Source organism: Hyla sarda, chromosome 4 (assembly GCF_029499605.1).
Source record: "Hyla sarda isolate aHylSar1 chromosome 4, aHylSar1.hap1, whole genome shotgun sequence".
NCBI classification, from domain to species: Eukaryota; Metazoa; Chordata; class Amphibia; order Anura; family Hylidae; genus Hyla; species Hyla sarda.
This window is the reverse complement of record NC_079192.1, coordinates 100,104,096-100,392,453: the sequence shown is the minus strand read 5'-3', so window position 1 is coordinate 100,392,453 and position 288,358 is coordinate 100,104,096. Positions and strand designations below refer to the sequence as shown.

Here is a 288,358-nt window from a genome sequence, read left to right as displayed (position 1 = left end):
CCCACACATCCCCCCTTCATCATCCCCTTGTCATCATCCCACACATCCCCCCTTCATCATCCCCTTATCATCCCGCACATCCCCCCTTCATCATCCCCTTATCATCCCACACATCCCCCCTTCATCATCCCCTTATCATCCCACACATCCCCCCTTCATCATCCCCTTGTAATCATCCCACACCCCCCCCTTCATCATCCCCACCCCCCTTCATCATCCCCACACCCCCCCCCCCTTCATCATCCTCTTCTCATCATTCGCCCTCAGTGGTCTTCAACCTGCGGACCTCCAGAGGTTTCAAAACTACAACTCCCAGCAAGCCCGGGCAGCCATCGGCTGTCCGGGCTTGCTGGGAGTTGTAGTTTTGAAACCTCCGGAGGTCCGCAGGTTGAAGACCACTGCGGCCTTCAACATCATCCAGCCCCCTCTCACCCCCTTTAGTTCTGAGTACTCACCTCCGCTCGGCGCTGGTCCGGTCCTGCAGGGCTGTCCGGTGAGGAGGTGGTCCGGTGAGGAGGTGGTCCGGGCTGCTATCTTCACCGGGGGCGCCTCTTCTCCGCGCTTCCGGCCCGGAATAGAGGCGTTGCCTTGACAATGACGCAGAATTACGTTGGCAATGAACGCACCTCTGCGTCGTTGTCACGGCAACGTGACTATTCTGAGGCCGGGCCCAAAGCGCTTAGAAGAGGCCTCCCCGGTGAAGATAGCAGCCCGGAACACTATCCCACCGGACCACCTCCTCACCGGACAGTCCTGCAGGACCGGACCAGCGCCGAGCGGAGGTGAGTACTCAGAACTAAAGGGGGTGAGAGGGGGCTGGATGATGTTGAAGGCCGCAGTGGTCTTCAACCTGCGGACCTCCGGAGGTTTCAAAACTACCACTCCCAGCAAGCCCGGACAGCCGATGGCTGCCCGGGCTTGCTGGGAGTTGTAGTTTTGAAACCTCTGGAGGTCCGCAGGTTGAAGACCACTGCGGGTGGGGGAGTTCACTCGAGTATAAGCCGAGGGGGGTGTTTTCAGCACGAAAAATCGTGCTGAAAAACTCGGCTTATACTCGAGTATATACGGTACCTTGTTCCTGAGAAAATAAGACTGATGCACATTGGTGAGTTCAGCACTTGGCAATGTTTGGGAGAATAAATGGAAAAGAAGTCCCCACCAATGAGCTGTGAATCCTGTGGATAGTGGATATTGGATAACTTTTAATGATAATATTTTGGGATTACCCCTGTAACTGATGTACTGCCTTATGGTATACAAATGGTCATACCCTACAGTGCATCATCAAAGTGTCATGCCCAAATAAGGCTAGGTATACATTGCATTTGGTGTTTATGTTTCACTGTTTGCAAAAGTGTAGTCAACCATGCTACAGTGTACACCAAAAAAGAAAGTGTATGTTATAATTTTTTTTTCTCCCTTTTATAATGTAAGTTAATGGAAAATATTACAGGTTTTAGCATTTTTTTTAAATGTATACAATTTTATCCTTCTAAAAGTTTACAAACAGAAACGTCCCCCATGTGAACCTAGCCTAAGAGTACCATATAGTTTGCTAAAAGTGCTGCGCACCCCCCCCCCCTTGTCCAAACCCAGCGTCCTGAACATAATGTCCAGAACGCCAGGTGTCAGCATGGAGATCGCGGGTGGTCCCATCAGCGAGACCTCCACCATCAGACGTCTTATCCCCTATCTTATGGATAGGGGATAAGATGTCTAGCAATGGAATACCCCTTTAAGTGAAAAATGTCCTGCTCCATATGTTACTTAGCCACAAAAAGAATGCTCAGGAGTATATCCAGACCTGTTAAGAAACCTTATTTTACACTTATATTACACTATATAACATTTAGCAAAATGATTTATAGGGTAAAATTTGGAGACAAGTTCACTTTAAAGGGAATCTATCAGCAGGTTAGGGCATCTTGACCTGCTAAAAGAGGCTGTAAGGGACGTAACACTGAGGATTACAGTGCACAGTTTCTCTGTAATACCTGAGGAAACTATGCCATTTGGCTAATTAGGCCATTTGGTACACTGGGGGCACTTCTGTACCCCTACATGCACCAGTATGGTTGCCTGTCCACTCCTCTAACAATGTCTCCGCATGAATGCTGAGATGCCCCTCTGCAGTGACCTTGAGCTACGTCACTACCAAGATAGATTCCCTTTAATAAGATTGGTGGTGGTCTTTTAATAAGTGATCAGTGGTGCCCTTTTCAGCAGGGATGATGTGCACTATTTACACATCTCTAAGGCCTCATTTATACTACCATTGTCACACGGCAGTGTGACGGTCGTCGGGGCCACCTGGGATTATAGCGGGAGAAAAAATACAGCTTGCGTCATCTTTTTTCTCCCGCTACTCCCTCTGAAAAACAGCGGCGCACGACGGACCCCAATGACTATAATAGGGTCCATTGGGACCCGCTGTTGCCCGTTGCACCCTGTCAAAATGACAGCCATCAAACTAAAAAAAAAAAGAGAAGAGAGTTTGACAGCCGTTCTTGACGGCTAACCTATAAGGAAACTTTTTTCTTTCTGGTAAATGAAAATCTGGACCATAAGTGTCAGAATGTGTAGGATGTGTTTAAAAATGTTCTGTATCTGTGCATTAAATGGTGATAATCTTTTACAATTTACCAAGTACAGCACATGATACTTTCCCATGTAAACAATACATGTGCCACAATAACAACACTTTGGATAAATTTTACCTATATGTAGATTTATTTTTACAAATACACATGAATGGTTCCATCTAATACTGAAATAATGTTGGATTGCTGGTACAGAAAAAAACCATTTGTATCTCTTCCGAGCACGACAGCCTTGTGTGTGCCAGAGAGGGAGCGCAAGCAGTTATTTACTGGACAGGATTTATCCTTAGGCAGAGCTGTCTAGCTGGATAACATGTGAGACCATTTGTCTATCTCCTGATTAGTTTCAGCTCCTTCCAGTTTACATCAAGACTGCACAGCCCGCAGCCCTACCAGCAGCCTCACCGCCACAGTATCTGTAGTTACAGAGAAAGTTCATTCCCTCTCAAAATTGGATATTTAGTTCAAAAGAAAGGCAAAACACATTACGCCATTTATTTCTTCAGCAGTTGTGGATATTTGCATATTGTAAAAAACATCTTTGTGATTGTGACACAAATCCCCTGGATCTAATGATTTCTGTTATTTATTTATGTTAAATTTAGAAATACTAATAGAGCTCTTCAAGACTACCTCCAGTGGTGGGACTTTTCTCAGTCTCAACACTTTCATGGTAAAGAACTACCTACTTTCCTCCAAAAATTAAAAGATACCTTCTTAGGCCTTTTGGCCTTCATTTGTCCCCTTTACACAGGGCAATCATTGGCCACATTAGCGTTCATAGAAATCCTTGTTCCTAATTGTCCTGCGTAAACAGTTAAAGGGGTTATCCAGGAAAAAACTTTTTTTTATATATCAACTGGCTCCAGAAAGTTAAACAGATATGTAAATTACTTCTATAAAAAAAAAATCTTAATCCTTTCAGTACTTATGAGCTTCTGAAGTTAAGGTTGTTCTTTTCTGTCTAAGTGCTCTCTGATGACACATGTCTCGGGAACCGCCCAGTTTAGAAGAGGTTTGCTATGGGGATTTGCTTCTAAACTGGGCGGTTCCCGAGACACGTGTCATCAGAGAGCACTTAGACAGAAAAGAACAACCTTAACTTCAGAGGCTCATAAGTACTGAAAGGATTAAGATTTTTTAATAGAAGTAATTTACAAATCTGTTTAACTTTCTGGAGCCAGTTGATATATATTAAAAAAAAGTATTTTCCTCGATAACCCCTTTAAGAGAACAAAGAAGAAAACACTTGTTTATCAGCTGATCAGATGTTTTGTGTAGAAATTGAAATCATTGCTCAATGTAACTGGTGGATCTGTGGCCATGGTTCATTGGGTTCAAGTCAGGCTCAGGCTGGGCCACTCAAGGACTATCACACAGCCACTCTTGTGTTGTCTTGGCTGTTTGCTTAGGGTTGCATTCTATTGCTGGAAAGGGAACCTTCAGCCCAGTCTGAGGTCCAGAGCACTAAAGATTTTAAGGTTTTAATTAAGAATATCTTTGTACTTTGCTTCATTCCACCAATCTCCCTGTCCCAGCCTATGTAAAACCATGTTTCTCTGCATAGATGGTATTGGGCAGGTAATAAGCAATGTCAGGTTTCTGCCAGGCATGACACTTACAGTTGAGGCCAAAAAGTTCAATCTTGGTTTTATCAGACTAGAGAATATTGTTTCTCACACAGCATGTAGTTTTTTTTTTGTAAACTTTCATGTGCATTTTACTGAAGAGATGCTTCTTTCTGGTCACTCTGCTATAAAGGACAGATATTTTAGCGTGCTACAGTGATGGTTGACCTTCTTAAAGTTTCTGTTATCTGTACAAAGGATCTTTGGAGCTCAGCAAGAGTGACCAGTATGGTCACTTCTCTTACCAAGGCCCTTTCCAATGATTTCTTAATTTGGTAGGGTGGCAGCTCTAGGGAGAGTCCTGGTTGTTTCTTACATATAAGAATTATGGAGGCCATAGTGCTTTTTGAATCATTCAGTGCACCAGGATTTTCTTGTACCCTTCTTCAGATCTGTGCCTTCACATAATCATGTCTGTGAGCTCTACAGGCAATTCTTTCCCCCTCATGACTTAGTTCTTGCTCTGAAATGCATTGCCAGCTGTTGGACATTATATAGACGGGTGTGTCTTTCCAAATCATATCCAATCATCTGAATTTACGACAGGTGACTCCAATCAAGGTATAGCAAAATCTCATAGATGATCAAGAGAAATGGGAGGAGATATAATGCCATGCGCCAAATTTGTGCCAAAGTTTCCCTATTTTTTTCACCCTGTTTACCATTTTCAATACATTTAAAAAAAAAAAAACATGAGCATGGTTTTTAAATTGTTCACAATCCAAGTGAATTATGAAATTCTTCACTCTAATTTTGGTGAATTTTTAGGCTGCGACTTTTGACTTTTGTTGGAGTGAAAACATATCAATGCATATTAGGGATGAACAGAAAAATAATCACTATAAAATGGAAAGAAGGGGAATATTAGTTAATTACCCCCTCTGTGTTGAATTGCATTGAAAACAATTGTATTGACATTTAAAAAAAATTCAAAAATGTCATTCAATAAAACGGAATACTAAAATAATAATACTATGCAGTTGGCCCAAAATCCATGTGACCAAATTGGCCTTAGACATTGCAACTGGGCCATTTCACTGAAAACACATATAGGTAGAAATGTATTAAGGCTTGTACACTAGTTTTTTTGCAATTTTTTTTACACATGCCTCAGTGTGTGCAATAATGTGTCATTTTCACCTTTTTTGCCACTCTTGCTACTTTAATTTTCACCAGGAATTGGAGTAAATTATATCTGGAATTAACAAGACGTGACATTAAGCAGTCACACCCTCATTCTGGTTTCTAAGGGGCCCCAAAGAGCCATACCAGACAACACCAGTCATTTAAATGGTAGGTTGGGGGGGGGGGAGCATATTTGGTTTGGAACCTAGGAGCTTTAGGTTTCTCTTCTGGTAGGACTAGTACTTTGATATAGAGAAGGCATATGGAATAGTTAGAAAATAAAACCTTTTTCCATGCCCTGTCAGTAAGGAATGTTGCCCCGCACCAACTGTTTATACAGCTAGAGCAGGATATCTGCTAGTAACAGTCATATAAATGGGCCTTTTTCATGTTTGTTTGTTTGTTTCTGCCGCCGCCAAGTTACACAAGTCAGATATTCAGACAGCACCAAGCATAAATGGGATGGGTACATAAGACGATCCAGGAGAAAGGTTCACAGAGGCTGGAACTCCAATCAGAGCCAAATAAAGAGCTGTGACCTAAGCCTGAGGGCCCAAGGGGGACATTATCACACAACCCATCATTTGGAGAGTTTACATAACACTGAAGGTAGAACATATTCAGCCTCTGGAGTGCTGCATGGACGGCCGGTTATTACAAGGCGGGACCCACGTAAATTCTAAATAACTTGCTGAAGGTACTGTATTTACTATGCACTGTCATTGTGGAGCCACAGTTGTAAGATCTGTTTTTATTTATTTATTTTTTAATTTTACCTGGGTGAAATCTGACTGAAAAACTGGTCGGAAGATATTGACGAAAAAAGGAAATTCCTGCATCCATCCTCCATTCTGTCAGTTAAAGATATGTTCCTGTTTCTGCTAATAAAGCTTCTTAACCTTACAATAAAAAGATATATGCCCTTTTCACATACAGTACTTGCAGTGTGCACAAATATTTCTTAAAGGAGATACATCATGCCCAAAAACATATCCCCTATCTGCAGTTTCTGATGCCTGGGACCCCCTGCGATCTCCTGTATAGGGCCGTGCTCTCTTCGGGAAAAGGGGGTGTTGAACCATGTACAAAGCGGCGGCCGACACGCCCCCTCCATATGTCTCTACAGTAGAGACATTCAGCTATCTTTGCCTCTCCCATAGAGATATATGGAGTGGGCTGACCTCCTGTGATCTAAAACCTGTCCCCTATGCGCAGGATTGTTTTGGTGGCATGATACTTCTCCTTTAAGGTTTGATGAAGGATCACCTGACCTCGTTGTACTGTATGTAAAATACAATGCACTGTCAGTTAAATTGCACTTTGTGTAATGGCAGATGGTAAAAAATACTTAAACCCATCCAATGACAAGCATTTACTTTCACTTACATTAACACATCCTTTCTTCTCTCTGATGCCACCTCTGGTGAACATTAGTGTTGCTCGCGAATATTCGCAATTCGAATTTTATTCGCGAATATTGCATATTCGCGAATTCGCGAATATTCGCGAATATAGCGCTATATATTCGTAATTACGAATATTCGTTTTTTTTTTTTTTTTTTTCACAGTACACATCACAGTGATCATCCCTCTCTGCTTCCAGCTTATGTGGTGTAAGAAGGCTCTAATACTACTGTGTGAGACTGGTGCGCGAATTTTCGCATATGCGAAAATGTGCATATAAGAATTTCCGCATATGCGAATTTTCGCTCGTGTTAATTTTGTATATGTAAATTTTCGCGCACGCGAATATTCGCATAAGTGAATATTCGCATATGCGAAAATAAAACGAGAACATTACGAATATGCGAATATTCGCGAATATGACGAATATTCGTCCATATATTCGCGAATATTCGCGAATTCGAATATGGCCTATGCCGCTCAACACTAGTGAACATTACTGTAGTTAGCCTTCTGGTATTCACTAGAATCCTCCAGAATTGTCTAGGGCCTGAGCCCCCAGAGCCCACCCGTTTAAATTTTTCCCCCCTAATGATATAATCTAATATACCCTATTCTGGTTACTGTGAAACCACCCTAAAATCGGCCAGTATTTCCACATACTGGCCCAGATTTATTAAACTGTGTGAGAGAAAAATAGAGAGAGATTTTCCCAGAGCTCGTTAGCTGAGCTGTGATTGGTTTCTAGGAGAAAATCTAAAATTTTTCCTTCACACAGTTTGATACCAGCAAGTGCTCTGCAGACAGTATAAGTGATTATAGTTACATAAGGGACTTACAGGTGACGTCTACTCTGATCGAAGTTGTTTCTTTTTTCCCCCCTCTCTGATCTGGGCCATTGTAAAGACTTATCTTTGCGGTAACTCCACGGAACCTGTCTGAACAGCCAGACAAACATTTTAGGCCCCTTTCTGCAGCACAATGCACACCACTTTACAAACTTGCCATGTGTATGGCCCCACACAACCATAGCGCCTGCTTTGTGTCCTCATATACTTATAGGCCCCTCTGTGACCCCATATATATATATATATATATATATATATATATATATATATATATAACAATTATCATACAAAGCAGCACCTCCTTGTATCCAGGTGATTGGGTGCAAGCCCTTGAACCTCAGTGCTCCGGTCCTCTTTAGATATAAATGGATATAGGCAGCACACCAAAATGGGTGAAAAAATAAGTGCTTTTATTCCAAGGAAAATTGACTTTCATTTCAGCGATCTCTCACCGCCATTTTCAAGTGATTTACAAGTGATACAAGCGGGGTTAAATACCTCCCCGAATCAGTGACATCATCAACATTTACATATCATGTGACATCTGACATGTTATAAACAAAGTATAAACTATACAAACCAATAAATACAAACATGATCAATTTAGTGTATTCAATTCTGTGGTATAAAGTGTATACATCTCTGTATTCCGATCGCCAATCACTTATAGGATCGGATTGTGATGTAAATGTACAATTATAACAGTGATCGTGTAAACAAAACAAGTAAAAGAGGGGTTAAAAGACGTTACCCAATCAAGCAAACCCGTTTGTTTAGCCGGCCTCTTCGCAAACGCGCCATGATCCGCAGACCCGAGTCCACATGGGACGCCGGGATCTACTTCCGGTGTAACCGGAGTTCAACCAATCATAGTAACGGCGTCCCTGGTAGTCATAGAGGCATCCCGACCTGTCAGGTAAACAATGACTTGCGCATCGCGGCCAAGCTCCGTGGCTCTCAGCGCATGCTCAGTGTATGTATAGGTGTTCACCAGCGCCATATTAGTTCAGGGCAAATAAATATTAGGTTATATAGCGAACTGCTGGCAAAGCACTTCACTCAATTACCAGTCAATTTTCCTTGGAATAAAAGCACTTATTTTTTCACCCATTTTGGTGTGCTGCCTATATCCATTTATATATATATATATATATATATATATATATATATATATATATATGTGTGTAGACTCCTCTGTGCCCCATCTAGATTTCTAGACTCCCCTTTTTGCCCCATACAGATTTATAAACCCCTCTCTGAGACCCTTATATATTTGTGGACCCACCATCTGTGCCCCCATATTTGTAGACCTCCTGTGCCCATATATATTTCTTGACTTCCCCCTTTGTGCCCCATATACATTTCTAGATCCCCTCTATGCCCCCATATACCATTTCTAGACCCCCTCTGTGCCCCCATATACCATTTCTAGACCCTCCTCTGTGCCCACATATACCATTTCTAGACCCCCATCTGTGCCGCTATATACAATTTCTAGACCCCCCTCTGTCCCCATATACTGTTTCTAGACTCCCCCCCTTTGTGCCTCAATATACATTTCTAGACCCCACTCTGTGCCCCAAAGAAAACATTTCTAGAATCCCCCGTGACCCCATATATATTTGTAGACCCTCCACTGTGCCCCATATACCATTTTTAGACTTCCCCCTTTGTGCCCCCATATACATTTCTAGACTTCTCCCTCTATGCCCCCTTAAACATTTCTAGAATCCCCCCCATAAACATTTCTGGAATCCCCCTCCCCGTGCCCCATATATATTTGTAGACCCCCATATATAGCTGTAAGTCCTTCACAGACATGGCCTATGGGCCATAGCAGCAGGTCCCCGGGCCGTAGAAGCAGTGATCAGAGCTCCGAAGCTGCCCAGGTGCTGGAAACTTGCCGGTCCGCACGTCCTCCTTCTTCTGTTCCGCGCTGCTCCTCCAGACTTGGCGCATGTCACGTTAGTGACATTACTGCGCACACTGCCTCCCATCCGCCTTTGAGAATTTAAAGTGGCCGTGGCCCGTGAGTAACCCAGACATCCCTGAGTAATCCAAACATTTCTTGGGACACAGGGATGTTTAGGTAATTCACACATCCTGCCAGCCGGCACCAGCGATGCTGGTCGCAGACCCTGGACCCCTTACATGGGTACTGCCTGTACCCCCCTGATGTCGGCTCTGTCTCCCTATATATCTAGATTTCCTTGGCCACGTGTTCTCAAGAGGGTCTCAGAGTTTGCAATAATTGCTGCCAGTTGTTATACTGCCTGGAGTTTGCAAAGTTGCTTAAACCTACCAAGATCACAAGTACAGGCTACTATGCAGAGGACGAAAAATCCTGTGTAAAGAATTTTCTCTGACCTTAAGGATTTACTTCTTGATTATTTCTGCTGAATTTACCAAAGAGACTGAGGGGTTAAAAAATTCAAGGACCCCTTAGCAATTTGTGCCTTTGTGGACCTCCTGTTCAGCCAGATGATGTGTCCTTTTGAGAGGCAACTTTCATGGTTTTTCCAGTCTTCAGGGGATTAAAGGGGTATTCTAGAATAGTTTTTTCTTCAGCCTTTGAGCCTAAGTAATAATACTGATTAATATGCTTTGGAAGTGATTTACTAAAGTAATGCTACCCACCCAAAGAAGCATAGCCACACTCCCCTGGAGACCATGTGACTTATGACGCATTTTTTCTGGCTGCATGGAATGTTGAAAAAGGCAACAGTAAAATAAAAAGACTTGCACTACAGCACTTCTGGGTATAGGTCCTGTGCATGAAAAGGAGACAAAGCCGCACACAGAGATAATAGAAGCATATTACATTGTATTATAACTTGGTATCATGGGCTTAAAGGTTAAAAATAAACATCCTGGAATACCCCTTTAACCATCTCAAGAAGTGCCAAAGTTAACATGTGCACTTCCCATGGGTTAAAGGAAAAGTGTCATCAGTGTTACCCGCACTAATTTGTTGGTACATTTGTGTAGTGCAGATGACACTGATGACAACCATACTTACTTGTCCCCATTCCATGGTCCTGTTGTCCCGCTATCTTGCTCCATATCTCCTGTTCTGGCAGTGGGCTTGAGGCATGGGCAGAGCTTCTTGATGTCACCGCTGCTGTTTCTCTGCTGGTCCCTGCTGCGAGCAAGCCTGGGGAAACAGCAGCAGCGATGCCAGGAAGCTCTGCCACTGAGGAAAAGCCGTCACCAGATACAGATAGCAAGATAGTGGGACAACAGGATCACAAAACAGGGACAGGTAAGTATGGTTGTCATCAGTGTCACCCGCACTGCACACCTGTACCAATAGGTAAGTGCAGGAAACACTGATGAAAGTATTTCTTTAACTCCTTCGGTACCATTTACCATCTACCATTATTTACCTCAAGGAATGTATTGTAGCAAGTGTTCAAGATATGTGCCTCCACGATGTGAAAGAGGTTCAGTGAAAGTTACATTTTACGTTTCAAGCCCCTTTGAGTCCTGCTGTATGGGACTACACTGCACACATAACATCACAGGACTTCCATGTACCACTGGCCAGGAAAGGTTTCATTTTTGTAAGTAAATTTAAGAAAATTCCCATTTACTGACTGCAGTCATATCTTTACAATCATGAAGTGTTAGCCCAGAGAGTTTATTAGAAAATTGTAAATAAAGGGGGACATCTATCAAGCCACACCAGTGGTGCGGATCCTTTAAGGTCGTACATTTTTGTGCAGAAATTCTGATGTTTGCTTAAAAAAACAACAACTAAAAAATTGCCATTTCAACGCAAAAAAAGTGCAACTTTAGAGGATTTACACTGCTTTCTCCAAGGGGGTATAAAGGAGGCTGTCAGGGGTTTGGCTTTGCATGGAGGAGGTTTGCCATGGCACGCCCGCCTTACATTTGGGCCTTTCGGGCCGACTTGCAACACCTAAAGTCACAGAAGTATACACTACCTCAATTGGTGGTCTATATTTGTGCATTGGGAACTGGGGTTCCTTTTGGCTTTCTTCACAGACACAATTTTTGTAGCATTTTCCTTTTTGGTTTTTCATTTCTACAAACCTTTTTGCTGGCAGTTTTTCTTTCTTTTTTTTTTTTTTGCTTTTATCGGTTTTTCTTGATTTTTTTAAATAGATTACAATTCATATAATCTGGATATCAATTATTAATCTTCATTATCAACAAATGTAACACATACATGTAGACATCCATATATAAGAGGAAAGAAAAAAGGGAAGAAAACTAAATAAAGAAGAAAGAAGAGAAAAAAGACAAAAAGTTAAAAATATACTAGTTAACTAAGTACAGAAGTATGTATTCAGGTGTTTTCTTCACCTACTTAGGTGATATTGTTTCTCTCTAATAAGCTATTAAAAAAGTAATAGCTAACATTTATCTTATACTAAGCATTTATTCCCTCTTTTTCTAGCATATATTCTTTCCAATGTATCCATTTATGATAAAAGGTCCTTGTTGTTCCCAGCCCTAAAGCTATTATTTCTTCCATTCTATAGCACTGTTGGAGTGTGCTAACGGTTTCTTGTAGCGTAGGGACTTTTGTCTGTTTCCAATATCTAGTCAATACCAGTTTAGCCCCTGTCAGTACTTTACAAACTAAAGATCTGAACTGTGTAGGATATTGTTTTATTCCCAAACATAAAAGTGCCAATTGAGCTGTTAGTTTTATTTCAACTAAGGTCAATTCTTGTAATAACAAATCCACTTTACCCAATATGTTTGTAACATCTGGCATGACCATAACGTATGTAATAATGTTCCCCGTTCTCCACATTCTCGCCAGCAAAGATCTGTATTCGTATGACACATTTTATGGAGTCTATCTGGCGCATAGTACCACCTTAAAAATACCTTCATTGCTCCTGTAAGTCAGGGAATTCCCCCAGAATACCTTTGTTATATAATTGTTTAATCACAGTAATGCCACACTCCACCCATTTATGCAAATTCCGGTCAGAAGTAGAGCAGGAAATAATTTGTATTGGTGTATATTGTTTTACATCTATCAAAGCTGTATTGCTGATTTAATGGCAGAGTTCCCAACAATGCAAACTAGCTAATGTTAAAGGCAGCAGTTCTTTTGGTTTACTGATATTCCAAAATTGCATCAAGAGTAGAGAACACATATCCTCCTGTTTAGAATAGTATTTCTCAATTTGGAGCCATTGTATGTTTTGTTCTTCCTGCCACCATACTTTTAATAGAGCAACCCCAGATGCAATATAGTAGTGAAATAGATCAGGTAGTCCTAGACAACTGGCTTGATAAGTTTTTTGTCATCAATGAATGTGAAATTCTAGGTTTGGAATTATGCCATATATATCGGGCTATAATGGACCTTACTTGACAGAAAAAAGAAAGAGGAATCTGTATGGGGAGTAAATGAAATAGGTATAAGAGTTTGGGGAGCATCATCATCTTAAAAGTTGCCACTCTACCCAACCACGATACTTCTACCTTTTCAAATCTATCGAGATCTAGTTGCATCTTCCCCCAAAACAGGAGGTAGTTAGACGAGTAAAGAGTTCTAAATGTACTTGTGATGGTGATTCCCAAATACTCTATGCCTTTGATTTGCCAGTCTAAGTGGTGTTTAGCTTTTAAGGAGATTATTGTATTAGGTTCTAAGTTAAGGGGTAAAGCTTGTGATTTGGTTCTGTTAAGAGAGTAGTAAGAAAGATCACCATGTTTAGTTAGTAGCGAGATCACTGTGTCCAATGATTTTGTTGGTTCAGCCAAAGTAAGTATTATGTCATCTGCATACATTGATATAATATGACTATAAGCGCCTATATTAATACCTGTAATCTGTGGGTGTGTTCGTATGGCTTGTGCCAGTGGTTCTAATGCTAAAATAAAAATAAGGGGGGAAAGAGGACACCCCTGGCGAGTACCGTTCGTCAGCTCCAGCTTATCTGAGAGAGCTCTGTTGACAAACACCTTAATGGTTGGAGCTGAGTACAGGATCTTCAAAGGCCCCAAGTTCTGATCGTTGAATCCCATTCTCCGCAATGCCTGCCGAGAAGTCGTATGGCGAGAATAATCGGTCGAACGCCTTCTCGGCATCCACCGTTAGAAATAAAGCAGGAGTATTATTTTTTTCTACATGTGACAGGATATTAAGTATTCTCCTGGTATTGTCAGAGCTATTTCTACCTTTTACAAACACCGTTTGGTCTCCTGATATTAATTTCGGTATAATAGGGGCCAAACGGGTTGCAAAGATTTTTGCATATATTTTCAAATCGCCATTTAGGAGCGATATGGGCCTGTCATCTGGCTCTTTTCCAGTTTTAGGTATTGTCACTATATAAGCCATTTGGTTTTCTTCTGGGAAAATTCCCGACTTACCAGCGTTATTAAAAAACCCAGTCATGTATGGAGTTAAAACTGCCGAGAATGTTTTTATAATAGTTGTTTGTTAAAACCGTCGGGGCCAGGGGACTTGCCACGTTGGCAGATTTTTAATACTCCAAGAGACTTCCCCTTTTGTAATTGGCATATTTAGGATATCTTTTTGTGTTGGGGAGAGTGAAGGTAGTGAGAGAGAGTCTAAAAAGGCTGTTATTTCTTCTTCAGATGGGTGATGTATTTCACCATCTTGTTGTAAATTATATAATTTAGAAAGAATTCCCTGAAACTATTTGCTATGTTTGCAAGAGATATCAATTTACCCTTTTTATCAGATGTCCAAAGGAAGGGTATTTTAGATTTTAAGTGTTTATTTTTTAGTTTTGCTGCAAGTATTTTACCTGACCTATTATCATATGCATAATAAGTAGCTTTTGTTCTCCTAAGGTGACACTCATGTGTCGCAAATAAACATTCACGCAGCTTATCTCATAATCTTTTTATTTCTGCCCCATTTCCATTTTTGTTTTTATCTCCCCCTCCCCGGCACTTATGGGGTGTCCCGGTACCGTATTGCATCCAGTACCTAGTGTAGAGGTCCCCAAAGTCAGAGTAACTATGTTCAGGTAGGGTTCCTCAGGTGGGACAGCCCCTAGTCGCTTCTCCTTAAGTTTAACTTGTATATTAATAAAGGTATATATTAGTAATTCTATCTATATTATATAAGAATGTATAGTACTTACCTTGTTCAGCGCCGCAGGACCTTCGGTCATGTGACCAAGTTAGTAACCTCTATGGTATGTTGCAGGACCTTAGGAGGTCCATGGGTCACGTGTTACCCATCATTCCCTGTAATGGTGATTGACATCCGTATGGACCATTTAGCTTTAGTCCAGCCCCCGCCCATATAAGGGAGCTGCGTCCAATTATCGGTCTCTTGGCTTGCTGTTCTCATGGATGCCAGATTAACAGGACGGTGTGCTACACAACTTTCAACAACACGCTAGGTCTCAAAACCTACGGCCTCAGCAGAACCAAAAATCGTGAGTCTTATACTAATTCCTGCTAATACTAGCCTGACTACTGGACCGCAACTAATTCTCCAAATCCAGTGGAGCAGTGCAATAGTCTAGAGACTCTTAAAGCTAAAGTCCCAACCATTGTCAATCTCCAAAAGGAAGCTGTATTGATGAGAGACTGTTATGTTGTTGAAGTATACAGAAAATCTTCAGTAAAGTGAACGCTGTTTACAGAAGCTTTCCGGTTGTGGGCAATCCATTGTTACTACCTATTTAAACTCAGTACCATCTCCCTCCCTATCGTTCCTGGGAAGGGCGGCGGTAAGAAAAGCTTTATTGAGGAGCCCTCACCCTGGCATCACGAATAGCAAGGGTTAACAAATACCCTTTATTACCTGCACAGCTACACTCCCCATACCCTACACCCCCACCTACCACATTTATTTACCTTCTATAATTCTTTTAATTTCTGAAGAAGACCATCCATTTCCGCCATTCTCGTCTTTTTTAGATGATGGCCCAATTTTAAAAATTAGCCTCTTATGAACGCTTTATGTGTATTCCACAGTATATCCTCCTTCAATTCCCCGCTATCATCATAGATTTGGGGGTGTGGCTTGGCAACAGCAGGGAATGGACGCGTGAACGCTGAGCTCCTGACTTCCACGGCTAACTGAAAAACTGCCTCCAACATTGCCGGAATATATGCTTGATTTTGGGCTGCTGATATTTTGAGAATTCAACTGTTCTCCAACCTAGCTTTACCTACTACCTCCTGTCCCCTACCTCGTATCCCCTACCTCTTATACCTCCAATCATGGCAACAAGGGCGAAAAAGATAAACAAGGTGTGAAAATACAGAAATTAACAGATGTTTACCTGCACCCACCTTTTGATGTGAGTGGAGATGCGGCTGGCGTGACTCCCGATCATGTGACTCCTGGAGGGGGAGTCCCTGAGCACAGCGGGGTGTGTGGGAGTGAAGCAGTAGCTTCTGGTGGAGGATGCGAGCAGAGATGAGTCCAGTGTGCCTCCCGGCCAAGTGATCCCTGCAGGGGAGTAGAGCGGACAAGACTGGTAAGTGCCATCGCTAATCAAGATGACACAGTGGGGAAGGTAGGAGAAGGGGAGCGCAGTTGCCCTGCAGCTCCCTCGCCCAACAGAAATGATGAGCTAGGTACAAGACCTAAGCTGACTGTAGTTATTGACAAGGGGAACGGAATATCATATTTTTTTTCCCCCCTGTAAGTATCCAATGTACTCATGAATAAATTACCAGCCAATGATATAGCTAAACAGAGAGTAATAATGGATAGGGGGAACGGACTTACTTCAACCTCTTCCCTGCCATAATTTCTGAGGTATCCATGAATGAATTGCCAGCCACTAATTCCCCTGTAACAGAGAATACATTGAAGACAATGCTTAAGGCGCTGCAACATGCTTTGCATACTGATATGGCATTAATATTACAACCACCAAGTTCTGAGATTCGGGATATAGGGACAAGAATTAATCATATGGAAGTCAAAATGGATGCTTTCACCAGCTCACAAAATGCCCTTATCGAGGCACATACTGATTTAGAGGCAGAGGTAGTGACTATGAAGTTGAAAATTGCCGACCTCGAGGATCGCTCGAGGTGGAATAACGTCAAGTTTAGAGGAATCCCAGAGGAAATTGGGACATCGGAATTAAAGTCCTTCATTATAGAATACATGGGGACAATTTTACCTGATTTGACATCTACTGAATTTATAATTGACCGTGCGCATGGATTCCCACGGCCTAAACATTTACCTAATGATACACCTAGGGATGTCTTGGTGCACATACACTTTTTTCATGTAAAGGACATTCTCATGATAGCAAGTAGAAAGAGGCCTCCTTTACTTGATAAGTTTGCCAATATTCAACTTTTTTCCGATCTCTCTGCTACTACTATGCAACAGTGCAGACAGCTGGCTAACTTCACAGCAGCACTAAGAAGCCATAAAATCATGTACCGATGGAACCATCCTGCCAAAGTCGTGGTAACCCATGGCAACAGGGTGCATATGATTAGATCACTAGAGGAAGGCAACCGCCTATTGAAAGAAATGAACATTGAGCAAGTTCTATCCCCTAAGGGAATACATTCTGCACCCAGAAAAACCCTGGTAGAATGGCAAGTTCCAGGCACTGGACCTAATAACAAGTAGCGGCCTGTGGAAGATAAAAATAAATATTCCTTGACCAAGTCTAAGTGAACTATTACACTCCAAAAGGGGTTTATCTGCTATTTTTTTGCAGGTTGTTTTTCTCTTTTTCTTTTTTGCTCTTTTTCTCTTTTTATTCTATTTCTTTTTTCTTTCTATTTTCTTTCTCCAATTGTTAAAATCTGCACTTATAGAGGTGGAATGGGTTGTAATTTAAGTCATCCTGCACCTAGGGTAAAGGGGATATTTATTGAAATATTTTCATTGATTGATGAGCAAATTAGCTATATTAGAATATGTTATTAAGGTTTGTATCGATGAATGTGAAGGGGCTAAATAGTCCTAATAAGAGAGCTCATATGTGGGCAGAAGTAAAACAATTTGGATGTGAAGTGTTCTGCGCCCAAGAAACTCACATAAAACAGGTCGATGCACATCGTATAAATCATAATAGATACCCACATATTATCCAGTCACACTATAAAAAAAAATCGAGAGGGATTATGATTGCAATAAGCAACTACGTTGCATTTCAACAAAAATCTCAAATTATAGATCCATTGGGACGCTATATCATTTTGGTGGGAGTCATCAATTCCGTAACTTAAACAACAGGGTGCATATATGCACCAAACAAAAAACAGCCTTCTTGCACAAGATTATTTTAAAAACAGATAATTGCAAAGAAGGACGATTAATAGTCTGTGGAGATTTTAACTCTGTGATAGATCTTGATTGGGATGTATACTCTGTCTCTAGAGGCACCTCTTCAGTATTACCAGACATAATATATAAGAATGATTTATACCATGTGTGGCGTGCACAACATAGTTCACAACGAGATTTTTCTTTTTACTCTCCAGGCCATAACATGTATTCACAAATAGATTATTTTTTTTGGTAGACCGTGCAACTCTTTTAGTCACAAAAAACTACTCTGTAGAACAAATCACATGGTCAGACCATGCCTCCATAATCCTTTCTCTTTCTGATTTAGGCACTACTCCTCCTACTTATTTATGGCGTGCAAATACATTTATCGTCCACCACCCAACATATTCTCAAAATATTAAAAAGGAGGATTTCTTTGTGACAAACGGCAGTTTTTATTTTGTAACCAATAAAAGGTTTTTTTTTTTTTTTTTTTTGGTAGTTTTTTTCATTTGTGTGTATTTCAATTCCTATAGCAAAACAGTTATGAAAATTGGCATTTTTCGAGTTTGGCAAAATTGGAGTTTTGAAAAGCACCACAAACACCAAAAATGTCACAAAATATTCAGAAACAATATGCTTTGTATGCATGTTTATATATATATATATATATATATATATATATATATATATATATATATAAATATATATCTATATATCAATAGAGAAAAGAAGAACAAGTGGCACTGCTAGCAACCACAGGGTCTAATAATAAAGGATACACATCGGAGGTTTACAACAGATAGGTACTTGTACAAGGGGTCCCATTGGCGGTGCTAGGTGAAACAGAACGTAGTCAGTAAGGGAGCAAACAAAGAAAAACATTACACCTGCACTCACCACAAGGGTACCGCAACTCTGGCCTCACTCGAACGGTGCCTCCAAACAGCGATCGGGCATATCAGATGTGGAGCGCTCAGAAAAGGCGACTGCCGGCGGTTTCACGCAATTACTATGCGCTTCATCCGGCCTCATTCACGTCATCGCGCTGTGCAACCTAAAATAGTGCACCTGCTGAAATCATGTGACCAAGATGACGTATGCCACAAACCAACAGGTAAGGAAATAATGAAAAAACTAACATAATCCTATTACCCAAAATACTATTAAAACACTACTTTTAATGAACAACCTTAAAATCATAAAAATGGAGATAGATCAAGTCTATCATTAAGCCCCATTAAGCCCTGTGCATCCAATGTAAGAATCCAATGAGCCTCAGCTCGCAGTAAAGCCCGTCTCCTATCTACATTACCCTGCTTATTATCAATGCGCATCAGGCCACCAAACTTAAGATTTTCACAGTCTCCTTTGTGCACTTCCTGCATGTGTTTAACAAAACGAGGGGATCCTCCTCCTTTCCTCACAGAATAAAGATGCTCGCGGAACCGCACTCTCAGTTGGCGTTCCGTCTTACCAATGTAGAACATTCTACACTCACATATCATAAAGTATACAACAAAGGAGCTGCGGCATGTAATTCATTCTTTAACAAAGAAATTAGTACCTCCTAATGTACCTCCAGTAGAATTTGCATTATACTTGCAGAAGGTACATGAGCCACATTTTTTGTTGCCATACGGAAAATTTTTAGTAAGCCAGTTCTCCTGTTTTCTCTTGCACATTACATTCATTTTTACTTTTCTTAATTAAGTCATGGATAGTCCGATTCTTTTTAAAGGTCACTATAGGTTTGTTTTCTGATGATTCTGCAATATCAGGGTCCGAAGCCAGGAGATACCAGTTCTTATATAATGCAGATCTTATTGTTTCGTTCATAGGGCCATTTTTAAAAGAAAACACATACCGTTTATTCTCTTTCTGTGGAGTATCCTTTTGCTGTTTGCTCCTATACAATAATTTCCTCCTATCCAGGGGATAAGCTCTTTCATACCCTTTTTGGATCACCTTGTCAGGGTATCCCCTCCTCGACAATCTCGAGGCTAATTCCACTGATTGTTTTTCAAAGTCCTGAATGTCACTATTATTTCTTCTAAGTCTCAGGAATTGACTATACGGAATCCCATCTTTCACTTGAGCTGGGTGCGAACTATCATAATGTAAAATCGCATTCTTAGCCACCTCTTTCCTAAAACCTTGTGTGACCAATACCCCATCTTTGACTACTAATTTTAAGTCCAAAAACTCCAGGCTGTCACCTCCAAAGACACTTGTGAATATCATATTCATCGTGTTAATTGAGTTAAGATGCTGCACAAAGTCTTCAAACTTTTCTTTGGTGTCATCCCACACAATTAGGACATCATCCATATATCTCCAATAAGCTTTAATGTGTTTTACATAAGGGTTCCCAAAATTATAGATGTACAATTTCTCAAAAATAGACAAAAATAAGTTTGCGTATGAACATGAGGTGGGACTCCCCATGGCCGTGCCTTTACATTGCCTGTAAAACTGATTGTCATATTGGAAGGTGTTATTCTCCAAGATGAATTTCAGGGCCTCACAAATAAATTTCACAAAATCTTCAGATTTTTCTGTGTACAGCAATACATCATGGATAGCCTGTATACCCACACTATGAGGTATCCGGGTATACAGTGCCTCTACATCTATAGAAGCCAGTGAAAAACCGTCAGTCCAATGGAATTCGTCCACCAATTTGAGGACATCACTCGTATCTTTCAAGTACGAGGGCATCTCACTCAAAAGTGGTCTCAGCACCCAGTCCACAAACTTAGAAAGGTACTCAGTCACCGAACCCACCCCCGCAACAATATATATTATAATATATATTGGAGATATATGGATGATGTCCTAATTGTGTGGGATGACACCAAAGAAAAGTTTGAAGACTTTGTGCAGCATCTTAACTCAATTAACACGATGAATATGATGTTCACAAGTGTCTTTGGAGGTGACAGCCTGGAGTTTTTGGACTTAAAATTAGTAGTCAAAGATGGGGTATTGGTCACACAAGGTTTTAGGAAAGAGGTGGCTAAGAATGCGATTTTACAATATGATAGTTCGCACCCAGCTCAAGTGAAAGATGGGATTCCGTATAGTCAATTCCTGAGACTTAGAAGAAATAATAGTGACATTCGGTACTTTGAAAAACAATCAGTGGAATTAGCCTCGAGATTGTCGAGGAGGGGATACCCTGACAAGGTGATCCGAAAAGGGTATGAAAGAGCTTACCCCCTGGATAGGAGGAAATTATTGTATAGGAGCAAACAGCAAAAGGATACTCCACAGAAAGAGAATAAACGGTATGTGTTTTCTTTTAAAAATGGCCCTATGAACGAAACAATAAGATCTGCATTATATAAGAACTGGTATCTCCTGGCTTCGGACCCTGATATTGCAGAATCATCAGAAAACAATCCTATAGTGACCTTTAAAAAGAATTGGACTATCCATGACTTAATTAAGAAAAGTAAAAATGAATGTAATGTGCAAGAGAAAACAGGAGAACTGGCTTACTAAAAATTTTCGGTATGGCAACAAAAAATGTGGCTCATGTACCTTCTGCAAGTATAATGCAAATTCTACTGGAGGTACATTAGGAGGTACTAATTTCTTTGTTAAAGAATTAATTACATGCCGCAGCTCCTTTGTTGTATACTTCATGATATGTGAGTGTAGAATGTTCTACATAGGTAAGACGGAACGCCAACTGAGAGTGCGGTTCCGCAAGCATCTTTATTCTGTGAGGAAAGGAGGAGGATCCCCTCGTTTTGTTAAACACATGCAGGAAGTGCACAAAGGAGACTGTGAAAATCTTAAGTTTGGTGGCCTGATGCGCATTGATAATAAGCAGGGTAATGTAGATAGGAGACGGGCTTTACTGCGAGCTGAGGCTCATTGGATTCTTACATTGGATGCACAGGGCTTAATGGGGCTTAATGATAGACTTGATCTATCTCCATTTTTATGATTTTAAGGTAGTTCATTAAAAGTAGTGTTTTAATAGTATTTTGGGTAATAGGATTATATTAGTTTTTTCATTATTTCCTTACCTGTTGGTTTGTGGCATTCGTCATCTTGGTCACATGATTTCAGCAGGTGCACTATTTTAGGTTGCACAGCGCGATGACGTGAATGAGGCCGGATGAAGCGCATAGTAATTGCGTGAAACCGCCGGCAGTCGCCTTTTCTGAGCGCTCCACATCTGATATGCCCGATTGCTGTTTGGAGGCACCGTTCGAGTGAGGCCGGAGTTGCGGTACCCTTGCGGTGAGTGCAGGTGTAATTTTGTTCTTTGTTTGCTCATATATATATATATATATATATATATATATGTATATATACAGCAACAGAAGAATACAGCAGCACACTGCTAGCACAAAGATATAGATAAAACATGAGTACATAGATACAACATGAACAGCTATACAGCTATGGTGCAATATATGGAAATATAAAATTATGAAGTTATGAAATAGTGAGGTACTTAGCTTGCATTTTTTGAATGGACCGCACAGTTTAATTAACATTATAATTTTATAGTTTGGACATTTACGCACGCAGTGATACCATGTATGTTTAGGTTTATTTTTGTTTACATTTTTTTTAAATGGGAAAAGGGGGGTGATTCAAACTTTTATTAGGGAAGGGGTTAAATCACATTTATTAACTTAATTTTTTTAACTATTTTTACACCATTTTTTTAGTCCCCATCGGGAATTATTACATGCAATATTCTGATTGTATACACTGTTCAATACTATGCCATAGCATAGCATTGATCAGTGTTATCTGCTGCTTCAGCCACCTGAGCAGGCATGGAACAGCAGATCGCTGATCGGACGGAGATGGCTGCAGGTAGGGACCCTCATATACAGGGAGAGAGCCTGCTATCCTAGTGCAGCTGCAGCAGACATTTGGAGGTATCATTCATGACAGTGTAACCTGTCAAATGTGAAGTAATAGTATTATAGTTTTTAGTCTTTAATTGTAATTCAATTTATATAGTCCATTTTTATTATCGCATACATATAATTTTTGAACATCTAGAGGATGATAAAAGACTTTGAAGTGAGATATGGAGCTGAACTCGCTTCAAAGCCGGTAAGTAATGGCTGTTATCAGCAACCAGAACGCAGTTAATGCCAGACCTCGGCGATCACAGCAATGTCCGTAACTAACACTTTAGATGCTGTGATAAAAGTTGATTGCGGCATCTAAAAGTGCAAATTACTGGTGCCAGTGGGTTTTAGGGGGGCTGATCGGGACCTACGTGGGGTGATGAAGGGTCCTATTTAGCTGACATGACAACAGAGGCCCCTACCTCAGGAATTGTGTTTTGTTAAAGGTGAACTCCGATACAGAACATATTATTCCCTATCCACAGGGTCCAACTGCAGGGACCCCCCCTCCCCCACTCTCTCGTACCGTGCACCCTGGCTCTTCTCATGTACGGAGCGACCTCAGCACCATGCATGGATTACTGTCGACCACTGCGCGAAGAGGTGGCTGACATGTCCCTCCGTGTATCTCTATGGGAGAGCCAGAGATACACCATAAGGGGATTTTTGTAGTACATACTTGCCAAACTGGGTATTTCCTGTTGAATTCCGTTCTCTAAACTACACATCCCATAGTTCCATAGTTTGTTAGTATGAGGTAATTTTCCTCCCTCCCTCCCACACATCAGCCAGCCCACCCATTGAAACACACCAGTAATCCCTTCAATGCAATACACTAGTGTTTTCTAATAAGGGTGCCTACAGCTGTTGCAGCTATTGAAGCAGGACAGACTCCCCCTGATCACCTAACTAGTGATGTCAGGTCTCGACGCACTGCAAGCTGGGAAATCCCGAGACATGAGTAATTTTGTATGCTGTTAAAAATAAATATTGGGGCGATAATCACAGAAGAATTGTGAGACCACCATCAGACACAGGTACAGACACTGTATTATGAACTACACTAACTTTACAGCCCCTGTAGAATAGTCAAATAAAAACTATTCCTGGAATACCCCTTTAGTGATATCAGACGTAAAAGTACATCCTGTTTCCCTGATACTTAACGCACCAGAATGTACATTTATATCTTAAAGGGGTACTCTGCCCCAGGACAACTTATCCACTATCCAAAGGATAGAGGATAAGATGTCAGATTGTGGGGGTCCCGCCACTGGGGACCCCCGGGATCTCGGCTGCAGCATCCCGCATTCATTACTGCACAGAGCAAACTTGCTCCGTGCGTAATGACGCATGATACAGGGGCCAGAGCATCGTGACATCACGGCTCCACCTCTCATGACGTCACAGCCTGCCGCCTTAATGCAAGTCTATGGGAAGGGGTGTGACGGCCGCCACACCCCTTTTATAGACTTGTATTGAGGGGATGGGCCATGATGTCACGAGGGGCGGAACAGTGATGTCACGATGCTCCAGCTCCTATATCACTTGTCATTACGCACAGAGCGAGTTTGCTCTGTGCAGTAATGATAACGGGGTGCTGCAGCTGAGATCCTGGGGGTCGCCAGCAGCGGTACCCCCATGATCTGACATCTTATCCCCTATCCTTTGGATAGGGGATAAGATGTCCTGGGGTGGAGTGCCCCTTTAAGGGCCGTTCTGACTATAATCTTCATAGGCGGTAGATCCCAGCTGCTATCAGCAGCCGGGTCCTTGCCGCTAATGGTGGTCTAAAAAAGTTGCGGTGCTTGTATTCACTCAACGGACCATCCACAGCACGATCATGGGGGTCCGATCAGTACAAAATACAGCCTGAACTCTGCTTATCTGCTCTGTGCCAATCTGGGTATTTTCTAGTAATGTCTACTTTCAAGTGTATATTAGCTGAGAACAGCTAGCCAAGATCAGTATACAGGAAGGATCAGGAACAAAGGTACAGCACACAGACAGAATCAGAAACTCAGGTTCAGAAGACAGTTTTAAGGGACCCTAGCAATACAGGAAATATTGAAGGAGGATCTAATAGTGAAAGCATCCTGTCGCGCATGAACCCTAGTGAACAGAGCAGAAACTGCAATGGGAGACACACCAGAGCAGAAAGCACAGCAGATACATGGCACAGAGGATTTTGTATGATGCTGGTAAGAACCAGGACACATGGAACGCTGGTGGTTGCCAACCAGCAGCGTTACAATGCTTTCTTAACCCTCCAGGACTGGGCCCACTGTGGCCTTGTGAAGACTTTTTTTTTGTGTTAGTTTTCATTTTTTCCTCCTTGCTTTTAAGAACCATAAAACTTTCATTTTTCCATCCACAAGGCCATTTGAGGGCATGTTTATTTGTGGGATTAATTGCACTTTGCAATGAAACCTTTCATGTTACCATAAATCGTATAGCAAAACAAAATATTATTTGTTGGGGAAAATAAAAAAACATGTTTACATGGTTTGTCAGATTAAAAATAAATAAATTGATATGTTGTACATCAGGTGAGAGCAGGTGAGAGCACAGAGGAATGCTATCAGACAGAAGAGAGCACAGAGGAGTGCTATCAGACAGGAGAGAGCACAGAGGACTACTATCAGACAGGAGAGAGCACAGAGGAATGCTATCAGACAGGAGTAGGCACAGAGGAGTCCTATCAGACAGGAGAGAGCACAAAGGAATGTTATCAAACAGAAGAGAGCATAGAGGAGTCCCATCAGACAGGAGAGAGCACAGAGGAGTACTATCAGGCAAGAGAGAGCAAAGAGGAGTACTGTCAGACAAGAGAGAGCACAGAGGAGTGCTATCAGACAGGAGAGAGCACAGAGGAGTTCTATCATACAGGAGAGAGCACAGAGGAGTGCTATCAGACAAGAGAGAGAACATAGGAGTGCTATAATACAGGAGAGAGTACAGAGGAGTGTTATCAGACAGGAGAGAGCACAGAAGAGTCCTATCGGACAAGAGAGAGAACATAGGAGTGCTATAATACAGGAGAGAGCACAGAGGAGTGCCATCAGACAGGACAAAGCACAGAGGAGTACTATCTGATAGGAGACAGCACAGAGGAGACCTATCAGACAGGAGAGAGCACAGATGAGTCCTATCAGACAGGAGAGAGTACAGAGGAGTACTTTGAGACAGGAGAGAGCACAGAGAAGTCCTATGTGACAGGTGAGAGCACAGAGGAATGCTATCAGACAGAAGAGAGCACAGAGGAGTGCTATCAGACAGGAGAGAGCACAGAGGAGTACTATCAGACAGGAGAGAGTACAGAGGAGTACTATCATACAGGGGAGAGCACAGGGGAGTCTTATCCGACAGAAGAGAGCACAGAGAAGTGCTATCAGACCGGAGAGAGGACAGAGGAGTACTATAAGACAGGAGAGAGCACAGAGGAGTACTATCAGACAGGAGAGAGCACAGAGGAGTACTAGCCCATCCTCACTTACTGGACATTGTTCATGCCTGTGCTTCAGCCTGGATGAAGCCATGATTTTATAAACCATGATTTTATGGTGACCCAGTACAGGAGTTGCACTCCTGTTCCATTGCTGCCCTTTCAGGCAGACTCCATTCAGTGACCCCTGGGCACCTTTTTTGTCTGTATTCCCTAAATAGTTAATCACCACCTGTGTTATCTAATGTGATGTATATAACTTGTCATATACCTTTAAGTAATGTTGTAAACAAGGAAGGTACCAGTGACCATGTGACCTACAGGGTGACCTACAGTGGGGCAAAAAATGATTTAGTCAGTCACCAATTGTACAAGTTATCCCACTTAAAAAGATGAGAGAGGCCTGTAATTTTCATCATAGGTATACCTCAACTATGAGAGACATAATGAGAAAAAAAATCCATAAATTCACATTGTGTGATTTTTGAAGAATTTATTTGCAAATTATGGTGGAAAATAAGTATTTGGTCAATAACAAAAGTTCATCTCAATACTTTGTTATATACCCTTTGTTGGCAATGACAGAGGTCAAACGTTTTCTGTAAGTTTTCACAAGGTTTTCACACACTGTTGCTGGTATTTTGGCCCATTCCTCTATGTAGATCTCCTCTAGAGCAGTGATGTTTTGGGGCTGTCGCTGGGCAACACAGACTTTCAACTCCCTTCAAAGGTTTTCTATGGGGTTGAGATCTCGAGACTGGCTAGGCCACTCCAGGACCTTGAAATGCTTCTTAAGAAGCCACTCCATTGTTGCCCGGATGGTGTGTTTGGGATCATTGTCATGCTGAAGACCCTTCAATGCCCTTGCTTTTGGAGGAGGTTTTCACTCAAAATCTCACGATACATGGTCCCTTTCATTCTTTCCTTTACACGGATCAGTCGTCTTTCTCCTCCAAACATGACGAGTTGAGTTTTTACCAAAAAGTTTTACTTTGGTTTCATCTGACCATACGACATTCTCCCAATACTCTTCTGGATTATCCAACTGCTCTCTAGCATACTTCAGACGGGCCCGGACGTATACTGGCTTAAGCAGGGGGACACATCTGGCACTGCATAATTTGAGTCCTAGGCGGCGTAGTGTGTTACTGAGGGTAGCCTTTGTTACTTTGGTCCCAGCTCTCTGCAGGTCATTCACTAGGCCCCCCTTGTGGTTCTGGGATTTTTGCTCACCGTTCTTTTGACACCATGCGGTAAGATCTTGCGTGGAGCCCCAGATCGAGGGAGATTATGTCTTCCATTTTCTAATAATTGCTTCCAAAGTTGATTTCTTCACACCAAGCTACTTGCCTATTGCAGATTCAGTCTTCCCAGCCTGATGAAGGTCTACAATTTTGTTTCTGGTGTTCTTTGACAGCTTTTTGGTCTTGGCCATAGTGGAGTTTGGAGTGTGACTGTTTGAGGTTGTGGACAGGTGTCTTTTATACTGATAACAAGTTCAAACTGGTGCCATTAATACAGGTAAGGAGTGGAGGACAGAGGAGACTCTTAAAGAAGAAATGACAGGTCTGTGAGAGCCAGAAATTGTGCTTGTTTGTAGGTGACCAAATACTTATTTTCCACAATAATTTACAAATAAATTCTTTAAAAATCAGACAATGGGATTTTATGGATTTTTTTCCCCTCATTATGTCTCTCATAGTTGAGGTACACCTGATTAAAATTACAGGTCTTTCTCATCTTTTTAAGTGGGAGAACTTGCACAATTGGTGACTGACTAAATACTTTTTTGCCCCACTGTATGGGACCGCTCCAGTGTCTCCCCCATTTAAACCCTGGGTGCAGCTAGTTCAGGCTCTTAGTCTCTGCTCTACTGAATGCAGCAAGGTCTAGTCCTTTGAGAGAGTGTCTGGGGTCCTGAGGAGGCCTAAAGCCTAAAATGCAGCCACGAATCCACAAGTCCACTACCCCACAGGTGAATGTCAAAACCAGGTAAGCTACAAATGGGGTGAAGTCTGTCTAGTCAGTCCCAGCCAAGTCAGTCAAGATCAATCTGTGTCAAGTCAGCGTGGCCCTGCATCAAATTATCCAAGTCCACTATAAGTCCCAGGAAGCCCTAAAGTCTCTGAAGTCACTGGTCACCTCCTTGGGCCTGGCTAATCTGTTAAGACAGTTACACCTGCCTAACTCAGTAAATCTGCCATTGTTCCATAACTTGGCGTCGGAGTCATTATTTGCCCCGTGCCTAGCTCAGGATCCAGTGGCATATCTTCAGGTGGTGAAGAGGTTAAACCACGCCCTGTCGTCACAAACCCAAGGGGTTAATGCCATCTACCCCTAGGGTAATTTCATCTGCCCTCATCACACCCTCACCACAATTTCTATAAAAAGGAAATAACTTTTTCTTATGAAGTATATAAGAAAGGTTAATGTTTTGCCAAGATCGGGACTAATGCAACAAAATCGATCAGCTGGGAGGACGGCGGGAGGTCCCTTGCCTGGCTCATCGCTGTCCGATCGCACTCTAATGCTTCAGGAAGCCATGGCAGCCTGCAGCAATAGAGCCACAATAACACTGATCAATACTGTTCTATGGAACAGCATTGTTCAGTGTTTGTAATCTAAAGATTGCATGTGGTAGGTCCCTATGAGAATAAAAAAGGTGTAAAAAATATAAAAAAAATAAAGTTAATAAATGTGATTAAGCTCCTTCCCTAACAAAAGTTTGAATCACCCCTCTTTTCCCATTTAAAAAAAAAAAATTCTGAAAAAAATATCTGAATAATATGTGGTATCGCTGCCTGCGTAAATGTCCAAACTATTATAAATTATGTTAATTAAGCCTAATGGTCAATGGTGTATATGTAAACAAATACCAAAGTTCAAAATTGCATATTTTTGGACACTTCGTATAGAAAAAAAAGGAATAAAGAGCAATCAAAAAGTCCCGAAACAAAATGGTACACATGAAAAAGATGGATCATGGTGCATAAAATTGATCCCTCATACATCTTCGTAAGCAGAAGTTATATTTGCTGACATTTTTTGCAATATGAAATGCCCCTGGTTTTCTTATAGTGCTGAGTAGAGCCATAGACATCAAGCACACTGAGATGAGGTGAGGCATGCATTGCATTCTCCATAGTGTGCATGTAGATGCCAGGGTTTCCCTGTGAATACTACTACTTTCTGGAAAAACCAAGCCCTGTGGCTTTTGCTGTCTCCGTGAAAGCTATTTGTGGATGTGAAAAAGAACAAGGGTCAGAACAAACTGGACTGTAAGAGCAGTAACCTGGACTGCCAGCATGATGTTTGAACAGAGTTTCTATGTAATTCTGCTGGGCGTTTCATTTACCCATTAGCTGCCATGGAGCTTTTACAGTGACCTTATGTGCAACTGGATATAAACGCATTCAATGTTATTCCTATACTGTTCAAACATGCTAGCTGCTTCATATAGAGGAGGACTCAGATGCCCAGTGGAAAATACAAAGGCGTGTAGAAGGCTGTGGTTAGACACGAGCCCTGCCCCCAAGCTAAAAATATTGATGCTCTATAATTTACCTTTGTATTATTAATGAAACCACTCACCAGAAAAGCTTCAATGTGTTTCCTTCAATACTTAATATCACCCCTGGCCCAAGAGAAAGGAATACTGAGACTTGTCAGAGGACATCGGTGTCCAGGCAGAAGTACAGCTTTGAAATATACAAGTAATTCAATATATAAATAATTCAATTCATAAGGATATGATAACTAAAATGGTGATGTATATTAGTTGAAGAAATGTATATGTCACGATGCCGGCTGGCAGGTAGTGGATCCTCTGTGCCAGAGAGGGATTGGCGTGGACCGTGCTAGTGGACCGGTTCTAAGCCACTACTGGTTTTCACCAGAGCCCGCCGCAAAGCGGGATGGTCTTGCTGCGGCGGTAGTGACCAGGTCGTATCCACTAGCAACGGCTCACCTCTCTGGCTGCTGAAGATAGGCGCGGTACAAGGGAGTAGGCAGAAGCAAGGTCGGACGTAGCAGAAGGTCGGGGCAGGCAGCAAGGATCGTAGTCAGGGGCAACGGCAGAAGGTCTGGAAACACAGGCAAGGAACACACAAGGAACGCTTTCACTGGCACTAAGGCAACAAGATCCGGCAAGGGAGTGCAAGGGAAGTGAGGTAATATAGGGAAGTGCACAGGTGATTACCCTAATTGGAACCACTGCGCCAATCAGCGGCGCAGTGGCCCTTTAAATCGCAGAGACCCGGCGCGCGCGCGCCCTAGGGAGCGGGGCCGCGCGCGCCGGGACAGAACAGACGGGGAGCGAGTCAGGTAGGGGAGCCGGGGTGCGCATCGCGAGCGGGCGCTACCCGCATCGCGAATCGCATCCCGGCTGGCAGCGGGATCGCAGCGCCCCGGGTCAGAGGACGTGACCGGAGCGCTGCAGCGGAGAGAGTGAAGCGAGCGCTCCGGGGAGGAGCGGGGACCCGGAGCGCTCGGCGTAACAGTACCCCCCCCCTTGGGTCTCCCCCTCTTCTTGGAGCCTGAGAACCTGAGGAGCAGACTTTTGTCAAGGATGTTGTCCTCAGGTTCCCAGGATCTCTCTTCAGGACCACAACCCTCCCAGTCTACTAAAAAAAATTTTTTCCCTCTGACCTTTTTGGCAGCCAAAATTTCCTTGACCGAGAAGACGTCCGAGGAGCCGGAAACAGGAGTGGGAGGAACAGATTTGGGAGAAAAACGGTTGAGGATGAGTGGTTTGAGAAGAGAGACGTGAAAGGCATTAGGGATACGAAGAGAAGGAGGAAGAAGAAGTTTATAAGAGACAGGATTAATTTGACACAAAATTTTGAAAGGACCAAGATAGCGTGGTCCCAACTTGTAGCTAGGGACACGGAAGCGGACATATTTAGCGGAGAGCCATACCTTGTCTCCAGGGGAAAAAACGGGGGGAGCTCTTCTTTTCTTATCCGCGAACCTCTTCATGCGTGAAGAAGCCTGTAAGAGAGAATTTTGGGTCTCTCTCCATATAATGGAAAGGTCACGAGAAATTTCATCCACAGCGGGCAGACCAGAGGGCAAGGGGGTAGGGAGGGGGGGAAGAGGGTGACGGCCGTACACCACGAAAAATGGGGATTTGGAGGAAGATTCAGAGACCCTGAAGTTATACGAGAATTCGGCCCATGGAAGGAGATCTGCCCAGTCATCCTGGCGGGAGGAAACAAAATGTCGCAAATAATCACCCAAGATCTGGTTAATTCTTTCTACTTGTCCATTGGACTGGGGATGATATGCAGAGGAAAAATTTAATTTAATCTTGAGTTGTTTACAGAGAGCCCTCCAGAATTTAGACACGAATTGGACACCTCTATCCGAGACAATCTGCGTAGGCAACCCGTGAAGACGAAAAATGTGTACAAAAAATTGTTTAGCCAACTGAGGCGCAGAAGGAAGACCAGGAAGAGGGATGAAATGTGCCATTTTGGAGAATCGATCAACGACCACCCAAATAACAGTGTTGCCACGGGAAGGGGGTAAATCAGTAATAAAATCCATACCAATCAGAGACCAAGGCTGTTCGGGGACAGGCAGAGGATGAAGAAAACCAGCGGGCTTCTGGCGAGGAGTCTTATCCCGGGCACAGATAGTGCAGGCTCGCACAAAGTCCCCAACATCCGTCTCCAGAGTCGGCCACCAATAGAAGCGGGAGATGAGTTGCACAGATTTCTTGATGCCCGCATGACCTGCGAGATGGGAGGAGTGACCCCATTTGAGGATTCCGAGGCGTTGGCGTGGAGAAACAAAGGTCTTCCCTGGAGGAGTCTGCCTGATGGAGGCAGGAGAAGTGGAGATCAGGCAGTCAGGTGGAATGATGTGTTGCGGAGGGAGATCAACTTCTGAGGCATCCGAGGAACGAGAGAGAGCATCGGCCCTAATGTTCTTATCGGCAGGACGAAAGTGAATCTCAAAATTAAATCGGGCAAAGAACAGAGACCACCGGGCCTGGCGAGGATTCAGCCGTTGGGCAGACTGGAGGTAGGAGAGGTTCTTGTGGTCGGTGTAGATAATAACAGGAGAACTTGATCCCTCCAGCAGATGCCTCCATTCCTCAAGTGCTAATTTAATGGCTAGAAGCTCTCGATCCCCGATGGAGTAGTTCCTCTCCGCTGGAGAGAAGGTCCTAGAGAAAAAACCACAAGTGACAGCATGCCCGGAAGAATTTTTTTGTAGAAGAACAGCTCCAGCTCCCACTGAGGAGGCATCAACCTCCAATAGGAAGGGTTTGGAAGGGTCAGGTCTGGAGAGGACGGGAGCCGAAGAAAAGGCAGACTTGAGTCGTTTAAAGGCGTCTTCTGCTTGAGGAGGCCAGGACTTGGGATCAGCACTTTTTTTGGTTAAAGCCACGATAGGAGCCACAATGGTAGAAAAATGTGGAATAAATTGCCTGTAATAATTGGCGAACCCCAAAAAGCGTTGGATAGCACGGAGTCCGGAGGGGCGTGGCCAATCTAAGACGGCAGAGAGTTTGTCTGGATCCATCTGTAGTCCCTGGCCAGAGACCAAATATCCTAGAAAAGGAAGAGATTGGCATTCAAACAGACATTTCTCAATTTTGGCATAGAGTTGGTTGTCACGAAGTCTCTGAAGAACCATACGGACATGCTGGCGGTGTTCTTCTAGATTGGCAGAAAAAATTAGGATATCGTCCAGATATACAACAACACAGGAGTATAACAGATCACGAAAAATTTCATTGACAAAGTCTTGGAAGACGGCAGGGGCGTTGCACAGTCCAAAGGGCATGACCAGATACTCAAAGTGTCCATCTCTGGTGTTAAATGCCGTTTTCCACTCGTCCCCCTCTCTGATGCGGATGAGGTTATAGGCGCCTCTTAAGTCCAATTTAGTGAAGATGTGGGCACCTTGGAGGCGATCAAAGAGTTCAGAGATGAGGGGTAAGGGGTAGCGGTTCTTAACCGTGATTTTATTAAGACCGCGGTAGTCAATGCAAGGACGTAGGGAGCCATCTTTTTTGGACACAAAGAAAAATCCGGCTCCGGCAGGAGAGGAGGATTTACGGATAAAGCCCTTCTTTAGATTCTCCTGGACGTATTCGGACATGGCAAGAGTCTCTGGGGCAGAGAGAGGATAAATTCTGCCCCGGGGTGGAGTAGTACCCGGGAGGAGGTCGATAGGGCAATCATAAGGCCTGTGAGGAGGTAGTGTCTCAGCTTGTTTTTTGCAGAAAACATCCGCGAAGTCCATATAGGCCTTAGGGAGACCGGTTACTGGAGGAACCACAGAGTTACGGCAAGGGTTACTGGGAACCGGTTTTAGACAGTTCTTGGAACAAGAGGACCCCCAACTCTTGATCTCCCCAGTGGACCAATCCAGGGTAGGGGAATGAAGTTGAAGCCAGGGAAGTCCAAGGAGAATTTCCGAGGTGCAATTGGGGAGGACCAAAAGTTCAATCCTCTCATGATGAGATCCGATGCTCATAAGAAGGGGCTCCGTGCGGAAACGTATGGTACAGTCCAATCTTTCATTATTTACACAATTGATGTAGAGGGGTCTGGCGAGACTGGTCACCGGGATGTTGAACCTGTTGACGAGAGAGGCCAAAATAAAATTTCCTGCAGATCCAGAGTCCAAGAAGGCCACAGCAGGGAAGGAGAAGGCAGAGGCAGACATCCGCACAGGCACAGTAAGACGTGGAGAAGCAGAGTAGACATCAAGGACTGTCTCACCTTTGTGCGGAGTCAGCGTACGTCTTTCCAGGCGGGGAGGACGGATAGGACAATCCCTCAGGAAGTGTTCGGTACTAGCACAGTACAGGCAGAGGTTCTCCATACGGCGTCGTGTCCTCTCTTGAGATGTCAGGCGAGACCGGTCGACCTGCATAGCCTCCACGGCGGGAGGCACAGGAACAGATTGCAGGGGACCAGAGGAGAGAGGAGCCGAGGAGACGAAACGCCTCGTGCGAACAGAGTCCATATCTTGGCGGAGTTCCTGGCGCCTTTCAGAAAAACGCATGTCAATGCGAGTGGCTAGGTGAATGAGTTCATGTAGATTAGCAGGGATTTCTCGTGCGGCCAGAACATCTTTAATGTTGCTGGATAGGCCTTTTTTGAAGGTCGCGCAGAGGGCCTCATTATTCCAGGACAATTCTGAAGCAAGTGTACGGAATTGTACGGCATACTCGCCAACGGAAGAATTACCCTGGACCAGGTTCAACAGGACAGTCTCAGCAGAAGAGGCTCGGGCAGGTTCCTCAAAGACACTTCGGATTTCCGAGAAGAAGGAGTGTACAGAGGCAGTGACGGGGTCATTGCGGTCCCAGAGCGGTGTGGCCCATGACAGGGCTTTTCCGGACAGAAGACTGACTACGAAAGCCACCTTAGACCTTTCAGTGGGAAACAGGTCCGACATCATCTCCAGATGCAGGGAACATTGGGAAAGAAAGCCACGGCAAAACTTAGAGTCCCCATCAAATTTATCCGGCAAGGATAAGCGTATCCCAGGAGCGGCCACTCGCTGCGGAGGAGGTGCAGGAGCTGGCGGAGGAGATGACTGCTGAAGCTGTGGTAGTAACTGTTGTAGCATAACGGTCAGTTGAGACAGCTGTTGGCCTTGTTGCGCTATCTGTTGTGACTGCTGGGCGACCACCGTGGTGAGGTCAGCGACAACTGGCAGAGGAACTTCAGCGGGATCCATGGCCGGATCTACTGTCACGATGCCGGCTGGCAGGTAGTGGATCCTCTGTGCCAGAGAGGGATTGGCGTGGACCGTGCTAGTGGACCGGTTCTAAGCCACTACTGGTTTTCACCAGAGCCCGCCGCAAAGCGGGATGGTCTTGCTGCGGCGGTAGTGACCAGGTCGTATCCACTAGCAACGGCTCACCTCTCTGGCTGCTGAAGATAGGCGCGGTACAAGGGAGTAGGCAGAAGCAAGGTCGGACGTAGCAGAAGGTCGGGGCAGGCAGCAAGGATCGTAGTCAGGGGCAACGGCAGAAGGTCTGGAAACACAGGCAAGGAACACACAAGGAACGCTTTCACTGGCACTAAGGCAACAAGATCCGGCAAGGGAGTGCAAGGGAAGTGAGGTAATATAGGGAAGTGCACAGGTGATTACCCTAATTGGAACCACTGCGCCAATCAGCGGCGCAGTGGCCCTTTAAATCGCAGAGACCCGGCGCGCGCGCGCCCTAGGGAGCGGGGCCGCGCGCGCCGGGACAGAACAGACGGGGAGCGAGTCAGGTAGGGGAGCCGGGGTGCGCATCGCGAGCGGGCGCTACCCGCATCGCGAATCGCATCCCGGCTGGCAGCGGGATCGCAGCGCCCCGGGTCAGAGGACGTGACCGGAGCGCTGCAGCGGAGAGAGTGAAGCGAGCGCTCCGGGGAGGAGCGGGGACCCGGAGCGCTCGGCGTAACAGTATATTTACCTGGCAAATGTTATCATGTGTTTATACTGTATGTCACTTTGTATAATGGGCCATACGATTGTCATACTTCTTATGAAGATAGGTGGTAAAAATTGTTTGCTATTTTATGATCAATACTGGATACAAATGGAAAGTGTACAGTTATTTCTATTGAAGGTCATAACATAACCCATAACTAGTGATGGAATTATACATATAATTCGGATTTATATATTGGCATCATGAAGTTCAACTAGTTAGATGGTGATAGTTCAGTTTACCATCATATTAAGCCTCATTATTGATTGGTAAAATCTATAGTTTTGTACCTGCCCACTCATCCAACCACTGGTCACAGTAGTGTCTTGTCCCTGAGAGGACAGGTCCTGTTTCATTGTCTCAAAAGCAGGAATAAAAAAACAAGCAGGGCCTGAGTAGGTATGTATGCCTTTTTTACTTTTACTTCAACCTGAGACATAATATATATATATATATATATATATATATATATATATATATACATATATATATATAAACAACAAAAAAACGTGGTTTCAAAAGGCTGGAGGTGCTCAACCCCAAATGCAGTTGTACATATATACTGGGGGAGCAGATCCTGCCCTTGTAGTCCGTTGCTAGGGGCGATCCCCAGCATAAAAATGCATACAATGGAGGATGCCTGCAGCGGACTACAAGTGCCACAATAGAATCCAACACCAGATAAACGGTGTGGATGTGTAACAATTAGAATAATACAATACAGAAATTTAGATGCACTACTGTGGTAGATGTATATGAGGACATTGGCTAATCCCTCAACACTGATGTTAAAATTGAGACATTCGCCAGTGTATCCTTATATTAAGGACACACCAGAGCCCGCACACCAACACCAAGGTTTCTGAGATGGCACGGGACCTAACGCTAACCTACCTGTGCGTGAAAAGCAAAAACCAGGGGCCAGTGGGCAATTACAGCAGCACTAGGCCGACATGCAGCCTGCTCCCAGTTCCCTCCAGTGTGGCTGAGGCTTGTAGCCTCTCTCCCCCCTTCCATTGTATGTGTGCTCAGTCACGCTGGAGGGAACTGGGAGCAGGCTGCATGTCGGCCTAGTGCTGCTGTAATTGCCCACTGTCCCCTGGTTTTTGCTTTTCACGCACAGGTAGGTTAGTGTTAGGTCCCGTGCCATCTGAGAAACCTTGGCGTTGGTGTGCGGGCTCTGGTGTGTCCTTAATATAAGGATACACTGGCGAATGTCTCAATTTTAACATCAGTGTTGAGGGATTAGCCAATGTCATTGTATATATCTACCACAGTAGTGCACCTAAATTTCTGTATTGTAATATATATATATATATATATATATATATATATATATATATATATATATTAGAGATGAGAAAAAAAAATATGGTTTAATCTGAATTCATTTGCAGCGAATTGCTATTAAAAACGTCTATTTCCGGTCTACAGAGAGCCTCAATAGGGGTGTAGGACACTTTGCCTTGCCGTAACACGCATATGGAGTGTGCTGGGTTAGTGAAATAATACTGTTATTCAGTATGGCATGCAGATTGTTTTGGAAATGTCCTTCATTCCATGAGATTGCAGTGACAAGAGTTGCCTTCCATTTTGGAGTTCTTACCTGGTTTTTATGTATAGCAATTATTTATTTAAATTATATTAACCTCTTAAGGACCAGGCCATTTTACACCTTAGGACCAGAGCGTTTTTTGCACATCTAACCACTGTCACTTTAAACATTAATAACTCTGGAATTCTTTTAGTTCTCATTCTGATTCCGAGACTGTTTTTTCGTGACATATTATTCTTTAACACAGTGGTAAAATTTTGTGGCAACTTGCATCCTTTCATGGTGAAAAATCCCAAAAATTGATGAAAAAAATGAAAATTTTGCATTCTTCTAACTTTGAAGCTCTCGGCTTGTAAGGAAAATGGATATTTCAAATACATATTTTTTGGATCACATATACAATATGTCTACTTTATGTTTGCATCATAAAATTGATGTGTTTTTACTTTTGGAAGACACCAGAGGGCTTCAAAGTTCAGCAGCAATTTTAAAATTTTTCCAAAAATTTTCAAACTCACTATTTTTCAGTGACCAGTTCAGTTTTGAAGTGGATTTGAAGGGTCTTCATATTAGAAATACCCCATAAATGACCCCATTATAAAAACTACACCCCCCAAAGTATTCAAAAGTGTTTTAACCCTTTAGGTGTTTCACAGGAATAGCAGCAAAGTGAAGGAGAAAATTCAAAATCTTCATTTTTTACACTCGCATGTTCTTGTAGACTCAATTTTTGCATTTTTGCAAGGGGTAAAAGGAGAAATTTTTTACTGGTATTTGTAGCCCAATTTCTCTCGAGTAAGCACATACCTGACCTCATATGTCTATGTAAAGTGTTCGGTGGGTGCAGTAGAGGGCTCAGAAGGGAAGGAGCGACAAGGGGATTTTGGAGAGAACATTTTTCTGAAATGGTTTTTGTGGGGCATGTCACCTTTAGGAAGCCCCTAGGGTGCCAGAACAGCAAAAAAAAAAAAACACATGGAATACCATTTTGGAAATTAGACCCCTCAAAGAACATAACAAGGAATTAAGTGAGCCTTAATACCCCACAGGTGTTTCATGACTTTTGCAAATGTAAAAAAAATTAAAAAAATTTACATAAAATGCTTGTTTTCCCAAAAATTTTACATTTTTACAAAGGGTTTAAGCAGAAAATACCCCCCAAAATCTGAAGCCCAATTTCTCCCGATTCAGAAAACACTCCATGTAGGGGTGAAAAGTGCTCTGCTGGCGCACTACAGTTCTCAGAAGAGAAGTAGTCACATTTGGCTTTTTGGAAGCAAATTTTGCTCTGGGGGCATGCCGCAATTAGGAAGCCCCTATGGTGCTAGGAAAGCAAAAAAAAAAAAAAAACCCACATGGCATTATATTTTGGAAACTAGACCCCTTGGGGAACGTAACAAGGGGTAAAGTGAACCTTCATACGCCATAGGGGTTTCACGACTTTGGCATATGTAAAAAATAAATAAAACATTTTACCGAAAATGCTTGATTTCCCAAAAATTTTACATTTTTACAAAGGGTTAAAGCAGAAAATACCCCCCAAGATGTGGAGCCCAAATTCTCTCCCGATTCAGAAAACACCCCATATGGGGGTGAAAAGTGCTCTGCTGGTGCACTACAGGTCTCAGAAGCGGAGAAGTAACATTGGCTTTTTGGAAGCAAATTTTGCTCTGGGGGCATGCCACATTTAGGAAGCCCCTATGGTGCCAGGACAGCAAAAAAAAACCCACATGGCATTATATTTTGGAAACTAGACCCCTTGGGGAACGTAACAAGGGGTAAAGTGAACCTTAATACCCCACAGGGGTTTCCCAACTTTTGCATATTAAAAAAAAAATACACAATTTTACCGAAAATGCTTGGTTTCCCAAAAATTTTACATTTTTACAAAGGGTTAAAGCAGAAAATACCCCCCAAAAGTTGAAGCCCAATTTCTCCCGTTTCAGAAAACCCCCCATATGGGGGTGAAAAGTGCTCTGCTGGCTACCTACAGGTCTCCGAAGCGGAGTAGTCACATTTGGCTTTTTGGAAGCAAATTTTGCTCTGGGGGCATGCCACATTTAGGAAGCCCCTATGGTGCCAGGACAGCAAAAAAAAAACCACATGGCATTATATTTTGGAAACTAGACCCCTTGGGGAACGTAACAAGGGGTAAAGTGAACCTTAATACCCCTCAGGGATTTCACGACTTTTGCATATGTAAAAAAATATATATATTTTTTTTCACTAAAATGTGGGTTTCCCCACAAATTTCACATTGTTGCAAGGGTTAATAGTAGAAAAGACCCCCCAAAATTTGTAACCCCATCTCTTCTAAGTATGGAGGTTCCCCTAAAGTAGACGTCAAGTGCACTACGGGCGAACTACAATGCTCAGAAGAGAAGGAGTCACATTTGCAAACTTTGCTGAAATGGGGGGGACATGTTGCATTTAGGAAGCCCCTATGGTGCCAGGACAGCAAAATACCCCCCACATGTCATACCGTTTTGGAAACTAGACCCCTTGAGGAATGTAACAAGGGGTAAAGTAAGCCTTAATACCCCACAGGGGTTTCACCACTTTTGCATATGTAAAAAAAAAAAAAAAATTCACAAAAATGTGTGTTTCCCCCAAAATGTTACATTTTTACAAGGGTTAATAGCAGAAAAGACACCCCACAATTTGTAAATACATTTCTTTGGAGTAAGGACATACCTTATTTTTTGATGATTTAGGCTTGGTGGGTGCACAGCAGGTCTTGCTTGAGTGGGAGCGCAGTCAGGGACCTTTAGCTTGATATGGAGCCAGGATATGGGACCCCCCTCATGGAGCGCTAATGGGGGGAGCACTGAGCCCTAAAATAGGGGAACACTATGGGGGACAACGGGCTGTAACTGGGGTAGACAGGTGGGGTACAGAGGCCCGTAATATGGGGTACAGTGGGCCAGAAAATTATAAAACATAATAAAACAGGATATGTTCCCAGAATGATGACCCAGAGCATAGCCAAAACTAAAAACAAATATGCCCACTCCAAACCCTATGCTCTGAATCATCATTCTGGGAATGTGATGTGTGTGGCCGTCCCTAACCTGTTGCTTTAAATGCCCACCCCGCTCAGGTGGAGAGAGAGCGCTGCGCATTTGAGGCAACATAAAAAGTCCCTGATGATAGTGACTCAGTGACCTATGACCCATTTTTGAAAAAACACCCCCAGAGGTCTTATCAGGTTTTGGGTTTTTTTTCAGTTTTTTTGGGGGAAATTTAGTGATTTTATGGGGGTTACATTTTTGAATGTACTCTGGACTTGGTACATTGGTCAAATTATGGAAAATTCTAATGAAAAGGGAAAATTTAGTGCTCCATGGAAGTGTGATACTCCCTGAAGCAGCCTATGCAGAGGCCCGGATTATCTGGGCAAGTGTCGCATTGATATGTGGTGTCCTTGCGCATCCCCTTCCTGAAACACACTCTGCATTTTTTCTGGGTTCGTCCCTTCTTTCCAGTGGGGGGGATCACACCTGGAAAGTGCTGGCCGGGGACGATCCTGGCACCTATATACAGGGTAACCGTGGGGTTTACAGGGGTGACAGAGGGATTTAGATGGGGGTGTACGGGATAATAGAGAGCTGTCACGAATACAAGGGGTTAATACCATCTGCCCCTAGGGTGACAACATCTGCCCTGCACCACACACCCCGCCATTACCACACATATATATATATATATATATATATATATATATATATATATATTATAATTATATATAGTAACGGGGTGTGATGAGGGCAGATGTTGTTACCCTAGGGGAAGAGGGCATCAACCCCTTGTATTTGTGATGCCAGGGCATGTTTTATCATCAATACCACCCAAAGGTATACCGCTAGGTCCTGGGCTAGGCATGGAGGTAATAATGACTCCGACGCCAAGTTACGGATAACAGTAGCTTTACTGAGGGTAGACAGATGGTAAAGTCTATACAGTTCAGTCAGGGCCCATGGAGGTGACCAGTGACTCAGAGACCTTACGGGCTTGCTGGGACTTGTAGTAGATATGGTCAATTTAATGCAGGCCACGTTGACTTGACAAATGATGACTGTGACTGACTTAACTGATGACTGACAATACTGATACTGTGGCTTACTTGTAGCTACTTGTGGCTGCAGACTGGACTTGAGGCCTCCTATGACTCTGGATACTCTCTAGGACTCGACTTGACCTCAGCAAAGACTTGTAAGGAAAGAGAGAGAGCTAGCTCAACCCAGGGCCTATATGGGGGAGACTAGCAGGGAGCCCATAGGTCACCCCTGGGATCACCTGGTCACTGGTACCTCCTGGGTAACCATTACATCACAAGTCACATGGTAAATAGTCTTAAAGTGACAACACTTTCTGAACACGTTACATGGTATAATACATTAGAAACATATTTATATGGAGGACAGATGCAAGGGTGGCCTAGGGGACACTGTAAAGAGGCTGCCTGACAGGGCAGCAAGGGTACAGGGTAACACCTCCCGTACTCGGCCACTACAAACTCCCCCTCTTGAATACAGCCGTCCTCTGCGCCCAGTCCTGGAGGGCGGACAACTAACAGTGGCTACTGAGTCCCAGTGACAGTACATGGGGCATATTGGTATAAAGTGTCCTTCACAGGTCTGGATAGTTAATAACAACAGAGTCCACGTAGCACTTTAGAAATGTCCATACATGTTCCTTTGGGAAATAAATTGGAAACACACAGGATTCATTACACCCTAGACACTGAAACACATAAATTGTGGATTGGGCTGCCGAAGGCTATTTACCCATTGCCTTAGCTACTGGGGCCCTTCAGTATTAAAACACTTCTCCCCAGAACTCATGCTTTAGTCAACACACCATTGTTAACTCTATATACAGCATTTCTGTCACTCTACATGCTTTACTTAAGTTGCAGGGGAACACTCTGGCCAAGAGAGCACCCTGTACACGGGGACAGGAAAAATGTTAGATACATATAAACATTTGGACATTATGGACTGGTAATGGACGTGTTAGATATAGTCCTGACTAGACATTTTGACTAACTCATATACACATTATATAGACTGACTAAATTAGTTGAACTATGTGTGATACTGTTTTTACTCCCTATATATAGCGGGAAGCTGTCCTTGAGTAGGCCTTTGGGATCTACGCAACACCACCTCAGGGAAATTTGGAACTCTTGCATCTTCTGCAACTCTTAGAACGTCTGAGGCCGCAGCTGGTCCATCCTCCATCCTGGTATTAGTTCAGGACTGGTAGGGCCCAGAGTCGCTGACATCTGTGCTGAAGAGGCTGGAGACAGAGTTGGTTCTCTGGAGACTGGTGTATAGACCGGACCAATGGTGACAAGACTGGGACTGCTGTAGAGACTAGAGTAGGTTAAACCAGCCCCGGAGCTGGTGAGACACAGAAGATCACAGGCTAGGTTGGAGAAAACATGGGGAAATGCATGGATGGGTGGATTCCCTCGCCTGGAATGTTCTCTCTTGCAGGTCTGACAGCTGGAGGAGGTGGTGCTGGGAGCACTGGTAGATCTTCTTTTAGACTTGATTCGATTTCAGTGAACAACTTGCATGTCATACCTAGGCTTTTGTACTTCATATACATCAGAGTCTGGGTAGGGTATGGCCTTCACCATGTACGGTTCTGTCTCCCAGATAGTCTAACATGTGGGTCCTTGGAATCTTCCGCAGCCAGACTATCGCCCAATTGAAGTGGTTTGGCAGAGGCATGATGGTTATAATCCTCCTGTTGTCTCTGCTGAGCCTCGCCCATCTTCTTGCTAACAATTTCTTTGGCCTCTTGGATTCTTCTCTGGTGGTCAGAGACCCACTCCAGGGAGGCTTGTGAAGAGTTGTTGAACAGGGCTTAAAGTCCAAATGTTCGGTCTTTAGGCAGCTGCCCATGTCGCCCCATCATCAAGTAGAAAGGGGTGTCTCCCGTAGAACAATGGACTGTGTTATAATAGATTTCCATTAGTTCGGGCAGCAGTCAGGGCCACTCTTCTTGTATTGATACAGAGGCTGCTCGCAACATGTGGATAAAGACTTGATTGATTCGCTCACAGAGTCAGTTCCCCTAGAGGTGGTAAGCAGTGGTCCGGATTTTCTTGCAGTCATGGAACGGACACAGCTCTTGAAAGAAATGGGCCTCAAAGGCTGTTCCATGGTCCGTCAGAACAGACTCCAGACACCCAAGGGTTTGCACCCAATTGGAGTAGAACATCTGGGCTGCTATCTTGGCTGTGAGGTCTTTAATGGGTACAACGACAACACATTTAGAGTAGTGATCCACCATGGTGAGAGCATAATTGTACCTGGACCAGGTAGGAGACAACTTGACATGGTCTAGTGCGAACAACTGGTCAGGCATTTCACTCTGGATGGAATGGAGGGGTGCTCTTGCGGCCTTGCGCACATTCTTGGTGACGTTACAGACAGCACATTCACTGCACCATTTCTCAATGTTGCTCCACATTCCCATCCAATAGAATCTTCGCCTGACAGTAGCTTCGGACTTGTGGACTCCAAAGTTTCCCGATTGATCATAGTATGCGTTGAGGACCATCGCCGCATCTCTTCGGGGAACCAGAATCTGACGAAGTCGATCACCAGAGACCGGGTCCAAAGAATTTCAGTACAACAGTCCTTTGTGCACAAACAGACATTTCATCTCGTGGTCACACTGGGCCCGGTGTAGATGGGTAAGTACCTTCTTCGCCAGAAGGTAGTACAACAGATCCCCCATGACTTGACGTTAGTCCTAAAGAGTCTTCCAGGTGTATAGGTCTTCTCTAATGGACCTGGGTTCACCATCCATGAAAGCGGCGGTCACAAGATTCTGGTTCACTAATCGCTGATAGAATGGGGACATCTCCACTTCTTCCCACACGTCTTTGACAGGGGGTTCTTTGCAGGGGATTATCCTAGGCAGTACGTCGGCATTGACATTCGACTTGCCGCTTCTGTACTTGATGGTCAAACTGTAATTGGCTAATATTGAAGCCCAACGCTGCTCGATGGCACCCAACTTGGCAGTGTCCAGGTGGGCCAATGGGTTATTATACGTGTAGACAGTAAATTGAATAGTCTTTGAACTTTTTGTTCATGGCCCAGACCAGGGCGAGAAGTTCCAACTTGAATGAGCTGTAATTTGCATCGTTCTTCTCTGCTCCTCACAGATTACAACTGGCATAGGCAATTACTCGTTCTTGCCCTTCCTGGACTTGGGACAGGACAGCTCCAAGACCTTCAAAACTGGCATCAGTATACATCCGGAATGACTGACTGTAGTCTGGATACGCCAAGATCTCTTCAGCAGATGTTTGAGAGTTCGAAATGCCGTCTCTTGCTCTTTGGCCCATTCAGCAGGTAGTCTTCCATTGTAGTTCTTCGCCGTACCCCATAAGAGAGCTGTGAGGGGTTCTGCAATCTGGGCGAAGTGGGGAATGAAACGGCGGTAGTAGCTGGCAAACCGTAGAAAGCTCCTGACATCTTTCACCCTGTGTTACGCCGAGCGCTCCGGGTCCCCGCTCCTCCCCGGAGCGCTCGCAGCATCCTCTCATTCGCAGCACCCCGGTCAGACCTGCTGACCGGGTGCGCTGCAATATCACTCTCAGCCGGGATGCGATTCGCGATGCGGGAGGCGCCCGGTCGCGATGCGCATCCCGGCTCCCGTACCTGACCCGTTCCCCGTCTGTCTTTTCCCGGCGCGCGCGGCCCCGCTCCTTAGGGCGCGCGCGCGCCGGGTCTCTGCAATTTAAAGGGCCACTGCGCCACTGATTGGCGCAGCAGGCTTAATCAGTATGTTCACCTGTGCACTCCCTACTTATACCTCACTTCCCCTGCACTCCCTCGCCGGATCTTGTTGCCATTGTGCCAGTGAAAGCGTTTCCTTGTGTGTTCCTAGCCTGTGTTCCAGACCTCCTGCCGTTGCCCTTGACTACGATCCTTGCTGCCTTCCCTGACCTTCTGCTACGTCCGACCTTGCTCTTGTCTACTCCCTTGTACCGCGCTTAACTTCAGCAGTCAGAGAGGTTGAGCCGTTGCTGGTTGATACAAACTGGTTGCTACGGCCGCTGCAAGACCATCCCGCTTTGCGGCGGGCTCTGGCGAATACCAGTAGCAACTTAGAACCGGTCCACCAACACGGTCCACGCCAATCCCTCTCTGGCACAGAGGATCCACCTCCAGCCAGCCGAATCGTGACACCCTGTGTGTGGTTGGCCAGTTCTTGACAACTTCCACCTTTTCAGGATTAGGCTATACTTCCTCTGTGCTTACAACATGACCCAAGTAGTAGACCTGAGGTTTGAGCAAGTGACACTTTGATGGTTTGATCTTTAGCCCATGCTTGATCAGGACTTGGAAGACACCTGACATGTGGCTAAGGTGTTCCTGGTAAGACTTGAAATACACAAAGACATCGTCCAGGTACAGGGCTCTGGAGGGCTCACACCGGATCCTTCGGCCACTTGAGCTGAACGCTGTCGGGCCACCAGATGTTCTGTCACAATGTCTTTCGACTCTAGGAGGTACAGATGGGCTACAGGAGTTTATTTGGGCAAGACAGTAGCAGAATCAGGCAGGTTTTCTAACCCCACAGGGACTCTCCAATTGGTGACAGTGACAAGGCTTCTCGTAGCTCGAACAAGAGGATGATCTTCCAATTGCATAGGTTCCATCAGGGCTTGATAGTCCCTATTCTTGACTCCGGGACGTGCACAACACCAGATGATGGTCTCCGTGTTGGGTTGTAAGGTCACCGTCCTGATATATTGAATTCGTACTCTGCAGATTTCATCTTGCTTGTTGGCAACCTTCTGCTCGGCCTGTAGAACTTTCAAGTGGTGCTGGGCAGCCTGCTGGCCTGAAGGGGACATATGGGGAAGAGAGGCATGCAAGGCATCTAACACTTCGGTGAAACATAATGTTCATCCCCAATATAAACTCAGCAGACCCCTTATCTGTCACATTAGTTACAATTAATCCCTGCCCGTTAAGTACATGCTCTCCCAACTGAATGGTTAGCTCCCAGTATCCATGTCTGGGGACTGGTTGCCCATTACCCGCAACTTCTCGGAAGTTAATATCATCAGGCTCACACAATAAACTAGCATCCCAATGCTGATAGAAAATGCTTTTAGGTATAGTAGACACTTGTGACCCTGTATCTATCAATGCCTCCAACGCTACACCCTCTACAATAACTTTTACATAGGGGCAGGAGGCAGCATAAAGTGAAAGTCCTGATTTAGGTTGTTCGGAGATTGGACCTGATGACTGTTTTCCTGAGGGCTGGTCCGCAACCTCAGGGGAAATCTGTTTAAATCCCAGCACTGCATTTTCCAGTGTCCTGACTTATTAAAGTAAGTGCAAAAGGGTCTATGAGTCTCCGTGGGTCTATTGGGCGGAGGATTGCGGTAATTGAAATTGTGGGGAGCAGGAGCAGGTTTCCTAGGCAAAGGCGGTTCAGAGGTCAGGTGGAGTGGCCCGGGTGGCAAGCTCCTTCACAGTCTTAGTCAGTTGTTCAATGTCCTGCATAACACTCTGTAAATCTGAGGCTGCAGTGACTGGCAAAGTAGATGATACTGGGGCGGAGGCTGGTGACGGTGGTGGTATAGGTCTGCCTACCGCCCCTAGTGGCCCTGGAATGGGGTGTTAGGGGTGTACAAACTTCCTCTAACTCAGTCCCTGATGCATACATGTGTAAAAAAGGCAACGTTTCAGCTGCATGGGCAGCTGAAATGTTGCATATTTTACACACGTCTGGATTGGAATAAAAGCTTCTTTTTTCACCACAAGTGTGCTGCAGCAACTTGACTTTTTGGGATATATATGTGTGGTTTTAGTGCACAACAGTATGTGGAAGAAGCATCAACTGAGGAGATACATGTAAGGGGACTGAGGGCCACATGTGACTCCTGAGGGACTGGATGGAATAATCTATACTAGTAATTGACTAAGCTGAAATATTGGTAACTCTGCTGCTCCATCTTCCAACCTCCCACTTCTACTTGTCCTTTTTTCGGATGAGTTGTTTTTCCAATTTCCACTTCCATAAAGATCCTGTCACCATTGCAGATCATATGACCTTATCTTGTCCACATGAGATATCTTTATACTCTTTCTAAATGTTCTTTCCACCCTATGAATAAGGTTTTGTTGGTCATATCCTTCAGAGACCATGCTAGTTACTGGGTTGGTGGTTTTGGCCATAAACCTTTGAGGCCATCCAGTACCTTTCAGCAGATGAATGTTAAATATACTGGCCCACATTTATCATTGTCTTTAGACTGTTTTTGTGCCTAAAAAGGGGCAAAAAAAGGAGACAGCAGAGTTTTTTGCGCCTTTTTCTTGCGCCTTTTTGTTTACACATTTCTGCTGATTTTGAGTGGCAATCCACTAATTTTGGCAATACACATGATATGGAAGGGTTTTATCAACTGCGCCTTTTCGTGAAAAGGAGCAAAGAAGGCGCAAAGCCACTGAAAAGTCTCTAAAACTACATCAGCCCAGGCTTGGTGTAGCTTTTTGGTGTTTGTCAAGACAGAAATTTCACAAAATGTGACCTGCACAAAATTTATCAAATGCTCTTTGACCATTTAATAGGTTTGATGCTCCTGCACATTATCAGCACACAAAAAAAGGTGTAAAAAAATGCTTCACTTACGCCTACAATGATAAATGTGGGCCACTGGCTCTTTAGTATACTGTCTTATATAACACACCAATAGGATACATGAAGCACTCATTTCACAGTCTTGTTTTCCACATATTGTCCCTTTGCTATGGCTACGTAAGAACAACACATTTCCATTAGCCCTGAGTGCCCTGACTCTCATAAATACTATTGCACCTTTTTTTGCTCTTTCATTGTTAGTGACCTGAACATCACTAAGTGCTTCTGCATGAGTTTCAATGCAACCCTGGAATGCACTGGCAGGCAAAGTATGGAGATTCCTACCATGGGTGTGAGGCTTAGAGAAAGGAACAACCCATGGGAAATCTCCTGGTTACCAAGTGAGTCATTCAGACCCTCCAGGCAAGTAGATCTCCTCCCTGTGCCCTCGCCATGGATTCTAATAGGTCATGGCCTCACTTGCAAATGTCTCAACATGTGTTGTGTTGGATAAAATAATATTACACTTGGATGTGACAGAAAGCTACCATTAAATCTCCACCCTTCAGTCAAGACTTTATCAAATGGAATTAGACATCTTTTATAGCATTTAGTATGGAAGAAACCAATGCAAGCTTAAGAGTAATATAGTTGGTGGCTCCAAATGCATAAAGGCTATGGACACCTTTAAAGATAATATTTATTGCATTATTTTGTTAAATAAACTAAAATAAATATTTTATAAAAGCTGACCAATCACTGTACAGGTTTAATTTTACCAGAAACTCATTAAAATATGAAAGATGAAAGATCAGCTATATATGCGTTATATATGCTAAAATCGTTATTCTCACCATCCCCAGGGGACGTTGTTTCCCCCAGGGATTGTGAAGATATTAAGTTATACATCACATTAGGTAGACAGAATAGTACCCCAATATTAGATAGATAGCATAGTTCCCTCACATTAGGTATGCAGCAGTGTTCCCCCACATTAGGTAGACAGCATAGTTTCCTCACATTAGGTAGACAGCATAGTACCCCCACATTAGGTAGACAGCATAGTTCCTCCATGTTAGGTAGGCAGCATAGTTTTCCCACATTAGGTAGACAGCATAGTTCCCCCACATTCGGTAGACAGCATAGTACCCTAACATTAGATAGCATAGTTCCCTCATATTATGTATGCACATTAGGCATGCATTAGCTAGACAGAATAGTTCCCCCATATTAGGTAGACAGCATAGTTCCCCCACATTAGGTAGACAGCATAGTTCCCCCACATTAGGTAGGCAGCATAGTTTCCCCACATTAGGTAGACAGCATAGTACCCCCACATTAGGTAGACAGCATAGTACCCCCACATTAGGTAGACAGCATAGTTCCCCCACATTCGGTAGACAGCATAGTACCACCACATTAGGTAGACAGCATAGTACCCCCCCATTAGGTAGACAGCATAGTACCCCCACATTAGGTAGACAGCATAGTTTCCCCACATAAGGTTAGACAGAACACTACCCACCCCACCTGACAGACTGACACACTAACAGACATACACTTACAGACACGCACTGACAGACATACACTTACAGACACACTACAGACATACACTACAGACAGATACACTCCCCTGGCCGTCCATGGTTTCTCTATTCCCGCGACGGCCGGGATTGACATGTGATGTTGCTGATGTCCTTCTGCACCGGTCTGCAGAGGAACGTCACTTGCGCAACATCCCCCGTCAGTCCCGGCCGCAGGCTCACTGATTTAAAGGCCGCGGTAGCGCTTTAGAACAGTGAGCCATAGCACAGCGGCAGGGCCGGCCCAAGTGGCGTTAGTAGGGTTGGTGTCACCCGGTGCGGTAGAAAATGGTGTCACCCCATACCTACCCCCCCCCCCCCCAAAAGTAAGTTTTTAGCCTGTTGTGACAGACGCCACTGGTGTAGCGCATTGTGAAAAATTCCAGTATAATAATCAAATATACCAATTGCCACAGAATGAGAAAGCACTAAAGAAGTTTTCACCATTTTAAACTACAGCTCCCAGAATGACTAAAAGGGGTACTCCACTGGAAAACATTTTCTTTTAAATCAACTGATGCCAGAAAGTTAAACAGATTTGTAAATTACTTCTATTTAAAAATAGTAATTCTTCCATTACTTATCAGCTGCTGTATGCTCCACAGGAAGTTCTTTTCTTTTTGAATTTCCTTCCTGTCTGACCACAGTGCTCTCTGCTGAGAGTTAACTATATGGATTTGTTCCTACTATGGACAGCTCCTAAATTGGACAGAGGTGTCAGCAGAGAGCATTGTGGTCAGACAGAAAAGAAATTCAAAAAGAAAAGAACTTCCTGTTGAGCATACAGTAGCTGATAAGTACTGGAAGGATTAAGATTTTTTAAATAGAACATAGTGAGGAGAAAACACAATAATATCAGTGACTGTAGGTGACGTCTTCTCTATAGTCTTTCCTTATCTAATTCAGATGGAACATATCGTCATAACTTGTTCCAGCTAAATCTTCTCTCTGCAGAAAGTGATTCCCAGATGGGTCCTCACTATGTCAGCGGATTCTGATCCTCTCTATGAAAACCATTATTATTATAAACCTGCCAGACACTGTGTCCTCTAAATATACTGCTACTATACACTGCACTCTGAATATAAACCTTCCACACACCGTACCCTCTGAATATAAATCTGCCACATACTGTACCTTCTAAATATAATACTGTCACACACCGTGCCCTCTGAATACAATACTAACACACATTGTACCCCCTGAATATAATAAGGTATATATGTGGTCTTAGGACGCGGTGAGTTTGCTGGACTTCTGTTTATATCTAGGTGGATCTACACTTACAATCTATAAACAAGCCCTGGCACAAATATATAATAATGTATAACAAAACAGGAATGATGTGTCCATGTTTCCACCAAGATCGCTTTTGTATAGAACCCCATGGTGAGTTTTAGAGATTCCAGTATGTAATAAGATCAAACTAACAAAACTCTGAGTAAACACAGCTGCTCTTATACCCAGTGAAGGGGAAAGCTGTGGTTGAATGTTTTTGTTTTATACAGTATAATGGAGTCTTTGGCATCATGACTCTCTTCTTTATATGTAAACATATTAGCATTTAAATGAAAACGTGTGTCAGTAGCAAGCAAAACTAATGTAGCCGAAAATGTAACAAAAATTCATAGCCTCACATCACACCACCCAAGACAATTTGCAACGGCTAGGAAGGACTATTATTTCACCAGGGAGAGATTTCCCTTTTTTGTTTGTCAGAACAACACTACCAGGGTGTGACAGCTGGAATGGTCTTTCTCCCATGGAAATGAGAACTACATAAGGTGAACATTGTTATTGATGAAAGTTTATAACGCAGATGAACCAAGCTTAGAAATATGTCTAGGAAATTCCTAGAATGACTGAGAGGTTATTAACTTTAATATTTTACATTTTTTTAGGACAAGCCGGCAATGCTGATTGTCGAGTAAAATAAGGTCAACGCTGTACGGGAGACAGTGGGAGCCTGCAGGCCAGTTGGTTGTATTAGAATATTGGAGCTTTACCAGTGTTTGAAGCATATTGTTCCAATGGTCATAACTTTTTTTTTACTTTCTAGCCCACATAGTTATATGAGGCCTGATTTCCTCTAGAATGAGCAGTAGTTCTTTTTTTTTTTAAAGGGAGCTCAGTTCTAGAACAAGCTCAGAGCTCAAGTGTCAAAGAGGCGTTGCTGAGCCTCTGGATGCCCACCACCTCCCTCCACCACCCCTCTATGCCTGTATGTCAATCAATTAAGACAGAGAGGGGTGGGGGAAGGAGGACATGTGCACGCTGAGGCTCAACACAGCCCCTTAGACACTTGAGCTTTGAGCATAATCATGGTGGTCAACAAGAGGAAGGGTTTGAGTAGTCCAGGGCAGCTAAAGGTAGTATTCTTTTGGACAGAGTCTCTAGTATATTCACAGATGTCTTTAAGGCTAGCTAACACACTGTGAGCCCTGGCAGCTTTTATAACTGGAGGAGTGTGCAATAGATGGTAGTCCTTGACCCCGGGATACACTTGGAATAAGTGTCTGAGGGTGTACCCATGATGGTGTGTGTGGAAGGAATGCTCTAGACATGCATGTAACTTGAAAACAGGATCTATTTACTTAAGTGCACTGTGTACAGTTTAAACAATTTATTTTCCTTACAGACCGGGGATGAGAATGCACTTTGGTGTTTACAGTGGTGATAGATAGAGTCCAGTGTAGATAAGTTTCTACCAAGCAGCGTGTACATAGGCTGGCTAACTGAGGTGAAGATACTTGAGAAGACTTGTGCTAAAAATTGGGGGTATTACGGTTGCTATGGTAGGATAAAAGATACAGGCAGAAGTGATATGATAGCCATGCTGCAGCGTGAAGGGAAGGAGCGACAAGGGGATTTTGGAGAGTACGTTTTTCTGAAATGGTTTTTGGGGGGCATGTTTGGGGGGCATGTTGCATTTAGGAAGCCCTTATGGTGCCAGAACAGCAAAAAAAAAAAACACATGGCATACCATTTTGGAAACTAGACCCCTCGGGGAATGTAACATGGGATAAAGTGAACCTTAATACCCCACCGGTGTTTCACGACTTTTGCAAATGTAAAAAAAAAATAATAATTTTTACCTAAAATGCTTGTTTTCCCAAAATTTTTTAATTTTTAAAAAGGGTAATAGCAAAAAATACCCCTAAAAATTTTAATCCCAATTTCTCCCGATTCAGAAAACACCCCATATGGGGGTGAAAAGTGCTCTGCTTGCGCACTACAGGTCTCGGAAGAGAAGGAGTCACATTTGGCTTTTTGAAAGCAAATTTTGCTCTGGGGGCATGCCTCATTTAGGAAGCCCCTATGGTGCCAGGACAGCAAAAAAAAACCCACATGGCATACCATTTTGGAAACTAGACCCCTCGGGGAACGAAACAAGGGGTTAAGTGAACCTTTATACCCCACAGGTGTTTCACGACTTTTGCATATGTAAAAAAAAAAAACATTTTTAAAAAGGGTAAAAGCAGAAAATACCCCCCAAAATTTGTAACACAATTTCTCCCGAGTACGGCGGTACCCCATATGTGACCCTAAACTGTTGCCTTGAAATACGACAGGGCTCCAAAGTGAGAGCGCCATGCGCATTTGAGGCCTAAATTAGGGACTTGCATAGGGGTGGACATAGGGGTAGTCTACGCCAGTGATTCCCAAACAGGATGCTTCCAGCTGTTGCAAAACTCCCAGCATGCCTGGACAGTCAACGGCTGTCCGACAATACTGGGAGTTGTTGTTTTGCAACAGCTGGAGGCTCCGTTCTGGAAACAGTGGCGTACCAGACGTTTTTCATTTTTATTGGGGAGGGGAGGGGGCTGTGTAGGGGTATGTGTATATGTAGTGTTTTTTTATTTATTATTTTATTTTTTGTTAGTGTAGTGTTTTTAGGGTACAGTCGCACGGGCGGGGGTTCACAGTAGTTTCTCGCTGGCAGTTTGAGCTGCAGCAGAAAATTTGCGGCAGCTCAAACTTGCAGCCAGATACTTACTGTAAACTTCCGCCCATGTGAGTGTACCCTGTACATTCACATTGAGGGGACATCCAGCTGTTGCAAAACTACAACTTCCAGCATGCCCGTTGGCTGTCGGTGACTGCTGAGAGTTGTAGTTTTGCAACAACTGTAGGCACACTGGTTATGTATCACTGAGTTTGTGACCTAACTCAGTGTTTCACAACCAGTGTGCCTCCAGCAAAACTACAACTCCCAGCATGTACAGTGCATGGTGTACATTGACTACTGAGAGTTGGAGTTTGCAACAGCTGGAGGCACACCGGTCGTGAAACTCTGAGTTAGGTAAAAAAAACAACTCAGAGTTTCAAAACCAGTGTACCTTCAGCTGTTGCAAAACTGCAACTCTCAGCAGTCACCGACAGCCAATGGGCATGCTGGGAGTTGTAGTTAAGCAACCAGCAGATGCACCACTACAACTCCCAGCATGCACTTTAGCTGTTTGTGCAAGCTGGGAGTTGTAGTTATACAACAGTTGAAGGTACACTTTTCATAGAAAAAATGTGCCTCCAGCTGTTGCAAAACCATAAGTCCCAGCATGCCCATAAGGGAATGCTGGGAGTTGTGGTGGTCTGCCTCCTGCTGTTGCATAACTACAGCTCCCAGCATGCCCTTTTTGCATGCTGGGAGCTGTTGCTAAGCAACAGCAGGAGGCTGTCACTCACCTCCAACGATCCAGCCGCATGAGGTCAGTCCCTCGTCGTCGCTGCCGCCGCCGCTGCCGCTGCTCCTGGGGCCCCGATCCCAACATTAACGCCGGGGATCGGGGTCCCCAGCACCCGGGGTGCACGTCCCGCACCCGCTCACGTCCTCCGGAAGAGGGGCGGAACGGGTGCGGGAGTGACACCCGCAGCAGGCACCCTGATTGGTCGGCCGGTAATCCGGCCGATGAATCAGGGCGATCGTGAGGTGGCACCAGTGCCACCTCACCCCTGCTGGCTATGGCTGTTCGGGGCCGTCTCTGATAGCCCCGAACAGCCAGTAATTCCAGGTCACAGGGTCACTGGAGACCCGATTGACCCGGAATCGCCGCAGATCGCTGGACTGAATTGTCCAGCGATCTGCGGCGATCGCCGACATGGGGGGGGCATAATGATCCCCCTGGGCGATATGCCGGGATGCCTGCTGAACGATTTCAGCAGGCATCCGACTCCGGTCCCCAACAGGCTAGCGGTGGGGACCGGAATTCCCATGGGCGTATGGATACGCCCTTGGTCCTTAAGGACTCGGGATGCAGGGCGTATCCATACGCCCTATGTCCTGAAGAGGTTAATAACTCTGGGATGCTTTTACCTTTCATTCTGATTCCGAGAAAGTTTTTTCGTGACATATTCTACTTTATGTTCTTGGTAAAAAAAAAAAAAAATTAAATACTTGTATCATTTCTTGGTGAATAATTCAAAAATTTGATGAAAAAATTGAAAATTTTGCATTTTTTTTTTTTTACTTTGAGGCTCTCTGCTAATAAGGAAAATGAATATTCCAAATAAATTATATATTGATTCCCATATGCAATATTTCTACTTTATGTTTGCATCATAAAGTTGACATGTTTTTACTTTTGGAGGACATCAGAGGGCTTCAAAGTAAAGCAACAATTTTCCAATTTTTCACAACATTTTCAAAATCGAAATTTTTCAGGGACCAGTTCAGTTTTGAAGTGGATTTGAAGGGCCTTCATATTAGAAATACCCTACAAATGACCCTATTATAAAAAACTGCACCCCTCAAAGTATTCAAAATGACATTCAAAAGGTTTGTTAACCCTTTAGGTGTTTCGCAGGAATAGCAGCAATTTGAAGGAGAAAATTCACAATCTTCATTTTTTACACTGGCATGTTCTTGTAGACCCAGTTATTGAATTTTTATAAGGGGTAAAAGGAGAGAAATCTTCCAAAAATGTGTAACCCAATTTCTCTCAAGTAAGGAAATACCTCATATGTATATGTCAAGTGTTCGGCGGGTGCAGTAGAGGGCTCAGAAGGGAAGGAGCGACAGTGGGATTTTGGAGAGTGAGTTTCTCTGAAATGGTTTTTGGGGGGCATGTCACATTTAGGAAGCCCCTATGGTGCCAGAACAGCAAAAAAAAAAAAAAAAAAAAACACATGGCATACTATTTTGGAAACTACACCCCTCAAGGCATGTAACAAGGGGTACAGTGAGTCTTAACACCCCCAGGTGTTTGACAACTTTTGGTAAAATTTGTATGTGTAAATGATTTTTTTTTTTCACTAAAATGCTTGTTTTCCTTCAAATTAAAAATTTTTACAAGAGATAATAGGACAAAATGCCCCCCAACATTTGTAACCCCATCTCTTCTGAGAATGAAAGTACCCCATGTGTGGACGTCAACTGCTCTGCTGGCGGACTACAATGCTCAGAAGAGAAGGAGTCACATTTGGCTTTTGAAAAGCAGATTTTGCTGAAATGGTTTTTGGAGCGCATTTAGGAAGCCCCTATGGTGCCAGGACAGAAAAAAGAAACACATGGCATACTATTTTGGAAACTACACCCCTCAAGGAACGCAACAAGGGGTACAGTGAGCCTTAACACCTCTCAGGTGTTTGATGACTTTTCCTTAAAGTCGGATGTATAAATGAAAAAAAAAAATTCACTAAAATGCTGTTTTTTCCCCAAATGTTACATTTTACAAGGGGCAATAGGAGAAAATGACCCCCAAAATTTGTAACCCCATTTCTTCTGAATATGGAAATACCCCATGTGTGGACGTCAAGTGCTCTGCTGGCGCACTACAATGCTCAGAAGAGAAGGAGCACCATTGAGCTTATGGAGACAGACAAAGCCCCCCGTGGTGCCAGAACAGTGGACCCCCCTCATATGAACCCATTATGGAAACTACACCCCTAGCAGAATTTAATAAGGGGTGCAGTGAGTATTTACACGCCACTGGCGTTTGACAGATCTTTGGAACAGTGGGCTGTGCTAATGAAAAATTACATTTTTCATTTTCACGGACCACTGTTCCAAAAATCTGTCTGACACCTGTGGGGCGTAAATGTTCACTGCACCCCTTATTACATTACCTGAGGGGTGTAGTTTCCAAAATGGGGTCACATGTGGGGGGGGGGGGTCCATTGTTCTGGCACTATGGGGGCTTTGTAAACACACATGGCCTTCAATTCAACTTTGACGAATTTTCATTAAACACCTGTGGGGTGTTGAGGGTCACTATACCCATTATTACATTCCGTGAGGGGTGTAGTTTCCAAAATGGGGTCACATGTGTGTATTTCTTTTTTGCATTTATGTCAGAACCGCTGTAAAATCAGCCACCCTGTGCAAATCACCAATTTAGGCTTCAAATGTACATAGTGCGCTCTCACTCCTGAACCTTGTTATGCGCCTGCAGAGCACTTTACACCCACATATGGGGTATTTCCGTACTCAAGAGAAATTGCGTTACAAAGTTTGGGGGTCTTTTTTTTTAAAGTCCTTTTAGCACTTGTGAAAATAAAAAGTATAGGGCAACAGCAGCATGTTAGTGTCAATTTTTTTATTTTTTTACACTAACAGGCTGGTGTAGCCCCCAACTTTTCCTTTTCATAAAGGGTAAAAGGAGGAAAAGCCCCCCAAAAGTTGTAGTGAAATTTCTCCCGAGTACGGAAATACCCCATATGTGACCCTAAACTGTTTCCTTGAAATACGACAGGGCTCCGAAGTGAGAGAGCACCATGCGCATTTGAGGACTAAATTAGAGATTGCATAGGGGTGGACATAGGGGTATTCTACACCAGTGATTCCCAAACAGGGTGCCTCCAGCTGTTGCTGAACTCCCAGCATGCCTGGACAGTCAGCGGCTGTCTGGAAATGCTGGGAGTTGTTGTTTTTCAACAGCAGGAGGCTCCGTTTTGGAAACACTGCTGTACAATAAGTTTTTCATTTTTATTGGGGGGGGGGGGGGGGGGACAGTGTAAGGGGTGTATATGTAGTGTTTTACCCTTTATTATGTGTTAGTGTAGTGTTTTTAGGGTACGTTCGCACTGGCGGAGGTTTACAGTGAGCTTTCCGCTAGAAATTTGCGACGCGACGAAAAATTTGCCGCAGCTCATACTTGAAGCAGGAAACTTACTGTAATCCTGACCGTGTGAATGTACCCTGTACGTTCACATGAGTTGCAAACCTCCAACTGTTTCAAAACTACAACTCCCAGCATGTACTGACAGACCATGCATGCTGGGAGTTGTAGTTTTGCAACAGCTGGAGGCACACTGGTTGGAAAACCTTCAGTCAGTATGTAGTAGTAGTTATGCAACAGCTGGAGGTACGTAACTACAACTCCCAGCATGCCAAGCAGCTGTTTGGGCATGCTGGGATTTACTGGCTACAGTTAGAGACCACTTAACAGTGATCTCCAAACTGTGGACCTCCAGATGTTGCAAAACTACAAATCCCAGCATGCCCAGACCGCAAACAGCTGTGTGGGCATGCTAGGAGTTTTAGTTTTGCAAGATCTGGAGGGATACAGTTTAGAGACCACTGTATAATGGTCTCAAACTGTAGCCCTCCAGCTGTTGCAAAACTACATATTCCAGCATGCCCAAACAGCTGTCTGGGCATGCTGGGAGTTGTAGTTTTGCAACATCTGGAGGGCTACAGGTTAGAGACCACTTTATAATGGTCTCAGACTGTAGCCCTCCAGATGTTGCTAGGCAACTTACCGGCTTCCGTCGGATCCAGGGATCCACCGCAGCCGATTGCGTCCCGCAGCCTCCACCGACGGGTAAGTGGATCTTCGGCGCCCGGTCCCCTTCGGTTCCCCGTTCTGCCCCGCCTATTGTGGGTGGGAAGGACGGGGAAAACGAAAGTTAACCCCGCCGCCCCTGATCTGCTATTGGTCGTCGCTTCTGATGCCCAATAGCAGGGATAGGAGGGGTGGCGGTGGACAACCGCTATCCCCCTTAAATTCCGGGTCACCATAGACCCGTATGACCTGGAATAGGCACAAATCGAAAGTGTGAATTCACTTGCGATTTGCGCCGATCGCCGACATGGGGGGGTCTGATGACCCCCCCTGGGCATTTGCGCGGGGTGCCTGCTGATTGATATCGGCAGTCACCCTGGTCCGATCACGGAAATTCCCACGCCCGTACATGTACGTCATGGGTCCTTAAGTACCAATACGACATGTGTCCTGAAGAGGTTAAACGGGTACTCCAGAGAAAAACATTTTTTTTACAAATCAACTGGTGCCAGAAAGTTATAGAAATGTGTAAATTACTTCTATCTTAATCCTTCTAGTACTTCCAGAGGAAGTTGTGTAGTTCTTTCCAGTCTGACCACTGTGCTCTCTATTGCCACCTTTGTCTGTGTCGGGAACTGTTTGGAGCATGAAAGGTTTTCTATGGGGACATGCTCATGCTCTGAACAATTCCTGATACAGACAGAGATGGTAGCAGAGAGAACTTTACAGAGCTACACAACTTTCTCTGATAAGTACTGCAAGACTTAAAGCGGTACTCCACTGGAAATATCTTATCCCCCATGCAAAGGATTGGGGACAATATGTTAGATCGCGGGGGTCCCACCTTTGGGGGAATTCCGTGATCTCCAGCACGGCATCCCTGTCATTCAGTGCACGGAGCGAACAACTACTGGCAATGAGCGCCACCAGGCCCCCTCCATTCACATCTATGGGAGGAGGCGTGACATGAATGGAGGGGGCGTGGCATGATCCCACGAACACAGAAGCTGCAAGCTTCCGTGTCCCAGACGCTGTCAGCTCAGAGATCGCAGGGGTCCCCAGTGACGGGACCCCCACGATCTAACATCTTATCCCCTATCCTTTGGTTAGGGGATAAAATGTTTTAAATGGAGTACCCCTTTAAGATTTTGAAATTGAAGTATCTGTGTAGCTAACAAAACAACCAAAATCCCCTAAAATATACCTTTTATTGATATGTAATAAAATATTCAAAATATCCTAACTCTACAAATTCTTTGACTCCTATAGGTGGTATGTAGATAGCATCATTATTGGAAAAAATCTCATTAACCGATGATGCAAATAGCAAGTATGGTGACTTACAGTTTCGGAGAAGATGATGCCGCAAAACCATAGAGCCGTAAATTGAAGGATGCAATAGGTAGACACCAGTATGAACAAAAACATTTTTTTATATACACAATGTTCAACCAGTCCCTACAATGAGGCAATTACTGGGGTCACCTATTAGCATAGACTTATTAAACAAATGCTCAAGATACAGGCCGTTCAAGAAGTATAATATGGTGATCAATGGTATGTCAAGGCCAAACATTTTATCTAGAGCACACATACATGGCATAATACGTCATAATGAGAGTTTTTAAACCCATATAGTATAAATTATGCATCATTATATTCCCACTAGAGATGAGCGAATTTTGAGAAATTTGATTTGCCCGATTCTCCGTATTTTCCGTAAAAATTTGGTTCGGTCCGAATTTATTCGCAGTGAATTGCTATTAAAAATGGCTATTTCTGGGCTACAGAGATTTTCAATAGGGGTGTAGAATGCTGTGTTAGTGAAATAATACTGTTATTCAGTATGACATGCAGATTACAGGCATCGCTATTAGAATCACTGCCGCATAGCGTCTGGATGTGGCAGCAGGGAGAACATATGGCGTCACAATTGAAGAGATTAAAGAGATTTTTTAATGTACTTTTTATTTAATTTAATTAAAATTTAAAAAAAAATGTAATCCTTTTTTGAGGACCCATTCTGGTGAGAATCAAGCTGGCGGTCCGCCGCGAGACCAGCTACAGCCTGTCTCAGCCCCTGCCTCTCAGTGCAACCCCATGCTCCACTTGAAAAGGGAGGGACTGCAGTAACAGCAACTTGGACAGGAGCATATTCAGCTTCTGTGCCGTTGGATAAGTGGGTGCATAAAGCTAGAAGTGGCTGCAGTGTAAAAGCTCGTACTTGTATCTCAAAATTGAGCTGCCGGTCCTCCATGAGGCAGTTACCACCTGTTCCAGCCCTCGGCCTTTCAGCGACACCCGACTGTGAAAGTGCGAATGTTTCATTTCATCAGTTAAGGTTCATTGTTATTGCTCCAACCTGTTTCATTAGATTCTTGTGGTATTTCCATAGATAATATATGAAGTCGACGACCATAGGGCACCAGTCTTGAAAAGTTTTTTTTTCTTTATTTAAATTTAAGATTTTGATTAGATTCATAAACTTAATGTCCCGGGTGTCCGAAGCGTTTACTTTCAACTAATACTGTATGACCACAAAACTCAATATAACAAGGAGTCACATGGCGGCACACTGACATAGCCAAGAGGTGGCAGCAGCTTGACGAGACCATAGGGCCTCACAATAGAAAAGATTAAAGATGTTTTGTAAAATTTAAATTGAAGATTTAAAATAGATTAAAATTGTAAAAGTTTAATTTAAGGTGCCAACAGCATGAGGAGACCATATGGTGGCACAATGACACAGCCTGGAGGTGGCAGCAGCATAAGGAGACCATAATGTTGCAGAATGACCCAGCCTGAAGGTGGCAACAGCCTGATGAGACCATAGGGCCTCACATTTGAAAAGATTAAAGATATTTTGGAAAATATTTAAAATAGATTAAGATAAAGTTTCATTTAATGTGCCAGAAGCATGAGGAGACCACATGGCCATGGTGTGTCTGGGTCATCTGTCTCATCTTCTTCATCTCCCTGTAGCTCCACAGCTTGCTCCTGCTCCTTCTCTCCTGTTAGATGACTATAAAAAACACCAATTTTGCGAAACCTTGCCTATTCTCCACTGTTCCCGCCCCCCTCCTCCTCCAGTTCAGCCCCCACAGGGCTCATGTGATCTCGAGATGTAGGCACCACATCTCCAGTGCACTGACCAGTCATCGTTTCCAACACGTGTTGTAGGATATGAAGCAGTGGAATGATCTCGTTCATCCCATAATCCTGGCGACTGACTAATAATGTGGCTTCCTCAAAGGGCCTGAGCAAACGGTAGGTGTCACGTATGAGCTGCCACTGGTTGACATTGAAGTTACACATGGAAGTCCCCATATTCACTTGGTGATGCCTTTTCTCTGTTTGTATAATTGGTCCAGCATATGGAGGGTGAAATTCCAATGTGTGGAAACGTCGCAAATCAAACTATGTTGGAGGATGCCATTCTGATGCTGCAGCTCAAGGAGGGTGTGCTTTGCGGTGTATGAGTGGCTGAAGTGCATGCAAAGTTTTCTTCCCATTTTTAGGATGTCTTGCAGATGGGGGTAACACTTCAGAAATCACTTGACAACCATATAGAACACGTGTGCCATGCAGGGCGCATGTCTCAGGCTTCCTTGACGCAGCGCAGACAAGATGTTCTTCCCATTGTCAGTCACCATGGATCCCATTTCCTGTTTTCATGGAGTAAGCCATGATTCGATTTCTTGATGAATGACTTTTAGCAATTCCTTCCCTGTGTGACTCCAAGGCAAACCATGTGAAGAACAGCGTGACACCGCTGACTCCACACACATGGTTTGCTGGAGGGGAACTGAGACTTGTCCATGCAGTGGAGACTGAGGACACGGTGGAGGATGAGGAGGCGGAGTTGCACACTGTCGTAGGACCAACAGACTGAGAGCGTGGAGGCAGAAGCGACGTGACCTGTCCAAGTTGCTGTTGTGGCTGTGCCGGAACCACATTCGCCCAGTGGGCCGGAAAGGACATGTATTGTCCCTGACCGTAGTTACAGCTCCACTGTTACGCCGAGCGCTCCGGGTCCCTGCTCCTCCCCGGAGCGCTCGCGGCGTCCCTCTCTCTACAGCGCCCCGGTCAGACCCGCTGACCGGGAGAGCTGCACTGACATTGCCGGTGGGGATGCGATTCGCATAGCGGGACGCGCCCGCTCGCGAATCGCATCCCAAGTCACTCACCTGTCCCCGTCCCCGGCTGTCACGTCCTGGCGCGCGCGGCTCCGCTCCTTAGGGCGCGCGTGCGCCAGCTCTTTAGATTTAAAGGGCCAGTGCACCAATGATTGGTTCCTGGCCCAATCAGCCTAATTAGTTTCCACCTGCTCCCTGGCTATATTACCTCACTTCCCCTGCACTTCCTTGCCGGATCTCGTTGCCCTTGTGCCAGTGAAAGCCTTTCCTTGAGTGTTCCTAGCCTGTGTTTCAGACCTCCTGCCGTTGCCCCTGACTACGATCCTTGCTGCCTGCCCTGACCTTCTGCTACGTCCGACCTTGCTCTTGCCTTATCCCTTGTACCATGCCTATCTCAGCAGTCAGAGAGGTTGAGCCGTTGCCGGTGGATACGACCTGGTTGCTACCGCCGCTGCAAGACCATCCCGCTTTGCGGCGGACTCTGGTGAAAACCAGTAGCAACTTAGAACCGGTCCACCGACACGGTCCACGCCCATCCCTCTCTGACACAGAGGATCCACCTCCAGCCTGCCGAATCGTAACAGTAGATCCGGCCATGGATTCCGCTGAGGTGCCGCTGTCAAGTCTTGCCGACATTTCCACGGTGATCGCCCAGCAATCCCTACTGATCACCCAACGAGATCACCAGCTGTCGTACTTGACCACCACGATACAGCAACTTCAGTCACAGATACAGCAGCCGCTACAGCAACAACCATCTCCTCCGCCGGCTCCTGCACCTCCTCCGCAGCGAGCGGCCATGGATTCCGCTGAGGTACCGCTGTCAAGTCTTGCCGACATTTCCACGGTGATCGCCCAGCAATCCCTACTGATCGCCCAACGAGATCACCAGCTGTCGTACTTGACCACCACGATACAGCAACTTCAGTCACAGATACAGCAGCTGCTACAGCAACAACCATCTCCTCCGCCGGCTCCTGCACCTCCTCCGCAGCGAGCGGCCGCTCCCAACCCCCGCTTGTCCCTGCCGGACAAATTTGATGGGGACTCTAGACTTTGCCTTGGTCTCCTGTCTGGGAAGGCCCTGCCATGGGCCACACCGCTCGGAGCACCTCTCTCACAGTATCCTTTGCAATCTACCCCTGTGCCTCCCGCCGAGGAGGCTATGCAAGTGGATCGGTCTCGTCTGACCCCTGAAGAGAGGACTCGCCGCAGAAACAAAAATTTACGTCTATACTGCACTGTGCGTTACCGCACAGAACCCCTGCTCATGAGCATTAAACTGCATCTCGAAAAAATTAAACTTTTTGTTTTGCCCAAATGCACCTCTGAAGTCCTCCTTGGTCTGCCATGGCTCCAACGCCACTCTTCTACCCTTGTCTGGACCACCGGGGAGATCAAGAGCTGGGGTGCTTCTTGCCACAGAAAATGCCTCACGTCTGCTCCCAGTCCCGTCAGGTAAACCTCAGTGCCTCCTCCTTTACCTGGTCTCCCCAAGGCCTATCTGGACTATGCTGTGTCTCCTCCTCATAGCCCCCGTCCTGTTAACACTCTGCCCCGTGCCAAGCTTCACCCTCTTCCCTCCCTCCCCACTCCCACGCCTTCTTCTTTGCCCGCTGTTGATGAGGCTTCCCGGGGCTTCGCCACCGTCTGGAAAAAAGACTCAAAAATCCCTCATACTAGCCTCATCCCGGATGAAGAAGCATGCCGACAAAAAAAGAAGAACTCCTCCTGTTTTAGTGTGGCTCTCCGCCAAGTATATCCGCTTCCGTGTCCCCAGTTTTAATCTGGGACCACGTTATCTTGGACCCTTTGAAGTTAAGTGCCTAGAGGAAGCTACTCCTGTCTCCGGGTCCTCAGATGTCTTCCTGATTAAAGAATTTTCAGGTCCCAAAAAGAGGGGGAGACCCAAGGGGGGGGGGGGTACTGTTACGCCGAGTGCTCCGGGTCCCTGCTCCTCCCCGGAGCGCTCGCGGCGTCCCTCTCTCTGCAGCGCCCCGGGAGCGCTGCACTGACATTGCCGGCGGGGATGCGATTTGCATAGCGGGACGCGCCCGCTCGCAAATCGCATCCCAAGTCACTCACCTGTCCCGGTCCCCGGCTGTCACGTCCTGGCACGCACGGCTCCGCTCCTTAGGGTGCGCGCGCGCCAGCTCTTTATATTTAAAGGGCCAGTGCACCAATGATTGGTGCCTGGCCCAATCAGCCTAATTAGTTTCCACCTGCTCCCTGGCTATATTACCTCACTTCCCCTTCACTTCCTTGCCGGATCTTGTTGCCCTTGTGCCAGTGAAAGCCTTTCCTTGAGTGTTCCTAGCCTGTGTTCCAGACCTCCTGCCGTTGCCCCTGACTACGATCCTTGCTGCCTGCCCTGAACTTCTACTACGTCCGACCTTGCTCTTGCCTTATCCCTTGTACCATGCCTATCTCAGCAGTCAGAGAGGTTGAGCCGTTGCCGGTGAATATGACCTGGTTGCTACCGCCGCTGCAAGACCATCCTGCTTTGCGGCGGGCTCTGGTGAAAACCAGTAGCAACTTAGAACCGGTCCACCGACACGGTCCACGCCCATCCCTCTCTGACACAGAGGATCCACCTCCAGCCTCCCGAATCGTAACATCCACACTGCCATGCACTTTGGTACACTTTGGTAGAGTGGGGTGGTGGGTGTTAATACCAGTGGTGTGCAACATACACCATGTGCCACCTACACCACCCAGTATTGATGCGATGCAAAGACCTCTAAAAGGTGGAAGGGAACAACGTATGGTCCATTGTAACAGGTGGGGGTAAAAACTTTCCCTGTAAGGCCCTACTCTTGCCCTATTAATTCCCTTCTTGGCAAGTGTTACTCGCCCTAAAGAGGGCGGCCCACACAGAAACCTCTCCCTATTTCCAACTAAAAACCTTGGGAAATGCCAGTGTTTTTAGGTGGAAATAGGGAGAGGCTCCTGTGTGGGGCAGTCATTTTTAGGGCAAGTAACACTTACCAAAAAGGGAATTACTAGTGCAAGAGTAGGGCCTTACAGGGGAAGTTTTTACCCACACTTGCTACAATGGGCCATACGTTGTTCCCTTCCGCCTTTTAGAGGTCTTTGCATCGCATCAATACTTGGTGGTGTAGGTGGCACATGGTGTTTTTTGCACACCTTTCCTTTTGTTAGATTTCCTAAGAAAAGTTCAGTTTTAGCTAATGCATATCCTCAATACTTCCTTGTGGTCTAATGTGGAGGAATTTCTGTAACTGGGGACCAGCACCTTAATTATGTTTTGCAGTATCCCTGGCAGCACAATGATAGGGCCTGGAGGTGGTAGCATCATCATGAGGAGACCATATGGTGGCACAATGACAGAGCCTTGAGGTGGCAACATCAGTATGAAGAGACCATATAACGGCACAATGAGAGAGCCTGGAGGTGGCAGCATCAGCATGAGGAGACCAAATAGCAGCACAATGACAGAGCCTGAAGGTGGCAGCATCAGCATGAGGAGACCATATAGCAGCACAATCAGAGAGCCTGGGGGTGGCAGCATCAGCATTAGGAGACCATATGGCAACACAATAAGAAAGCCTGGAGGTGGCAGTATCAGCATGAGGAGAACATATGGCGGCACAATGACAGAGCCTGGAGGTGGCAGCAGCAGCATGAGGGCCATGCAAACTGAGGGTAGAGTCTGAGGAACCCACTGACTGTTGACTGGGGGTGTCGGATGTCACTTGGGATGAAGTGGATGACCGAGTGAACCAATCAGTCACGGCTGCTGGGTTGCTGGTCGAGACACGACTGCTAGCTGACAGACCTCTCGCTGCGACTCCTGCTGTCACACGCCCCTACTCTGCTGTGACCTCTGCCTGTGCCACTCCTCTGTGCACGTCCTGGCACTTCTCTGTCTGACATACTCATACACCAGCTCAGTGCGTATATGTTACACTTATGAGAGGAGGACAATGTGCTCCATTATGCTTAAAACTGTATTAGATTAGAGAAACAAGTGTGTAGATTTGTCTGGCCTTTCACAGTAACTAGGCCCAAATTAGTTTTTCAGGAAAAAAAAAACGTACACCACATAGGTGTACCTACAGTTTACACTTATGAGAGGAGCACTATGCGCTCCACTAAAAACTGTATAAGGCTACAAAAACAAGGGTGTAGCTTTGGTTGGCCTTTCACAGTAACTAGGCCCAAATTAGATTTTTTAGGGGGGAAAAACCACACCTCGAAGGTGCATGTACAGTTTAAACTTATGAGAGGAGGACTATGCGCTCCACTACAATCTGTATAAGGCTACAGAAAAAAGGGAGTAGCTTTGGCTGGCCTTTCACAGTAACTAGCCCAAATAAGTTTTTCAGGGAAAAAAACCTTCCCCACGTAAGTGTACATACAGTTTACACTTATGAGAGCTGGACAATACGCTCCGCTTAAAACTGTATAAGGCTACAGAAACAAGGGTGTAGCTTTGGCTGGCCTTTCACAGTAACTAGGCCAAAATTAGTTTTTCAGGAAGAAAAACAACGTACACCGCCTATGTACGCAGGTTACACTTATGAGAGGACAATAGGCTCTGCTACATAACCTGTATTAGGTACTGCAATCATGGCTTTTCGTGCTCACTCTAACTGGCCCCTGTTAGCTTTACAGTTGTTGTACAACCAAATGCAGCAAAACAGAATCGCTGTGTAGTAGAGCCCAGTACAGTATTATTAGGCACTAATAGCAGGTGACAATGTCTTTTACTGCTCTGCCTAACTGGCCCCTTTAAGCTTTAGAGTTGCTGTACACCCCACTGCAGCAGTGGAGTCACTGTGTATTACACCCAAAAGTGTACTTTCTCTCTCTCTCTCTCTCTCTCTCTCTCTCTCTCTCTCTCTCTCTCTCTCTGTCAGTGCTTTTATCCAGTTGTGGTAAGCTTGTGGGGGTATAGGGTATATGGGGTGTAGCTGTGCAGCGATGAAAGGGTGCTGGTTTAACTCTTAACTGTCGTGATGCCAGGGTGAGGGCTCCTCAATATATACTTGTCCTATCGCCACCCGTCCCAAGAACAATAGGGAGGAATAAATGATTGTCCACAACCGGATATTCAGAATACTGTAGAAAAATTTACTGCAGATTTTATGCAGAGGTAAAACAGGAACAGTCTTTACATATGTACAGTCCATGAGGATCCTGATAGTTGGTTGGGACCTTGTGAGTATAAACTCTGGAGATTGATTTACGCTGTTCCGCTGGATTTAGGGGACTGGTTTTAGGTCCAGCAGTCACGCAAGCTTTAGTGGGGATTTGATTTAGTAACTCACGGTCAATAAGTTGCGGGATTGTTAGGCTTCAGGCCTGGTTTTGCCTCATAAGTCACACGGATCTTCTCGCTCTGATAGTCCGGAACCCAAGAGATGCTGCTTGCTTTCCAGCTCAGGAACAAGAAAGCAAGAGAAGAGTAAAAGAGAGCAAGGATTGGCTGGCAGCTCCCTTATATGGGCAGAGGCTGGGCTTGAACTGATTAGTTCATCCCAACAGTAAGTCCTTTACACAAAGGATTATGGTAGAACATGTGACTACCCACGTGACCTGGAAGGTCCTTTAGCATACCATAACAGTAGAAACATTAGTCATGTGACCTAAGGTCCTGCAGACACTACGTAGATCAATACATTACACTACTTATATACATGTAACACATAAAATTTAAGAACGAAGAGGTGACTAGGGGTTATCTCAGCAAGCGGACCCCAACGGTACCAAGGAACTCTGACTTTGGGGACCCAGCACACCAGGTACAGTATGAAATACAGTACCGGGACACCACAAACCCCCTTACTTAAGACAAGTCGACCCCCAACATCTGTCCCCTAAGGCAGAGGGAAGAAGTACGAAAGTTCTTTAACAGTCCTGGGCATAATTTTAAATGTCCATTAGGCAGGCTGTATGAACACAACAAGAGAGTTTTGCGCATAATAAATGTCCTTGCAAGCTCTGAAGAAATTAGTATTATTTTTTTTCTTTTATGTTTTATGCGAACAAAATTATACAATTTTTAATGTACAAACATGAGTACTGATAAACTTACGAACAGGATTGCGTTGTTCATGAATTTAGTAACAGGATGACGTTATCAAACATTAGATACATCCTAACATTTTTACTTACTTTACTTTTTCTCTTGACTGACTAGAAGTATTATATACCAGATATTATAAATCTCACTTGACATTTTTATTTGCCACATTAGTTACCTGTTTAGTACACTGGAGTTATATGTGTGTACACTTAGGCTTACAGGAGCGCCTTCTGGCCAGGAAGAGCATCCTGAACACGTAAAAAGAGGAGAGAACAAGTTAGTGTACAAATAGTGGTAGGAACTGAATAATGACATATGCTACAGTCCCTAAAGTTTTGTATTTTGGTTACTTAGAATGTGAGATATTTTGTTTTGTGTATTGAATTTAGTATGAGGTAGGTACACTGAAGTGTCTATACTATGTACTATGTGTACATTAATTATTTGAAGAGTCAGTCTTCATATCTGAAGGATAAATTACCCTGAGTAGACCTTTGAGTAGGTGTTAGTGATGGGTGACAGGAATGTTACTCTCATTGAAGCTGAGAGAGCCACGTATGTACAGCTACTACAACACCTGTAAATTTTGTGTACACGTGTACAGAGTGAAATTTTTCGTGTACAAGTACCATTTACATTTGGTTCGACCTTGGAACATACATTTATTATAATTACAACAATTTCCAGGTGCATTCACATGATATAAGTGCAATTGAGCAATGAAAATATATTACTGTTGGGTTATGTACATATTAACAGGCGCACAAGGATCATCAGTTCACCTGTGCTAGGAGTCCACAGAACACGGCTAGCACAATTTAGCCGGGCACACACTTACGAATCACCTAAGGCTAGGAGTCTCTTGACCAACAGGTCAAGCACAAGCTTGATGATTGCATAGAGTTCCCTATGTCGGGCTTTAAGCTGTTCCATAAGTTGGGCCATTTTGGCCTCATGGCGGGCTTTTTTCCGTTGTGCCGTGGGAATCGGTGGAAGTGGCTTACCGGGTTCAGGAAGAACAGTCTCGTGCACGTACTCAATCAGCTACGGTTCATCCCCAAATACCCACTTAGGCAACTTGGGTGAGCGCGGTCGTGCCCTTGTCAAATTTAAATCGGACAGGGGTACTTCTGGCTCCGGGCTGGAGGAGGAAGAAAATGCAGCTTCTGTTGGGGTACATACAGAAGATTCCTCCGTCGGGATCTCAGCCCATGAACCCCATGTCCGGTGGTGAGGGAACAGTCTCACCGGTGATGCCGCTCCAGGTGTCCCGGCAGATTCTCCTGGAGGGGTGTCCGGCCAGTCATCATCGTCGTTGGGTAACGGGGGTAGTTCACAGGCCCCCTCCGTGTCCAGCGACAACCGCTGCAGAAGGTCGGCAATATCTTGGAATAGTTGGGCTGTGACCGCCACAACTTTCCGATGCTCCGGCGCCATCTTGGGGCTCTCACCACGTGGAACGCTGCTCTTCGCCATGTCTGTACTCTCCTTCTCTTCCTGGTGCAGACTGAAAAGGTCGTTATGCAGGGCTCCTTTTATAATGGGCTTCTCCAAAATGGCTGCCGACCGGAAGGACGTCATCTGTGCAGCCACGACTTCCGGTCCCCCGGCAAACAACAGCAGTGAATTTAAGTTCCCCTTTGGCTGCAACACATGTACTTGATAGCCATGCCCAGGGGCGGGGCGTGGCGCAGCACGGGCTTTCTTCGCGCGGTTTTCTGGAAGCGGATTAACTCTTGCATTACTGTACGGACCAGAGGATTGTAGCATGAATTCACCCCGTACTTTACACATCTTTGCAGCCAATAAATTTTCGCCTCCCCCCTTACTTTTCATGCGCACTTTTCGCACACAGTACCATAAGCACAGTCCCGTACACTTGAATGCTATTCACAGTACATGAATAAAATTCTTTACATTGGGGGGGTAATCTGTTAATGGTGGAAACAGCTGTAGGCACACACCCCTATTCTGTTCGTGATGCCAAAAAGCTATGTGGTAAGCTTGTGGGGGTATAGGGTATATGGGGTGTAGCTGTGCAGTGATGAAAGGGTGCTGGTTTAACCCTTAACTGTCATGATGCCAGGGTGAGGGCTCCTCAATATATACTTGTCCTATCGCCACCCGTCCCAAGAACGATAGGGAGGAATAAATGATTGTCCACAACCGGAGATTCAGAAAACTGTAGAAAAACTTTACTGCAGATTTTATGCAGAGGTAAAACAGGAACAGTCTTTACATATGTACAGTCTATGAGGATCCTGACAGTTGGTTGGGACCTTGTGTGTATAAGCTCTGGAGATTGATTTACGCTGTTCCGCTGGATTTAGGGGATTGGTTTTAGGTCCAGCAGTCACGCAAGCTTTAGTGGGGATTTGATTTAGTAACTAACAGTTAGTAAGTTGCGGGATTGTTAGGCTTCAGGGCTGGTTTTGCCTCATAAGTCGCATGCATCTTCTCTCTCTGATAGTCCGGAACCCAAGAGATGCTGCTTGCTTTGATTTGGGCTTGTGGTGAATCGCTGCTGTAAAGCAGTTTTTCTGCTCTCTCTGAAATAAAATGCTGAAGTGACTGGAAGCATGATGGCTGCCGATTTTATAGGGTTGTGACATCACAGGGGTGGCTGGCTGCTGATAGGCTGCATGCTGCATGTGATTCAGGGTCATCCCGCCTACCTGCCTTGCCGCCTTCCCAGAGTTTCTTGCCCCATGTCCTCACATGTGGATCCGCCATTTTAGATGGCCTGGAGCCTGGACTGCACTAAATGGAGTTTAATGAAGCGATTCATGTGATCGAATTGCGGTGACATTCAGATTTTTTGCAAAGCAAATTTTTCCTGAAATTCGTAACGAATTCGGATTCGTCAGATTTGATTCGCTCATCTCTAATTCCCACCACATCCTTCTGTGTGCACCCTTATGTTCCAGTACCGGATCCTAGACTAGCCATCATAAGTCAGGTTTGCATCTGTCACGATGCCGGCTGGCAGGAGGTGGATCCTCTGTGCCAGAGAGGGATTGGCGTGGACCGTGCTAGTGGACCGGTTCTAAGTCACTACTGGTGTTCACCAGAGCCCGCCGCAAAGCGGGATGGTCTTGTTGCGGCGGTAGTGACCAGGTCGTATCCACTAGCAACGGCTCAACCTCTCTGACTGCTGAAGATAGGCGCGGTACAAGGGAGTAGACAGAAGCAAGGTCGGACGTAGCAGAAGGTCGGGGCAGGCAGCAAGGAACGTAGTCAGGGGCAACGGCAGGAGGTCTGGAACACAGGCTAGGAACACACAAGGAAACGCTTTCACTGGCACAATGGCAACAAGATCCGGCGAGGGAGTGCAGGGGAAGTGAGGTATACATAGGGAGTGCACAGGTGAACACACTGATTAGAACCACTGCGCCAATCAGCGGCGCAGTGGCCCTTTAAATCGCAGAGACCCGGCGCGCGCGCGCCCTAGGGAGCGGGGCCGCGCGCGCCGGGACAGGACCGACGGAGAGCGAGTCAGGTACGGGAGCCGGGGTGCGCATCGCGAGCGGGCGCCACCCGCATCGCGAATCGCATCCCGGCTGGAGGCGGTATCGCAGCGCACCGGGTCAGTGGATCTGACCGGGGCGCTGCAGTAGCGAGAGTGTAGCGAGCGCTCCGGGGAGGAGCGGGGACCCGGAGCGCTCGGCGTAACAGCATCTGAGGAGCATAGTATGTTTTTTATCCGAGGTTGCTACAGGTTACCATTTTTACGCTATATCCATGGGCCCTTTTTTTTATGGCCAGTTTCGAAATGTGTTTTTAATATTTGTGGTGGAAATATAATGATGCATCATTATACTATATGGGTTTAAAACTCTCATTATGACCTATTATGCCATGTATGTGTTCTGTAGATAATATGTTTGGCCTTGACATACCATTGATCACCATGTGATACTTCTTTGCTAAGTGCACTTTTATTGATTTGTGGGTTTTTGAACTGCCTGTATCGCCTCATTGTAGGGACTGGTTGAATGTGTATATAAATTAAAAAAAATGTTGTTCATACTAGCGTCTACCTATTGCATTCTTCAATTTACGGCTCTACGGTTTTGCGGCATCATCTTCTCCTAAACTGTAAGTCACCATACGAGCTATTTGCACCTTTGTTTAATCATTGGTTAATGAGATTTTTTCCTATAATGATGCTATCTACATACCACCTATAGGAGTCAAAGAATTTGTAGAGTTAGGATTTTTTGAATATTTTATTGCATATCAATAAAAGGTATATTTTAGGGGATTTTGGTTGTTTTGTTTTGTTAGACACATTTGTACCTAAATCCAATAATTTGATCTGATTTTGCAAGTGTTGAAGTATCTGTGTAACTGTCCAGCACCAGTTGATTTGAAATTTTTTCGCCCTAGAGTACCCCTTTAAGTGATTGCAGAAGAGTACTTGGTCAGCTACTGTGTTTCCCTCTTTTGTCTAGACAATTATCCTTCTCGGAGCAGAAACAGGATATTTGCGTTGAATGCCCTCTTGGTGTGGACTGAAAACAGTCTTGGGTAAAACCTTTTGATACACCACGGTTGGCCCAGTTCTGACTTTGGCAACAGAAACTGGACTTAACACACTGACAGGAGTCAGCGTAAACTACAGGCTAATGGCACGATCCCTGATTCAGAAGCCTATTAAGGCCCCATGGGGTCACAACATCAGGATATGTTAAGATACCAGAAAAAGGTATTCCAAAGTCAGGCCTAACTTACATGTTAAATTTAAAGGCACTGCCCACCCCAAATGCAGTACCATCAGCAGATTCAATCTGTACTTTTATAGGGAACACATGCATTTGGTGACATATACCACAGAATAGGTGTGAATTGTCAAAGAAATAAAAACATACAAAAATCACCTTTAGAACAGAACGTTCAAAAGGATAACATTTTACTCTGCGTACAACGACTCTGGTTATGAAAAGATTAAGGATACACTATGAAGGCATCAAGTCTACTTCACACACACTTCTTGTGAGCTTCTAACACCACCAGCATTTTTGTATGTGTTTCATGCATTTTTAATGCATTTTTGTGGCTTTAATTGACTTTTTTTTTTTTTTTTTTTAGAGAATTTCTCTTTCAATCATGTAAAACACAAAAAAAAAAAACTAAGTATCTATCTGTGTATTTAAGCAGGTAAAATAAACAAAGGAGGGCTATGGGGAAAAAAACGCAGCACCAAGAGCATTTACAAAAACGCCACTGACCTTAAATACGTAGAAGTCCATTTTTAACTGATCATATGATGTCTATACAGAACAGTAATACAGTATCTATATAAACATTATACCTAAAGGAATATATATATATATATATATATATATATATATATATATATATGTTAGCTGAGGAGCTTCTTGCTCACAACTCACCCACTACATATGCCATTGCGATTAGATGATAAGCATTGGGGAACCTTATAGCAGTGCCAAAGCAATGATGAATGCAGACATTGAAGCATTAGACGGAGGACTGAAAAACATATTTACTAGTGTTATTTCTGTTTTAGCATACACAGGAATCTTGTGAAATGTATCAGCATGTTTGATGAAAGGACCTATGTATTCTTGAGCTCTTTCAATCTAAATTTACCTGTTTAGTGAATAAAAAAACATTAAACAAAATAAAGTTTGGGTGGAAAATTTTAAGAAATAAGGTTTGTTCATGTTTTGTTTTTTGTCTCTGTCTAGTATATATGCCAGGATAAGCTCCTGATGTATACATTAAACAAAAGCTGTGATAGATGCAATACAGAGTTACCCAGTACCCATAGGCTATTATGGTATCAAGTTAACAGATATGTTGTATGAAGCCATAATAGTCTACGGGTGATGGATGCCACTGTATAGCATCTGTCACAGACAATGACTGGCTATTATGGTATCCATTTAACAAATCTGTCATAAAAACTATGACAAAAGCTTAGCCAGTGATGAATGCTATACAGTGGCATCTGTCATTAATAGAATATTATGACATCTGTTTAATGGATAGGTTGCTTTCAGGATGCCATACCAGAAATAGCATAGCCTTCTACAATACTCCATACTTTCTTGCTGTCTACTGACATATACCGGCCTGACAGAGGCCAAAAGGAAACTAAGGTAACCATATAGATATGTTCAGTGTGTACATTGGCAGTTCTTCTGGCATACACCGTTAGGTGGAGATTATTTGTGGATTTTCTTGTAGTTTTTGGGCCTTTTATCCTGCGCTGTTGTTGTATGTGCAGTTTTTGCGCAAAGTTGATAAAAATGCGCAAGCCCTCACAACAAGAAAAACAACACTCTGGCTAGGGTTGCCACATGGCCAGTATTTTACCGGCACAGCCGGTTTTATTAGTTCTCTGCCGGAATCATTGTATGAAAAATACCGGCCATTCTATGGCCGGTATTTTTCAGTGCAGAGACCAGACAGCATCAGATCACTGTAAGGCTTTCACCAGGGCCAGGTTAACATTGGCATACCTGAAGCTCCTGCTCCAGGCCCCGTGCAGCTACCAGCAGCCACTTTTAGACACCTCTGCCCCTTTAAGAGCAGAGCTGTTTCAGCACACGGCACATCCGCTTACAAGCCCCTGACGTCGCAGCTGCTGTGTCCTGCTCTGCAGTCTGTCGAAGAGAAGCAGATGCAGAGATGGGGACAGTGTGCACCGGGCTGTCCGTTACCTACATTTCTCCACCATCCACCTCCACTGTCTATCCAGAGCCACCCTACCTCCGCAGCCACTCACGGGGAGATCCATTAAAAAGTTTCTACAGCCACGTGCATGTGGCAAGGCCAGACTTATGTAGCTTAATTTGTCCTGCCTGAAGAACACATATAGAGGGAGCAGGTAGGCTGCAGACTGTATATAGACTGTATATACAATATACAGTCTGCAGCCTACCTGTTCCCTCCATATGTGTTCTGCAGGCAGAACAAATGAAGATCAATATGGCCTTGCCACATGCATGGGGTGCTGTATATAATATATACCAGTATTTCCAAAACAATGTGCCTCCAGCTGTTGCAAAACTACAAAGGCTGTCTGGGCATGCTGGGATTTGTAGTTTTCCAATAGCTGAAGGCTCCTTGTTTGGGAAACACTGTTATATACTATACACAGTCTGCAGACTACCCAATCCATTCATATGTGTTCTGCATGCAGGACCGATAAAGCTAAATGAATGCTAATTAAATGGCTTGGTTAAAGGGGTATTCCAGGCAAAACCTTTTTATATGTATATCAACTGGCTCCGGAAAGTTAAACAGATTTGTAAATTACTTTGATTAAAAAATCTTAATCCTTCCAATAGTTATTAGTTTCTGAAGTTTTCTGTCTAACTGCTCAATGATGATGTCACGTCCCGGGAGCTGTGCATGATGGGAGAATATCCCCATAGGAACTGCACAGCTCCCGAGACGTGAGTCATCAGAGAGCAGTTAGACAGAAAATAACAACTCAACTTCAGAAGCTAATAACTATTGGAAGGATTAAGATTTTTTAATAGAAGTAATTTACAAATCTGTTTAACTTTCCGGAGCCAGTTGATATATAAAAAAAAGTTTTGGCCTGGAATACCAGTTTTATGTAACAAAAAAAAAAGCTGTGGTGGCCCAGTAAGGGATGGTGTTTCCCCGTACCTTCCTTGCCCTGTCAGGGAGTGTCCCTCAGTGTTCCCAGGGCCCCCTGCAGTTGTTCCCCCCATGTAAATAGGTTATGTATTGTATTGTGTATTGTACCTTTAATAAATGTACCATGTGATTGTTACCCAGGAGGTACCAGTGACCAGCTGACCCCAAAGGTGACCTATGGGCTCCCTGCTAGTCTCCCCTATATAAGTCCTGGGAGGAGCTAGCCTCTTGCTCTTTCTCTCTCTTCTGTCCAGGTGCAGTCGAGTCAAGTCGTGCCTATAGTGTGTGTCCAGAGCAGTGGAGGCCTCAAGTCAAGTTCTGCAGCCACAAGTCCAGTCCTGCAGCGGCAAGTCAAGTGCAAGTAAGCTGAAGTCACTGTCCTCTCAGTCAAGTCAAGTCTTCTGTCTACTCATCGTGGCCTGCACTAAATTCTCCTGTCTACTACAAGTCCCAGCAAACCTGCGAGGTCTCTGCGTCACCGGTAACCTCCTTGGGCCCTGGCTGTACTGCATAGATTGTAACAACTGTCTACCCTCAGTAAGGCTACCGTTCTCCATAACTTGGCGTCGGTGTCTTCATTGCCCCCATGCCTAGCCCAGGTATACCTCTGGGTGGTTAAGGCCAAACCATGCCCTGATGTCATGAACACAAGGGGTTAATACCATCTCCCCCTAGGGTAACAACATCTTCCCTGCACCACACACCCTGCCACCAAACCCCCCACCCACCACAAAACGAAAGTCCAGAATTGCTGATTTTTGGTCATTTGATATACCAGAAAAAAATATTAATAAAAAGTGATCAAAAAGTCCCATTAAAACAAAAATTGTACCGATAAAAACTACAGATCACAGGGCAAGAAATGAGCTATCATTTAGCCCAGATTACTTGATTAAGGCATGATTTAGAAAAAATCTCCCCTGCATATTTATTGTATCTCTTAAATCACTGTGTTGTCATGCACATACCGTATATACTCGAGTATAATCCGAGTTTTTCAGCACGATTTTTCGTGCTGAAATCACCCCCCTTGGCTTATACTCGAGTGAACTCCCCCACCCGCAGTGGTCTTCAACCTGCGGACCTCCAGAGGTTTCAAAACTACAACTCCCAGCAAGCCCGGGCAGCCATCGGCTGTCCGGGCTTGCTGGGAGTTGTAGTTTTGAAACCTCCGGAGGTCCGCAGGTTGAAGACCACTGCGGCCTTCAACATCATCCAGCCCCCTCTCACCCCCCTTTAGTTCTGTACAGTACTCACCTCCGCTCGGCGCTGGTCCGGTGCTGCAGGACTGTCCGGAGAGGAGGTGGTCCGGTGGGATAGTGGTTACGGGCTGCTATCTTCACCGGGGAGGCCTCTTCTAAGCACTTCGGGCCCGGCCCCCGAATAGTCACGTTGCCTTGACAACGACGCAGAGGTACGTTCATTGCCAATGTACTTCTGCGTCATTGTCAAGGCAACGCCTCTATTTCGGGCCGGAAGCGCGGAGAAGAGGCCTCCCCGGTGAAGATAGCAGTTTTGAAACCTCTGGAGGTCCGCAGGTTGAAGACCACTGAGGGCGGATGATGAGAAGAGGATGATGAAGGGGGGGGTGTGGGATGATGACAAGAGGATGATAAAGGGGGGGTGTGGGATGATGAAGGGGGGTGGGGATGATGACAAGGGGATGATGAAGGGGGGTGGGGATGATGACAAGGGGATGATGAAGGGGGGATGTGTGGGATGATGACAGGTGATGATGATGAGGGTCTGGATGATGACAGGCGGTGATGATGATGAGGATGTTAATGACGGGGGTCTGGATGATGACAGGGGGGGATGATGTATTTCCCACCCTAGGCTTATACTCGAGTCAATAACTTTTCCTGGGATTTTGGGTTGAAATTAGGGGTCTCGGCTTATACTTGGGTCGGCTTATACTCGAGTATATACGGTATATATTATAGTTATGCAAATTAGCATGGCCAGTCAACTAAAACATATGTACAAACCATTCTGCACAAACCATTTATACCATCATTTAGCATATTTTCCCACAGAATATTTGCAATTTTGCCCTTGATAGATCTCCCCATATATGTACATGAAAATATAATGTGAATAGGACCTAACATCCATAGTGTACCACCAAGTTAGAATACAAGAAACATATAACTGCTAATTCAATGTCCCATCAGAGCACTATAGGGGGAGATTTATCAAAACCTGTGTAAAGGAAAAGCTGACCAGTTGCCCATAGCAACCATCAGATTGCTCTTAGGGACTTGGGGGTTTTCCGTATATCCACTTTCGTTCTTTCACAACCCTTTCAATTTTACACCTACAGACCCATATGATGGCTTGTTTTTTGCGCCACCAATTGTACTTTGCAATGACATCAGTTATTTTACCAAAAAATCTACGACAAAACAAAAAAAAATTTGAGGCACAAGATTGAAAAAAAAGCCCACGCCATATTGTAACTTTTGGGGGATTCCGTTTCTACACAGCGTACTTTTCGGTAAAAATTACACCTTGTCTTTATTCTGTAGGGCCATACGATTAAAATTATACCCAACTTATATAGGTTTGATTTTGTTTTACTTCTGGTGAAAATTATAACTGTTTTCACGAAAATTTGTATGTTTAAAAATGTCCTCTTCTGATCCCTATAACTTTTTATTTTTCCACATACAGGGCGGTATGAGGGCTCATTTTTTGCGCCGTGCTCTGAAGTATCTGTACCATTTTTGATGGGACTCTGTTTTGATCGCTTCCTATACATTTTTTTTTATGGTATACAACGTGACCAAAAATACGCAATTTGGCATTTTTTTTTACCAGTATGCCATTGACCGTGTGGTTTAACTAACATTATATTTTTATAGTTTGGACGCAGCGATACCACATATGTTGATATATATATATATATATATAAAAATAGGGAAGAGGGCCGACATTGTAAAACAAGGACTTTAAGTTCTGGGTGGGTGCTACGCTTCAACTGGATCAAACTCCAAAACCCTCCTTCAGCATAGTCCAAGTAGGAAGCGGCACTCCAGAAGACAAGAAATAAGTGACTTTATTCACCCATTAAGAATGTGCGACGTTTCAGCCTCACCATGAGGCCTTTCTCAAGCTTGAGAAAGGCCTCATGGTGAGGCTGAAATGTCGCACATTCTTAATGGGTGAATAAAGTCACTTATTTCTTGTCTTCTGGAGTGCCGCTTCCTACTTGGACTATGCTGAAGGAGGGTTTTGGAGTTTGATCCAGTTGAAGCGTATATAAGTAGGGTATCATTTTAATCGTATGGACCTACAGAATAAAGGGAAGGTGTTATTTTTACCAAAATGCACTGCCTAGAAACGGAAGCCCCCAAAATTTACAAAATGGCATTTTTTCTTCAATTTTGTCGCACAATTAATTTTTTTTTCTGTTTCGCTGTGAATTTTTGGGTAAAATTACTAATGTCACTGCAAAGTAGAATTGGTGGTGCAAAAAATAAGCCATGATATGGAATTTTATGTGCAAAATGGAAAGTGTTATGATTTTTAGAAGGTGATGAGGAAAAAATGCAAAAACGGAAAAACCCTGCGTCCTTAAGGGGTTAAAATAAAAAAAAAAATACATAAAATGGTTATTTTTAATCACGACTATTTGCAACTTTGCTTAAAGGAATTTTCTGCAGTTTTAAAGTAAACTTGAACAAGGGCAAAAAAAATAAAAATAAAATGTACTTACCCTTTAATTCAGTGCTCCAATACCGCCACTCTGGTGTCACTTGCTGAAAGCAATGTCACGTACATTGTCCATTTGACACTACAGGCAATCATTGGCCTTAGAGGTCATGTACCGTACGTAGGAAAGCGCTTACATAGGAGGGCAGTGACTGGCTGGAGTGTCATGTGAACAGTACAGTATATGTCATTGCAGCACTTCTGATGGAGGACTTTGAAGCAGCTGCACTGTAGCAATGAAAAATTTAGGGGGTCAGTACAGCTTTTTTTTTTTTTCTTTTTGACCCCAGTTCAAGCCTGTGGATTTTTTTTCTAACTGAATAAATAAATTAGAATAGATATAAATATTTAGCAATGGATTTAAAACTGGTAGCACATCTGCAGATGGCCACACATTGTAAGGTTCCTGTTTTTTTTTTTTTTTTTTTTTAAAGACTGTAAAGCAGTATTTCCCAACCAGGGGGCTTCCAGCTGTTGCATAAGAAGTATTCCTCAACCAGGGTGCTTCCAGCTGTTGCAAAACTACAACTCCCAGCATGCCCGGACAGCCATTGGCTGTCCGGGCATGCTGGGAGTTGTAGTTTTGCAACAGCTGGAGGCACCCCAGGTAGGAAACACTTCTCTGAACATACAGCAGTTCCAAGGAATAAATTTCAAGATGTGTTAAGTCAAACTATTTTACATGAATCTATACATTTTTAAGGTTTTGACTTGTTTGGCATTTACATTCATTCCACCAACAATTCTTACTTAGCCATAGAGTGGTGATTTTGAGGGGTAAGGGACTAATGTGTGGATATTTCGGGAGGCCTCATGTTTTGTAAAGCTTTTTGTTGACACCTTTATATTCATACAGAGGTTCTTGTAGACCATGGCCCTTCTATGTGCAGATGCTGAGAATTCTTGCCTTGAGATACCCAGGTAAGCATGACATTGAGGGTGGGTGATCAGACTAAACAAGGCAAAATCAGAATTCTCAGATTTACCCAGAGATATTATTACAGCACAATATGACTAACAAATAGTGAATAATCTGCAACTGTTACTCTTATCCTAAAGAAACTAAAATAAACCTTTTGCATCAAGTTAATCTCATGATATAGAGCTGTCTCTGGCTCCCTCTACTGGTAACTGGGATGTTAACCAGAAAGTCCTAATTCTGGAGAAACAGACCACGATTTTCAGTCTGTGTCAAAAATCTGACATGCTGAGAAAATGAGCAGATCGAAGTCACTAGCAGACTACGATCGGGTCCGCAGCACCATAATAGTTAATGGCTCCGTATCTGTCAGTACCTGTCCCTGCACAGATACGATTTCAGGCAATTTGAGCTTCCAAAATCATCGGAAGGTCATATCGTGGTGGGAAGCCAGCCTTAATATCTATACAAGTGCTCCTTATTAGAAATGCAAATATAGGGGTGTGTTGCTTAGCTCATGTATTCTACAGTATTAGGCTTCTTTCACACTGCCGTTAGTACACGGCAGTGGGACAGCCGATGGGAGAGCCGGCCAGAATAGCGAGAGAAAAATTACTGCTTATGCCGTATTTTTCTCCCGCTATTCATAACGGTGGCCGGCGGCCTCATAGTAAATGGGAGCCGCCGGGACCCGTTGTTGCCCATCGCTCCCCGTCATGATGACGGCCATTAGAGTCAGAAAAAGTAAAAAAAAGAGACTTTGACAGCCGTTCTCATGATGGGGAGCAACAGCAGTGTGAAAAAGGCTTTATGCTTTATATGCTCACTGACAAAAAAATGTGCACCAAGAGGAAGTTGTTGGAAGCAAATAAAACTTACGTCAATGTAATGATGATATATGTAAGTAATTACAATATTAACCCCTTAAGGATCGGGCGTTTTTCGGTTTTTGCACTTTCGCTTTTTCCTCCTTACCTTTAAAAAATCATAACTCTTAAAATGTTGCACCTAAAAATCTGTATTATGGCTAATTTTTTGCGCCACTAATTCTACTTTGTAATGATATCAGTCATTTTACCCAAAAATCTATGTCGAAACAGGAAAAAAATCATTGTGCGACAAAATTGAAAAAATACAGCCATTTTGTAACTTTTGGGGGCTTCCGTTTCTACGTAGTACATTTTTCGGTAAAAATGACACCTTATCTTTATTCTCTAGGTCCATACAGTTAAAATGATACCCTACTTATATAGGTTTGATTTTGTATTACTTCAGAAAAAAATCATAACTACATGCAGGAAAATGTATACGTTTAAAATTGTCATCTTCTGACCCCTATAACTTTAAATTTTTCCGTGTTCAGGGCACTATGAGGGTTCATTTTTTGCGCCGTGATCTGAAGTTTTTGTCGGCAACATTTTTGCATTGATCTGACTTTTTGATTGCTTTTTATTAATCTTTTCATGAGATAAAAAGTGACCAAAAATACGCTATTTTTGACTTTGGAATTTTTTTGCACGTACGCCATTGACTGTGCGGTTTAATTAGCGGTATATTTTTTTAATCGGACATTTCCACACATGTTTGTTTTTATTTACACTGTGTTTTTTTATTATTGGAAATGCCGGGTGATTCAAACTTTTATTAGGGGAAGGGATAATTGAAAGGGTTAATGATTTTTTACACTTTTCTTTTGCAATATTATAGCCCCCATAGGGGGCTATAACATTGCATTTACTGATCTTTAACAGTGTTCAATGCATCTCCATAGGGATGCATTGATCAGGGTTTTCAGCGATTGATTGCTCAAGCCTGGATCTCAGGCTTGAAGCATTCAATCGGCGATCGGACTGCAGGAAGGAAGGTAAGAGACCTTCCTCCTCTAGTACAGCTGTTCGGGATGCCGTGATTTCACCGCGGCGATCCCGAACAGCTCCCTGAGCTAACCGACACTTTTTACTTTCACTTTTAGCTGCGTGGCTCAGCTTTGAGCGCGCGGCTAAAGGGTTAATAGCGCGCAGCACCGCGATCAGTGCTGCGCGCTATTAGAGGCAGGTCCTGGCTTCACTATGATGGCAGGCCCGCCATGATATGATGCGCGGTCACCGTGGGACCCCGCGTTATATCACGGGAGCGGGACCAAGGACGTACTCATACGTCCTTGGTCCTTAAGGGGTTAAAAAATGTATGTTTATTTGGGAAAACTGTACAATTGAAAGGAGGTTGAAAAGGTGCCCATTCTGCTTGACTGTCATTATTTCATTAAAGGGGTTATCCACCATAAGGCAACTTCAGTACTTCCCTGCCAGATAGCAATGGACATGCTTAGGAAGGATCCCTGCTTGTCTTGGGGCTAAATGACTTTGTTATGAGTGCACTATAATGCTACTGCTTTCTTTTTGTAAAATGTGACATTTCCTGTTGGAATTCTCTCCTCTAACTACAAGTCCCAGGATCCCTTGTTTGTAAGTGTGAGATCATGTTTCTCCCTCCCACATATCAGTCACCCCAATCATTAGAGGATCACCTGAGCTTCCTTCTATGTGTGCTGTTTATGAAACTACAATTCCCTGCAGCCCTGTGGAGAATGATCTCCTTCCCATCCAGCAGTCACTCCACACATTGAAGCAAACAGGCTCCTTTGAACACCTAATTAGTGATGTAATGTCTCGGGCCGCACTGCAACCTGGGAAAAACTGAGACAACACTCATTTTGGATGCTGCTAAAAATGAGCATTAGGGCAAAGATCACATAAGAGTTGCATGTTCATCCATCAAACACAGGTAAAGACATATGAGGGAGATTTATCAAAACCTGTGTAGAGGAAAAGTGGATCAGTTTCCCATAGAAACCAATCAGATCGCTTCTTTCATTTTTGAGAGACCCTTTTAAAAACAAAAGACGCAATCTGATTGGTTGCTATGGGCAACTGGTCAACTTTTCTTTTGCACATGTTTTGATAAATCTCCATCTATATTATAAACTACTTTACATCCTCTGCAGCATAGTCAAATAATAAAAAAAAAAATCCTGAAATACCCCTTTAGGTATGTAAACAATTTTATGGATCCTGTTTGTCCATAGTAATCCATTCTATTACTGTTTTGCGCAGGCTTCCTTGTTTCTCCTGGCTCTGAAATGTTGCCCAATGAGTATACCTTTCCTTAGATTAGAGTTGAGATGCTACCTATCCCAGTGTAGGACACTGTTTGTTGTGGACGGCTTATGAAAGGTGTTTGATGTCACCGTAAAACTAAATATCATAAATGAACCCCTCACAGGGGCTCTGGAAACGTATGGGTTTGTAATAAACAAAAAACAAAAACAAAAAAATTAACTATGTTTTAGGTGTATCACTGCATTATCAGCTGCGTATAACAATTTTATTTGAGTAAAAGCAAAGGATAAATATTTTATGGGTGGGAAGCGTAAAGGGATTTTCTGCCCTAAGGTATTTTTATTTCACTTGCTCTGGATCCACTCAGGGGCACCTTGTGAGTATTTAATGGCAAGTGGGTGCCAAAATGTCTTTGACTAGATCTCCAATTATGATAAATCTAATCCCAATGAGATCCTGGTCAAATATCAATATGATCAAAAGCAACAATCACATTTTTGAGGTTGGGGGAATTTGGACAACATTTTTTTAGAAAATAACTGGTTAACATTTTCTGCTGGTTTATACCTAGAACACTAGTTAAAAACCCTCCAAACTTTGCAATCAAAGCCTATTGTCTGTTCAGACTGATGTCGATGGAGACAGGGGTGTACCTAGAGCATTTGGCACCTGGGGCGGACCCTTTGTTTGGCACCCCACACACACGTGCACCCCCCCTTAATTACACCCCCTCCCTCCCCTCCCCACAGGGGCGGACTGACAACACTCGGGGCCCCCGAACCAAAAAAAAGGCAAGGGCCCCTGCTAGGCTTTGCAGCTCGTCAATCTTCTGCGACGCTCCTATTCCACCCAAATCCCACACACAATAAACTAAAATTTATATATGTAAGAAACACTTTAACATAGGTAAATTTCTATGTCCAATAATACTGGTATACAAGGAGTAAATATATACCACCACACAATGACTGGATAATACCGCCATACTGTACTGAATAAAACTACTATACACAGACCAGTATACTATAAAGAATCTGTATACAATATAAGTGATTATATACAAGACCATATGGCGGTAGATATCAGCTGTACACAGGATGTGTATACCATATAAGTGTTTACAGTTACATTTTGGGACTCACAATTACGTCTTCTCTGATCAGCGGCGTCCTCTTTCCTTTTCTTCTCCGTCCGGATAAGACTGCCATGTGGATCTCTTAACATCTGCAGGAAAACATGTCAGACTCTGCATATTTTCAGTGCCCTCCCCTCCTCTACACAATCTTCCCATCTATAGGCCCTCCTTGGTGTCCTGCACAGTAAAAGGGCAGGTAGGTAGGTAGCCAGGTAACCCCCTCTTTCCCATAGGTATATGCAGAGTTACACCCCCCCCTCGTACTCATAGGTATATGCAGAGCTACGCTACACCCCCCTCTCTCCCATAGGTATATGCAGAGTTACACCCCCCTCTTTCCCATAGGTATATGCAGAGCTAACCCCCCACCCCCTCTTCCCCATAGGTATATGCAGAGCTACACCCCCCCTCTTTCCCATAGATATATGCAGAGCTACACCCCCCCCCCCTCTTTCCCATAGGTATATCTAGGGCTGGGCGGTATACCGGTTCATACCGAATACCAAATTTTTTGGGCTGCACGATATGAATTTTCCCCCATACCGCAATACCGGTTGGGCCCCTCCCCCTTGGGAATGTATTATCAGCCTAGCACAGCGCTGTCCCCACATCGGGGAACTAATCCTATGTTACCCGCCAGCACTGTTCTGCTCCCCCCCAGTTAATGATCAGCCCAGCTGGATACTACTCACATATGTGAAGCACTGCCCTCCTCCTCTTTGTTGGGGGCCGCTGGGCGCTGGAACTCTATACTGTACGCCAGTGGTCTCCAACCTGCAGACCTCCAGATGTTGCAAAACTACAACTCCCAGCATGCCCGGACAGCCGGCGATGGAACTCTCTGTCAAGCACTGCCATCCTCCTCTTTGTTGGGGGCCACCGGGCGCTGGAACTCTATACTGTACGCCAGTGGTCTCCAACCTGCGGACCTTCAGTTGTTGCAAAACTACAACTCCCAGCATGCCTGGACAACCAACGGCTGTCCGTGCAAGCTGGGAGTTGTAGTTTTGCAACAGCTGGAGGTCCGCAGGTTTGAGACCACTGCAACAAAGCGGAGGAGGGCAGTGCTTGGCATATGTGAGTAGTACCCCGCTGGGCTGATCATTAATTGGGGGGAGCAGAACAGTGCTGGCGGTTCACATGATTTTTTTTGGGGGGGAAGCCGAACACCGCGCGTGGGTCACGTGATAGGGGCGGGGCGTGGGGGGGAAGAACAGCGCTGGCGGGTCACAGGATTTTGGGGGGGGAGGAATACCGTTATATACCGTGGAACCGCCTTAAGTTAAAAAAATACCATGATACACATATATGGTCATACCGCCCAGCCCTTGGTATATGCAGAGCACCCCCCCTCTCCCCCCCTTCCCTATAAGTATATGCAGAGCACCCCCCCCTCCCCCCTTCCCTATAGGTAAATGCAGAGCACCCCCCCCTCTCCCCTATAGGTAAATGCAGAGCACCCCCTCTCCCCTCTTCCCTATAGGTAAATGCAGAGCACCCCCCTCTCCCCCCTTCCCTATAGGTATATGCAGAGCCCCCCCCTCCCCCTTCCCTATAGGTATATGCAGAGCACCCCCCCTCTTCCCCCCTTCCCTATAGGTATATGCAGAGCACCCCCCTCCCCCCCTTCCCTATAGGTTAATGCAGAGGACCCCCCTCTCCCCTATAGGTAAATGCAGAGCACCCCCCCTCTCCCCCCTTCCCTATAGGTAAATGCAGAGCACCCCCCCTCCCTCTCCCCCCTTCCCTATAGGTAAATGCAGAGCACCCCCCCCCCTCTCCCCCCCTTCGCTATAAGTAAATGCAGAGCACCCCCCCTCTCCCCCCCTTCCCTATAGGTAAATGCAGAGCACCCCCCCTCCCTCTCCCCCTTCCCTATAGGTAAATGCAGAGCACCCCCCCCCTCTCCCCCCCCTTCCCTATAAGTAAATGCAGAGCACCCCCCTCTCCCCCCCTTCCCTATAGGTAAATGCAGAGCAGTGGCGGATCCAGGGGGGGGGGGCAACGGGGCAATTGCCCCCCCCCCCCGAGATTGCTGCCCCCCCCCCGCCCCCTAGAATGGTGGAGCCGAAGCTGTAAGCTTCGGCTCCACCATTTACTAACCTTGGCTGTCACACGCTGTGAGTACACAGCGTGTGAGCTGCGGGGTCGCGATCCACTGCAGGCCGGTGCGATGACATCACATCATCGCGCCGGCACCCGGAAATCCCGTCCCCGCGGCCAGCATACAGTAAGTACTAAGAGTATGCTCAGGGCCCAGGGGATTTGGGGGACAGAATTTGTGCCACTGTTAAGGACACTATATCATACAGGAGGAGGGGAGGGGGATTTAAAAACTTAGGGGGGGGGGAAGAGAAAGGGGAATTTTTTATGTGCGGGGCTGCAGGGCAAAGCACTGGGGGCACTAAATGTGAAGAGCAAATGACAGGGGGGCCCCCTGTGCTGTGCCCTTCACATATAATGCCCCCTGTGCTGTGCCCACACATATAAATTATATGTGTGGGGGGCACAACACAGGGGGTATTATATGTGTGGGGCACAGCACAGGGGGTATTATATGTGTGGGGCACAGCACAGGGGGCATTATATGTGAGGGGCACAGCACAGGGGGCATTATATGTATGGGGCACAGCACAGGGGGCATTATATGATATAATTCCCCCTGTGCTGTGCCCCACACATATAATGCCCCCTGTGCTGTGCCCCACACATATAATGCCCCCATCATATAATGCCCCTCATATAAAATGCACCATCATGCACCCCTCACATATAATTCCCCCTGTGCTGTGCCCCACACATATAATGCCCCCTGTGCTGTGCCCCTCACATATAATGCCCCCATCATGCGCCCCTCATATATAATGCCCCCATCATGCACCCATCATATATAATGCCCCCATCCTGTGCCCCTCATATATAATGCGCCATCATGCGCCCCTCACATATAATTCCCCCTGTGCTGTGCCCCTCACATATAATGCCCCCTGAGGGGACAGGACAGGGGGCATTATATGTGAGGGGCGCATGATGGGGGCATTATATGTGAGGGGCAAAGATCGGGGGCATTATATGTGAAGGGCACAGCATGGGGCATTATATGTGAGGGGTGCATGATGGGGGCATTATATGTGAGGGGTGCATGATGGGGGCATTATATGTGAGGGGTGCATGATGGGGCATTATATATGAGGGGCGCATGATCAGGGCATTATATGTGAGGGGCAAAGAACGGTGGCATTATATGTGAAGGGCACAGCACAGGGGGCATTATATGTGTGGGGCATATAATAGGAGCATTATATGTGAGGGGCACAGCAGGGGGGCATTATATGTGAGGGGCACAGCACAGGGGGCATTATATGTGAGGGACACTTGATGGGGGCATTATATGTGTGGGGCAAAGAACAGGGGAATTATATGTGAAGGGCACAGCACAGGGGGCAATATATGTTAGGGGCACAGGGCATTATTATGTGGGGGGAACAAGACAGGTCATAATTATTATATGTAGGGGCACAAGATGGGGCATTATTACTATATGTGAAGGCACAGAGTGTTCTGCATTTCAGAAGTATATTGTAGATTATGAAGAATTTCTGGGGTGGTACGTTTTTTTATGGGCAACAATACATTTGGGTATTTGATTCAGAGGGTGCACTGCACAGCAAGTTATATTCAGAGAGTGCAGTGTGTGGTAGTATTAAATTTAGAGGGCACAGAGTGTGGTAGTATTATATTCAGAGAGTGCAGTGTGTGTGGTAGTATTATATTCAGAGAGTGCAGTGTTTGATAGTATTAAATTTAGAGGGCACAGTGTGGTAGTATTATATTCAGAGGGCACAGTGTGTGGTAGTATTATATTCAGAGAGTACAGTGTGTTGTTAATTCAGGGGATACAGTGTGACAGAATTATATTCAGAAGGTATGTGCCAGTATTATATTCGAAGAATTGTTTTCATATAGAGGATCAGAATCCGCTGACATAGTGTGAGTGATGTCACCGGCGCCTGTGCTGCGTGCTGCCTTGGGGGCGGAAGTCACGTCTCCTCTGTGTAGCTGCAGATGTGGCTCAGACAGAGGGGCGCCTTCTCCTGTATGTGCGTGTATCGCGCACACAGGAGAATGTAGCGCTGTCTGCTGGGGATCTGGGAGGTCCCAGACCTCAGCAGCGGCAGCAGGTCAGTCCGCCCCTGGCACCCCCCTTGTGAGCGGCACCCGGGGCGGGCCGCCCCCCCCCCCCCCCCCCTTGGTACGCCACTTGATGGAGGTGATGTCAATAGAGAGAAGGGTTGGGCATGTTAAAAATTTTATATCCGACCCTATTGTTCTGGGAGGGATAAGCCAATACCAGAGCTGTCTGGTGGCAGCTTACCCCTCCCCTTCCCTTAGACAGCACATAATCATTTGGGCCCTACCGAGCATACGTGTGTATTGGGAGGTTGGGAAATATAAATGTCAGCCGAATTAAGGTTATTACCGTTTGTCCGAAAGGTTATTGAAAATGTATGGGCACCTTTAATCTTCCTTCACTAATGCTTTTCAGTGGGGGGGGGGGGGGGGGTTAATGGCATTTTTAACAGTGTTTTTGGTGTTCACAGCCATTGAATATCAGCAAATGAGGCTCAACACTAATGCTGGACATTGGCAATCATGCAAATATCTGGCTTTAACTCTTTAGATACTTTGATCAATGTTGATCTAAAAGCTAAAAAATATAGTTTTCAGTGGGTTTGGGGGCTGATTGGGACCTCCACAGTGTTACCATGGGTCCCTCATCAACTAAGATGGGGCCAGGGTCCCCCTGCTCAACTCTGCCCCAAGTCGCTCTAATTGCATAGTCTGCCTCAGGCAGACTGTACAGGAAGAGCGCCGATAGCACTGATTTTATTTCAAGACAGGAGAGCTTCACATTATGCATTAAATCCCTCTTTACTGATCTCAGCAACAAACATTTAGAATAGTATACAGAGAAAAAACGTTAGCGTAACCGAACATGCTATCTGATATCCAGTAACCAATCAGCACATAGCTCATATAATATAAGACTGTGTAACTGAAACTCCGCCTCTTTCTTTGCTGTTCAGCAGTCAAGATAAGTGTGTTGCTCTCTAATATCTTCTTGTTTAATATTTTTGGGACATTATATTGTATATTTCTTGTTTTTTTCCCCCGATATTTTGCTAATAAATATCCTTTTTATTCTTATTTATATTCTTTTTTTCTCCATCCTTCATTCATTCTCATATTCTTTTATTCTGGTTCTATTATTTATCTTATATTCCCGTTCATATTTTTCCCCATTCTTCTTTAATGTGTATTCTCATTATCAATTTGTATATACTTCCATTGTTTACCTTATATTATCGCCGATTTGTACATTTTACGAACAGCGCACACTGATTTATCATATTTTCATTTTTTTCTCATTTTTTCCCCAACCTTCTTTTCATTATCCATTCTCATTATCATTCCTATTTATTTCTTTTAATTACCTTCTATTAATTACCGTTCTGTGTATTTCCCGGACAGCACGTGCTGGTCTTCATCTCCGCGCACCTCTGTCTTTGATCCCGCTGACGCACTTCTTATTACCTAATTCTCGCGAGACCTCAGCTCTCCTGCCTTCGGCTCCATTCGTTCCATTGTTTCTCTCACTGACATAGCTACTCTGCTGCGTCACGCGAGAAGTTACTTCAGTTGGTCATCAACTGAAGTGATTTTTTTCCCGCCTCTGTGTCAGTAGCACTGAGTACCTCACTGACACAGTCGGCTGGATATTCTCCTCTTCTATCACTCGCTAATTATATTCTCCTGGACATTGCTCCCTACTATTATTATACACATTATTAACCACCATAATTATAAATAATATATATTTTTTACCTCACATTATTATTTTATTGGGCTGTATTCCTATTCTTATACATTATTAATGTTTTGTTAATTGTAATTAACCTCTAAATACTATTAATATATTTATTTATCTTGACAATTTATGTTCTAAACAGCCTAAAGATAATTATTTTATTGCTGAGGAACATATTCATGAAATTGTCGATCAATCTGTATCCAGATCAGTACAATCTGCAGTAAAATGTGCAATGGCCTCTATGCAAGAGTCAATCACGTATTTAGTGACTATGGCTCTGGCCCAATCCACTATTCCTCAATCAGATCAAAATTTGCCATCTACTCCAGGTGACAATTTTTTTTTCTGCAGGTGATTCTGTTATACCACTACCTATATCTAAAACATCTGCTTTAAAGAGAAGAATTTTAAAAGAAGACCCTCCCTTCCATACACTTAGGAAGGAAGTCCCTAAATGGCCTGGTCATTTCATTTCTCAAGGCTGTTACCCCTCGTGCGGCCATAATATTGGTGTATTACAAGTACACTCCAAACCCTCTATCCGTGAGGAAAGTCACTATAAATGGACACATAAAACCTCTAAAAGGGTCAAATCCGATACTTTTGTTGAATCAGATGGCGAATCCTCTACTGATTGTGAAAGTTCTGATCCTAATGACCCCTCTTATCAACTGAATGATGCAGAGGGAAGTGATAACTTTGATGAAGACAGTTATAATGATTCTGTCATTTTGGATAGTTCGGGTGCGCCCTTCTTTGATCCGTCACATATCCATAATCCTTGTGCTGGGGAATGGACACCCAACCCTATGGTAGCCCAATTTCTAACTACCTGGATAAGAAAGGGCTTCAATAGATCTGCCCACAATAAATTGAAGGCTGAATGCCCTCGCCCATCCCTTCCATCTCAATTGGCCCAAACACCTGACCCAATTTTGGTTCACTACCTACAAAAATTTGCCTTTAATCCTAAGAAAGGAATTGATAGGTCCATGAAAGCCTGTCAAGATAAGCTATTAGATTTATTAGGGCCATTAACTCATTAACTAAAATATTGGACCTCACAGAGGAATCTATTGCAACAAATACCCTAGTTGATGTATCCATCCTTTGGGGCTGGGCACAAAGGGCGATGTGTTTCTTCAGAAATGCCAACTCTGCTCTATGTGCCGAATGCAGGCGCTCAGTTCTTCTTAAATTAGACCAACGGTTTACTCACTTGGCCAATACCGAACCTTCTACCTCTACTGAGGGATTGTTGTTTGGCGATCAATTCATAAAGGAGATTAACAGGTACATTGCCCTATTTTTCTTTTTAGACAAGGCGCAAGCCTCAATGAAACATGTCTCTTCAAATAAAATTTTTGGAAGAGCCGGGAAAATCAACAAAGAGTCTCATTTAGAAATCAACAAAGAGTCACATTTCAACTCGCTAGACCTTCATATCCATTCCCACGCCCACATCCAACTCCATTCTTCCCTTATCTGGGACATCCCTGGAGGACCAGGGGACAAAGAGGAACTATTCCATCCTGGTCCAGACAATCTTCAGGTAAGGAATTGCATTCCAATTTCTTTCCATCCTCCAGTGGGACGAAGACTCATAAATTTTTCCCTAAATTGGAGTATGATTTCTTCCTATCAATGGATTCTAAACATGATAATGGGTTATCAAATAGAATTTATCACTACCCCTATTCAACCTCATCTTTCTCACCCAATAGTTTTTTCCTCTAGAGGACCAATCCTTAATAGACAAGGAGATAAAGGAACTACAGGCCAAACATGCCATTTCTCTAGTTCCATTCCATACTCCAGGCTTTGTAAGCAATCTGTTTCTAGTATCAAAGAAAAATGGAGGCTATCGCCCAGTCATAAATCTAAAGATTTTAAACAATTTTGTCCTTTATCGACACAAAATGGAAGGTGTCCATCTATTGAGAGATCTTCTTCAACAAGGCGACTGGCTAGTAAAAATAGACCTCAAGGATGCTTACTTAACAGTACCCATTCTCTTCATCTAGCCCATCTTCATATGGACTGGACCTTATCCCTCCTCACCATCCTCAGATTTCTTATCAATCACGAAAAATCAATGTTGATTCCTTCCAAAGAGGTCAAGTTTTTGGGTTTCATAGTGAAAACTCAGGACTCCGGGTATCAGCCTGGAAACTTTGGGTTCATATGCGTGCATCTATTGTCCACATCTTGAACTTTCAGCTTCTTTCCACGTTGGTAAAGCCTGTAGGAATAGAAATTTATATAATTCAGCAATTTCTTTCTATCACTTTCCTATTGATTCTATCCCTGTAGGGAAACACCCTTCGATTTGCAAACTTCTTAAAGGGATTTATCTCAAACGTCCACCTCGTCCCAAATACTTAATGACTTGGGATGTCAATACTCTTCTTTCCTTATTCCCTTCATGGGAAGATAATGATTCTCTATCATTAAAATTTTTGTCCCTAAAACGTACTACTCTCTTATGTCTAATTTTTATCAAAGGAGTCTCTGATGTTAGAGCTCTGGATATTTCCCACAGACAATATATCCCTCAAGGAGTTGCATTTTCTCTTTATAAACACACAAAAACTAACTTACAATATGTCTTTTACCCTTGTTTTCTACAACAACCCAAACTTTGTGTAGTTAGATATTTAAAATCTTATGAATTTAAAACTTCTTGTCTTCGTCATCCTTTTTTCCCCAACTCCTTATATCTTATTGTAAACCTCAACTACCCCTTTCTTCTTCTACTTTTGGCTAGATGGGTCAAACATTCTATGTCTTTGGCTGGTATTGATGTTTCCACATTTGGCGATCATTCTACTAGAAGTGCAATCTCCACTAAATTAGCTCTGTCAGGAGGTACTCTGTCAGATATTCTCAAAGCAGCCAATTGATCATCTGAATCAACCTTTAAAACTTTATATTTTTGACCTGAATCACGTTTCTATGTCTCTTATATAAGTTTACTTTTTAATTGGCTCATTGTTTCCTGAATATATTTTATGTATTTGATATATCTGATATGCCTTTTATTATGAGCTTTAAACATGCATAATGTGAAGCCCTCCTGTCTTGACATAAAATTGGAGATTTTTCTACCCTTGGTGACGGAAAATATAGATTTTATAAAGAACAGGAGGCGAACATTATCCCTCCCTTATAACTCATACCCGTATCATAATATGTATTTGTATTTTCTCTTTTAGCCTATTGACCTATGGTGGATGACATCCCTTCCATGGATCTTCTTCCTTCTGACTCTATGTTTTCATCTACCGTTGTTCCCATTTCATTATATTAGAAGTTGGATTTTCCGATTCTTTATTCAAGTTTCCTGGTTCATCAGACAGTTGAAGAACTTCTTCCTGAATATTTCATTTAGAGACTGTTTTGACTTATTTCATTTTCGTTGTATTCGCAAAGAAAGAGGCGGAGCTTCTTATATTATATTAGCTATGTACTGATTGGTTACTGTATATCAGATAGCATGTTCGGTTACACTAAAGTTTTATCTCTGTATACTATTCTAAATGTTTGCTGCTGATATCAGTAAAGAGAGCTTTAATGCATACATGTTCACTTCCTGTCTTTTATAAAATCTATATTTTCTGTCACCAAGGGTAGGAAAATCTCCAATTACTGCTCTGCAAGGGCATAGCATTGAAAAGAGTTAGCCATCAAATGGGGAATTTTAAAAAGGTGAATCAGATATGAAAAAATATAGATATATGTTTGCAAATATAAATTGCCCCTAAATATAAAGCTCTGCCCCTAATAAAATTCCCAACCACTCACTGTTTCCATTTTACAAATAAAAGAAAACTAACAGAAAACATATTTGGTATTGCTGCGTGCGGAAATGTCCGAACTATAAAAATATAAATGGGCACTGTCAGATTCAAAAATATTTTACATGTTGTACATTTTACATATATAATATATTATAAAGTATATATATTATACTTTATAAATAAATGTAATATCCTTGTATAGAACTCATGGCTTATAAAAAAACACTAGGGGTACCCATACCATCCAGAACATATTCCTGTTCACAGGGCTGGTGCAAGGATTTTTGCCACCCTAGGCAAAAGTTAATTCTGCAGCCCCCTTGTCTCCGCCTATTGGCCCGCCTTTTGACACACCCACCTTCTTACCAGGGTTACACACTGTAACAACCCTCCTCCTCATGTACTTAGCTTACTACTGGGGTGACACACTGTAACAAACCTCTTCCTCATGCTGCTGGCTGAGCAAGGGGTTTGGATACTGGTTGTCTAACTTTCTTGTGGCAGGCAGGGCGGCGCCCTCCCATTAAGAGGGTGCACTAGGTGGCTGCCAATTTTGCCTATAGGCAGAACCGGCCCTGCCTGTTCGACTGCAGGATCATCTTTGTCCAAGCTGAAGCACAGGGACAAAGTAAAAGAAGTAAAGGTGGGATTAGCACTCCTCTGTGCTCACTGCGTTCCTTTCAGGTGCTTGTGTTTTTATGACCTTTTTATTTTGATTTGTTTTAAATATAGCAGAGATACTTTGTAGATATGAGGAATTTTGGCCGGGTTCAAATTAGCACTGAGCTCCGTATGGGGACCTACGTTGCAGAGACCATTCTATCGGACACCACCGGGACCTGGATAGTCCGTTGCACTATGGATACCATCGAGATCTGACAGGTCTCATTGACTTTAAATGGGGTGAATCTGGTTTCCTTCAGATGTCCGTTGTTTCGCAGGGGTTAAGCGGAGAAAAAAAATCCCTGCTTTGAACAGACTCGGCAAATGGAGCTCCTCTGAATGTAGGCCCACCTTGATGTGAACCCCGCCTTATTCAACTCTCAGGCTAAGTTTCTACTTGTTTTTTTTTTTTTTGGCCCAAAAAAACACCAGAAAAAAATGCCGCAGCATTTTCAAGTGTCTGGCATTTTTTTCTTGTGTTTTTTATGGCATTTATGCCCTTGAGTGGAAAGCAATTTTGTCTAAAAAAGAATAAAAACCGCAGGCAAAAACGCCAAGTGGAAAAATAATTTTGTGTTTTTTCATTGATTTACAGCTAACATCTGGACGCAGCGTTTTTACAATGAAAGAACGCCATTGGGCCATTTTGTTTTTTGTTTTTTTTTTGGGTGGGGGGGGACATGCGTACTTTTGCTGCAGATCTGCTGCAGATTTGCTTCAGCAGATTTTGCTGGCCATTGAAGTCAATAGGCAGAAATAATCTGTGGCAGCAAATCTGTAGCAAAAATACACATGTGTGAACACACCCTTAGGGTTCGTTCACACGAGAGGAATTTGCTGCGTATTTTAGGGTACATTCAGATGAGCGGATCCTTAGCATATTTTACTCTGCGGATCTGCTGCCAGAGGACCACTACAGGGTGCCTTTAGATGTGCCTGCTCGGAGCGGCAATACGCCGCTACTAGCAGACACACTGCTGCGCATGCGCAGTATACTCGCACATCACAAGTGCTCTTGGCCTAGCTCAGGGAGCCGGGGAATGGCCGCGATGTGTGCGAGTACACCGCGCATGCGTGGCAACCCGCACATCACAGAAGTGTGTCTGTTCATAGCGGCGTATTGCCACTCCGAGCAGGCACATCCAAAAGCACCCTGTAGATCAGCTCGTCTGAACGTACCCGTAGGGTACGTTAACACATGCGGATTTTCGCAGCGGATTTTCGCAGTGTATTTCGCTGTGGATCCGCGGCTGAAGGACCTCCTATATGCTGCCTTTATATGTGCCTGCTCGGGGCGGCAATACGCCGCTACGAGCAGACACACTGCGATGTGCTAGTCGCCGCGCACATGCGCAGTATACTTGCACATCGCGACAGCTCTCGGCCGCGATGTGTGCGAGTACACCGCGCATGCGCGGCGACTCACACGTCGCAGTGTGTCTGTTCGGAGCGGCGTATTGCTGCTCCGAGCAGGCATATTTAAGGGCACCATACAGTGGTCCTTCAGCGGCGGATCCGCAGCGTAAAATACGTGAACGTACCCTTAGTGCGGATTTTGCTGCGGATTTTCAGCTGCTTATTTTCTACAGATTTTTCCTGCTCCTTAATTTTTGCTAGTAAGTCAATGATAAAATAAGCAGCTGAAAATAAAAAGCAGAAGATCAGCTGCGGAAAATCCGTGTGAACGAGCCCTAATGGTATATACACACGGGATCCACAGCAAATTTTAAGTTGTAAAATACACAATTGCAGATCCTGTGTGTGTGTGTGAATCTGCAAATGCGGAGCCACAGTTGTATAATCTGCAGCTGCAGATACATAAGAATTGACTTGTAAAATCTTTAGTTGCAGATTTTAAATTGCGGATCTGGAATTGCAGATTTTAACATTTCAAATCCGCAGTGGATTCTGTGTGTGTGAATACATCCATAAGTGCATCACAAACTGCTGTTGCTTGTGTGACCTTTGTTGTAGTTATTTTATTGCGTGTGAAGCCTTTTTCTTCCTGACATTATTTAACCTCATTATTATATTCTTGCATTTGTTTACTGTTCAGTTCATGGTTTTGTAGACACAGTCAGTCTGATAGTTTCTGGCAAGCTGAGGAGAAAACTCATTTGCCCTAATAAAGTCAGTCTAATGTGTAGTAATGATTTGTAATGTAGTCCGCAAGCATTAGCGAACATGTTCATTATATTGCTTTCATTGTTGTCATAATGTTTAAGTGAAAACCTTGCCACAGGATTCTTGTTTTTATCAACTGAGCTCTACAGTTTATGCCCAAAACTGTATCCCAACTGGGCCGCCACATAATAAAGTTTTCTCTGTCTTTTCATTTTTTTTCAATTTTTTCAGTGTTTTTTTGGGGGGCTGGTGGGAAAAAAGTTCCATGAATTTGAAAGCAATTTCTTTATTTACACATTTATAACATGCATTTTATTCGGTAGTTTTTCTTATCCTATAGGTTTTTTCTATCCTATAAAAATACCAAGGACTCATACCTAACTAACCCAACTAAAAAAAAAAACACCTCCACAAACAAAAAACACTGTCTGTAGTACATTTTATACTTCACTATTGACTTTTAACTAACATTGAGTCACAGAAATTTTTAGCAAACGATAAATAAATAACTAAATCAATAAAAGTGCCAGAGGAAAAATGACAGGAAAAGCCAAATGTAGCTGAAAATTCATTGTTCTTCTAAAATAAAGAGCTTTTTTTTTTTTTTAAATCACAATAAAGCACAATAAAACTGTTTAATGCGCCAATAAACTACATATATATGCTGCTGTTATATATGTGCTGTTACACCTTGTTCACACTGGTGTGGTGCTGTGCGGCATCCGTTGCTGCCGTGGCGCCGTGTCTGCGGGGGGGGGGGGGTGCGGCCCATAGACTGGTTTGAGTGGCATTGGGGCCGCTCTGCCAGTGGGTCGTTCCCCCTCTGGGCACTGGTGTGGCGGCGGTGGTGGTCGCCGCCCAGTGCTACGCCATTTTATTCTAGGGACGTTAGGGACCCACTTTAGATAGGTGGCCTTGACGTGGCGAGTGGGCTTGTACTTTTTGATCAACAATGTATACTAACAACCTGTTAGTTTTTGATATTATGCTGAGAAGCAATTAGATCATTATACAAGATTGTAGATGTGCGACCATGTCTGTATTCTACCTGAATTCAAACCACATATATATGTATGTATGTATTCTCTCTTAATATTGCTTCTACGGAGAATATCTTTGTACACATGGCAACATGAAGGCCGATCTCCAGAAACACTACAGCCTGTACAGCCCTCATACATGTGGCCGTGCCATGTACATCTGCCCTTTCTATTTTATGTAAATAAGAATACAGGATATGGAATCCTACAGAACTGCACATTACGTTTACTGTTGTAATGTAAATCATTATGTCTGTAAGTAAATTTACAGAATATCATAGCTACCAACCATACATGTGCTTTAAATCAATGCTGCCTGTTATGAGAAGAAAAGGAAAGGCTTTTAAAGATGCGTCAAGTCTCATGATCCTTTTACATTTTATCTCAAATGTGTGAATCTTATGAGATAAGAAGAATAAAAATGCTGCTGCCATGTGTAAACTCAAGGTGGCAGTGTAGAGGCGTCTCATAGAATTATATTATTATGTCTATTGCATTGAACTGTTATATAGAATTGTTCTAATTCGTTAAGTCAGGACCCAGATGCCAAATGATGCAACTAGGTTGCATCTTCTACAAGCCTGTTACATAATAATAATTATTTTGATATAATAGCTGTCTATTTTTTATGGGATTAACATATGCCAAAAGTTTGTCCTTATAACTTTAGTTTGAAAAGTTATTTTTTTGTTTAAACACTGAAAAGGCAAAATCCTGCAACTGCAAACTATGTAGGCCTGTGAAGGGGCCTACATGGTCAGGCTGCCTGTGTAAGTACCAAAACAATGAACTTTATTAAAGGGGTACTTTTTTTTTAAATCAACTGGTGCCAGAAAGTTAAACAGATTTGTAAATTACTTCTATTAAAAAAATCCTAATCCTTCCAGTACTTATTAGCTGTTGAATACTACAGAGGAGATTATTTTCTTTTTGAAACACAGAGCTCTCTGCTGACATCATGACCACAGTGCTCTCTGCTGACATATCTGTCAATTTTAGGAACTGACAAGAGCAGCATATGTTTGCTATGGGGATTTTCTCCTACTCTGGACAGTTCTTAAAATGGACAGAGATGTCAGCAGAGAGCACTGTGCTCCTGATTCAACAGAGAGCTCTGTGTTCCAAAAAGCAAAGAATTTCCTAAAAAGTACTAGAAGGATTAAGATTTTTTAATAGAAGTAATTTACAAATCTGTTTAACTTTCTGGCACCAGTTAATTTAAAAAAAATAAAAAAAGTTTTCCACTGAATTACCCCTTTAACGTATAAAGACGAGGGCAAGACTGCAATGAAATAACCACACTTGCTTATACGCCCATTGGTTGTTACTCTCCTCCCAATATCCCTCCAAGACAGTGATACTATTGTCAGGCAGTGCAGCACACTTTAACACAAAACGCATGTCTGCAGTCCCTGCATTTTTGAGCATACTTATATGTATACCAATGAGGGATGCCATATGTAGTCACCGATCTCCCACAGGCTATATGGCATCCATTTAATAAATACATATTTGTAAAGGATCCCCAGCTACAGAATAGCATAGTTTACTGTACTATTCCATACATACATTTTTTGTGAAAATACAAAAAGTTTAACTTTGTTTTGTTTTTCAGAGGGTCCAGAAATAGGTTTTCCGTGACTTTAATATTAATGGCCTATCTCGAAAATAAACCTGTCACCATGAAAACACTGTTTACCAGCATCATGAAATAGAGCTGAAAGAGGAAACAAATTGATAGACAGTAAAAAAAACAAAAAACTGTAGAGCCAACCCCACAAATTTGTACAGAAAAGTGTTTTATTTATGGGTGTTGTCCTTTCAAAGAATGCATGAACCATACACAAATAATGATAAAAGAGCCAAAAAGGCATGTATTTTATCATGGTGAATTACTAGTACATAGTATGTCATCTCATTCATGGTCCCCAGCTCGGCTTACCATCTCAATCCTGGTCCCCAGCATTGTTCCCTATGACATTCTTGGTCCGCAGCATGGCTCCCCATATCATTTCAATTCTTGATATGATCCCTATCTCATTCCTGGTTCCCAACATGGTCCATATATCATTCCTTTTACCCAGCATGGCTCTCTATCTCATTACTGGTCTCCAGCTTTGCTCCCCATCTCATTCCTGGTTCCCAACATTACTCCACATCTCATTATTAGCCCTCAACATGGCTCCTCATCTTATCCCTGACCCCATGCTTTTTTTTTTTCAATCTTGGTCTCAGCATAGCTTCACTCCCATTAATAGACACCAGCATAACTCCACATCCCATTCCTCATCATCAGCATGGTCTCCAAACTCATTCCTGGTTCCATGCTTGGCTACACATCTTATTCCTTTTCCCTATTATAACCCTCATCTCACTTCTCATCCCCAGCATGGCTCCAAACCCATTCCTGCATTCCTGGTTCCATAACAGCTCCCTATATGATTTTTGGTCTTATCCAGGCTTTCCATCACATTTCTCATTCCTAGAATGGCTCTTAATCTTATTTCTGGTGTGCCCTCCCATTCCTGGCCCCTAGCATGTATCCCCCTAGGTTCTCAGCCTGGCTCCTGCTCTTATTCTTAGACCTAAGCATGTGTAGTATGATGTGGAATGCACCCTCTTCGCCTATGACAGCCACCCTTCTCCTACGCAGTGACATTCACTGATGCCAGAAATGCTCCTCCTCCTGCTTAATCGGCTTAAAAGGGTTATACAGGAAAAAACTTTTTTCATATATATCAACTGGTTCCAGAAAGTTAAATAGATTTGTAAATTACTTCTATTACAAAATCTTAATCCTTTCAGTATTTATGAGGTGTCGAAGTTGAGTTGTTCTTTTCTGTCTATGTGCTCTCTGATGACACCTGTCTCGGGAACTGTCCAGAGTAGAAGCAAATCCCCATAGCAAACCTCTTCTACTCTGTGCAGTTCCCGAGACAAGCAGAGATGTCAGCAGAGAGCACTGTTGCCAGACAGAAAAGAACAACTCAACTTCAGCAGCTGATGATTATTGGAAGGATTAAAATTTTTTTTTTCCTGGAATACCCCTTTAAATGCAGTGGGGATCAAAAGTTTGGGCACCCCAGGTAAACATTTGTATTAATGTGCATAAAAAAGCCAAGGAAAGATAGAAAAATCTCAAATCATCAAATTACAGATTAAACATTCTTATATGTCAATAAAATTTTATTTCCATCATTTACACTTTCAAAATAACAGAAAATGAAAAAATGGCATCTGCAAAAGTTTGGGCACCCTGCAGAGTTAATATCTTGTACTGCCCCCTTTGGCAAGTATCACAGCTTGTAAATGCTTTTTGTGGCCAGCCAAGAGTCTTTCAATTCTTGTTTGAGGTATCTTTGCCCATTCTTCCTTACAAAAGTCTTCCAGTTCTTTGAGATTTCTGGGCTGTCTGTCACGCATTGCTCTTTTAAGGTCTATCCATAGATTTTCAATTATGTTGAGGTCAGGAGATTGTGAAGGCCATGGCAAAACCTTCAGTTGATGCCTCTTCATGTTATCCTCTGTGAATTTCAAGGTCTGTTTAGGATCATTATCCATTTGTAGAAGCCATCCTCTCTTTAACTTCAGCTTTTTCACAGATGGCATGAAGTTAGCATCCAAAATTTGCTGAAATTTTATTGAATCCATTTTTCCTTCTACTCGTGAGATGTTCCCTGTGCCACTGGCTGCAATACAACCCCAAAGCATGATTGATCCACCCCCATGCTTAACAGTTGGAAAGAGGTTATTTTCAGTAAATTCTGTTCCCCTTCTCCAAACGTACCTTTGCTCATTCTGGCCAAAAAGTAAAATTTTAACCTCATCGGTCCACAGAACTTGTTTCCAAAATGCCTCAGGCTTGCATCTATATGTTCATTTGCAAGGTTCAAACGCTGATTTTCGTGGTGAGGACGTAGAAGAGGTTTTCTTCTGATGACTCTTCCATGAAGACCATATTTGTGCAAGTATCTCTTTATAGTGGAATAGTGTACCACAACTCCAGTGTCTGCCAGATCTTTCTGGAGGGATTGTGCAGTCAAACGTGGAGTTTGGATTGTTTTTCTCACAATCCTGCGAGCTGTTCTGTCTGATATTTTTCTTGGTCTTCCAGATCTTGCTTTAACTTCCACTGTTCCTGATGACTGCCATTTCTTAATTACATTCCGAACAGAGGATATTGACATCTGAAAACATTTTGCTATTTTCTTATAGCCTTCTCCATTATGAATGAAGTGCAAAATGTAAGCAACTTTTTGATCATCTCCTGAGGAAGAGTGGCTTTGTGTCAAATTTAACACAGTTTACACTTTCTAGCAAGCAAAAAGCTGGTGGAGATTTCATGTAAGTGTGTATAGGCAGCCTGATGTGTCAGGATTTATGTAAAGGCACACTGGCAGGGAATTTATTTAGATTGGCACTGGAAGTACCGGTCTTGATAAATGCTCTCCTATGTGTTGTATTGCTGCTCAACTCCATTGATGTAGATGAGCCTAAACAGCAATACCAACCTGTAGTAACAAGATGTTGTTATAGTAAGATATATATATATATATATATATATATATATATACACCCCATAAGGAGGTAACACATAGTCCAATATACTGCTTTTGTGGAGTGTGGACATTTGTTTACCATAGCCAATATTATAACTGTGATTTGTTTTTAACTCGACAAAGGTGTACACTGAAGCATATGTTGGGTTGGTGTCACTCCCGTGTCCAGAGCCAGTATCTATCATGTATGTATGAACTGTAACTTTTGTGTCCTTTCTTCCTGTTAGCTGCTATGGGTACGTATGCACTAGCACTTTAATACAGTGTGAGCAATTCTTTCTTTAGGCTATAGACTTAAGCAATCTGTAGGATATTCAATGTTTATATATGTTCTATACACAAGTAGGATTCACCTTGCACCATTTGATATGACATACTGTATAGTTGTAAAAATGGAATTGACCACTGCAAGTGTAAAATCTGTTCAAACTCCTCCAGCCATTAATGTTATGAATATGAAGTCTGGCCACAAATTTGACTTATGACTAGATACCATGCCTTGAATTCTTGTAAAATTATCTTTTCTTTTACCACTGTCCAAATTTCATAAATGTTAAATTATGGGTAGAGATGAGCGAATTTTTGAAAAATTTGATTTGGCCGATTTGCAGATTTTCCCCCAAAAATTGTTTCTGTCTGAATTCATTCAAGGTGAATCGCTATTAAAAATGGCTATTTCTGGCCTACAGAGAGCCTCAATAGGGGTGTAGAACACTTTGCCTTGCTATAACACGCAAAGGGTGTTTGCTGGGTTAGTGAAATAATACTGTTATTCAGTATGACATGCAGATCAGAGGCATCGTTATTAGAATCACTGTAGTAAGCAAACACAGGTTCTCAGCTCTCTCCCTCGAAGCCCGGAGCACTCGGACACTCTACGACAATAGAAGAAAGAGAGGTCCAGTGCAAAATGATGCAGAAAGGAGGAATTTAATGCAAAATGTCACCGTTTGAAAAAGGACATGGTGGACAATAGTGACGCGTTTTGGCCCAGATGTCTAAGGCCAAGGTGTAAGGCTGGAATGCGTCAGTATTGTCCACCATGTCCTTGTATTGAGGTGACATTTTGCTATAAATTGCATCATTCTGCATCATTTTGCTCTGGACATCTCTTTCTTCTATTGGCTATTAAAATTACTGTCACAGAGCGGCACAATGACAGAGCACGGAGGTGGCATCAGTATGAGGAGACCATATAGTGGCTGAATGAGCCAGCTTGGAGGTGGCAGCAGCATAAGGGGACCATATAGTGGCTGAATGACCCAGCATGGAGGTGGTGGCAGCATGAGGAGACCATATAGTGGCTGAATGACACAGCGTGGAGGTGGTGGACGCATGAGAACATATAGCGGCTGAATGACACAGCCTGGAGTTGGCGGCAGCAAGAAGAGACCATATAGTGGCTGAATGACCCAGCATGGAGGTGGTGGCAGCATGAGGAGACCATATAGTGGCTGAATGACACAGCGTGGAGGTGGTGGACGCATGAGAACATATAGTGGCTGAATGACACAGCCTGGAGTTGGCGGCAGCATGAGGAGACCATATAGTGGCTGAATGACCCAGTGTGGAGGTGGCAGCAGCATGAGGGGACCATATAGTGGTTGAATGACCCAGTGTGGAGGTGGTGGCAGCATGAGGAGACCATATAGTGGCAGAATGACAAAGTGTGGAGGTGGCGGCAGCATGAGGAGAACATATAGTGGCTGAAGGACACAGCCTGGAGTTGGCTGCAGCATGAAGAGACCACATAGTGGCTGAATGACACAGCCTCCAGTTGGTGGCAGCATATAGTGGCTGAATGACACAGTCTGGAGTTTGCGGCAGCATGATAAAATATATGGAGCCCCAAATTTTTTTTGGCCCCGCCAGTAGTGTGCCATCAGAGCGGGTGTTTAGTGCGGCGGGGGCCATAGTAACCCCAAGGAGAACTCGCCTGTCCACGAAAAATGTGGAGAGACTGACCTTTCACTGTGACGATGAATCAGGCATGGATCAGCCAGGATTTCCACCCACCAATGCCTGATGCATCAGAGTAGATTGACCATGGTGCCACACCAACACTTCACAAATATGGATAGTGCAAAACATATTTAAGGTGCTGCTCCACAGTTACAGACATTCCTTGGCATCAGACCACAAGTAAGTATTGAGGATATGCATTAGCAAAAACTGAACTTTTCTTAGGATAAAATATATGTACCCAAAATTTTTTTGAAATCAAACAAAAGGAAAGGTGTGCAAAAAAACATCATGTGCCACCTACACCACCAAGTATTGATGTGATGCAAAGACCTCTAAAAGGTGAAAGGGAACAGCGTATGGTCCATTGTAACTGGTGGGGGTAGAAACTTCCCCTGTAAGGCCCTACTCTGGCATTATTAATTCCCTTCTTGACAAGTGTTACTCGCCCTAAAAAGGTCGGCCCCACACAGGAACCTCTCCCTTTTTCCACCTTCAAACATTTCCCAGGGTTTTTAGGTGGAAATAGAAATTGGTTCCTGTGTGGGGCCGCCCTTTTTAAGACGAGTAACACTTTCCTCGAAAAGGTGGAAGGGAACAACGTATTGTCCATTGTAGCAGGTGGGGGTAAAAACTTCCACTGTAAGGCCCTACTCTCGCCCTATTAATTCCCTTCTTGGCAAGTGTTACTCACCCTAAAAAGGGAGGCCCCACACAGAAACCTCTTCCTATTTCCACCTAAAAACCCTGGGAAATGGCGGTGTTTGTAGGGGGAAATACGGAGAGGTTCCTGTGTGGGGACAAGAAGGGAATTAATAATACGAGAGTAGGGCCTTACAGGGGAAGTTTTTACACACCAGTTACAATGGACCATATGTTATTCCCTTCCACCTTTTAGAGGTCTTTGCATCACATCAATACTTGGTGGTGTAGGTGGCACATGGTGTTTTTTTGCACACCTTTCCTTTTGTTTGATTTCAAAAAAAATTTGGGTACATATATTTATCCTAAGAAAAGTTCAGTTTTAGCTAATGCATATCCTCAATACTTACTTGTGGTCTGATGCCAAGGAATGTCTATAACTGGGGAGCAGTACCTTAACCCCATAAGGACCAGGACATGTTTTGCAATTCTGACCACTGTCACTTTAAACATTAATAACTCTGGAATGCTTTTACTTATCATTCTGATTCTGAGATTGTTTTTTCGTGACATCTTCTACTTTAACATAAAGGTACATTTTTGTGGTACCTTGCATCCTTTCTTTTGATTTGATGAAAAAAATGAAAATTTTGCATTTTTCTAACTTTGAAGCACTCTGCTTGTAAGGAAAATGGATATTCGAAAAAAATATACAATATACAATATGTCTACTTTATGTTTGCATCATAAAATGTATGAGTTTTTACTTTTGGAAGACACCAGAGGGCTTCAAAGTTCAGCAGCAATTTATCCATTTTTCACAAAATTTTCAAACTCACTATTTTTCAGGGACCAGTTCAAGATTGAAGTAGATTTGAAGGGTCTTCATCTTAGAAATACCCCACAACTGACCCCATTATAAAAACTGCACCCCCAAGTATTCAAAATGACATTCAGTAAGTGTTTTAACCCTTTAGGTGTTTCACAGGAATAGCAGCAAAGTGAAGGAGAAAATTCAAAATCTTCATTTTTTACACTCGCATGTTCTTGTAGACCCAATTTTTTAATTTTTACAAGGGGTAAAAGGAGAAAATTTTTACTTGTATTTGAAACCCAATTTCTCTCGAGTAAGGACATACCTCATATGTCTATGTCAATTGTTCGGCGGGTGCAGTAGAGGGCTCAGAAGGGAAGGAGCGACAAATGGTTTTTGGGGGGCATGCCGCATTTAGGAAGCCCCTATGGTGCCAGAACAGCAAAAAAAAAAACACATGGCATACCATTTTGGAAACTAGACCCCTCGGGGAACGTAACAAGGGGTAATGTGAACCTTAATGCCCTACAGGTGTTTCACGACTTTTGCATATGTAAAAAAAAAAAAAATTTTTTACCTAAAATGCTTGTTTTCCCAAAATGTTTACATTTTTAAAAAGGGTAATAGCAGAAAATACCCCCCAAAATTTGAAGCCCAATTTCTTACGATTCAGAAAACACCCCATATGGGGGTGAAAAGTGCTCTGCTGGCGCACTACAGGTCTCAGAAGAGAAGGAGTCACATTTGGCTTTTTGAAAGCGAATTTTGCTCTGGGGGCATGCCGCATTTAGGAAGCCCCTATGGTGCCAGGACAGCAAAAAAAAAACCACATGGCATACCATTTTGGAAACTAGACCCCTCGGGGAACGTAACAAGGGGTAGTTTGAACCTTAATACCCTACAGGTGTTTCACGACTTTTGCATATGTAAAAAAATATATTTTTTTTTTACCTAAAATGCTTGTTTTCCCAAAAATTTTACATTTTTAAAAAGGGTAATAGCCGAAAATACCCCCCAAAATTTGTTAGGCAATTTCTCCCGAGTACGGCGATACCCCATATGTGACCCTAAACTGTTGCCTTGAAATGCGACAGGGCTCCAAAGTGAGAGCGCCATGCGCATTTGAGGCCTAAATTAGGGACTTGCATAGGGGTGGACATAGGGGTATTCTACGCCAGTGATTCCAAAACAGGGTGCCTCCAGCTGTTGTAAAACTCCCAGCATGCCTAGACAGTCAACGGCTATCTGGCAATACTGGGAGTAGTTGTTTTGCAACAGCTGGAGGCTCCGTTTTGGAAACAGTGGCGTACCAGACATTTTTCATTTTTATTGGGGAGGGGAGGGGGGCTGTGTAGGGGTATGTGTATATGTAGTGTTTTTTACTTTTTATTTTATTTTGTGGTAGTGTAGTGTAGTGTTTTTAGGGTACAGTCGCGCGGGCGGGGGGTTCAAAGTAGTTTCTCGCTGGCAGTTTGAGCTGCGGCAGAAATTTTGCCGCACCTCAAACTTGCAACCCGATACTTACTGTAATCCTCCGCCCATGTGAGTGTACCCTGTACATTCACATTGGGGGGGGGGACATCCAGCTGTTGCAAAACTACAACTCCCAGCATGTACGGTCTATCAGTGCATGCTGGGAGTTGTAGTTTTGCAACAGCTGGAGGCACACTGGTTGTGAAACACCGAGTTTGGTAACAAACTCAGTGTTTTGCAACCAGTGTGGCTTCAGCTGTTGCAAAAGCTACAACCCCCAGCATGTACGGACAGCGGAAGGGCATGCTGGGTCTTGTAGTTATGCAACAGCTGGAGACACACTGGTTTGCTACTTAACTCAGTGTGCCTTCAGCTGTTGCAAAACTACAACTCTCAGCAGTCACCGACAGCCAACGGGCATGCTGGGAGTTGTAGTTATGCAACCACCAGATGCACCACTACAACTCCCAGCATGCACTTTAGCTGATTGTGCAAGCTGGGAGTTGTAGTTACACAACAGCTGAAGGTACACTTTTCCATAGAAACAATGTGCCTCCAGCTGTTGCAAAACTACAAGTCCCAGCATGCCCATAAGGGAATGCTGGGAGTTGTGGTGGTCTGCCTCCTGCTGTTGCATAACTACAGCTCCCAGCATGCCCTTTTTGCATGCTGGGAGCTGTTGCTAAGCAACAGCAGGAGGCTGTCACTCACCTCCAACGATCCTCGCCGCACAGGTCAGTCCCTCGTCGTCTCCGCCGCCGCCGCTGCTCCTGGGGCCCCGATCCCAACAGGGGCGCCGGGGATCGGGGTCCCCAGCACCCGGGGTGCACGTCCCGCACCCGCTCACGTCCTCCGGAAGAGGGGCGGAGCGGGTTGCGGGAGTGACACCCGCAGCAGGCGCCCTGATTGGTCGGCCGGTAATCCGGCCGACGAATCAGGGCGATCGTGAGGTGGCACCAGTGCCACCTCACCCCTGCTGGCTCTGGCTGTTCGGGGCCATCTCTGACGGCCCGGATCAGCCAATAATTCCGGGTCACCGGGTCACTGGAGACCCGATTGACCCGGAATCCACCGCAGATCGCTGGACTGAATTGTCCAGCGATCTGCGGCCATCGCCGACATAGGGGGTCATCATGACCCCCCTGGGCGATATGCCCCGATGCCTGCTGAACGATTTCAGCAGGCATCGGGGACCGGCTCCGCTCCAGATGGTTGCGGGGGGCCGGTAAAACACATGACGTTCTCATACGTCATGTGTCCTTAAGGACTCGGAAATGGAGACGTATGAGAACGTCATGTGTCCTTAAGGGGTTAATACCCCACAGGTGTTTCACGACTTTTGCATATGTAAAACAAAATTATTTTTTTTTACCTAAAAGGCTTGGTTTCCCAAAAAATTTACATTTTTAAAAAGGGTAATAGCAGAAAATACCCCCCAAAATTTGAAGACCAATTTCTCCCGATTCAGAAAACACCCCATATGGGGGTGAAAAGTGCTCTGCTGGCGCACTACAGGTCTCAGAAGAGAAGGAGTCACATTTGGCTTTTTGAAAGCAAATTTTGCTCTGTGGGCATGCCGCATTTAGGAAGCCCCTATGGTGCCAGAACAGCAAAAAAAACACATGGCATACCATTTTGGAAACTAGACCCCTCGGGGAACATAACAAGGGGTAAAGTGAACCTTAATACCCCACAGATGATTCACGACTTTTGCATATGTAAAAAAAAAAAAATTACCTAAAATGCTTGGTTTCCCCAAAATTTTACATTTTTAAAAAGGGTAATAGCAGAAAATACCCCCAAAATTTGAAGCCCAATTTCTCCCGATTCAGAAAACACCCCATATGGGGGTGAAAAGTGCTCTGCTGGCGCACTACAGGTCTCAGTAGAGAAGGAGTCACATTTGGCTTTTTGAAAGCAAATTTTGCTCTGTGGGCATGCCGCATTTAGGAAGCCCCTATGGTGCCAGAACAGCAAAAAAAAACACATGGCATACTATTTTGGAAACTAGACCCCTTGGGGAACGTAACAAGGGGTAATGTGAACATTTATACCCCACAGGTGTTTCACGACTTTTGCATATGTAAGAAAATATATATATTTTTTTACCTAAAATGCTTGGTTTCCCAAAAATTTTACATTTTTAAAAAGGGTAACAGCAGAAAATACCCTCCAAAATTTATAACAGTTTGTCCCGAGTACGGCGATACCCCAAATGTGACCCTAAACTGTGGCCTTGAAATACGACAGGGCTCCAAAGTGAGAGCGGCATGCGCATTTGAGGCCTAGATTAGGGACTTGCATAGGGGTGGACATAGGGGTATTCTACGCCAGTGATTCCCAAACAGGGTGCCTCCAGCTGTTGTAAAACTCCCAGCATGCCTGGACTTTCAGTGGCTATCTGTCAATACTGGGAGTAGTTGTTTTGCAACAGCTGGAGGCTCCGTTTTGGAAACAGTGGCGTACCAGACGTTTGTCACTTTTATTGGGGAGGGGGGCTGTGTAGGGGTATGTGTATATGTAGCGTTTTTTACTTTTTCTTTTATTGTGTGTTAGTGTAGTGTAGTGTAGTGTTTTTAGGGTACAGTCACATGGCGGGGGTTCACAGTCGTTTCTCGCTGGCAGTTTGAGCTGCGGCAGAAAATTTGCCGCACCTCAAACTTGCAGCTGGATACTTACTGTAAACCTCCGCCCATGTGAGTGTACCCTGTACATTCAAATTGGGAGGGGGGGGAGGAACATCCAGCTGTTGCAAAACTACAACTCCCAGCATGTACGGTCTATCAGTGCATGTTGGGAGTTGTAGCTTTGCAACAGCTGGAGGCACACTGGTTGTGAAACACCGAGTTTAGTAACAAACTCAGTGTTTTGCAACCAGTGTGCCTTTAGCTGTTGCAAAAGCTACAATCCCCAGCATGTACAGACAGTGGAAGGGCATGCTGGGACTTGTAGTTATGCAACAGCTGGAGGCATACTACTTTGGCTGGGGATTGTAGTTATGCAACAGCTGGAGACACACTGGTTTGCTACTTAACTCAGTGTTTTACAACCAGTGTGCCTTCAGCTGTTGCAAAACTACAACTCTCAGCAGTCACCGGCAGCCAACAGGCATGCTGGGAGTTGTAGTTATGCAACCAGCAGATGCACCACTACAACTCTAAGTCCCAGCATGCCCATAAGGGAATGCTGGGAGTTGTGGTGGTCTGCCTCCTGCTGTTGCATAACTACAGCTCCCATGCCCTTTTTGCATGCTGGGAGCTGTTGCTAAGCAACAGCAGGAGGTTGTCACTCACGTCCAACTGCTGATCCACGCTGCAGGTCAGTCCCTCGCCGCCGCCGCTGCTCCTGGGGCCCCGATCCCAACAGTGACGCCGTGGATCGGGGTCCCCAGCTGCCGGGGTCCTCTTCCCGCACCCGATCACGCCCTCCGGAGTGACACCCGCAGCAGGTGCCCTGATTGGTCGGCCGGTAAACCGGCCGACGAATCAGGGCGATCGTGAGGTGGCAGCAGTGCCACCTCACCCCTGCTGGCTATGGCTGTTCGGGGCCGTCAGAGACACTGGATACCCCGATTGACCCGGAATCCGCCACAGATCGCTGGGCTGAATTGTTCAGCGATCTGCGGCCATCGCCGACATGGGGGGGGTCATCATGACCCCCCTGGGCGATATGCCGCGATGCCTGCTGTTGGATATCAGCAGGTATCGGGCACCGGCTCAGCTCCAGCTGGCTGCGGGGGGCCGGGAATGGACAGGATGTACTCCTACGTCCTCGGTCCTTAAGGACTCGGAAACGGGGCGTAGGAGTACGTCCATTGTCCTTAAGGGGTTAAATATGTTTTGCACTATCCATATTTGTGAAGTGTTGGTGTGGCACCATGGTCAATCTATTCTGATGCATCAGGTATTGGTGGGTGGAAATCCTGGCTGATCCATGCCTGATTCATCTTTACGGTGAAAGGTCAGTCTCTCCACATTTTTCGTGGACAGACGAGTTCTCCTTGGGGTTACTATGGCCCCGCCGCACTAAACACCCGCTCTGATGGCACACTACTAGTGGGGCAGGACAGCTTTTCCAGGGCAAACTCTGCTAGTTGCGGCCACAAATTTTGGCTGCCCAGAAGTCCAGCGGATCTTCAAGGTGTGTTGGCATGGTCATGTCAAGGTATGCCACCACCTGCTGGTTCAGGTCCTGCTCCAGGTCTACCTGCTGCTGATGAGTTGCTTCACTATGCGGGAGAAGAAAGCTACTCATCAGCGACTGTAGACTCAGGCTGCTGCTGATAGAGCTGGTACTGCTCCTGCCACTCCTATCCGCTTGGATCATTAAAGAAATCAGTTATGGCTTTTTTCTGTTCGTATAGTCAGTTCAACATATGGACGGTGGAATTCAAACTTGTGGAAACGTCGCAAATCAGACTATGTTGGGGGATACCGTTCTGAGGCTGCAGCTCAAGGATGGTGTGCTTTGCGGTGTACGAGTGGTTGAAGGGCATGCAAAGTTTCCTTCCCATTGTTAGGATGTCTTGCAGATGGGGGGAACACTTCAGGAACCGTTTGACAACCACATTGAACACGTGTGCCATGCAGGGCGCATGGCTCAGTCTTTCTTGTCGCAGTGCAGACTAGATGTTCTTCCCATTGTCGGTCCCCATGGTTCCCATTTCCAATTTTTGTGGTGTAAGCCATGATTCGATTTCTTGATGATTGACTTTTAGCAGTTCCTCCCCTGTGTGACTCCATTCACCAAGGCAAACCATGTGAAGAACAGCGTGACACCGCCATGCCCTGCACACATGTATGCTGGAGGAGCACTGAGACTTGTCTGGGCAGTGGAGGCTGAGGACACGGTGGAGGATGAGGAGGTGGAGTTGCACACTGTCACAGGACCAACGGCCTGAGAGCCTGGAGACGGAAGGGGTGTGACCTGTCCAAGTTGGTTTTGTGGCTGTGCAAGAACCACATTCACCCAGTGGGCCGTAAAGGACATGTATTGTCCCTGGCCGTAGTCACAGTTCCACACGTCAGCACTGCCGTGCACTTTGGTACACACCGAAAGGCTCAAGTACTGGCCCACCTTCTGTTCCACAAAATTGTGCAGGGCTGGTACTGCCTGCTTCGCAAAGAAATGAAGGCTTGGGACTCCAAACCTTGGCTCAGCACAAGCCATCAGTTCTCTGAAAGGTGCAGAGTCCATTACTTGAAAAGGGAGGGACTGCAGAACCAGCAACTTGGACAGAAGCAAATTCAGCTTCTGCGCCGTTGGATGAGTGGGCGCATACTGTTGTCTCTTGGACATGACTGCACCGATGGATTGCTGGCGGAATGACTGACTCGAAGTAGGAGAAGCAGGAGCATCTGTAGTGACAGAAGATGGGTATGACACACAGCTCCCTTCAGCTGAGGTGGTGGAGCTTTGGCTGGCTGAAACAGGGAGCGGTGTGCCACTGGGTGATGCAACAGGCTGGACCACCACATTGGAGCAGGCCGCTCTATGGTGACGTTGCATATGTTGACGCAGGGCTGTGGTGCCAACATTGGGACCCTGGCCACGCTTCACCTTCTGCCGACACATCTTACATGTGGCCAGGTTAACATCCTCCGGATGCTTAATGAAAAACCTCCACACCGCCGAGTAGTTGATTTCCCTACCAACAGTCCGCACTGATTGACTGCTACTGCTGCCGACTTCAGGAACCCCTGTTCCACTACCTCTCATGAAGGTAGGCTGCCACGAAGCAGGTGCTCTATCACAGGCACGTGTGGCTCCAGAGTTTCTACTTCTGCCACCATGCTGACTGCCAATCATGCTCCCACCTTGCTGGCTCAGCTGCTGCCTCACGGGCAACCTGCAACCCTCTTCTCCTGATAATGATGAATCCCCCTCTGCACCCGGCTCCCAAGTGCGATCGGCTTCATCATCATCGAGTTGTGTCTGCACGTCACTGATGTCCTCCTCAGGTTCCTCAACAGTGTCTGCTTCAGGAGCCTGAACCCTCACAACACCACCTCCCATGCCACTCTCCTCATCACTACTTGCCCGTCTTGTGGAGGAAGCGGCGGATGTCTCCTCCACTTCTTGGCTGGTCAGTAGCTGCTGACTTTCCTCTAGTAAATCGTCCTCACTAAATAGTGGAGCTGACCCCGCATCATAAAATACTTCTGTGGGGGAGGTAACAGTATAGGACAGAGGCAATGGGAGGACAGGCACTACTCTCGGGCCATGCCAACTGAGGATTGTGTCTGAGGAATCCACCAACTGTTGACTGGGGGTGTCAAATGTCATTTGTGATGAAGTGATGAAGTGGATGACCATGTTAACCAATTGATGACGGCAGATGGGTTGCTGGTTGAGACACGACCGCTAGCTGATACTGAGAGCTCAGGCCTCTCGCTGCGACTCCTGCTGCTTTTCACCCCTAGTCTGCTGCGACCTCTGCCTGATGTATTTAGGCCTCTGCCACTCCTCTGTGCATGTCCTGGAACTTCTCTGCCTGACACACTTAGTGCGTATATGAGAGTAGTACAATACGCTCCACTACGCTTAAAACAGTATTTGTCTACAACACCAGCAGGTGTGTTTTTGGCTAACCTTTTACAGTATCTATGCCCTTAAGACTTTAACAGGAACAAAATGGTACACCACTTAAATGTACGTATGTGGTATGCACTTATGAGGGCAGGACAATGTGCTCCAGTACACTTAAAACAGTATTTGTACTCGGTGCTAGAATGTATAGCGAGCCTAACTTAATAGCCTATTGCATTCTATTGCTAAGCAGTCTGACTTGGGCCATATACTGCCTCGTATGGGTATACCTGGATGGAGAATAAGAGGGCTTACCTTAATGGAGTTGAAGAGAAGAGGGAGGGAGGGCTGGGTAACAAACAAACCGGCGGCATGCGTGCTGTAGCGCCCGGCGGGATTTTAAATCCCAGATGCCCCTCCTACAAACTCAGGCTAAGTATCTTAGCCTTATACTTGTACTCGGTTCTACAATGTATAGCGAGCCTAACTTAATAACCTATTGCCTTCTATTGCTAAGCAGTCTGACTTGTGCCATATACTGCCGCGTATGGGTATACCTGGATGGAGAATAAGAGGGCAAAAGACCAATTCATCAGAACATAACATTTATTAACATGACTTACAAAACAAGAGACTGAAAAGTTTCTTTCATTTCATTACGAGGATAGGGCACGTAAGACATGTAAGCATGTGACTTCCATTGACCTAACTTCTTAATAACGTGAACTGGAACGCAGTGACTGGAAGCAGCTGCTGCTGCACCTATGCGTAGAGAATGCCCCGAGATGACAGAAGTATCATGACCTAGAGACTTGAGTATAACACGTATGTATTTGATAAATTTAGCGGTAGTCATAGGGGAGCCGTCGAATGACAACAACGGTGCCTTTCTGTCAGCTTTCAAATGACAGGCCATCAACTCATGCAAAACAGTTATTGGACACCACTTGTGCGAAGTGGCAAAGTAGGATATCAACACTGGATGGCCCGGGAGAGACGTTTTTGTGGTTCTGAGCTCCAAAACATAATGGTCCTTGACCCAATTAATCTGGTGGTTAACGTTAAATATGATGATTGCTCATAACCGCTCTTGAACTCTCCTGGCCTCAAAAAAACGTAAAATCCCAAGAATAGTGCAGCCTTTAACATTAAACTATTCCTGTACCCAAATGGTAATTTGTCCAGAGCCTCAGCCAGCTCTCTGAACATCTGACCAGTCAGAGGTTGTCTAGACAGAGCTTTCTGAACCTGGGATTTAGATACCCCTTTTAATGCAGCTCTGATGGCGTGGGATGTAAATAGTGATGCCTTGTCAGGATGTGATAATGTGATGAAGTGTTGTATCCCAAATAGATATATTTTAATTGTATTATAGGCCAGGTGGAGGGTGGAGTGGCAAAACGCAATGAAACTTAATAGGAATGGGACACTCAGGTGATCTGCTTGAGAATGGGTGTGACAAAATTTGCTGAAAATATTCCATGCGGTGTGGTAAACTTTGCGAGTATTGGGCGATAATGAAGAATCGATGAGCTGTTTGGCGGTTGACAAATAATGTCCTAATCCATGACTAGCTCCCGGAAGTGTGGGATTGGTTGACCTGCAGGATCTGCCTCTGGCAAAATCTGGAAGACGAGTGAGAATTTGAGTCTAGATAAAGCATCGGCAGCTCAATATGCCCTCAATATGAGAGCTGCTGAAATGGAAATTAAAAGTAAGTGCAAGCCATACTAATTTCCTGAGTAATTAATTAATAACGCTGGATGCCGACCTGCCCTTCAATAGAATATTAACTGTGGCCTCGTTGTCAGAGATGAATAGCACAGTCTGCCTGGCCCAAAGATTCCCCCACATGCTAGCAGCTGCAACAATGGGATATAACTCGAATAGAGTCGAGTTCCTCGCAAACCCGGCCAAACGAGTAACCTCGGGGGGCCAAGCATCAGCAAACCAACTGTTGCCCCATATGGCGGCAAATCCAATGGAGGAAGAAGCATCAGAAAAAATCATGGGGGAGGAGTTACAAATGCCAGGTACAAAAAATGAAATGCCATTCCACTGAGATAGGAACCTGTCCCACATAGCTAGTTCAGCAAGAGCATGGTGATCGAGTTTAAAGGGGTTCTCCTGTGCTTAAACATCTTATCCCAAGATGCCTGATCGCGGGAGTCCTGCCGTTTGTAATCAGTCCCCGGAGCGTGTTCGCTCCGGGTCTGATTACGGGCGACTACAGGGCGGGCGGCATGTAACACCCCTAACGTATAGACTCGACAAAAGCAGCTGAAAATAAGAAACCTAGTAACTTTCAGAACAAATAATGAGTGTAACTATAATGATTGCTACATATATAGAAAAGACCATGTTTTCTTCCCTTGTATATTGATTACCTATACAAAACTACCCATGCACATGCTTGTATACATAAAAAAAAATGTATATATATATATTTTTATTTTTTATTTTTTTTATTTTGTTCTAAACTACAAGCGCATGCATGAAAAGGTAACATTTGCTAAATGTGCCCGTAACTGGCCAGAAGTGTATTGACTATGTTATGACGTCCACAATGTAAAATCACAACAGTACGCCGACAGGGTTTCTAGGCAAGCCTGCTAATTAAAACATTATTGCATGAAAACCGATCCACAAACCACGTAGGGCATGACAAGCGGGCAATAACCCATGTTGCCGTGTGTCAGACCTTAGTAGTGTGATTGCCGACCAACACTGCAGGGGGTCGCCGCCTCGCTCTGGCATGCCGGCCGACCCACTGCCACATCAGGACACTATACCCTTATCCCGTTCATGCACCAGATTCCCTTGGACCCGGACGGACGGTGATGACAGAGAGAGGCGCCGCTGCCTCCTGGGGTAAGTGCGACCCAACGCTCCCGCACTGAGCCGTCAGCGCCGCCAGCCCGCCACCAGGGACTCTGCCGCCCTTGGACACGCAGTATAATTTAGGGACACCAGCTGTGGGCTTACCGCCCATACCTGTGACACGGGCGGTGCCGCTGTCATCAATGCAGAACTGCAAGCAAAACCCAGGCAGGCCACAGTATCCAGCACCGCATGACTACTTACCCGCCCTCGGGGCGCCGCTGCACCGCACCGAGGGTACGGAGGACCGGGTATGTGGCTGTATACTCACCGCCCACGATGCCGCTGGTAATCTCCGGTCAGCTGACCGCTGATACCATGAACAAACAAACCGGCGGCGTGCGTGCTGTAGCGCCCGCATGATTTTAAAGCCCAGATGCCCCTCCTACAAACTCAGGCTAAGTATCTTAGCCTTATACTTGTCTACAACACCAGCAGGTGTGTACTTTTGCCTGGCCTTTCACAGTATCTAGGCCCTTAAGACTTTAACAGGAACAAAATGGTACACCACTTAGATGTACTTATGTGGTATGCACTTATGAGGGAGGACAATGCGCTCCAGTATGCTTAAAACAGTATTTGTCTACAACACCAGCAGGTGTGTACTTTTGCTTGGCATTTCACAGTATAAAGGGCATTAAGACTTTAACAGGAACAAAATGGTACACCACTTATATGTACAGTACAGACCAAAAGTTTGGACACACCTCATTCAGAGTTTTCTTTCCTATGAAAATTATAGATTCACATTAAAGGCATCAAAACTATGAATTAACACATGTGGAATTATATACATAACAAAAATGTGTGAAACAACTGAAAATATGTCATATTCTAGGTTCTTTAAAGTAGCCACCTTTTGCTTTGATTAATGCTTTGCACACTCTTGGCATTCTCTTGTTGAGATTTAAGAGGTAGTCACCTGAAATGGTTTTCATTTCACAGGTGTGCTGGTGTGGAGGAGGAGGTGTGATGGTGCTTTGCTGATGACACTGTTGGGGATTTATTCAAATTGAAGGCATACTGAACCAGCATGGCTACCACAGCATCTTGCAGCGTCATGCTATTCCATCCCGTTTGCGTTTAGTTGGACCATCATTTATTTTTCAACAGGACAATGACCCCAAACACACCTTCAGGCTGTGTAAGGGCTATTTGACCAAGAAGGAGAGTGATGGGGTGCTGCGCCAGATGACCTGGCCTCCACAGTCACCGGACCTGAGTCCAATCGAGATGGTTTGGGGTGAGCTGGACCGCAGAGTGAAGGCAAAAAGGGCCAACAAGTGCTAAGCATCTCTGGGAACTCCTTCAAGATTGTTGGAAGACCATTTCAGGTGACTACCTCTTGAAGCTCATCAAGAGAATGCCAAGAGTGTGCAAAGCAGTAATCAAAGCAAAAGGTGGCTACAACGTAGAACATGACATATTTTCACACTTTTTTGTTATGTCTATAATTCCACATGTGTTAATTCATAGATTTGATGCCTTCAGTGGGAATCTACAATTTTCATAGTCATGAAAATAAAGAAAACTCTGAATGAGAAGGTGTGTCCAAACTTTTGGTCTGTGCTGTACTTATGTGGTATGCACTTATGAGAGGAGGACACTGCGCTCCTGTATGCTTAAAACAGTATTTGTGTTCAACACCAGCAAGTGTGTACTTTTTCCTGGCCTTTCACAGTACAGTATCTAGGCCCTTAAGACTTTAAAAGGAAAAAAATGGTACACCACTTAGATAGATGCACAGGTTACACTTAATAGAGGACAATATGCTTTTAGTGCTCTGCCTAACTAGCCAGTTGTTGTACACACCAGTGCTGCAGCACACCATCGCTGTGTACTACACCCAAAATTGCACTCTCTCTCTCAATCTCACTCCCTTCCCTATCAGTGCTTCTAGGCTGGATTTGGGCTTGAGCTGAATCGCTGCTGTAAAAAAGCTTTTCTGTGTAACACACATTGCTCTCTGTCCCTCTCTCTCTGCAAGAGAATGCTGATGTGACTGGGAGGTGAATTGCTGCTGTAAAAATGCTTTTCTGTGCAACACACATGGCTGTCTGTCCCTCTCTTTCTGTAATAGAACACTGCTGTGATTGGCCACAAGATGGCTGCTGATTATATAGGGCTGTGACATCACAGGGGTGGCTGGCTGCTAATAGGCTGTATGTTGCATGTGATTCAGGGTTATCCTGCCGACCTTTGTTTCCACCTTCCCAGGATTCCTTGCCCCATGTCCTCACATGTGGATCCGCCATTTTAGATGCCCTGGAGCCTGGACAGCACTAAATGAAGTTAAATTAAGCGATTTGCGCAATCGAATCACGGCAGTATTCGCATTCGTTACTAATCAAATTTTTCCTGAAATTTGTGACGAATTCGGATTTGTCAGATTCGATTCGCTCATCCCTAATTATAGCATTATCATTGCCTATTTTATATTTTTACATTTGCCAATGGTTATGGATATTGGTCAGGATTATCCACATTATACAGATTGTACCGAATGTTGTGTGTGACAGTCTCACAAACCTATCTCCTGTGCTTGACTCCTGGCTTACAAAAGTACATACTGTGGCTGTACAAAAGTAGGAATTTCTAATCTTGAACAATCTGCATCTGAATCAGCCTTCCAACTATTTCTTCACATTGCTTACGTTTATGATGTATGTGCTTAGGAAGTTGTGAAATGTACACCAACCCCATACATTACATACAGAGAGGCCCAGGCCGTTATGAGGCGCATGGACAGGTGTCTCTGTCTATAGGAATATGCTACCCGTCTTCTCTACAATGGATGAAACATGCAGCAGGCCCTCAAATTCTGGAATTGGTGTTGGGGAGTAATTGGTTAGGGTAATAATCCTTTGAAAAGATTCTCAACTTTTTAGGTAGATTGTTGGTATAAAGGTATTCAAAGGTGAAAATAAGCATTAAGGGGGAGATTTATGAAAAACTGTGCAGAGGAAAAATTGCCCAGTTGCCCATCAGATTGCTTCTTTTATTTTTCTGAGGTCTGTTTAAAAATGAAAGAAGCAAGCTGATTGGTTGCTATGGCCAACTTTGCAACTTTTTCTCTTGACAGATTTATATAAATCTCCCCCTAAGTTTTTAATGGGAACCTGACATCACTTTCATGCTGTCTGAACCAGAAGTCATCAGAGTGGTTATTGGTAGCATCTCCCTGCCCCAATGGGCTTGATTTACAGATCTCTGCCCATTTGGATATAGGGGGACATTTATCAAAGCATTTAGTAGGTTTTTTTTGCTTAAAATTGTCGCAAAATTGTCGCACGTGCGCCTGCACTCTTTTTTCTGCGACTTTTTGCTTGTTCAATGTCCTAAGCAAAAAATAAAAATCTTGCTTACCAAAGCAAAAAGTGATTTTTGACTTGCAGTGGTCAGTGATTTATAAAGTGCGACAGTCGCAAAACAGTCGCATCGCATGAAAAAAGCTACAAAATTTACTCCAGCTCAGACATGGAGCAGAAAAAGCTACTACCAAAGCAAAAAAAAGAAAAAGTGCTTATGTGAAAGAAATTTAACAACAGGCTGAAAGCAGTTGATAAATAAGTCGCACATAAGCAAAAAAAATAGTAAGAAAAAAATAACTAAAAAAAAGGGATACATAAGCAAACATTGACAAATGTCCCCCATAGTGACTATTCTATCAGTCAAGGATGGTGGGATAGGGAGAAGCCACAAGGGACCACTCCCAATGGCTCAGGTTCAGGCAGCATGATGGTGATGACAGGTTCACTTTAAAGACCCCTTTCAGATGTTAGTAGCTTAAAGTGCAGTTGTTAATGTCTCCTTAGGGCCACTTTTACAGTGCAGCATTGTGCTCCTTAGTGGATCAGTATTTGTCAAAAATCAAAACTAGAAGTTGAACCTACAGACAGAGAAAATGGTAATGGTAAGATTTGTATCACTTCTGTGTTTCCAATCTATTCCCGTTTCTGTTTACAAATACATATAATATAAACCAAAATACTGCAATGTTTCCCAGAAGGAAAAAGTGAATTAAGCATTTTCTATAATTGCGCCTTTAGGTTTCGACTGCACCTACAGAATATAACATCTTTTTTAAGCCTATGCAATGTTCCTTTTAGCCAAGACAGTCAGTAACAGATCAGATCACTGTTATGTTGCTACACTGCTCTGTACTTTCAGTTCACTGACTCAACTTCATTTCAACCACCGGAAACCCAAGTTTTTTAAGCAGAGGTTTTGTTAGCATCAGAGAAAGAGGAATCGAGCAGAGCGAAGGGAGGAGAGCTGAGAGCTGGGGCTGAGAAGGTTCCTCTTGCTCAGCCTGTCAGGGCCTAAGGTCCAGCCTGGGTGGGTGGGGAGTGCGGTGAAGGGGGTGCATGGAGGACGACATCTGGCTTCCCTTCCTGTAGAGAAGTCCTAGGGCTGGGCAGCGTATCCTGGGGACAGGCTCACCATGGAAGATGTAAGTTACACACCAGCATCTCTTATTAACCCATCCTTCATTGTCACCTGTTTATTGAATCACTGCTCACTTGAATATCCAGCAGGATGGGCTTGTTAACCCTTTCCTTCCACAGGGATGAAGTGATGCTGTTCATGACCTTCTGCTATTGCTAAGAGTCCAGTAGTAAAAGTAAACTTCAGTTGCCACTTCTTCGCCAGCAGTGTGTTAGTCTAAAAAAAAACAATGTGGGGGAACACAGCATTACAAACGAGAACTCCAGTAAACAAGCAGCATACCGCAATTGTTCTCCTAGTTTTAGGCACTGAGATTGAGCTGCTTGTCATACGTGATACATGACTTCCTCCCCACTGCAGGCATGAAACAGTTAAGTAGGTGTCCTCTTCTGCGCACCGCAGAACCCTGGTTATGTACTTAAATAAAGATGCTGAGCCCAAGCATTACAAGGAGCTGCCTGTGATCCTTCTCCGCGCTGCCAGATATCCTACTTACGTAGTGACGAGAAGGAAAAGTACAAACCACAGTGAGGTCGCCTCATTAATATTACTATTATTATTCAGATATGGAGAAATAGGCTAGATCAGTGGTCTTCAACCTGCGGAGCTCCAGATGTTGCAAAACTACAACTCCCAGCATGCCCGATAAGAGAAGATAGAAGCATTCATCATAGATCAGTAGAGCTGGTAGTCATGGTGTCCTGTTTTCTTAGATTGCTGGCTGCACAGAAGGGGTTACTGTACCAGCAGCTGTGTGTCAAGCTGTTGTAGCTTCTCCAGATTGTACTCTGAATTCTGCAATGTTTTTCAGCTGATTAAAAGTTTCCATCTCCATTGCTGAGACACTGCACTTTCACACAAGCAATCCAGAGAAGCTCGGATAGAATTCAAATAGTGTAACTATTATAATGGATTGTAACAAGGATATCATATTATAATGTCTGCGTAAATTCTAATAAATTAATCTATTTAACCCCTTAAGGACCCAGCCACTTTTCACCTTAAGGACGCAGCCCTTTTTTGCACATCTGACCACTGTCACTTTAAGCATTAATAATTCTGGGATGCTTTTACTTTTCATTCTGACTCCGAGAACGTTTTTTCGTGACATATTCTACTTCATGTTAGTGGTATATTTTCGTTGATACTTACATAATGTCTTGGTGAAAAATTCCAAAATTTTATGAAAAATTAGAAAATTTGACATTTTTTTTACTTTGAAATTCCCTGCTTATAAGGAAAATGGACATCCCAAATAAATTATATTTTTATTCACATATAAAATATGTCTACTTTATGGTTGCATCATAAAGTTCACATGTTTTTACTTTTGGAAGACATCAGAGGGCCTAAAAGTTCAGCAGCAATTTTCCCAAAAAATTTCAAAATCAGAATTTTTCAGGGACCAGTTATGTTTTGAAGTGAATTTGAAGGGCCTTACTTTTAGAAATACCCCCCAAATGACCCCATTATAAAAACTGCACCCCTCAAAGTATTCAAAATGACATTGAGTAAGTGTGTTAACCCTTTAGGTGTTTCATAGGAATAGCAGCAAGGTGAAGGAGAAAATCTTAATTTTTTACACTCGCATGTTCTTGTAGACCCAGTTTTTTAATGTTTACAAGGGGTAAAAGGAGAGAAATCTTCCTAAAATTTGTAACCCAATTTCTCTCAAGTAAGGAAATACCTCATATGTGTATGTCAAGTGCTCTGTGGGTGCACTAGAGTGCTCAGAAAGGAAGGAGCGACAGTGGGATTTTGGAGAGTGAGTTTTTCTGAAATGGTTTTTGGGGGGCATGTCACATTTAGGAAGCCCCTAACAGTGGACCCCCCACATGTGACACCATTTTGGAAACTACACCCCTCACAGAATTTAATAAGGGGTGCAGTGAGCATTTACACCCCACTGGCGTTTGACAGGTCTTTGGAACAGTGGGCTGAGCAACTGAAAAATTACATTTTTCTTTTTCACGGACCACTGTTCCATAAATCTGTCAGACACCTGTGGGCGTAAATGCTCATTGTACCCCTTATTACATTACATGAGATGTGTAGTTTCCAAAATGGGGTCACATGTGGGGGGGGGGGTCGATTGCTCTGGCACTATGGGGGCTTAGTAAACACACGTAGCCTTCAATTCCGGACAAATTTTCTCTTCAAAAGCCCAATGGCGCTCCTTCTCTTCTGAACATTGTAGTGCACCCGCAGAGCACTTTACATCCACATATGGGGTATGTTCTAACTCAGAAGAAATGGGGTTAAAAATTTTGGGGGGCTTTTTTTCCTATTTTTCCTTGTGAAAATGAAAAATTTAGGTTAACAGCAGCATTTTAGTTAAAACATTTTTTTTTTTCATTTTCCCATCCAACTATAACGAAAATTCATCAAACACCTGTGGGGTGTTAATGCTCACTATATCCCTTGTTACATTGTGTGGGGGGTTTAGTTTCCAAAATGGGGTTCACACGTGGGTATTTATTTTTTTGCATTTGTGTCAGAACCGCTGTAAAATCAGCTACCCCTGTGCAAATCACCAATTTAGGCCTCAAATGTACATAGTGCGCTCTCACTCCTGAGCCTTGTTGTGCGTCCGCAGAACATTTTACGTCCACATATGGGGTATTTCCGTACTCAGGAGAAATTGCATTACAAATTTTGGGGGTCTTTTTTTCCTTTTACCTCTTGTGAAAATAAAAAGTATGGGGCAACACCAGCATGTTAGTGTAATTTTTTTTTATTTTGTTACACTAACAGGCTGGGATAGACCCCAACTTTTCCTTTTCATAAGGGGTAAAAGTAGAAAAAGACCCCCAAAATATGTAACGCAATTGCTCCTGAGTACGGAAATACCCCATATGTGGCCCTAAACTGTTTCCTTGAAGTACGACAGGACTCCGAAGTGAGAGAGCGCCATGCGCATTTGAGGACAATATTAGGGATTGCACAGGGGTGGACATACAGTGGGGATCAAAAGTTTGGGCATCACAGGTAAAAAATTTGTATTAATGTTCATAAAGAAGCCAAGGAAAGATGGAAAAATCTCTAAAAGGCATCAAATTACAGATTAGACATTCTTATAATATGCCAACAAAAGTTAGATTTTATTTCCATCATTTACACTTTCAAAATAACAGAAAACAAAAAGATGGCGTCTGCAAAAGTTTGGGCAGCCTGCAGAATTTTTAGCATGCACTGCCCCCTTTGCAAAGCGGAGACCTGCCAGTGTCATGGATTATTCTCAATCATCATCTGGGAAGACCAGGTTATGTCAATCTCAAAGGTTTTAAATGCCCAGACTCATCTGACCTTGCCCCAACAATCAGCACCATGGGTTCTTCTATGCAGTTGTCTAGAAATCTGAAACTGAAAATAATTGACGCTCACAAAGCTGGAGAAGGCTATAAGAAGATAGCAAAATGTTTTCAGATGTCAGTATCCTGTTAGGAATGTAATTAAGAAATGGCAGTCATCAGGAACAGTGGAAGTTAAAGCAAGATCTGGAAGACCAAGAAAAATATCAGACAGAACAGCTCGCAGGATTGTGAGAAAAGCAATTCAAAACCCATGCTTGACTGCACAATCCCTCCATAAAGATTTGGCAGACACTGGAGTTGTGGTACACTATTCCCCTATAAAGAGATACTTGTACAAATATGGTCTTCATGGAAGAGTCATCAGAAGAAAAAATCAGCATTTGAACTTGGCAAATGAACATATAGACAAGCCTGATGCATTTTGGAAACAAGTTATGTGGACCGATGAGGTTAAAATTGAGCTTTTTGGCCAGAATGAGCAAAGGTAGGTGTCACGATGCCGGCTGGCAGGTAGTGGATCCTCTGTGCCAGAGAGGGATTGGCGTGGACCGTGCTAGTGGACCGGTTCTAAGCCACTACTGGTTTTCACCAGAGCCCGCCGCAAAGCGGGATGGTCTTGCTGCGGCGGTAGTGACCAGGTCGTATCCACTAGCAACGGCTCACCTCTCTGGCTGCTGAAGATAGGCGCGGTACAAGGGAGTAGGCAAAAGCAAGGTCGGACGTAGCAGAAGGTCGGGGCAGGCAGCAAGGATCGTAGTCAGGGGCAACGGCAGAAGGTCTGGAAACACAGGCAAGGAACACACAAGGAACGCTTTCACTGGCACTAAGGCAACAAGATCCGGCAAGGGAGTGCAGGGGAAGTGAGGTGATATAGGGAAGTGCACAGGTGAACACACTAATTGGAACCACTGCGCCAATCAGCGGCGCAGTGGCCCTTTAAATCGCAGAGACCCGGCGCGCGCGCGCCCTAGGGAGCGGGGCCGCGCGCGCCGGGACAGAACAGACGGAGAGCGAGTCAGGTAGGGGAGCCGGGGTGCGCATCGCGAGCGGGCGCTACCCGCATCGCGAATCGCATCCCGGCTGGCAGCGGAATCGCAGCGCCCCGGGTCAGAGGACGTGACCGGAGCGCTGCCGCGGGGAGAGTGAAGCGAGCGCTCCGGGGAGGAGCGGGGACCCGGAGCGCTCGGCGTAACAGTACCCCCCCCCTTGGGTCTCCCCCTCTTCTTAGAGCCTGAGAACCTGAGGAGCAGACTTTTGTCTAGGATGTTGTCCTCAGGTTCCCAGGATCTCTCTTCAGGACCACAACCCTCCCAGTCCACTAAAAAAAAATTTTTCCCTCTGACCTTTTTGGCAGCTAAAATTTCTTTGACCGAGAAGATGTCCGAGGAGCCGGAAACAGGAGTGGGAGGAACAGATTTGGGAGAAAAACGGTTGAGGATGAGTGGTTTGAGAAGAGAGACGTGAAAGGCATTAGGGATACGAAGAGAGGGAGGAAGAAGAAGTTTATAAGAGACAGGATTAATTTGACACAAAATTTTGAAAGGACCAAGATAGCGTGGTCCCAACTTGTAGCTAGGGACACGGAAGCGGACATATTTAGCGGAGAGCCATACCTTGTCTCCAGGGGAAAAAACGGGGGGAGCTCTTCTTTTCTTATCCGCGAACTTCTTCATGCGTGATGAAGCCTGTAAGAGAGAATTTTGGGTCTCTCTCCATATGATGGAAAGGTCACGAGAAATTTCATCCACAGCGGGCAGACCAGAGGGCAAGGGAGTAGGGAGGGGGGGAAGAGGGTGACGGCCGTACACCACGAAAAATGGGGATTTGGAGGAAGACTCAGAGACCCTGAAGTTATACGAGAATTCGGCCCATGGGAGGAGATCTGCCCAGTCATCCTGGCGGGAGGAAACAAAATGTCGCAAATAATCACCCAAGATCTGGTTAATCCTTTCTACTTGTCCATTGGACTGGGGATGATATGCAGAAGAAAAATTTAATTTAATCTTGAGTTGTTTACAGAGAGCCCTCCAGAATTTAGACACGAATTGGACGCCTCTATCCGAGACAATCTGCGTAGGCAACCCGTGAAGACGAAAAATGTGTACAAAAAATTGTTTAGCCAACTGAGGCGCAGAAGGAAGACCAGGAAGAGGGATGAAATGTGCCATTTTGGAGAATCGATCAACGACCACCCAAATAACAGTGTTGCCACGGGAAGGGGGTAAATCAGTAATGAAATCCATACCAATCAGAGACCAAGGCTGTTCGGGGACAGGCAGAGGATGAAGAAAACCAGCGGGCTTCTGGCGAGGAGTCTTATCCCGGGCACAGATAGTGCAGGCTCGCACAAAGTCCACAACATCCGTCTCCAGAGTCGGCCACCAATAGAAGCGGGAGATGAGTTGCACAGATTTCTTGATACCCGCATGACCTGCGAGATGGGAGGAGTGACCCCATTTGAGGATTCCGAGGCGTTGGCGAGGAGAAACAAAGGTCTTTCCTGGAGGAGTCTGCCTGATGGAGGCAGGAGAAGTGGAGATCAGGCAGTCAGGTGGAATGATGTGTTGCGGAGAGAGTTCAACTTCTGAGGCATCCGAGGAACGAGAGAGAGCATCGGCCCTAATGTTCTTATCGGCAGGACGAAAGTGAATCTCAAAATTAAATCGGGCAAAGAACAGAGACCACCGGGCCTGGCGAGGATTCAGCCGTTGGGCAGACTGGAGGTAGGAGAGGTTCTTGTGGTCGGTGTAGATAATAACAGGAGAACTTGATCCCTCCAGCAGATGCCTCCATTCCTCAAGTGCTAATTTAATGGCTAGAAGCTCTCGATCCCCGATGGAGTAGTTCCTCTCCGCTGGAGAGAAGGTCCTAGAGAAAAAACCACAAGTGACAGCATGCCCGGAAGAATTTTTTTGTAGAAGAACAGCACCAGCTCCCACTGAGGAGGCATCAACCTCCAATAGGAAGGGTTTGGAAGGGTCAGGTCTGGAGAGGACGGGAGCCGAAGAAAAGGCAGACTTGAGTCGTTTAAAGGCGTCTTCTGCTTGAGGAGGCCAGGACTTGGGATCAGCATTTTTTTTGGTTAAAGCCACGATAGGAGCCACAATGGTAGAAAAATGTGGAATAAATTGCCTGTAATAATTGGCGAACCCCAAAAAGCGTTGGATAGCACGGAGTCCGGAGGGGCGTGGCCAATCTAAGACGGCAGAGAGTTTGTCTGGATCCATCTGTAGTCCCTGGCCAGAGACCAAATATCCTAGAAAAGGAAGAGATTGGCATTCAAACAGACATTTCTCAATTTTGGCATAGAGTTGGTTGTCACGAAGTCTCTGAAGAACCATACGGACATGCTGGCGGTGTTCTTCTAGATTGGCAGAAAAAATTAGGATATCGTCCAGATATACAACAACACAGGAGTATAACAGATCACGAAAAATTTCATTGACAAAGTCTTGGAAGACGGCAGGGGCGTTGCACAGTCCAAAGGGCATGACCAGATACTCAAAGTGTCCATCTCTGGTGTTAAATGCCGTTTTCCACTCGTCCCCTTCTCTGATGCGGATGAGGTTATAGGCGCCTCTTAAGTCCAATTTAGTGAAGATGTGGGCACCTTGGAGGCGATCAAAGAGTTCAGAGATGAGGGGTAAGGGGTAGCGGTTCTTAACCGTGATTTTATTAAGACCGCGGTAGTCAATGCAAGGACGTAGGGAGCCATCTTTTTTGGACACAAAGAAAAATCCGGCTCCGGCAGGAGAGGAGGATTTACGGATAAAGCCCTTTTTTAGATTCTCCTGGACGTATTCGGACATGGCAAGAGTCTCTGGGGCAGAGAGAGGATAAATTCTGCCCCGGGGTGGAGTAGTGCCCGGGAGGAGGTCGATAGGGCAATCATAAGGCCTGTGAGGAGGTAGAGTCTCAGCTTGTTTTTTGCAGAAAACATCCGCGAAGTCCATATAGGCCTTAGGGAGACCGGTTACTGGAGGAACCACAGAGTTACGGCAAGGGTTACTGGGAACCGGTTTTAGACAGTTCTTGGAACAAGAGGACCCCCAACTCTTGATCTCCCCAGTGGACCAATCCAGGGTAGGGGAATGAAGTTGAAGCCAGGGAAGTCCAAGGAGAATTTCCGAGGTGCAATTGGGGAGGACCAAAAGTTCAATCCTCTCATGATGAGATCCGATGCTCATAAGAAGGGGCTCCGTGCGGAAACGTATGGTACAGTCCAATCTTTCATTATTTACACAATTGATGTAGAGGGGTCTGGCGAGACTGGTCACCGGGATGTTGAACCTGTTGACGAGAGAGGCCAAAATAAAATTTCCTGCAGATCCAGAGTCCAAGAAGGCCACTGTAGAGAAGGAGAAGGCAGAGGCAGACATCCGCACAGGCACAGTAAGACGTGGAGAAGCAGAGTAGACATCAAGGACTGTCTCACCTTTGTGCGGAGTCAGCTTACGTCTTTCCAGGCGGGGAGGACGGATAGGACAATCTCTCAGGAAGTGTTCGGTACTAGCACAGTACAGGCAGAGGTTCTCCATACGGCGTCGTGTCCTCTCTTGAGGTGTCAGGCGAGACCGGTCGACCTGCATAGCCTCCACGGCGGGAGGCACAGGAACAGATTGCAGGGGACCAGAGGAGAGAGGAGCCGAGGAGAAGAAACGCCTCGTGCGAACAGAGTCCATATCTTGGCGGAGTTCCTGACGCCTTTCGGAAAAACGCATGTCAATGCGAGTGGCTAGGTGAATAAGTTCATGTAGATTAGCAGGAATTTCTCGTGCGGCCAGAACATCTTTAATGTTGCTGGATAGGCCTTTTTTGAAGGTCGCGCAGAGGGCCTCATTATTCCAGGACAATTCTGAAGCAAGAGTACGGAATTGTACGGCATACTCGCCAACGGAAGAATTACCCTGGACCAGGTTCAACAGGGCAGTCTCAGCAGAAGAGGCTCGGGCAGGTTCCTCAAAGACACTTCGGATTTCCGAGAAGAAGGAGTGTACAGAGGCAGTGACGGGGTCATTGCGGTCCCAGAGCGGTGTGGCCCATGACAGGGCTTTTCCGGACAGAAGGCTGACTACGAAAGCCACCTTAGACCTTTCAGTGGGAAACAGGTCCGACATCATCTCCAGATGCAGGGAACATTGGGAAAGAAAGCCACGGCAAAACTTAGAGTCCCCATCAAATTTATCCGGCAAGGATAAGCGTATCCCAGGAGCGGCCACTCGCTGCGGAGGAGGTGCAGGAGCTGGCGGAGGAGATGACTGCTGAAGCTGTGGTAGTAACTGTTGTAGCATAACGGTCAGTTGAGACAGCTGTTGGCCTTGTTGCGCTATCTGTTGTGACTGCTGGGCGACCACCGTGGTGAGGTCAGCGACAACTGGCAGAGGAACTTCAGCGGGATCCATGGCCGGATCTACTGTCACGATGCCGGCTGGCAGGTAGTGGATCCTCTGTGCCAGAGAGGGATTGGCGTGGACCGTGCTAGTGGACCGGTTCTAAGCCACTACTGGTTTTCACCAGAGCCCGCCGCAAAGCGGGATGGTCTTGCTGCGGCGGTAGTGACCAGGTCGTATCCACTAGCAACGGCTCACCTCTCTGGCTGCTGAAGATAGGCGCGGTACAAGGGAGTAGGCAAAAGCAAGGTCGGACGTAGCAGAAGGTCGGGGCAGGCAGCAAGGATCGTAGTCAGGGGCAACGGCAGAAGGTCTGGAAACACAGGCAAGGAACACACAAGGAACGCTTTCACTGGCACTAAGGCAACAAGATCCGGCAAGGGAGTGCAGGGGAAGTGAGGTGATATAGGGAAGTGCACAGGTGAACACACTAATTGGAACCACTGCGCCAATCAGCGGCGCAGTGGCCCTTTAAATCGCAGAGACCCGGCGCGCGCGCGCCCTAGGGAGCGGGGCCGCGCGCGCCGGGACAGAACAGACGGAGAGCGAGTCAGGTAGGGGAGCCGGGGTGCGCATCGCGAGCGGGCGCTACCCGCATCGCGAATCGCATCCCGGCTGGCAGCGGAATCGCAGCGCCCCGGGTCAGAGGACGTGACCGGAGCGCTGCCGCGGGGAGAGTGAAGCGAGCGCTCCGGGGAGGAGCGGGGACCCGGAGCGCTCGGCGTAACAGTAGGTTTGGAGAAGAAGGGGAACAGAATTTAATGAAAAGAACCTCTGTCCAACTGTTAAGCATGGGGGTGGATCAATCATGTTTTGGGGTTGTATTGCAGCCAGTGGCACAGGGAACATCTCTCGAGTAGAAGGAAAAATAGATTCAATAAAATTTCAGCAAATTTTGGATACTAACTTGATGCCATCTGTGAAATAGCTGAAGTTAAAGAGAGGATGGCTTCTACAAATGGATAATGATCCTAAACACACCTCGAAATCCACGGGGGATTACATCAAGAGGCATAAACTGAAGGTTTTGCCATGGCCTTCACAATCTCCTGACCTCAACATAATTGAAAATCTATAGATAGACCTTAAAAGAGCAGTGCGTGACAGACAGCCCAGAAATCTCAAAGAACTGGAAGACTTTTGTAAGGAGGAATGGGCAAAGATACCTTAAACAAGAATTGAAAGACTCTTGGCTGGCTACAAAAAGCGTTTACAAACTGTGATACTTGCCAAAGGGGGCAGTACAAGATATTAACTCTGCAGGGTGCCCAAACATTTGCAGAAGCCATTTTTTTGTTTTCTGTTATTTTGAAAGTGTAAATGATGGAAATAAAATCTAACTTTTGTTGACATATTATAAAAATGTCTAATCTGTAATTTGATGCCTTTTGGAGATTCATCCATCTTTCCTTGGCTTCTTTATGCACATTAATACAAATTTTCACCTGGGGTGCCCAAACTTTTGATCCCCACTGTATGGGTATTCTACACCAGTGATTCCCAAACATGGTGCCTCCAGCTGTTGCTAAACTCCAAGCATGCCTGGACAGTTAGTTACTGTTTTGGAGGCTCCGTTTTGGAAACACTGCCGTACAATACGTTTTTCATTTTTTTTTGGGGGGGGGGGCAATGAAAGGTGGTGTATATGTGGTGTTTTACCCTTTCTAAGTGTTAGTGTAGTGTAGTGTTTTTAGGGTACATTCACACAGGCAGGTTTACGGTGAGTTTCCCGCTAGGAGTTTGCGCTGCGGCGGAAAACTTGCCGCAGCTCAAACTTGAAGCAGGAAACTCACTGTAAACCTGCCCGTGTGAATGTACCCTGTACATTCACATGGGGGGGGGGGGGGGGAAACATCCAGCTGTTGCAAAACTACAACTCCCAGCATGCACTGACAGACTGTGCATGCTGGGAGTTGTAGTTTTTCAACAGCTGGAGGCACACTGGTTGGAAAACCTTCAGTTAGGTTCTGTTACCGAACTCAGTATGTTTCAACCAGTGTGCCTTACAGCTGTTGCAAAACTACAACTCCCAGCATGTACTGATAGCCGAAGGGCATGCTGGAAGATGTAGTTATACAACAGCTGGATGTACGCAACTACAACTCCCAGCATGGCGAGGCAGCTGTTTGCTGTTCGTGCATGCTGGGAGTTGTAGTTTTGCCAGATCTGAACGGGCCACGGTTTAGAAACCACCGCACAGTGATCTCGACCAAACTGTAGCCCTCCAACTGTTGCAAAACTACAAATTCCAGCATGCCCACACACCAGTTTGCTGTCTGGGCATGCTAGGATTTGTAGTTTTGCAACATCTGGAGGGCTACAGTTGAGAGACCACTGTATAGTGGGATTGCTGCATGCCGCACCAGGGCGGAGAGAGGATTGCCGCCCGCCACCGCCGATCGCCGGTAAGAGACCTCCACCACCGCCCGTCACAGGACAGTTCCCCCATTTTCCCCGGATTACCATCGGTGGGCAGAACAGGGGAACTGAACTTTAACTCCCCCGCCCCCGATCTGCTATTTGTCGGTTGCTTCTGACCCGCCAATAGCAGGGATAGGAGGGGTGGCACCCCTGCCACCTAACTCCTATATTTTTAGGGGGACTGGGGGTGTCTTGGACACCCCTGATCCCTCTTATTTCCGGGTCGCTGAAGACCCATATGACCCGGAATTGATGCAGATCGCCGGTCTTAGAACCCCCTGGGCCATATGCCGGGATGGCTGCTGTTAGATAATAGAAGCCGTCCCAGCCCGATCAACCTGTCTGGTGACGTGGTGATCCAGGAACATCGCGCTGTAAATGTAAGGGGCTGTGCGCTAAGATGCTCTAAGCAGCGCTGTACATTTATGGAGCATGTCCTTAAGGGGTTAAAAACTAAAAAAGATGCCTCAGGGTCTATCCACATGGCAGAATCCGCCTAGAATCAAAGCCTATAGATCTCTATGGGATTCCACACTCCCATTCACACTTCTGAATTTCCGCTTGCAGAATTCCGCAAGTGAAATTCAGAAGTGTGAATGGGAGTGCAACATTCCATAGAAGTCTATGGGCTTTAATTTGAGGGGGAATTGCGCAAGCGGAAATTCTGCCGTGTAATTAGACTCTTAGGCTAGGTTCACGCAGAAAATTTCCGCCCGGAGATTCCAGGTGCGGCCAGCGCCGACCGTGCGGACAGTGCAGTCTCCAATAGACTGCAATGTGTTCTGCGAGTATTTCCACCTGAAGAATGAGCAACGCCATTCTTCAGGCGGAAATTTCCAAGCGGATTTTCCGCTTCACAAATTCCGCTTCACAAACTCCGAAGTGTGAACTTGTGAACGGAAACCCAATCACTCCACTATACATTTTAGCAAGCGGAATTTCTGCCTGCAATCTCAAAGCGGAATTGCAGGCGGAAATTCCGTAGTGTGAACCTAGCCTTAGTCTAGCACAGTGATCCCCAAACTTTAGCTATGACAGCTACTACTGCTGGAGAGCCACTACTACACTGGCAGAAAAGGAAGCCACTCTGGTTTTCATATAGGGTCCGCTCCAAGCTGTTTATGGATCCTGAATGGTAAAAAGCAATGATAATTTTTTAGCCATTTTACTAGTCTTGCTAAATTTTAGAATTAGATATAGTGGTTTGTGGTATTGTTTTTAGGTTATGTTAATTGTGGTAAAATGCATTGCAAGGGTGTGTTTTTTTGTTGTTGTTGCAAATCTTGGTTCAAAAACATCAAATATGTATAGATATTGGCTGTCAGTAGGAAATGGGATCCACATTTGGAAGAACAACGTAACTTGTTAGATACTAAAAGGGGTATTTAGAGGGGTTCTCCGGCCCTAAAACATCTTATCCATCTATCCAAAGGATAGGAAATAAGATGTCTGATCGCTGCCGGGGACCCCCCCAATCTTTCATGCAGCACCCACCTTTGCAAGCTCTCCGCAGCGCTGGAGGCTCCGAGTGTGCAGTGTGACGACCATGAGACGAAGTATTGTGACATCACGCCTCCGCCTCCTTGTGACGTGACGACCCGCCCCATCAATGCAAGTGTATGGGAGGGGGCGTCACAATACTCCGGCCCTGTGGTCATCAAGTTGCACACTCTGAGCCTCCAGCGCTACGGAGAGCTCGCAAAGGTTGGTGCTGCATGAGAGATTGCGGGGGGGCCTGCGATCAGACATCTTATTTCCTATCCTTTGGATAGATGGATAAGATGTATTAGGGCCGGAGTACCCCTTTAAAGGAGATGTGTGATCAAAATAAACTATTTTTTTAGCCTGTTTTTACATATTAAAGAATTTTTGGTGATGTTTTTTGTAATTTTGCATATTACTATCTAAATGATAAAATAATTTTGAAATCATTTCTGTTTTACAATGACCACTAGGCCTCATTTTAGCCTGACACTTCCTGCTCTATACAGATCACTTTCCAGCAGTGTCCTCCTTATCCTTATTTTTTATTTTTTTGAATTTGTCAAGTATTCCACCATCATTTCGCATTCAATACCCCATAATGATAAAGTGAAAACAGATTATTACAAAACTTTATAGCACCTTTGTCAGCGACAAGGCTATAAGGTTTGCACACCTGGATTTGGGGTTTTTCTGCCATTCTTCTCTACCGATCCTCTCAAGCTAAAGCTATTTTCAGGTCTCACCAGAGATGTTCAAAAGACATTTACAGAGTTGTCCCTAAAATACTCCTGTGTTGTCTTAGCTGTGTGCTTAGGGTAATCCATTGTCTTGCTGTATATAAAAATTTACAATCAGAAAATAGAAACAGATTAGGAAAAAATCACGTGTCAGTATTTGGCTCTACATACACTACAAGAATAGGCTAACACTGAAGAAAGTGCACACCACTATAATAAATACAAATCTAATATTTTGTTGCACATATAATTATCCAAGACAACACATCTTTAATGCATGATACTAATAACATTTGACATCAGACATTTAAAATCATAAAAATTTGCTCCCTAGGAGCATAGCACAACCATGGAGAGGGGCCGTGAACCCCCTCCCTCAGGAAGTGACCCCGTCCTCAATGGCACACTGTATACCTGCTACCAGTATCGGTATAACAATATGATTGATTAATATGTCCCTATGCCCATATCATAACAATATCCACTCTATAAATAAATACGGTAATACCTATGGCACAATACATTAATACAATGAATGAAATACTTAGGCAAGAGACAAAGATGGGAATCCAAACTGGTGGAAGTAATTGATGTAGGCAATATCTATATAGCTATATCTATTGAGTATTTGGCTCTAATCAGTAAAAAAAGCTATCTAGGTGACACATTTACTTTAACCCCTTAAGGACTCAGCCCATTTTGGCCTTAAGGACTCAGACAATTAAATTTTTACATTTCATTTTTTCCTCCTCGCCTTCTAAAAATCATAACTCTTTTATATTTTCATCCACAGACTAGTATGAGGGCTTGTTTTTTTGTGCGACCAGTTGTCCTTTGTAATGACATAACTCATTTTATCATAAAATGTATGGCGCAACCAAAAAACACTATTTTTGTGGGGAAATTAAAAAGAAAAACGCAATTTTGCTAATTTTGGAAGGTTTCGTTTTCACGCCGTACAATTTACGGTAAAAATGACATGTGTTCTTTATTCTGAGGGTCAATACGATTAAAATGATACCCATTATTTTATACTTTTCTATTATTGTTGCACTTAAAACAAATCACAAACTTTTTAACCAAATTAGCACGTTTATAATCCCTTTATTTTGATGACCTCTAACTTTTTTATTTTTCCGTATAAGCGGCGGTATGAGGGCTCATTTTTTGCGCCATGATCTGTACTTTTTTTTGATACCACATTTGCATATAAAAAACTTTAGATAAATTTTTTATAATTTTTTTAAATAAAATGTATTAAAAAAGTAGCAATTTTGGCCTTTTTTTTTTTTTTTTTTTTTTAAGTTCACACCGTTCACCGTACAGGATCATTAACATTTTATTTTAATAGTTCGGACATTTACGCACGCGGCAATACCAAATATGTCTATTAAATTTATTATTTTAAGCTTTTTGGGGGTAAAATAGGAAAAAACGGATGTTTTACTTTTTTATTGGGGGAGGGGATTTTTTACTTTGACTTTTACATTTTTTTACATTTTTTTTTACACTTGAATAGTCCCCATAGGGGACTATTCATAGCAATACCATGATTGCTAATACTGATCTGTTCTATGTATAGGACATAGAACAGATCAGTGTTATCGGCGATCTTCTGCTCTGGTCTGCTCGATCTCAGACCAGAGCAGAAGACGCCGGGAGCCGGAAGGAGGAAGGTGAGGGGACCTCCGTGCGGCATTCTGAATGATCGGATCCCCACAGCAGCGCTGCGGGCGATCCGATCATTCATTGAAATCATGCACTGCCGCAGATGCTGGGATCTGTATTGATCCCGGTACCTGAGGGGTTAATGGCGGACGCCCGCGAGATCGCGGGCATCGGCCATTGCCGGCGGGTCCCTGGCTGCGATCAGCAGCCGGGATCAGCCGCACATGACACGGGCATCGCTCCGATGCCCGCGGTTATGCACAGGACGTAAATGTACGTCCTGGTGCGTTAAGTACCACCGCACCAGGACGTACATTTACGTCCTGCGTCCTTAAGGGGTTAAAGACATCACTCAAAAGGACAATTTGGGGACAAAGAGGACATGTCTTTTATAGTAAATAACTGTTTTCCTCAATGCTGCAGCACCTCTTTATGTAGAAATTAAGTAGAGATAAAACAGTCGGCACAGCCGCACACAATCATCCAAACGCAGATGATTCAGGGCAGTAGGATAGTCTGGACACTGGTAACATGCACACATCTCCTTTTCAGTTGCTCAAATCTTATAGGTAAAGGCAGGAAGCATAATCCAAGTATATAGAGGTTAAGGAGGCACTCACCAGGTAATGTGCAGCAAGAACGTCTCTTTATTAACTGGGCAAAAATGTCAAATGCCTCAGTGAACAGCAAGGATAGCAAACAAACACAGCAGGTAAAGTCACAGCCGTTTCACACCTAGTAAGGTGCTTTGTGGTCTGAGGAATCGCTGTGCTAGGCGTGAAACAACTAGACATGGGCCATGTCTATATTACAGTTTGGCCTTGTTAAAGTGAATGGGGGTTTAGCTGCAATGCAGCTTCTATGTTTAAGCAACCTTCTTCTTTGTATAGTTAGAAAAAAAAAACGATTTCATACTAGACTGAGTTATCACCGTGACATTCCATGGCATTTCAGGCATTACATGTTTTATGGTTTTTAATAGTATGATTATGTATTTAGGGGGATTTTGGATATGTACACAAATAGGTTGCCACGGTGATGAATAATGTAACCAATTGGAACTGGTCGGAGTATTCCTTTATTGATTTGTAATGTTGTACACTTGTTTTTTATCCAAAGGAATTGCATTAATATGTATATAAGTGTGCTATGTATTTATTTTGTCTATGCTTGAAAAAGGCTGATTGGGCGCCGAAATGTTGCATAAGGGGAACCAATAAATTACTGCTCTGAATGTGAGGAATCTTCCATCTTTTTGTGCTGTGGCCTGCTATTTGCATACATGGTGATGCTGGAGTGGCCCTCCAAATGACCATGGGCACGGTGGATGATCCTGTGCTGTCCTCTACTTGCTTACAGTCTATGAAGTAGGTGCAGGAGCTAAGATTGCTTCAAATATGTTGAGATATGGTTCTTATTAGCAGCGAGGACTCACCTTCTTTAGATCTCACAATCAAAGTTGATCTAAAAATCCATATTGCCAGTGGGTTCAAGGCTGATCTAGACCACCATGGGGTAATCACAGGTTCTCGATCAGCTGGAATGATGGTCAGAAGGTCCCTATCTGCCTCTATGCTGTCAGATCAGAACTCCAGGCATACGGGCAACCTCAGCAGCACTGTAAGTGGAGTGAAAACACTGATGATCAGTGCTGAGCCTATGGCATAGTATTGAACAGTGTATGCAATCAAAAGATTGCATGCAATAGTCCCCTACTGTAAATAAAAATAAATTAATGAATAAGCCCCTTACCTAATAAACATTTAAATCACCTAATTTTTCCCATTTTTAATTACCATAATGTAAATAAAAATGACTATAAACATATTTGGTATCGTCGCATGCAGAAACGTCTGTACTATTAAAATATAATGTTAATTAAACTGCATGGGTAATGGGGTAAATGTAAATAAATTCCAAAGTCCACAATTGCTGATTGTTGGTCACTTCATTTGCCTGAAAAAATAAAATATAAAAAGTTATTAAAAAGGCACATCATAACAAAAACAGTACTAATAAAAACTACAGATCAGGATGCAAAAAATGAACTCTCATACATCCCTGTATACATAAAAATAAAAGTGTTATAGGAGTCAGAAAGGTCAATTTGAAGCACACTCATTTTCTTCCATAGTTATTATTATTTATAAAGTATAAAACAAAACTTATATAAATTAGGGATCTACAGAATAAAGATAACATGTGCACTATGTGGAAACAAAACCACCCAAAAGTTGCAAAATAGATTTTTGGGGGGCCTTGTCGTAAAATGTGTGTTAAAATGAAAGGTATCATTACAAAGTACACTTGGCCTCCCATAAAAGAAGCCCTAATGTTGGTCTGTAGATTGGCTGTGTCCTCAAGGCTGCATTAAAGGGTTAAATTTGTGAAGCTTTGGCTCAGTCGAGTTTCACTTGGTGGACCCAGAATAGGATACTTAGGCTGCATGATTTTTTGCAAAGACGACAGTTGTCCTCCATTGAGGCTTTTCGAACTTCACGTTCATTGCCATCTAGTGAGTTCTTTAGGCAACGCGATTTTTTCTTTTTATCTTTTTATCGTGATGGCCATCATGCCCCCTCCCATAGACATGAATGGAGGGGGCGTGGCATGACGTGATGTCCCCAGTCCTGGAAACCCAGAGGTTTCCGAAACTGGAGAGGCAGCTCTCGCAAAGAATTCAGGTGCTGCAGGTTGATCGTGGGGTCCCAGCGGCGGGCCCCCTTTGATCAGACATCTTATCCCCTATCCTTTGGATAGGGGATAAATTGTTTTTGCCCGAAATACCCCTTTAATAGAGTAAATCTTATCATGTTATGTGAGAAGATAGCAGCCATCAGGGAAGATACAGTGGACCATTTTAAAGGGGTACTCCGGCGCTTAGACATCTTATCCCCTATCCAAAGGATAGGGGATAAGATGCCTGATCGCAGTGGGACCCCGTGATCATGCATGCCTCACCCGTTTAAAATCAGTCCCCGGAGCGTGTTCACTCTGGGTCTGATTACTGTTGATCAGCTGTCACGCCCCCTCCCATAGGATTGCATTGAGGGGGCGGGGCATGACGTCACACGGGGCGGAGCCTTGGCGTCACAACGCTCCAGCCCCATGATCAACAGTAATCAGACCTTTGGATAGGGGATAAGATGTCTAAGCGCCGGAGTACCCCTTTAATGTAGTGTGGAAACCATGGCTCTCCTCTCCACATAGCCCCGATATTGTTTTTCTTTGTATTGAAGGGGAGAGCTTTCTCTTCATCATTTATCTTGTCTTGATTATGTGTTTTCATATATTTGGAGGGGTATTTAGAGGGGTACTCTGGCCCTAATACATCTTATCCATCTACACAAAGGATAGGAAATAAGATGTCTGATCTCGGGGGTCCCGCCGCCGGGGACCCCCGCAATCTCTCATGCAGCACCCACCTTTGCAAGCTCTCCGCAGCGCTGCAGGCTCCGAGTGTGCAGCGTGACGACCACGAGACGGAGTATTGTGACATCACGACTCCTTGTGAGAAGATAGCAGCCATCAGGGAAGATACAGTGGACCATTTTAAAGGGGTACTCCGGCGCTTAGACATCTTATCCCCTATCCAAAGGATAGGGAATAAGATGCCTGATCGCGGTGGTCCCACCGCTGGGGACCCCGTGATCATGCATGCCTCACCAGTTTAAAATCAGTCCCCGGAGCGTGTTCACTCTGGGTCTGATTACTGTCGATCAGCTGTCATGCCCCCTCCCATAGGATTGCATTGAGGGGGCGGAGCGTGACGTCACACAGGGCGGAGCCTTGACGTCACAACGCTCCAGCCCCATGATCAACAGTAATCAGACCCGGAGCGAACACGCTCCGGGGACTGATTTTAAACGGGGTGCGGTGTGCAAGATCATGGGGGTCCCCAGCGGCAGGACCCCCGCGATCAGGCATCTTATCCTCTATCCTTTGGATAGGGGATAAGATGTCTAAGCGCCGGAGTACCCCTTTAATGTAGTATGGAAACCATGGCTCTCCTCTCCACATAGCCCCGATATTGTTTTTCTTTGTATTGAAGTGGAGAGCTTTCTCTTCATCATTTATCTTGTCTTGATTATGTGTTTTCATATATTTGGATCTCATTTTGTTGATGTGCATTATTATGTAAACCTGTTCTTCTGTTTTTGGTCATGTTGACCGTATCTTCATGTTTTGTATTCAAGTCCTTGTGCGAGCATTATGCTATAATAAAAGCTTCCTGGTTTGACCGTTAAATGTGCGCAGCTACATTCTGTAAAAACTACAGAACAAAACTCTGCAAATTCATTATACATTGCGCAACAATATGATACATTTTGTGCAAATGAAACTGGCATAAAGGAGAATTTGCAAGCTTGAAAAAAGGGGTAAAAAAAGTTGCAAATGACGAATTCTATATTGTGCATTATATATTTTACTGGCTGAAAAAAGATTATAAAAGTGCAATGTGGCATTTTTCACAAACGCTATTGTAAAACCAGCCTTATAAGGAAATGAATGTTGTTCTATGATATAGATTTATTGATGGCAGTGTTAACTACATTATTATCTTTCTACAAATACGCACACTGAGGGGAAGTTACTCAGATTTGTATTTCATACATTAGTCTAAACATTAAATATGCCAGTGCACCAATTCGTAACACATTTAGCACATCTTTGCTTGCACATATGCTACACAACGAAATCTATTTCTAAATGATGAATAATAGTAAATGCATTGAGCCTCTGAAAAGGACTCCTCAACTGCCATGGCCAACCCATATTTTATATTTTGGCTATTACAGTGGAAAACTGCCTAAAAGTAATGCATGTTTTGTGTAAATGCGGCTTGAGCAAATATTTGCAACTTTACTATGCCAGTTTTCTCTCATACATACTTGTATACATTCTCCCCTCTCAGCTAAGTTGAAAGATGCTGTATGAAGTGGTCAATTTTTACATTAGCGTCAATATATCTTCATTGTGAATTGTCCATCTGTTCTGGGATTATTAGAAAAAATTAAATCAGTTTCACACAAGATCATTCCCCCCCCCCCCCCCCCCCCCCCGATATTATGCCCAACTGTTGGTCTAAGAACCTGAACTATAAGCTTCATAATTTAGAAATTTATGCTGTTCTGTGGATTTGTGGATGGAGAAGGCCAAGCAGAAAAATGGCAAAAAAATATAGAACCTAAAGCATGCTGCACTGTCATACAATGAGCACTAACCCTAAAAACAATAGAAAAACACCAGAAACCAAACCATTGTGCATATACATTCTTACATTACACCATATTTTCATTTATTTTTAAATAACATCTAGTTGCAGTCTTTTAGCCATAAACAATTTTAAAAATACAGTGCAAAATACCATGAAAAGTGTACCTAATGCTGCATGTGAAACTGGCCAAATGGAAATATGTATACTTGATTTTTTTCCCCATGATACGGGTGCAAAATACTGACAAAATGTGCACTGCATAAAAGTGGCCTTGTGAGAGTTTAAAATAACCTATGTGGGAGTTTAAAATACTAAAAGGGGTTATCCCAAGGTCAAAAGTTCTCACCTACAGTGGTGATAACTAGGTTATCAAGAGGGGTCTGACTGCTAAGACCCCACAAATCAGAATGGATAGTCCCTTGACCCTTGGGTGAACTAAGTAGCAACACATGTTTAAAGGGGTACTCCACCACTAGACATCTTATCCCCTATCCAACGATTAGGGGATAAGATGTCTGATCATGGGGGTCCCACTGCTGGGGACACTGGCAATCTCCCTGCTGCACCCAGCATTCGTTTAGAGCGTTGGGTGGAGCGCTGGAGGCTCGTTACGTCACGGCCACACCCCTCAATGCAAGTCTATGGGGGTTTGTGACTGCCGTAAAACCATAGACTCCCATAGACTTGCATTGAGGGGGCATGGCTGGAACATCGGGAGCGGGGCATGACGTGACTAGCGATGAGCGAATTTTTAAAAAATTCGATTCGGGCGAATTTTCTGAAAAAATTTGGTCCGAATTTATTTGCGGCAAATCACTATTAAAAACTGCTATTTCTGGTCTACAGAGAGCCTCAATAGGGGTGTAGAACGCTTTGCCTTGTTGTAACCCTCATAGGGAGTGTGATGTGTTAGTGAAATAATACTGTTATTCAGTATGACATGCAGATCACAGGCGTCGCTATTAGAATCACTGTCACAGAGCGGCACAATGACAGAGACTGGAGGTGGCATCAGTACGAGGAGACCATATGGCGACAGAATGACACAGCCTGGAGTTGGCGGCAGCAAGAAGAGACCATATAGTGGCTGAATGACACAGCCTGGAGGTGGCGGAAGCATAAGGAGACCGTATAGTGGCCGAATGACACTGCCTGGAGGTGGCGGCAGCATGAGGAGACCATATGGTGCCTGAATGACACAGCGTGGAGGTGGCGGCAGTATGAGGAGACCATATAGTGGCTGAATGACACAGCCTGGTGGTGGGGGCAGCATGAGGAGACCATTAAGTGGCTGAATGACACAGCTTGGAGGTGTCAGAAGCATAAGGAGAACATATGGTGGCAGAATGAGACAGCCGGAAGCTGGCATCAGCATGACGAGAACATATGGTGGCAGAATGAGACAGCCTGGAGGTGGCATCAGCACGAGGAGAACATATGGTGGCAGAATGAGACAGCCTGGTGCTGGCAGTAGCATGAGGAGAACATATGGTGGCAGAATGAGAGCCTGGAGCTGGCATCAGTATGAGGAGAACATATGGTGGCATAATGAGACAGCCTGGAGGTGGCATCAGCATGAGGAGAACATATGGTGGCAGAATGAGACAGCCTGGAGCCGGCATCAGCATGAGGAGTACATATGGTGGCAGAATGAGACAGCCTGGAGCTCGCATCAGCATGGTGAGAACATATGGTGGCAGAATAAGACAGCCTGGAGCTGGCATCAGCAGGAGGAGAACATAGGATGGCAGAATGAGTAAGCCTGGAGCTGGCATCAGCATGAGGAGAATATATGGTGGCAGAATGAGACAGCTTGGAGATGGCATCAGCAGCATCAGGAGTCCAGAAAGTGACCCGGTGACAGAGTGGGGCGGTGGGTGCCAATACCAGTACCCGGTGACGAAGGTGGGTGAAAGAAGGAGAACTTGCCATCAGATGTGTGGCATCAGGGGGGTGGCAGGATGAGAATGGTAGCTGAGGCAGGTAGGCAGAAGAAAACGGTCTCTTTTGTAAAAGTAAAAATATCAAAATAGATGGACAGCTCACAACAAAAATTGTACGAGGTTAACTGGGTGCACCTGTACCCTCAGGTGAAATGACAATGGAATGTAAAATAATATAGTTCCCGGTCCTCAAACACTTCAGCCAAAAAGGTTGTACAATGGATGTTTGGAAAGATGCATACATTTTATTATAAATAACTTATACACATAAAATTTCTCACAGGGCCCGTGTGACATAACATAAAATAACAATATACTTGATAATAAATGGACAAACTATAAATAGGGAAACCTGTAAGATTCAAGAAAAATGTCCAGTGTGTATGGAAGGACACTTCTGACTATATAACTGCAATAGTGATTGACCGCAATTCACATTCAATAGCAGTTTGTATTTAATAATGCGGTATCTGAATAACTGATGGTACTATGTATCGCTCACCACTCCTTGAATAATCGCCATCCACCACTCTGTAAAGGCTCTGCTGATTTATGTAAAAATTGCCGGTGTACAGTAAATAATATTGTGACTCTGCCGGAACAGTATACAGCCAAGGTGCTAACGACCGGGCGCGTGTAGATGGTAAGCTGTTTCTGCTGCTGCTGGCAGATTTTGAAGCGCTGGAGACACACGGTGGTATGCAAAGTAGTACCTGGCAGGGTACACAGATGGAAGCACACACAGTGGTATGCAGTGGTATATGAAATAGTACCTGGCAGGGTACACAGATGGAGGCAGCTGGAGTAGTACCTGGCAGGGTACAAGGTAGAGTACACAGATGGAGGAAGCTGGAATAGTACCTGCAGGGTACTCCAGGTAAAGTTCCAATATAAAAAGTCCTTCCTTAGCACCTTGTTCAGACAGGGTAGGTGGCCAAATGCGCTTTGGGGCATGGACAAATGTGTACTAGCCCCTTTCTAAAGCCACTGAGGAAGGGGCTGGTACACATTTGTCCATGCCCCAAAACATGTTTGACCTACCTACCCTGTCTGAACAAGGTGCTAAGGAAGGACTTTTTATTTAGGAACTTTACCTGGATTACTATCTGACCACTATTAGTTTGAAAATTCTGCCGCTCCTGCCCCCACACTGTTCCAACTACCTCCATCGGTGTACCCTACCTTGTACCCTGCCAGGTACTATTCCAGCTACCTCCATCTGTGTACCCTGCTAGGTTCTATTTCATATACCACTGCATACCACTGTGTGTGCTTCCATCTGTGTACCCTGCCAGGTACTACTTTGCATACCACCGTGTGTCTCCAGCGCTTCAAAATCACCGGAGCTCTGCAGCTGCCGGCCGCAGCAGAAACAGCTTACTATCTACACGCGCCCAGTCTGGAGCACCTTAGCTGTATACTGTTACTGCAGAGTCACAATGTTATTTACTGTACATCGACAATGTTTACATACATCAGCAGAGCCTTTACAGAGTGGTGGATGGCGATTATTCAAGGAGCGGTGAGCGGTACATCAGTTATTCAGATAGCGCATTGTTGAATACAAACTGCTATTGAATGTGAATTGCGGTCAATCACTATTGCAGTTATATATATTTATTCAGAAGTGTCCTTCCATACACACTGGACATTTTTCTTGTATCTTACAGGTTTCCCTTTTTATAGATTGTCCATTTATTATCAAGTATATTTTTATGTTATTTTATGTCACACGGGCCCTGTGAGAAATTTTATGTGTAAAAGTTATTTATAATAAAATTTATACATATTTCCAAACATCCATTGTACAACATTTTTGGCCTAGGTATTTGAGGACTGAGAACTCTATTATTTTACATTCTTTTGTAAAAGTGTTAGTGTGCACAATTAAGAATTGAGGATATGCATTACGTAAAACTTAATTTTTATCCCCTTAAGGACCAGGCCAATTTCCACTCTAGGACCAGAGCATTTTTTGCACATGACCACTTTTACTTTAAGCATTAATAACTCTGGGATGCTTTTACCTTTCATTCTGATTCTGAGATTGTTTTTTCATGACATATTCTACTTTATATTAGTGGTAAAATTTTGTTGATACATCATTTCTTGGTGAAAAATTTCAAAATTTGATGAAAAAATTAAGGAAAATGGACATTCCAAATAAATTATATTTTGATTCACAAATACTATGGGGGACATTTATCAATGTTTGCTTATGTATTCTTTTTTTTAGTTCTTTTTTTCTTACAATTTTTTTGCTTATGTGCGACTTATTTATCAACTGGTTTCAGCCTGTTGATAAATTTCGTTCACATAAGCAATTTTTCTTTTTTTTGCTTTGGTAGTGGCTTTTTCTGCTCCATGTCTGAGCTTAGTAGGTTTTTTCATGCAATGCGACTTTTTTGCGACTTTCGCACTTGATAAATCTCTGACCACTGCAAGTCAAAAATCACTTTTTGCTTTGGTAAGCAAGATTTTAATTTTTTGCTTAGGATACTGCACAATCAAAAAGTCGCAGAAAAAAGAGAATATTCGCACTTGCGACTTTTTTGCGACAATTTTAAGTAAAAAAAATCTACTAAATGCTTTGATAAATGTCCCCCAATATGTCTACTTTATGGTTGCATCATAAAGTTGACATGTTTTAACTTTTGGAAGACATCAGAGGGCTTCAAAGTTAAGCAGCAATTTTCCAATTTTTCACAAAATTTTCAAAATCAGAATTTTTCATGGACCAGTTCAGGTTTGAAGTGGATTTGAAGGGCCTTCCTCTTAAAAATATTCCACAAATTACCCCATTATAAAAACTGCACCCCTCAAAGTATTCAAAATTACATTCAGTAAGTGTGTTAACCCTTTAGGTGTTTCACAAGAATAGCAGCAAAATAAAGGAGAAAATTCAAAATCTGGATTTTTTACACTCGCATGTTCTTGTAGACTCAGTTTTAAAAATTTTATAAGAGGTAAAAGGAGACAAATCCTGTCAAAATTTATAACCCAATTTCTCTCGAGTAAGGAAATACCTCATATGTGTATGTCAAGTGTCCGGCGGGCGCAGCAGAGGGCTCAGAAGGGAAGGAGCGACAATGAGATTTTGGAGAGTGAGTTTTTCTGAAATGGTTTTTGGGGGGCATGTCACATTTAGGAAGCCCCTATGGTGCCAGAACAGCAGAAAAAACCCCACATGGCATACCATTTTGCAAACTACACCCCTCAAGGCACGTAATGAGGGGTCCAGTGAGCCTCAACACCCCACAGGTATTTGATGACTTTTTGTTAAAGTCGGATGTGTAAATGAAAAAAAAAATGTTTTCACTAAAGTGCATTTTTTTCCCAAATTTACCATTTTTCTAAAGGGTAATGGAAGAAAATGCCCCCCAAAATTTGTAACCCCCATCTCTTCTGAGTATGGAAATACCCCATGTTAGGACATAAAATGCTCTGCGGGCGAACTATAATGCTTAGAAGAGAAGGAGTCACATTTGGCTTTTTGAAAGCAAATTTTGCTGAAATGGTTTTTGGGGGGCATGTCGCATTTAGGAAGCCCCTATGGTGCCAGGACAGCAAAAAAAAAAAAAAAAACCACATGGCATACTATTTTGGAAACTACACCCCTCAAGGAAGGTAACAAGGGGTACAGTGAGCCTTAACACCTCACAGGTATTTCACAACTTTTTGTTAAAGTTGGATGTGTAAATGAAAAAAAAATATGTCACTAAAATGCTGGTTTTTCCCCAAATTTTACATTTTTACAAGGGGTAATAGGAGAAAATTACCCCCAAAATGTGTAACCCCATTTCTTCTGAGTATGGAAATACCCCATATGTGGACATCAAGTGCTCTGCTGGCGCACTACAATGCTCAGAAGAGGAGGAGCACCATTGAACGTTTGGAAAGGGAATTTGTTTGGAATGGAAGTCAGGGGCCAAATGTGTTTACAAAGCACCCCCGTGGTGCCAGAACAGTGGACCCCCCATATGTGACCCCATTTTGGAAACTACACCCCTCACTGAATTTAATAAGGGTTGCAGTGAGAATTTACACTCCACTGGCTTTTGACAGATCTTTGGAACAGTCGGCTGAGCAAATGAAAAATTACATTTTTCATTTTCACAGACCACTGTTCCAAAAATCTGTCAGACATCTGTTGGATGTAAATGCTCACTGTACCCTTTATTACATTACATGAGGGGTGTAGTTTCCAAAATGGGGTGACATGTGGGGGGGTCCATTGTTCTGGCACTATGGGGGATTTGTAAACACATGTGGCCTTCAATTCCGGACACATTTTCTCTACAAAATCCCAATGGCGCTCCTTCTCTTCTGAGCATTGTAGTTCGCCCGCAGAGCACTTTACATCCACATATGAGGTATATTCTTACTCAGAACTTTGGGGGGCTTTTTTCCTATTTTCCCTTGTGAAAATGAATAATTTAGGGTAACACCAGCATTTTAGTGAAAAACTTTATTTTTTTAAATTTTTCCATCCAACTTTAATGAAAATTCTTAAAACACCTGTGGGGTGTTAAAGTTCACTATACCCCTTGTTACATTCCATGAGGGGTGTAGTTTCCAAAATGGGGTCACATGTGGGTATTTATTTTTTAGCATTTATTTCAGAACCGATGTAAAATTAGCCACCCCTGTGCAAATGACCAATTTAGGCCTCAAATGTGCATGGTGCGCTCTCACTCCTGAGCCTTGTTGTGTGCCCGCAGAGCATTTTACGCCCACATATGGGGTATTTCTGTATTCAGGAGAAATTGTGTTACAAATTTTGGGGGTCTTTTTTTCTTTTTACCTCTTGTGAAAATAAAAAGTAAAGGGCAACACCAGCATGTTAGTGTAAACATTTTTTTTTTTACACTAACAGGCTGGTGTAGACCTCAACTTTTTCTTTTCATAAGGGGTGAAAGAAGAAAAAGTCCCCCAAAATTTGTAGTGCAATTTCTCCCGAGTACGGAAATACCCCATATGTGGCCCTAAACTGTTTCCTTGAAATACGACAGGGCTCTGAAGTGAGAGAGCGCCATGCTCATTTGAGGACTAAATTAAGGATTGCATAGGGGTGGACATAGGGGTATTCTACGCCAGTGATTCCCAAACAGGGTGCCTCCAGCTGTTGTTAAACTCCCAGCATGCCTGGACAGTCAGTGGCTGTCTGGAAATGCTGGGAGTTGTTGTTTTGCAACAGCTGGAGGCTCCGTTTTGGAAACACTGCTGTACAATACGTTTTTCATTTTTATTGGGGGGTGGGACAGTGTAAGGGGGTATATATGTAGTGTTTTACCCTTTATTATGTGTTAGTGTACTGTAGTGTCGTGTTTTTAGGGTACATTCGCACTGGCCGAGGTTTACAATGAGCTTACCGCTACGAGTTTGTGCTGCGGCGAAAAATTTGCCGCAGCTCATACTTGAAGCAGGAAACTTACTGTAAACCTGCCCGTGTGAATTTACCCTGTACCCTGGGAATCATGGGGGGGCAAACCTCCAGCTGTTTCAAAGCTACAACTCCCAGCATGTACTGACAGACCGCGCATGCTGGGAGTTGTAGTTTTGCAACAGCTGGAGGCACACTGGTTGGAAAACCTTCAGTTAGGTTCTGTTACCTAACTCAGTATTTTCCAACCAGTGTGCCTCCAGCTGTTGCAAACCTACAACTCCCAGCATGTACTGATCGCCGAAGTGCATGCTGGGAGATGCAGTTATGCAACAGCTGGAGGTACGCAACTACAACTCCCAGCATGGCGATACAGTTGTTTGCTGTTTGGGCATGCTGGGATTTGCAGTTTTGCAACATCTGGAGGGCTACAGTTTAAAGTCCACTGCACAGTGATCTCCAAAGTGTGGACCTCCAGATGTGGCAAAACTACAAATCCCAGCAAGCCCAGACAGCAAACTGCTATCTGGGCATGCTGGGAGTTGTAGTTTTGTAAGATCTAAAGGGCCACAGTTTACTGCACAGTGATATCCAAACTGTAGCCCTCCAGCTGTTGCAAAACTACTAATCCCAGTATGACACCGGTTGTAGTTTTGCAACATCTGAAGGGCAACATTGTAGAGACCACTGTAAAGTGGTCTCAGACTGTAGCCCTCCAGATGTTGCTAGGCAACTTACCGTCTTCCGTCGGATCAAGGGAGCCAGCTGCACGACATGCCGCACGCCAATCTCCGACAACGATCGTCGCCCGCAGCCTCGCCCGCAGGGTAAGTGGACTTTGGCGCCGGTCCTCTGTCGTTTCCCTGTTCTGCCCCGCCTATTGTGGGTGGGCAGAACGGGGAAAACTAAAGTTAACCCCCCCCACCCCTGATCTGCTATTGGATGTCGCTTCTAGACGCCCAATAGCAGGGATAGGAGGGGTGGCACCCCTGCCACCTCACTCCTATCCCTTCTGGGGGATCGTAGGTGTCTTAGACAACCGCGATCCCCCTTATATTCCAGGTCATCATAGACCCGTAATGACCCGGAATCGCGCAAATCGCAAGTGTGAATTCACTTGCGATTTGTGCAGATCGCCGACATGGGGGGTCTGATGACCCCCCTGGGCATTTGCGCGGGGTGCCTGCTGATCGATATCAGCAATCACCCCGGTCCGGTCCCCGCCCGGCGCGCGGCAGGGACCGAAATTCCCACGGGCGTACAAGTACGCCCTTTGTCCTTAAGTACCAGGGAGCAAAGGCGTACGTGTACGCCCTTGGTCATTAACAGGTTAATAATATTCTTAGGACAACATATATGTACCTAAATGTTTTTTGCACACCTTTCCTTTTGTTAAATAAAAAAAAAAACACCATGTGCCACCTACACCACCAAATATTGATGTGATGCAAAGACCTCTAAAAGGTGGAAGGGAACAACGTATGGTCCATTGTAACCGAAGGGGTTTAAAACTTCCCCTGTAAGGCCCTACTTTCCCCTGATTAATTCCCTTCTTGGCAAGTGTTACTCGCCCTAAAAAGGGCGGCCACACACAGCAACCTCTCCCTATTTCGACCTACAAACACTGCCCAGGGTCTTTAGTTGGAAATAGGGAGAGGTTCCTGTGTGGAGTTGCCCTTTTTAGGACGAGGTAGAAAGGAGGAGAAAAAACAATGGGGCGCTTCCTGTGTGGTATTTTATGGAAAAGTGAAAATGAACACTTAAGGTGGCGTACTGACCTTGAGTCGATAGTACACAATGGTGGTGAGAAGGAATGGCGACAGTCTGCTGCTCTCACCCCTTATTATTCCGTCTTCCCGAGGGGGACGGACAAGAATGCAAAGTAGGAGGAGTAAAAATGGGGCGCTACTGTCAGATGGCGATAGTTGAGGTCAAGAAACGGTATGAGCCAGCACTTATGCAGGACTAACTTTTATTGAAAAAAGAAGTCAAGAAGTAAAAACAGGACAACGCGTTTCGGCGCTCGCTGGCGCCTTCCTCAGGTCCACAATCATAACTACAGAAGAAACATATACATAGAATATCAAAATACATCAATGGAAAATCAAACCATCTGGATGAGAGAGTACAAAACAAATGGACAATAAATAGTGGTGATCAGGATGATTGTGGTCTAAAAACAGTGAGATGATAAGTAAGACAGCAGGTAGAACCAATTGTAATATGTAATAAAATCTATTATAATACAAAATAAAAAGAACACACATAAATAAATAAAAAGGGGAGCCTATGAGAGAGGAATTTTGATCTGTCCCCTAGCATGTAAATATGGACATAGAACATTGGCCGTCATTCATAGCAGTAGATGTAGACCGCCGATGGCAGACTGGAGGGTGGGTGGCAGAGTGTTAGAGGTTTGGAGTGGAAGCTACATTAAAGAAGGGATGAAAGATGTGACTAGCAGATGGGTGAGGGGTGGAGCGGAAATGAGTGACGACGGAAAGGAGTGTGTGGGGGGATATGGGAAGGGCGGGGGGGATGGGAAAGGGAGGGGAGGCCAAGAGGTGGACCATGGGGAGAGGGGGGTGGAGAAAAGGAGTGAAGAGGGGCGGGGGGGATTTGGAAAGGGAGGGGAGGCCAAGAGGTGGACCATGGGGAGAGGGTGAGGGAACGGGGGGGGGTAAGGGGGGGAGAAAAGGAGTGGAGAGGTGAAGGGACAGAGAGGGGGGGAAGCCAGGGGAAGAGGGGAGGAGGGGTGAAGCAAGAGGGGGGGGGAGAGGAGACATGGTTCAAAGCTCTATACATTCATTTAAACCGTCTGGCATCAGGCATTTTAATTTATAGATCCAATAAGCTTCCCGTTTGTTCAGGGCTGCTTGTCTGTTGTCCAATTCTGCAGAGATGTGCTCGATGGGTGTAATCCTTAAACACGAAAAGTCTTTGTTGTGATCTTCCAGGATGTGTCTTGACACACTGTGTTTGAGGTATCCTATTTGGCAGTTGTGTCTGTGGCCGTTGAGACGTTTTCTTAGGGTCTGGGTGGTCCTGCCGATGTAGTATGTGCCACACACACAGTCAATTAGATAGATGACAAATATGGACCCGCAGTCCATATGTGATTGTATTCTGAATGTTGTGGCAATGTTTTTTGAGGTGAAAGATTGTCTTCCGTGTAGGATGGTTTGGCAACAGAGGCATCCTCTGTTACCACATCTGTAGGATCCCAGGGTGAGGGTGTATGACTCTTTCTTTTTCTCTTTTCTTAGACGGCTCAGAGCAAGTTTGTTTTTGATGGTTTGTCCCCTGCGGAAGGTCAAACCGGGTTTTTTGGGGATGAGGTTCTTTAAGATGGGATCTGTTAGGAGAATATTCCAATGTCTATCAAAGATTTTTTTGATCTGTTTGTGTTCTTGGGTATATGTCGTGATGAAGTTAAAGCCATAATTGTTGGTTTCTGTTTTTTCTTTCTGCATGAGTGTGTCTGATGGTAGAAGGGTGATTTGTTCAGTTGCCAAGTTGGAGAGGAATGCGTTTTTCAGTAGTGTCGATGGGTAGTTTTTTTGTCGGAATCTGTTCTGTAAGATCTTGGATTGTGTTTTGTAGTCCGAGAGTTTCGTGCAGTTCCTGCGAATCCTTCTATATTGACTATAGGGTATGTTGAGGAGCCATTTGTTATGGTGGGCGCTGTGGAAGGCCAAGAAGCTGTTCGTATCGACTTTCTTGAAGTGTATGGTGGTGGTTATCTTCCCGAGATGGTGGCTCACCTGTAGGTCCAAAAAGACTATAGAACTGGGGTCCAGAGTGGGGGTGAATTCTTGTCCCCAGTTGTTGCTGTTCAAATGTTGTATGAACCGGTTGGCTTGATCCAAATCGCCCCTCCAGATGAAAAAAAGGTCATCTATGTAGCGTTTATAGTAGCAAATGTGAGGTAGGAAGGAGGTGGAGCCGAAAATTTATTTAGATTCAAACCCCCCCCATAAACAGGTTCGCATAGCTGGGGGCCACACGGGTCCCCATTGCTGTGCCCTTTTTTTGGTGGTAGATGGAGTCTTTATAGGAAAAGACATTATGGGTCAAGATGAACTTGAGACCGTCCAGAAGGAAGTTGATCTGTTTGTCCTTGAATTTTTTGGCTTGGTGTAGATATTGTGCCGTAGTTTTGAGTCCTAGGTCATGTGAGATGTTGGAGTAGAGTGAGGTGACGTCAAGGGTTATGAAAAGGTAGTCCTTTTCCCAGGGAAATGCCAGTAGATCTTTAATTAGACTGGCTGAATCCTTCAGGTAGGAAGGTAGAGTGATCACGAAATCTTGAAGGAAAAGGTCTATGTAATGTGAAAGTTGGCTCGTGAGTGAGCCAATTCCCTAAATGATGGGCCTTTCTGGGGGTTTGGTGATGCACTTAAGGACCTTTGGAAGGTGGTAAAAGAAAGCCATCTGTGGGGATTTGGTCATGAGGAAAAGTTTCTCCTTTTTTGTTTATGACACCTTCTATGTAGGCGGAGTGTATAAGTTCGCTGTACTCTTGGTTATAAATGGCCGATGGGTCATTGGTGATAAGATCATAGTACATGGAGTCTGAGAGTATTCGGAGGGCTTCAGCTTTGTAATCTTCTCGGTTTTGGATCACGATTCCTCAGCCTTTATCTACTCCTCTTATCACTATCTCACGGTTCTCCTTTAGAGTTTTTAGGGCTTGGTTCTCTGACCATGTGAGGTTTTTTCTCTCCTTGGAGATGGATTGCGTGGTGTTGAGCTTTGAGAAATCTTCCATCACAGAATTGTAAAAGGCATGCAAATGGTGGCCCTTGTGGTGGTGTGGATAAAAAGAGCTTTTAGACTTAACATCTTGGTGCACATGATCAGAATCTGGGGTGATGGTGGTGGTGATGGTAGTGGTAGTTGATCCTGACTTGGTTTTGAGTTTTTCTAATTCGAAGTGTCTTTTCAGCATTAGTTTTCTAGTGAAAGTATTCAAATCGAGAAATAGGTTGAAGTCGTCTGCTTTCTGGGTGGGGCAGAATGACAAGCCCTTTCTTAGGAGGGAGTATTCTGCCTCGTTTAGTTGATAGGTGGAGAGGTTAAAATTTTTTATGGTGGGTTCTGTTTGTTCTTTTTTGGGCTGTGGATGATGTGCCCTGTGTCGGGATCTGTTGTTTCCACCTCTGCATCCTCTGGTCTTTCTTTTCTTTTTTGGGATGGTTTCTGAGGTTTGTGGATGCCTGATGCAGTCGGTTGAAAGTATTGTGTTATTTTGTGTGTCCGGCATGGGTGGCGGACCGGTGCAGTCGGTGGGCTGTGGGTTCTCAACGGAGGGAACCCTCAAAAAGAGACCTGGGAGATGCTGCTTTGCGGGGAACCAAAGTTGTTGGGTGACTCCAGGATCTCTTCTCCAGATTCCGTCCATTGGTCTGAGGGGACGATGGTGTTTTCACCTATACAAAAAGGATCCCGAGGGGATTCGCAGAGCTCTAGGAGTTCTCTCCGGATGAATGAGCATGTGGGAGAATCACTATGTAATGAATAGCAAATGCTATCCTGGGGGGATGGTTCCGAATCAGTGGGATGGGGTGGAGCTGGAGTGCCGGGTCTCTGTCCTGGGGGTGCAGAGGGAGGTGGACCTGATGCGTGTTGGTCCGGTGGGGTTGCTTGATTTGGGGGGTTCCTCCGGTGGTTGGTTCTCTGTGTTGCACCCCGTGTGTCGGGGTTGTGTGGGGGGTTGGTGGGGTTTTTGTTTTTGTTATTATTGTTGGATCTTTTGGAGTTGATGAAGGTCCTTGTAGTATGGGGGCCTTTTTCTTTGGTTGATAGTTTGCGTGAGTCGGTATGGGTGGGGATCAGTTTATCCGTTCGTATGTCCGGATTTCGTCTTTCTGTGCCTGGTTCAGAAGTGGGGGGGAGGGCAGTTTAGGTGGTGGCCGTTTTTTTCCGGTCCGCCGGGTGAAGGCATTTCGTTGCATAGTCTACATCTACTGCTATGAATGACGGCCAATGTTCTATGTCCATATTTACATGCTAGGGGACAGATCAAAATTCCTCTCTCATAGGCTCCCCTTTTTATTTATTTATGTGTGTTCTTTTTATTTTGTATTATAATAGATTTTATTACATATTACAAGGGGTTCTACCTGCTGTCTTACTTATCGTCTCACTGTTTTTAGACCACAATCATCCTGATCACCACTATTTATTGTCCATTTGTTTTGTACTCTCTCATCCAGATGGTTTTATTTTCCATTGATGTATTTTGATATTCTATGTATATGTTTCTTCTGTAGTTATGATTGTGGACCTGAGGAAGGCGCCAGCGAGCGCCGAAACGCGTTGTCCTGTTTTTACTTCTTGACTTCTTTTTTCAATAAAAGTTAGTCCTGCATAAGTGCTGGCTCATACCGTTTCTTGACCTCAACTATCGCCATCTGACAGTAGCGCTCTCAAAATACCCCTCATTTTTACTCCTCCTACTTTGCTTTTTAGGACGAGTAACACTTGCCTCCAAAAGGTGGAAGGGAACAACGTATTGTCCATTGTAGCAGATGGGGGTAAAAACTTCCCCTGTAAGGCCCTACTCTCGCCCTATTAATTCCCTTCTTGGCAAGTATGGCCCCACACAGGAACCTCTCCCTATTTCCAACAATAAACCCTGGGAAATGGCAGTGTTTTTAGGTGGAAATAGGTTCCTGTGTTGGGCCGCCCTTTTTAGGGTGAGTAACACTTGCCAAGAAAGGAATTAATAATACGAGAGTAGGGCCTTACAGGGGAAGTGTTTACCCCCACCTGTTACAATGGACCATACGTTGTTCCCTTCCACCTTTAAGAGGTCTTTGCATCACATTAATACTTGGTGGTGTAGGTCCAATAAGGTGGAGAGCCAGAAATCATCCTGCTGCCGAGTGGTGACAATTTGGTGGTCATGATGCAAACAAGTGAGCATGCATCGTGCCATTTGTGCAAGTGACACGGAGGGACTCCCTGCCTCCATCTCCACTTTATACTGCCACGTTGTTTCTGGGTCCTCTGTCTCGTCTTCCTCATCACCCTGTAGTTGCTCCTGCTCCTCCTCTCCTGTCAGATGACTATAAAAACCACCCATTTTGCGAAACCCAAACCCAATCTCCTCCAGTTCAGCCCCCACTGGCCATGAGATGTAGGCGCCATGTCTCCAGTGCCCTGACCAGCCATCATTTCCAACACGTGTTGTAGGAAATGAAGCAATGGAACGACATTGTTCATCCCGTAATCCTGGCGACTGACTAATAATGGGCCTTCCTCAAAGGGTCTGAGAAAACAGCAGGTGTCATGTATGAGCTGCCACTGGTTGACATTGAACTTACACAGGGGAGTACCCCTATCTGCTTAGATCATCAAGAAATCGGTGATGGCTTTTTCTCTGTTGGTATAGTCAGTCCAACATATGGAGGGTGGAATTCCAACGTGTGGAAACATCGCAAATCAGTGTTGGGGATACCATTCTGACACTGCAGCTGAAGTGCATGCAAAGTTTCCTTCTCATTGTTAGGATGTCTTGCAGATGGGGAAACACTTCAGGAACCACTTGACAACCAGACTGAACGCGTGTGCCATGCAGGGGGAATGGCTCAGGTTTCCTTGTCGCAACGCAGACAAGATGTTCTTCCCATTGTCGGTCACCTTGGTTCCAATTTCCATGGAGTAAGCCATGATTTGATTTCTTGATGAATGACTTTTAGCAGTTCCTCCCTTGTGTGACTCCATTCGCCAAGGCAAACCATGTGAAGAACAGCATGACACCTCCGTGCCCTGCACACATGGTATGCTGGAGGGGCACTGAGACTTGTCCGTGCAGTGGAGGCTGAGGACACGGTGGAGGATGAGGAGGCAGAGTCATACACTGTCACAGGACCAATGGCCTGAGAGAGTGGAGGCGGAAGCGGCATCACCTGTCCAAGTTGCTATTGTGGCTGTGCAGGAACCACATTTACCCTGTGGGCCATAAAGGACATGTATTGTCCCTGACCGTAGTGACAGCTCCACACGTTGGCGCTGCTGTGCGCTTTGGTACACACCGACAGGCTCAAGGACTGGCCCACCTTCTATTATACAAAATTGTGCAGGGCTGGTACTGTCTTTTTCACAAAGATATGACGGCTTGGGGCTCTCCACCTTTGCTCGGCACAAACCATCAGTTCTCTGAAAGATGCAGAGTCCACCACTTGAAAAGTGAAGGACTGCAGCACCAGCAACTTGGGCAGGATCCCATTAACCTTCTGAGTCGTTGGATGAATGGGCGCATACTGTTGGTTCTTGGACATGGCTTCGCTGATGGATTGCTGGCGTTATGACTGACTCGAAGTAGGACGAGCAGGAGCATCTAGAGCGACAGAAGATGGGTATGACACACAAACCCTTAGGCTGAGGTGGTGGAGCCTTGGCTGGCTGAAACAGATAGTGGCGTGCCACTGGGTGATGCAGCAGGCTGGACCACCGCATTGGAGCCACGGTTCTCCCAGGACACTTTATGGTGACACTGCATATGTTGACACAGGACCATGGTGCCCACATTGGGACCCTGGCCATGCTTTACCTTCTGCTGACACATCTTGCATGTGGCCAGGTTAACATCTTCCGGATGCTTGATGAAAATCTGCCACACCGCCAAGTAGCTGATTTTTCCTCCAACAGTCTGCACTGATTGACAGCTAGTGCTGCCGACTCCAGAAACCCCTGTTCCACTACCTTTTGGATAGTCTCTTCTTGAATTTGTTTGTAAGATGTCAGAATAGCGTCCCAGAGCTGTTGTTTGGATGTAAACCCTCATAATTTTTTTGCGTGGAGGATGCTCCAAAGGTTCTCAATAGGATTAAAGGGGTATTCCAGGAAAATACTTTTTATATATATATATATATATATATATATCTCAACTGGCTCCAGAAAGTTAAACAGATTTGTAAATTATTTCTATTAAAAAATCTTACTTCAAAAAATCTTACTCCTTCCATTTATTATCAGCTGCTGAAGTTGAGTTGTCTTTTCTGACTCGCAATAGTGCTCTCTCCTGACATCTCTGCTTGTTTCGGGAACTACACAGAGTAGAAGAGGTTTGTTATGGGGATTTGCTTCTACTCTTGACAGTTCCCGAGACACGTGTCATCAGAGAGTACTTAGACAGAAAAGAACGACTCAACTTCAGCAGATGATAAGTACTGAAAGGATTAAGATTTTTTAATAGAACCAATTTACAAATCTTTTTAACTCTCTTGTACCAGTTGATATATAAAAAAAAAAAGGTTTTTCCTGGATAACCCCTTTAAGGTCAGGGGAGGATGGAGGCCACACTATAAGGAGCAGTTATCAACCCTTTTACCCGAGTTTTTCTGTGTAAATTTGTCGCAAAAAAGTCGCTACTGCGACACCGTGACTTTTCATGCGACAATCATCTATGCGAGCAAGAAGAGCAAGTTTTGTTTTTTTGACTACGGTACACGGGTTTAAAAACTTTACTTGGTTTAGTCAGGTATTTATTAACTGCGACAGTCGCAGCTGCGCAATAAAATGTCGCAACGGCCGTAAAAATTTACAAAATTTACTCCAGCTCCAACATGGAGCAGGAAAAGCTACTGCCGCCCGGGCTCCGACATACTTTCTCCCCGCTACCCTCACTTCGCTACAGGGACACTGCAGTGATTTACATCCCCCCTCTCACCTGCCAGCGCCACACAACTCCCATCTGTCTGCTAACTGTTGCAAGACTACAAGTCCCAGCATGGCCTTACAGTGAGGACACGCTGGGAGTTGTAGTCCTGTAGCAGCGGGTGCTGAGCGGCGCGGGCGGGAGACAAGGGGGGGGGATATCAGTGTCCCTGTGAGGGTAGCGTGGAGGCCGTATGAGGAGCCCGGGCGGCTGCACTGTAATGTCAGCCCGGGCTCCTTACATATACCGGCGCCGCAGACAAGCTTGTCCCCTGCCCCCAGCTGTAGGACTACAACTACCAGCATGTCCTTACTGTAAGGGCATGCTGGGAGTTGTAGTCCTGCAGCTGGGGGCAGGGGACAAGCTTGTCACTTGCCCACACATCTCCTGCACCACACAACTACAACTCCCAGCATGTCCTTACTGTAAGGGCATGCTGGCAGTTGTAGTCGTGCGGGGCGGGAGAAGTGTGAGCAGGTGATAATAAATGTACTAACCCATTTTTATTATTTTTTTATTCTCATTTCAGATCCGTGTATCCTGTGGACTCCTTTGGATTCGGTGGACTACTTCGATGACCAGCGTTTTTCTTTGTTTGATTTTAATAAAATGGTTAACGAGGGCTTGTGGGGGAGTGTTTTTTGTAATAAATTTTTTTTTAAACCTGTTGTGTTTTTTCCTTACTTTACTTGACAGGCTTAGTTGTGGAAGCTGTCTTATAGACAGAGTCCATTACTGAGCTGGGATTAGTGTTAGCCACAAAAACAGCTAGCGCTAACCCCCAATTATTACCCCGGTACCCAACACCACAGGGGTGCCGGGAAGAGCCGGTACTAACAGGCCCGGAGCGTCAAAAATGGTGCTCCTGAGCCTAGGCGGTAACAGGCTGGCATTATTTAGGCTGGGGAGGGCCAGTAACAATGGTCCTCGCCCACTCTGGTGACGTCAGGCTGTTACTGTTTGGTTGATATTTGGCTGAGATTAAAAATAGGGGGGACCCCATGCAGTTTTTTTAAAATAAATAATTAAATATTTAAAAAAAAAAAACACATAGGGTCCCCCCTATTTTTATTCTCAGCCAAATACCAACCAAACAGTAACAGCCTGACATTACCAGGATGGGCGAGGACCATTGTTACTGGCCCTCCGCAGCCTAAATAACGCCAGCCTGTTACCGCCTAGGCCCAGGAGCGCCATTTTTGACGCTCCGGGCCTGTTGGTACCTGCTCTTCCCGGCACCCCTGTGGTGTTGGGTACCGGGGTAATAATTGGGGGTTAGCGCTAGCTGATTTTGTGGCTAACGCTAAGCCCAGCTTAGTAATGGACTCCGTCTGTAAGACAGCTTCCACTACTAAGCCTGACCAGTAAGTAAAAAAAAAAACACAACAGGTTTAAAAAAAATTTTATTACAAAAAAACACTCCCCCACAAGCCCTCGTTACCCATTTTATTAACATCAAGCAAATAAAAAGGCTGGTCGTCGAAGTAGTCCACAGAATCCAAAGGAGTCCACAGGATACACGGATTTGTAGAAGTAACAAAAAAAAAATGAGTAAGTACATTTAGGGAGAAAAAACAGTGTTAAAAAAATGTAATAAACACACACTCACATATATATATATATATATATATATATATACACACACACTTTTTTTTCAAAGCTGCATAGTGGTGTTCTGTAGTCATTATTTGGTTTTTGCTTATGTGTGCTAAAAAAATGGTATTTAAAAGTGATTTCTTGGTTTTTGCTCATGTAAGCCAAATGTATCAACCCCCTGTGATAGTATGATAAATATGTCATACATAAGCAAAAAAAAATAGCAAGAAAAAAATGACTACAGAACTTGGTTACCAAAGCAACGATGATAAATGTCCCCGTAGGACTTTCTCTCCTTTTATCCCCATAGAAGCCATTGATGAAGAGGTATTCTTTGCATCATGAGATGGTGCATTGTCATGCATGAAAATGATGTTATTACGGAAAGCATAGTTCTTCCTTCTGTACCAGGGAAGAAAATGTTCAGTCAAAAATTCCACATACTTTGCAGAGGTCATCTTTACAACTTTGGGGGCAATCCAGCTCTCTTCCCATGATTAAGTCGCAGCCTTGTTGGAACAGGGTGGCCATCCACCAACCATCCACTACTCCATCCATCTGAACCATCCAGGGTTGCACGGCACTCATCAGTAAACAGGACTGTTTGAAAATTAGTCTTCATGTATTTTCTGCCCAAGCCAGCAGTTTCTGCTTGTGAGCATTGGTTATTGGTGGCCGAATAGAAGGTTTATGTTCAGTTGCTAGACTCTGGAGAACTCTACACCTTGATGTTTGTGGGACTCCAGAGGCACCAGTAGCTTCAAATACCTGTTTGCTGCTATGTAATGGTATTTTAGCAGCTATGTAATGGTATTTCTTGATCCAATGCATGGATCTGGCAGAAATCTTCCTCAATGTGCCTATATCTGCACAAACCCATCTGTGCTCTGAATAAGCCACAAATCTCTTAATAGTTCGATGATCACGCTTAAGTTTTCATGAAATATCTAATGTTTTCATACCTCGTCCAAGGCATTGAACTATTTCACTTTTTTGGCAGCAGAGAGATCCTTTTTCTTCCCCATTTGCTTGAAAATGGTGCCCTGCTTAATAATGTGGAACACCCACCTTTAGTAGTTTTTCCTTAAAATGGGCTCACCTGGCAATCTAATTATCACAGATGTCCGAGATTGTTTTCAGTGATCAAAAGAGCCCTGAGACACGATGCCATCCACGAGTTAAACTGAAAAACAAAATATTTAATCTTTGTGACACTCAAATAGAATTTGCATAAAATAATTTGGAAAAGGGTGTATATGTAACTTTATAGGATTTTTGTATATCTGTGGCCATCAGTTTCTGACCTAAGACTTCTTCATTCTCCTTACACTTGTCAGAATACTTACAGAGAACCTGTCACCTATGACAGTCCCCTTAACCCGATAACAACCACGGACGAGTATAGACGTCCAGGTTGGCGGCCGTTCCCGCACCTGTGCGTCTATACTCGTCCATTATTCTCGTGGGTGCTGCCCAGTGCACCCACGAGATCGCGGCAGGGACTCGGCTGTATCACACAGCCGGGACCCTGCTGCACTGCCAGGACCGAAGTAAACTTCGGTCCCGGCAGTTTTAACCCTTACAGCCGCGGTCGGAAGTGACCGCGGGCTGTAAGTGTTATGACAGAGGGAGGGAGCTCCCTCTGTCTCCTCTGCAGCACCCCGCATCGCGGGGTGCTGTGTGTGGCCGCGGCTGGCCGGGACCTGCCGCACTGCCATGAGTGAAGTTCACTCCCGACAGTTTAACCCTTACAGCCGCGGTCAGAAGTGACCGTGCGCTGTAAGGAGTTCTGACAGAGGGAGGGGGCTCCCTCTGTCTCTCCTGCAGCACCCCGGAGCATAGCGGGGTGCTGCTGCATACCTGGGCAGCCGGGGGTCCTACAAAGACCCCCAGGTCTTCCCTGGGCATTGCCTGAAAGGCTGCCTGCTAGTGAAAACTGGCAGGCAGCATATAACTGCAATGCTTTGGAATACTAAGTATTCCAAAGCATTAAAAAGTGTAAAAATAAATAAATAAAATAAAAGTGTAAAAATAAATGAAAAAAAGTAATAAAAGTGTAAAAAAAAATTAAATAAAAAAATAATAATAATATATATATATATATATATATTTATATATATATAGATATATATATATTAAAAATACATTTATTAAATGAATCTAATAAAAAAAATGCATAATGTGTAGGATCGCATCGACGGACATCCGCAGCATGTAATATGTTGCGGATGTCCACCATGTGATCCTACACATTATGCAGCAGTCACGGTAATGAGCTCCCTGCTGCGGCTGGGTAGCTTTGTGTGTCCACTCATAGCGGCGGATTTCCCGCCAGCAGTCATGAGCGGACACACTGAGCTACCCAGCCGCAGCAGTGATGGATATATTCGCCATGAACGGGTGCTTATTCCCACAACATGGCGGATATATCCATCAGGAGCCTTAACTGTCACAGACAGACACGTTATACTGCCAGCCGACCAAGGACCAGAGAGGTCCCTGGACCAGCCAATAACTTCTAGGGGTGCGGTATATAAATGGGGTCACTTGTGGGGGTACTGTTCTGCCCAGAAAGCCAAATGGCGCTCCTCTACTTCTGAGTCCTACCACGCGGCCAAGGAACCATATATGGCCAAAGCGGGGGTATTTCCGAACATGGGACAAGCAGCTAAATAAAATATAGGGTGCATTTCTTTCAATATCAGAAGTGATGTACAAAAAATATGCCCCCTAAATGATGCATTTGTGAAAAATTGCTAATTTCGAATTTTTAACACTGACTTTGTAATAATTCCTGCCAAAAAACTATGGTGTTAAAATACTCACTGTACCCCCTAGCGAATACCTTGAGGGGTCTAGTTTTTAAAATGGGGTCATTTGGGGGGGGTGTTCCTATGTTCTACTACCTTTTAATTTCTGAAAACTTTGCATAGCACATAAAAAAAGATGTACTTTTCAAATTTTCAAAATTTTCAAAATTTCAAGTTAAATTGTTAGGCTTCTAACTAATTTAAAATGTCAATGAAAAACAAAAAAATGACGTCAAAATAAAGTAGACATCTGAAAGTATAAGTTTCATAAACTATTTGGTCAGTATGTATAAATATATGCAACCTATTAGTGTTAAAATAGCAAAAAATCTTAATTTTTTGTAAAAATTTCATGATTTTTTACATTGTAAAAAAAAACTACAAATGATATCGGCTTACTTTTACTATGTACATGAAGGACAACTTGTGACAAAAAAACAATGTCAGAATTATCGTGATTGGCAAAACGTTACCAGAGTTATTCTCTAATAAAGACAGACATCCCCGATTTGAAAAAACAGGCCTGGTCTTTCAGGGGCGTACAGGTTTATTTGTATTGGTCCTTAAGGGGTTAAACAACAGGCATCAGTAAATAGGATATAGCAGGCTGATTTAGGATCTGTAATTTTTATCTTTCTATTCACGTGCTTTTCCTTGTGGTAAATCTGCAAACAGGCCATGCACTATAGCTGATATATAGAATGGACTACTAAGCTTGGCAATATGATGAAAAGGGGTCCATTAACAGCCTTACGGTGAGGAAATGCAAGTAGATAGAGAAATAGAGTCTTATAAGCTATTTATGGTTTACTGTTGTTTAGGAGGATTTAAGACTTGATGCCATTTCCTTTAACTGCCAATGAAAGTTAGATACCCATCATCTTCCCTTCTATCTCATCTACAGAGATCAGCCTGATTAAACAGATGCCTGTGGTTGTGAAAATACCATGTCAATTGCTCACAGTACTTATTTATTAGTCTTAAAGACACCTTTAAGGTATGCTCCCTGGTGTAGTAGTGCAAGATGTTATTGACACCACACCAATGATGCTGTACTCACCTTATTAGGTAGAGCTGTGTCTTGGACCCAACTCAAAAATAAATATATTATATACATAAATAATATATTATGTATACAGTTTGCTGCTCAAGGACCCTGTCCGCTTGCCCTAGGATGCGGATAAGAAATAGAGGTTGCAAAATAGAGAAAAAATACGGGTCTGGTATGAGCGCTACTGCTGGGTTTGCACAAGGAATTTCAGACCACCACGGTTGCACAGAACATTAAAGGGATATTCCAGGCAAAAACTTTTTTTTATATATCAACTGGCTCAGGAAAGTTAAACAGATTTGTAAATTACTTCTATTAAAAAATCTTTATCCTTCCAATAGTTATTAGCTTCTGAAGTTTTCTGTCTAATTGCTCAATGATGATGTCACGTTTCTGGAGCTGTGCATGATGGGAAAATATCCCCATAGCAGCTGCACAGCTCCTGGGACGTGAGTCATCAGAAAGCAGTTAGACAGAAAACAGCAACTCAACTTCAGAAGCTAATAACTATTGGAAGGATTAAGATTTTTTAATAGAAATAATTTACAAATCTGTTTAACTTTCCGGAGCCAGTTGATATATAAAAAAAAGTTTTGGCTTGGAATACCCCTTTAAGTTTTATTCGAGGTAAAAGGGAAAATGGACAACGTATTTCGGTGCCCGCTCGCGCCTTCCTCAGGTACAACAATAAGTAAGTGTTGGCGCCCTGACCACTGCACCCGGACCTTTGACAGGACGCCAACACTTGCTTATTGTTGGACCTGAGGATGGAGCAGGCAGGCGCTGAAACACATTGTCCACATTCCCTTTTACCTTAAATAAATCTTTATGTCATGTGCAACAGTGATGGTCTGAAAATTCCTTGTGCATACCCAGCAGCAGCGCTCATACCAGACCCATATTTTTTCTCTATTTTGCAACCTTTATGGTATAGTGTAAGGTATTTGTATTCATTGTTTAAATTGAAATATTATGTGGGAACTACTTAGCATCACTGTATTATGGTAGATCCTTAAGAAAGTATTGTTTGGATACAGTATATTTTAAGAGCATTATATGGTGATATTATGTTTGACTGTATATGGCAGCAATATTTTGCCACCGTATGGAGGTATGGATTAAAAAATGGGCTAAAACAATTCCATCTTACCTACAGAAATTATTTTTTTGCTTTTGTCTGCAAAAAAGGGATGTGGCTTTCCACTCGCACTGAAAGTCCCACTGTTTCACTAAATGTTTTCTGACAATTTTCTTCTTTAAAATAAAAAAAAAGGTGGGTTGTGTGTAATATATTAGGTAATATTAGGGAATATAAGCTTTACTACTGTATTTTCCAGTCTAGGTAATGCTCAGTTACCAAGCCAGCCTTCATGAAGAGTGGGGAAATTCCAGGTCCAGGAATTTAATATTTACTGTCAAAGCCTATTGCACATTACTGTAGAAATCACTAAACTGTACTTATTAATGTAACATGTAAGAAGCTACTCTGGTGACTCAGCGAGCGGAAGTGAGTAGTACTCATACCACAACTCAAAGAAGCAAAAATAGTTCAAGCCCACCCAGCATACACTCATCTTTATAAATATGCTGAAAACCTCTTCTTACCACACATTATAAAGGCTTTGTGCACTACTGCACACTATTTTTTTATTGCTCAGTGAGTCTGTGGGAGTTTTGGCACCTCGGGGTCACCACTCCCTAAAGGCACAAAAGTACCTCGGCTCTAGACCCTCCCAGCCTCATGGCGAGACCCGGAGGGGACAGGTCACATCAGGGCAGCCGTTAAGCTGATTCCTGAGAACCAGCCCCGGAACTCCCTGGTACACCTGCTCCCTCCATTATGCACCCAACCACACTAGTCCCATATCAGTGTTGCCTGATCCACCGATATGAACTCATAAGAACAGATACTACACTTGATCTTAGCCAAAAGGCTGAGAAGCTCCAATGCATATTGAAATGAAACAACTTTAGTGCACATAGGTCAATGCAGCTGCTGTATGCACAAAGCATTAGTGGTTTCAATTATTATTTAGATGCATTGGAGCAAATTAAAAATTGTGTATTTATTTACTCATCCTAATGATTTATTTAACACCAACATATACTGCAGCGCTGTACAGAGCTTGTTATCACTAACATCAGTCCCTGTCCTCCTTGTGTCTCACAATCTAAATTAAGTTAATTTTGTAGTATAGGAGGAAACCAGCCTACATAGAGGAAACCCATGCAAATACTGTACAGATGTAAACCCATGGCCCCAGTGCTGCACTCAGCTAACCACTGAGCCACTGTGTATACCCTTCATATTCTTTGTATTATCCTTGTCCCATATTTAAACAAATACTTTCTAAACAAAAGTATCTAGTGGCAAATACATATAACTTTAAATCCAATCTGAACCAGTAAAGCATTTGTCATTGAATTATTTCGCACAGTTGTTAAGATAATCCATTTGGTGTATCAGCAGGGTTTTGTTTGAGAAATAGAAAATTTTTGGCAATAGGCTATGTACAATATTGCTGCTTAACCCAATTCCAGTCAATTTGGCCGCAATAGCAGACAGGCCATGGACCTGCTTGATACTATTTGTGGAAAAACACAGGTTCTTGTTACTAAACTTGTAAAACCTTTCTAATATTTCCCTAATTGGAATTTAAAAGAATTATATCCCCCCCCCCCCCCCCGCACACCATCTTTACAGTAGTCCTGTGTGTATTTGAACAGATTCATCCTTCAGCATGCCAAAAGTAAGGTTCTATACTCGGAAGGGGTGTGTAGGGAAAACAATGTATGGATTAATGAATTACACTGTCGTCTCTTCCTTTAAGCGATCAGTTGAAGTTTCAGCATCTGCCCCCCACTGATCAAAATTTTTGACATATCAGAAGTTGGTAAAAGCTTTTTATCTGAGGTTTTCAGAATATGTCAAGATGCTATATAAAAAGGTGGAGTACCTGTAGCATAGCCAATGGGTTGTATAGACCAAATGCACTCTATTTGTGACTTTATTTGGTCTGCTTCATGTATTTATGAACACAAATGTAGTCTACCAAGCTTTTGTGCCCTATAAAATACAATTGACAACACTATTAAGTTGACTAAACATAGTCATTAACAGACTACATTTGGTTTATACAACCATATTGCTATGCAGAAAAAAAGGGTTGAAACTCAGTTAAATGACTGGTTGAACGGTTATTTTAACTGAACTTGAGAAGTTTTGAAAACCTAGGGAAATGCCATTATTTATCATTATGGGAACACTCCTTTAGGAACAAAAATGAAACATTGTTCAGTTATAAATAATGTTTAAAGTAATCTGCCATCAGTTTCATGCTAGCCACATGCATGCAGTATGAAACACAAGCTCCTGCATTACAATGGTGTATAGTTTACTCTGAAATGCTGTGGTGTGGATGAATGGAGGAATCATAGTTATAAAACCAGTTGTGATCAGGCTCCAAAGTCACTAGGGTGGTCCCCATCCGTTTCTCTCCACCCTGTTTGTCGGCCTTGATTGAAAGTAGTGGTCTTCCTATGCTTAAATAGGGTGAATTGTACACCACTATAATAAGGGAGCGTGACAATGTTTTATGCTGCTCGTGGTTCAAGCTCCATTAAACAGATAATATATTCTCTTTAATTAAAGTGAATTTGAAAATATATTTCTTCTCTTATAAGTGATAAGATATAAATTCACATTTCTGAAAGTTTTAGAGCTGACATTTCTCAGTATTCCTTGAAGGACCACACAGTGTTCTCTATGCAGATTAGTTCCAGATTGCTGGGCTATTCCAATGACTCCCCCCCCCCCTTCTGATGCACTACACCCCATCATCCAATAATAGGAAGGCCATGCCTTGATCTTTTCCCATCACTTGTAGGAGTAGATTAGCCTTTGTTTCCACAAGTGTTAGCCTGAGCTAGGCTTCCGCTTAAAAGGGTTATCCACCATAAGGTAATTTTAGTACGTACCTGGCAGACAGTAATGGACATGCTTAGGAAGGATCTGCACTTGTCTTGGGGCTAAATGGCTATGCTGTGAGATTACCATAGCACTGTGGCTAGCTGTTTGTAAACTGGTATTTCCTGTTTTAGTTTTCTTATTTTTTTTTTACTACAAATCCCATAATTCCATTTTCCTCCCTTCCACACATCAGCCACCCCACCCATTGAAACATAAATGAGCTGCATCCATTCAAAAGACCTGTGGTTTTCAATCAGGGTGCCTACAGCTGTTGCATTAGTTGCAGAATGATCTCTCTCCCACGAAGCGATCACTCCACCCATTGAAGCAGACAGGCTCCCTGTCATCAGCTGACTAGTGAGTCAGGTCTCGGCCGTATTGCAACCTGGGAAAAATCTGAGAGAACAGTAATTTTGTGTGCTGTTAAAAATAAATATTGGGGTGAAAATCACAGAAGAATTGTGAGAAAACCGTCATACACAGGTACAGACACTATATTATGAACTACACTAACTTTACAGCCCCTGTAGCATAGTCAAATAAAACATTTCCTGGAATATCCCTTTAATATGGGCCTTATAGCAGCTGCATGTATTCCCTTTATTAAATTGACATCCTTGGTACTGGAGATGGCTTTGTGATGGAGACATTGTGGATACCAATGCTAGGGGGCATTTTGAATGGCTACAGCATGGGCCTCATATGTTATATAAACTTTTTACACCTGTTTTAAGGTCCTATTACACAGGATGACTATTTGCCAAATAGGTAAAATTGGCTTACATAATAGGCCAAATAAACAGAAGAACAAGTTGGCAAATTGTCTCTATTAATGCTGCCATAAAAATAATCAATTGCTGCCCCTACATCTCTCCATGTAAACAGGGTATGAGCATCAACAATGATGGAAGTAAAGGGCAACACAAAAGATGCACATTTAATCCGTTAACAACCATGGACATCTACACTCGTCTCCCAACTCGAGCCCGTCTCCCGACTCGAGCGTGCGTCATACCGGCTGGCCCCCAGCTGATTCTTGTAGCTGGGGTTGGCGTTAATAGCCGGCTATTAACCATTTAGATCGCTGCTGTCAAAGCTGACAGTGCCGTCTAAAGGTGCCTTTATCCCATCCCTGGTGGTCCAGTGGGGTGGGTCGTCCCCCCGCAGCACGATCGCAGGGGTGGGGGATCCACTGTGGAGGTAGCCGGAGGGCTTACCTCTGCTCCGGTGCCGACTCCGGCGCTCAGAATGATAAAGCCTGGCAGTACCAGGCTTTATCATTCGAGCGCAGAGCACACAGATCACTGTGGTTCTATGGAACCACATTGATCTGTATGAGGAATCAAATGATTTCTCCTAAAATTTCCCTAAGGGGACTAAAAGTGTAAAAAATAAATAAATAAATAAATAAATAAAAAAGTTTAAAAACACACACATTAACCCCTTCCTTATTAAAAGTTTAAATCACCCCCTTTTTCCAAATTCTATATAAAAAATATATAAACATAAAAATAAACATATGTGGTATTGCCGCGTGCGTAAATGTCTAAACTATAAAAATATATCGTTAATTACACCGCACGGTCAATGGCGTATGGGCAAGAAAATTCCAAATTCCAAAACAATGTATTTTTGGTCACTTTTTACACCATAAAAAAAGGAATTAAAAGCGATCAAAAAGTCCAAACTAAAATGGTACCGATCACGGCTCTAAAAAATGAGCCCTCATACCACCCCGTACTCGGAAAAATAAAAAAGTTATAGGGGTCAAAAGAGGACAATTTAAAATGTATTAATTTTCGTGCATGTAGTTATGATTTTTTCCAAAAGTACGACAAAATCAAACCTAAATAAGTAGGGTATCATTTTAATTGTATGGACCTACAGAATAAAGAAAAATGTACTGTGTAGAAATGGAAAAATTTACAAAATGGTGTTTTTTCTTCAATTTTGTTGCACAATGATTTTTTTTCCCGCTTTGGGATAAAATGACTGATGTCATTACAAAGTAGAATTGGTGGTTCAAAAAATGTAAAAAAAATTTAGGTGCAAAATTGAAAGGGTTATGATTTTTAAAAGGTAAGGAGGAAAAAACGAAAGTGCAAAAACAGAAAAATGCTTGGTCTTTAAGGAGTTAAAATGGCATAGGGTTCATTTAATTGGGCTAATAACTGTCCAATTCAAGTGGCAATCAACTATGTTACTATTTACATGGGCCAACTATCGTGAATAATGGCCCGCTGGAACGTTGCTCAATCATTTGTGTGGCTGTTCACTTTCACTATTGTCTTATTTATGGCTGCACAGAAGATGCCAACGAATGAGTGTTTGCTTGTTTGTTAGCTGATCTCTGGACTTTTATATGGACTATAATTGGCCTGTTTAGATGACAATCTCCCCATGTAAAAGGGCTTTTTGCTGTTCTCTTCCAACCTTACACTACTAGTTTCCTTTCTTCCTTTGTACATGGTGTTTGGAGGGCTGCGGCAAGACATCATCTATAGAGGCGTGCCAAACAAAAAGATATATATACAGTAATCTCTCAACTTACAATAGCCTCAGGTTACATTATTTTCAACATACAATGGTCTTTTCTGCACCATTGTAACTTGAAACAAAACTCAGTCAGATCTGCTAAACGTGTCAATGGCTGAAAGAACTGACAAATCAGAATCGGCATCTCATTGGTAAAAGTGAATGCACTGACTGGTGTCTGGTAGCGCCTCTTTACAGTACAGGGAGGTACAACACGGTCTGTACTATTTACCTGAGCCACAGTTAGCTGCTCCTTTGCTCCATGTTACTTTTTAGGACATTGCATGTACTGTACAGGACCCTGAAGAAGCTTCTGTCCTCTACATAGACAGTGATTTACAGTTTCCAGCAGATCTTTCTTGCTTTTATATGTAAGGAATTGTGATATCTGTATTAATTATCTTCTTATTTTTCTTTAATCCTCTGTTTTTCCTATTTTTGGAGGACATTTTGGGGGCTTCAGAACCAATTACCAGGTTTCCATAGAGTTATGGTCTCAACATACAATGGTTTCAACATCCAATTTTTGTCCTGGAACCAATTAATATTGTAACTTGAGGGATGACTGTATTAGGAAATGGAAATGCATTAACATTTACAATAATTTACATGTTTTACTCTATAGAAACCCTTTGTTACACAAACATAGATGAATAAACTAGCCAGGATGTAGAAGGATGGACATATAAATGATTGGTTTAGACCAGTACACCCCCCCCCCCCCCCCCCCCCCCAGTTTGTGATGAGGTACAGCTAAAGAGGCAGGGTTTTTATAGACGTTATTATAAGCTGCACAGTTATGGTTGCAGCTTTGGTTTAGAAACAGATTGTCACATTTTATAATTTAATTTATAATTTTAGTATGAACTTCCACCACAGATAGTGAGGCACTGGTAAGGCTCCAGTATAAAACCTTTGAGAACAGGTTTTAGATTAATTATTTCTATAAATATAAATGAGAATTTTAATGTTAATTAATGTCATATCCTGTTTTTTTTCTAATGTCAAGATTATGTGCTAACACAGCATGGACTTTTCACAGACTTTATAATCTTTTTTATGGGACACTGATCGTGGTGTGCTGAGTCTAGATCATTTTTTTTTAATTTTTTTTATTGTTTCCAGCATTATCTTTTCCTGCATTTCTTGACCTAAAACATTACAACTGACATTTTTCACAAACACAAAAGAAATGTTCTATTATCTATAGTAGCAGAAATCTTGCAAACTGCTAACTAAAAGGTTATTTCTACAGTTCCTCCAAGTAGTACAGGAGAGGAGCCCTTTGCGGCTTTCTCATACAAGACTCATTGGGTTACAGAAGTGAAAAATAATTTGGGAGGAAGTAGGAATATAAAATAAGAAGCAATTTAGTCTTCTGGGAAATTAGTGACATTGATACATTCTAAAATGTCTTTAAATTGCAAATGTCACATGCAGGGCTGGCTCTGCCTATAGGCAAAATAGGCAGCTGGCTGGAGTCCACTCTTGACCCTCGGGCCTCCACTCTGCCCACAGCAATAAAGTTAGCCAGAATCCGAAGCATTCGCCCATCTAGCTAAACCATGCCACCCCAGTAGTAAGGTAATTACATGAGGAGGTTTGTTACAGTGTGTCACCCCAGTAGTAAAGTAATTACATGAGAAAGAGGTTTGTTACAGTGTGTCACCCCAGTAGTAAGGTGGGGCATGTCAAAGGGCAGAGCCAATGGAAGGGTGGGAGATCAAGGGGCGGCAAAATTAGCTTTCGCCTAGGGTGGCAAAAATCCTTGCACCAGGCCTGGTCACATAAGGATGAAGATCCTAAGCTGGACTAATATTGAAAGGAATTGTTCTTTGTCCCCATTTTCAGAAAAGGTGGCTGTGTGTGAGGACCATAGCAATATCTGTACTGCATTTCCAGCTCAAAGACTTCTGTGACGGCCGTCACGGCCCCTCCCATAGATTTGCATTGAGGGGATGGGGCGTGACATCACACAGGGGCGGAGTCGTAGATGTCACGATATTCTGGCCCTGTGGTCGTCACGCTTCACACTCGGAGCCTCCAGCACTGAGGAGAGCTCACAAAGGTGGGTGACTGACAGATTGCAGGGGTCCCAGCGGTGGGACCCCCACGATCATACATCGCCAGATTGCAGGGGATCTGACTGTTGGGACCCCCTAACAACCCCCCCCCCCCCAGCCAGAGATACCTGAACTCTGTATCTCTGGCTCTCCCATAGAGATACAAGGAGGGGAGGAGTCAACACAATCCCTTCCTGGGGAGAGCCGGGGTGCTATGCAGGGAGATCACAGGGGGTGCCAGCAGTGTGCAGACCCAGTGCACCACTGTACTTTGCTTAAGTCCCAGATACAGTGTACGATAGATCAAGAGACAGTCACAACATTTTTTATCCTTTTCCCTAGAAGTATACTCCAATGTAACAGTCCAGAGTAAATTGTCTTCCAAATTTTAAAACCAACCCCCCCCCCCCCCCCCAAAAAAAAAAAAAAACTCCAGAACCACTTTTTCAATATACCCCTGATAATATTCCCCCCCCCCCCCCCCCACAAAAAAAAGGGTCATGGGGGTTTGCAGTTACCTCAAATGCGCAGTGCTCTGTCCCCACCTGAGCGGGGTGCGCATTTGAGATAACAGAATAGGGACGGCCACACACATCACATTCCTAGAATGATGATTCAGAGCATAGGGTTTTGGGCAGGCATCATTTTTACTTTCGGCTATACTCTGGGTCATCATTCTGGGAAAATAATTGGCATATCAGTATTAAAATTGCAATTTTCATTCAACCATCCCCATAGTACACTTCATCCATTCCTGGAAAATATATTTAGGGAACATCCGTCTGTTCCAAATCTCTACTTCACCCTATACACCTTCCCTAGGGGTTGTACTGTTTGTAATAGGCTCACATGTGGGTGTTCTTTTTTTGTATTTTCCTCTGAATGTATGTAACTGTTAGGTCCATAAGAAACAAATGTGAAGAGTTCTCGCTCATGAGCTCTGTCGTATTTCCAGGTGACAATTCGGAGTCACATGTTAGTTGTTCCCAGAAAGATGATGCAGAGCATAGGTTGAAAATTGCAATTTTCAAAAACTACCCTTCATCCATTCGTGGAAAATAAATGTAGGAAACACCCGTGTAGTCAAAATGTCCTCCTTACCCCTATACCAATTCCTCACTGGGGGTACTTTCTGTAATGGTGTCACATGTGGGTGTTTCATTTTTGTATTTTCCTCTGAATGTATGTAATAGTCAGCTACTGATATGCCTCAAATGCAAACAGACCTCTATGACCTCTGAGCCTTGTTGTGCGCCCGCCTCCATAGTCAGGAGAAAAAGCCCTCCAAAATGTGTAACCCAATTTCTCCAATTACCCCTTGTGAAAATGTAAAAAATTGGGTAACCCCAACATTTTAGTGTAAAAAAAATCAAAATTTTCAATGTACGGGCCATGCCGTTTTTCTTTTTTTTTTTTAGATTTTATGTCAGAACCTCAAACATTGTAGTACAAAGAACCACTTTAGGCCTAAAATCTCATCGGAGCTGTCTCACTCCTAAGCCCTGTTTTGCACCCGCATAGTGCTTTACCGCCATATATGGGGTATATCCTTATTCTGGAGAAATTGGGCTACACATTTTGTTGAGCTTTTTTTCTCTTACTACTTGTGAAACTAAAATTTTTTTTAGTTAATACCAGCAATTTAGTATTAAAAATGTTCACTTTTATGGCCCACTGTTCAAAAAACCTGTGAGGTGTAAGTACTCACTGTAACCCTTGTTACGTTCCTGGAGGGGTGTCATTTACAAAATGGTGTCACATGTGGAGGGTTTCTGCTGTTCTGGCACCATGGGAGGTTTGAAAATGCACATGGCCCCCAACTCCAATTTCAGCAAAATTCTTTCTCCAAAAGTCCAATGGCGCTCCTTCTGTTCTGAGACCTGTAGTGCGCCAGCAGAGCACTTACCGTCCACATATGGGGCGTTTTCTAAATCGAGAGAAATTGGGCTTCAAATTTTGGGGTTCATTTTCTTCTATTACCCCTTGTGAAAAAGAAATATTTTGGGTAGCATCCATTTTCACGTCCAACTTCCACGCAAAGTCATCAAACGCCTGTGAGGTGAGGCTAACTATACCCCTTGTTACATTCCTTGAGGGATGTAGTTTCCAAAATAGTATGCCATGTGTTTTTTTTTTTTTTTTTTTTTGCTGTTCTGACACCATGGGGGCTTCTTAAATGCAACATGGCCCCCAAAAAACCATGACAGCAAAAAAAAATTCAAAAATCCCACAGTTGCTCTTTCCTTCTCGAGCCATGTTGTGAGCCCACAGAGTACTTTATGTCAACATCTGAGGTATTTCCATACTCGAGAGAAATTGGGCTACAATTTTTTTTTTTTTGAGGGGGGGGGGGGCTTTTTCTCCTTACACCATTTTTAAAAATGAAAATAATGGGGCTACAAGAACATGTTAATGTAAAAAATGCGGATTTAGATTTTTCTCCTCCACATTGCTGCTATTCTTGTGAAACACCTAAAGGGTTAACAAACTTTCTGAATGTCATTTTGAATACTTTGAGGGGTGTAGTTTCTATAATGGGGTCATTTATGGGGTATTTCTCACAGAAAGGCCCCCCAAATCCACTTCAAACTTAACTGGTCCCTAAAAAATACAGATTTTGACATTTCTGTAAAAATTTTTCAAATTGCTGCTATACTTTGAAGCCCTCTAATGTCCTCAAAAAGTAAAACATGTCAACTTTCTGATGCCAATATAAAGTAGACATATTGTATTTGTGAATCAATGTATAATTTATTTGGAATGTCCATTTTCCTTACAATCAGGGAGTTTCAAAGTTAGCAAAATGCTAAATTTTCATGAAAACTGGGGATTTTTCACCAAGAAAGGATGCAAGTAACGACAAAAATGTATCACTATGTTAAAGTAGAGTATGTCACGAAAGAACAATCTCAGAATCAGAATAAAAGGTAAAAGCATCCCAGAGTTATTAATGCATAAAGTGACAGTGGTCAGAATTGCAAAAAAGGTTGCCATTAAGGGGTTAATACCACAATTTCCATGTTATCTTCATTATGTCCTGGGCTACAGAAATGTTTGGCCAGAGATTTAGAGAGATTAGGGAGGTAAACAAGTGACTCAGAAGCTGGTATAGGAAGGAAGGGTTTGTGTTCATGGAGAACTGGGCCAACTTCGCTGTCGGTTACCGACTCTACCGTAGGGACGGGCTGCACCTAAATGGGGAGGGTGCCGCTGTGCTTGGGGAGAAGATGGCTAGAAGGGTGGAGGAGTGTTTAAACTAGGGACAGGGGGGAGGGAACCTACAACATAGAGGGGGAAGAAAGTGTAGATAGAGAGGGGGGACTTATTAATGTACCTGGGGGTGGAGCGGAGGGAGGGGTTAGAATAGTTAATAGGGATAGGCTTCATAGGAAAAAAAAAAACACATTACACCATTGAATTGCATGTTGAATAATGCCAGAAGTCTGACCAATAAAACTGACGAACTGAAGTTTATAATGTCTGAGGAGGATTATGACATAGTGGATAAAACAGAGACTTGGGTGGACGATAGCAGTGACTGGGCGGTCAACATACACGGTTATAGTCTATTCAGGAAGGATCGGACAGAAAATAAAGGGGGAGAAGTTTGTCTTTATGTAAAGTCCAGTCTGAAGGCTGCACTGTGGGAGAATATATGGGAGGGAAACGATAATGTGAAGTCACTATGGGTAGAAACATATGGAGATTAAAAAAAAATTCTGATAGGGGTTTGCTATAAGCCACCAAACATAACGGAAGAGGCAGAAGATATACAAGGCAGCAAATCAGAATGATGTGATAATAATGGGGGACTTTAACTTTCCTGATATAAACTGGGAGACTGAGACCTGTGAATCTCATAAAGGAAACAGGTTTCTGACTATAGGTAAAGACAATTATCTGTCCCAAATGGTGCAGAGCCCAACCAGAGGCGGCACCCTACTGGACTTAATATTAACCAATAGACCTGACAGAGTAACCAATGTGCAAGTAGAAGGACTGTTCTTCAATAAGGGAATCTTGCGAGGGGCCACAAAAACAATGGAAGGCAAAGTTTGACAAACTCAGAGAAGCGCTTAACAATATAAAATGGGATAATGTCCTCAAAAACAAGAATATTGACACTAAATGGGAGACTTTTTAAAATATCTTAAACTCTCACGGTAAGATACCTTATGGGAATAAAAGGGTCAGAAATAAAAGAAAACCAATATGGATGAATAAAAACATTAAGGGGGCAATAAATGACAAAAATAAAGCATTTAAACTACTAAAAGAGGACGGCAGTGAAGAAGCATTAAAAAGATATAGAGAAAAAAGCAAAAAGGTCAAAAAAGAAAATGAACCGAGGAAAATGAAATGCCAGGTGAAATACAGCAAGATAAGGTACACTCCCCAGTACAGGTCACCTGTCTAACCCAGGAAGAAGTACAGTACTGCCTACAGAAAATCAAAACAGACAAATCACCAGGTCCACATGGCATTCACCCCTGTGTTCTAAAGGAATTAAGTAATGTAATAGACAGACCCCTATTTCTTATATTCAATGACTCTATAGTAACAGGGACTGTTCCCTAGGACTGGCGCATGGCAAATGTGGTGCCAATATTTAAAAAGGGGTCAAAAGGTGACCCCGGGAATTATAGGCCTGTTAGTTTAACCTCCGTTGTATGTAAATTGTTTCAGGGTTTTCTAAGGGATGCTATTTTGGAATATCTTGATAAAAAATAAATGTATGACTCCATATCAGCATGGCTTTATGAGGGATCGGTCCTGTCAAACTAACCTGATCAGCTTTTATGAGAAGGTGAGCTCCAGAATGGACCAGGGGGAATCGCTGGATGTCATATATCTGGATTTTTCCAAAGCATTTGATACCATGCCACATAAAAGATTGGTGACTGTTACTAGTGAGGTACCACAGGGGTCCGTCTTGGGTCTTGTCCTATTTAATATATTCATTAATGACCTTATAGAGGGGTTGAATAGTAAAGTAGCAATCTTTGCAGATGATACTAAACTGTAAAGTGGTCAACAAAATAGAGGACATTGCACTGTTACAAATGGATCTGGATAGGGTGGAGGTTTGGGCTGGGAAGTGGCAGATAAGGTTCAACACTGATAAATGTAAGGTAATGCACATGGGAGGAAAAATCCGGGCTGGGATTATGTATTAAATGGGAGAACACTTGCGACAACTGGCATGGAAAAGGACTTAGGAGTCTTAGTTAACAGTAAATTTACCTGTAGTGACCAGTGTCGGGCACCTGCGGCCAAGGCAAATAAAATCATGGGGTGCATCAATAGGGGCATAGATGCCCACGACAAGGAAATAATTCTACTGCTGTACAAATCACTAGTCAGACCACACATAGAATACTGTGTACAGTACTGGGCACCAGTGTACAAGAAAGATATAGTGGAGCTGGAGAGGGTTCAAAGACAAGCAACCAGGGTAATACGGGGAATGGGAGGACTACAGTACCCAGAAAGATTAGCAGAATTGGGGTTATTTAGTTTAAGAAAAAAGAAAGCTTAGGGGAGACCTAATAACTATGTATAAATATATCAGGGGACAGTACTGGGATCTCTCCCATGATCTATTTATACCCAGGATTGTATCTATAACAAGGGGGCATCCTCTCTGTTTAGAGGAAAGAAGGTTTCTACACCAGCACAGACTGGGGTTCTTTACTGTAAGAGCAGTGAGACTGTGAAATTCTCTGCCTGAGGAGGTGGTCATGGTGAACTCTGTAAAAGAGTTCAAAAGGGGTCTGGATGCATTTTTGGAGAATAATAACATCGCTGGTTATGTATACTAGATTTATAGGGACAGAACGTGGATCCAGGGATTTATTCTGATGCCATTATTGGAGTTGGGAAGGAATTTTTACCTCTAGTATGAGTTTTTTTTTTTTGCCTTCCTCTGGATCAACTCAGTAGGGACTCACTAGAGTTATAGGTTGAACTTGATGGACTCTGGTCTTTTTTCAACCTTATGAACTATGTTACCATGTTACTAACAGGTTTTGCAGCCCTTCAGCTAGTGCTTGGCATACCGGTTCATACTGAAAGTGTTTTCTGTTTACGATATAATTTTTTCCATATACCGCAATCCCCCCCCCCTGGAATGAATTATCAGCCGCAGCACTCTGTCCCCACATCGGGGGTCTAATCATATGTTACCCGCAGGCGCTGCTTCTCCTCCTGTGAGCACTGCACATCCTCCCCACGTCGGGAAATGAATGATTTGTGAGCCGCGGGCGCAGGACTTCTGTTCTGTTTGGAGAACAGAAGCTGTCACCTCCCCCTGCAAGCACTGAAAGCCAGTGAGCCGCGGGCGCTGCAGAGCTTCTGATCCCCGACCCTTCTGATCAGAACAGAAGCCCTGCAGGGGGAGGTGACCGCTTCGGTTCTCCAAATTATTAATTTCCCGATGTGAGGAGGATGTGCAGCGCTCACAGGAAGAGAAGCAGAGCAGCGCCTGCGGGTAACATATAATCAGTTCCCCAGCCAAGAGGGGGTTCGGAATAAGTGGGAAAAAAATACTGTTAAATACTGTGAAACCGCCATAATTTTAAAAAATACTGTGATATCCATTTTTGGTCATACTGCCCAGCCCTACCTTAGGCTAGGTTCACACGGCAGAATCTCCGGGCAGAAAATTTCCGGCTGGAGATTCTGAGTGTGACTAGCACTGACTGAATCAGCGCTAGGACCGCATGGACACTGCAGTCTCCAATAGACTGCAATGTGTACCACGAGTATTTCCGCCTGAAGAATGAGCAATGCTATTCTTCAGGCGGAAATTTTCAAGCAGACTTTCTGTTCACAAATTCTGCTTCACAAATTCCGAAATGTGAATTTGTAAACGGAAACCCATTCACTATACTATACATTTTAGTAAGCGGAATTGCAGGCGGAAATTCCATAGTGTGAACCTAGCCTTTACGTGACAGAATATGCGCTTGCAGAATTCCGCCTCAAATTAAAGCCCATAGGCATCTATGGGATTCCGTACTCCCATGCACACCACTGAATTTCCGCTTGCGCAAGCGGAAATTCAGAAGTGTGAATGGGAGTGCGGAATCCCATAAAAGTCTACATGGGAGATTTATTAAAACTTGTCTAGAGGAAAAGTTGCTAAGTTGCCCATAGCAACCAATCAGATCGCTTCTTTCATTTCTGAAAAGGCCTCTGAAAAACGAAAGAAGAACTCTGATTGGTTGTTATGGGCAACACAGCAACTCTTCCTCTTCTCAGGTGTTGATAAATCTCCCCCTATGGCCTTTAATTTGAGGCGGAATTCCGCAAGCGGAAATTCTGCTGTGTGAATAGACCCTAACATTGCAGTAATAGGTTCCTTGTTGTGTTTTAGAGGATAGTGAGCTTTTTATTATAATGTTTTCAGATTTGGGGGTTTTCTGTAACACAGCAAAGAAGCTGGTAATACAATTTACACACACACACACAGATATATATATATATATATATATATATATATATATATATATATCTAGAGATACAGGAGATACATGAAATAAGAAGGGATCATGTAAGAAGATCTATTTGCCCTCCTACTCCTGATGCTATAAGGCCTTACCCCTAAAACCCCTAAAGTTTCTGTTAGCATGGTATCTTTGCTGTATTTGGATGTGAGGTGGTTTGTTTATGGGCTTCACTTTCGCTTCTAGCATACTACATAAAAGCTATTTTATATACAAGGCATAGTGCACAATGTATGTGTGGTACCTTGGTGGGGGTATAGGGTAGTTGGGGGGTTGCGGTTCTTGAATTATAAAGGGCGCTGTTAACCCTTGTCACTCGTGACGCCAGGGTGGGTGTTAAATACTGTAATGGTGCTGGGCCTATCGCCACCCTTCCCAAGAACGATAGGTGAATGCGTAATAAATGGATTGTCCACAACCACTGTCAACTGAAACTTGCAGGAACTTTTACTGAAGATTTTCTGAAGCAGGCAATAGCAATAACAGTCCATGAACAAAGTCTATTTGTATCTGAGCAGCGATTGACAGTTGGTTGAGATCAGGTAAAATCAGTTTAGCTTTAGGAGGATTCCGTTGCATAGATCCACTGAATTTAGGGGTGCGTTTAGGTCCAGTGATCTTGCGGTGAGTAGCGGGGAATTAGATATCTATAACCGCAGTGATGTAGGCAGAGGCCGCAAGGCTTTGGCCTAGTAAATGTACTTGAAAGTTGTGGAGGTCCTACCTCATTCAGTGACAGCAACCCAAGAGAGAAGAGAGCGATTAATGGCCGCAGCTCCCTTATATGGGCAGGGGCGGGATGTTTTGGATTGGTCCGAAACAACTGTCACTCACCGTTACACAGCATTATGGGATAACACGCGACTCAAGAACCACCTAAGGTCCTTCAACATACCATAGAGTTCTGAACCGTGTCACATGACCCGCAGGTCCTGCGAAGCTAAAACAAGTGAGTAACACCATATACATATATTTACATAGATAATATTTATAAATATCAAGTTACTAAGGGGTGACTAGGCGTAATTAGGGAAGCGAACCCCGACAGTCCTAGGGACTCTGACTTTGGGGACTAATAACTAAGGCACAGTATGAAATACGGTGCCGGGACACCACATATGCATCAAGTATGGAACCTGCGAGACAGATGCATTTTAATATGCTGTATCATCAAATCAGATATTTCACATAGGTGCGGAGTTTAAACAGTAGAAAAGTCCACATCATAATGGTACATTCCATCCGTAGATAACACTTTCCCCTGTAGCCCATACACACAGCCACTCCTCACCGCTATTTCTGGCTCTATCTCATTGTTTGTCAGACTTCCTCTATGTGATTTTCCCTTTGTCCTTGTTACCTGGCAATTTCCCCATCATCTTCTCCTCAAACAAACAGAATAAAACTCTGTAACTTCTAACCTATACTTTTTAATGACTGCATGAATACATTCTATTGCAGCTGGAAGCATTACAGCTGAGAAAACAAACCCCCAACAGTGCAATATATCAGAAAAAAAGCCTCATAGCTTATAGTTTATTTTTTCGAATGTCTTCTATGTGCAGCAATAGACTGCTTATTTTGATCAACAACTTTTAGTATTATTGATGTTTACTTTAACTATTTTACTTTGCTCTGATACTATAATCCTCAATGTCTTATAGTAAAGTGTACAACCAATGTTAAAGGGGTACTCCCCTGGAAAACATTTTATTTTTCTAAATTCAACCGGTATCAGAAAGTTAAACATATTTGTAAATTACTTCTATTTAAAAATCTTAATCCTTTCAGTACTTATCAGCTGCTGTATGCTCCACAGGAAGTTCTTTTCTTTTTGAATTTCCTTTCTGTCTGAACACAGTGCTCTCTGCTGAACCCTCCATTTTAGAAACTGTCCAGAACAGGATAGATTTGCTATGGGGATTTGCTCCTACTCTGGACAGTTCCTAAAATGGACAGAGGTGTCAGCAGAGAGCACTGTGGTCATGACAAAAGAAATCCAAAAAGAAAATAATTTCCTCTGTAGTATACAGCTGCTAATAAGTACTGGAAGGATTAAGATTTTTTTATAGAAGTCATTTACAAATCGGTTTAACTTTCTAGCACCAGTTGATTTAATCATGATGGCAGAAAACATAAGCAAAAAAAGCTTTCAAAATCACACTGTTTCTAGCTCTAGAGGACTATTAATGTACAGATGCTCATTGACATCACTGGCCACCATGTAATGCGTATTCCCATTGTTACAAGAAATTGATAGAGCACTAAGTGGTTTCATTAGGGTTAATAGTTGGTTGTAAGGGATCCCTGAAGATCATATTTGATAAGGTTGTTCAAAGTTATATACTCCTCAGATACAATTTGAAAGGCCATTGAACACACTATGTATTAAATGTATTAAAACCAATTTCAGAACAGTGAAGTTGCTTATAGAAAATAAACTACATCTCTCATATCCAACAGCAAGTGCGGAAGAGCTCATACTCCTAGCTAGCGTTTGAACTGTATCCTGTATTCCTGGCATATTTGACCCATTGGCTCCACTGTCTGACTCCTCTCCTGTTTCTGCAATTTGGCATATCTGTTACATATCTTGGTACTGACTCAGCGTGTGGACTGTGGCTTATTGTGTCTGTATGTTTAGTTATTATTTCTGTTAGTGAGTTTCCATACAGTGTCCCGACCTCCGTTTGTATTATAGTTTATTTTGTTGACGTTTGACTCCCTGCACTTATTCAGGCAGGGACTGTCACCGTGGTTGTGGACCCGTTGCCTAGGGCAGGTACGCAAAGGGGCAGGGCAAGTGGGAGTGGGTGAGTTTAGGGTTTCACTCTTCCTTGCCCAGACGTGACAGGAATAGAGTTTGTGATACCAGGGTAATGTTATCCTCCACACTCCAAGAATAGCAGCTTCCTGGGACAAGCGCTGGGGCAATAAATACCACAGATGCAGAGTTACAGAAACTATTTTTACTAAAAAGGTCTTGCAGGCAGATGTAACAGAACATGCAATATAACAGCAAACTTTGGTAGTGCAGCAATTGGGGTAAAGTTGGGGCAATTGGGGTAAAGTTTTAGATCACTGGGCACTCTGGGACTTGTAGTTATGGTGCATCTGTGATGACAACTTGGCTTAGCTGGACTTTAGACTGACGTAGGAGTCAGCTAACACAGACTTGGGGTACTCCACGCTATATCCGAGAAATTCCTTACTGTCAGGGGTGAACTTTAACTTTTGGACTGGAGCTGCCAGAGGGCTTTCTACTTTCATCCCTTGAATTGTGCTACAGGGCTCTTTCGGCGATATGGCGACTTCTCCCTGCAACTTGGACTTTGACTGACTTGACCTGGATAGCTGGATTCTAGCGGTTTGATGTAGTAGTGTAGACCTCCTTGACTTGGATGCTGCACTCAGTTTCCTCAGACTTGGGCAAGGAGTACAAAGTGGAAGTCAGTGAATTGTCCAAGACCTGACTTTCTTTCCTCACACTAAACTCTGAACCTCTCCCTATTAGAGGTATAGGGCCGGTGTGCTACAGGGATGCTTACATTGTCCTGACTGAACTCAAACTATCTCCTCACTAACTAACAGCTAACTAGCTCCTCCCCATCTAGCCAGACCGGGGATGCTTAGGGCTGGACTCTGATTGGCCACAGTGCAACCATTCCTTCCTTTGAAGGTACAGTACACTTTACACAGGGAAAACAGCATACATTAGTATAAAACATGAAAAAATTAAGAAAGAAAAAAAAAAAGTTCCCTGGAGCTGTGAGCCGAAACAGACACCTGAGTCAACATCTGCCTGAGAGGACAGACAGTGTAACATGTTCTGTACTGGGTCACCACATTAAAAGTGTGAATAAAATGTGTCTGTAATTGAATGTAGATGGGAAACCAAATAAACATTGAACAGTAAAAATAAAATGATACCAGACAGCCGCCTACTTGCATACAGTATGTACCTGTGATATCTACTTTTCACACCTGTACAACTAACATATATATTTATATATTTTTTTTTAAGGGTGTGAAAGAAAGCAACATTCCTCCCCCAGAATCTAAAGAGATCCACAAAGCTGGCTGGTTGAAGAAAAGTAGCGGAGTGTGGGGACTGTGGAAAGATCGCTATATTCAGATACTGAAAACCCAGATACACGTTTTTGACAATGAGGTAAAAAATACAGATAATCTTAAGCAGAAGCTCGTATGAGCAGTGAAGGTCAATGAGAACCATCAGGATCAATTTTAAATACCATTCAGCCTATTGGTAGTATATGATCAGTGAACTGCACCATGACATAATAGTAACTGCGACATATGTCTGGAGAAGGAGTAGACCTGGCACAAAATAGCGGCTGGAATAGAAAAATCCGACTTGTGGGAAAGGAAGGAAACATTTGGATGAATGGCATAAATCTAAACTGTACAGGACATCCTGGAGAGTCAAACCTTTTTTATACCAATGTTTGCACTTACACTTGCATATTGGAGAACTGTATATAACAATACATTATGTTATTTCATAAGGGTTGATGCTATAAACAGAGCAAGATCATGATAAAAAAAAATCTGATTATAAGCTGTAGCCTTGTAAATCCTTGAGCAGAATGGAAGATGGCTCTTAGGCTATACTGTCACTGCGAAATTTCTGAGCAGAATTTCACAGAAATATTCGGTTTGGACATTCTGTAGCAGCAGAGTACCATTGATTTCAATGGGATTCTGCTGCACTGTTTACATGGCGGAATCCCGATTCTGGCATCTGCAGAAAGAATAGACATGTCCAGGGGCGTCGCTATAGAGGTAGCAGTCGCATCGGGGCCCTAGTGCCTAAGTGGGCCCCAAAGCACATCTGCCCCATGACAGACCAGTATTATAATTGGCATATGGGGCCCTGTTGCAGATTTTGCATCGGGGCCCAGAAGCTACAAGCTACGCCTCTGGACATGTCTATTCTTTCTACAGATTCAGTCAAAAATGCATTGCTGTCTATGAGACGCATTTCCAAGCGGTCCCAGCGTCTGTGGGAACATTCAAATGTGCGGAATGTCCATGTACATTCTGCACATTTTCGGCCATGTGAACATGGCCTTAGTGTATGTTCACAAAGAAAAAACCTGCACCAGTGCGTTGCTCTGGGCCAAGGAAGTCTGAATTTAAAGCTTCTATTGATTTTAATGGTAGCGACAGAGCATAACCCCACAAAAAGAAGTGACATTTACCTTCTTTTTCACAAGGTTCCCTATCTCACATTGAAGTCAAAGGGAGGAAGATTATTTAAAATGACTTTATGGTTTTTGACACAGAAATTGTTGTGGGTTCTGCATCAAAATCCACACAGTTTTTGCCTGTGTGAATAAACTCTAAGGGGGAAATTTATCAATGTTGGTGTAGGTAGAAGTTTTTTGTAGATTGTTTTGGTTGGTCTAAATTTGGTGCAATAGCAACAAATTTACCATACTTGTGCAAGGCACATGATAAATTTTGTCCAAAGTTCTAAATCTCCACAAAGTTCTATTTGTACACTTGAGTTGCACCTCACAGGAAAAGTGGACACAGGGATTTTGTTCTATTGCTTTGAGGCTCGGATTCAATTGAGGTTTTTTTGTCCACCAGCAAAAACGCCAGAAAAACTGTCCCAGCTTTTTCCTCTGTTTTGTCAGTTTTTCTTGCGTTTTTGCTTGTGTGTGGAAACAGTAATTTTTGTACCCTGTGGCAACTTTTTCACTGCCTTCAGGTACCACTCCATGGGTCGGATGCAGAGCACCCAGCCCACGGAGCGTAAGGAGGTAAGGAGTGATATATACATATACAAAGTGCAGAGTATCACTACTTACCTCCGCCGGCTGTATAGTATACAGGGGTGCATATTGTACCCATGTATACTATACAGGAGCCCAGCAAGGAAAGTGTTCTGGGTTAAGTCTTTGTGCGCTATCCTGTATATACAGCTGTCTATAGATGACTGTATATACTGTATTTTGGAGGCCCCCTGTTTAGGAACACACTGAAGAGTGCCAAAAATGTACTAACCTTTTTATTTTTCCCTTCTCATTTCAGATACGTGAATGCGGAGAACTATGTCAGATTCGGTGGATTTCGACAATGACTGGCATTTTTTTAATGTCAATAAAAGGGTTACCGAGGGCTGTGGGGGAGTGCTTTTTTAAATAAGAACTTAATTTCAATGTGTCGTGTTTTTTATAATTGAATTTTCAGGCTTAGTAGTGGAAGCCGTCTTGTAGACGGAATCCATTACTAAGCCGAGGCTTAGTGTTACCCCCAAAATCAGCTAGTGCTAACCCCTAACTATTACCCCGGTACCCACCGCCACAGGGGTGCCAGGAAGAGCTGGTACCAACAGGCCCGGAGTGGCAAATAAGCATTATTTAGGCTGGGGAAGGCCAATAACAATGGTCCTCGCCCACCCTGGTAACATCAGGCTGTTGGTTGGTGTCTGGCTGATACTGAAAATAGGGGGAACACACACGCTTTTTATTTATTCATTAAAAAAAACGCATTGGGTTCCCCTATTTTCAGTATCAGCCACATACCAACCAAGCAGCAACAGCCTGATGTTACCAAGGTGGGTGAGGACCATTGTTACTGGCCTTCCCCAGCCGAACTAATGCCCGCCTGTTACTGCCTAGGCCCAGGAGTGCCATATTTGACACTCTGGGCCTGTTGGTACCAGCTCCTCCCCACACCCCTGTGGCGGTGGGTACCGGGGTAATAATTGGGGTTAGCGCTAGCTGTTTTGGGGCTAACGCTAAGCTTCAGCTTAGTAATGGATTCCGTCTACAAGACGACTTCCACTACTTAGCCTGTAAATTAAATTATAAAAAAAACACGACATATTGAAAAACATTTTTTATTTAAAAAAAAAACACTCCCCACAGTCCTAGTTAACCATTTTATAGAAATTAAAAAAACGCTGGTCATTGTCGCAGTCCACCGAATCAGACGTAGTCCTCCGCATTCACGTATCTGAAATAAGAAGAAAAGAAAAACATGAAAAATGGGTTAATACATTTTCTGCACCTGGGGAGGGTGCACATAATGCAGCGTGTTCCTAAACAGGGAGCCACCAATTGTTGCTAAACTACAACTCCCATCATGGCGGGGCTATAGTTAAGCAACAGATGGAGTCTCCCTGTTTGGGAACACACTGCCAGAAAGGCTCTGTTCCCATTATGCAAAAGGCATAATGAGAACAGAGTCAGGCCTGGACTGTGTAGCTCCGCCCTCTAATGATGTCATCACCAGGGGGCGGAACAGTGTAGGTCACACTCCTGAGACCCCCTTTCGATCTGTCCCTCTGCCCCTGGACTACTACTTCCATCATGGGACAGAATCTGTCCCATGATGGGAGTAGTTGTAGTACCACAGCGCTGAGGGATGGCACTTGCACATCCCCCAGCTGCGAGACTCTTTTGGGACTTTTAGGACTACTACTCCCTTCATGGACAGACTCCGTCCATGATGGAACTCATAGTCCAGGGGCTGAGGGGCAGATCACATCGGGTCATTCTCCAGAGACCAGCTGCGATCCGCATATATTAAGATAACATTCCGGCGGCACCACTGCATTCCCTGCCAGCTTCCGGTGGGGAATACTGTATACGCTGTCACAATTCATAATCCCCGCCGACGGGAGCTATTCACGAATCAAAGATCCCGTCTCCAGTCGGCAGGGATTATGAAATGTGACAGCTGTATACAGGAGCCTGCAGGGAGCGCAGTGGAGCCGCATGTGTTGCCGGCTTGTACAGTTAATAAATGCGTATCGCAGTGGGTCTCTGGAGAATTACCCGGTGCAATCTGCCCCTCAGTCCTTGGAATATAACTCCCATCATGGGCAGAATCTGTCCATGATGGGAGTAGTAGTTCTAATTGTCCCAAAATAGTCCCGTAGCCGGGGGATGTGCAAGTGCCGTCCCTCAGCGCTGTGGTACTACAACTACTCCCATCATGGGACAGACTCTGTCCCATGATTGGAGTAGTTGTAGTTAAGCAGTGTTGAGGGATGGCTCCTGCATCCCTCAGCTATGATGGTAGAACACTTTCCTATGTGTCCTTTTTAATGGTGTATTTTTGCGTTAAAAGAAAGTATTTGCGTAAAAAAAATTAGTCTAAACAAAAAAAACGCACATGATAAATTAGTATCTGATGCAAAATGCATTCCACAATATACAAAAAAAATAGACTACTTACATTTTGCTCTATCAAAAATGACGCACAAAAAAGACACAAAAATTTACGCTACATATAGAAAAGAAAAAGCTTCCACCACTAATGATGAATTCCCCCCTAAGACTATATTTACACATCACACATTTGTTTAAAAAATGTCTGCAACTGTCCCATTCACCTGAAGGAAGGAAATTTACGTTCATGATATCCAAACAATTCTATAAAGATGTATCAAACTGACTTTTTTAGCTGCAGAAATTAATCTGCCAGATGTAAATATATCCTAAACGGCACAGAAAAAAGGTTATCACGATATAGCCTGTGTGCTGATTGATAAGCTGCAGGAAAGCCACAGAGAAATAGAGTTTCCCTTCTCTGTATCAATCACTATATTAGGGTTAAAGAGGCCAGCCTAATATTTTAGCCTTATTAATTTATTTGGTAGCCTTTGGTTCCTTTGTTGCTATGCCCCTCATTGTCTGAGGGATTTTACTATTTGGAGAATTTTTACTATTTGGATGACCATTTGTACCTTTTCACTGAATAGTCAGATTGAAATGTTGGTTTAAAATAGCGTGTAAAAAATGAGCCGACCAGACCGAACGTTTCACTCCGGCCGGCTCATTGAAATGAATTACATACGGGAGCGCATAGAAAGGCATACGGGAGCGCGAGGTTTTAGCTTCCCCCTGCCGTATGCGCTCCTGTATGGGAGAAAACGTGATGTGAATCAGCCCTGACAGAGCCTCCAACACAGATGTGAACTAAGCCGATATTCAGTGTAGAAGAAAACAAAAGAATAGAATGGGTATACACTGAGGCAAATACAGATGGTAACATCAATTATACATAGTGTGGCAGATGTTTTGCTGCCATTAATGATATTTTAGATAAAATGTGCAAGTGATGGGTGTATTGTAAATATTAATAGTTGCTATAACACAATAAAGACTGCCATTTAGTGGCAATAAATAATATAAGGATGTAATGCTGTCTGTCACCAGCTCTCTGATTACATTTTCTTTGCTGTATTGTTGATAGTAACTACGTAGAAAGAAAAAGAAAGCAATACTGTATATTCCTTTGCTTTGCTTTCCTACTGGCAGACATGTGCTTGTTGCAGAGATGCATAGTAGAAGTGGTTTATTCTGCTAATTATTTGTAATCATTTTCACAGACACTGCGGGGAAGATTTATAAAAACCTGTCCAGTGGAAAAGTTGCTGAGTTGCCCATAGCAACCAGATAGTTTCTTTCACTTTTGAAAAGGCCTGTGAAAAATGAAAGAAGCTATCTGATTGGTGAAGGAGGCGTGCAGGACGCAGCATGACGTTGCGGCCGACACGCCTCCTCCATGTACATCCAGGTAGGGTCTCGCACTGCTGGCCCGGCAGGCCGACAGGACGAGCTGCCTGCAGAACAGTATAGCGCAGGAGGACAGGCAGAGGCTGGCTCTGCTCAGGGGCCCTGGGCCAGCTTGGGGCCCCAAGCAATTGCTTGGTTTGCCTGTCCTCTTGCGTTCGTGCATCCCCGCCTCCCCCATAGAGTTGTATGGGGAAGGGGCGTACTGTCGACCTCAGTGAGGTTGACGCTATGCACATTAGCCGCAGGACAGCGCGGCAATGCCGTGGCCCCGTTCAAGAGATCGCCTATCCTGTTGATAGGGGGATAAGTGTATTTAGGCTGCAGATGTCCTTTAAGATAGCTATGCTTAAAGGGGTTTTCTGAGCATAGCAACTATTTTTTAAGGACTCCGGGTGGTGTAAGAATAAAAATGATAGGCATACTCACCTGCCCTGATTCCCTGCTGCTGTTTTTATAGCACCTCCCTTTGCTCTCCACCTCACCCTGATTTCTATGATGTTTTTATATTTCATGGTATTTAGAATGGCAGCTGTGAGGGGATCAAGGTAGGTAAGTATTAGTCTCATAAAAATAAAATAAAAATAAAAGCATCTAGAGTCAATTTAAGAAAGACTTCCATGCCTAGAATAACCCTTTAACTGACAAAGATGCCTAAAAAGAACAGTTGTAAAGTATTTACCTGTCTGGGTTTCCACTGCACTGATCCCTACTGATGTCCATCATTCTGTTTAGCATGGCATGGGGACTCATCCTTGCAGGGCTACCATGACCAGGTCAGGACACAAAGCCTATCAGGGCTCTGGCTCAGTGTCCAATCCTGGTGTTCGGCAGCCTATTTAAAATCAGCATTTGCCCTGAGAAATCTCCTGGCCCCATTGTACTGTAAATACTGACCTGGCTAGATGACCATTGTATACCCTCTTTAGTCCTGTGTAGTTTGCAGCCTTTTCACCTGCACCATTAAGCCATCTTATGGCTCTGCAGATGTAACCTGGATGGTGGTCTGCAATGTCCCTCTGAGCCTGTAGAAGACTTTATTGAAGCCTTTAAGGCTGGGTTCACATCACATTTTATACAATACAGGGCCGCCCATATGTAATTAATTTACTGGTTGGCTCATCGAAATGATTTACATACGGGCGGCATATGGCAGGGATACGGGAGCGCCCGGTTTTAGCGGTCCTGTATGGCTGAAAACGTGATGTGAACCCAGCCTAACTCTGCTAACCAGAGTGGATTGAGACATTGGCAGCTCTTTTCCAATGCACACAAGCTTAAAGGGGTACTCCAGTCGTTAAGATTTTTGGCTATATTGCATCTTCTTTTAATGGTCATGCTTTTTGCAATTGACATGTATTATATGTTTGTGTAGCATGTGTCTTTTTTTCTTATCTGTTTGTGGGCCAGGAAGTTCTGTAGTTCTGTGTTGGATCTCTGACTGTTGTCCACAGGGTAGGATTAGTCTGTGGACAAGATGTCATGTTTTTTTTTTTTCTCTGTTCTTTGAGAACTGCATGACAGAGAGAGGCCACGCCCCCTCATCTCCCCCTCCAGGTGGTCACAGGTGTGCATGAGAGCAAGAAGCTCCTACACATCTCCTCACCTCCCCTCCCCCCTGCTCTGTCTTCTGAGGACGCAGGTCTGCACTGAAAGAAGACAGAGAAGATGTATGTGAAGGGGAGGATAACAAGGTGCACAGGCTGGGGATGTAGAGGGAGATTTATCAAAACCTGTGCAGAGGAAAACTTGCCCAGTTGCCCATAGCAACCAATCAGATAGCTTCTTTCATTTTTAGGAAGGCCTGTGAAAGATTAAACAAGGTTGCTATGGGCAACTGGACAACTTTCCCTCTGCACAGATTTTGATGAATCTGACTGCAGGGGAATAAATCTTGGACTGGGGATGATTTCTGTGTGTGAAGGGGAGGGGGAGGGGGGGGGGGACTCCTGAATGACACATGCTGGGAGTTGTAGTCCCTGTTATGTGTGTGTATGTTAGTGTTTACAAACCAGTCTTCCTCCAGCTGTTGCAAAACTACAACTTCCAGCATGCCTGGACAGACTTTGGGCATGCTGGGAGTTGTAGTTTTGCAACAGCTGGAGGCACACTGGTTGGGAAACACTGTCCTAGCCTATTCAGCATACACATCATGTTACACCCGGTGTTTCCAAACCAGTGTGCCTCCAGTTGTTGTAAAACTACAACTCCCAGCATTCCCTGACAGTCTTTGGGCATGCTGGGAGTTGTAGTCTTGCAACAGCTGGAGCCACGCTGATTGGGAAACACTGGCCTAGCCTATTCAGTATATTACAAACAAAGTGCATTGTTTTCCAACCAGGGTGTCTTCAGCTGCATCAAAACTACAACTCCCAGCATGCCCGGACAGCTTTTGGCTGTCTAGGCATGCTGGTAGTAGTAGTTTTGCAACACCTGGAGGCACCCTGGTTGAGAAACACTGATGTATGCCCTACAGAGGTGTGGAGAACTACAACCCCCAGGAGACTACAGAGGCAGCATGCTGGTGTTATACCACAGACGGAAGACTCCTGAATGACACATGCTGGGAGTTGTAGTCTCTTTTGTGTGTGTATGACAGTGTATTCCAACCAGAGCTGATTATATTAGTGTGCTGTGTATAAGGGGGCCGACCCAGGAATATAGTAGGGGGTAAAGGGCGGAACAAACAAAACAAAAAAAAAGGAGCCGCCCCAAACCAGCAAGGCATGTGGCATGCTGGGATTTGTAGTTTTCAGCACAGCAAGAAACAGAAAATAGAAGCAAAGATAGGAAAACAAAGTGGGGGATAAAAAGACAACAAAGAACGGAAATAGAGTCGCCTAAACAACAAGAATAGAATGAAACAAAACAAATAGGGTAAGTCAAAAACGGAAAAACACATTGACCACCGGAGTACCCCTTTAAAGGGGTACTCCGCCCCTAGACATCTTATCCCATATCCAAAAGGATAGGGGATAAGATGTCTGATCTAGGCTGCAGAACCCCAGACATCTGGTGCACGAAGCGAGCTTCGCTCCTTGCTGGATGACTGGCGATGTGGGGCGGAGGCTCGTGACATCACGCCCCCTCCCATAGACTTGCATTGAGGGGGCGTGGCCGTGACATCATGAACGGGATGCGGCCGTGACATCACGAGCCTTCGGCGCCGCACCCGATGTTCTAAACGAACGCCGATGCAGCAGGGAGATCGCGGAGGTCCCCAGCGGTGGGACCCCCGCGATCAGACATCTTATCTCCTATCCTTTGGATAGGGGATAAGATGCCTAGGGGTGGAGTACCCCTTTAAAGGAATTTTGCAGAAAGGGAAAAATGTAAAAGCGCTACGTCTGCCTTAAAAATAAAAATAATACATATTCCTTTTCCCAATCCACTGCAAGGATGCCCTGGTCTCCGTTTCCTGGTGATGTGTTATTCCATAGGTAGCCAAACATGGAGACCATACAAACTCCCTACAGATGTCAGATTTGAACTCTGGACCCTAGCACTCCAGGGCAAAAATGCTTACCACTGAGCCACCATGCTGTCTTTTCCCATCATGACCATTCATAGCATATTGTTTAGATATACCAGTAATGTAAACATTGGAACCATAACTAACTGCTTGATCCAGTGGTGTATAAAGAAATGCCACACACATGCCTTACCTAAACATATAGGGTGATAATTTTAACACAGCACCATTGACCTTAACCCCTTAAGGACCCGGGATTTTTCCGTTTTTGCATTTTCGTATTTTCCTCCTCACCTTTAACCCCTTAAGGACCAAGGACGTACCGGTACGTCCTTGGTCCTGCTCTCCTGATATAACGCGGGGTTACACAGTAACCCCGCGTCATATCACGGCGGGCCTGGCGTCATAGTGAAGCCGGGACCCGCCTCTAATAGCGCGCAGCACCGATCGCGGCGCCGCGCGCTATTAACCCTTTAGCCACGCGCTCAGAGCTGAGCCGCGCGGCTAAAAGTGAAAGTTACCGGCTAGCTCAGTCGGGCTGTTCGGGATAGCCGCAGCTAATCGCGGCATCCCGAACAGCTGACAGGACAGCGGGAGGGCCCCTACCTGCCTCCTCGATGTCCGATCGCCGAATGACTGCTCAGTGCCTGAGATCCAGGCATGAGCAGTCATGCGGCAGAATCGTTGATCACTGGTTTCTTATGAGAAACCAGTGATCAATGATGAAGATCAGTGTGTGCAGTGTTATAGGTCCCTATGGGACGTATAACACCGCAAAAAAAAAGTGAAAAAAAAAAGTGAATAAAGATCATTTAACTCCTTTAAACTCCTTTAAAATCATTTAAAAGTTTGAATCACCCCCCTTTTCCAATAAAAAAAAAACACAGTGTAAATAAAAATAAACATATATGGTATCACCGCGTGCGGAAATGTCCGAATAATAAAAATATATCATTAATTAAACCGCTCGGTCAATGGCGTGCGCGCAAAAAAATTCCAAAGTCCAAAATAGTGCATTTTTTTGTCACTTTTTATATCATTTAAAAATGAATAAGTCCTATCAATGCAAAAATGGTACCGTTAAAAACTTCAGATCACGGAGCAAAAAATGAGCCCTCATACCGCCCCATACACGGAAAAATAAAAAAGTTATAGGGGTCAGAAGATGACAATTTTAAACGTATTAATTTTCCTGCATGTAGTTATGATTTTTTTTCCAGAAGTCCGACAAAATCAAACCTATATAAGTAGGGTATCATTTTAATCATATGGACCTACAGAATAAAGATACAGGTGTCATTTTTACCTAAAAATGTACTACGTAGAAACTGAAGCCCCCAAAAGTTACAAAACTGCGTATTTTTTTTTCAATTTTGTCGCACAATGATTTTTTTTTTCCGTTTCACCGTAGATTTTTGGGCAAAATGACTGACGTCATTACAAAGTAGAATTGGTGGCGCAAAAAATAATTGAAAGAGTTATGATTTTTTAAAGGCAAGGAGCAAAAAATAAAAATGCAAAAACGGAAAAAACCCCGGTCCTTAAGGGGTTAAAAAATCATAACTCTTTCAATTTTGCACCTAAAAATCCATATTATGGCTTATTTTTTGCGACACCAATTCTACTTTGTAATGACATCAGTAAAATCTATGTCGAAACGGAAAAAAAAATCATCGTGAGGCAAAATTGAAAAAAAACAACGCCATTTTGTATATTTTGGGGGCTTCTGTTTCTACGTAGTACATTTTTCGGTAAAAATGACATCTTCTCTTTATTCTGTAGGTCCATACGATTAAAATGATACCCTACCTATATAGGTTTGATTTTGTCGGACTTCTGGAAAAAATCATAACTACATGTAGGAAAATATATATGTTTAATATTGTCATCTTCTGACCCCTATACATTTTTTATTTTTCGGTGTATGGGGTGGTATGAGGGCTAACTTTTTGCGCCGTGATCTGAAGTTTTTAGCGGTACCATAAGTGACCAAAAAGACACAATTTTGGACTTTGGAATTTTTTTGCGCGTACGCCATTGACTGTGCGGTTTAATTAATGATATATTTTTATAATTCGGACATTACCACACACAGCGATACCACATATGTTTATTTTTATTTACACAGTTTTTTTTTTTTTTTAAATGGGAAAAGGGGTGATTCAAACTTTTATTAGGGAAGGGGTTAAGTGATCTTTATTCAATTTTTTTCCACTTTTTTATTGCAGTGTTATAGCTCCCATAGGGGGCTATAACACTGCACACACTGATCTTCATCATTGATCACTGGTTTCTCACAAGAAACCACTGATCAATGATTCTGCCGCTTGACTGCTCATGCCTGGATCTCAGGCACTGAGCAGTCATGCGGCAATCGGACACTAGGAGGCAAGGTAAGGGACCCTCCTGCTGTGTTACAGCTGTTCGATTTCGCCGCGGCGATCCCAAACAGCCCCTTGAGCTAACCGGCAACGATTTACTTTCACTTTAGACGCGGCGTTCAACTTTGAACGCCGCATCTAAAGGGTTAATAGCGCGCAGCACCGCGATCAGTACCGCGCGCTAATAGCCACGGGTCCTGGCCCAGTTGTTAGAGGCCGGGCCCGACCCGCTATGACGCAGGGCCACACGGTGGCCCCTCGTAATAGAACGGGAGAGGACTCATGAAGTACCGGTACGTCATGGGTCCTGTAAGGGTTAAAGGGGTACTCCGGTAGAAACCTTCTTTTTTTTTTTATCAACTGGTGCCAGAAAGTTAAACAGATTTGTAAATTGCTTCAATTAAAAAAATCTTAATCTTTCCAGTACTTATTAGCTGCTGAATACTACAGAGAAAATTATTTTCTTTTTAGAACACAGAGCTCTCTGCTGACATCATGACCATTTTAGGAACTGTCCAGAGTAGGAGAAAATCCCCATAGCAAACATATGCTGTTCTGGACAGTTCCTAAAATGGACAGAGGTGTCAGCAGAGAGCACTGTGGTCATGATGTCAGCAGAGAGCTCTGTGTTCCAAAAAGTAAATAATTTCCTCTGTAGTATTCAGCAGCTAATAAGTATTGGAAGGATTAAGATTTTCTAATAGAAGAAATTTACAAATCTGTTTAACTTTCTGGCACCAGTTGATTTTAAAAACAAAATAGGTTTCCACCGGAGTACCCCTTTAATATTGTCCAGTTATGAGGTTCATGTAAATTTTCCTTTCCTTCCTAATACCTCCCTTGAGGATCTAATGTAAAGTTCATGTGTAAATGTGCCTGATGTCATCTTTGGGGGATAAAAGCCGCTCTACAAGTTTATTAAATTACATTTACAGACACATCTGTATATACTCCAGACTGAGCAATGTTTGGAAAGTTCTGAAATGTCCGGAAAAACATGGTTCTCAGGGAGGGTTTGCAGATTCTGGTGTCACCGTTGATCTCCTCTTCTCTCAGGAATGTCAGGCACCTGTGTTTGATGCCAAGATACTGGATTTTTATGAACAGAAAACTTGGCCATGTTATACTGGAAAAAACTGCACAGGATGGAACTGTGGGATTCATTTGGCTGACACCTGTCACTCCTGCAATAACATGGCAGCTGTTTGGCAGAGACTGACAATTCCCAAAAACTCTAAAGACACATTTGTCTACAAAGCTTTAAAAATGGGAATTGGCATATGTTTCCACATTAGACGGCCATGCATAGCAATTATTTAGTATAATAACATAGGAATCAATCATATAAGCTGTGAGACTGTTCCAATAATAGTCAGTAGGGTGGCTGCTAAGAGCTGTAGATAGTTATTCGCAATGCAAATTTTTATCACGAAAATTGCAACTTCGCGATTTTGCAATTATAGCGCTATATATTCGCAATTACGAATATTCAATTTTATTTTTCACAGTACACATCACAGTGATCATCCCTCCCTGCCTCCAGCTTGTGGTCTAAAGAAGGCTCCAATACTATTGTTACGCCTAGCGCTCCGGGTCCCCGCTCCTCCCCGGAGCGCTCACGGCGTCTTTCTCCCTGCAGCGCCCCGGTCAGTCCCGCTGACCGGGAGCGCTGCACTGTTTTGGCCGTTGGGGATGCGATTCGCACAGCGGGACGCGCCCGCTCGCGAATCGCATCCCAGGTCACTTACCCGTCCCGGTCCCCTGCTGTCTTGTGCTGGCGCGCGCGGCTCCGCTCTCTAGGGCGCGCGCGCGCCAGCTCTCTGAGACTTAAAGGGCCAGTGCACCAATGATTGGTGCCTGGCCCAATTAGCTTAATTGGCTCCCACCTGCTCCCTGCCTTTATCTAGTCTCCTCCCTTGCACTCCCTTGCCGGATCTTGTTGCCTTGTGCCAGTGAAAGCGTTTAGTGTGTCCAAAGCCTGTGTCCTGAACTTCTGCTACCCATCCTGACTACGAACCTTGCCGCCTGCCCCCGACCTTCTGCTACGTCTGACCTTGCCTCTGCCTAGTCCTTCTGTCCCACGCCTTCTCAGCAGTCAGCGAGGTAGAGCCGTTGCTAGTGGATACGACCTGGTTGCTACTGCCGCAGCAAGACCATCCCGCTTTGCGGCGGGCTCTGGTGAAAACCAGTAGCCTCTTAGAACCGGTCCACTAGCACGGTCCCCGCCAATCCCTCGCTGACACAGAGGATCCACTACCAGCCAGCCGGAATCGTGACAGTAGATCCGGCCATGGATCCCGCTGAGGTGCCGCTGCCTAGTCTCGCTGATCTTCCCACGGTGGTCGCTCAGCAATCGCAGCAGATTGCCCAACAAGGACAGCAGCTGTCGCAGTTGACCGCCATGTTACAGCAAATTCTGCCTCTGCTACAGCAGCAACCATCTCCTCCGCCAGCTCCTGCACCTCCTCCGCAGCGAGTGGCCGCTCCTAACCTCCGCTTGTCCCTGCCGGACAAATTTGATGGGGACTCCAGACTCTGCCGTGGATTTTTGTCTCAGTGTTCCCTGCATATGGAGATGTTGTCAGACTTGTTTCCTACAGAACGGTCTAAGGTGGCGTTCGTAGTGAGCCTTCTTTCAGGAAAGGCCTTGTCTTGGGCCACACCGCTCTGGGACCGCAATGATCCTGCCACAGCCACAGTCCAGTCCTTCTTTGCTGAAGTCCGAAGTGTCTTTGAGGAACCTGCCCGAGCCTCTTCTGCTGAGACTGCCTTGCTGAACCTGGTCCAGGGTAATTCTTCCGTTGGCGAGTACGCCATACAATTCCGTACTTTTGCTTCTGAACTATCCTGGAATAATGAGGCTCTCTGCGCGACCTTTAAAAAAGGCCTATCCAGTCGCATCAAGGATGTGCTGGCCGCACGAGAGATTCCTGCCAACCTCCAAGAACTCATCCATTTGGCTACCCGCATTGACATGCGTTTTTCTGAACGACACCAAGAGCTCCGCCAGGAAAAAGACTTAGATCTCTGGGCACCTCTCCCACAGCATCCTTTGCAGTCTTCGCCTGGGCCTCCCGCCGAGGAGGCCATGCAAGTGGATCGGTCTCGCCTGACCCAGGAAGAGAGGAATCGCCGTAGAGAAGAAAATCTCTGTCTGTACTGTGCCAGTACTGAACATTTCTTGGTGGATTGCCCTATCCGTCCTCCACGCCTGGGAAACGCACACACGCACCCAGCTCACGTGGGTGTTGCATCTTTTGGTTCTAAGTCTTCTTCTCCACGTCTCACGGTGCCCGTGCGGATTTCTCCTACAACCAACTCCTCCCTCTCAGCCGTGGCCTGCTTGGACTCTGGTGCCTCCGGGAATTTTATGTCGGAGTCCTTTGTTAATAGATTCTGCATCCCGGTGACCCGTCTCGTCAAACCGCTCTACATTTCCGCGGTCAACGGAGCCAGATTGGACTGCACCGTGCGTTACCGCACAGAACCCCTCCTGATGTCTATCGGACCCCACCACGAAAGGATTGAGTTCTGCATTCTCCCCAACTGTACCTCTGAGGTCCTCCTCGGTCTGCCTTGGCTCCGGCTTCATTCCCCCACCATTGATTGGACCACCGGGGAGATCAGGAACTGGGACTCTGCCTGCCACAGGAAGTGCCTCTCCCCCCCTCCCAGTCCCATCAGGCAAGCCTCTGTGCCTCCCCATGGCCCCCGTCCTGGTGTCACACTGCCCCGTGCCAGGCCTTGCCCTCTGCCCTCCCTCCCCATTCCCACTCCTGCTGTACTGCCTGCCGTTGAGGAAACCCTCCATTCTTTCCCGGTGTCCTCATCCCAGGGGAGGCAGTTACCGGACAAAGAGAAGGGGAGACCTAAGGGGGGGGTACTGTTACGCCTAGCGCTCCGGGTCCCCGCTCCTCCCCGGAGCGCTCACGGCGTCTTTCTCCCTGCAGCGCCCCGGTCAGTCCCGCTGACCGGGAGCGCTGCACTGTTTTGGCCGTTGGGGATGCGATTCGCACAGCGGGACGCGCCCGCTCGCGAATCGCATCCCAGGTCACTTACCCGTCCCGGTCCCCTGCTGTCTTGTGCTGGCGCGCGCGGCTCCGCTCTCTAGGGCGCGCGCGCGCCAGCTCTCTGAGACTTAAAGGGCCAGTGCACCAATGATTGGTGCCTGGCCCAATTAGCTTAATTGGCTCCCACCTGCTCCCTGCCTTTATCTAGTCTCCTCCCTTGCACTCCCTTGCCGGATCTTGTTGCCTTGTGCCAGTGAAAGCGTTTAGTGTGTCCAAAGCCTGTGTCCTGAACTTCTGCTACCCATCCTGACTACGAACCTTGCCGCCTGCCCCCGACCTTCTGCTACGTCTGACCTTGCCTCTGCCTAGTCCTTCTGTCCCACGCCTTCTCAGCAGTCAGCGAGGTAGAGCCGTTGCTAGTGGATACGACCTGGTTGCTACTGCCGCAGCAAGACCATCCCGCTTTGCGGCGGGCTCTGGTGAAAACCAGTAGCCTCTTAGAACCGGTCCACTAGCACGGTCCCCGCCAATCCCTCGCTGACACAGAGGATCCACTACCAGCCAGCCGGAATCGTGACAACTATTTACTGTGTGAGACTGGCGCACCAATATTTCGCATATGCGAATATTTGTGAATATTGATCCTTCCCTTCTTTTAGCTTGTAGGCCAATGAGAATGACGCAAATACAGTTAGCAACATCCCTAGCAACCAATAGGAATGTTGCCCACCCCTTCACTATATAAGATTCCTCCCAGAAGCATTCCCTTACCAGTTTCTTGTGGTGGATATTGTTATAGTAGCTAGAATACTGTCTGTGTGCTTTCAAGTACAGATCCCTGAGGTACCCCACTGGTGACAAGACCTTGCTCTGAATATTCTCCGTTGACTACAACCCTCTGTTGTCTGTCATTCAGCCACTGCCTAATCCACTCAACAATATGGGAGTCCAAGCTCAATAACTGTAGTTTATTGATAAGTCTTCTATGTGGTATGGTGTCAAAAGCCTTACTAAAATCAAAATTTGAGGGAGCCGCAGCACCATCCCCAAAGGGTTTTCTTTCAAGCATCTCCTCTTCCTCATCGCCCTCATCCAGGGCAGCACTTTAGCTGTTCCCTGCAACCCGGAAGGCAAGCAGCGACTTTACCTTCCACTAGTACCGCATTATCACTGGGATGAAAGGCTTTCATTTATCCTTTTTTAAGGTGAGCGGCCAGCCATATGGTCCTTGAGTCCGGCCCTGGACCCCACCACTTCTGTTACCAAGGGTAAGGCACTAGGCGCAGGTCTTCTCTTTTTTTTCTCTAACAGATTACTGAAATCTAGATATGTGGTGTCTACTGCCCCTCCGCCATCTATTATTTTAGTCACCCAGTTAAAAAAAAACAATAAGATTTGTTTGACATGATCTCCCTGAAGTAAACCCATGTTGTTTTTCATCTTGCAATCCATGGGATTTTAGATGTTCCACAATCCTATCCTTTAGTAGGGTTTCCAGTAATTTACCCACTATTGATGTCAGACTTACTGGCCTATAGTTGCTTGATTCCTCCCTACTACCTTTCTTGTGAATGGGCACGACATTTGCTAATTTCCAATCTTCAGGGACGACTCCTGTTACCAGTGATTGGTTAAATAAATCTGTTAACGGTTTTGCTAGTTCACCGCTAAACTCTTTTAATAATTTTGGGTGTATCTCATCAGGCTCCTGTGCCTTCTTTGTCTTCACTTTAGACAGCAAACGTATAACATCCTCCTCTGTAAAGTCACATGCATCTTTTTCTTTTGTAAAAACTGAACAGAAGTATTCATTAAAGGGGTACTCCGCCCCTAGACATATTATCCCCTATCCAAAGGATAGGGGATAAGATGTCAGATCGCCGCGGTCCCGCTGCTGGGGAGCCCTGTGATCCCCGCTGCGGCACCCCGCTATCATTACAGCACAGCTGGGGAGCCCTGTGATCCCCGCTGCGGCACCCCGCTATCATTACGCTCTGCACGTAATGACGGCCAATACAGGGGCCGGAGCATCGTTACGTCACAGCTCCGCCCCTCGTGACGTCACAGCCCGCCCCTTTCAATACAAGTCTATGGGAGGGGGCATGGCGGTCGTCACGCCCCCTCCCATAGACTTGTTGTAATGATAGCGGGGTGGCGCAGTGGGGATCCCAGGGCTCCCCAGCAGCGGGACCGCGGCGATCTGGCGATGTCTAGGGGCGGAGTACCCCTTTAAGGCAGTCGGCTAGCCCTTTATTCTCTTCTAAATACCTTCCTTCCTTTGTTTTTAATTTAGTTATTCCTTGTTTTCATTTTGCTTTTTTCATTTATATATCTGAAGAATGTCTTATCCCCTTTTTTCACAGACTGAGCTAGTTTTTCTTCTGCCTGCGCTTTAGAAGTTCTTATAACTTGCTTGGCCTCTTTCTGCCTAGTCTTGTAGATTTCCCTATCTTCATTGCTCTGGATTGTTCTATAATTACTAAATGCTAGCTTTTTGTGTTTTATGGTTTTGGCCGTCGCGCCCCCTTCCCATAGACTTTCATTGAGGGGGCGGGCGTGACGTCACGAGGGGGCGGGCGTGACGTCATGAAGGGGCGGGCATGATGTCACAAGGGGGCAGGCGTGACGTCACGTGGGGCGGCCCTGAACACGGAAGCCCGCACACAGCGTTTGAACAAGAAACTTCCGGACGCTGGGGAGCAGAGCTTCCAAAGCAGGGCAGCGGAGTACCCCTTTAAAGGAGAACTCGGATGATAGAGTTTCTTTTTTTTTCTTCTAACTATGGCCATTGTGTGTTTGATATTAAAAAATAAACATCTGCTCAGTGCCCTCACAGGGCCTCTGGTGTAATGTAGTTGTCTTCCTGAGCTGCAGCGTAAGTAGCAGCTTATTCTTTTTATATCCCACACATTGGTCATAATTAGAAACTGCTTGTCCTTTATGTTTTAAAATTAATTAAATCTAAAATTATGGAATTCATTTCTTAATACAGAAAAAATTGGGGACAAAGCTCTATGGAGGAGATTTATCAAAACCTGTGTAGAGGAAAAGTGGTGCAGTTACCCATAGCAACCAATCAGATCGCTTTTATTATTTTTCAGAGGCCTTTTTTTTTAAAATAAAACAGACTCAGTGGCAACTGAGGTTTTTAAAATCACAACTATATTCTGGACAGAGGTGACCTATTTCTTTGCTTTGTTCACACTGCTATAAGGTTACTGTTACGCCGAGCGCTCCGGGTCCCCGTTCCTCCCCGGAGCGCTCGCCTCATCCTCGTTGCTGCAGCGCCCCGGTCAGATCCACTGACCGGGTGCGCTGCGGTCCCGCCTCCAGCCGGGATGCGATTCGCGATGCGGGTGGCGCCCGCTCGCGATGCGCACCCCGGTCCCCGTACCTGACTCGCTCTCCGTCGGTCCTGTCCCGGCGCGCGCGGCCCCGCTCCCTAGGGCGCGCGCGCGCCGGGTCTCTGCAATTTAAAGGGCCAGTGCACCAATGTTGGTGCCTGGCCCAATCTTCCCAATTACCAATTAGTGTGATCACCTGTGTACTTCCCTATATTACCTCACTTCCCCTGCACTCCCTTGCCGGATCTTGTTGCCTTAGTGCCTAGTGAAAGCGTTCCCTTGTCTGTTCCTAGCCCGTGTTCCTGACCTCCTGCCGTTGCCCCTGACTACGATCCTTGCTGCCTGCCTCGACCTTCTGCTACGTCCGACCTTGCTTCTGCCTACTCCCTTGTACCTCGCCTATCTTCAGCTTCTTCAGCAGTCAGAGAGGTGAGCCGTTGCTAGTGGATACGACCTGGTCACTACCGCCGCAGCAAGACCATCCCGCTTTGCGGCGGGCTCTGGTGAAAACCTGTAGTGGCTTAGAACCGGTCCACTAGCGCGGTCCTCGCCATCCCTCTCTGGCACAGAGGATCCACTACCTGCCAGCCGGCATCGTGACAGTAGATCCGGCCATGGATCCCGCTGAAGATCCTACACTGGGCGCCACACTGGTCGCCCAGCTAGCCCTAAAGATCGCCCAACGAGATCAACAGCTGGCATACTTGACCTCCGAGGCACTGCGTATTCAGTCACAGATACAGCAGCTGCAGCCGCAGATACAGCAACAGCTACAGCTGCAACTACCATCTCCTCCGCCGGCTCCTGCAACTCCTCCGCAGCAACCGGCCCTTCCTAACCCCTGCTTGTCCCTGCCGGACAAATTTGGCGTAAAGATCGCCCAACGAGATCAACAGCTGGCATACTTGATCTCCGAGACACAGCGTCTTCAGTCACAGTTACAGCAGCTGCTGCCGCAGATACAGCAACTTCAGTCACAGCAGCTGCTGCCGCAGATACAGCAACTTCAGTCACAGCTACAGCTGCAACAACCATCTCCTCCGCCGGCTCCTGCAACTCCTCCGCAGCAACCGGCCGTTCTTAACCCCTGCTTGTCCCTGCCGGACAAGTTTGATGGGGACCGCAATGATTCTGCCACAGCCACAGTCCAGTCCTTCTTCGCTGAGGTCCGTGGTGTCTTCGAGGAGCCTGCCCGAGCTTCTTCTGCCGAGATTGCCCTGCTGAACCTGGAACAGGGTGTTTCTTCCGTTGGCGAGTACGCCATTCAGTTCCGTGCTCTTGCTTACGAGTTGTCCTGGAATAGTGAGGTTCTCTGCGCGACCTTTAAAAAAGGCCTATCCAGCAACATTAAAGATGTTCTGGCCGCACGAGAGACTCCTGCTGACCTACATGAACTCATTCATCTTGCCACTCGCATTGACATGCGTTCTTCCGGATGGCGTCTGGAGCTCCGCCTGGATATGGACTTTGTTCGCACGAAGCGTTTTTTCTCCCCGGCTCCTCTCTCCTCTGGTCCTCTGCAATCCGTTCCTGTGCTTCCCGCCACGGAGGCTATGCAAGTTGACCGGTCTCGCTTGACACCTCAAGAGAGGACACGACGCCGCATGGAGAATCTTTGCCTGTACTATGCCGGTACCGAACACTTCCTGAAGGATTGTCCTATCCGTCCTCCCCGCCTGGAAAGACGTACGCTGACTCCGCACAAAGGTGACACAGTTCTTGATGTCAACTCTGCTTCTCCACGCCTTACTGTGCCTGTGCGGATATCTGCCTCTACCTTCTCCTTCTCTACTATGGTCTTCTTGGATTCCGGATCTGCAGGAAAAATTTTTTTGGCCTCTCTCATCAACAGGTTCTACGTCCCCGTGACCAGTCTCGCCAGACCCCTCTACATCTATTGTATTAACAATGAAAGATTGGACTGTCTCATGCGTTTCCGCACAGAACCCCTCCTAATGTGCATCGGACCTCATCACGGAAAAATTGACTTTTTTTTCCTCAGGTTCTTTGGCCCCAAGAAGAGGGGGAGACCCAAGGGGGGGGGTACTGTTACGCCGAGCGCTCCGGGTCCCCGTTCCTCCCCGGAGCGCTCGCCTCATCCTCGTTGCTGCAGCGCCCCGGTCAGATCCACTGACCGGGTGCGCTGCGGTCCCGCCTCCAGCCGGGATGCGATTCGCGATGCGGGTGGCGCCCGCTCGCGATGCGCACCCCGGTCCCCGTACCTGACTCGCTCTCCGTCGGTCCTGTCCCGGCGCGCGCGGCCCCGCTCCCTAGGGCGCGCGCGCGCCGGGTCTCTGCAATTTAAAGGGCCAGTGCACCAATGTTGGTGCCTGGCCCAATCTTCCCAATTACCAATTAGTGTGATCACCTGTGTACTTCCCTATATTACCTCACTTCCCCTGCACTCCCTTGCCGGATCTTGTTGCCTTAGTGCCTAGTGAAAGCGTTCCCTTGTCTGTTCCTAGCCCGTGTTCCTGACCTCCTGCCGTTGCCCCTGACTACGATCCTTGCTGCCTGCCTCGACCTTCTGCTACGTCCGACCTTGCTTCTGCCTACTCCCTTGTACCTCGCCTATCTTCAGCTTCTTCAGCAGTCAGAGAGGTGAGCCGTTGCTAGTGGATACGACCTGGTCACTACCGCCGCAGCAAGACCATCCCGCTTTGCGGCGGGCTCTGGTGAAAACCTGTAGTGGCTTAGAACCGGTCCACTAGCGCGGTCCTCGCCATCCCTCTCTGGCACAGAGGATCCACTACCTGCCAGCCGGCATCGTGACAGTTACATTGATAAATACTGGCTGCCTACACAAGTTGGGGAATTTAGAAGATTACTGCATACACATTTCCCATTGAGTTCAAGAATATAAAACTGTATAAAGTAAACTCCATCAAGTGGTGGCTGCCGGTAGCCAGAATTTTATCATTGTTATGGCTATTCAATAGGAAGCAGTAGATTTAATACTTTGTAGGAGCAATGATAATTTTCCAATGGAATATGGTAAATTATTCTATAGAGACATATGTAGCAACAAAAATGCCTGTCATAGATCATCTGTTATAGGAATTCCTGCCACTGGCACAGTGAGATGCAGGGTGAAAGAAGCCTGATAAGCTTTATTTTCCTAATAAGCTTCCTAAAATTTTAGACAAAAAAAAAAAAAAATCATTTGTGGTCGCCCAGTACGGGACGAGTTACCCCGTGCTCCTGCTGTCCTGTCAGGCAGCCTCTTTCCAGTGTCCCCAATGCCCCCTGCATTTGTTTCCCCATTGTAAATATGTTTTACCATGTAAAGTGTATAAAATGTAATGTTGCTTTAAGAGTTATACCATGTGATATGTCACGTGATTGTTACCCAGGAGGTACCAGTGACCCGGTGATCCCAAGAATGACCTATGGGCTCCCTGCTAGTCTCCCCCATATAAGCCCTGGGTGGGGCTTCGATCTTCTTGCTCTCTTGGAGCTCTTAGCTCTTGCTTCCTGCTGAGGTCCAGTGCAGTCGTGCCTAGTGTGTGTATCCAGAGTGTTGGAGACCTCAAAGTCAAGTCCGGCAGCCACCATCAATTCAAGTAAGATAAAGCTTTATGAGTCAAGTCAGGTCAGTCAGCATGGTCTTCATTCAATTGTCCAGTCCTACTACAAGCCCCAGCAAGCCCTTAAGGTCTCAGCGTCATTGGTGACTAGTGTTGAGCGGCATAGGCCATATTCGAATTTGTGATATTACGCGAATATATGGACGAATATTCATCATATATTCGCTAAATTCACATATTCGTAATATTCGCGAATTATTTTCGCATATGCGAAAATTAGCATATAACAAAATTAGCATATGCGAAAATCTGCATATGCTAAATTTCACATATGCGAATATTCGCATATGCAAATTTTCACATATACGAAAATTTGCACGCCAGTCTCACACAGTAGTATTAGAGCCTTCTTTACATCACACAAGCTGGAAGCAGAGAGGGATGATCACTGTGATGTGTACTGTAAAAGAAAAACAAAAAAAAAGAATATTCGTAATTGAGAATATATAGTGCTATATTCGCGAATATTCACGAATTGGTCACCTCCTTGGGCCATGTCTGAACTGTATAGACTTTACCAACTGTCTAACCTCAGTAAAGCTACCGTTGTCCGTAACTTGGTGTCAGAGTCTATATTGCCCCCGTGCCTAGCCCAGGATCAAGCGGTATACCTTCAGGTGGTTATAAGCTAAACCACCCCCTGACATCATGAATACAATCGGTTAATGCCATCTGCCCCTAGGGTATCAACATCTGCCCTGCACCACACACCCCGCCACCACAAATTTAGCTAGAAGAAAACCTGGTTAAAAAGTCCATGCCTTTTATAGGCTGTAGTCAATGGAGAAAGCGAGGTCAGACCCCCGCTAACTGTTTCCTGTACTGGTAATTATTCAGAATCCTCTGTGCCCATCCTGCAAAAAGTAACAAAACAAACTTTAACTCACCTTCCGATGTTCCCCCATTGCTCCAATATCGGTGTCCCGGTCCTCCGGTGCCGTACTTCTTCCTGATTCCTGGGGACGATAACCGATGTCCCGAATCGGCCGGCAATAAGCTAAGCACACTCATGTAGCAAGCCTGGGCCCCGCCTTCTCCCTGATGCTGGCCTGTTAGAGTCTATTCACACAGGTAGAATTTCCGCACCAGCTTCCTTGGGTGGTTTCTGTCTTGTGCGTATTTTGTGTGGAATTGGTGCAGAAATTCTGCATGCGAAAATTCAGAAGTGTGGAATCCCATATAAGTCTATTGGGCTTTCATTTGAGGCAGAACTCAGCCTGTGTGAATAGTCCCTTACATGACACTGTGCTCAGCCTATCACCGGCCAAGGTAGGACATGGCTGCGGCTGGCGATACGCAGAGCGCAGTATGACTCATCGTCCCCAGGAAGCAGGAAGGAGAATGGCACCAGAGGACAGGGACACCGATATCAGCGCAACAGGGGAATGTCGGACGGTGAGTCAAAGTTTCTTTTGTTACTTTTTGCAGCCCGGGCACAGGATATTCTAAAAAACTACCACTACAGATCTCCCATGTGTGACGACACGCTCCGCCCCCTCAATGCAAGCCTATGTGAGGGGGCGTGACAGCGGGGACTGATTCTAACCGGGTTCTGCGTGCATCCTCTGGATAGGGGATAGGATGTCTTAGCGCCGGAGTACCTCTTTAAAGGAGTGGTCAAGTTTTGGAAGAGTTATCCCCATCTGACTGCTGGAACTCCCTGTGATATCCCGAATGGTGCTCTGGCTCTCCTAGTTTAAGTGCTCTCCATGCATCTCTATGGGAGAGCTGGATATGAATGAGTACAGTGCTTGGAGTCCCAGTGGTCAGACACCCCCCCCCCCCCCCGCCCCCCGCATTCAGACACTTATCCCCTATCCTTTGGAAAGAGGATACATTTTTCCTAAACTTGAATACTCCTTTAACGGTCACCAATACTACCTCTACATTCTGCTGTAAAAGACTGTTCTGCTCAGTCTGAACAGCATTAGCAAGAGATTTGTTAATGCCGATGAAGTAGCCCGATGCAGTCAAAGGGAAAAGTGGTCAAGATGCAGCACTATGTTCTAGAACAGGCATAGGCAACCTTCGGCACTGCAGATGTTTTGGACCACATCTCCCATGATGCTTTGTCTGCATTTTGGCTGTAAGAGCATCATGGGAGATGTAGTCCAAAACATCTGCAGTGCCAAAGGTTGCCTATGCCTGTTCTAGAGGCAAGCAGGCAAGCTCTGCCTAGACTGCTGTTTAGTCTGACTGTTTGACCAACTCTACCTACATGCATCCTCTAAAGCCTAGGAATACCTATAGACCAAATACCACAGCATGATCCTTGCATGACACAGAGAGGCAAAGCCCTGAGGTGGCAGTACTATGAGAATAAATGATCCCATATCCTGGGGTGAGTTTTCATTGTGCCCGATGCACATCATCAGCCATTGTTTCTCCCATTAATATCTATGGAGAAGCATTACATCTCGTTGTCTTGTGATTGTCTACAAAATTTACTTTTAGAAACCTAAATTCCTCCATGTGCTATAGAACACTGTTGAAGAGGGGTTGGGAGACCATGGGACCTTTCATTATAGACGAGCATACCTTGGTTGATGCATTTTCACTGACTATTGTAAGTTAAGTAAATGCCATAAGAAAAAGCTGATCAGAGTTCCATTTTATAAACGGCACATGTATGCTTAGTTCAGTTGGGATCCCAGATATTGTATCCATGATGTAACCGAATATTCTGAAACTGGAATACCCTTTTAGGCTACGTTTACACTATGGAATTTCTGAGAGGAATTCAGTGTGAATATTCCACTCCGAAATTCCACTGCAGCAGAGTCTTTTCATTTCAATGGGATTCTGCTGCACTGTGGCTGCACATCTACCGTGGAAATCCCAATTCCGGCATTCATAAAAAGATTAAACCGTTCAATGTCGCTGCGAATTCCGCTCAAAAATTCATAGCAGTCTATTAAGACGGTGCATTTCCAAGCAGTCCTTGTGCCGCCAAATCAAGCATAAGTGTGGAAAGTCGGTCTGGATTTTCCTGGCGGACATATCATTCATTTTTGGTTAACATGAGTTAAAGGGGTATTCCGGGCAAAAACATTTTATCCCCTATCCAAAGTATAGGGGATAAGATGTCTGATCACGGGGTCCCGCTGCTGAGACCCCCCGCGATCTCCCTGCAGCACCCGCATTCTATGCGGGGACTGCGTCTCTAGTCCCGGAGGTTTCTGAAACTGGAGATTCAGGACCCGCATAGAATGCGGGTGCTGCAGGGAGATCGCGGGTTGTCTCAGCAGCGGGACCCCATGATCAGACATCTTATCCCCTATACTTTGGATAGGGGATAAAATGTTTTTGCATGGATTACCCCTTTAACACAGCAGAATTTCCTCTACTTCTACTTCTCCATATAAAACCGATGGCACACAAGTAGTTTGAGGCAGATTGAAGCAGAATTTCAATGTGGAAATTTTGTCAGGACTCCTTGTGGAATCAAAGCCCTATTGATGTCAATGGAAGTTCCTGATATGGATTATTTTCAGTGAGGAAAGTCTGCCGTGTGAACCTAGCCTCAGGATTCAATTCAAAGCTTTATTTGTTGGCAAATCCTTGATACACGGCCCAATTTCATGTATTTACAGTAACTTCAAGTGTTTTATCAAGTGGTTCTTCATAAAAAGTCATTTAATTTACTGTTTTTCTCCTTTTCCACAGGATGAGCAGAGGTGTCTGGAGACACTGGAGCTTGCAAATTATGAGCGGTGCCAAGACCAAAGAAGCTTCCTCAAACGAAAAAAGCATTTTAATTTAATCCCGTCTCCAGGCACCAAGGTAAATCATTTGCATCATTGATGTAAATAAAATATTTATTTATCATGAACAAGTTTTAGACCAGAGGAAGAGTTAAAATTAGGTTTATAGTTTAGACCTGTACTTGTGTTTAAGACACTGGCCCTGATTTATCAAAAATGTAGGGTTGGGTTTGTTTTTTGGGTTTCAACCCGACCATCTTTTTCCCTATCAATTTATTATTGTGTCGCACATTTTGTCGCAATCATTTTTTTTTTGTCGCAGGCAGGTTTTTTTGTCTCAGCTTTCTAATTCTCGCGTTATTAGCAAATTTCCTGTCAGAAGAAATAACTAATATTTTTTTTTAAGTTTAGAAAACAATGCATAATGACTATTGACATAAGAGCATGTATCGGGGAGTTTAGAAGCCTAAAAAGGGGTGTCTCCCTACCAAAACCAAGGTTTCCAACTGATTTATTAAGAAACCGACCAGATTTTTAGGGTTTCAGTGTACTTTTTTTCCCACTGCTTAAAGCAGTGGGGAAAATAGGACACTGAAACCCCAAAAGTCTGGTCGGGTTTCTTAATAAATCAGTTGGAAACCTTGGTTTTGGACGGGAAACACCCCTTTTTCGGCTTGAAAAATCCCCAAGTCGGGTTCGTAGGAAAGGGTTGTCGCAGTTTGTCGCACGATGTATTCGCCTTGTCTCAGACATCTTGCGCCAAAAAAAAAAACCCGACAAAAACTGTCAGGTTTCCAATGATAAATGAGGGCCACTGACTTGTGTTGACTGTTTTCTGTGTCCTATTGCTTCATTGTTGATGTGTTTTGCATTGTATTAACTTTGTCTTTGCTCATGGGTAAAGTGCCATCAGGAAATTACCTATTGTTTAAATCATGTTTTTATGTTTACCATATTATTTATTTATTTTTGGAGAAATTTTTTCTAATTTACCTTTTTTCTATTTCTATTTTAAAATAATGCTTAAAGGGGTTATCTGAAAAGCAGAAAAGATCCTACCTCTCCTGCTCCCTGGCACTCCACTTCCACACCTTGGTATACTATTCCAAAATGGAAAGGGGGTGGGTGCTTGTCCCTATTGTGTGTGGGCAAAACCATGCCTCCATGCAATGTCCAATAGCTGCTTGGTAGTACTGATGTTCCTGCAACATCATGCATGTGTCGGACATGATAGGGACAAGCACTCGACCCTTACCCTCTTGGAACAGTATATTTTGGAGACAACCAGGGAGTAGAGGTGGAGTGCCACGGAGCAGATGAGGTAGGGCCTTTTCTGCTTCTCAGACAACCCATTTAAATTTGCCTGTTTCGATTTTGACTACTAGGCCTAAAAAATAGTCGAGACTTCCTGTTCTGTACTGGTCATTTCCCAGCAGTGTCCTCCATATAATCAGACAGGGTTACACTGAAATGTTTGACAAATGTTTAGATAACAAAGGTACACACAATAGCTGTTGTTTACAGATCAGCATCCCCCACCCTCAGAATGTCATCTGAAATTGTCACAGAGAATTCCCAGTAATGTTTCCAATTCATCTGAATGGGCCAGTTTCTGTCTATTGTTGCCTATGTCCATGGGTCCTGCTGTAAAGCATGTATCTACAGTAAATGCTGTTAAAAAACACTCAGTCAAAATGTAAGTCCCTTAAATGATTTAAAAAAAGAATCCAGGTGATACATTAAAAAAAACATCCAGGTGATACATTACCTTCATGTTTTGACACCTGTCAGCTAGAAAGGTGGCTAAAATGGCTTAACCGTTTGACCCCTTAAGGAACATTTTGGTCTCAAGAAGACATCCAAATTTTTCAATCTGATCTGCATTGACAGCATCTGGGATGCTTTTTATGATTCTGAGATTGTTTTTTTGTGACATATTGCACTTTATAATATGGGAACATTTTGGTCGATACTTGCAGTGTTTCATTTTTCTAAATGTAAAATTCTCTGCTCTGAAAGGAAAACAATCTAATACAATTACATGTTACATATTGATTCACATGGACAATATATCTGCTATATGTTGGCATCATAAAGTAGACATGATTTTACTTTTTGAAGATACTAAAGGGCTTAAAAGTTTTGCAGTAATTTTCCACATTTTCACAAAAATTTCAAAATCTAAAATTTTTATGGGCCAGTTCAGTTTGAAGTGGATTTGAGGGGCCTTAATGTTAGAAATCCCCATTAATGACCTCATTATAAAAACTGCACCCCTCAAAGTATTCACAATGACATTCAGAAAGTTTATTACCTTTTAGGTGAAATATCACATATGTGGCCCTAGTGCACTACTGGAGTAAACCATAGGCCTCAGATATGAAGGAGCTCCAAGTGGATTTTGAGGCCATTTTATTTGGGTATTTTTTCCATTTCATGTTTGCAGAGACTTTGGAGTGCTAAAACATGAGAAATAACACAAATTTGAAAACTTCACCCCTAAAGTAATGTAACAAAGTGCACATTGAGCATTTACACCCCACAGCTGTTTGACACAATTTTCAAACAGTGTTCTGTAAAAATAAAAAATTGCAGTTACAGTTACAGTTTTTTTTTTTTTTTTTTTTTTTTTTTTACAATAAAAGGCTGTGTAACCCCAAATTTTTAATTTTCAAAAGGGGCAGAGGAAAGCCCAGCTGAACATTCAAAAAGACAACTGAAGAAGCATTTATGGAACGTTCATTCATGGATACTATTGATGGCAGATTATGATTTTTTTCTCCTTAAAGGTACATTCACTTGTGCATATTTTGTAAGTATTCTGCTGCAGATTTTCTGCAGCAAATTTTTATACCCACTGAAGTTGATGGGTAGCAAGACCAGCTGCAGAAATTCTGCAGCATAATACGCATGTGTGAATGTACCCATGATCTCCCAGACTAAACCTACTCATCTGCTTGTGTTTAAAAGATATCAGTATTTCTAGTAATTAACAAATTAATTTTAATTTACTAATTTTATTTGCCAAGCTCGACTCGTTAGATATATAAATGGCAAAATGAAACAATGAACTGACAGTCTGTCCCTTCCGCTTTACATATAAGCTTCTTCCAGGTGGTTTATAGCCACTTATGTTTATTTGTATTTAACCAATAAATTTCATCCCCATGTGGGTAGATACAGCAGTTCAGCATAATTCAGCAGTTTTGTTTATATTCACTATAAAGATCATAGTAATACAGTCAGTGATGCCATTCGGCACTCTGCTGCAAGAAGCACCATTCTTAAGAAAAGCATTCTGTTCCATCTTGTCATTTTTGTTGGGCAAGTCAATGAACTTCAGTGGGAGCCGACTTCCAAATACTTACAAATGAACAGTGTGTGGTTTAGTCACAGTTCTACAGATGTGTTCTTGGGACCAGAATTCTGTTGTAGATAAACTACAAAGTTAAAACTTACATTGGACTCATGTCTTTAATAGGAAACCCCAATCTCTGCCCTATTGGACACTCAAAGCTTTGTAAAGCTGCTTATACATCTGCAGTAGTTGTTGGCAAAATGCTTTATTGACCAATAGCTATTCTTTCCATTTCCCTCATACACTTGCACACTTAGTTCTGCATTCATTTGTTTTCAATAAGGGGAGGGGATTAAGCCAAAACTTGCTGCTCCTTTTGAGGATACTGAAACTACTACCTCGAAAAATAATGTATTTGTTAGGATTCGGCAGGCTGGATGTGGATCCTCTGTATCAGCGAGGGATTGGCATGGACCGTGTCGGTGGACCGGTTCTAGGGTTGCTACTGGTATTCACCAGAGCCCGCCGCAAAGCGGGATGGTCTTGCTGCGGCGGTAGCAACCAGGTCGTATCCACCGGCAACGGCTCAACCTCGCTGACTGCTGAGAAGGCGTGGGACAGAAGGACTAGGCAGAGGCAAGGACAGACGTAGCAGAAGGTCGGGGCAGGCGGCAAGGTTCGTAGTCAAATAGGAATAGCAGAAGGTCTGGAACACAGGCTTTGGACAACACTAAACGCTTTCACTGGCACAAGGCAACAAGATCCGGCAAGGAAGTGCAGGGGAAGTGAGGTAATATACACAGGGAGCAGGTGGAAGCTAATTAGGCTGATTTGGGCCAGGCATCAATCATTGGTGCACTGGCCCTTTAAATCTTAGAGAGCTGGCGCGCGCGCGCCCTAAGGAGCGGAGCCGCGCGCGCCAGGACGTGACAGCCGGGGGCCGGGACAGGTGAGTAACTTGGGATGCGATTCGCGAGCGGGCGCGTCCCGCTATGCGAATCGCATCCCCGCCGGCAGTGTCAGTGCAGCGCTCCCGGTCAGCGGGTCTGACCAGGGCACTGCAGAGAGAGGAACGCCGCAAGCGCTCCAGGGAGGAGCAGGGACCCGGAGCGCTTGGCGTAACAGTACCCCCCCCCCCCCCTTAGGTCTCCCCCTTTTTTTGTCCGGATATTGCTTCACGTGGGACGAGGACACTGGGAGCGATTGTAAGGTTTCCTCATCAAAGGCAGGCAGTTCAGCAGGAGTGGGAATGGGGAGGGAGGGCAGAGGGTGAAGCTTGGCACTGGGCAGAGTGTTACCAGGACGGGGGCTATGAGGAGGCAAAGCATAGTCCTGATAGGCCTTGGGGAGACCAGGTGTAGGAGGAGGCACTGAGGCTTGCCTGATGGGACTGGGAGCAGATGTGAGGCATTTCTTGTGGCAAGCAGGGCCCCAATTCTTGATCTCCCCGGTGGTCCAGTCAAGGGTGGGAGAATGATGCTGGAGCCATGGCAGACCGAGGAGGACTTCAGAGGTACAGTTGGGAAGGACGAACAATTCAATCTTTTCGTGATGGGGTCCAATGCACATTAAGAGGGGTTCTGTGCGGTAACGCACAGTACAGTCCAACTTCACTCCGTTGACCGAAGAAATGTAGAGCGGCTTGACGAGACGGGTCACCGGGATGCAGAACTTATTCACCAAAGAGTCCAGAATAAAATTTCCAGAAGCACCAGAGTCCAAGCAGGCCACGGCTGAGAAGGAGTTGGCAGAAGGAGAAATCCGCACGGGCACAATGAGACGTGGAGAAGCAGACTTTGTACCAAGAGACGCCACACCCACGTGAGCTGGGTGCGTGCGTTTCCCAGACGTGGAGGACGAATAGGGCAATCCACCAAGAAATGTTCGGTACTGGCGCAGTACAGACATACATTTTTATCCCTACGGCGAGTCCTCTCTTCATGGTTCAGGCGAGACCGATCCACTTGCATAGCCTCCTCGGCGGGAGGCACAGGGGTAGATTGCAAAGGATACTGTGAGAGAGGTGCCCAGAGATCAAGGTCTTTTTCCTGGCGGAGCTCCTGGTGTCTCTCAGAAAAACGCATGTCAATGCGGGTGGCCAAATGGATAAGTTCTTGCAGGTTGGCAGGAATCTCTCGTGCGGCCAGCACATCCTTGATGTTACTGGATAGGCCTTTTTTAAAGGTTGCGCAGAGAGCCTCGTTATTCCAAGATAATTCGGAAGTGAGAGTACGAAATCGGATGGCGTACTCGCCTACTGAAGAATTACCCTGGACCAGGTTCAACAGGGCAGTCTCGGCAGAAGAAGCTCGGGCTGGTTCCTCGAAGACACTACGGACTTCAGCGAAGAAGGACTGGACTGTAGCTGTGGCAGGATCATTGCGGTCCCAGAGCGGTGTGGCCCAAGACAAGGCCTTTCCAGACAGAAGACTCACTACGAACGCCACCTTAGACCGTTCTGTAGGAAATTGGTCCGACAACATCTCCATATGTAGGGAACATTGAGACAAGAAGCCACGGCAGAGTCTAGAGTCCCCATCAAATTTGTCCGGCAGGGACAAGCGGAGGCTAGGAGCGGCCAGTCGCTGTGGAGGAGGTGCAGGAGCTGGCGGAGGAAATGGTTGCTGCTGTAGCTGTGGCAGAAGTTGCTGTAATGTGGCGGTCAACTGCGACAGCTGCTGTCCTTGTTGGGCGATTTGCTGCGATTGCTGAGCGACCACCGTGGATAGGTCAGCGAGACTTGGCAGCGGCACCTCAGCGGGATCCATGGCCGGATCTACTGTTAGGATTCGGCAGGCTGGATGTGGATCCTCTGTGTCAGCGAGGGATTGGCGTGGACCGTGTCGGTGGACCGGTTCTAAGTTGCTACTGGTATTCACCAGAACCCGCCGCAAAGCGGGATGGTCTTGCTGCGGCGGTAGCAACCAGGTCGTATCCACCGGCAACGGCTCAACCTCGCTGACTGCTGAGAAGGCGTGGGACAGAAGGACTAGGCAGAGGCAAGGTCAGACGTAGCAGAAGGTCGGGGCAGGCGGCAAGGTTCATAGTCAAATAGGAATAGCAGAAGGTCTGGAACACAGGCATTGGACAACACTAAACGCTTTCACTGGCACAAGGCAACAAGATCCGGCAAGGAAGTGCAGGGGAAGTGAGGTAATATACACAGGGAGCAGGTGGAAGCTAATTAGGCTGATTGGGCCAGGCACCAATCATTGGTGCACTGGCCCTTTAAAACTTAGAGAGCTGGCGCGCGCGCGCCCTAAGGAGCGGAGCCGCGCGTGCCAGGACATGACAGCCGAGGGCCAGGACAGGTGAGTGACTTGGGATGCGATTCGCGAGCGGGCGCGTCCCGCTATGCAAATTGCATCCCCGCCGGCAGTGTCAGTGCAGCGCTCCTGGTCAGCGGGTCTGACCGGGGCTCTGCAGAGAGAGGAATGCCGCGAGCGCTCCAGGGAGGAGCAGGGACCCGGAGCACTCGGCGTCACAGTATTAAGGAAGTAAAGAAAGATTTAGGCCAGGAAGACTGATAAAACGTGACCAAAAATGTTCTTTTTTATAATCTGACATAAGAATCACTGTAGATAAAATGAATCTCATAATATACTGCAGAGTTAGCTGTTTCTCAGTTTATGGTAATGGACAAAATTGATAATGAAAAATATTGTCTTAGGTGCAAGATGTAAAATTCCAAGCTAGAAATGCAGAAGAAAGAGATGTGTGGATCCAGGCTCTAAATGATGGAATAAACAGAGGCAAAAACAAAGTCTTTGATGAGGTAAATGCCACAAAATGAGGATGGGGAAATGGGCCAGTTTGTCATCCTGGGCTGGCCATTGTACTCTAACCAGACACAAACAGTTTTAGCCTTATCACCAGGGTGCATTGACTCTTCCTTAACCCCTTAAGGACCGGAGGTTTTTCCGTTTTTGCATTTTCGTTTTTTGCTCCTTGCCTTTAAAAAATCATAACTCTTTCAAATTTACACCTAAAAATCCATATGATGGCTTATTTTTTGCGCCACCAATTCTACTTTGTAATGACGTCAGTCATTTTGCCCAAAAATCTATGGTGAAGCGGGAAAAAAAATCATTGTGCGACAAAATTGAAAAAAAAAACGCTGTTTTGTAACTTTTGGGGGCTTCCGTTTCTACGTAGTACATTTTTCGGTAAAAATGACACCTGATATGTATTCTGTAGGTCCATACGATTAAAATGATACCCTACTTATATAGGTTTGATTTTGTCGGACTTCTGGAAAAAATCATAACTACATGCAGGAAAATTAATACGTTTAAAATTGTCATCTTCTGACCCCTATAACTTTTTTATTTTTCCGTTTATGGGGCGGTATGAGCGCTCATTTTTTGCGCCGTGATCTGAGGTTTTTAACGGTACCATTTTTGCATTGATAGGACTTATTGATCACTTTTTATTCATTTTTAAATGATATAAAAAGTGACCAAAAATGCACTATTTTGGACTTTGGAATTTTTTTGCGCGCACGCCATTGACCGAGCGGTTTAATTAATGATATATTTTTATAATTCGGACATTTCCGCACGCGGTGATACCACATATGTTTATTTTTATTTTTATTTACACTGTGTTTTTTTTTTATTGGAAAAGGGGGGTGATTCAAACTTTTAATAGGGGAGGAGTTAAATGATCTTTATTCACTTTTTTTTTTCACTTTTTTTTTGCAGTGTTATAGCTCCCATAGGGACCTATAACACTGCACACACTGATCTTCTATGTTGATCACTGGTTTCTCATAAGAAACCAGTGATCAACGATTCTGCCGGATGACTGCTCATGCCTGGATCTCAGGCACTGAGCAGTCATTCGGCGATCGGACAGCGAGGAGGCAGGAAGGGGCCCTCCCGCTGTCCTGTCAGCTGTTCGGGATGCCGCGATTAGCCGCGGCTATCCCGAACAGCCCGACTGAGCTAGCCGGGAACTTTCACTTTCACTTTTAGCCGCGCGGCTCAGCTTTGAGCGCGCGGCTAAAGGGTTAATAGCGCGCGGCGCCGGGATCGGCGCCGCGCGCTATTAGAGGCGGGTCCCGGCTTCACTATGTTACTGTGTAACCCCGCGTTATATCAGAAGAGCAGGACCAAGGACGTACCGGTACGTCCTTGGTCCTTAAGGGGTTAAAGGAGTACTCTTCCCCATAGCCTTCTTATCTCCTATCCAAATCTCAGCTGCGGCACCCCAAACATTCCGTGCACGGAGCGAACTTTGCTCGGTGACTGATGACTGGCAATGTGGGGTGGAGGCTCGTGACGTTATGGTCACGCCACACTCATGACATCATGGCCATGCCCCCTCAATGCAAGTCTATGGGAGGGGGCGTGATGGCCATCACGCCCCCTCCCATAGACTTGCATTGAGGGGGTGTGGCCATGACATCACGAGCAGGGCGTGACCGTGATGTCACGAGCCTCCAGCACTGCACCCGACGCTCTAAACACACGCGTGGTGCACCACGGAGATTGCAGGAGTTCTCAGCTGCAGGACCCCTGCAATTAGACATCTTACCCCCTAAGCTTTGGATAGGGGATAAGATGTCTAGGGGCGGAGTACCCCTTTCATGTCTTCTTTATTGCCTACCACTTAGGTCTCTAAACTGCGGACCTCCTGGTGTTGGCTGTCCGGGCATGCTTGGAGTTATAGTTTTGCAATATCTGGAAGTCCACAGTTTGGAGACCTCTGGTCTATCATGTTTTGCTTGCTTGCATAATCATGGTTTTGTGTCTTCTGTGCATACTTAAAATTTTACATATAGAGATAAGATATGACTACACTAACAGTAGAATACCCACAAGGGAGTCCACATGCATATCTAGAGAAAATTAAAGCATTAAATGAACTTGTGACATGTTGCACAGAGACGTCAAAAGATAAAAGTCTAGATCAGTCAGGATCCCAATTCTGAGATAGTCTTTTGTTGTTGTTCACTTTTAGGTTAAAGTAGACCCCAAATGTTCACTAGAGCATGTTACTCGGGATCGTGTGAAGGTTGGAGCTACAAAGAGAAGACCCCCCACTAGAATTCATCTTAAAGAGGTTAGTGAAAACATAGAGAAAAGGGATTTAAGGGAAACTGTTATGTTGAAAATACAGTCTTATCTGCAGAAATCATGTTACAGAGTTGGAGGAACAGAGCAGATTAATATATCGTTTTGGTGAGGAATAATTCAATATAACTTGTCATACTGGTTATTCTTGTAAATCTCAGCTTATTCTGGATTTAGGAGTGCAGTGGGTGGTCTTACTCAGTTATTGACAGCCGTATATGTATACATATGCACATAGTGTTAGCTGTCAACCGCTGGGCTCATCAGCCTAGAATGAGCAGAGATTTACATGAAGAAATCTAAGAGAACCATTTTCCATAAAACTACAGTTTATATCTGCTCTGCTCCTTTTTACTATAACATACTGCCTGCGGATATGACCCTTATTAGATTTCAATAACATGAGCACTGAGGGCACTCCTGCTTGCAGCGCTAGCCACAGCGGCAATTCTGAACTATTGGCAGGGCCTGCACTTGCCACTTTAAACATTGGCAAGGCCAAATGCAGCCCACAACTATCAAAGAATAGCAACCACTAGTGGCAGATTACCTGATAACTGTAGGCACTTGGCTTTGACACGGTTTGAAGTGGCAAGTTCAGATCCCGTGTGCAATTCTGAACTGCTAGCCATGGCCAGGAGCACAGCATGTAAGAGCACCCTTAAATTTTATATGATTGTGGCATCTTATGCAATAACCACCAGTAATGTTTGGTAATTTGTCTAACTGCAGGTGGCAGATGCGTCTGCTGATGACTCCCTTAGACTTGGCCTGGAAGCTTTAGACACTGGAATTTTAACAATAGTCCCCCCTATCCCTAAAGAAAAGGATGAGGAGCTAAAACCCCAGAAGGAACCAGTAAAGATTCCAATGCCACCCACAACGCAAAACAATCTTCAAATTACAGAGATCCCTAAAGAAAAGGATGAGGAGCTAAAACCCCAGAAGGAACCAGTAAAGATTCCAATGCCACCCACAACGCAAAACAATCTTCAAATTAAAGAGATCCCTAAAGAAAAGGATGAGGAGCTTAAACCTCAGAAGGAACCAGTAAAGATTCCAATGCCACCCACAACGCAAAACAACCTTCAAATTAAAGAGCCTTCTACTTCTGAAACAACAGATAGTAAAGTTCAAGTTCCTCATGCGCCATCTCCACCACCCAAAATCTTGAAAGAAAATGTTTATGCTCGTGAAAAACTTCTGTCTACAAATACAGAGACAGATATGGAAAAGAAGTCAGACCCTGAGACTTCTAATACTCTAAGTGAAGAAAATGGAAGTAAAGAAGTAAGTTCTCCACCAAAACCCCCACCAAAAATTCTGTCAGAAAAAATGAAGATTAAATGGATCGGGTCCGCTTCAGACTTGATGGAAAAGGACAGATCAGCTGAAAAAGGAAGCAAAGAGAACCTGGTGGACTTTGATGATACAGAAAAGGCAGAAAAGATAAGTCCTTGGCAAACAATAATATCTAATGATATAAAAATAGAAGAGGAGGGTCTACATGACAAAAATGAAATGGAGTCAAGTGATGTGGATGATGAACAACATGATACAGATGAAGCGCAGAATGATAGGACAACTGAAGATGCAGAGGAAGAAGAAAAGGACATACTGGGTGAGAGGGACATAATGACAGACAATGCTCAAGAATCATCAGCTAAGTCTCTTCATCTGACTGATACAAGTATGTCTCCGAGATTGTTGAACAAAACACAAGAAAAACCAATCCCAGCAGAAAGGCATTTCATTGAGAGAAAACCCAAGGCATCCTCTATGGGAGACCTATTGTCTGATAGCAGTTTAGACTTTGGAAGCAAAAAGAGTGGATCTATGTTACATCTAAATAAGGACCGACTAAACAAAGTGGAGATGAAGCTGGCATGTGGCAGGCAGAGAGCAGAAACGCTCTTAAACCAGGTTTTAAATGGGCAACATGGAAATACAGAAGAGGGCAATGGGCTGGATGTTAACTCTGCAACACTTCTAAATGAGGTGATGAGAGACCTTCAAGAAGCTTCTGAGGCATTGAAGGAGATCAAGACACCCCAAAATACAATGCCAGAGGGAGTGACTGATAAACAGAAAGAGAATCAGAAGGATTTACTTGCACTCCACAGGAGAACTGTTCATTTCTAGCACTTGTTGGAAAGTAAAAATACTTGTAGATAGTATACAGCACAAATCGCTTCAGCACTTTATCTATAATCAGTCTCTATTTGCACCTTGAGGACTATATAAGCAAATGCTCCTACCCTTCAAGCAACATCTAGTTGATATACAATGGATCTGTCTTTGTTACTTTTCTAAATATCTAATTTAAATGAATCCCAAATGTTTCTTTAAATAATATATAAAGAATACGGTATATGAGCTTTAGATGTGTAATTGGGATAAAAAAAAAAACACAAAATAAACTTTAAATACAATTATAACAATGTATAAGGCTTCATCGACCATCCAGTGCCATAACAGATATGATGGATTCATTATGATTTCTTGATCTTTTCATTGTTTTTTTTTACTTTATGCAATACTGTAAAATAATAAGTGTGAACAAAACCTATAATGACAACATTGCATAATCTAGAACACAAACAAAAATCTGTATTTAAAGGCTCTCTGCACATAAGATCATTCAAGGCAAGTTAGTTATTTTCCTTGTCCCTATATTGTCCTTGATAGCTGAAGATCCAGTATTTATACACTGTAGGCAGTATAAGAGCTATCCGTGCCTACTAGCCTCATTGAGGTTGTCATACGTTCTGTATAAAATATAACTATTCATGTACAACTATAATAAGAGAAAATATGAATATAAAGCTGGAGTTTTATTTATTTGATTACTAAAAGTGTTTTTAATGTACCATATTTTTCGCCGTATAAGACGCACTTTTTCTTCCCCATAACTGGGGGGGGGGGGGAAAGTTGGTGCGTCTTATATGGCGAATACACATTAAAACCCTGTCCTATTGCGGCGGTCCCTGCGGCCATCAATGGCCGGGACCTGCGGCTAATACAGGACATCACCGATCGCGGTGATGCCCTGTATTAACCCTTCAGATGCGGCGATCAAAGCTGACCGCCGCATCTGAAGTGAAAGTGACACTAACCCGGCTGCACCGGGTGGGACCTTACCTCCTCGGTGTCTGCTCCGTGCCGGGATCCCCTGCATGGCCGGCGCTCTCCTTCGTCATCATCACATCGACACGCACGCCGTCCCATCATCCAATAGGAGCGGCATGCGTAACGACGTGATGGCGGCGACGGAGGGCGAGGATACTGGGCAGCAGAGACGTTCCGGAGCTACGGGGACACCCCGGGGACACGGCGACAGCGATGGAGGGCGACATCCAGGGTAGCGGTGACGAATGTTGATGGGTCCGGAGCGGTGGGGACACGTGAGTATTACCTCCTATACCAGTGGTCTTCAACCTGCGGACCTCCAGATGTTGCAAAACTACAATTCCTGGCATGCCCGGACAGCCAACGGCTGTCCGGGCATGCTGGGAGTTGTAGTTTTGCAACATCTGGAGGTCCGCTGGTTGAAGATCACTGTCCTATACTTTACATTGTATTCTAGATTTTCCTCCTTTAAAATTGGGCGTCCTATATGGCAAAAAATACGGTACTTAAAAAATTACTAGAATTTGAAACTGAATTTGCTGCCACTGCAGCATCACTTTACCGCTGTCCCCGCCAGAAACACACTGTAGACATCACATATATTGCTGACGCTGTACATGGGTGAATTGACTACCTGGGAGGAGAGTGATTGGCCACAGTGTCACATACAGTATACAATGCCTTTGATGTCAACACATTAGGTTAGTAAAGTTGTTGTTTTTTTTTTTTTAGCCTAGTTCCAGACTATAGTAAATTTTTTAAAAGTACCAGAAAACACTCACAGTCATTGTTTTAACAGCTTTTATGCATGAGGCCCTAGTGTCATGCGTTGTACCATACATAGCTGTGCAGTATGTTTGTGCTCACCTTGGAAAATGATATGCAGTATATTAACATTCACAGGGATTTCTGGATTATAGTGTTTTAAAGTCAAATTCTCCATTTTCCAGTGAATTGGGGTTGCGCAGTGCAGTTCATAAACCAGCTTGTTCTATGGGCACATGGACTAAAAACTGTTCTTGGTATTGATGAGGTTCCCAAAGGCCAGAACTCCATTGACATCTGTTTTATGACAGCGTATTCCATGGCTTGTGAAATGATGTTATCATAACTATTGTATCATGCCCTGAGGCCAAGAGGGATGGAGCAGTTTAATGTGTTTTACAATGTCTGCCATTGCATCTTGTCTGACTTGTTATTGGTGAGAGACAATCTGAATGGGGGACATTTATCAAAGCATTTAGTTTTTTTTTTTTGCTTAAAATTGTCACAAAAAAGTTGCACTTGCAAATTCTCTCTTTTTTTTTGCGACTTTTTTGATTGTGCAGTGTCCTAAGCAAAAAAATAAAAATATTGCTTACCAAAGCAAAAAGTGACTTGCGGTGGTCAGAGATTTATCAAGTGCGAAAGTCGCAAAAAAGTCGCATTACATGAAAAAAACCTACTAAATTTACTCAAGCGCAGACATAGAGCAGAAAAAGCTACTACCAAAGAAAAAAAAGAAAAATTGCTTAGGTGAAAGAAATTTATCGACAGGCTGAAAGCAGTTGATAAATAAGTCGCACATAAGCAAAAAAATTGTAAGAAAAAAAATTACTAAAAAAAGAATACATAAGCAAACATTGATAAATGTCCCCCAATATGTCTTAGGCTATGTTCACACTGTGTAAAATAAATTAAAAAATATGTCAGAGAAATAGGAAAAAAATACAAAATACAATAATGCAGTGCACAATGAAAGTCAATGAAAAAAATGGCTGCCAGGGCACACACTACAATGTTTAAAAAAGAACATTTCCATTATTGCAACATTGAAATTATGGGAAATATTTTTTAACAGCAGTGTGTGCACTGATATCATTTTTTCCATAAACTTTCTTTGTGCCCATTATAAGATTAAAAAATACGAATATATTTTATTCCTATTTTACGGACATATTTTTACTTTAATTTTACACCGTCTGAACATAGCTTTAATGTGTTAAATCTTGTCTCCATTATCTTGTTGTGTGGGTTTCCTATTATTGTATACAGCTCTATTTAAGACATTCCTATTAGTTGCAAATTGGGACAAATTTATAAATGCGGAAATACTTAAAGGGATTTTTCCAGAATTGACATTAATCACTAGAGGCCCCACCAATCAACTATGTCCTCAGTCCCATGGACTTTAAATACAGCAGCAGTGCACAGAGGCATAACTTGTATAGCTTATGGGCCCTGATACAAAATCTGCAATGGGCTCCATGCGCCAATTATAATGCGAGTGAACATACCCTTAAGGAATTGTATTGTGCAGAAAAAATGTTGTGTGAATGTAAGCCAACATGTTTACTATTGTAAGACCTAGCTCATGCCTTTGTATATATTTTGTCCTCTATAATACTTTACATGTTTAATATTTTTGTAGCTGAAATTGCTGTTCACATACAACAGTCCATGTATTTCCAAAAGACTTGAAAAGGGATAAACATGGTAGAATAATTGTATATAACAACTGCAATGCCATATGGTCATGTTTATACAGTGCTGTATTGGTTCTTTGTTTCTCTTTAGTCAAAACTTTTAAGAAAATTCTAAAGATGAAAATGTAATATCTTTCCTCCTGTGATTGTGGCACTTAAAGGAGTACTCCGGGATGCACCTTTTTTTTTTTTTTACCTGGCCAGAATGCTGACATTAAAAAAAAGTGGACTCACCTTCAGTCGCTCATCTAGTGCCTCTGGTATTCCACTCCTGGACTTTGTTGCAGTCTTCTTCCTGCTTTTTTTGGTCGACTCGTCACACTGTGGCTCAGCTAATCCCAGGCCCCAGCAATGTCCCGCTTTGGCCAGTGATAGGTTAAGTGGCAGTGGGACTTATTAAGCCCCGGCACCAGGAGGAAGGCACAATATATCATTTTGCCACCCAACCTGTCACCGGCCAGAGTGGGAAATCTCTGCGGATGGCAATTAGCTCAGCCACAGTGTGACAACAAAAAGCAGGAAGAAGACCGCAGCGGGGGCCGGGAGCGGGATACTGGAGGCATCAGGGAAACAGTGAGAGGTAAGTCAAGTTTTTTTTTTTATGCCGGAAAAGTAACAAAAAAAGTTGCATACCAGAAAATTCTGGTTACACCATTGTCTTTCACCTTTCCTATGCATCCAAGTAGATGAGATATGGGAAGTTTTCTTTAGATGTGTCCTCATGACATACAGTAGGTCACTAGTTATTAGCAGCAGATGTTGTACAGGAGACTGAGATCTTTATTTAGGCAACACATGATAATATCTAAGACATCAGCACTGGAGATACATCAGTTTTCTCATTTCACGATGCACTTTCCCCTTTGTAATACAACTCATTTTACAGATTTCTTTACAGATTGCCCTGGACTTTGCCTTCCTCTGTACTGGTGCTATGCCCCTATTGATTCACAGAGAAGAAATTTATCAAAGGTTGCTTCTCAGTGCTGCAGCTTATTCCCTCCTCAGTCATACAGCTTTGTACTGGAAACATACAGTATATTATAGGTATACTTGGGCTTTCCCACAACGTAGGCAATGCCTCAATTTCCTACCCTAGCCCTGTATACACCCTGTCTAAACACCCTAGCCAAAGCAATGTGGCTTGTTGAGGTTTCCCCTAATATCCAGCACCTGGGACATACAGTATAATCTGCCAGCTCTCTGTCGTGTATACTAAGCATTTAGTAAGAAAAGAAAATATATGCTTAATCTGATGTTCAACAGAAAATTAGCAACTTCTTTTATGGCCATTGCATTGACTTTTTGTAGTATAATAGTCACATAATAGTTGCATTCTGTGGGACTACATCTGGATAAATATGGAAAAAATTAATACTGGTTTAAAAAAATGTCTACTAAAGTTGCTTGATAGTTGCAAGAAAGTCACATAGAACTCATACATCCCAGGTCTGAAGCCCAGCAAAACATTTTTTGACTACTCACAGAAGCAGAATCACTAATGATACCAGTTGTCTGTTGTGGGGGCACTGCAAAGTCTTCACATGTCAGCTTCCGGGAACCCTTAGTCCATGTTCACATGACGGAATTTCAGAGCGGCAGGTGTTTCTGCTGCAGAAATCTCAATTCCAGTGTCCACAGAAAGACTAGATATTATTTGCCTTTCTTGCTTCCCCTCCACTGCACTTCACTTCCAGGGTTGAGGTCAGGATATAGAATTGCCCAATTAGCCAATCAACGGGCGCAGTAGTGGCAATTGTAATGCTTGTAGGCCTGTTACCTGTGCCCAGTGCCTTCTTTAAAAAAACTAGTTGTGGAGGTTTTAGGAAGGGTGTAGTGTATGTAATCTATGTGATGCAGACTGCTGACCTTCTTTAAGACCTACCGTATTTTTCGCCCTATAGGACTCACCGGCGTATAAGACGCACCCTATTTTTAGGTGCAAAATCTAAAAAATTAAAGATTTTGAACCGGGCATGCTGGGAGTTGTAGTTTTGCAACATCTGGAGGTCCGCAGATTGAAGACCACTGCATAGGAGGTAGTACTCACCTGTCCCCGCCGCTCCGGACCCGTCACCGCTGCCCTGGATGTCGCTCCATCGCTGTCGCCGTGTTCCCGTCGCTCTGCTGCTGGCCTGCTGCTGAACGTCTCTGCTGCCGGCCGGGTATCCTCGCTCACCTTCGCCATCATCACGTCATTACGAACGCTGACACATGTAGGCGACGACGTGATGACGAGGAAAGAGAGCGCCGGCCATACAGGGGATCCCTAAACGGAGAAGACACCGAGGAGGCAGGTAAGGTCCCTCCCGGTGTCCTGTAAGCACTAACCCGGCTATTCAGTCGGGCTGTTCGGGACCGCCGCGGTGAAATCACGGCGGTCCCGAACAGCCCGACTGAACAGCCGGGTTAGTGTCACTTTCCCTTCAGATGCGGCGGTCAGCTTTGATCGCCGCGTCTGAAGGGTTAAAGGACATCTGCAGTGCTGGGCAAAAAAACTTTTTTTTACCTCATTTAATAGGTCTTTGAAAGACCTTTCCAACGATGTCTCCCCCATCAAAATTGGCCCAGTCTTTCTCCCGTTATCAGCACATGAATTACTGAGGACAAGTGAAAGAAAAACTACATCTCCCATCATGCCTTGTGCTTACTTCCTGTAAGCTGCTGCCCTCCCCCTGTTCTATCCCCCCGAGCAAATTATTATATTGTAACGCCCACATCTCCCTTCCCTATGCATACACCCTCCCCTTCTGCTCATCTCCCCCTCCCCATGCTGGCTCCTGTCCAGTGATGAAGCAGCTGCCTCCATGCTCACTGTAGTGTGGGCACTGGAGAGTGGATAGTGAAAGGAAAAATGGTAAAAAAAAAAAAACATAATTGTTTGTCTATAAAACTGTCCTGATAGGGGTCCCTCCATCTTTTTCACAACTACAACTCCAAGCATGCCCAGTTATTTTATATGCTGTTCGGGCATGCTGGGAATTCCAGTGGTGCCTCCAGCTGTTGCAAGACTACAAATCCCAGCATGCCCTGTCAGCTTTCTGCTGTATGTGCATGCTTGGAGTTGCAGAGGTGACTCCAGCTGTTGTAAGACTATACATCCAAGCATGCCGTGTCAGCTTTCTGCTGTTTGAGTGTATAAAGGAGTTGTAGTTCACCAACACCTCTACTGTATCAGGAGACTCCTGGGAGTTGTAGTTCACCAACACCTCTACTGTATCTCTGTAGTCTCCTGGGAGTTGTAGTTCACCAACACCTCTACTGTATCAGGAGACTCCTGGGTGTTGTAGTTCACCAACACCTCTACTGTATCTCTGTAGTCTCCTGGGAGTTGTAGTTCACCAACACCTCTACTGTATCAGGAGACTCCTGGGTGTTGTAGTTCACCAACACCTCTATTGTATCTCTGTAGTCTCCTGGGTGTTGTAGTTCACCAACACCTCTATTGTATCTCTGTAGTCTCCTGGGTGTTGTAGTTCACCAACACCTCTATTGTATCTCTGTAGTCTCCTGGGTGTTGTAGTTCATCAACACCTATATTGTATCTCTGTAGTCTCCTGGGTGTTGTAGTTCACCAACACCTCTATTGTATCTCTGTAGTCTCCTGGGAGTTGTAGTTCACCAACACCTCTATTGTATCTCTGTAGTCTCCTGGGAGTTGTAGTTCACCAACACCTCTATTGTATCTCTGTAGTCTCCTGGGTGTTGTAGTTCATCAACACCTATATTGTATCTCTGTAGTCTCCTGGGAGTTGTAGTTCACAAACACCTCTATTGTATCTCTGTAGTCTCCTGGGAGTTGTAGTTCACCAACACCTCTATTGTATCTCTGTAGTTTCCTGGGGGTTGTAGTTCACCAACACCTCTATCGTATCTCTGTAGTCTCCTGGGAGTTGTAGTTCATCAACACCTATATTGTATCTCTGTAGTCTCCTGGGAGTTGTAGTTCACAAACACCTCTATTGTATCTCTGTAGTCTCCTGGGAGTTGTAGTTCACCAACACCTCTATTGTATCTCTGTAGTCTCCTGGGAGTTGTAGTTCACCAACACCTCTATTGTACCTCTGTAGTCTCCTGGGAGTTGTAGTTCACCAACACCTCTATTGTATCTCTGTAGTCTCCTGGGGGTTGTAGTTCATCAACACCTATATTGTATCTCTGTAGTCTCCTGGGAGTTGTAGTTCACCAACACCTCTATTGTATCTCTGTAGTCTCCTGGGAGTTGTAGTTCACCAACACCTCTATTGTATCTCTGTAGTCTCCTGGGAGTTGTAGTTCACCAACACCTCTATTGTATCTCTGTAGTCTCCTGGGAGTTGTAGTTCACGAACACCTCTATTGTATCTCTGTAGTCTCCTGGGAGTTGTAGTTCATACACCAGTGTTTCCCAACCAGGGTGCCTCCAGATGTTGCAAAACTACTACTCCCAGCATTCCCTGGTTGGGAAACACTGGCATACACACACACATAACAGGGACTACAACTCCCAGCATGTGTCATTCAGTAGTCCCCTCCCACCCCCCTCACACACAGAATCAGTATGATATTTATTCCCTGTAGTCTATACACCACCAGCCCGTGCAGTGTAATATGTCTCCTTCACACACACGTCCTCCCCTCCCTGCTCAGTGGTTTGCTCTGTGTTTCCCCCGTGATAACTTGAATCCTCCCGGTGATAAGTGAGGTCCTATGTAGACAGAGCAGGGGAGGGGGGAGGAGCTGTGGACGTCCTCATTCTCCCCCTGCTTCAATCTTACAGATAGGGGCGTTTCTGAGGATGAGCCTATGGCTGCCTCAGAAAGCACCCGCTCATGCATATGCATAAGCAGGGAGGACCTGACAGAGGCTAGGGGGAGCACAAACACTGCTGGGAGGAAGAGATCTCCGTCCCCAAGATGGCGGCTGCAATGTAATGAATAGGGGACGGACGCAGGACTACTGGGCTATGCTGGCAACTCTAATATCTCAGAAACGGCTGCATATAGGTAAATAGGACTAATTGACTGAATTGTATAACTTTTGTTTGGGGAACATTTGGGCAGGGATTTCTGACCACTACAGTTGTCCTTTAATACAGGGCATCACCGCGATCGGTGATGTCCTGTATTAGCCGCAGGTCCCGGCCGTTGATGGCCCCAGGGACCGCCGCGATAGGGGTGTATCCGCCGTATAAGACGCACTGACTTTTCCCCCCCAGTTTTGGGGAAGAAAAAGTGCGTCTTATACGGCGAAAAATACGGTAAATAGTTTTACGTTCTACAGGGTCCATAGAAGCATTCTATTGGAAACAATGGTGATTCTCTTCCTGCTCTGCATTTGGTTGTCATGCACTCCAGAATAAAAAACGTAGTATTGGATTTTATAAATGAGTGTCGCTCATCTGTTTTTCTTCTGTAAATAGTTTTATCTGTGAGTCTTGCGGTGACTGGTTACCAGGCCTGGCACTGAGTTACACATTCTATTCACATTTGATGCCAGGAGTGGATTTTGGCCCTGGAACTCATTCAGCCAATGCTTGTTCATTTTTGCTGGTTCAGATCCAGTTAAACAGCTGGGGAGACTTCACTAAATGTCTCCGAAGCCTCAACCCTGCCATTGTCACTGTTGGTCCCTTTGGAAATATAGAAACCAGCTATGTTGCTTTAGTTTTTCTTGATGCGATGATCTTGAGTTGTGACTACTAATGAGTCTGTATACATTCAGGGGCTTATGTATATACATAAAGTACGTAAATGGAGAACCGTGTCTGCAAAGCATTTATATGCATATAAAATATTATTTTGTATTGACTATTACTCTGTATAAAAAGCTATTAAAGTTTTTTTCAAAGTAACTTCAATGGTCTGCTTGCTGCCTCTTTTCCTTAGAGTGTTGTCCGATTAGGACCCCATCTGTATACCCTATTAGAGCATATGGACAATATAGAGATGATTCCCTTTATGAGTAGTAAGTTACTAACCAGCTGTGGATCCTAATACATTTTCCCTACAGCAGCTTTTGTAGGGAAAATGAGTAGCTGGCCGCATTATTCCCTAGCAAAAATAGCTGTTTGCTGTGGGTCTTAAAGGGGTACTCCGCTGCACACATCTTATCCCCTATCCAAAGGATAGAGGATAAGATGTTAGATCGCGGGGTCCCGCCACTGGGGACCCCCGTGATCTCCGGGCTGGCAGCTGTGATGTCCAGAACACCAAAGCTTGCAGCTTCTGCGTTTGTGATGTCACGCCATGTCCCCTTCATTCATGTCTGTGGAAGGAGGTATGACGGCTAGTACAGAGCTGTCACGCCTCCTCCCGTAGACTTGAATGGAGCGGGCATGACAGCCTGCATCGCCAGTTATTGGGCATGGAGCAGAGTTCGCTCCCTGACCCAAATGATAGGGGTGCCGTGCCGGAGATTGCGGGGTCCCCTGCAGCGGGACCCTCGAGATCTAACAACTTATCCCCTAACCTTTGTATAGGGGATAAGATGTGTGCAGCGGAGTACCCCTTTAAGAACTGGTCACAGATGGGCTATAAGAATAAAAGAGATTACTGTATCGCATTGACTGCACACATTTGGTAATGCCCTTGTATGATGTTTTTATTGTATTCATGTGCAGCTTTTAATAAAGAATATATTTTATTTTATTTATTTTAATTAGAATTGAGACGTGGTGGTAAGAAGAAAATGTGAACCACCATAAAGTCAAAGTCAACTGCAGAGTCATGCGCAGAAGGTTATATGGTGGAGCTTTGTGCTAGGAAGATGTAGGCATTCTGTTCACCACCTTATGTTGCTCTGTAAAGCATTACATTTAAAGGGTACCTCTCATCAAATAAACTTTTGATATATTTTAGATTAATGAATGTTGAATAACTTTCCAATAGCATGTTAATGAAAAATATGCTTCTTTCTATTGTATTTTTCCCGATCAGTCCTGGCAGCAAGCATTTCTGACTCATGCTGGAGTCCTAAACACTCAGAGCTGCCAGCCTGCTTTGTTCACAGCCAAACAGGCTGTGAACAAAGCAGGCTGGCAGCTCTGAGTGTTCTCCTTTGTGAACAAAGCAGACTGGCAGCTCGTAGTGTTTAGGACTCCAGCATGAGTCTGAAATGCTTGCTGCCAGGACTGGTAGGGAGACCCCTAGTGGTCATTTCTTCAAAGTGGAAAATTAAATAGAAAGAAGCATATTTTTTAATAACATGCAATTGTAAAGTTATTCTGCATACATTAATCTATAATATATCAAAAGTTTACAACATCTCTATAATACAGGGTTCCATAGAAAATGGCATGTAAAATACAGAAGAAAATAAACCTATGTAGTCAGAAGCATAAGGATGTACAGTAGAACCTCCGAAAAAAAAAGTTATGGGTGTCCTCCTATGGTTGTAAGTACCACCAAGATTCTACAGAGCCACAATATGGTTAAATCAACTGGTGCCAGAAAGTTAAACAGATTTGTAAATTACTTCTATTAAAAAATCTTAATTCTTCCAATACATTTTATGGGCTGTATACTAAAGAGGAAATGCTTTTCTTTTTGGATTTCTCATTACCACAGTGCTCTCTGCTGACCTCTGCTGTCCATTTTAGGAACTGTCCAGAGCAGCATATGTTTGCTATGAGGATTTTCTCCTGCTCTGGACAGTTCCAAAAATGGACAGCAGAGGTCAGTAGAGAGTACTGTGGTCGTGTCATCAGAGAAATCCAAAAAGAAAAGCATTTCCTCTATAGTATACAGCCACTAATAAGTTCTGGAAGGATTAAGATTTTTTAATAGAAGTAATTTACAAATCTGTTTAACTTTCTGGCACCAGATGATTTAAAAAATAAAAAAAAAGTCTTCCACGGGAGTACCCCTTTAAATGTTTGAGCCTTTAGGTTATTTCTCCTACCTCTAAACCTCCTGTACACTCCTGGGTTTCTGTAGTGCAGATATCGCCTTTGTTACTCCTACTCATCATGGACTACTCTGGGTTTTTTTTTATGCCAATAAAAGCACTGAAAGCTTGGTGATACCACAGAGCCATGCATTTATGGAAATATTGGTTTGAAAGAGATCAGGATCAGGGGAAATTACCAATGTTACAGAGCATATTGCTTTTAACCTCTTAAGGACTCAGGGCGTACCTGTACGCCCTGAGCCCGGTGTTTAAAACAGGCTCACGCCGTGACCCCGCATCACACCGGGTCGGTCCTGGCTGCTAGTCATAGCCTGGACCCTGGGCTAATAGCGGTGGCACCGATCGTTGCGCCGCGCGCTATTAACCCTTCAGATGCGGTGATCAAAGTTGTTCGCCGCATTTGAAAGTGAAAGTAAACGCTTCCCGGCAGCTCAGTCGGCCTGATCGGGACATCGCGATAAAATCGCGATGTCCCGATCAGCTAAGACGCCAGCGGAGACCCCCTTACCTTGCTCCGTCGCGTCCGATTGGCGTTTGATTGCTCCAAGCCTGAGATACAGGCTTGAGCAATCGAGCCCCTATCTCGCTGATCCATGCAAAGCTATGGCTTTGCAGGGATCAGGGTAAAAGATCAGTGTGTGCAGTGTTATAGCCCCCTATGGGAGCTTTAACACTGCAAAAAAAAAGTGAAAAAAAAATTAACAAAGGTCATTTAACCCCTTCCCTAATAAAAGTTTGAATCACCCCCCTTTTCCCATAAAAAAAACTGTGTTAATAAAAATAAACATGTGGTATCGCCGCGTGCGTAAATGTCCGAACTATAAAAATATATCGTTAATTAAACCGCTCGGTCAATGGCATATGCGCCCAAAAATTCCAAAGTCCAACATAGCGTATTTTTGGTCACTTTTTATATCATAAAAAGAAATGAATAAAAAGCGATCAAAAAGTCCAATCAATGCAAAAATAGTACCGATAAAAACTTCAGAACACGGCGCAAAAAATGAGCCCTCATACCGGCCCATACGCGGAAAAATAAAAAAGTTATAGGGGTCAGAAAATGACAATTTTAAACATATACATTTTCCTGCATGTAGTTATAATTTTTTTCAGAAGTACGACAATATCCAACCTATATAAGTAGGGTATGATTTTAACCGTATGGACCTACAGAATAAAGAGAAGGTGTTATTTTTACTGAAAAATGCACTGCGTTGAATCGGTGGCGCAAAAAATTAACCATCATATGGAATTTTATTTGCAAAATTAAAAGCGTTATGATTTTTATAAGGTGATGAGGAAAAAATGAAAATGCAAAAACGGAAAAACGCTGAGTCCTTAAGGGGTTAAAGGGGTACTCCATGGGAAACTATTTTTTCAAATCAACTGGTGCTGGAAAGTTAAACAGATTTGTAAATTACTTCTATAAAAAAAATCTTAATCCTTTCAGTACTTATCAGCTGCTGTATGCTACAGAGGAAGTTGTCAAGTTTTTTCAGTCAGACCACAGTGCTCTCTGCTGACACCCCTGTGGAACTGTCCAGTGTAGGAGCAAATCCCCATAGCGAATCTCTCCTGCTCTGGACAGTTCCTGACATGGACAGAGGTGTCAGCAGAGAGCACTGTGGTCAGACAGAAAAGAACATCACAATTTCCTCTGGAGCACAAAGCAACTAATAATTACTGTAAAGATTAATATTTTTTTTTATAGAAGTAATTTACAAATCTCAGAAAAAGAATGATGGTGCTCAAAGTTACATGGATATAATATCTCAAGTATGTGTTTATTAAAAATAACAATATAAAATACATAAAATATATAGCCATCTGAAAAGCCACAGGGCCCTTGTGGCTGACCTCTAGCTATATAAAAATAATGATTAAAACATGAAATAATGATACTAATAATGGGAAATAGGTAAAAGATATAGTGCAGAGGGAACTGCTGCTGAAATCAAGTGTAAAAAAAATCTAAAAATCCAATATTAAAGTTAGTAGGGCATTGTGCCACTTGTAGTCCGTGCACATAAATGTTTTACACTTTCAGGTGATTATACATTCTGATGTCCTCACAAGATGAATAGCGCTAATTCCAGCAAGGAATTTGGTAATGCACTTTGCTCCGGCAATTGATAGTTAGAAATAATGTCACAGTATATAGTGCGGCGGTGCTGTCCACCTCTCACCTATCCCACCGATCACGAGAGACGGGACAGTGGATCGATGCGGTGCAATCCTGCAGCTCTTGGAGTTGACAACACAATTCCGATGTCACGGGCTATGTAAGTTGTTTCTTGCTGATCTTCTGCAGCAGCTTGCAGGTACTGTCAGCTGTATGATCCTCGGACACGTGTGGACCTCTGCTCTGCGGCAGGTATAAGTAGCCCCGGTGTCCTCGTGTCTTTGAGCGTGAGGGGTGCTTGATTGACAGGGCACTATCTGTCCAAGGCACCTGTAGCTGTATGCTGGGCAGCAGCAGACCTCACTGGGCAATGATGAAATACGATTAATATTCAGGCTGGACTAGTTTCAGGATCGCCATAGATCCTTTCTTCAGCAGCTATAGTAATGGCCAAAGAACCTGTTTTTCTGCTTTATGTGAGGAAAGTAGGTGGAGCCTAAGCCACAAGGTGGGGCATTAGGGGATAATAGTCTTAGAAAGGGCTCTTTTTTCTCTTTTTGAACTTCTTGCAAGAGGGGAGCATCTGATCCTCAACACCATAGCCTGGGATTTATAAGTATATTGCTGTATAGGGGATAAGATATCTGATCGCCGGGGGCCTGCCGCTGGGACCCCCCCCCCCACGATCTCCTGGCATCACCCGCATTATGTGTGAAGCTGCATCTCCAGGCTTGGAAACCAGAAGTTTTCGCTACTGGAGACATGACGTAACTCCACGCCCCCCTCGTGACACGCCCCCTCCAGTCATGTCCATCATGGGGGGGGGGTGTGTAACGGCCGTTAGGCCCCCTCCCATAGACATGAAGGGAGGGGGTGTGACATCACGTCACGAGGGGGGCAGGGAGTTACATCACGTCTCCAGCCCCAAAAACTTCCGGTTTCCGAGCCTGGAGATGCAGCTCCGCACATAATCCGGGTGCTGCAGGGAGATTGCGGGGGGTCCCAGCAGCAAATCCCCGTAGCAAACCTATTCTGCTCTGGACAGTTCCTGGCATGGATCGAGGTGTCAGCCGAGAGCACTGTTGTCAGGCAGAAAAGAAATACTCAACTTCCTCTGTGGTATATAGCAGCTGATAAGTACTACAAGGATTAAATAAAAGTAATTAACAAATCTTGAAAAAGAGCAAATAGTCGGCACCACTACCCCTGTGATTCACTCCTATAACTTGAGGGTCTGAAGAAGCGTGATACACACGCGCAACAGCTGTCACCCAGTCTTTTGCTGATGAGCTGAGTACTACCTGCAATGTCCGTGCTCCATGTTACTGCACCGTTGAATAAAAGAAATTGCACAGTATCCTGGTGAGTGACGTCCCTGCTTTTTCTTATCTTCGTTGATTAATTAACAAATCTGTTCAACTTTCTGGAGCCAGTTGATATGAAAATAAATTTTTTCCACTGGAGTTCCCCTTTAACTTTTAGCTACAATTCCTGGACACAACCATAATTTAAAAAAAAATGACTATAAAAACATCTACCACAAACCAACAGGTCTTCCAGCATATCTCAAATAGAACAGCTTTTATCCAAACCACATAAAGAAGTCTGTCATCTACAGCCAAGATATATTCAGATTTGTTCCACAATAAAAACAACACCTGCTATCTCTGAGAAACATTTTTACAACATGGCTCCCATTCACTGGTTACTGATGAACAGATCCACACAGCCACGAGTAAGGGAGTCAGCCCCCAAAACGTCCTGGCATCACTGGTGGAGAGCATTCAGTAGGGCCAAGGACTGCAGCTTCCCACTATCATTATCTACCTTTATGTATTTAAAGATGCTGTGTATGAATTGAAGGGGAAAAAAAGAAAAAGTGAAGCGTTACTTCTTCTGAAGCATTAGTTAATGCCTTTATGGTATTTACTATCTGAGCTAATCGGTTTAACCGCTGTTACTGTCCTCAGCCAATAGCTTACCAAGATAAGACAATGGCTGAGCCGGCAGGTCCTACAACGTTCATCTCAGAAGCAGGAAGAATAGAGAAGACTGGGTGACCAGAGGGAGGCAAATGGGAGCAGAGAATTGGGGCTAGGTAAGTATGGTTTTTTTTTTCTATTTTCCCCGGATGCCCCAGCACCATAAACATTTTTGATAGCACCTTTAACACAAGGGCTCAAGCTACCATCTAGATTTATGGCCCTATACATAGACACACTTTACAACTCACAGCAGACAGGCCCCACGAAAATATTATGTATGCATGTATCACTACATACACATACAGAAAAGAGAGAAATTAATAATTTGATGCATTTTAGGTATTTGTAAGAGCTGCCTGTTATGACACTGACCTCCTGCTCTACGACAGGAAGGTGCGACTATCCCTCATCCTGTGTGTAGTTGGTGCAGCCCAGCAATAGAATCCCCCCTCCCTCCCAACAGCATATTACTGCCAAAACCATCTGATAAACAGCAGTTCTGTGTCTGCGTTGCCAGAAGATGGAGAGACACTAACAATAAGGCTTTATGCTGGAGCAAGGACACAGGCTTTACACCAGAAGCTCAGCAGAAAAATGTTTCATTCTGTCAACATGGCAATACAATGTGACCATCTCAGTCATAGATTTTCTTTTATATAGAATTTTTCATGTTGTATGAAATGTCCTATTAAATATGTAGTCATTCAGATCCAAGGTAAACCTTAGAAGGCTAAATCGGGTTGTCTGGATTAGAAAATCTTATCCAATTAGGGCATTCAATAGTTAATGTAATAGTGGTCATGCCTGGGTGTTACATGGAAAGATGATTTAAAGAGAATTTTGTTTTTCACTTGTGAGAAAATAGGAAAAAAAATAAATGGGCACTGTCAGAATAAAAAAAAACGTTTATATGTTGTACATCTTGACAAAATATTAAAGGGGTACTCTGGTACTGAACAACTTCATTGGTGAGTAGAGACGGACTTGAACATGCCCCTTCCTGAGCGTGTTCAAGCCCGCTAAACACATAAGACATGTAAAGCATCTGGATGACCTAAAGAGTAACATAATTAAGTAATAACATTTTTTCTGTGCTATGACAGGTATGCTTTAACCTTTTAAGGATGCAGGGCATACCTGTACACCCTGCGCTGGGTCCCGCCGTGACACCGTGTCATACCGGGTCGGTCCCGGCGGCTAATGATAGCCGGGACCCTGGGCTAATAGCGTGCGGCACCAATCGTTGTGCCGAGTGCTATTAACCCTTGATCGCTGCTTCTAAAATGAAAGTAAAAGCTTCCCGGCAGCTCAGTCGGGCTGATCACGATAAAATCACGATGTCCTGATCAGCTAGCACGCGAGCAGAGGTCCCCTCACCTGTCTCCGTTGCATCCGATCGGCGATTGATTGCTCCAAGCCTGAGATTCAGGCTTGAGCAATCGACCGCCTATAACACTGATCAATGCAAAGATATGGCTTTGCAGTGAACAGTGTAAAAGATCAGTGTGTGCAGTGTTATAAGTTTGAATCACCCTCCTTTTCCCATAAAAAAAAAAACCAGTGTAAATAAAAATAAACATATGTGGTATCGCCGCGTGCGGAAATGTCCAAATTACCCTTTTCCCATAAAAAAAAAACTGTGTAAATAAAAATAAACATATGTGGTATCTCCACGTGCGGAAATGTCCAAATTACGGTACGGTCAATGGTGTACGTGCAAAAAAATTCTTAAGTCCAAAATAGCGTATTTTTGGTCACTTTTTATGTCATGAAAAAATGAATAAAAAGAGATCAAAAAGTCTGATCAATACAATCATGGTACAGATAAAAACTTCAGATCACGGCGCAAAAAATGAGCCCTTATACCAGGGCGTATACGGAAAAATAAAAGTTATAGGGGTCAGAAGATGAAAATTTTTAACGTATCAATTTTCCTGCATGTATTTAGGATTTTTTTCAGAAGTACGAAAAATTAAACCTATATAAGTAGGGTATCATATTAACCGTATGGACCTACAGAATAAAGATAAGGTGTCATTTTTACCGAAATATGCACTGCGTAGAAATGAAAGCCCCCAAAAATTTGATACTGTATCTAATAAAGATTTCATATATTTTATTAAAATCCTTAAAATTAAATTTAGTAAAATCCTTGTTTATATATATTTTCATCGATTCTATGCTTTGGTATGCCTTTATTTCATATTCAGAACTTTATGTTTTTTTTGGATCCACTCCTGAATCAGAAAATTAAAGGGGTAGGGGATAAAATGTCTGATTGCAGGGGTCCCGCCGCTGGGGACCCCCGCAATCTCCCTGCTGCACCCAGCATTCGTTTATAGCATCAGGTGCAGCGCTGGAGGCTCGTGACATCACGGCCACGCCCCCTAAATGCAAGTCTATGGGAGGGGGCATGATGGCCGTCACTCCCCCTGCCATAGACTTGCATTGAGGGGGCATGGCTGTGATGTCATGAGCAGGGCGTGGCCATGACATCACGAGCCTCCGCCCCGCCAGTCATCCAGCACGGAGCAAAGTTCGCTCTGTGCACTGGATGTCTGGGGTGCCACAGCCAAGATAACGGGGGTCCCCAGTGGCGGGACCCCCATGATCAGACATCTTATCGCTTATACTTTGGATAGGGGATAAGATGTCTAGGGGCGGAGTACCCCTTTAAGTGACTTTGACAAGTTATATATATATATATATATATATATATATATATATATATACTAGCTGAGTACCCGGCGTTGCCTGGTTTTTCCTTCCTAATCCTTGTTGTGGAGGAAAATCAACAGAGGAGGAAGCTTTTGTCTTCATATCCTGTCCTCATATATTGTTGTCACATCCAAACCCCATATCCTGTCCTCATATCCCGACCTCCTATCCCAACCTCCTATCCCGTCCTCCTATCTCGACCTCCTATCCCAACCTCCTATCCCCTCCTCCTATCCCATCCTCCTATAACATCCACCTATCCCGTCCTACTATCCTGTCCTCCTATCTCGACCTCCTATCCCGCCCTCCTATACCTTCCTCTGTTCCTGTCCTCATATCTCATCCTCCTATCCTGCCCTCCTGTCCCGTCCTACTATCCCGTCCTCCTATCTCGACTGCCTATCCAGACCTCCTATCTCGACCTCCTATCCCGACTTCCTATCCCGACCTTCTATCCCATCCTGATATCTCGACCTCCTATCTTGACCTTCTATCCCGTCCTCATATCCCGACCTCCTATCCCGTCCTCCTTTCCCATCCTCTTATCTCGACCTCCTATTTTGATCTTCTATCCCGTCTTCATATCCTAAACTCCTATCCCGTCATCATATCTTGTCCTCCTATCTCGACCTCCTATTGACCTCCTATCTCGACCTCCTATCTTGACCTCCTATCCCGTCCTCATATCTTGACCTCCTATCTCGACCTCCTATCTCGAACTCCTATCCCGACCTCCTATCCTGACCTCCTATCCCGTCCTCCTTTCCCGTCCTCATATCTTGACCTCCTATCTGGAACTCCTATCCTGACCTCCTATCCCGTCCTCATATGCCGTCCTCATATCCCATCTTCCTATCTCGACCTCCTATCACGACCTCCTATCTCAACCTTCTATCCCGACCTCCTATCCCGACCTCCTATCCCGTCCTCATATTCCGTAATATGTGTACCAGGTATTGAAATATCTCCAGCTGAATGGAAGTTATGCTGGAACATACATTTTCCATTGATTTGCATGGGACTATAAACAAAAACCCCAAGCCTCACAAATGGGGGTGGTTAAGGGTTAAATTAACTATCCTATATTTTAAGTGGACATATAAGTAACATGTGACCAAGTATTATCGAAATAACTCCAGCCGTTTGGAAGTTATGCAGTAACATATATTTCCCATAGACTTGCATGGGACTGTAAGGGTTAAATTACCTATCCTATGTTTGTTGTTGACATATGTGTCAACATGTGTGCCAAGTTTCATGTTAATATCTTTAGATGTTTGGACGTGATGCTGGAACATACACACACACTTACATACATACACACACATTGAGTTTTATATATATACTAGCTGAGTACCCGGCATTGCCCGGTTTTTCCTTCCTAATTCTTGTTGGGTAGGAAAATAAACAACGGAGGAAGCTTTTGACTTCATATCCCGTCCTCATATATTCTTGTAATATCCCGACCTCCTATCCCGTCATCATATCCTGACCTCCTATCCCGATCTCCTATCCCGATCTCCTATCCCGACCTCCTATCCCGACCTACTATCCCGTCCTCCTATCCCGTCCTCCTATCCTGTCCTCCTTTCCCCTCCTCATATCTCGACCTCCTTTCCCGTCCTCCTATCTCGACCTCCTTTCCCGTTCTCCTATCTCGACCTCCTTTCCCGTCCTCCTTTCCCATCCTCCTATCCAGTCCTCCTATCCCGTCCTCCTATCCCGTCCGCCTATCCCGTCCTCCTATCCCATCGATCTATCCCGTCCTCCTATCCCGTCCCCTATCTCGACCTCCTATCCCGACCTCCTATCCCGATCTCCTATCCCGATCTCCTATCCCGACCTTCTATCCAGTCCTCCTATCCCTTCCTCCTATCTTGACCTCCTATCCCGGTCCTCCTATCCCGGTCCTCCTATCCCGTCCTCCTATCCCGACGTCCTATCCCGACCCGTAACATGTGTACCAGTTATCGAAATATCTCCAGCCGTTTGGAAGTTATGCAGTAACATATATTTCCAATAGACTTGTATGGGACTTTAAACATAAACCTCGCCCCTGGCAAATGGGGGTGAGTAAGGGTTAAATCACCTACCCTATGTTTGTTGTTGACATATAAGTAACATGTGTGCCGAGTTTCATGTTAATATCTTTAGCCGTTTGGACGTGATTCTGGAACATACACACATACATACATACACACACACACTCGTTGAGTTTTATATATATACTAGCTGAGTACCCGGCGTTGCCCGGTTTTTCCTTCCTAATCCTTGTTGGGGAGGAAAATAAACAAAGGAGGAAGCTTTTGACTTCATATCCCGTCCTCATATATTGTTGTCATATCCCGACCTCCTATCCTGTCATCATATCCCGACCTCTTATCCCGTCCTCCTTTCCCGTCCTCCTATCTCGACCTCATTTCCCGTCCTCCTTTCCTGTCCTCCTATCTCGACCTCCTTTCCCGTCCTCCTTTCCAGTCCTCCTATTCCGTCCTGGGAACATACACACATACATACATACATACATACACACACGTTGAGTTTTATATTATATATATATATATATATATATATATATATATATATATATATATATATATATGTATTATGACCATTAATACAGGAAACCAGATAAACTAGTAAATGTACTTTTGATTGTTGAAAGACCTTATCACCCAGAGGAAACCACAGAAAAAGCAAAGAAACCCAACATAGATAATCTATGGTTACCCTACATACAGTACAACAAGAGAATCTTTTGAGGCCTTTTAGGCTGTGTTCTGCTTTGCAGGCACTATTGGGAAAATCAGTCTAAAATGTGGAATAAAATAGCACAGTATGCTGCGCTATTTTGTCTGGAAAAAATAATCCATGGTGGGAATACAACAGAAACCAATAAAGTTAAAAGGGGTCAGTTAGCAACTGTTTGGCCCAGAATGTCAAGATCCAAGTCTACTATTGTTTTAATTACCATTGTAATGCCATGTGGGTACATTTTCTATACTAACCACCCTCTAACTAGCTTTGGCTGCAGTCTAAAGAAACATTGGAGCTTTTATGGTTAGTCATAAAATCTGATGTTTTTTCCCTTTAGTTAAAATATTAATGAGATTGGCGCATTAATGCACAGAAAAAAAAAACAACAAAAACAAAAAAACACTGGGACCTGTCATGAGGGTTAATGTATGAGGTAATACTACTGCAACAGGAAGTGGTAAGAAAGTTGATGCTTTTGGTTTTTACACTTCCTGTGGACTAAACAAATAGAAACATGAAAGAAAATAGCAACATAGTAACTATACAAATATTCACACATTAGAGTAGCAATGAAAAGCTAAAAAAAAAAAAAAAAAGGCGTGTACAAAAAGGGCTGAAGCACAGCTTGTGCTTGGTGATTCTTTAGTAGAACATTTATGAGGTTGCTATGCCTTTTGTTGAACCAAGATACATTGTTATAACATAGTACCTACATATATGTTAAAAAAAATATTCATACATTTGCCACAATGTCTGTGTGTACAGGGAATTTAGCAACATTTCTACTATTTGTTTCACACATTTTCCATATTTAATTTTCAGCTTCCCTAAGCTAGCTGCCATGATGTCTTCTGTATACTGAACACAGTGTAAGGTTTCTGCTCCCCTATATCTTTATAATTCACCCTAAGAAACAGCAACAGCACAGCAGCATATATATATATATATATATATATATATATATATTGTGAGGACTTGCTCTTGCAGACAGGTGCGGTTGCATTATAGAGGCACGGAAAAAGGACTTTTCAAATCAAAGTTCAGTGTTTTATTCACAGTTGGCAAATAGCAAGCAGTCTTAAATGCAGATCAAAGAAAAAGTAACAAAAGTCCACCTGCGTTCCTTAGGTGTTTTTCTTTACATCTGAGTCCATGCCATGCGGCATCAAGCAAGTCTTTTCCAAGCCTCCAGGCACTCTGCTCACCAGCTTCCACACTCTTCAAGGAATATCTCAAAACTCAGCTCTCTGGCAGTGTGAGCTGCAACATGCAAATCCCATCAGCTGGTGGAGCAGCCTGCCTTTAAGGCAAACAAAAGGCAGCCTGGATTGTGGGGAATGGCCCCCACCCAACACTTGACCATTCCCAGTAAGAGCCGTCCCAGATTGGCTTTTCAGCCATACTACAGCAACAGTGTCAGTCTGCATCACAGCACAGACACTGTACAATTATCAGCTCTTACTTCACCAAGGCAAGGAGCCTTGGTGACACATACCGACCATCAACCACAATGCCCTTCACCTTCTCACATACCCCCCCCCCTTTGTTCAACCCTGTGGGGGTGAACACTTGTGCAACAGTGGACTCATGATAGGGCATTGGCATTGCCAAGCAACCGCCCCACCCTGTGTTCAACCCTAAACTTCAAATTCTGCAAGGACAAGAAAAACCCTGGTGACCTTGGCATTTTTGTCCTTGACTTGGCACATCCCCTTAAGGGCGGGAATGATCCGTCACGAGACAAAACTTCCTCCCCAACAGATAATAGCGAAGAGACTCGAGTGCCTACTTAATGGCCAGGCAAACTCTCTCCACTATACTATACCTGGTCTCGGCCGGGGTCAGTTTGCAGCTGACAAAGACAACGAGATGCTCTTCCCCGTTGACTTCCTGGGAGAGTACAGCACCAAGACCCACCTCAGAGGCATCGGTCTGTACCACAAATTCCCTTTTGAAGTCAGGTGTCACCAACACCGGAGACCCACATAGGGCCAACTTCAAAGCAGAAAACGCCTGCTCTGCTTGTTCGTTCCAGCGCACCATTACGGACTTACGTCCCTTCAGAAGGTCTGTTAAGGGCACAGCCACCGTAGCAAAATGGGGGATGAATCTCATATAGTAACCCACCATTCCCAGAAATGATCTCACCTGTCGGGTGGTGATAGGTCGTGGCCAATTCCGGATGGCCTCTATTTTGTTTACCTGGGGTTTGACAACTCCACGCTCAATGACATACCCCAGGTATTTGGTCTCTTCTAGCCCCATGGCACATTTTTGGGGTTTAGCATTTAACCAGGCTTTCCTAAGGGAGTCTACCAATGTCTGCACTTTTGGAAGGCGACTCTCCCAGTCTGTACTGTGAATGATGATATCATCCAGATAGGCTGAGGCAAACAGACAATGTGGCCGGAGTACAATATCCATTAGCCTTCGAAACATAGCGGGAGTGCCATGTAGACCAAAGGGTAACACCTTGTACTGGAATAAACCTTCTGTTGTGACAAATGCTGTTTTCTCTTTGGCAGCCTCTGTCAAGCATACCTGCCAGTACCCTTTTGTGAGGTCCAAAACAGAAAAATACAGAGCCTGTTGTAGCTTCTCAATAATCTCATCAACTCGGGGCATGGGATATGCATCAAACTTGGAAATCTCATTAAGTTTACAGAACCGCAACTTACCATCTGGCTTGGGTGTTAAGATTGGCCCACTCACTCTTTGACTCCTCGATGACATCCAATTTTAACATCTGTTGTACTTCTTCCGAGATGGCTTGTCGCTGCGACTCAGGCAATCGCTATGATTTCAACCGTATTTTTACCTGGGGTTCAGTGACAATGTCATGGCGGATGACATAAGTACGTCCAGGAAGGTCTGAGAACACATCGGTGTTCCTACTGACAAACTCCCTGGCCTCCTGAGTCTATGCCGAGGAAAGGCTGTCAGCAATTTTCACTGTGGCAACTGCTTCCCTCGCACCAGACTGAGGGACGGGAAACTCCACCCATAACAATCCTGGCTGGGGGCTGTAATCCACACTGGTCTCCCTATCTTTCCAAGGTTTCAACAAGTTTACATGGTAAACTTGCTCTGGCTTCTTCCGCCTGGGCTGGTGTACCCTGTACGTCACCTCCCCTACCTTTTCGATCACTTCGTAGGGACCTTGCCATCTAGCCAGAAATTTACTGTCGACCGTTGGTACCAGAACAAAAACCTGATCCCCCATGTTAAAATTCCGAACATGAGCCTGGCGATTATAGACTCTACTCTGGGCTCTCTGAGCTGCCTCCATATGTTCCCTAACTAAGGGCAACACTGTTTCCATCCGCTCTTACAACTGAGTGACATACTCAACCACACTTTTGTGCGGCGTGGGCTGTTGTTCCCATGCCTCTTTGGCTATGTCTAACAGACCACGCGGATGTCTGCCACACAGTATTTAAAGCGTGAGAACCCAGTAGAGGCCTGGGGCACTTCTCGCACTGCGAACATGACATAGGGCAGCAAAAGATCCCAATTCTTCCCATCTCTAGCCACCATTAACTTTAACATATTTTTTAACGTTTGATTAAACCTTTCCACCAGGTTGTCCGTCTGCGGGTGGTACACAGAGGTCTGTAGCTGTTTTACCTTCAGTAACTTACTGAGCTCTTTCATTACCTTTGACATAAACGGGGTGCCCTGGTCAGTCAACACCTCTTTAGGTAAGCCCACTCAGAAAAACATCTCCATTAGCTCCTTAGCTATGAGTTTGGCCGAGGTATGTCACAGAGGTAGCGCCTCTGGATACTGAGTTGCATAGTCCAGGACTACTGGGATGTGTTGGTGCCCCCTAGCGGATTTTGGCAATGGGCCTACAAGATCCATAGCGATCCGTTCAAATGAGACCTCGATAATTGGGAGGGAGACCAGGGGACTACGGTAATGTGGATGGGGGCTAGTTATTTGGCATGTTGGGCAAGATTCACAATACCTTTCAACCTCCTTATACACGCTGGGCCAGTAAAAACGCTGCAAAATTCGGTCCTGCATCTTCTGCTGGCCCAGGTGCCCCCACCGAACATGTTGGTGGGCTAATTCTAACACAAGCCTCCGATAAGCTTTAGGCACCACCAATTGTTCCACACTCTCACGCCGTACCTGGTTTACCCGGCATCCCTTGGTGGACCACAAAACGGGGGTATACAGTCTCGGCTCCCGGTTGTTATGGTGCAATTAATACATTTTCCCAGGCCCGAGATAGAGTCGGATCCTGGTGCTGTGCTGTACCAAAATTTTCTCCTGAGACATTGAGGTCTGCCAACTCTGGTCCTGATGCCAGTTCCTCCACATCTCCTACCATTACACTCAGTGGAGACGACACCTCCTCTTCCACTGTAGTGGTGGTGGTCACCCCAACTGCTGACTCAGGTTCCTCAGGTTCTGGGGTCACCCCTAAGTATGGCCAATCTATTGGGGACACCCCTGCCTCATGGGTTTGGGGGACTCCTGTCTGAGGCCACAAAGACACGAACCCTGGAAAGTCTCTCCCAATTATCAACTCATGTGGCAAATTCGTGGCAACGGCCATCTCATGAGTCCACGGCTGGTCGCCGTTGACAAAGTTACCAGGGCAGTAAGATAGTCTTTCAAGTCCCCGTGAATGCACACCACCCCCGCTTTTTGGCCTGTATACTCGGTGGGCGGTACCAAGTCGGATCTCACCAGTGTCACCATATTAGCGGAATCTATCAGGGCCACCACGACACTATCTCCCACCCTCACCTGGCAGAGATGACCAGAGTCCGCTGCCCTGGGAACACCGGTAGCACACAGTCTCTGGGCGTACATGGATGGGTGGAGAGCATAGATTATGTCCATAGGCTCTTCCCGCTGGGGACAGTTGGCCCTAACATGTCCCGGTTGTTGACACCCCCAACACAGCAATGCGACGGGCCTTTGGGAAACACCTCCTGGGGATTTTTAGGGCTTTCTAGCTGCCTGGGCAAGGGTGGGGACCTCCTGGGTTTAACCGCCCCCTCCCGCAGTTTCATGGTGGCCTCGAACCTCTTCACCAGGTCCACCATCCCAAGTCCATTGCCAGGGGTTACCTGGCCAATCCAGCTTTGGAGGGACTGAGGCAAAGCCCTCCAGAATATATCGGCCAGGAAACGGTCCAGCATAGCGTGGAGATTTAGCACATTTGGCTGCAGCCATTTTTGAAGGCGGTGCAACAGGTTGTAATACTGCGGCCTGGCAGGCTCAGCCGGCTTGTATTCCCACTGATGAACCCACTGGGCCTGGACCAACACATTCACCCCCAGTCTTGCCAAGCTCTCACCCTTGATGACCTCGTAGTCAACAGCTTGGTCGCCGGGCAAGTTGAAGTATGCCTGCTGGGTTCCAGATGTCATGAACGGAGCAATGACCTTGGCCCACTGTTCTCGGGGTAACTTCTCGAAGACTGCCAGGTAGGCCTCAACGTCATACGAGGGGGTCATCTTGGGAATCGCCAACCGTACAGCTTTCTGGGCGTCAGGGGTGTTCCGGGTTGTCACTGCTGCGTGTAGTGCCATTACATGCTGTAGTAACAGCTGGTTGTTTCCTACTGGTGTTTGGTGGACTCCTGCTGGTGCTTGTTAGTTTCCTGATGGAGCCTGTTGGTCTCCTGCGGTTGCAAGTTGGCCTCCATGAGAGCTTTTATAACAGCCTCCATTTTGGCAACACTGCGGTCACTGGGACACTGCTTTGCCTTGACTCACTGGAGAAAACACTCCCGCCGTACTGACAGTCACTTGTTGGCAGGATCGTTGCCCCTAGCAATATCTCCGACGGGTTATCCCAGGCTTGGTTCTTAGCAACAGCGTGCTGCAACTCAATTGCTGACCTCACTGCGTTGCCCACATTCTCCACCAAATGTGATGACTCACTCTTGCAGGCATAGAAACAGGACCTTTCAAATCAAAGTTCAGTGTTTTATTCACACTTGGCAAACAGCAAACAGTCTTAAATGCAGATCAAAAAAAAAAGTAACAAAAGTCCACCTGCGTTCCTTAGGTGTTTGTTCACACCTGAGTCCATGCCAATGCGGCATCAAGCAAGTCTTTTCCAAGCCTCCAGGCACTCTGCCCACCAGCTTCCACACTCCACAAGGAAGATCTCAAAACTCTGCTCTCTGGCAGTGTGAGCTGCGACATGCAAATCCCCTCAGCTGGTGGAGCAGCCTGCCTTTAAGGTCAACAAAAGGTGGTCTGGATTGTGGGGAATGGCCCCCACCCAACACTTGACCATTCCCAGTAAGAGCTGTCCCAGATTGGCTTTCCAGCCATACTACAGCAACAGTGTCAGTCTCCATCGCAGCACAGACACTGGACAATTATCGGCTCTTACTTCACCAAGGCCAGGAGCCTTGGTGACACATACCGACCATCAACCACAATGTCCTTCACCTTCTCACAATATATATATATATATATATATATATATATATATATATAATTTTGTTCCACATGAATCCACCGCTATTGTCTGTAAGGTGGTAAGGTGGTAGGGATATGCTGGAAATCGCTTATCAAACAAAAATTGTTCCATACATAGTCGCACAGCTAGCCATGCCATGCTAACTTTAGACTGCACATCATATGTATCATGTCTCACTCTGTGGATCAGGAGTGTCAATACATAAGTACTGTAGTGATGCGTAGACAGAAAGGTATACAGCTGTGCATAGTGCACCGCTGTATACTGTACAGGAACCCGGACTTCCAACACTTCACTGATGGGCTTGGGCTGTGCTAGAGGCATAAACTGTATGCCTCCTGCCCAACTAGGAAGGAGTTAAGCAGTGATGCTGTGCATAGCTACTTAACACTTTTGGGAACAGACAGTAACCAGCAATCTTCATAGATCAGTGTATACTATCAGGAGAGATGGTCTAACTGCTTCCACTCCAGTGTGTGTGAGTTCATATGTACTGTGCCTTGAAAAAAAAAGGAATGTTAAAAACCTCATGTATGAACACAGCCTGTCACTCTTCAGGCATAGTAGGTGAAGCTGTGTAATGCTTAGCTGGGGCTAAGCCTTAGCCCATAAAAAGGGCTCTCTCTGACCCCCAATTACTACCCTGGTACCCACAGGTTATATAAAAAATATAATAATTTTTCTGTATAGATCGCTTCTTAGTATATGGTCCTCAAGGGGTTAAGTAGTAAACTGATGGGAGTGCGGACTGCTGTACAGTATAAAGTATATACTATATGGCCGATTCAGGTAAGTAGAAATTTAATGCATCTACTTACACTCCTTGAGCTGGAATGTAGCGATGCAAACTAAAGTCGTGCCCTAGCCTAAACCAGCATGTATTAAAAGGCACACATACCATGATACAAGCAGACATACCAGAAGTGACAAGCGTAAAAACATGTGCCTTGGCACACGTAAACCTCCCTGATCATACATACCATGCATAACTCCTCAGGACTCCTTATGTAATTGCCACCTACATAATTTTGTAAATCACTCCTATGAGTGCTAATGGGAAATAATTCCCCTACAATTCCTAAACAAAAACCCTTTCCTGTCTTTGCCTTTACTGTAGAATAGCAAGTATCTGACCTAATACACTATGCTGCAGTCCTGTGAACTGACCTGTTCTAGGGTTGCATGAATCGTTTGTTTCTCAGAATATTACATCTTATTGGTTAACTGAGCCGGGTGATTTTCCTAGGAAGGCATCATGCCATTGGGAAAGCACTAAACAAGTGGAAGTTCATCTCTCAAGTCAGAGCTTGATCGGAAAGGGACCTTGTGTTCCCCGAGCGGCCCATGGGCTCCACATTAGCTGTGTTTCTGCCTCTGCTACATCTAGTACCTGAAATATGAAAAATATTACAAGCAGAACTAAAGAACCATGATGGGCAAGTCTATCCGATATTTTTTTAGGCTCCAGATCTTATCTATGTAGTTTCAATAGTCCAGACATATCAACTGGTCAATGCAGTGCAAACAATTCCCTATTCTTTGAGTCTAGTGAGAGATACCCTGTGTTTTTTATGGTTCGCTAAGGGTTTAGCTGGCTATAATTTTACAAGGCTTGTATATCTATGTTGTGTATAAACCTTCTCCCCCATGTAAGTTCCTTTGGGAAAAACTATGATGAGGATAAACACCTTTCTTTGCAAAAACAAAAACAAAACAGAATCTTATAATTAAAGGTTTTGCTACTATTGACACTTATTCCCTATTCACAGGGATTGGGGATACGTGTCTGATTAAAGGGGGTCAGACTGCTGGTAACCTTTGCGATCTAAGGAATGAGACTTCCATCTGAGTGGAGGGAGAATGCATAAATTGAACAAAGCCTTATTCATTATCTATGGGAGAGCTAAAGATGAACAAGTGCTGTACTCAGCTCTACTATATGTAATCCAATTCAGATGGCAGCTTTGGGAGCCCTGTTCTTGAGCTTACAGAAGTCCTAGTGGTCAGATCCCCAGGTGATAAGACACCTATACCCTATCCACTATCCATGTGTCAATTTCAGCAAAACCCCTTTAAAGGTGTACTCCGCCCCTAGACATCTTATCCTCTATCCAAAAGATTGGGGATAAGATGTCTGATCACGGGGGTCCCGCCGCTGGGAACCCCTGTGATCTCTCTTTCGGCACCCCCCTTCTTCAGCTGCACGGAGCGAGATGTCACGAGGGGGCGGAGCCGAGACGTCAAGATACTACGGCCCCTGTATGGCCCGTCATCAGCCACGGAGCGATCCTTGCTCTGTGCAGCTGAAGAATGGGGGTTCTGCAGGAGAGATCGCGGGGGGAGCCCCAGGATCAGACATCTTATCCTTTGGATAGGGGATAAGTTGTCTAGGGGCGGAGTACACCTTTAAGGATGGTCACAAGAACATGTCCTATATTACAACTATGTCTACAGGGTGGGCCATTTAAATGGATATACCCTAATAAAATGGGAATGGTTGGTGATATTAACTTCCTGATTGTGGCACATTAGTATATGTGAGGGGGGAAACTTTTCAAGATGGGTGGTGACCATGGCGGCCATTTTGAAGTCAGCCATTTTGAATCCAACTTTTGTTTTTCCATAGGAAGAGGGTCATGTGACACATCAAACTTATTGGGAATTTCACAAGAAAAACAATGATGTGCTTGGTTTTAATGTAACGTTATTCTTTCATGAGTTATTTACAAGTTTCTGACCACTTATAAAATGTGTTCAATGTGCTGCCCATTGTGTTGGATTGTCAATGCAACCCTCTTCTCCCACTCTTCACACACTGATAGCAACACCGCAGGAGAAATGCTAGCACAGGCTTCCAGTATCCGTAGTTTCAGGAGCTGCACATCTCGTATCTTCACAGCATAGACAATTGCCTTCAGATGACCCCAAAGATAAAAGTCTAAGGGGGTCAGATCGGGAGACCTTGGGGGCCATTCAACTGGCCCACGACGACCAATCCCCTTGATGTGTTTCCCTCTTTATGCACTGAAGCTGGCATGTTCCCTGAGTTTTTCCAGCAAGATGATGACCACCACATCATGGGTGTCAGGTCCAAGCATTCCTAGATGAACAGTTTCCTGGAAAGTGGATTGGTCATCGTGGGCCAGTTGAATGGCCCCCAAGGTCACCCGATCTGAGCCCCTTAGACTTTTATCTTTGGGGTCATCTGAAGGCAATTGTCTATGCTGTGAAGATACGAGATGTGCAGCACCTGAAACTACGGATACTGGAAGCCTGTGCTAGCATTTCTCCTGCGGTGTTGCTATCAGTGTGTGAAGAGTGGGAGCAGAGGGTTGCATTGACAATCCCACATAATGGGCAGAACATTGAACACATTTTATAAGTGGTCAGAAACTTGTAAATAACTCATGAAATAATAAAGTTATGTTAAAACCAAGCACATCATTGTTTTTCTTGTGAAATTCCCAATAAGTTTGATGTGTCACATGACCCTCTTCCTATTGAAAAAACAAAAGTTGGATTCAAATTGGCCGACTTCAAAATGGCCGCTATGGTCACCACCCATCTTGAAAAGTTTCCCCCCTCACATATACTAATGTGCCACAAACAGGAAGTTAATATCACCAACCATTCCCATTTTATTAAGGTGTATCCATATAAATGGCCCACCCTGTACATTGAAATTGGGTACTTTTAGGCTATGCTTGCCCAGGTTGGCTTTGCCTACAGGATGCTAAGTTGTTAAGTTTCCACACTTTTTCTGTTGTTTTTTGGAATACTGACACTGCAGTTTTTCAGCCAAAGCCTGAAGTGTATTTAAAAGGAATGGGAAATATAAATGAGGGATTTATATTTATTCTTCCTCATGGATCCACTTCTGGCTTTGTCTTAAAAACTGCAGTGACAGCTTTTCAAAAATGCCAGAGAAAAAGCTGTGTGAAAACCTAGTCTAAGTAGACCTAGAAAGAAAATTCTTCCATGTCACAATTGCACATCCCATGTAGCTATAACTTACAGGATGTTGAAATTTGTTGATTCTCTGTTAGTAAACGTCAGCTTATGTATTGGTAATGCTGAAACAAACATAGCCATAATGTACACGTGGGAGTAAAACAACAGCTTTTCTGACATGCCAACACTATTCAGTTCTGAGAAAAATTTCCATGCGTCAGTGAAATGACAAGACTGATCATCTGTACACGCTGAAAACAAAAATGTATCAGGAAACCGTTCTTTCCTGCATAACTAGTTATTATTCGGAAGGGCAAATAGTACCAAACCACAATTATTATAGCACAGGAAATGGGTGCCCGCATTTTCTTCTAGTATTGTCCTGTGGTCCTGTCCCAAAAAGAGTATACTGAAACAAGAAAAGCAAATGCTTATTAACAATGTTTTAGGGCAATGGCTACTATGAATATAAAACTATTTGTAGGTCAAAACTTCAGAAAGCGTCAATGATTAAGGCGCCACACATTACCCATAGAGTTTTTTCTCCCCACAGATTTTGATGCAGTCCTACCAGGTATAACTAAGTGTAAAATGATATGAAATATTACTGCTACAGTGATAAGCAGGTGTTAACTAAAGTAATGGGGGATAAAGGTGACTGAAAATATATAAGGATATTTATTTATAACAATACAACAGCAACAAACCAGGATCTTCTACAGGGTTTTGTTTATCAGTATTGAATTGAACATGAATGCCAAAAGAAAACAAAGGTGCTCTGCACTCACCACTAGACGCTGGTTATACGGCTACCATCTCGGGCTGATACTCCAGCACGGCTCTCAGGACAGCGTGGGGCGCTCAGAGGCGACTGCCAGCGGTTTCACGCATAGGAATGCGCTTCTTCCGGCCTCCTCTGGAGGACAGCGTGGGGCGCTCAGAGGCGACTGCCGGCGGTTTCACGCATAGGAATGCGCTTCTTCTGGCCTAAGCGCATTCCTATGCGTGAAACCCCTGGCAGTCGCCTCTGAGCGCCCCACACTGTCCTAATAGCCGTGGCGGAGTATCAGCCCGAGATGGAAGCCGTGTAACCAGCGTCTAGCGGTGAGTGCAGAGCACCTTTGTTTTCTTTGGCATTCATACTGGTGACTACTGTTCACTTTGTTCTAGCACCGCCGCTGCTGGAGATTGCTTGGCTACCTGTCCAGGTGCCTTATTGTCCTTCTGAGGGTCTACGTTTGTGAGGTATCGGCGCCACTTATTTTTCTATGGTTTTCATTAAATAGAACATAATTACCACCTAATAAAATACAATAAGATAAACGTGATGTGACCAACACAAAATTCCCTGAATTCTGCACACATTATACGCTTTTTTTTTGCAAAATGCCAAATGCAAAACGCACAAAGCTTTGTACCTTATTGCAGTTATCATTAGATTAGTCCTTATACTACTTAACCACTTCAGGACCAGGCCAATTTTAGACTTAAAGGGGTACTTTGGTTGGAAAAAAAAAGTTTTTTCAGATCAACTGGTTTCAGAAAGTTAAAAAGATTTGTAAATTAATTCTATAAGAAAAAATGTAATCCTTCCAGTACTTATCGGCTGCTGTATGCTCCACAGATAGTTGAGTAGTTCCTGAACATAGTTGCTCTCTTGACTCCTTAACAGCCCATTTTGACCTTAAGGACACAGCCAATTTTATTTTTGCGTTTTCGTTTTTTCCTCCACGTCTTCTAAAATCCATAACTCTTTTATATTTTCATTCACAGACCCAATTGGAGGTCTTGTTTTTTTTTTTTTGCGCGACCAGTTGTACTTTGTAATGACATCGCTAATTTTACCTTAAAATGTATGGTAAACTCAAAAAAAAAGTATTATGTAAGGAAATTTAAACGAAAATAAACAATTTAGCAAATTTGGGGTTTTTTGTTTCCACACTGTACACTTTACAGTAAATGTTCATGTTTTCTTTATTCTCTGGCTCACTAGGATTAAAATGATACCCATGTTTTCATACATTTTGTTACATACTGCGCTCCGGCGGTTAGCACAGGCCGTAAGCGCAGTAGTTCCGTGTCCCCGCTCACTGGCCGGGAGCGCAGTAGTCCCATGTCCCCGTTCCCTGGCGGGGTCGGGATTCGCATTGCGGGACGCTCCCGCATGTGAATCCCAGCCCATCAGTTACCCACGTCCACTGCTGCTGCTGCTCCGTCTCAGCCTTGGCGCGCACGTCCCGATCCCTTAGGGTGTGCGCGCTGGTGCTTTGAAATTTAACCCCTTAAGGACTCAGCCCATTTTGGCCTTAAGGACTCAGACAATTAAATTTTTACGTTTTCATTTTTTCCTCCTCGCCTTCTAAAAATCATAACTCTTTTATATTTTCATCCACAGACTAGTATGAGGGCTTGTTTTTTGCGCGACCAGTTGTCCTTTGTAATGACATCACTCATTATATCATAAAATGTATGGCGCAACCAAAAAACACTATTTTTGTGGGGAAATTAAAACGAAAAACGCAATTTTGCTAATTTTGGAAGGTTTCGTTTTCACGCTGTACAATTTATGGTAAAAATGACATGTGTTCTTTATTCTGAGGGTCAATACGATTAAAATGATACCCATTATTACATACTTTTATATTATTGTTGCGCTTAAAAAAAATCACAAACTTTTCAACCAAATTAGTACGTTTATAATCCCTTTATTTTGATGACCTCTAACTTTTTTATTTTTCCGTATAAGCGGCGGTATGGGGGCTCATTTTTTGCGCCATGATCTGTACTTTTTTTTTATACCAAATTTGCATATAAAAAACTTTTAATACATTTTTTATAATTTTTTTTAATAAAATGTATTAAAAAAGTAGGAATTTTGGCCTTTTTTTTTTTTCCGTTCACGCCGTTCACCGTACGGGATCATTAACATTTTATTTTAATAGTTCGGACATTTATGCACGCGGCGATACCAAATATGTCTATAAAAAAATGCTTTTTACGCTTTTTGGGGGTAAAATAGGAAAAAACGGACGCTTTACTTTTTTATTGGGGGAGGGGATTTTTCACTTTTTTTTTACTTTAACTTTTACATTTTTTTACATTTTTTTTTACACTTGAATAGTCCCCATAGGGGACTATTCATAGCAATACCATGATTGCTAATACTGATCTGTTCTATGTCGATCACAGACCAGAGCAGGAGACGCCGGGAGCCAGACGGAGAAAGGAGAGGGGACCTCCGTGCGGCGTTATGAATGATTGGATCCCCGCAGCAGCGCTGCGGGCGATCCGATCATTCATTCAAATCGCACACTGCCGCAGATGCCGGGATCTGTATTGATCCCGGCACCTGAGGGGTTAATGGCGGACGCCCGCGAGATCGCGGGCGTCGGCCATTGCCGGCGGGTCCCTGGCTGCGATCAGCAGCCGGGATCAGCCGCGCATGACACGGGCATCGCTCCGATGCCCGCGGTTATGCACAGGACGTAAATGTACGTCCTGGTGCGTTAAGTACCACCTCACCAGGACGTACATTTACGTCCTGCGTCCTTAAGGGTTTAAAGGGCCAGTGTGCCCATAATTAGTAAGTGCACCTGAACACTATATTATAAAATGCACCTCCCACACATCCCTACCGGATCTTCAGTGCGTTCCGATTGCCTATTCTGCCTACCCGTGTTACCCGACTTCCTTGCTACGTTTTTTGACAAAGAACCTTTGCCGTCTGCCTTGACCTTCTGCTACGTTGACTACGCCTCTGTCTCACCCTCCTGTACCTCGCCTCGCTCAGTACCTGTGTGGTCGCCTGCCGCAGCAAATCCATCCTGCCTTGCGGCGGGCTCTGGTGAAGACCACCTTAGACTCCGCTCCTCGATACGGTCCGTGTCATCAGCCACACAGGTGGAGGATCCACTACCTGCTCTGTAACATCCGCATCCAGGTACGTGACACATTTCTATTATTGTACTGCTTTTAAAAAATCCCAAACTTTTTTTTTACAAAATCAGTACGTTTAAAATTGCCCTATTTTGATTGCCTCTAACTTTCTTATTTTTCCTTATTCAGGGATGTGTGAGGGCTAATTTTTTGCACCATGATCTGTAGTTTGTTTCACTGCCATGTTTGCATATATGTGACTTTTCGATCGCTTTTTTAATTTTTTTTTTTAGCAGTTTGACAAAAAAGCAAAAATGTAGGACTTTTTTTTTTTTTACGTTTATGCCGTTCACCATTGGGGATCATTAACATAACATCTTTTTTTAGATCGAACATATACTCAAGCAACTCTAACAAATTTGTTTATTATTTATCTTTTTTATGCTTTTTTCTATTAATTTGGGGAAAAAGAGTGATTTAAAAGTTTATTGGGGAGGGACTTTTTCCCTTTTTTTTCCCACTTTTTAACCCCTTAAGGACTCAGCCCATTTTGGCCTTAAGGACTCAGACAATTTAATTTTTACGTTTTCATTTTTTCCTCCTCGCCTTCTAAAAATCATAACTCTTTTATATTTTCATCCACAGACTAGTATGAGGGCTTGTTTTTTGCGCGACCAGTTGTCCTTTGTAATGACATAACTCATTATATCATAAAATGTATGGCGCAACCAAAAAACACTATTTTTGTGGGGAAATTAAAACGAAAAACGCAATTTTGCTAATTTTGGAAGGTTTTGTTTTCACGCCGTACAATTTATGGTAAAAATGATGTGTGTTCTTTATTCTGAGGGTCAATACGATTAAAATGATACCCATTATTACATACTTTTATATTATTGTTGCGCTTAAAAAAATTTTTTATTTTTCCGTATAAGCGGCGGTATGGGGGCTAATTTTTTGCGCCATGATCTGTACTTTTTTTTGATACCACATTTGCATATAAAAAACTTTTAATACATTTTTTATAATTTTTTTTTATAAAATGTATTAAAAAAGTAGGAATTTTTAACTTTTTTTTTTTTTCGTTCACGTTGTTAACCGTACGGGATCATTAACATTTTATTTTAATAGTTCGGACATTTACGCACGCGGCGATACCAAATATGTCTATAAAAAAATTTTTACGCTTTTTGGGGGTTAAATAGGAAAAAACGGACGTTTTACTTTTTTATTGGGGGAGGGGATTTCTCACTTTTTTTTTACTTTTACTTTTACATTTTTTTACATTTTTTTTTACACTTGAATAGTCCCCATAGGGGACTATTCATAGCAATACCATGATTGCTAATACTGATCTGTTCTATGTATAGGACATAGAACAGATCAGTGTTTTCGGTCATCTTCTGCTCTGGTCTGCTCGATCACAGACCAGAGCAGGAGATGCCGGGAGCCGCACGGAGGAAGGAGAGGGGACCTCCGTGCGGCGTTATGAATTATCGGATCCCCGCAGCAGCGCTGCGGGCGATCCGATCATTCATTCAAATCGCGCACTGCCGCAGATGCCGGGATCTGTATTGATCCCGGCACCTGAGGGGTTAATGGCGAACGCCAGCGAGATCGCGGGCGTCGGCCATTGCCAGCGGGTCCCTGGCTCCGATGCCCGCGGTTATGCTTAGGACGTAAATGTACGTACTGGTGCGTTAAGTACCACCGCACCAGGACATACATTTACGTCCTGCATCCTTAAGGGGTTAAAAAACTTTTTTTTACATTTATTTAAAACTTTTTTTTAGTCCCCATAGGATCATTAGATTGCTAATACTGTTCATTGCTATGCATAGGGCATAGTACTGATTGTTACGCCATGCACTCCAGCCACACACGGTGGCAGTGAGCTCTTGGTCCCCTTACCTTCTGCTGCCGACGGGGCTGGGACTCGCATCGCGGGACGCACCCACATGTGAGCCCCAGTCCGTCACTCTCCGGGTGTTTCTCCTGCCTCTGCCGCCGCCTCTCTGCTCCGGCACGCGTGTCCCAGTCACTTAGGGCGTGCGAGTGCAGGAGCTTTAAGATTTAAAGGGCCTGTACGCTCATTAGTGTAACCATCTGTTGCTTATTTATAAATTCCTCCACCCTCCTCAGTTCTCTGCCGGATCTTAGTTGCCTTGTGCCCTAGAGAAAACGTTCCATTGTATTGCCTTGCCGTGTACCAGATCTCCTGCTCTTGTGATTTGACCTTGCTCCTCTGCCGCCTGCCTACTGAACTCCTGCTACATTCCGACTATGCTACTGTGCCGCCTGCCCTGACCTACTGCTATTGCTACAAGTTGCCTCATCCCTCCTGTGCCTCGCATCTCCTCAGCCGCCTGTGTGGTCGAGCCGTGCCAGGGGTAGCGACCTGGGTGTCGCCTGCAGCTGCAAGCACATCCTGCTTTGCGGCGGGCTCTGGTGAAGACCAGTGGCACCTTAGACTCCCCTCCTTGGTAAGCTCCGAGTCATCTGCCGCACAGGTCTAGCGGATACACACACATACACCGGAGTTCCTGTCTTCAGAAACGTGAGTGTTACAGTAAGATCTGGCCATGGATCCCGCTGAGGAACCCCTGCCTGAAGTTGTGGATCTTTCCTCTGTTGTGATACGTCACTCACAGCAGTTGTCCCGACAGGTGCAGCAATTTTCTCAACTTGCAGCCATGATGCAACAGCTTTTGGCCTTTCAACAGCAGCAGGTACCACAATCTGGCCCACTCCCACCTCCAGCTCCTGCAATGTCTCCTGGCTCCCAGCTGCACCTGCCTTTGCCTTCCAAGTATGATGGGGATTCCAAGTCATGCAGAGGCTTTGTTACACAGTGCTCCATGCATTTGGAGCTTATGTCTGAACTGTTTCCGACTGAACGTAGTAAGGTGGCCTTTGTCATTAGTCTACTTTGCGGAAAAGCCCTGGCTTGGGCTACACCCCTTTGGGACCGTGGTGATCCAGTATCCTCCAATTTGTCAGCATTCTTGGCAGAATTTCGCAGTGTCTATGAGGAACCCGCACATGCCTCTTCATGACGGCGTTGCTGAACCTCTGTCAAGGGAATTCTACAGTTGGTGACTACGTGGTTCAGTTCGGCATTCTAGCCCCTGAACTTGCCTACAATGAAGAGGCCTTGTGTGCCACATTTAAAAAAGGACTGTCAAGCAGGATTAAAGATGCCCTTGCCGCACAAGATCCTCCATCTTCTTTGACTGAACTTATCCACTTGGCCACACGCATTGATGTGCATTTTGCTGAAAGACAGGAGGAATTACGCTTTGAGAGGGAATCTGCCCGCTTGACACCTGTGTTCCAATGTCCACCTCTTCTGTCTCTTGCGCCTCTTGCCAAAGAGGTTATACAAGGAGATCGTTCTTGTCTTACGCAACAGGAGAGGTCACGAAGACATCATGAGAATTTGTGTTTGTATTGTGCTAGCCCGGAGCACTTTATCAAGGACTGTACAGTTTGCCTGCACCTAGGGTATGTGGGAGAGGCGTCCCTGGGTGTGAATACTACCTCTCCATGCTTAACTATTCCTGTACAAGGCTTCAGCCAAGTCTTCCTTCAGCGCTACAGCATTTTTGGACTCCGGATCAGCAGGTGACTTTATTGATGCAGCTTTAGTCCACAAGTATCATCTTCCTCTTACTCAGCTTGCCAAGCCCTTGTTCATCTCCTCTGTTAATGGACAAAATCTGGACTGTAAGGTTCACTTCCGTACTGAATCTCTCGTCATGCAAGTGGGAGTATCGCATAAAGAAAAGATTGAATTCTATGTTCTGCCACACTGTACTTCTGAGATTCTTCTTGGTCTTCCTTGGCTGTAACGCCATTCCCCGCAACTAGATTGGAGAACTGGAGAAATAATTCGCTGGGGACAATCCTGTCAACCTGTTCTGCATAAAGTTGTTACTCAGCCTGCCTGCCGCCACCTTACTAAGATTTATCGGACGTCTTCTGCAAGAAGCAGGCTGAATCTCTGCCTCCACATCGTCCTTACGACTGCCCTTTTGATCTACTGCCTGGTACCACTCCTCGTGGGAGGATATACCCTCTTTCAGTTCCTGAGACCAAAGCCATGGCTGAATATATCCAGGAGAATCTCCAAAAGGGATTTATCCATAAGTCCTCTTCTCCTGCTGGAGCAGGTTTCTTCTTTGTAGGGAAGAAGGATGGCTCACTCCGTCCATGCATTGACTACAGGGGACTTAACAAAATCACGGTCAAGAACTGTTACCCTCTACCTCTTATCTCAGAACTTTTTGACCGTTTACATGGTGCCAAGGTCTTCTCCAAGCTGGACTTACGCGGTGCGTATAACCTCATTCGTGCGTATAACCTCATCCGCAAGGCAGATGAATGGAAAACGGCCTTCAATACTCGTGACAGACATTTTGAGTATCTTTGTAATCCTCCAGGAATTTTCCAGGAGTTCGTCAATGATATCTTCCGTGATCTTCTCTACACCTGTGTTGTCGTATACCTATATGACATCCTGATCTTCACTTCCAACTGAGAGGAGCATCGTGCTCATGTCCATCTAGTTCTTCAGCGACTACGGAAGAATCATCTCTACGCCAAACTGGAGAAATGCCTGTTAAAAAAATCTAGTCTTCCGTTTCTTGGCTACATTGTCTCTCATCAGAGCCTGCAGATGGATCCAGATAAGTTGTCTGCAGTATTGGATTGGCCTCGTCCCTCGGGCCTACATGCTATTCAACGCTTTCTGGGATTCGCTAACTATTATCGTCAGTTTATCCCACATTTTTCATCCATGGTTGCTCCTATTGTGGCTCTCACTAAAAAGGCATCTAATCCTAAATCTTGGCCTCGAGAGGCTGAAGAGGCCTTCTCTCGTTTAAATTCTGCGTTTGCCTCTGCTCCCGTGTTTACAAGACCTGACCCAGAGAGGCCCTTTGCGTTGGAGGTTGATGCCTCATCTATTGGAGCGGGTGCTGTTCTCACTCAGAAAAACGCCAAGGGCAAGAGTGTAACTTTTGGGTTCTTCTCCAAGACTTTCTCTCCTGCTGAGAGGAATTACTCCATTGGAGATCGAGAACTCCTCGCTATTAAGCTAGCTTTGGAGGAATGGCAACATTTATTGGAAGGTTCTTCTCATCCGGTCAGCATCTACTCCGATCATAAGAATCTTCTATACATTCAGTCTGCTCAGTGTTTGAACCCCAGCCAGGCAAGATGGTCACTGTTCTTTTCCTGATTCAACTTCTTCATTCACTTCCGTCCAGCAGACAAGAACATCAGGGCTGATGCTCTCTCCAGGTCCTTTGACGTCATTGGTTTGGACTCCACGCCTAGGCATATTATTCCCACTGACCGTTTGATTCCTGCCGCTCCTGCCGAGATTCAGCAAGTTCCTCCGGGAAAATTCTTTGTGCCCACCAGATTGAGACGCAAGGTCCTGAAATGGGGTCATTCATCCTTGACAGCAGGACATCCTGGAATACGCAAGACCCTACTTCTTATTTCCCGGCACTACTGGTGGCCCCATGTTGAACGTGATGTTTCTGATTTTGTTCGGTCCTGTGCAACTTGTGCCCATGACAAAACTCCTCGGCAAAGACCTGCAGGACTCATACAGCCTTTACCCATTCCAGAGACTCCCTGCTCCCATATCGCCATGGATTTCATCACCGATTTGCCACCTTCTCATAATAACACTGTCATCTGGGTCGTGGTAGATCGGTTTTCCAAGATGGCTCATTTCATTCCTCTACCAGGTCTTCCTTCTGCTCCGCAGCTGGTGAAGTACTTCTTGTTGCATGTCTTTCATTTACATGGTCTTCCACAGCATATCGTTTCGGATCGAGGTGTGCAGTTTGTCTCTATGTTCTGGCGAGCCCTTTGTAACCGTCTGGACATCAATCTGGACTTCTCCTCAGCCTACCACCCTCAGTCCAACAGTCAGGTGGAGAGGGTCAATCAAATCCTTGAGACTCATCTTCAGCATTTTGTTTCAGTTCGCCAAGATGATTGGGTCGACCTTCTCCCCTGGGCTGAATTCTCATATAATCTTAAGGATTCCGAGTCCACAAGGTCGTCTCCCTTTTTTGTTGTCTATGGACTCCATCTCCGTCCTCCTCTTCCTCTCCCAGTCTCCTCCGGTGTGCCTGCTGTTGATGAGCTGGTCCGTGACTTCTCCACCATCTGGCAACAGACCCGACAGTCGTTGTCCCAGGCTTCTTCACGCATGAAGGCGCAAGCGGATAAAGGTAGAAGACCTCCTCCGTCCTTCTCGCCTGGTGACATGGTGTGGCTTTCATCCAAATACATCCGCTTCAAGATCCCCTGTTACAAGCTCGGTCCCTGCTACCTTGGTCCCTTCCAGATTCTACAAAAGATCAATCCTGTCTCCTACAAACTCCATCTACCTGCTACGTTACGTATTCCCAATTCCTTTCACGTCTCTCTTCTCAAGCCTCTTGTCGTAAATCGGTTTTCTCAGAAGAATCCTGTCTCAACACCTGTCTCCGGCTCAACTGATGTCTACAAAGTTAAACAGATTCTTGCTGCAAAAACAGTGAGAGGTAAACAATTTTTTTTGGTCGACTGGGAGGGTTACGGTCCTGAGGAAAGATCTTGGGAACCTGAGGAGAATATCCTGGACCATGACCTTCTTAGGAGTTTTCTCTCTTGTAAAAGGAGGGGGAGACCAAAGGGGGGGGCTACTGTTACGCTATGCGCACCGGCCTCACACGCTGGCCGTGAGCGCATGGTCCCCTTACCTTCTGCTGCCGACGGGGCTGGGACTCGCATTGCGGGACACACCCGCATGCGAGCCCCAGTCCGCCACTCTCCGGGTGTTTCTCCTGCCTCTGCCTCCGCCTCTCTGCTCCGGCGCACGTGTCCCCTCCCTTAAGGCGTGCACGCGCCGGAGCTTTAAGAGTTAAAGGGCCAGTACGCTCATTAGTGTAATCACCTGTTGCTTATTTATAAATTCCTCCACCCTCCTCAGTTCTCTGCCGGATCTTTGTTGCCTTGTGCCCTAGAGAAAGCGTTCCATTGTATTGCCTTGCCGTGTACCAGATCTCCTGCTCTTGTGACTTGACCTTGCTCCTCTGCCGTCTGCCTACTGAACTCCTGCTACATTCCGACTAAGCTACTGTGCCGCCTGCCCTGACCTACTGCTATCCTGACTACGAGTTGTCTCATCCCTCCTGTGCCTCGCATTTCCTCAGCCGCCTGTGTGGTCAAGCCGTGCCAGGGGTAGCGACCTGGGTGTCGCCTGCAGCTGCAAGCCCATCCTGCTTTGCGGCGGGCTCTGGTGAATACCAGTGGCACCTTAGACTTCGCTCCCTGGTACGGTCCGAGTCATCTGCTACACAGGTCCAGCGGAGTTCCTGTCTTCAGAAACATGAGTGTTACACACTGCACTTCTCTCTGTCCCCAACGCTGATGTGACTAGCAGTTGGCAGTGGAACGCTGCGGTATAATCAATTCAGCGTCTCTGTGTAACACACACAGACACGCAGTCCGTCCTATCTCTGCAGTGTATATGGCATGAAATGAGCAGCTGCAAGATGGCTGCAAATTATACAGGGGTCAATGAAGGCTGATAGGCTGCATCCCGCATGTGATTCAGGGTCATCATCACGTCTACCTCGCTTCCCGTCTCACATTCCCGCCTTCCCAGCATCCCTTGCCCCATGTAATGACATGTGGATCCGACATTTTAGGTGTCCTGGAGCCTGGAACGCTGTAAAATTGAGTTTTATGAAGCGATTCACGCGATAGAATCACGGAGTGATTCGCATTTGTTGCGAATCGAATAAATACTGAAATTCGTAACGAATTAGGGTTCGTCTGCTTCGATTCGCTCATCTCTATTATTAATACTTAAAGGGGTACTCTAGGAAAATACTTTTTTTTTTTTTTTTAGATCAACTGGCTCCAGAAAGTTAAACAGATTTGTAAATTAAATATACAAAAATAGAAACAGACAGAGAGCACAGTCATTAGTTAGCAATTTGATTTAAAAAAAAAAGCCTATATATCACAGACCCATTTATGTTCAGTGGCCGAAGCTGCTCTAATTATGCAAAGGTGCAAAGTTCCAAGAAAAATTAAGACAGCGTCTAATACATCCAAATAGAGAAGGGTGAACTTGCACTCACCGTACGCGTAGTTCATTTTTCCATTCACGGGACCTCCGTGCAGCAGGGAGACATATAGATGATAGCGCTCAGAGGCTAACAGCTGTTTTTGCACAGTTAGACAGAAAATAACAACTCAACTTCAGCAGGTGATAAGTACTGGAAGGATTAAGATTTTTTTTTTAATAGAAGGGATTTACAAATCTGTTTAACTTTCTGGAGCCAGTTGATATATATATAAAAACATTTTTTTCCCGGAATACCCCTTTAAAGTGACAGTGGTCAGATTTGCAAAAAATGCTCTGGTCCTTGAGGTGAAAATGGGCTTGTCCTTAAGGGGTTAAATGAGTTTTTAGGAATGATTCAGAGGTTCATTTACAAACGTCATATGGGCCTCTACATGTGCTTTCTTGAGCAGGAGAACCTTGTGGGTGCTGCAGGATTTCAGTCCTGTGTAGTACTGTATAGGAGTGTGTAGTAGTAACCAATTATTTTTTATGGTCCCAACTTGAGATCATTGGCAAGATGCTCCTTTGCAGTTCTGGGCTGATTCTTCACTATTCTCATGATCATAGAAACTCCATGAGGTAAGATCTTCCATGGAGCCCCCAATGGGGGGGAGATTGAAAGTTATTTTGTCTTGTTTCCATTTGCGAATAATCATATATAAGTTAGCAATGTCGCCATCTAGTGAGAAACACTGAAAACACACTTACTTCTCAACATCAATGATTACATCCGATATATTACCATTAAAGTTCAAAGTAGGTGTGTAGATACTTCTTACATCCCCAACTCACTTGTACACAGCCACTATACTATAAATATGTTAAAGGGCTGAATAAAGTTCAGGAGGGAAGGTATTTTTTGTTTTTATTCTTTAATAAGAAACAAAATTTGAGAACAAGGGGGCACAATTTGAGGTTATTGTTGGGTGGAAGATCAGAGACACTGAAACTGGATAGTAATGTAGGGTATCCAAAGCCCCTTAAATAATGTTGCCCTTGGTAACTGCTATACGCAATCAGAAGAAAAATACAAATGAGGCCTACTAGATAGACATTAAAAGATAACTTCTGCTTGAAGATAAATAAAATTATGTGTTACAAAAAGGTATGTGACAGTCTGCATGACTCTATGACAGTGATTCCCAACCAGGGTGCCCCAGCAGTGCCCAGGGTGCTGCAGGCTCCGGTGGGGGGGGGGGGGGGGTGAATCGTGGCAGGGGTGGGGGATGAATGGTGACAGAGGCAGGGGGTGAATGGTGGCAGAGGCGGGTGGAAGATTAATTGGTGGCAAGGGTGGGGGGGTGGCTGATAAATGGAAGCAGTGGTTGGGTGAATGGAAGCAGGAGCAGGGTGGGGGTGAATGGAAGCAGGGGCAGTGGAGGTGAATGGAAGCAGGTGTAGGTGGTTGGGTGGCTACAGGGTGAATGGAATCAGTGGCAGGGGTGGATGGGTGGATTTGGGGTGAATGGTAGCAGTGTTGTGGGTGAATGAATGCAATGGCGCTAGGAGGCATGAAGCAACGTGGGTGGCTGGAGGCAAAAGGTGGGAAAGGTTGGTTGGCTGGAGGCAATAGTGGTGGGTGGATGGGAGTCTGGAGGCATTACAGTGGGGATCAAAAGTTTGGGCACCCCAGGTAAATATTTGTATTAATGTGCATAAAGAAGCCAAGGAAAGATGGAAAATTACCCAAAAGGCATCAAATTACAGATTAGACATTCTTATAATATGTCAACAAAAGATAGATTTTATTTCCATCATTTATACTTTCAAAATAACAGAAAACAAAATAATGGCATCTGCAAAAGTTTGGGTACCCTACAGAATTTATAGCATGCACTGCCCCCGTTGCAAAGCTGAGACCTGCCAGTGTCATGGATTGTTCTCAATCATCATCTGGGAAGACCAGGTGATGTAAATCTCAAAGGTTTTAAATGCCCATACTCATCTGACCTTGCCCCAACAATCAGCACCATGGGCTCTTCTAAGCAGTTCTCTAGATATCTGAAATTGAAAATAGATGACGCTCACAAAGCTGGAGAAGGCTATAAGAAGGCTAAACGTTTTCAGATTTCAATATCCTCTGTTCGAAATGTAATTAAGAAATGGCAGTCATCAGGAACAGTGGAAGTTAAAGCAAGATCTAGAAGACCAAGAATAATATCAGACAGAACAGCTCGCAGGATTGTGAGAAAAACAATTCAAAACCCACGTTTGACTGCACAATCCCTCCAGAAAGATCTGGCAGACACTGGAGTTTTGGTACCCTATTCCATTATAAAGAGATACTTGTACAAATATGGTCTTCATGGAAGAGTCATCAGAAGAAAACCTCTTCTACGTCTTCACAAAAATCAGCATTTGAACTTTGCAAATGAACATATAGACAAGCCTGATGCATTTTGGAAACAAGTTCTGTGGACCGATGAGGTTTAAATTGAACTTTTTGGCCGGAATGAGCAAAGGTACGTTTGGAGAAGAAGGGGAAGAGAATTTAATGAAAAGAACCTCTGTCCAACTGTTAAGCATGGGGGTGGATCAATCATGCTTTGAGGTTGTATTGCAGCCAGTGGCACAGGGAACATCTCACGAGTAGAAGGAAAAATTGATTCAATAAAATTTCAGCAAATTTTGGATGCTAACTTGATGCCATCTGTGAAAAAGCTGAAGTTAAAGAGAGAATGACTTCTACAAATGGATAATGATCCTAAACACACCTCGAAATCCACGGGGGATTACATCAAGAGGCGTAAACTGAATGTTTTGCATTGGCCTTCACAATCTCCTGACCTCAACATAATTGAAAATCTATGGATAGACCTTAAAAGAGCAGTGCATGACAGACAGCCCAGAATTCTCAAAGAACTGGAAGACTTTTGTAAGGAAGAATGGGCAAAGATACCTCAAGCAAGAATTGAAAGACTCTTGGCTGGCTACAAAAAGCTGTGATACTTGCCAAAGGGGGCAGTACAAGATATTAACTGTTAGACTCACTGCAGACGGCAGGTATCCAGGGAGCCAGAGATTCGTAGTTCCACGGTAGTCTGGAGCGGGTGATTTAGTAGATCCACTGGACCTGTGTGGCAGATGACGCGGGCCGTGACAGGGAGCAGAGTCTAAGGTGCCGCTGGTTTTCACCAGAGCCCGCAGCAAGGCGGGTTGGGCTTTCTGCGGCAGGCGACACCCAGGTCGCTACCCCTGGCACGACTCGACCACACAGGCGGCTGAGGTGAAGCATGGTACCCAAGGAAAAGGCAAGACGTGGTCGGGCAGGCTAGAGGTCAGGGCAGGTGGCACAAGAGCGTAGTCAGTAGGATGGCAGAAGGTCAATAGGCTAGAATCACGGTCGGGTCACGTAATACAGAGGTCTGGTACACGGCAAGGGAATAACTAGAAGTGCTTTCTCTAAGGCGCAAGGCAAACAAATATCCGGCAGGGGTGCTAGGGAGGAGCAAAAACTTATAAAAGGTGTCCAGGTGTGAACACTAATTACGGGCGCACTGGCCCTTTAAATTTCCAAGCGCCGGGGCGTGTGCTAGGAAGCGGGGGCGCGCGTGCCGTAGCTGAGGGACAGAGGCCGGGGACGGAGGTGAGTGACCGGCTGGGACTCGCACTCGCGATTCCCAGCCCCGCCAGGAGTTGACACTCGGGGAGAGATGCGCTCACGGCCGGTATGTCAGTCCGGAGCGCTGCTCGTAACAGTTACCCCCCACCCCTTTGAAATGATAGAAACTGGACCTATGGGTGGAGGGTTAATTTCCACAATTATTTATTTACAATTGATCACTGAGTGATCACTGAAACCCTAATTTTACCACCCACTAATAAATTGAAAATTAAAATGTAACTTTTAATTCTTGGCCAAAAAAAAGAGTTAAAATTAAATGGACATCTCTCCAGCCAATATTGATCTTATGTAATGCACGTCACTATATGCTTATTTTGCTTTTCTTATTGTGGCTGCAGTCCACAACAGTATACTGGAGTGTCCACTAGATTAAAATCTGACACACATCACCCCCCCCCCCCCCTGACGTTTCACCACAAGCTGTGGCTTTATCAAGGACTATTGCGTGTGATAGAGCTCTGTTTGGGTTTTTATAACCTCCTATTTTAGTGATGTCATCACAGGAAATGACCTCATCGCATCTTCCAGCCACTTCATTGGTACTCAGCATGATTGTCATTCATTGAACCAATCCTAGATCACTGTGTCATTAGATCCAACCTGAACAATCAATTGTGTCAGCATGATTGACAACCTTCAACTCCAATCCCTCATCAGATACTTACTTTTACCTTTACTATTGGTTGAGGTGTCCTCTACGTAACTGCGCAAACCTACCTGCGTGAAATGACAGAGAAACCCTGCATACATACTTCTCCGTGCGCCGTGTTTTTGTTTTCCTCTCACCCCATTGGTTGTAGTAGTGGTGACGTAGCTGCGCAGTGAAAGCTGTGCGAGTTAATAGTATCTGTACTCTTTCCTCTCCATAGGCTGTAATAGCAATGACGTAAATGCGCAGTGAAAGCTGCGCGAGTTTATAGTCTCTGTACCCCTACTTCTCCATATACTTACGCTGTGTTTCAATTCTCTCTGATCTCATTGGCTGCAGTAGCGATGACGTAGCTGCGCAGAAGGAGCTGCGTGGCCTAATAGTGCAATGAACAGATTGTTCCCTAGCTGATTGGTTTAAGGGATACAGTATCACAATTGGCTAAGCTGCAGTTGATGAAGCTCAAGCACTTACCCCATCAAGAGCTTCATCAACTGCAGCACCTCCTACGTGATCTACCTCCTCGAGTGCCCCTGTGGTCTCCAGTACGTCGGACGTACCATCTAACCACTGAACAAATCACTGATATATGGAACATAAATCCAATTTAGCTAATTACTAACTCAAAACCAACCACAATAGCTAAAATTTAACAACTTTTATTTCATCCAGTTAAAACCTATATTAACTATAAAATGGATACAGAGTCATTGGTCTACAGTATATAAAGACTCAAAACAGGGTAAATTCCCTCAGGGTCAATCCCCTATTTAACACCCTTGTCAAACCCGACGCGTTTCCCCGTGGGTTAGATAAGTCCACGGTTCATCAGGGGTTATACTTAAACCCCGGATACACAGTGGAGAAATATACCTTATTCTATTCAATGTGTAACAAACAGGATAGGCACATAAAGCATATAGCATATAGCAAGCAGGGTTAGTTGGTGTGCAATATAGTTTCTGTGGGATTCATCTTCGTATCTAGTCTCCAAAGATGTATTTGATGAACAATAGAGCCAAGGTCCTTGATATGACCTCCAGATTTAGTTCCACTTCCTGAAAAGCAAAAAAGCAAACTAGCAGGAAAGTGACATCAAGACATATAGCCGTTAAAAAATAATAAACGGACTAAGACCAGACAAACTGAAGAAAGCAAATAAAAAATAATAATAAAAAAACAATAAAAAAACCCACATGTTGCTCAAGCACATAAAGCACATACAACAAAAGATATTACATGACAGAATGCAAATACACAAACAGTTAGGCACAAAGAATAGAATAATTATAAAAAGTACCTGAATATCAAAATACAGCAGGGAATGCCCATATGATATGAAGTGGGCTAATAAATACAATTATTTTCTTCCTCAACGATGGCCCCTTTTCACTTAAGGAAAATATAGTGGTATAAATTAATAAACTATAATTTATCAATTTAGATTGCATATCAGCTCAACTGTGCTTTTTAGATTTAGATTACCTCCGTGTGTATACATTGATGATAGCCTTGGTACTGTTATGGTTCCCACAAAAACCACACTAAAAATAATAAATGGACCACTCGTCAGTAAGACCCCATTAAATACCAAGTAATGTGACAATATGATAATATAACATTACCTTTAAAGATAGGTTTCCTCCATGTGAGGGACTAAATAGCCCATAATAATTTTCAAACTTCCTATCCTTCACTGCAGAAAAGCTAATGAAAGAAGGGAAGGGGAGGGGGGGGGGGGGGGAGGAAAGGATCCACAACTGTATTATTACTAGTAAACTCTACCAAGACATATACCATGATGCCATAGAAGAATTCAATCTTACCTCAATATATCCCTGACTGCCACAAATCCACACAGGTCAAACTCCCCTGCTTACTTGGGGTCTACCCTGTCTGAATGAAACATATGCTCTAATAAAACCAGATGGTACAAAACTTGTATAATGAGACGGCCAAAATAATCCTCACCTCCACTATGATCCGGGTGCAGATAGTGACCATACCAGACTCCGATCCAGGCTGGCGGCATCTATGCGGAGCTCACCTGCTCCTTATATACGCCTCCTACCATGTGTTGATACACGCACCGGATCAGGACGCCAACTGCGTCACTTCCGGTCGTGTAACATGATTGAATATCACTAGCTGGATTATATGCGTTCCACACCTCACTCCTATTTAGGCCTCTATTTCCGGTTTCCGCATCGGAATGAACTATTGCGTTCCAGAACTCCCTCTCGTCAATGTTTGCGTGTCAGATGATCTAAGTGTGTTCTACAGCTCACTCGTCTATACTTCCCCACCACGGATAAACTGAGTGGTAGAGTAAGGTATAAGTACTGATTGCACTATATCATTATAGACACACGGAGGGATTAATGATTTAGATACAGGGGCCATTGATGATTACAAATGAAACATAGCTAGTGACATTGACTGATCAAAATACACAACTAAATACTGTACATGTGGAAGTGAGGGGACTCTCAGATCTAATTACTCCTCTTCCCACCAACCTTTTAATCGACTTATAAATAGGCATTGATATAATATTATGATATACTGGGGTGTAAATTTCCCCACCCTCATTAGTAACGATATATTTTAAACTATAACTCTGATTAATGCTCATTAGAGCCAATTATTACCACTCACTCACTCCATCAGAGAACATGGGTCTGTGTATGATACTGTTGCCAAATATCGATACTCTAAGTATCCCTAAGGCCTTCAAATATACACAATGAACAGGATGCATTAACTTGAATGCTGAAGACGTATTCAAATAAAACAACTAAACGACAATTGCTCATTTAGTCCTTGTGGTGTCACTGATTTTAACCTATGAATCCACTCTGCTTCCTTTTGTAATATCCTCCTATCCCATTTTCCCTTCCTCGGGGATTTCCGGACCACTTCCATCACACAAAACGAGATCTCCCCCACATTACCCCCATGTTTGTCAAGAACATGTACGGCAAGTGGGGTATCTCTTTGATTTTCAATGTCACAGATATGCTCCCTCACACGTTTCTTAAATGCTCTCCTGGTTTTCCCTACATATTGTCTTGGGCATGTGCATGTGCACAAATAAACTACCCCCTCAGTGTCACAGTTAGCAAAATCCCGGATCTGGTAGGTCTTATTTGTTACTGCACTGAAGAAAGTTTTAGTTTGTAACACAGAGGCACATGCCTTACATTTACCGCAGCGGAACGTTCCCAAAGGGCGTCTTTCAAGCCAGGTACCCTCCCTTTTGATACCTTGGAAATGGCTGCGTACTAGTCTTTCTCTCAATGATCTTCCCTTTCTAAACGTGATGGAGGGGTATGTAGGTAGCACGTCACTGATGTCCTCGTCGTGTAAGAGGATGGGCCAGTGTCTCCGTAGAATCGCCTGAACCCTATCAACCTGGTTGTCAAACGTCCCAATCAAACGTATTTGATTATTTCCCTCCTCCTTCTGTTTAGGAGTAAGAAGATCTTGTCTCTCCGTAAATAGAGCTCTTTTATACGCTGAAGATAATGTCCGGAAGGGGTAACCTCTCTGCAGAAATCTATCACGTAGGTCTCTAGATTGAGATCTAAATGAGGCCAGCGACGAACAATTACGACGAACTCGTAAATATTGCCCCGTTGGGATACCCTTCTTCAGGGGATATGGATGATAACTTTCCCAACGGAGCAAGCTGTTCGTCGCTGTGGATTTTCTATGTGTGGAGGTCTCGAGAAAACCCAAATTACCCCTCCTGATATATACATCCAGGAATGGTAATTCATCTCTATGGATCTCGAAGGTAAACTTCAAATCCAGAGGATTATCATTGAGATGTCTAACGAACCTCTTAAAGAGGTCCTCAGTTCCGGACCACACAATGAATACGTCATCTATGTAGCGTCCCCAATAGATGATGTGTGGGGACCAGCTACTCTCCTCCTCAGAAAAAACGATGGTACTCTCCCACCAGCCCAGGGTAAGGTTTGCATATGAGGGAGCCACTGGGCTCCCCATTGCAGTACCCCTGAGCTGGTGGTAGTACTTTGAATCAAACAAAAAATAATTATGTTTTAACAAAAAATCGAGGAGTTGGATGACGTATTCATTGTGTGCCCGGAACTGGACACCTCTGGTCTGCAGGAATGATGCGACTGCTCTGATGCCATTCTCATGATGGATGGAACTATACAAAGCTTCCACATCTATCGATGCCAGAAGCATATCACCATCCAATTGGATGCCATCGATCTTTCTGAGCAGGTCGCTGGTGTCACGTATATATGACGGTAAAGAGGACACATGGCCCCGCAATACCCGATCCAGATAAATGCCAACATGATGTGTTATGGAGTCCACCCCGGACACAATTGGGCGTCCCTTCAATGGGGACAGCCCCTTGTGGACTTTGGGGAGAGAGTAGAAGGTAGGAATTTGTGGTTCCACTGGGAGCATGAATTTATGCTCATGGCAAGAGATAAGTCCCTCATTTAGACCCCAATCAAGTAGATGTACTAGTTTAGATTTAAATATTTCTGTAGGGTCTCTTGGAATAATCCTATAGGAGGCTCTATCCTTGAGTAAGGAGAGGGTCATTTCCCGATACCTTGATGTATCCATAACCACCAAATTCCCCCCTTTGTCGGAGGGCTTGATGGTTATGCTGGAATTCTTTTCCAGGGTTTGTAGCGCAGACATTTCAACTTCTGTCAGATTGGATTTCACCTTGTGATTCCAAGGGGGTATTTTTTCCAGCTCACTCGTCACTATATCAAGGAATACATCCAAATTGGATGTCTCCATCTGAGGTGGAGTCTTTGTACTTTTAATTTTTAGATCGGTGAACGGACCTTGTCCACTCACCCTCTCACCTTCCTCTAGTAGATCAACCAAAGTCATAACTTCAGTCATATCTTCCTCAGAGATACCAAATTCCTCACATTTCTCACGATCATTCTTTCTAAAGAATTTTTTCCATTTAAGCTTCCGAATGAACAAATTGATGTCCTTGATCCACTCGAATGCTTTATATTGTGTGGTAGGCACAAACCCCAGTCCTTTAGTAAGGACTGATAGCTCTGAGGAAGACAGAGTCTTTGAGGATAGATTTAAGACTTGGTTTTCTGTGTGACCGTGGGGTACGGTTTCTCCCGTAAGCCGTATGGGGTTCCTCTCCCCTCTAAAAAAGATGAAGTAGAGGATGATGGGACTGAAGAAGAAGAGGGCGAGGAGGGATAACCTCCCCTCCCCCTTCGATTTGCCCATCTCCCTCTGCCCCTACCTCGACCGCGGTTCCTTCGGTCCCGTGGGGATGCTGGTGGATGACCAAAATCCCTTCTCTCTGAATCCGAAGATTCAATGTCCGAGGTGGAGACCTCCCCCGCTGTTCTCTCTCTGACTGGTTTATCTTGGAAGTGAAAGGCCCTTTTCTCCCTAAACTCCGCTAGGTCCCGTACAAATTGTTTATGCTTACGGGTTTTTAAGGAAGTGTAGAATCTGTCTACTGATGATTCTAATATCGCCTCCCTCCTTGTATAATCAGAATCTGACTTATGTTTAATGGTCTCCTCAATCAGATCACTCAAGCGTTTACTGGTTTTTTCCAATGTAATTTTTTCCTCCTCTAACAGGAGATTCATAAACCTAAAGGAGCCTATCATAGACTCCTGTTCCCACTTTGTAAGCAAATTCGCTGACCGGGACCTCTCAGCGGGTAGAATATTGATTCTAAGACCTTTAGGTATTATGTTATTTTTTAGGTAATTCTCAAGGGATTGAACTTCCCAAAATGACTTCAAATTATCCTTGTAGGCCTCATACAATTCTTTAAATAAGGCCTTCAATGATATAACAGAACCATCCTCATTGTCTATCTCTTGTTCCGAGAATACGTCTACAGCATCCGCTGTCCATTTTTGAAAGTCCACGGACCCCGTGAGAAAGCTTGCCATATCACTCAACAAATCACTGATATATGGAACATAAATCCAATTTAGCTAATTACTAACTCAAAACCAACCACAATAGCTAAAATTTAACAACTTTTATTTCATCCAGTTAAAACCTATATTAACTATAAAATGGATACAGAGTCATTGGTCTACAGTATATAAAGACTCAAAACAGGGTAAATTCCCTCAGGGTCAATCCCCTATTTAACACCCTTGTCAAACCCGACGCGTTTCCCCGTGGGTTAGATAAGTCCACGGTTCATCAGGGGTTATACTTAAACCCCGGATACACAGTGGAGAAATATACCTTATTCTATTCAATGTGTAACAAACAGGATAGGCACATAAAGCATATAGCATATAGCAAGCAGGGTTAGTTGGTGTGCAATATAGTTTCTGTGGGATTCATCTTCGTATCTAGTCTCCAAAGATGTATTTGATGAACAATAGAGCCAAGGTCCTTGATATGACCTCCAGATTTAGTTCCACTTCCTGAAAAGCAAAAAAGCAAACTAGCAGGAAAGTGACATCAAGACATATAGCCGTTAAAAAATAATAAACGGACTAAGACCAGACAAACTGAAGAAAGCAAATAAAAAATAATAATAAAAAAACAATAAAAAAACCCACATGTTGCTCAAGCACATAAAGCACATACAACAAAAGATATTACATGACAGAATGCAAATACACAAACAGTTAGGCACAAAGAATAGAATAATTATAAAAAGTACCTGAATATCAAAATACAGCAGGGAATGCCCATATGATATGAAGTGGGCTAATAAATACAATTATTTTCTTCCTCAACGATGGCCCCTTTTCACTTAAGGAAAATATAGTGGTATAAATTAATAAACTATAATTTATCAATTTAGATTGCATATCAGCTCAACTGTGCTTTTTAGATTTAGATTACCTCCGTGTGTATACATTGATGATAGCCTTGGTACTGTTATGGTTCCCACAAAAACCACACTAAAAATAATAAATGGACCACTCGTCAGTAAGACCCCATTAAATACCAAGTAATGTGACAATATGATAATATAACATTACCTTTAAAGATAGGTTTCCTCCATGTGAGGGACTAAATAGCCCATAATAATTTTAAAACTTCCTATCCTTCACTGCAGAAAAGCTAATGAAAGAAGGGAAGGGGAGGGGGGGGGGGGGGGGGAGGAAAGGATCCACAACTGTATTATTACTAGTAAACTCTACCAAGACATATACCATGATGCCATAGAAGAATTCAATCTTACCTCAATATATCCCTGACTGCCACAAATCCACACAGGTCAAACTCCCCTGCTTACTTGGGGTCTACCCTGTCTGAATGAAACATATGCTCTAATAAAACCAGATGGTACAAAACTTGTATAATGAGACGGCCAAAATAATCCTCACCTCCACTATGATCCGGGTGCAGATAGTGACCATACCAGACTCCGATCCAGGCTGGCGGCATCTATGCGGAGCTCACCTGCTCCTTATATACGCCTCCTACCATGTGTTGATACACGCACCGGATCAGGACGCCAACTGCGTCACTTCCGGTCGTGTAACATGATTGAATATCACTAGCTGGATTATATGCGTTCCACACCTCACTCCTATTTAGGCCTCTATTTCCGGTTTCCGCATCGGAATGAACTATTGCGTTCCAGAACTCCCTCTCGTCAATGTTTGCGTGTCAGATGATCTAAGTGTGTTCTACAGCTCACTCGTCTATACTTCCCCACCACGGATAAACTGAGTGGTAGAGTAAGGTATAAGTACTGATTGCACTATATCATTATAGACACACGGAGGGATTAATGATTTAGATACAGGGGCCATTGATGATTACAAATGAAACATAGCTAGTGACATTGACTGATCAAAATACACAACTAAATACTGTACATGTGGAAGTGACGACCGGAAGTGACGCAGTTGGCGTCCTGATCCGGTGCGTGTATCAACACATGGTAGGAGGCGTATATAAGGAGCAGGTGAGCTCCGCATAGATGCCGCCAGCCTGGATCGGAGTCTGGTATGGTCACTATCTGCACCCGGATCATAGTGGAGGTGAGGATTATTTTGGCCGTCTCATTATACAAGTTTTGTACCATCTGGTTTTATTAGAGCATATGTTTCATTCAGACAGGGTAGACCCCAAGTAAGCAGGGGAGTTTGACCTGTGTGGATTTGTGGCAGTCAGGGATATATTGAGGTAAGATTGAATTCTTCTATGGCATCATGGTATATGTCTTGGTAGAGTTTACTAGTAATAATACAGTTGTGGATCCTTTCCTCCCCCCCCCCCCCCCCTCCCCTTCCCTTCTTTCATTAGCTTTTCTGCAGTGAAGGATAGGAAGTTTGAAAATTATTATGGGCTATTTAGTCCCTCACATGGAGGAAACCTATCTTTAAAGGTAATGTTATATTATCATATTGTCACATTACTTGGTATTTAATGGGGTCTTACTGACGAGTGGTCCATTTATTATTTTTAGTGTGGTTTTTGTGGGAACCATAACAGTACCAAGGCTATCATCAATGTATACACACGGAGGTAATCTAAATCTAAAAAGCACAGTTGAGCTGATATGCAATCTAAATTGATAAATTATAGTTTATTAATTTATACCACTATATTTTCCTTAAGTGAAAAGGGGCCATCGTTGAGGAAGAAAATAATTGTATTTATTAGCCCACTTCATATCATATGGGCATTCCCTGCTGTATTTTGATATTCAGGTACTTTTTATAATTATTCTATTCTTTGTGCCTAACTGTTTGTGTATTTGCATTCTGTCATGTAATATCTTTTGTTGTATGTGCTTTATGTGCTTGAGCAACATGTGGGTTTTTTTATTGTTTTTTTATTATTATTTTTTATTTGCTTTCTTCAGTTTGTCTGGTCTTAGTCCGTTTATTATTTTTTAACGGCTATATGTCTTGATGTCACTTTCCTGCTAGTTTGCTTTTTTGCTTTTCAGGAAGTGGAACTAAATCTGGAGGTCATATCAAGGACCTTGGCTCTATTGTTCATCAAATACATCTTTGGAGACTAGATACGAAGATGAATCCCACAGAAACTATATTGCACACCAACTAACCCTGCTTGCTATATGCTATATGCTTTATGTGCCTATCCTGTTTGTTACACATTGAATAGAATAAGGTATATTTCTCCACTGTGTATCCGGGGTTTAAGTATAACCCCTGATGAACCGTGGACTTATCTAACCCACGGGGAAACGCGTCGGGTTTGACAAGGGTGTTAAATAGGGGATTGACCCTGAGGGAATTTACCCTGTTTTGAGTCTTTATATACTGTAGACCAATGACTCTGTATCCATTTTATAGTTAATATAGGTTTTAACTGGATGAAATAAAAGTTGTTAAATTTTAGCTATTGTGGTTGGTTTTGAGTTAACCACTGAATCAGCGCATTAACAAGCACAGATCTAATGTCACCAAGGGGTACCAACTCCATAGTGTCTCCAGGCATGCAGCGGAAAAGCACAGCAGCGACTTCAGGTGTCACACCATCACACCCATTGAACACATCTCCGCCGACACGGCCCACCGCTTCGCAGTACTGAGGAAACGAGAAAACTTCTGGATCTTCACCCTCAAAACTTTGACCCCCTCGGTTCTGAATGAATACATCGAAAACGTCACGTAATCCATACCCCCACTCCACCCACTGATGCCAGCTAAGGGCAGCACAAGGTCCCGATGACATCATGACAGCCGCACCAGATGCCTCCTCACTGCCGCCGCCGGAACCACCTGTCTCTCCCCTCCCCTTCTTCCTCTTTTCTCCCTTACAGGTTTACAGCTCCTCCATGACAAGTTCCGAGTGTGTCCTGGACTTCGATGACCTCCAGATTAGATGACAGCCCGCCCGGACGATGATAAAGTCTGACACCGGCATCCTGACAGCACTACAACACATCCCTCTTCATGATTGGTCGCCGCCGGGACCTGCCCAGCAGCTATTGGTCGTATTCTTCAAAATGGATTTGCTGCCGATGCCTCTAGGAATCACCCGTAGAGGATATACACGTCTTCATTCTGTTTGGCCGCCACCCGGACCGATCCAGCAGCGATTGGCTGATACGTTTGAACTTTTTTCTACCGCCACCAGCGACTAGGACTTGCAACCCGGACCCAACCAGTATCCCGCCCACTATCCCCTTACACATCTTTGGACTATATCCCCGTATGGCCTATGTTCCCCTATGACAGGGTAACTGTACACAGCCCAGTATGGCTCGCTCCTGATTGGCCACCTCTTCACCTCTCACAGCAAGCTTCAGCTTCAAGAGGCAAATCAGCTTCAAGAGGCTCGTCTCCATTCATTCCCCACAGAGGCAACCCTGCACAGCGATGACAGCCTCCTCCTACTGCCTCCTGATTGGTCCCACGGACGCCGGCAGCTTCCTGATTGGCCGCCACCATTAACATTTCTCGCGGTTCAGTTTGAACATCCAAATACTCCTGTAAAAGACTATACCTATGCTTTTTTTTTATTTTTTACATGTTTTATGTGGTTTTCATGCCCCTTCTTTGAATATGTTTTATTATATAGGTCTTTTATGCCCGGCCCTTACTGGCCCCGGCATCTACCCCACATGACGTCACCAGCTCACCTGGTTTTGGCGCCATTTTTCATGTATTTAAACATGTATACCTGTCACCTTGCCATACAGCAACCACTTGCAATTGAAAAAGGGAGTTGTGACTCCCAAAACGCGTCTTGCTTTATATTTATTATTTTCTTTGATTTCTTATGCTGTAAGAATAAATTATTTATTTATTTTTCACCAATACCCACGACTTCGGGGTTATTTTCTTGGGATATGAGGATGGAATATGAGGTCGCTCCTTTGTTTATTTTCCTCCCCAACAAGGATTAGGAAGGAAAAACCGGGCAACGCCGGGTACTCCACTAGTTTGAAATAAAAAAAGATTTAGACAAATGACTATTGTCCACAATACTGCATGATGGTAATTTGTCTAAAAATCATTTGAGGTGTAACAAGACCAAGTATTTCTGCACCATTTGGATCCCCAGCATTTTGGAACTGTGAGACTATGGACATTGTTCATCCTCACGCCCCCTCCCATAGACTTGTATTGAGGGGGCGGGGCATGACATCACATGGGGCGGAGTCGTGATGTCACGATCTTCCATTACGGTGGTCGGGAGCTAGAACCTCCAGCGCTGCTGGAAGCAGATACAGGTGGGTGCTGCATGCTATATTGCGGGGGTCCCCAGAGGCGGGACCCCCGCAATCAGACATCTTATACCATATCCTTTGGATAGGGGATAAGATGTCTAGGGGTGGAGTATCCCTTTAAACAACACAATGTAACTCCAAGTTAATCACACTTCTGTGAAATCACACATGACCTCCAGCAGGCCACAAATGTGCATGTGTCCACTCAAATGGTCAGAGACAGACTCCATGAAGGCATTGATGCTATGGACTGGCTCGCCCGTTCCCCAGACCTGAATCTGATTGAGCACATCTCGGACATCATGTCTCGCTCCATCCACCAACGCCACGTTACACCACAGATTGTCCAGGAGTTGGCGGATGCTTTAGTCCAGGTCTGGGAGGACATCCCTCAGAAGACCATCCGCCACCTCATCAGGAGCATGCCCAGGCATTGTATGGAGGTCATATGGGCACGTGGAGGCTACACACACTACTGAGCCTCATTTGATTTGTTTTAAGGACATTTCAACAAAGTTGTATCAGCCTGTAGTGTGATTTTCCACTTTGATTTTGAGTGTGACTCCATATCCAGACCTCCATGGGTTGATAAATTTTATTTCCATTGATAATCTTTGTGTGATTTTGTTGTCAGCACATTCAACTATGTAAAGACAAAAGTATTTCATACCATTAGTTCATTCATTCAGATCTAGGATGTGTTATTTTAGTGTTCCCTTGTTCCCTTTATTTTTTTGAGCAGTGTAGATCTGTCTGTGCTTCCAATATGTAGAAAAATGCTTTTATTCTCTGGTGTAAAGAGTCAAGGAGCAATTTCTTATCCCTATTCCTGCTTGCTTGACAGGAAAGCTTATTCCAGCAATGTGCATATGAATTGTGCACAGATCTGCAAACACAGCTCAGCTTCCAGCTGCTTGACAATTCAGCAGGCGCAGGGATGGGAAGGGGAGCAAGGGAGAGTTTCAGCCCCTCAGCACTTATGGGGCTTTGGAACACCCCTTTACTTGTTACACCAGAGAAGAAAAGCCTTTTTCTATGTAATGGAAGTACAGATACAGTCATGGCGGTAAATGTTGGCACCCCTGAAATTTTTCTAGAAAATGAAGTATTTCTTACAGAAAAGGATTGCAGCAACACATGTTTTGCAATACACATGTTTATCTCCTTTGTGTGCATTGGAACTAAACCCCAAAAAGGTTGGAAAAAAAGCAAATTTGACATAATATCACACCAAACTCCAAAAATGGGCTTGACAAACTTATTGGCACCCTTTCAAAACTGTGGAAAAATAAGATTGTTTCAAGCATGTGATGGTCCTTTAAACTCACCTGGGGCAAGTAACATGTAACACTTAAAAGGAGAGAAGTTCATGTAGTCTTTGCATTGTGTGTTTGTGTGTGCCACAGTAAGCATGAACAACTGAAAGAGGAGAAGAGAACTGTATGAGGACTTGAGAACCAAAATTGTGGAAAAATATCAACAATCTCAAGGTTACAAGTCCATCTCCTAGGATCTAGATTTGCCTAAGTTTGCAACCCATGGCACTGTAGCTAATCTCTCTGGGTGTGTACGGAAGAGAAAAATTGATGAAAGGTGTCAACGCAGGATAGTCCGGATGGTGGAAAAGCAGCCCCAAACAAGTTCCAAAGATATTCAAGCTGTCCTGCAGGCTCAGGGAGCATCAGTGTAAGCGCGAACTATCTGTCAACATTTAAATGAAAAGAAACGCTATGGCATGAGACCCAGGAGGACACCACAAAGACACAGAGACATGAAAAAGCAAGACTACATTTTGCCAAAATGAACTTTAGTAAGCCAAAATCCTTCTGGGAAAACGACTTGTTGACAGATGAGACCAAGAAAGAGCTTTTTGGTAAAGCACATCATTCTACTGTTTACCAAAAATGGAACGAGGCCTACAAAGAAAAGAACACAGTACCTACAGTGAAATATGGTGGAGGTTCAATTATGTTTTGGGGTTGTTTTGCTGCCTCTGGCACTGGGTGCCTTGAATGTGTGCAAGGTATCATGAAATCTGAGGATTACCAATGGATTTTGGGTTGAACTATACAGCCCAGTGTCAGAAAGCTGGGTTTGCGTCCGAGATCTTGGGTCTTGCAGCAGGACAATGACCCCAAACATAAAAGTCAAAAAACACCCATAAATGTATGGTAACAAAGCGCTGGAGAGTTCTAAAGTGGTCAGCCATGAGTCCAGATCTAAATCCCATTGAACACCTGTGGAGAGATCTTAAAATTGCTGTTGGGAAAAGGCACCCTTGCAATAAGAGAGACCTGGAGCAGTTTGCAAATGAAGAGTGGTCCAACATTCCGGCTGAGAGGTGTAAGAAGCTTATTGATGGTTATAGGAAGTGACTGGTTTCAGTTATTTTTTCTAAAGGGTGTGCAACCAAATATTAAGTTAAGTGTGCCAATAATTTTGTCCAGCCCATTTTTGGAGTTTGGTGTGACATTATGTCCAATTTGCTTTTTTTCCTCCCTTTTTTGGTTTTGTTCCAATACACACAAGGGGAATAAACATGTGTATAGCAAAACATTTGTTACTGCAATCCTTTTCTGTGAGAAATACTTCATTTTCTAGAAAAATTTCAGGGGTGCCAACATTTACATTTGCAACCCTTGGCACTGTAGCTAATTTCCCTGGGTGTGTACGGAAGAGAAAAATTGATGAAAAATGTCAACGAAGGATAGTACGGATGGTGGAAAAAGCAGCCCCAAACAAGTTCCAAAGATATTCAAGCTGCCCTGCAGGCTCAGGGAGCATCAGTGTCAGCGCGAACTATCTGTCGACATTTAAATGAAAAGAAACGCTATGGCATGAGACCCAGGAGGACACCACAGAGACACAGAGACATGAAAAAGCAAGACTACATTTTGCCAAAATGAACTTGAGTAAGCCAAAATCCTTCTGGGAAAAAGTCTTGTTGACAGATTAGACCAAGAAAGAGCTTTTTGGTAAAGCACATCATTCTACTGTTTACCGAAAACAGAATGAGTCCTACAAAGAAAAGAACACAGTACCTACAGTGAAATATGGTGGAGGTTCAATGATGTTTCGGGGTTATTTTGCTGCCTCTGGCACTGGGTGCCTTGAATGTGTGCAAGGTATCATGAAATCTGAGGATTACCAACGGATATTGGGTCGCACTGTACAGCCCAGTGTCAGAAAGCTGGGTTTGCGTCCGAGATCTTGGGTCGTCCAACAGGACAATGACCCCAAACATACGTAAAAAACCACCCAGAAATGTATGACAACAAAGCGCTGGAGAGTTCTAAAGTGGCCAGCAATGAGTCCATATCTAAATCCCATTGAACACCTGTGGGGAGATCTTAAAATTGCTGTTGGGAAAAGGCACCCTTGCAATAAGAGACCTGGATCAGTTTGCAAAGGAAGAGTGGTCCAACATTCCGGCTGAGAGGTGTAAGAAGCTTATTGATGGTTATAGGAAGTGACTGATTTCAGTTATTTTTTCCAAAGGGTGTGCAACCAAATATTAAGTTAAAGGTGCCAATAATTTTGTCCAGCCCATTTTTGGAGTTTAAGTGATATTATGCCCAATTTGCTTTTTTTCCTCCCTTTTTTGGTTTTGTTCCAATACACACAAAGGGAATAAACATGTGTATAGCAAAACATGTGTTACTGCAATCCTTTTCTGTGAGAAATTCCTAATTTTCTAGAAAAATTTCAGGGGTGCCAACATTTACGGCCATGACTGTATATGAAAGGTATCATGTGTCTTCTTGAGCTCTTAGCGATCTAATAGTTTTAGCAGTTTGGTACCTGAATTACCCCTGACAGATCTCCTTTGATGTTGTATTTGAATATACAGGATCCTGCACATATTTGATGCTGCAGATTTTACTATAAACTAAGTGACTGAACACAGTATCAAATATGCAGCATCACAGCATCTGCAGCATTACATATGCACAGGATAATATACTACAGTATCAGGGTGAATTCATACTGCCTTAGCAGTCCCCAACTTACAGTAAATGTCCGACAGATGCCACTTAGCAGCATCCTGAATAAAAGGGATCTATTAGCACCATTGTAGGCTAAGTGTGGTACACAGGTGTTAGATGCCATCAATTCCATCTATTGGCTCTGTATAATAAGTCCAACAGCCTCCAATAGGAATACAAATGTTTATATCTTCATTAAGTGACCAAGGACATCCATGCAATGTTTTTCTCTATAGGGTCTTTGTCAAGCATCCTGTCATAACTTTCTCCTTGAAGACACTTGGCAGCATCCATCATACATAGGGTCCAATGGTATAAAAAAAAAAAAAAAAAAAAAAAAGACATTGTACAGTATCATATGGATCCAGCTCAATTAAATAGCAGGTTGGTCAGCGCAATTTCATCCAGAAGACTTTTTGTCCTCCATGGGGTATATTGGAGGGGGGGGGGGGGGGGGTCTATGGATACTTTTAATGCTTTAATACTCATGCTGAGATCTATCCCAGTTCCAAACAGATTTGGCTGTACCCTGCTTAATGCAGTGTTAAAATAATCTTATATTTCCTCACAAATTATTCCTATTTTCTGTACAGTCCAGTGGGGAATCTTCTTGCCAACTCACCCAATGCCTAATTCATCTGGATTCAGGTTCTTGTTGTTATCACTAAGAACAGGCAGCAGAGGGCAGCAACTGCAGCATGAAGAGAGTGTAATGTAAGAGTCTTCTTCTCTGGTGACTGTTCAGTAGCGCTGAATAGAATTTTTAGGTCGGGTTCACACCAGCATTGTATTTTATTTTGTTCTGATATGTCATTGGAGCAAATAACATCAATCAATCAATAAACAAATACAAATTGGTGCTGCTAGCTCTGTTAGGCTGGGTTCACACTACGTTTTCTCCCATACGGCAGGGGGGAGCTAAAACCTCGTATGCCTTCGTATGCGCTCCCGTATGTCATTAATTTCAATGAGCCGGCCGGAGTGAAACGTTCGGTCCGGTCGGCTCATTTTTGCGCAGTATGCGCTTTTACAACCGGACCTAAAACTGTGGTCAACCACAGTTTGAGGTCAGGTTGTAAAAGCGCATACGGCGCAAAAATGAGCCGACCGGACCGAACGTTTCACTCCGGCCGGCTCATTGAAATGAATGACATACGGGAGTGCATACGAAGGAATACGGGAGCGTGAGGTTTTAGCTCCCCCCTGCCGTATGCGCTCCCGTATGGGAGAAAACATAGTGTGAACCCACACGGCAGACATGGACAATGTCCAATGGATCCACAGTCTTTATTGAGGTGTTTGGTATTATACTGATAATAACAGTGCAGCATGTTACATTATTTTGTATTGCCTCCAATGTAGGTGTGAACCCAGCCTTACTTCTTTCAAAACAAACTCTAAAACTTCAGACCTTGTGTTCATGGTTGTGCCCCATATGTTACCACTCCGAATCAGATAGAGAATGAATGTATCTCATGTTTAACATGTGATCGTTCTGTACAGTACAGTTACTAAACTGGTCAAGTCTCCTTAAAAAGTAGGCAATTTGCTGGTAATCAATATGAAGTAACTGACAGTATGCGGTCATATATTATGGATACAAAATGTACATAACATTATATTGGCAAGAGGTTACAATGGGTCTAACATGGGAAAACTATTCCCACTCCTAGTATCCTCTACAGGTCAACAAACAAAGGAAAAACCATGGAGAGCCAGAGGGGCTCTGAGATTCTGCTCAGAAGGCTGACCTGCTTGTTAGGGTTGTAAAACATCAGAAAAGTAGGACATTGATTTATGGTGTTATAACATCAATGACGCTAATGTAACTTAATATGTACTGTATATATGGGGAGTCCTTGTATGTAGCTCACTGGTGATCAAGACCAGGGCCCCAGGCACTTATACTAGAAGCATCTTATTGGAAGTTGTATCGGTTTTCTGCAAATAAAAATCACATTTGTTCTCCATTGTATGTATGATAAGGGAAAAAAACGTTGTGAGGGTATATCACGTTCCAGTTGTAGATTTACAGATCACTTTCTTTCACTTTGTATCTGGTGGTAGCAGTGAACAATTCCAGGTAAGTCCTAGTGTTCAGTAGTAAAGGTTGTGTGGGACAATACAGTGCACACCTCACTCTCTGCCACAATCTGGAATCTGTGTCACATTATTATATTGGACCCAACTTCTACACATTGACCTTAGGCAAAAGAATATCTATCTGTATCTTTTCTGACTGTATTGCAATGACTTATTGCCACATATTGGCATCTACAGGCAGAGAAAGCAGCTAAATAAATGACCGAAGTCGGATTACAATTGATGTAACTTTTGTTAAAGTATCTTCTGCCAGTACTGTAAGAAACAAAAAAATTAAAAGACAGTATGTGGGAGCAGGTAACACACTGTCTATGGCCACAGGCCCAAGTACCCGGGGAATGAAGCCAGGTATGATTAATAGAAAGTGTGGAACCTAAAGAGGAACCTCGTCTGGAGACAACTTTGTTGTGTGACTTACTTCCTCCAGATCAGGGGAGCTTCTATGGGGGCCAAATATTTGCCTTCTTTTGTTAACATATACATGATTTTTTGGGAAAATACATTTATTTTCTCAGATAATAATCCAGGTTACTTCATGAAAGGCTAAGTGCTACAGGTTACAGTGATCAGATTTTGAAGACAGCTTATAATAGAGTAAAAAACCCTCAAACGAGATATATTCATTACTAATAGCAATCGGAAGTCTTCATCCTCTGAACATGCAGCAAATAAGTTTAAATTACCGGTTTTCATTACGAGTTACAGTAAACAGTTTTGTGCCGTCAGACACATTTTGCAGAAACACCTACCTATCTTGGAAAATGATAGAGCTCTACATGAAATAGATAAGTCACACATGAAAGTTGTCTCCAGACGAGGTTCCTCTTTAGGTTCCACACTTTCCCCTCGTCTATTTCTAGATGACACTAAAAAATCTATTAATCATACCTGGCTTCATACCCCGGGTACTTGGCGCTGTGGCCATAGACAGTGTGTTACCTGCTCCCACATACTGCCTTCAAATTTTTTGGTTTCTTACAGTACTGGCAGAAGATACTTTAACAAAAGTTACATCAATTGTAATCCGACTTCGGTCATTTATTTAGCTGCTTGCTCTGCCTGTAGATGCCAATATGTGGGATACACGTCAAAACCTCTTTAAAACCCCCATTAGACGTCATATGTCGGATGCTAGAGGTGATCAATTTAATGTATCAGCTCTTCCCGACATTTCCGAGACCATCATAGTGGGAATGTATCCCGGCACCACCGCAGCTCACTGATTTAAAATGGCCGCAGCGCTGGCTGCCTGTTCAGACCGCAGCCACAGCCACTTTAGAACAGTGACTGGTGGCGGCTGCTGAATAACAGTACGGCCGCGCCGCTATGTTATTCTGCTTACCCAGTTTTCTGCCAAAATATCGGCCAGGTGGCAACCTTAGATTCGGGGTTCTCTTAGTATGCACAGCAAAAGAGTCTTGTGGTTCTCTCAGTATACACAGCAGCATAGACTCAGGGTTCTCAGTATACACAGCAGCATAGACTCAGGGTTCTCAGTACAC

The 288,358-nt window shown here is 44.2% G+C and overlaps 1 protein-coding gene and 1 pseudogene across 1 annotated transcript; one reads left to right on the top strand and one right to left on the bottom strand.

Moving 5' to 3' along the window:
• Positions 1-120,852: 120,852 nt before the first annotated feature.
• On the top strand, positions 120,853-223,222 carry PLEKHO2 (pleckstrin homology domain containing O2). The gene is made up of 6 exons (XM_056571763.1): positions 120,853-121,634; positions 184,414-184,560; positions 210,404-210,520; positions 217,410-217,514; positions 219,704-219,805; positions 220,549-223,222. The coding sequence occupies exons 1-6, from the start codon at positions 121,626-121,628 to the stop codon at positions 221,956-221,958; spliced, it is 1,890 nt and encodes a 629-aa protein (XP_056427738.1). The 5' UTR covers positions 120,853-121,625; the 3' UTR covers positions 221,959-223,222.
• Positions 166,167-166,259, bottom strand: LOC130267918 (U2 spliceosomal RNA; annotated as a pseudogene).
• Positions 223,223-288,358: the final 65,136 nt, after the last annotated feature.

Coding starts and splice junctions, on each gene's coding strand:
- PLEKHO2 (XM_056571763.1), top strand. Junction 217,515..219,703: donor AAAACAAAGTCTTTGATGAG/GTAAATGCCACA, acceptor GTTCACTTTTAG/GTTAAAGTAGACCCCAAATG. Junction 219,806..220,548: donor CTAGAATTCATCTTAAAGAG/GTTAGTGAAAAC, acceptor GTCTAACTGCAG/GTGGCAGATGCGTCTGCTGA.